The sequence below is a fragment of the Oryx dammah genome, unplaced genomic scaffold (genome assembly GCF_014754425.2).
Source record: "Oryx dammah isolate SB20612 unplaced genomic scaffold, SCBI_Odam_1.1 HiC_scaffold_16, whole genome shotgun sequence".
NCBI classification, from domain to species: Eukaryota; Metazoa; Chordata; class Mammalia; order Artiodactyla; family Bovidae; genus Oryx; species Oryx dammah.
In genome coordinates this window covers 10,714,036-11,001,332 of record NW_024070200.1, presented here as the reverse complement: position 1 = coordinate 11,001,332, position 287,297 = coordinate 10,714,036, and the positions used below count along the sequence as shown (strand labels likewise).

Here is a 287,297-nt window from a genome sequence, read left to right as displayed (position 1 = left end):
GAACATCCTTGGAGAGAAAAGGGCAGCTTTTGTTTGGATGTTCTCCCTGACAGAGACAGCTCTATTGGACAGTCAAGAGACCTCTACATACTGTACCACCTAAAGTAAAATAGCTTTTTGCACCTTTACGTCTCATGGCTCTAGTCAGTTGACCCTGACATTGCCAAAAGCAGCCATTTGGGAAGGAAGTAGAGGAAAGAAAAGTGAGGAGCAGATTCTGTCTCCCTTCCCCTTCTGAAACCTCTCCACATGGGAGCCTGAATCAAATCTAACCTGGGGAAATGGGAGAAGTTATGAATGACACATCAGATGGAAATTCTGACATCAGATTAAGTTTTTATTTATGCATTATTTTTTCATAATAAAAACTTTTCCTGGTTATTATGGATACAATATTGAAATGTCATTCTTTCTGAGTTGGTTTCAAACTGAGAAGAAAACAATAGCTGTCAAATTTCCTCACTCTGCAAAGTAGGTTGCTTGGAGAGCCTTAGACCTGGCAAGGAAGTTGTCTCAAAATCAGCTTTGTGACCCTTAACTCAATACGTAGTTCAAATTATGAGAGCATTGAGATTGAATTAACTTGAAATTTGTAATAATTTCCTTGCAGAATGTTGTTTCAAACATGTAACCACAGTTGAATAAAGTATAATTCAGGCTAAGAATTTGTCTCAACATCTTCTTCTTCAGGATTCCCAGAGCTTTTGCTGTGCTGAATAGCACTTGTAGCTCTGTATTAGAGAAAGAGATGTATTTTTCTTGTCTTATATTTCTTCCTAGATTGCAAACTCCTCACGAAATCCCATCAGATTTATCTTGGCATCCCCCCAAAATATCTAATCAGTGCCTGCCTGACTTTGTGAGTCATAGATATTTGTTGAATGAATGAATGAATGAATGAGCAGTTGATTCTAGCTGAGAACAGACTCTTCAACTCCACTTTTGTAGTTGAACCTGGTACCAAAAGTTACAGAGTACTGACCTGGTCAGGTGCCATTTGTTGATAGTTCATAGCAGCTTTAATAGCTAATAGCCAAGAACAACCGAGATAGGTGAATGGCTAAACGAACGGCAGTGTGCAGTAATCTTTTTGCAATATATGCATGTACTAAATCACATTGCACACTGTAACTTACACAATGGTTTTCATCAATTATGAAAAGCCCATCACGAAATATCATATAACATTCTTAAAATGACATTATTATAGAGATATAAAACAGGTTAGTGGTTTCAAGGGATAAGAAAAGCTGGGCCAGGGAGATAGTTAGAGGTTCAGTGTGAGGGTTCAGAGAGAGGTTCAGGGGTGATGGAATCGTTCTGTATCTTGAGGCGATAGTGTAGTAAAATGACATAAACACACTTTCTACCAATGTTAGCTTCCTAGCTTTTAGCTTATACTATCATTACATAATATACAAGCAATGGAGTTAACTGGTGAAGGATCCCCAGAACCCCTCTGCACGAACTTGGCAACTTCCTTTAAATCTATCATTATTTGAATGTTTAACAAGTAAAGAAGAAACTACATCACCCATATATTCTTATCACAAAGTATTCTGATTACTAAAATAATTAATACTAGTAGTAAAACAATTAATTTGCTATTCTTTCTTAAAGGGAAATAATTTTGGCATTTTCTTTTAGCAGAAGGTGATGTGAAGTAATATGGAATATTATGATGATGTGAAATAATAAGGAAAAAAATATATATATTGATCTTTGACCCTAATCCCTAACACAGAATTCCTAAAACCTTTGTACTTTCCTAGTGATAGGTGCATCTTACAGAGAGCTCCTATGTTCTTTGGAATTTCCTGAGTGACAGAAACATCCTTTGTTCTAATGGGGTGATTCTAGCTGGGCTCCTGGATGGGAGCTGGTCACCAGAAAGACCAAGCCATGATCAGCCCCATCCCCAATCCTGCAGGGCGAGGAGAGGGATAAAAATGAAGCTAACGTTCCATCACATCTACACTATGGGGCCTCCATAAGTGAAGTCGCTCAATTGTGTCTGACTCTTTGCAACCCCATGGGCTGTAGCCTACCAGGCTCCTCTGTCCATGGGATTTTCCAGGCAATAGGCCTGGAGTAGATTGCCATTTCCTTCTCCAGGGGATCTTCCCAACCCAGGGATCAAACCCGGGTCTCCCACATTGCAGACAGACGCTTTACCGTCTGAGCCACCAGGGAAGTCATGGGGCCTCCATAAACATCCCTAAAATATGGAGTTCTGAGAACTTGCCAATTGGGAAACAATAACACATCCACACTCCGGAAGGGTGATGCACCCCAGACTCCACAGGGACCACAACTCCTGTGTTCCAACCTCATCGTAGGTATCTTTCCACCTGGCTGTTGACTTGCATCCTTTAATACTCTTTGTAGTATATCAGTAATAGTAAGGAAAGTGCTTTTCTGAGTTCTGTGAGCCTTTTGGCAAATTATAGAACCCAAGGAAGAGGTCATGTAACCGAATGTATGTCCATTTGCCCAGCAAACAGTGGGGCCAAACAATATCAAAATGTCAGTTTGGAGCAGAGGACTGTTTCTTGCAGGGCCAGTAAGGAGACAGGTGGCTCATGCCTTAAAAATCCAGAAATCTGGAAGCCTTCAGTAAAGCCCCTTTCTAGGAAAAATGAAGGAGGGCTGTGGTTGATTATTGTCACGTTCCTGATGTCAGATCCCTTGTTCTAGAGGTCAGGTCCCAGTCAGGGCACTGCTGCTGCTGCTGCTGCTAAGTCGCTTCAGTCGTGTCCAACTCTGTGCGACTCCATAGACGGCAGCCCACCAGGCTCCCCCATCCCTGGGATTCTCCAGGCAAGAACACTGGAGTGGGTTGCCATTTCCTTCTCCAAGTCAGGGCACTATGTTCCTGTAAATCTCCACCAAACAAAGATTATTCTCTGTCCTGCCAAGGAAGCAGGAAGAGCAAAGTCCCAAGGTACAACTTTTGCCCTCCGAGGCTCAGGCCCTGCCTAAGAGGAGAGGGTACATGAAGGGGTAGGTTACCCTGCCCAGGTCAAGCACCGCATAGGGGTCCTCCCACAGTGCCCAGACCTGGCTGAGGAGGCAGATCTCAGCTGGCGGTGCCCTCAGGGCCTGGTCCCCAAACCCTGTCCAGGTATCATCACGAAGGAGCCAGGCATCCAGAACCCAGTCCGTTCTCAAGCTCCTCCGGCGTCCCCGATGGGACCAGGTCCCAGACTGTGACCCAAGGTGACCACCACAGCCATTAGGTCAAAGAGACAGGGATGGATGGTGTTTATAATGTCACCTGTGGTCAGATGATACCAGTCTTTTCTGTTTCATAGGCTGTCTTTCTAGCTATCTTCTAGTGACAGGAATTTCAGAGAAACCAATCGGCCTGATTCTCCAGGTAGGGGATGTTCCTTGTGTCCTGAATTCTGGGAAAGTCCGTACCAAGTGACACCAAGGAGGCGCTCCTGCAGCCTCTCTGCTCTTGGCCCCGTGGATGTCGTCCCGCAGTGGCTTACCGAAACTGCATCAGATTTGCTGAAATGTTTGGCTTTGTTGTCCCAAAGCTTAAGCAAAGGTAGGGGTTGGGGAAAGACAGGGCCCTGGCTCTGGTCCCTCCTGTCTTCATCTTGCAGGAGGAACAAGGCCTCCATTCCCAAGACACTCAGGCCTGTCCCAAAGAGAGGCCTCTTCCAACACTGATTCTGCCCCTTCCCCCATTTTCTGCCCCTTGTTCCCTGACCCAGCTTCACACTGACATTCTCACTTTCCTCTTCTTTGCTCTACCATTCAAAATATATTTACTGAGCTCTAGACCCAGGAGAAGACAGACAAATCTATGCTATTCATAAGGTTTATTCCACCAGGGATAAGGGACAGAAGGGCTTCCCTGGTGCCTCAGGTGGTAAAGAATCTGTCTGTAATGCAAGAGACCTGGGTTCAATCCCTGGGTCAGGAAGATCCGCTGGAGGAGGACACGGCAACCCACTCCAGTAATCTTGCCTGGAGAATCCCCAAGGACTGAGGACCCTGGCAGGCTACAGTCTTGGGGTCACAAAGAGTCGGACACAACAGAGCGACTACCACTTCAAGGAACAAAAAGAGGTAAATATAGTAATACGACCTATTCTGTGAATGCCAGGGTGTCAGCAAACTAAGGCACATCAAGGGGAATTCACTCCCTTAGTCGCAACTAAGGATTCCTCCCCAGGCACTGGTCAGAGATGGTGCTTTGACCATCAACCTCCTCTGCCTCCTCTGTTATTGCAGATATGAGATTGGGGCTCTCTGCCATTTGTCAGCAGGAAAAACATTTTGTACCGTAAACCTGCAAATCATGGAGGGCAGGGAAAATAAAGTTCACAAGAATTGCAGGTGAGTTTTTTAAAAAGCAGGACTAGGGATTCCTCACATACCCAAGAAGGGGAACCTGAAAGGGAAAGCCATGCCCCTGCAGAAGCCCCGCCCCTCATCCTCCCATTAGCATGCAAAGGTGAGGTCTACTTGGCACCCAGCCTGGGATGAGGGGGACTCACCTCCACATTGGACTCTTGGGGTCAGAGGTCATCCAGGGAGGGACTATTTAGCCTGCTGGAGTTCTCAACAGCCTCACTCTGTGCAGGGCTTCACACACTACTCTTCGATCCCCAACAATTACTAAGCAGGGTAAGCGGGGGCCTGCAAGGTGGGGAGGGGAGGGAGCAAAGGGGCTCCACTCTCAGCCTCCCTCTCCACTTCCTTAAGGACCGCTGTCCCTGTGACCAGAACTGAGTGTGTGGAGGGGGCTTGAGCCCACCTTTACCATGAGATGTTAGGAACCTCTGGTCTTGTCTTGACCCAGGTTACTATGAAGCCCTGAAACTTAGACCAGGTGGGCAGTGAGCAGGGGACAGAGATGGGGTGTTGGAGGTGGCCAGGATTCTGGAGATCAGGGAGCCAAGCAAAGTCATTATTAACTTCAAAACTGTGGTCTGAGCGGATTAAGAGGTGGGTTAGAAGTGGTCCATAGGCTGCAATGGGACAGAGGGCAGGGCTGGAACGGCAGAGAGATACCTCCCTGAAACCTTAGTGCAACCTAAATCAGGCAGTGAAAGTGAAAGTCACTCAGTCATGTCCGAGTCTTTGCGACCCCATGGACTATACAGTCCGTGAAACTCTCCAGGCCAGAATACTGGCATGGGAGCCTTTGCCTTCTCCAGGGGATCTTCCCAACCCAGGAATGGAACCCACGTCTCCCACATTGTAGGTGGATTCTTTACCCGCTGAGCCACAATGGAAGCCCAAGAATACTGGAGTCGGTAGCCTATCTCTTCTCCAGTGAATCTTCCCAACCCAGGAATCAAACCAGGGTCTCCTGCATTGCGGGTGGATTCTTTACCTTCTGAACTATCAGGGAAGCCTGAAATCAGGCAGAGTAGTTTTAACCTCACACTCTGTTTCTAAAAAGACAGTGGTGTCCTTGGCTCCAGAACCAGTGTTCCCACACTGCCTCCAGGATGTCAGCTAGAGCCATAGAGAGCGGGGAAGGCGATGCCTTGGGCCCCCTCCTGCCAGAATTGCTGCTGGAAGGTGAGTGCCCTTGGGGAAGCTCCCGGGGGTGGGTTGCCCAGAGCTTGGGGTTCCTGGGTGGGCAGTGTGGGTCTGGGTCTGGCCTGGGGCTGCCACCAGGTGCTCTGGGCCCGTCAAGCTTCTTCCCCCTGGGCCTCAGCCTCCTGCTCTGTGCAGTCAGGACCCCCAGCTCTCCATTGGTGCTGGGTCTTCCTCTCTCTGTCGTCTCCCTGGTTCACCTCCAAGCACCCTTGACACCTCTCAGCTCAGCTTCCTCTGAGGTCCCCTCCCTACATCAGAGATCCTGGGGGATTCAGGAAAGGGTGGAGGGGGCTGTGTGGGGTCTGTTCCTCCAGCCGCCTGTCCCGCTGTGTGCTCCCCCATTATTTCTTTCTTCCAGAGGAAGAAGAACCTTCCCAGTCAAGCAACCAGACCTCTGATGGTTCTCCTGGGAAGGCACCACAGGGGCCACATCAAGGACCGGATGGCTCTGGCTCTGACCCCAGAGATCCACCCAAGTCGGAAGGCAGCAATTTCTACCATTATGCAGGTAACGGGTCTCTGAGCACCAATCCGTGGATCCTCACCCCATACCCACTGCTCAGCTCTACGTGCTAAGCTGTCAGTGTAGGGACAGTCTTCCTGATGGAATCTCTCTGACACACTGTCTGAAAAAAGCCACAGTGTACAGGAGATGGAATAAATGATGCTCCAGAATCAGTGGGACCACACTTCAGGGTTTACCTCTGCCTCTGACTTGCTGAGTGACCCCGAGCCAGTCACTTGCCCTCTCTGGGCCTTCACAGGTTGGTTTTTAGCACAGGGGTAGGATGAGGTCACCTTTAGGGGACTCTCAGTGTTGAATCATCTCCAATTAGGTGGGGCAGAGGTGCTGCTCAGGTTAGATGCCTGACAGCCGGCAGGCCAGGTCTCAGGCACGGCTCCTTGCCAATGAAAGTTCACTGCTCATGCTTGCCCTGTTGCCCCCCAGCACCCAAGGCAGGTAAGTTTCATTTCTCCATTTGTGCTCCTCCCTTGATACCCCAGGGCCTGGTCACTAATGTCCTCCCAGAACACACCCTCCAAGGGCAGAGTCGCCTCTAATGTGGGGCCGCCTAGGGGCAGGGCACCAAAGGTACATGTTTGTTTTTTCTTAAATCAGGTGATAATACACTACAGAATTTAATTTGCCAAGTTGAGAGTTTGTCAGCGTCGGTTGAACAGTGTTAACTACATCTGCATTGTTGTCTACTTGATCTCTAGAATTCTTTTCATTTCCCGAAACGGAAACTCTGTCCATGTTAAACATTAACTCTCTGTCTCCTCCTGCTCCCAGCTCCTGGAAACCACAGTTCTTTCTATTTCTAAAATTTGAGTAAGGTAATCTAATTTCCATGTCAGCGGTTCATTTTACTTAGCATTAGGCCCTAGGTTCACCCATATGTCATTGCTTCCTCTTTAATGCAGAATGGTATTCCCTTGTGTGTCTCTAGCACATGGTGATGACCCATTTATCCATCGATGGACACTTAGATTGCTTCCAGTTCTTGACAACTGTGAAAAATGCTGCTGTGAACATGCAGTGCCAATATCTCTTCAAGACTCTGTTTTCAATTTCTTTAAATCAATATCCAGAAATTGGATTGCTGCTGGATCATATGATTTTCTATTTTAATGTTTTCAGAAACTGCCATAGTGTTTTCCACAGCTCTTGCACCATTTTATATTCCTACCAACAGTGCACAAGAGTGCCACCGCCTCCACATACTAACCAAGACTTGTTATTTAATGTTTTTTTTTGTTTTTTTAAATAGTAAGTATCCTGATGGATGTGAAGTGGTATCTTGTGGTTTTGATTTAGTTAGTTAGTGTTAGTCGCTCAATTGTGCCTGACTTTGTGACCCCATGGACTGCAGTCCACCAGGCTCCTCTGCCCATAAGGTTTTGATTTACATTTCCCTAATGATGACTGACCCCACTCCAGTACTCTTGCCTGGAAAATCCCACGGACTGAGGAGCCTGGTGTGCTGCTCCATGGGGTCGCTAAGAGTCAGGCACGACTGGGCAACTTCCCTTTCACTTTTCACTTTCATGCATTGGAGAAGGAAATGGCAACCCACTCCAGTGTTCTTGCCTGGAGAATCCCAGGGACGGGGGAGCCTGGTGGGCTGCCATCTGTGGAGTCGCGCAGAGTTGGACACGACTGAAGTGACTTAGCAGAAGCAGCAGCAATGATGACTGAATTCAAGGACCTTTTCATATGCCTGTTAGCCATTTGGATCTCTTTAGGGAGTTGCCTAATTGAATTCTTTGCCCAATCTTAAACTGAGTTCTTTGAGTTCTCTCTCACAGGAATTCTATCTACCATACCTTGAATATTAGTCCCTTCCTAGATACATGATTTGCCAAGCTTTTCTCCCATTCTATAGATTGCCTTTCCACTGTGTGGATTCTGTCTTGATCATTATGGGTGCTATAACTAAATGCCATAACCTAGGTGTCTTAAAAAGAACAGAACTTTATTTTTCACTTTTGTATAGCCTAGGAAGTCACAGGTCAGGACACCAGTAGACTCTGTGTGTTGTGAGAGCTCACTTCCTAGACAGCCATCCCTGTGAGCTTCTATGCTGGGAGGAACAAAGGAACTGGCAGGAGGAAGGGCTGGAGGAGTCTCTCTCATAAGGAAATTGATCTCAACCAAGAGGGCTCTGCCTTCAAGACCGAATCACCTCCCTGAAGCTCTCCTCCTAACACCATCACATGGGGCGTTAGGTTTCAACAGGTGAAAATACAAGAACGCAAACATTCAGATCATAACATGACTTTGCATGCACAAAGATATGCTTCATTCATATTTCTTTTGTTGAAATTCTCCTTCAGAGCTTCCTTGTTCCCAAGCCAGTACTTGGCATGTTGGGAGATGGCAGTGAAGGAGGATTTACACTTGACTTTAAAACGCTCAAAAAGCAGAAACAATAAAGACTCATACTGCCTTGTGGAATATTCTGTGGCAGCAGGAGCACAGTAGACTCACATTGAGTCTTTGGGTGGAGGTGGCTCGGGAACATTGGGAACGTGTGGCAGAGCCCTGGAAGATGTTGCTGGATGTGTCAGGCAAAAGATTGAATGCTGAGGGCTGGGCGTGGCTTCTATTCTTTCCCCAGATAGAAGCAGAAACCAGATCAACAAGAGCCTCCTCATCCTCACTAAGGAGGTGAACTTTCACCTGTGGGCACAGGGGGCAAGGAGGGACCCCAACACCTTCACTCTTGTCTGTACCCAGCAGCCAACAGATGTGTCTCATTCTGTGTGTTGGCCCCCATCTCTGATCCTGGACAAGGAGAGGGGATGCCCATGAGGGTGGCAGTGGTGCAGTCAGAGAGATTGGAGCGAGGCAGCCACAAGCCAGGAGTTGTCAGCAAGCACTAAGCCAATGATGTTCAAAAGGTCAGGAAAGATCCTCCCCTAGAGCCTTCAGAGAGAGCCTGGCTCTGCCTATACCTCTAACCTCCAGAACTGTGAGAACATGAGAGAGTAAACAGAGCTTGTGCTCATTAGTTACTGCAGCCTCAGGAAACTAATGTGGGCAAATCTCATTTTATTGGAGTTTGCAGATACTCTTTTTTTTAAACAAGTTGAAGACTTGTAGCAACCAAGAGTTGGCAGAGTTGGTTCATATTTTTAGCAATAAAGTATTTTTAACATAAGATATACCCATTTTTAAATACATAAGGTCATTGCTCACTTAGTAGACTCCAGCATATTATAAACATAACTTTTATATGCAATGGAGAACTAAAAAATCATCTGATAATTGCTTTATTGCAGTAACCTGGAACCGAATCTCTAGCATCTTCAAGTTGTGTCTGGACAGAGATCAAAAATCTCATTGCGGTTGAGGAACTGTTGAAGGCTCTATTGGAATGAAAATCTGTGAAAGAAGGACCTGGGAGTATCTAGAGGGGTGCTGAAGTAGATCTCAGGGAGGAGGCAATGTTTGTCAGTGACAAGATCTAGGGCCCTACTGTCCAATAGAGCTTTCTGCAGTGATGACCACGATCTTTGTGTGATCCAAGACAGTAGCCACTAGCCATGTGTGACTAATGAGCACTGGGTCATGTGGCCCAGAAACTGAGTTGTAATGTTTATTTCGTTGTAATTCACTGTGGCTCAGTTGGTAAGGAATCTGCCTACAATGTGGGAAACCTGGGTTCGATCCCTGGGTTGGAAGATCCCCTGGAGAAGGGAAAGGCTACCCACTCCTGTATTTTGGCCTGGAGAATTCCATAGACTTTAAAGTCCATGGGATCACAAGGAGTCAGACAGGACTGAAGGACTTTCTCTTTCACTTTCAAGATTTAAGTAGCACACATAGCTAGTGGTTGCCATAGCGGGCAGCATAGGTATAGGACATGACCTTGGGTGTGTGTGGCATAGAGTCTAAGATCCTTCGAAATAGGGAGGTGAGAACTGAAAGACGAGGTTGTTAGAAATTTCATCTGTGCAGAAATGGAAGCCCTCAAGACAAGTCAGGGCTCCTGATGGACGGAGAGATGTTGGTGAGCCAGGAGCACCAATCTTCCAGAAATGACTGGGGGCCCGAGGCTGATTTTGTACCTTTTCCTCCTTGCCTGGTATCAAGGCTCCACTTCCTGGGGAGCTGGCTGAGCTCACTCCCACAGCTCCTGAAATCTCCGGAACACCTGGTCCCTACTGCCCGAACATCCCAGTCCCTGCCACCGTTAGGTGTCCCTGCCAGACCCAAGAGCTCTGAGCAATTCAGTGTGGTACAGGCTTGCTGGAATCCAGTGTGGCCAGGGGCTCCAGCCACAAGGCAGCACACACCTTTCCTGATGGGGGAGTCAGGGATGCTTTGTGCAGAAAGTCACAAGTAGGCTGAGCCCTGGAGGACAGTGTGTTTCCACTCAAGCTATATCCTCGGAAGTGCATAGTGTGTCTGAAAGATGAACAAACCAGAACAGTCAAATTTATTCCATTGCAAATAAAATTAGCATGCTTTTCTGATTTCTTTCTTTTGTTTTTGAGAAAATGATACTGAAGGTATTAAAGTTAAGGAGCAGTATGAAACCATTCAAGGCAGGTTGCTCTCCCCTCTGGAGCATCAGAGAGCTCTGGACTCTTGTCCATCCTCCTCTGATTCCCGGACTATCAGACTACTACATAAAAGCAGAGAGCCACACAGGGGCTGCTCTGTCCTGTGATCCCAACTCTAGGGAACCCTTCGCACTGGGACAGCAGCAGGGACAAGGGAGGAAGGCAAATGCTGGCTATTCACGGGAGTTCTTCTGTCTACAGGCAAGACTGCCGCAGCCGTGATCGGAGGAGGTGAGTCTCTTTGTAAAGCAACTCAGGGCCCCATGTGCCCCTGTCCCCTGGGTGCCTGGGAGAGTCTGGCCTTGACCGAGTCCAAGATTGCCTTGAGCCTCAAGACCTGGGTGGGTAGGGGTGTGGTGGACGTGGTCAGATGTGAAATTCTTGAGGTAACAAGAACCTTGCCAAGAAGGAACCAAAGCAAAGCTATTCACAGCATGCACTTCCAATCTCAGCTTCTCCTAAGTGCAAACTGTGGGAACCCAGGCAAGGCGTTAGAGCTATATGAATCGGTGATTTCTCCCCAGAAAGCCGGGGCATGGTTTCTTGCAAAGGCTTGTAGGAAATGTGTGAGCTGAGCTGTGTGGATTCTTCTGAACTGCTCTGTAATGCTTGGAGCTCATCTAGTGAGCCCAGTTAGGGTCACCCACTGGTGAGGGTCACCCACTGGTGAGGGTCATTCGTGATGGCCAAAATCAAAGAAAATCAAACATTTCTGTCACACCAGCCAGTCTCAAGTGCTCAGTGCCACATGTGTCCACCATGTGGACGGTGTAGACATAGAAGGTTCCAGGTTGCAGAAGATTCTATGCCTGCACCATCTGAGATGTAGGGACCTTGGGGGATGTTCACCAGCAGCCTTGGGCCAGAGGTTAGAAGCTTCAACCCAGCACCTTTTCAGAAGAGCAGTTCTGTCCTCATACTCTGGGCCTGTGCTTGCGTGAAAGACACCAGTTTCCTGTCAAAGGGGGCTTTTGAAGATCCCTGCTTGTTTCGACTTTATTTTATAAAGGGCAAACTAAAGCCCAGAGAGGACTGCGAGGTTCCCAGGAACACAGCTAAAATGAGGCACAAACAGGCTTGGGATTAAGGTTTTGGGAGGGGTCCCCCCTACCCACGTGTGTCCACATCTACAGCATTCCCTCGGACACTGAGGCTCTCAGGAGAGCAAAGTGGACCCCTCACCTCATGTCACAGGAAGGTGTCAGGGAGATCTAGGGAGTCGGTCCCATGGGGCCAAACCCAAATCTCCTGTCTCCCTGCAGCCCTGGCTGTGGGGTCTGTTCCCGTAGTGCTGGGTGCCATGGGCTTCACCGGAGCTGGAATCGCTGCCTCCTCCATCGCGGCCAAGATGATGTCAGCGGCCGCCGTGGCCAATGGGGGCGGAGTTGCTGCTGGCAGCCTGGTGGCCACTCTCCAGTCCGTGGGTAAGTGTCTGGGCAGGAGAATGGGGAGGGTGTGACAAACTAGCTCAGTATTCAGGCACGAGGCCAAGCCTGAAGGAGGGCCTCTGTGCTTCTTCCAGTTTCGTGGTCATCAGGGTCCTGGTCCTTTGTGTCACCCTTGTCCCCTCTTCTAGTTGGAAATATTGTTAGTGGGATGAGAGGTGTGCAGCCCAGGAGGTGGGCATTCCTCCTCAACCCTATATAACCTATGTAGGTGCCCTCCCCTCCCTGGGCCTGGCCTGGTGCTGTGGAGGGAGGGGCAGCCTGTCATTTCTCAGAGGGCCTGTCCTGTGGCTGGTGGACTGACCATCAGAGTTCATGTCTCCTCTTTGGGCAGCCATGTGCAGCCGCCCAGACATCCTGGGGTATCAGGAAGTAGAGCAGGCAACAAAGGTGGGATGTCTCTTTCCTTGGCCTCCAGATGGTCCTGGGATTTCTGACTCCCACAGCCTTGCCAGCGGCTGCTGGGCCTGCCTGTCCCCTTGTGCTCTAACCTCCTCCTCTCCCCCAGGGGCAGCTGGACTCTCCACATCATCCAACATCCTCCTGGGCTCTGCTGGGGCAAAAATTGGGGAAAAAATTGGGGAAAAAATTGGGCCGTGGCTGTTCGGTTCAAAGAAGAAGTCCCCTTCTCCACCAAGATCCAGCACTGAAGAAGAGAGCAGTTCCCATGCTGGAGATGACCCTCCAGGGCCTCAGGATGTCAGTCCCCCAAATGACAAGCCCTCTGCCTCCCAAAATTCTTCAAAGAATCATAAGAAGTAAAGACAAGATGCTGTGACCTTTCATGAGTGTCCCTACTGGGTTCTTATTTATCAGACAGGGTGCAGGGTGTCTGTAGAGCCACTGGTGATAGGATATGGGCCAAGAACTCTGTAAGAATAGGCACTGATATCCATGACAGGAAGCCAGGTCTGTTTCCACTCTACTGTGACCAAAAGGGAAAGTGTTATTCAATCAGTTTGTCTGACTATCTGCGATCCCATAGACTGTAGCCGGCAAGGCTCCTCTGTCCATGCAATTGTCCAGGCAAGAATCCTGGAGTAGGTTGCCATTCCTTTCTTCAGCAGATCTTCCTGACCCGGGATGGAAACTGGGTCTCCCACATTGCAGGCAGATTCTTTCTCATCTGAGCCACTGACTGGGGCAATCTTGTGGGTTTGAGCTCTTAACCCATGGGGTTAATAACTCTAGTTAATGTCAGAATCAAGTTAAATTGTAGGACACCCACCTGCTGTCCATAGGCAACTAGAGTTTCTTATAAAGGAATCCACACATCTGACATCCAAAGTCTCCTGAGTGGCCATGGTACTGAAAAAGTCTGTTTTCTCACTCAGATGGTAAAAGTGATTTATGTCTGTGACATCATAAATTACTTAGAGTTTTGCCCACACTTCCAAAGTTGCTCCAAGTACCATACATTACAAACACAGTTACAGGGACTTTGCTGGTGGTCCATTGTTTAGGAATCCACCTTCCAATGCAGGAGACATTGGTCAGAGAATTGGTCGATTAAGATCCCACATGCCCAGGGCAACTGAGCCCCCAGGCTTCAACTACTGAGCCTATGTGCCCATCTCAGCTCATGGTCTGAGACAAGAAAACCCACCACAGTGAGAAGCCTGAGCACCACAACTAGAGAAAGCCCGCACAACAATGAAACTCAGCACAACCAAAAAGAAATAAACTAAATAATGAAAAAGATATGTACACGCAGTTACATGTAATTAAAATAGCAAGCTTGACTTTATATGACTCTTACCACAAAAACAAACAAACAAAAGAAAAACATATGTGCATGTTAAAACTCCAAATGGTGTCTTCCCTTACTACTGCACGGTCAAGTCCTTCGTTTTTTTTCTTTTCACTAATTTATTTATTTTAATTGGAGGCTAATTACTTTACAATACTGTGCTGATTTTTGCCAAACATCAACATGAATCCTCCATGGGTGTACATGTGTCCCCCATCCTGAACCCTCCCCACCAACCTCCTTCCCCATCCCATCCCTCTGGGTCATCCCAGTGCACCAGCCCTGAGTGCCCTGTCTCATGCATTGAACCTGGACTGGCGATCTATTTCACATATGATAATATACACGTTTCATTGCTATTCTCTCAGATCATCCCACCCTCGCCGTCGCCAACAGAGACCAAAAGACTGTTCCATACATCTGTGTCTCTTTTGATGTCTTGCATAAAGGGTCATCATTACCATCTTTCTAAATTCTATATATATGTTTAGTATACTGTATTGGTGTTTTTCTTTCTGATTTACTTAACTCTTATAATAGGCATTTTTCTTTAACCACTGGACTATCAGGGAAGCTCTCCTTGTAGCTTATTTTATACCTAATGGCTTATACCTCTTAGTCCCCTCCCCCAAAGGACCTCTCCCCCTTCTCTCAAATTCCTTCTTAACAATACCTAAGGAAGAGTTCCCCATGTTGACAAATATGAATCTATATAACCAAGGACAGATCTAGGATTTAGGGGTTTGAGATTAAAGTAACTGGGGAGAGAAAACTCTAAAAAATATAATAGAGAATTACAGTCTAAAATGCCAATAGAACTAAAATGTCATTCAGAAACAAGGGAAGGCAGGAGAAGAAAGACAATTTGGAAGGAGTCTGCAGTCTTAACCAGTTAGTCTTAGAATATCATACTTTTGCAAATAGTAATGATTGCAATGCTAGCATACTGAAGAATTGTTCTCAGGAATTCTCCTGGACAGAAGCAGTGCAAGTGAGGGTCCCTGAACTCAGGCTTCTTTTAGTTCATGCCAAGGTCCAGCCCCGGTGGATCCAGGGTAATTTGAAGTGGGGATGGCGTGGCGAGGAAAAACTTATTTATTTAGAAATATAAAGAGAGATTAGGAAAGAATAGTGTAGTAGGAAAATTTAGTGGAGAAAAGAGGCTGAATAACTTGGTTTACGTGGAGAACTAATAAAGTTCTAGACAAGGAACTTGCACCATCTACGTTGGGCCACCAGCGCCCATATGAATAGCGGAGGGTGCCCCACCTTGGGCTCCCTCTCTCATGGATCTTAGAAGCCAGGGCAAGTAAGTAGACGTGGCGAGCTTCCCCGTTCCACATGGGAATTCAGCCTGAAAATAGAGTAAAGAAGACACGGGGGAAACCAGTCCACTGACTGGCCCATCCTCTATTGTCCGGAAAGGCCTTATATACTTTTGATTTTACATAGAGATCAATGGATAATACAAAATTATGCAGTGTCAGCAGCCCTGACTCTTATAGAGACCAGGCTTTCTCTCTGCGTACCTAGTTGTATACATAAGTCTTAGGTGATTTACATCATCTTCCAGCCACAAGGCCAACTAACATTTTACAGCCCTTTTCTGATAAGGGTAATACTATTGTTCTTCCCAAAGTCTGGTGCCACTCTCAGAAAGCACTAAATAAAGTTACATTCTTACATAGCAAGGATACAACATTTTATAACAAGAAAGTGGAGTACAGTGATTTATAACAAAGAGAAAATTAATTAACTCAAAAGTCTAGTATTGCTAACATCAAAACTACTATGTTACTATTTCTGCATTCCGATTACATTGATTAATATCCTCCCAGGTGTCTAAAAGATAAAGGATATGGAGGCCTGGTGGCAAACATTAACTCAACAAACTCTTCACCAAACTAATTTTTAACTCTAAAAGGCTCTATATCTTTAAGATGTTTTGAGCTTCCTGCCTCTCACGGTTGGGGGCTGTAAACAATTCACAAGTTGTAAAGTCCGGTCAGATAAGTTAGAAAGCCATCAAAGGGGTTTAAGCCGAGACATTCTTTTATATGCAGGAGACTGTTGGAGCTCTGAATTAACTCTTTCCAGAGAAAAGGTGGTAATGTCAGAAGAGTATAGTATAGCAGACAGTAAACAGACAGATTTTGGTTTCGGGGTAGATGCTCAGACAGAGGACCCCTTGAGACCTGACTTGCCTTGCCCATCAGTCCTCTCCACATGACCTTGTCATGGGTGGGATCTCCCGTGCTGGCTCATGGCAAGTTCAGTTCCGTTCAGTCCCTCAGTCATGTCCAACTCTTTGCAACCCCATGGACTACAGCAGGCCAGGCCTACCTGTCCATCACCAACTCCTGGAGTTTACTCAAACTCATGTTCATCGAGTCATGATGCCACCCAACCATCTCATCCTCTGTCGTCTCCTTCTGCTCCCGCCTTCAATCTTTCCCAGCATCAGGGTCTTTTCAAGTGAGTCAGTTCTTCACATCAGGTGGCCAAAGTATTGGAGTTTCACCTTCATCATCAGTCCTTTCAATGAATATTCAGGACTGAACTCCTTTAGAATGGACTGGTTGGATCTCCTTGCAGTGCAAGAGACTCTCAAGAGTCTTCTCCAACACCACAGTTCAAAAGCGTTAAAACTTCGGCGCTCAGCTTTTTTTACAGTCCAGCTCTCACAGACTTCTTTCACTTAGTGGTAAATTGGTCCCTGATTCTATCATCAGTGGCTACATAGAAGTCTGTTATATGGGGGCATAAAACTATGTGTCCTTGATTTCCTCTTGTTTTAAAGGTTTGCTGTCCTGGATAACACCATGAAAATCAATCATATATAGATATTTTTGTGCGCATATCTGACTCTTTTCTTCCATGAATTCCCAGAAAGAGTATTTCTGAATCAAGCGGAGTGAAAGCTATTATTACACATTTCTGTATTGCCACTTGTGACCTATGTATCAGAGCACATCCCACCCAGCAAGGTGTGAGTGTTCACCTTTCCTTGCCCTGTGCAAACACTGGGTGTTTTTATTTACTTTCTCTGGAGCAGCTGTGGAGGTCGTCCTCACTCACTTCTGCTTCATCCCCTGCTGTGAACCCCCCAGGACAGAGAGTAATGACCATATTCCCCAGATTCTCTGGCGACACCGGTTCTTGTGTCAGGCAGGGAGACAGGGCTGCTGCTTTGCTGCCAAGCACAGTAGTGAGGACTAGGTCTTCTGCAGCAGCAGTAGAGTTGGGATCCAGCTCTCACCTGACTGAGATGCATCATTTTATCTGCAGACATGACATGCAAGACAGTTTGGTCCCAGAGCGGCTTCCCAATAACTCTGGCTCCTGATCAAGGCCGCAGTCCCAGCATCCCTGGTGGCCCAGTCCTTCAATGTTCCTCTAGAGGGTGGGGTGTTCATTCCCAGAGACTCAACCTTGAACCTTCTTCTCCAATCCTGGGGTGCTTTTATAGGCATGGAATTCCTTGTGTAAAAACACATTCTGCTTCAGTTAGCTGGAGTGACTCCTGATATCTGCAACCAAATTTTAACTGAATGATTCATGGAACACACACACACACACACACACACACACACACACACAATGTTATCTTTTTTAAAAAACACTTTTATTCTTATCAAGATTGAAAGTCATTTCAAATATTCATCAGTAATAAATAATTCTTTTTTTTAATAATCACCTCTTCTAGTCTGACTTTTTTTGGCCATGTCTCAGCATGCTGAATCTTTGCTCCCAGACAAGGAATGGAACCTGTGCCCCTACAGTGGAAGGACAGAGTCCTAATCACTGGATCACCAGGAATTCCCAAGGCTGAGTTCCCTTTTTAAACAATATTTATTCATTTATTTGGCAGCACTGGGTCTTAGCCGTGGTGCTCAGGTTTTCCTTGTGTCATGTGGGTATTTCCTTGAAGCACACAGGCTCTCTAGTTGAGGCCTGAGAGCTCAGTAGTTGTGGCACTTGGGCTTAATTGCTCCTTGACAAGTGGGATTTGATTCGCCTGATAAGGGATCAAACTTGTGTTCCTTGCACTGGAAGGCAGATTCTTAACCACTGGACCACCAGGGAAGTGCTCTGAGTTCCCTTTTAAAGACAGTACCTCTTAAGATATTGTTCCCTAAGAACTCTTTACTTTGGGAATTCTAATAATGCAAAGGTTGTGCTTTTCTTTCCCCCTCAGTTGATCGCTTCCTTCTTACCCTTGTTCATAAGTTGCAATGTCACATGTACTCTGAAGGCACCAGTCTCTGCTCCATATGTTGTCTTTTGGGCTAGCATCTAGTGACAGGAAATTCAGAGAAACCAATCCGCCTGCTTCTAATAGGGGCAGGGTGTCCCTCCTGATTTCTCCAGGAAAGTGGAGTCAATACCAAGTGACACCGAGGAGGGGCTCCAGCAACTGCTCTGCTCTCGGCCCCATGGACAGCCCAAGACCAGCCCATGGCCCTCATCCTCCCATTAGCAAAGTCATGGAGAAACCACAGCTGGAAAGAGACTGACTCACTTCCTCCTTGGACTCTCGGGGTTAGATAGCATCCATGGTGGGAGAATTCAGTTGCCTGGAGGCCCCAGATTCACTCCGTGCAGAACTTGCCACGCTGCTCTTCATTCCCAGACACTTACCAACCAGGATAAACAGGGACCTGTGCAGAGAGGAGGGAGGGAGCACAGGACTCCACCCACAGCATCCAGGGCTGTGGTCACTGTGGCCAGAGGTGAGTGTGGGAAGGGGCTCGAGCCCACCTGTACCATGAGACTTTGGGAGCCTCGGGTTTTGTCTGGAACCAGGGTGCTCTGAAACCCTAAGACTATGACTGGGTGGGCAGTGAGCATCAGACAGAGGTGGGGTGTTAAGAGGTAGACAGGATTCTGAAGGTCAGGGAGCCAAGCAAAGTCATGATTAACTTCAAAACTGTTTTCTGAACAGATTAGCAGGGTGGGCTGGAAGTAGCCCACAGACTGTCATAGCACAGAGAGCAGGGCTGGGGCAGTAGAGAGGTGCCCATCCCCTAGTCCTTTATAAATCAGGAGAGCACTTCTGATTTTCTCCCTCTGTCTGTGAGAAAGCTAGTGGTGTCCTTGGCTGTGCATCCTGTTTTCACACTGCCACCAGGATGACAGCTAAAACCATAGAGAGCAGAGAGAGGAGCCACCTCTGACCTCACGGGGATAGGATGAGGTCACTCTTAAGGGTCTCCCAGACCAGGTCATTTCCAATTAGGTAGCACACAGAGGCTGCTCTGTCTCCTGGTCAGCCGGCTGGCACAGGCTCAGGCACGGCTCCTTGCCACGCCTGCCCTGTTGCCCTCCAGCACCCGAGGCAGGTAAGTTTCATTTCTTCATTTGTGCTCCTCCCTTGATACCACAGGGCCTGGTCGCTAATGTCCTCCAAAGACACACCCTCCGAGGGCAGTGTCACCTCTAAGATAGGGCCAGCCCAGGGCCAGGGCACCAAAGTCACATGCCTTAAAAATAAACCATGGCAGAGTACACAGAGCCTTAAATACCAACGTGACCTTTTGTCAGTGTGCACTGAACAGTGTTTACTATATGCACATTTTGTGCACCCGATCTCCAGAACTCCTTCCACCAAACCCCAACATGAAATTCTATAAGCATTACACATAACTAGTCATTTCCTCCTCACCCCAGCTCCTGGCAGCCACAGTCCGTTCTGCCTCTATGAATCTTGACCAATTTAAACTAATTTCCAAGTAAATGGAATCATGATGTATTTTTCTCTTTCTGACTGATTTATTTCAATTAGCATAAGTTTCCCAAGGTTACAGAAATAAAAACAAAAGTAAACAAGTGGGAGCTGATTACCCTTCAAAGCTTTTGCACAGCAAAGGAGACTAGACGGGAGGTGAAAAGACAACCCTCAGAATGGGAGAAAATAATAGGAAATGAAACAACTGACAAAGGATTAATTCCCAAAAGATACAAGCAGCTCATACAACTCAATACCAGAGACACAAACAACCCAATCAAAAGCGGAAAAAAGACCTAAACAGACATTTCTCCGAAGAAGACTCATTGATGGCTAACAAACACGTGAAAGGATGCTCAACATCGCTCATTATTAGAGAAATGCAAATCAAAACTACAAAGAGATATCACCTCACACCAGTCAGAATGGCCATCATCAAAGAGTCTAAAAGCAGTAAATGCTGGAGAGGGTGTGGAGAAAAGGGAGAGCTCTTGCAGTGTTGGTGGCAATGTGAGTTGATCCAGCCACTATGGAAGACGGTATCAGTTCAGTTCAGTCGTTCAGTTGTGTCTACACTTTGCGACCCCATGAATCGCAGCATGCCAGGCCTCCCTGTTCATCACCATCTCCTGGAGTTCACTCAGACTCACGTCCATCGAGTCAGTGATGCCATCCAGCCATCTCATCCTCAGTCGTCCCCTTCTCCTTCTGTCCCCACTCCCTCCCAGCATCAGAGTCTTTTCCAATGAGTCAACTCTTCTCATGAGGTGGCCAAAGTACTGGAGTTTCAGCTTTAGCATCATTCCTTCCAAAGAAATCCCAGGGTTGATCTCCTTCAGAATGGACTGGTTGGATCTCCTTGCAGTCCAAGAGACTCTCAAGAGTCTTCTCCAACACCACAGTTCAAAAGCATCAATTCTTCGGCGCTCAGCCTTCTTCACAGTCCAACTCTCACATCCATACATGACCACAAGAAAAACCATAGCCTTGACTAGACAGACCTTAGTCGGCAAAGTAATGTGTCTGCTTTTGAATATGCTGTCTAGGTTGGTCATAACTTTTCTTCCAAGGAGTAAGCGTCTTTTAATTTCATGGCTGCAGTCACCATCTGCAGTGATTCTGGAGCCCAAAAAAATAAAGTCTGACACTGTTTCCACTGTTTCCCCATCTATTTCCCATGAAGTGATGGGATCAGATGCCATGATCTTCGTTTTCTGAATGTTGAGCTTTAGGCCAACTATTTTGCTCTCTTCTTTAACTTTCATCAAGAGGCTTTTTAGCTCCTCTTCACTTTCTGCTATAAGGGTGGTGTCATCTGCATATCTGAGGTTATTGAGATTTCTCCCGGCAATCTTGATTCCAGCTTGTGTTTCTTCCAGTCCAGCGTTTCTCATGATGTACTCTGCATAGAAGTTAAATAAGCAGGGTGACAATATACAGCCTTGACGTACTCCTTTTCCTATTTGGAACCAGTCTGTTGTTCCATGTCCAGTTCTAACTGTTGCTTCCTGACCTACATACAGATTTCTTAAGAGGCAGGTCAGGTGGTCTGGTATTTCCATCTTTCAGAATTTTCCACAGTTTATTGTGATCCACACAGTCAAAGGCTTTGGCATAGTCAATAAAGCAGAAATAGATGTTTTTCTGGAACTCTGTTGCTTTTTCCATGATCCAGTGGATGTTGGCAATTTGATCTCTGGTTCCTCTGCCTTTTCTAAAACCAGCTTGAACATCAGGGAGTTCACGGTTCACGTATTGCTAAAGCCTGGCTTGGAGAATTGGACATGACTTTGCCGACTAAGGTCCGTCTAGTCAAGGCTATGGTTTTTCCTGTGGTCATGTATGGATGTGAGAGTTGGACTGTGAAGAAGGCTGAGCGCCGAAGAATTGATGCTTTTGAACTGTGGTGTTGGAGAAGACTCTTGAGAGTCCCTTGGACTGTAAGGAGATCCAACCAGTCCATTCTGAAGGAGATCAGCCCTGGGATTTCTTTGGAAGGAATGATGCTAAAGCTGAAACTCCAGTACTTTGGCCACCTCATGAGAAGAGTTGACTCATTGGAAAAGACTCTGATGCTGGGAGGGATTAGGGGCAGGAGGAGAAGGGGACGACCGAGGATGAGATGGCTGGATGGCATCACTGACTCGATGGACGTGAGTCTGAGTGAGCTCCGGGAGATGGTGATGAACAGGGAGGCCTGGTGTGCTGTGATTCATGGTGTCGCAAAGAGTCGGACATGACTGAGTGACTGAACTGAACTGAACTGAAAAAATAAAGTCTGACACTGTTTCCACTGTTTCCCCATCTATTTCCCATGAAGTGATGAGACCAAATGCCATGATCTTCGTTTTCTGAATGTTGAGCTTTAAGCCAACTTTTTCCCTTCCCTCTTTCACTTTCATCAAAAGGCTTTATAGCTCCTCTTCACTTTCTGCCATAAGGGTGGTGTCATCTGCATATGTGAGGTTATTGATATTTTCTCCTGGAAACAGTATGGAGATGCCTTAAAAAACTAGGAATAAAAGCACCATGTGACCCAGCAATCCCACTCCTAGGCATATACCTCGAGGAAACCAAAATTGAAAAAGACACATGGATCCCATTGTTCATTGCAGCACTATTTACAATAGATAGAACACGGAAGCAACCTAGATGTCCATCGACAGATGAATGGATAAAGAAATCTTGGTACATATACACAATGGAATATTACTGAGCCATAAGAGGGAATGCATCTGTGTCAGTTCTAATGAACTCGATGAACTTAGGACCTATTATACAGAGTGAAGTAAGTCACAAAGAGGAAGATAAATATCGTATTTTAACGCATATATGTGGAATCTAGAAAAATGGTACTGAAGAATTTATTTACAGGGCAGCAGTGGAGAAAGCAGAGAAAGCAGTGGCAGCCCACCCCAGTGCTCTTGCCTGGAGAATCCCATGGATGGAGGAGCTGGTGCGCTGCAGTCCATGGGGTCGTGAAGAGTCGGACACGACTGAGCGACTTCACTTTCACTTTTCACTTTCATGCGTTGGAGAAGGAAATGGCAACCCACTCCAGTGTTCTGGCCTGGAAAATCCTAGGGACGGGGGAGCCTGGGGGGGCTGCCATCTATGGGGTCACACAGAGTCGGACACGACTGAAGTAACTTAGCAGCAGTGGAGAGAGAGACATAGAGAATAGACTTATGGACATGGGGAAGGGGCGGAGAGGGTGGGATGTATGGAAAGAGTAAGCTGGAAACTTACATTACCATGTGTAAAATAGACAGCCAACGGAAATTTGTTGTATGGCTCAGGAAACTCAAACAGGGGCTCTGTATCAACCTAGAGGAGTGGGATGGGGCAGGAGATGGGAGGGAGGTTCAAAGGGAGGGGATATATATATACTTATGTCTGATTCATGTTGAGATTTGACAGAAAACCAGAAAATTCTGTAAAGCAGTTATCCTTCAATTAAAAAATAAATTTACAAAGTTGCAGGAAAGAGAATAACATTTGTCTAAGTGGGTGTTTCTACCTGGGAAATCCCATGGACAGAGGAGTCTGCGGGGCTACGGTCTATGGAGTCGCGAAGAGTCGGACATGACTGAGCAACCAAACAACATCGGAACCTTGTGACCATGCCTACCTGGATAACTGCAGGAAGAAAGGCTTCAAGAAGATCCCAGGAACCAGCTACACCATTCTTTCATTGTAAGAGAAGACTGAATTCCAGCCCTGTGCAGAGAGTTCTTAGGAACACTGGTCTACCATCTTGTCAGTCTCCTGGCATTTTGAATAAAGTCTCTATTCGTTGCCCAAACAATTTTCCTCTCAATTTCTTGCCCTGTCATGTGGCAAGCAACATGAGCTTAGATTCTGTAATAGGTGTAGAGTTCGTGACGGTGGGGGATGGGGGTGGAAGGCACGCACACAGATAATGTCATTTAGGGTCATTTACCACACCACCTCGATTACCATATGACCATATTCTCCACGCCCTTTCAGTGTATCTGTAGAGCTCCTGGATGTCACCTGCTTATTTAACATATGCTGACTGCCCCGTGTGAAATGTCAGGCTAGATGAAACTCAAGCTGGAATCAAGATTGCTGGGAGAAATACCAATAACCTCAGATATGCAGATGACGCCACCCTTATGGTAGAAATTGAGGAGGAACTAAAGAGCCTCTTGATGAAAATGAAAGAGGAGAGTGACAAAGCTGGCTTAGGACTCAACTTTCAAACATCTAAGATCATGGCATCTGGTCCCATCTCTTGTTGGGAAATAGGTGGGGAAACAATGGAAACAGTAACAGACTTTATTTTCTCAAGCTCCAAAATCATTGCAGATGGTGACTGCAGCCATGAAATTCAAAGACGCTGGCTCCTCGGAAGAAAAGCTATGACCAACCTAGACAGCGTATGAAAAAGCAGAGACATTACTTCGCTGACAATGGTCCGTCTAGTCAAACTAAGATTTTTCCAGTAGTCATATATGGATGTGAGAGTTGGGCTATAAAGGAAGCTGAGCACCGAAGAATTGATGCTTTGGAACTGTGTGTTGGAGAAGACTTTTGAGAGTCCCTTGGATGGCGAGGAGACCAAACCAGTCAATCCTCAAGGAAATCAGTCCTGAATATTCACTGGAAGGACTGATGCTGAAGCTGAAGCTCCAAAACATTCACCACTTGATGAGAAGAGCTGAGTCTCCTCAGTTCTTAGTCACCCACCTGTTGCTGGGCACTAGGACTCTGGAGCAACAAGCCTGGTCTGCACCAGGCGACCCTCAAGTCTCAAGCCGGGTAGGCATGAGATGGGCAGGGAAGAGACAAGCGTTAGGAGGGAGTAAATGAGAGCCATTCCAAGACCTCGCTTTGGAAGCAGCTGGACCTGCATTGGGTCCTGCTTTGGGTAGCAAAAATAGTAAAACAAAATTAAGAGTAAAACAACTAATTTGCTATTCTTTCTTAAAGGGAAATAATTTGGTCATTTGCTTTTAGCAGATCATGTAAAATAAGTAAAATATATACACATATAAGAATATACAATAGTTACATATGTCATATAATAATAAGGAATATATATATAATTATATATATATATACACACACACACACATATATATATATATGTCTCAGGGGGCTTCCCTGGTAGCTCTGCTGGCAAAGAATCTGCCTGCAATGCAGGAGTCACTGGTTCAGTTCCTGTGTTGGGTGGATCCCCTGGAAATAGGGTACCCACTCCAGTACTCTTGCTTGGAGACTTTCATGGACAGCGGAGCCTGGCAGGCTACAGTCTTGGGGTCACCAAGAGTCAGACATGACGGAGCGACTAACACTTCTACACATCAAGGGACAAAAAGAAGTAAATGTAGAAATACTACCAATTCTGTGAATGCCAGGGTGTCACCAAAGGAAGGCACATCAAGGGGAATTCACTGCCTTAGTCACAACTACAGATTCCTCCCCAGGCACTCGTCAGAGATGGTGCTTTGACCATCAACCTGCTCTGCCTCCTCAGTTATTACAGATATGAGATTAGGGCTCTCTGCCATTTGTCAGCCAGGAAAAATGTTTTGTACCATAAACCTGCAAATCGTAGAGGGCAGGGAAAATAAAGTTCACAAGAATTGCAGGTGAGTTTTATAAAAAGGAGGACTAGGGATTCCTCACATACCCAAGAAGGGGAATCTGGGAGGGAAAGTCATGCTCCTGCAGAAGCCCCGCCCCTCATCCTCCCATTAGCATGCAAAGGTGAGTTCTACTTGGCACCCAGCCTGGGATGAGGGTGACTCACCTCCTCCTTGCACTCTTGGGGTCAGAGGTCATCCAGGGAGGGACTATTTAGCCTGCTGGAGTTCTCAACAGCCTCACTCTGTGCAGGGCTTCACACACTACTCTTCGATCCCCAACAATTACTAAGCAGGGTAAGTGGGGGGCTGGGAGGTGGGGAGGGGAGGGAGCAAAGGGGCTCCACTCTCAGCCTCCCTCTCCACTTCCATTGGGACCGCTGTCCCTGTGACCAGAACTGAGTGTGTGGAGGGGGCTTGAGCCCACCTTTACCATGGGGCGTTGGGAATCTCTGGTCTTGTCTTGACCCAGGTTACCTTGAAGCCCTGAAATTTAGAGCAGGTGGGCAGTGAGCAGGGGATAGAGATGGGGTGTTAGAGGTGGCCAGGATTCTGGAGATCAGGGAGCCAAGCAAAGTCATTATTAACTTCAAAACTGTGGACTGAGCAGATTAAGGGGGTGGGTTGGAAGTGGTCCATAGGCTGCAGTGGGACAGAGGGCAGGGCTGGAACGGCAGACAAATGCCCCCCTGAAAGTCGCTCAGTCATGTCCAACTCTTTGTGACCCAAAGGACTGTACAGTCCAATGAATTCTCCAGGCCGTTATAGTGGAGTGGCTAGCCTTTCTTTTCTCCAGGGATCTTCCTAACCCAGGAATCAAACCCAGGTCTCCTGCATTGCAGGCAGATTCTTTACCTTCTGAGCTATCAGGAAAGCCCCAAATCAGGCAGAGCAGTTTTTATTTCACACTCTGTTTCCCAGAAAGACAGTGGTGTCCTTGGCTCCAGAACCAGTGTTCCCACACTGCCTCCAGGATGTCAGCTAGAGCCATAGAGAGTGGGGAAGGTGATGCCTTGGGCCCCCTCCTGCCAGAATTGCTGCCGGAAGGTGAGTGCCCTTGGGGAAGCTCCCGAGGGTGGGTTGCCCAGAGCTTGGGGTTCCTGGGTGGGCAGTGGGGGTCTGGGTTCTGGCCTGGGGCTGCCACCAGGTGCTCTGGTCCCATCAAGGCTCTTCCCCCTGGGCCTCAGCCTCCTGCTCTGTGCAGTCAGGACCCCCAGCTCTCTGCTGGTGCTGGGCCTTCCTCTCTTTGTTTTCTCCCTGGTTCACCTCCAAGCACCCTTGACGCCTCTCAGCTCAGCTTCCTCTGAGGTCCTCTCCCTACATCAGAGATCCTGGGGGCTTCAGGAAAGGGTGGAGTGGTCTGTTCCCCCAGCTTCCCGCCCCGCTGTGTGCTCCCCCATTATTTCTTTCTTCCAGAGGAGGAAGAACCTTCCCAGTCAAGCAACCAGGCCTCTGATGTTTCTTCTCCTGGGAAGCCACCAAATGGGCCGCGTAAGGGGTCAGATGACTCTGGCTCTGACCCCAGAGATCCACCCAAGTCGAAAGGCAGGAATTTCTACCATTATGCAGGTAACGGGTCTCTGAGCACCAATCTACAGATCCTCACCCCACACCCACTGCTCAGCTCTACGTGCTAAGCTGTCAGTGTAGGGACAGTCTTCCTGATGGAATCTCTCTGACACACTGTCTGAAAAAAGCCACAGTGTACAGGAGATGGAATAAATGAGGCTCTAGAATCAGGAGGACCATACTTCAGGGCTTAGCTCTGCCTCTGACTTGCTGGGTGACCCAGAGCCAGTCACTTGCCCTCTCTGAGCCTTCATAAGTTTGTTTTTAAGCATAGGGGTAGGATGAGGTTACTCTTAGGTGTCTCTCAGTGTTGGGTAAACTCCAAGTAGGTGGGGCAGAGGTGCTGCTCAGGTTAGATGCCTGACAGCCACCTCCACAGGCTCGGGCATGGCTCTTTGCCAGGTAAAGTTCACTGCCCATGCCTGCCTTGTTGCCCCCCAGCACCCAAGGCAGGTAAGTTTCATTTCTCCATTTGTGCACCTGCCTTGATGCCCTAGGGAGCACTAATGTCCTCCCAGAACGCACCCTCCAAGAGCAGTGTCACCTCTAATGTGGGGCCACCCTAGGGGCAGGGCACCAAAGGTATCGGCCTCTTTTTTAAAATCAGGTGACAATACAGAATAGAATTTAAATTGCCAAGATGACAGTTTGTCAACATAGGTTGAATAGTGTTAACTGCATTTTCATTCTTGTGTACTTGATCTCTAGAATTCTTTTCATTTTCTGAAACTGAAACTCTGTGCACATTAAACATTAACTGTTCATTTCCTCCTGCCCCCAGCTTCTGGCATCCACAATCCTTTTTGTCTCTCAAATTTTGAGTAATGTAATCTGTTTTCCATATCGGTGGAATCATACAGTATTTGTATTATTCGACTCATGTATTTTACTTAGTATAAAGTTCCATATGTTCACTCATATGTCATAACTTCCTCTAAAGCCAGAATGATAATCTCTTGTGTGTATCTACCACATGGTGTTGACCCATTTATCCACTGATGGACACTTAGATTGTTTCCACTTCTCGACAAAAGTGAAAAATGCTGCTATGAACACGGGGTGCAAATATATCTTCAAGACCCTGTTTTGCAATCCTTTAAATCTATATCCAGGAATTAGCTTGCTGGATCATATGTTTTTCTATTTTAACTTATTCAGGAACTGCCGTAGTATTCTCCATAGCTCTTGTACCATTTTACATTCCTACCAACAATGCACAAGAGTGCCACCTCCTCTACATTGAAACCAAGACTTGTTATTTTATGTTTTTTGGTTTTTTAAATAGTAAGTTTCCTGATGGATGTGAAGTGGTATCTCGTGGTTTTGACTTACATTTCCCTAATGATGACTGAATTCAAGGATCTTTTCATATGCCTGTTAGCCATTTGGATCTCTTTAGGGAATTGCCTAATTGAATTCTTTGCCCAATCTTAAACCGAGTTCTTTGAGTTTTCTGTCATAGGAATTCTATCTACCACACCTTGAATATTAGTCCCTTACTAGATACATGATTTGCCAAGGTTTTCTCCCATTCTATAGGTTGCCTTTCCACTGTGTGGATTGGGTCTTGATGTAGCTCATTATGGGTGCTATAACTAAATGCCATAACCTAGGTGTCTTAAAAAGAACAGAACTTTATTGCTCACATTTGTATAGCTTAGGAAGTCACAGGTCAAGACAGCAGTAGACTGTTTGTTGTGAGAGCTCACTTCCTAGACAGCCATCCCTGTGAGCTTCTATGCTGGGAGAAACAAAGGAACTGGCAGGAGGAAGGGCTGGAGGAGTCTCTCTCATAAGGAAATTGATCTCAACCAAGAGGGCTCTGCCTTCAAGACCGAATCACGTCCCAGAAGCTCCCCTCCTAACACCATCACATGGGGTATTAGGTTTCAGTATGTGAATTTATGGGAAGACAAACATTCAGATCATAACATGACTTTGCATACACAAAGATGCACTCCGTTCATACTTCTTTTTCTGATATTCTCCTTCAAGGCCTCCTTGTTCCCAAGCCTATACTTGGCATGGTGGGAGACGGCAGAAAAGGAGGATTTACACTTGACTTTAAAACGCTCAAAAAGCAGAAACAATAGAGACTCATACTGCCTTGTGGAAAATTCTGTGGCAGCAGGAGCACAGTAGACTCACATTGAGTCTTTGGGTGGAGGTGGCTCAGGAACATTGGGAACGTGTGGCAGAGCCCTGGAAGATGTTGCTGGATGTGTCAGGCAAAAGATTGAATGCTGAGGGCTGGGCGTGGCTTCTATTCTTTCCCCAGATAGAAGCAGAAACCAGATCAACGAGAGCCTCCTCATCCTCACTAAGGAGGTGAACTTTCACCTGTGGGCACAGGGGGCAAGGAGGGACCCCAACACCTTCACTCTTGTCTGTACCCAGCAGCCAACAGATGTGTCTCATTCTGTGTGTTGCCCCCATCTCTGATCCTGGACAAGGAGAGGTGATGCCCATGAGGGTGGCAGTGGTAGAGTTAGAGAGATCAGAGCGAGGCAGCCACGAAGCAGGACACACCTTTCCTGATGGGGGAATCAGGGATGCTTTGTGCAGAAAGTCACAAGTAGGCTGAGCCCTGGCAGTTGGGGGGCTTCCACTCCAGCTATAGCCTGGGAAGGGTATAGTGTGTCTGAAAGATGAACAAATCAGAACAGTCAAATTTATTCCTTTGCAAATAAACCAGCATGCTTTTCTGATGTGTGTGTGTGTGTGTCTGTGTGTGTGTGTGTGAGTGTGTGAAAATGATACTGAAGGTATTGAAGTTAAAGAGCTGTATGGAATGCTTTCAAGGCAGGTGCCTCTTCCAATCTGGAGAATCACAGAGCTCTGGACTCTTGTCTAACATCCTTGATCCCCAGAACATCAGACTTCCTGTAAAAGTAGAGAGAGCCACACAGGGACTGCTCTGTCCTGTGATCTTGGCTTCAGGGATCCCTTCCCACTGGGACGGCAGCAGGGACAAGAGGGGAAGGCAAATGCTGGCTATTCACAGGAGTTCTGTCTACAGGCAAGACTGCTGCAGCCGTGATTGGAGGAGGTGAGTCTCTTTGTAAAGCAACTCAAGGCCCTATATGCCCCTGTCCCTGGGTGCCTAGGAGAGGCTGGCCTTGACTGAGTCCAAGATTGCCTTGAACCTCAAGACCTGGGTGAGTAGAGGTGGGGTGAAAGGGGTCAGAGGTGGAATTCTTGAGGTAACAAGAACCTTGCTAAGAAGGAACGAAAGCAAAGCCATTCACAGCACCCACTTCCAATCTCAGCTTCTCCGGAGTGCAAACAGTGGGAACCCAGGCAAGGCGTTAAGTGAAAGTGAAAGTGAAGTCGCTCAGTCGTGTCCGACCCTTTGCGGCCCCCTGGACTGTAGCCTATGAGGCTTCTCCGTCCATGGGATTCTCCAGGCAAGAATACTGGAGTGGGTTACCATTTCCTTCTCCAGGGGATCTTCCCGACTCAGGGATCGAACGCAGGTCTCCCGCATTGTAGGCAGACGCTTTACCCTCTGAGCCACCAGGGAAGCTATCTGAATCTGTGATTTCTCCTCAGAAATCTGGGGCAGGGTTTTCTCCAAAGGCCTGTAGAGAATGTGTGAGCTGAGTTGTGTGGATTCCTCTGAACTGCTTTATAATCCCAGTAGCGCATCCAGTGCCAAAGTAATGCCCAAAGAGGCCTGGGATTCACGTTCTTAGATGGGTCCCATCTTCGTACTTGTGTCCACATCTACAACCTTCCGTTACCTCAGACGCCGAGGCTCTCAGGAGAGCAAAGGGGATCCCTCACCTTATGTCACAAGAAGGTGTCAGGGAGATCTAGAGAGTCAGTCCCATGGGGCCAAACCCAAATCTCCTCTCTCCCTGCAGCCCTGGCCGTGGCGGCTGTGCCCGTGGTGCTGGGAGCCATGGGCTTCACAGGGGCTGGAATTGCTGCCTCCTCCATTGCAGCCAAGATGATGTCAGCGGCTGCCGTGGCCAATGGGGGTGGAGTTGCTGCTGGCAGCCTAGTGGCCACTCTCCAGTCCGTGGGTAAGTGTCTGGGCAGGAGAATGGGGAGGGTGTGACAAACCAGTTCAGGATTCAGGCACGAGGCCAAGCCTGAAGGAGGGCCTCTGTGCTTCTTCCAGCTTCGTGGTCATCAGGGTCCTGGTCCTTTGTGTCACCCTCACTGTCCCCTCTTCTAATTGGGAATACGGTTAGTGGGATGAGAGGTGTGCAGCTCAGGAGGCCGGCATTCTTCATCAACCCTATATAATCTATGTAGGTGCCCTCCCCTCCCTGGGCCCAGCATGGTGCTGTGGAGGGAGGGGCAGCCTGTCATTTCTCAGAGGGCCTGTCCTGTGGCTGATGGACTGACCATCAGAGTTCATGTCTCCTCTTTGGGCAGCCATGTGCCGCCGCCCAGACATCCTGGGGTATCAGGAAGTAGAGCAGGCAACAAAGGTGGGATATCTCTTTCCTTGGCCTCCAGATGGTCCTGGGATTTCTGACTCCCACAGCCTTGCCAGCGGCTGCTGGGCCTGCCTGTCCCCTTGTGTTCTAACCTCCTCCTCTCCCCCAGGGGCAGCTGGACTTTCTACATCATCCAACATCCTCCTGGGCTCTGCTGGGTCAGCAATTGGGGCATGGCTGTGGGGTTCAAAAAAGAAGGCCCCTTCTCCACCAGGATCCAGTACTGAACAAGAGAGCGGTTCCCATGCTGGAGATGACCCTGCAGGGTCTCAGGATGTCAGTCCCCCAAATGACAAGCCCTCTGCCTCCCAAAATTCTTCAAAGAATCATAAGAAGTAAAAACAAGATGCTGTGATCTTTCATGAGTGTCCCTACTGGGTTCTTATCAGACAGGGTGCAGGGCATCTGTAGAGCCACTGGTGATAGGATATGGGCCAAGAACTCTGTAAGAATGGACACTGATATCCATGACAGGATGCCAGGTGTGTTTCCACTCTATTGTGATCAAAAGGGAAAGTGTTAGTTGATCAGTCACTGCCGGGAGCCAGCACGAGGAGTCTCGCCCGTGGCAAAGGTCATGAGGTTAAGGGGTCCGACAGGCAAAGGCAAGTCCAGCCTTAAGGGAGTCTCACTGGATTTTCTCGAGCATCTACCCTCAAACCAGAATCTGCCTGCCTTACTGCGTTGTGCTTTTTGCCTACTTTTCTGACATTAACAGGGGGCTGTCCCCCCACCACCTTTTTCTGGAAAAAGTTAATTTAGAGCTTTTAGATAATAAGTCTCCTGGGCATAGTGTTTCAATCCAAAAACCCCTCTGATGGCTTTCTAGCCTGCCTACAAGACTCAGCTGTGCATGTGATTGTTTGCATCCTCTGGACCGCGAGAGGCACAGGAAGCTTAAAACATCCTAGGAATATAGGGGCTTCCGAGGAGTCAAAATCATTAGAATAGGACTGATTAAGGGTTTCATTTGTTGAGCCAATACTTGCTGCCAAATTTTCATATCTTTTATTTGTTGATATAGTTGGTATATAGAAAAAACAAGTAGCAACATAGATCTTTGAGTTAAGTACCTTCTTTGTTATAACCCACTGTGCCTTTGTTCTACAGGGATGTAACTTTATTTAGTACTTTAAAGGTGATGCAGATTCAAGAAAAACACTACAGGGAAAATGAGATTAACATTCATTAAGGAAGAGAGCCATAAAATGTTAACAGGCCTTTTGGCCAGAAGATAACGTAAATCACCTGAAACTCTTTGTATACGGAAAGATTTGCAGAAAGAAAGCCTGGTCTTGATAAGGGTCAGGGCTGCTGACCTGCATAACTTTGTATTATCCATTGATCTCTATGTACAACCAAAAGTATAAAAAGCTTTCCTGGAAAATAAAGGACGGGCCAGTTCCTGGAAAGACTGCTTCCCCCATGTCTTCTTTTCTTTCTTACTCTATTTTCTGGCTGATTCCCATCTGGGGCATAGAGGCTAGCTGTGTCTACTTATTTGCCCAGGCTTCTAAGACCCACGTGAGAGGGAGCCCAAGACAGGGCACCCTCTGCTATTCAAGCAGGTGCCTGTGGCCCTACATAGATGGTTCAAATCCCTTGTCTCGGGACTTTATTGGCTTTCTATGTAAACCAAGGAATACAGCCTCTTTCCTCCTCTAAACTTCCCACTACACTATTCTTTCCTAATCTCTCTTTATATTTCTAATTAAATAGTTCTTTCCTAAGATACCGACTCCATCCCCCTTCGAATTCCCTGGATCCACAGGGGCTAGAACCCGGCAAGTCATGTCTGATTGTTTGTGGTCCAGTGGATGGTAGCTGCTGACAAAGCTCCTCTGTCCATGCAATTGTCCAGGCAAGAATCATGGAGTAGGTTGCCATTCCTTTCTTCAGTGGATCTTCAAGACCCAGGGATGGAAACTGGGTCTCCCACATTGCAGTCAGATTCTTTATGATCTGAGCCACTAAGTAGGGCCATCTTGTGGATTTGAGCCCTTAACCCATGGGGTTAACTCTAGTTAATGTCAGAATCAAGTTAAATTGTAGGACACCCAGCTGCTATCCATAGACAACTGGAGTTTCTTGTAAAGGAATCCACACGTCTGACGTCCAAAGTGGTCTGAGTGGCCATCGTACTGAAAAACTCTGTTTTCTCATTCAGATGGTAAAAGTAATTTATGTCTGCTACATCGTAAATTACCTAGAGTTTTGCCCACACTTCCAAAGTTGCTCCAAGTACCATACATTACAAACACAGGTACAGGGACTTCCCTGCTGGTCCATTGTTTAAGAATCCACCTCCCAATGCAGGAGACATTGGTCAGAGAATTGGTTGATTAGGATCCCACATGCCCGGGGCAACTGAGCCCCCAAGCTTCAACTACTGAGCCCACGTGCCCTAGAACCCATGGTCTGAGACAAGAAAACCCACCACAGTGAGAAGCCCAAGTAGCACAACTAGAGAAAGCCTGCACAGCAATGAAACTCAGCACAGCCAAAAAGAAATAAACTAAATAATGAAAAAGATACGTACATGCAGTTACATGTAATTAAAATAGCAAGTTTGACTTTATGTGACTCTTGCCACAAAAACAAACAAACAAAAGAAAAACATATGTACATGTTAAATCTCCAAACGGTGTCTTCCCTTACTACTGCATGGTCAAGTCCTTCTTAACAATACCTAAGGAACAGTTCCTCATATTGACAAATATAAATCTATATAACCAAGGACAGATCTAGGATTTAGGGGTTTGAGATTAAAGTAACTGGGGAGAGAAAACTAAAAAATATAATAGAGAATTACAGTCTAAAATGCCAATAGACCTAAAATGTCATTCAGAAACAAGGGAAGGCAGGAGAGGAAAGACAATTTGGAAGGAGTCTGCAGTCTTAATCAGTTAGTCTTAGAATATCATACTTTTGCAAATAGTAATGATTTCAATGCTAGCATAGTGCAGAATTGTTCTCAGGAAATCTCCTGGACAGAAGCAGTGCAAGTGAGGGTCCCTGAACTCAGGCTTCTTTCCGTTTTGTTCAGTTCGGTTGCTCAGTCATGTCCAACTCTTTGCGACCCCATGGACTGCAGCACACTAGGCCTCCCTGTCCATCACCAACTCCTGGAATTTACTCAAACTCATGTCCATCGAGTCAGTGATGCCACCCAACCATCTCATCCTCTGTCATCCCCTTCTCCTGCCCTCAATCTTTCCCAGCATCAGGGTCTTTTCCAATGAGTCAGTTCTTTGCATCAAGTGGCCAAAGTATTGGAGTTTCAGCTTCAATATCAGTCCTTCCAATGAATATTCAGTACTGATCTCCTTTAGGATGGACTGGTTGGATCTCCTTGCAGTGCAAGGGACTCCCAAGAGTCTTCTCCAACACCACAGTTCAAAGCATCAATTGTTTGGCGCTCATTTTCTTTACATTCCAGCTCTCCCCGGCTTCTTTCACTTAGCGGTAAACTGGTCTTTGACTCTATCATCAGTTTCTACATAGAAGTCTGTTATATGGGGGCTTATAATTATGTGTCCTTGATTTCCTCTGGTTTTAAAGGTTTACTGTCCTCAATAACAGAGAAGGCAATGGCACCCCACTCCAGTACTCTTGCCTGGCAAATCCCATGGATGGAGGAGCCTGGTGGGCTACAGTCCATGGGGTAGCACAGAGTCGGACACAACTGAGTGACTTCACTTTCACTTTTCACTTTCATGCATTGGAGAAGGAAATGGCAACCCACTTCAGTGTTCTTGCCTGGAGAATCCCAGGGATGGGGGAGCCTGGTGGGCTGCCATCTATGGGGTCGCACAGAGTCGGAGATGACTGAATTGACTTAGCAGCAGCAGCAGTCCTCAATAACACTGTGATAATCAATCATATACAGATATTTTTGTGCACATATCTGACTCTTTTCTTCCATGAATTCCCAGAAAGCGTATTTCTGAATCAAGTGCAGTGAAATCTGTTATTACACATTTCTGTATTGCCACTTGTGACCTATGTAGCAGAGCACATCCCACCCAGCAAGGCATGAGTGTTCACTTTTCCTTGCCCCGTGCAAACACTGGGTGTTTTTATTTACTTTCTCTGGAGCAGCTGTGGAGGTCGTCCTCACTCAGCTCTGCTTCACCCCCTGCTGTGAACCCCCCAGGACAGAGAGTAACGACCATATTCCCCAGCTTCTCTGGTGACACCGCTTCTGCAAAGGCCCTGGATCTTGTGTCAGGCAAGGAGACAGGGCTACTGCTTTGCTACCAAGCAGAGTAGTGAGGACTAGGTCTTCTCCAGCAGCAGTGGAGTCAGAATCCAGCTCTCACCTGGCTGAGATGCATCATTTTATCTGCAGACGTGACATAAAAGGCAGTTTGGTCCCAGAGTGGCTACTCAGTATCTCTGGTTCCTGACCAAGGCAGCAGTGCCAGCATCCTTGGTGGCCCAGTCCTTCAGTGTTCCTCTAGAGGATGGGAAGTTCATTCCAGCCTCAGCCTTGAATCTTCTTCTCCAATCTTGGGGTGCATGGAATTCCTTGTGTAAAAACATTCTGCTTCAGTTAGCTGGAGTGAGTCCTGATATCTGCAGCCAAATTCTAACTGAATGATTTATGGAACACACACACACACAGAGCTACTTTTTAAAAAAATTATTTTTACTCTCAGCAAGATTGAATGTTTTCTCAAATATTCATTGGTAGTAAACAATTCTCTCTTTAAGAATCGCCTCTACTAGTCTGACTTTTTTTTTTTTTTTTTTTGGCCACATCTCAGCATGCTGAATCTTTTTTCCCAGACAAGGAATGGAACCTGTGTCCCCTGCAGTGGAAGGACAGTGTCCTAATCTCTGGATCTCCAGGAATTCCCAAGGCTGAGTTTCTTTAAAAAAAAAGAAAATTTTTTATTTATTTGGCAGCGTTTGGTCTTAGCTGTGGTGCTCAGGTCTTTGTTGTTTCAGGTGGATATTTACTGGAAGCACACAGACTCTCTAGTTGAGGCCCAAGAGCTCAGTAGTTGTGGCCCTTGGGCTTAGTTGCTCCTTGACATGTGGGATTTTAATTGCCTGACCAGGGGTCGAACCTGTGTTCTTTCCACTGGAGGGCACATTCTTAACCACTGGACTACCAGGGAAGTGCCCTGAGTTCCTTGTTAAAAGCTTTAAAAATATTATTCCTTAAGAACTCTCTTTACTTTGGGAATTCTAATAATGCAAAGGTTTTGTTTTCCTTTCCCCTCAGTAGATCACTTCTCTCTTACCCATCTTCACGAGTTTGTAATGTCACATGTACTCTGAAGGCACTAGTCTTTTCTGTTCCGTAAGGTGTCTTTCTAGCTACCACCTCGGTTCAGTTCAGTTCAGACGCTCAGTCGTGTTCGACTCTTTGTGACCCCATGAACCACAGCACGCCAGGCCTCCCTGTCCGTCACCAACTTCAGAGTTTACCAAACTCATGTCCATTGAGTTGGTGATGCCATCCAGCCATCTCATCCTCTGTCATTGCCTTTTCCTCCTGCCCTCAATCTTTCCCAACATCAGGGTCTTTTCCAATGAGTCAGCTCTTCACATGAGGTGGCCAAAGTATTGGAGTTTCAGCTTCAGCATCAGTCCTTCCAATGAACACCCAGGACTGATCTCTTTTAGGGTGGACTGGTTGCATCTCCTTGCAATTCAAGGGACTCTCAAGAGTCTTCTCCAACACCACAGTTCAAAAGCATCAATTCTTCGGCACTCAGCTTTCTTCACAGTCCAACCCTCACATCCATACGTGACTACTGGAAAAACCATAGCTTTGACTAGATGGACCTTTGTTGGCAAAGTAATGTCTCTGCTTTTTAATATGCTGTCTAGGTTGGTCATCACTTTCCTTCCCAGGAGTAAACGTCTTTTAATTTCATCTAGCTACCATCTAGTGACAGGAAATTCAGAGAAACGAATTGGCCTGCTTCCGTAGGTGGCAGGTGTCCCTCATGCCCTGAATTCTCCAGGAAAGTGGAGCCAATACCAAGCGACACCAAGGTGGGGCTCCTGTAAACTCTCTGCTCTCCGCCCCATGGACAGCATCTCACAGTGTCTCACGGAAACTGCAGCAGGATTTGCTGAAATGTTTGGAATTGTTGTCCTAAAGCTTAAGCAGGGGTGCAGGTGGGGGACAGACAGCGCCCTGCCTCTGGTCCCTCCTGTCCTCCTCTGGAAGGAGGGACAAGGCCCCCATTCCCAGGACAGTCACCTGTCCCAAGCAGCGCCCTCTTCGACCCCTGATTCTGCCCCTTCTTTCATTTCCTGCCCTTTGTCCTTCCACCCCACCCTAGCTTCACACTCACCGTCACTTTCCCCTTTCTTGTCCATATTCACTCTTTCATTCGAATCATATTTACTGAGCTCCAGACCCAGGAGAAGGAGGCTGACAAATGTACTCTTTTCATGAGACTTATTCCACTAGGGGTCAGGGACAGAAAGAAGCCAATGTAGTAATAGCATCTAATCTGTAAGTGCCTACGTACCTCCAAACTAAGGCACAGCAAGGGTAAATCACTCCCCGAAGGTCACAAGTAAGGGTTCCAACCCAGGCACTGGTCAGAGATCCTGCTCTTAACCGCCAACTTGCACTGCCTCCTCGGTTATTACAGATATGAGATTAGGGCTCTGTGCCATATGTCAGCCAAGGGAGGATGTTTTCTACTGTAAACTTGCCAATCATGGGGAGCAGGGAAAATAAAGTTCCCGAAAATTGCAGGTGGATTTTTATTTAAAGTTGTATTTATTTAGTTACTTTTGGCTGTGCTGGGTCTTTGTTGCTGTGCTGGTGCTTTCTCTAGTTGCAGAAACAGGGTCTACTCTTCAGAGCAGCAAGAGTCATGGGCAGGATTCTCGTGGCAGTGCCTTCTCTTTAGCAGAGCACAGATGTAGGTGCGAGGGCTCAGTAGTCGGGGTGCTTGGGCTTAGTAGATCCATGGCATGTGGAATCATCCAGGAGCAGGGATCGAACTTGTGTCCGCTGTCCTGCAAGTTGCACTCTTCAATGCTGAACCAGCAGGAAAGCCCGGTGAGTTGTATAAAATGGAGGACTGTGAATTTCAAACATGCAAGAAGAGGATTCTGAGAGGGAAAGTCATGCTCCTGCCCAAAACCAGCCCATGGCCCTCAATGTCCCATTAGCAAAGTAGTGGAGAAACCACAGCTAGAAAGAGACTGACTCACTTCCTACTTGGACTCTCGGGGTTAGATAGCATTCATGCTGGGACTATTCAGCTGCCGGGAGGCCCCAGACTCACTCCGTGCAGAACTTGCCATGCTGCTCTTCGTTCCCAGACACTTACCAACCAGGATAAACAGGGACCTGTGCAGAGAGGAGGGAGGGAGCATAGCACTCCACCCACAGCATCCAAGGCTGTGGTCACTGTGGCCAGAGGTGAGTGTGGGAGGGGGCTTGAGCCCACCTTTACCATGAGACTTTGGGAGCCTCGGGTTTTGTCTGGAACCAGGGTGCTCTGAAACCTCAAGACTTCGACTGGGTGGGTAGTGAGCTTCGGACAGAGGTGGGGTGTTAAGAGGTAGACAGGATTCTGAAGGTCAGTGAGCCAAGCAAAGTCATGATTAACTTCAAAACTGTTTTCTGAACAGATTAGCGGGGTGGGCTGGAAGTAGCCCACAGACTGTCATAGCACAGACAGCAGGGCTGGGGCAGTAGAGAGGTGCCCATCCCCTAGTCCTTCAGAAATCTGGAGAGCACTTCTGATTTTCTTACTCTGTCTGTGAGAAAGCTAGTGGTGTCCTTGGCTGTGCATCCTGTTTTCACACGGCCACCAGGATGACAGCTAAAACCATAGAGAGCAGAGAGAGGAGCCACCTCTGACCTCACGGGGATAGGATGAGGTCACTCTTAAGGGTCTCCCAGACCCAGGTCATTTCCAATTAGGTAGCACACAGAGGCTGCTCTGGCTCCTGGTCAGCCGGCTGGCACAGGCTCAGGCACGGCTCCTTGCCGCGCCTGCCCTGTTGCCCCCCAGCACCCAAGGCAGGTAAGTTTCATTTCTCCATTTGTGCTCCTCCCTTGATACCACAGGGCCTGGTCGCTAATGTCCTCCAAAGACACACCCTCCGAGGGCAGTGTCACCTCTAAGACAGGGCCAGCCCAGGGCCAGGGCACCAAAGTCACATGCCTTAAAAATAAACCATGGCAGAGTACACAGAGCCTTAAATACCAACGTGACCTTTTGTCAGTGTGCACTGAACAGTGTTTACTATATGCACATTTTGTGCACCCGATCTCCAGAACTCCTTCCACCAAACCCCAACATGAAATTCTATAAGCATTACACATAACTAGTCATTTCCTCCTCACCCCAGCTCCTGGCAGCCACAGTCCGTTCTGCCTCTATGAATCTTGACCAATTTAAACTAATTTCCAAGTAAATGGAATCATGATGTATTTTTCTCTTTCTGACTGATTTATTTCAATTAGCATAAGTTTCCCAAGGTTACAGAAATAAAAACAAAAGTAAACAAGTGGGAGCTGATTACCCTTCAAAGCTTTTGCACAGCAAAGGAAACTAGACGGGAGGTGAAAAGACAATCCTCAGAATGGGAGAAAATAATAGAAAATGAAACAACTGACAAAGAATTAATTTCCCAAAAGATACAAGCAGCTCATACAACTTAATACCAGAGACACAAACAACCCAATCAAAAGTGGGAAAAAGACCTAAATAGACATTTCTCCGAAGAAGACTCATCGATGGCTAACAAACACGTGAAAGGATGTTCAACATCGCTCATTATTAGAGAAATGCAAATCAAAACTACAAAGAGATATCACCTCACACCAGTCAGAATGGCCATCATTAAAGAGCCGAAAAGCAGTAAATGCTGGAGAGGGTGTGGAGAAAAGGGAGCGCTCTTGCAGTGTTGGTGGCAATGTGAGTTGATCCAGCCACTATGGAAGACGGTATGGAGATGCCTTAAAAAGTAGGAATAAAAGCACCATGTGACCCAGCAATCCCACTCCTAGGCGTATGCCCCGAGGAAACCAAAATTGAAAAAGACACATGGATCCCATTGTTCATTGCAGCACTATTTACAATAGATAGAACACGGAAGCAACCTAGATGTCCATCGACAGATGAATGGATAAAGAAATCTTGGTACATATACACAATGGAATATTACTGAGCCATAAAAGGGAATGCATTTGTGTCAGTTCTAATGAACTGGATGAACCTAGGACCTATTATACAGAGTGAAGGAAGTCAGAAACAGGAAGATAAATATCATATTCTAACGCATATATGTCGGAGTAGGCAATGGCACCCCACTACACTACTCTTGCCTGGAAAATCCCATGGATGGGGGAGCCTGGTGGGCTGCAGTCCACAGGGTAGCAAAGAGTTGGACACAATTCAGCGACTTCACTTTCACTTTTCACTTTCATGCATTGGAGAAGGAAATGGCAACCCATTCCAGTGTTCTTGCCTGGAGAATCCCAGGGACGGGGGAACCTGGTGGGCTGCCGTCTATGGGGTCACACAGAGTAGGACACGACTGAAGCGACTTAGCAGCAGCAGCAACGCATATATGTGGAATCTAGAAAAATAGTACTGAAGAATTTATTTACAGGCAGTAGTCGAGAAAGAGACCTAGAGAATAGGCCAATGGACTTGGGGAAGGGGCGGAGAGGGTGAGATGTATGGAAAGAGTAACATGGAAACTTGTTACCTTAAGTAAAATAGACAGCAAACAGAAATTTGCTATATGGCTCAGGAAACTGAATCAGGGGTTCTAGAGGAGTGGGATGTATCAACCTAGAGGAGTGGGATGGGACAGGGGATGGGAGGGAGGTTCAAAGGGAGGGGATATATGTATACCTATGGCTGATCCAACCAGTCCATTCTGAAGGAGATCAGCCCTGGGATTTCTTTGGAAGGAATGATGCTAAAGCTGAAGCTCCAGTACTTTGGCCACTTCATGTGAAGAGTTGACTCGTTGGAAAAGACTCTGATGCTGGGAGGGATTGGGGGCAGGAGGAGAAGGGGACGACAGAGAATGAGATGGCTGGATGGCATCACTGACTCGATGGACATGAGTCTGAGTGAACTCTGGTAGTTGGTGATGGACAGGGAGCAACAAGCCTAGTCTGCACCAGGCGACCCTCAAGTCTCAAGGCCGAGGAGGCATGAGATGGGCAGGGAAGAGACAAGCGTTAGGAGGGAGTAAATGAGAGCCATTCCAAGACCTCGCTTTGGAAGCAGCTGGACCTGCATTGGGTCCTGCTTTGCATAGCAGAAATAGTAAAACAAAATTAAGAGTAAAACAACTAATTTGCTATTCTTTCTTAAAGGGAAATAATTTGGTCATTTGCTTTTAGCAGATCATGTAAAATAAGTAAAATATATACACATATAATAATATATAGTATTTACATATGTCATATAATAATAAGGAATATATATATATAAAAGTCTCAGGGGGCTTCCCTGGTAGCTCAGCTGGTAAAGAATCTGCCCTCAATGCAGGAGACACCAGTTCAATTCCTGTGTCGGGTAGATCCCCTGGAAACAGGGTACCCTCTCCAGTACTCTTACTTGGAGACTTTCATGGACAGAGGAGCCTGGCAGGATCACAAAGAGTCAGACATGACGGAGCCACTAACTATTCCATATATCAACGACAAAAAGAAGTAGTGTAGTAATGCCACCAATTCTGTGAATGCCGGTGTGTCACCAAAGTAAGGCACATCAAGGGTATTTCAACCCCTTAGTCGCAACTAAGGATTCCTCCCCAGGCACTGGTCAGAGATGGTGCTTTGATCATCAACCTGCTCTGCCTCCTCAGTTATTACAGATATGAGATTAGGGTTCTGTGCCGTTTGTCAGCCAAGGAAAAATATTTTGTACCGTAAACCTACATGGAACAACAGACTGGTTCCAAATAGGAAAAGGAGTACGTCAAGGCTGTATATTGTCACCCTGCTTATTTAACTTCTATGCAGAGTACATCATGAGAAACGCTGGACTGGAAGAAACATAAGCTGGAATCAAGATTGCCGGGAGAAATATCAATAACCTCAGATGTTGGGGGCCAGCGTGAGGAACTCCGCCCATGGCAAAGGTCATGAGGAAGGAGGCTTGGCATACGCAAAGGCATGATCAAGCCTCAGGAAACCCCCTGTTCCCGAGCATCTACCCCAAAACCAGAGTCTGTTTTATGTTCTCCCCCATAACCATTTCTCTCGGAGAAGGAGTAAACGTGCAGCTCCAAGGCAATAAAAATTCCTGGGCATGATAAGAGTGTTTCAGCTTACGGACTCCTCTGAAGGTTATCTAGCCCGCCTGTATAGGTTCATCAGGCCACATGTGATTGTTTACAGCCTCCCAACCTGAGAGGCACGAGATGTTTTAGACTTACTAAAGGCAAATTCTCTTGGGGAGTTAGAAATTATTAGTATAGTGGGTTGGTTAGGAATTATATTGGTGAAGGGTTTTTCATTTGTTGTGCCAATAATTGCTGCTAATTCCCTGCTCTGGGTGGGACAAGGATGTCTCAGGTCAAGCCTCTCTGCTGACAGACTAGTTTGTGTGACAGGATTATCCATACTCCTGCCACCTGATTGTTTCCTACCTCCTAACTATAAACAGCACAGAGAGTTTTGGAGTATTTTGAGAGTCTTAATTAGCATAGGGCTTTTTCTCATCATTGAGTAAATGATTGCCACCAGGCCTCCATATCCTTAGGCGCCTAGGAATATATTAATCAATGTATTTGGAATATAGAAAAGGAAATATAGTAGTTTTTGATGTTAGCAATGCTAGACTTTTTGAGTTAATGGATTTTCTCTTTTGTAATAGATCACTGTACTTTATTATAAATCCCTGTGTCCTTGCCATGTAAAAATGTAACCTTATCACTATCTTAAGACTAGATAGATCTTAAGGGGAGCATTGGTGAAAGGGTTTTTCATTTGTTGGGCTGATGTTTGCTGCTAAATCTCCATATTCCCTGCCCTTATAATGAATATAACTAACATATAGGAGAAATAAGTATTAACCTTTAAGCATATAGGAGAAATAAGTATTAACCTTTAAGCATATAGGAGAAATAAGTATTAACCTTTAAGATTAATCCTGTTAACCTTGGGTTAAATAAATTCCTTTCTTGATTGTAACTCACTACACCCTCACCCTATAGGAATGCAACTTTATCTGGAGGGTGGTGCCTGGTTTAAGAAAAAACACCCTTGGAAGAAATGAGGTTTTTGGTTATCAGAAAGAAAGGATCATAGAATGTCAGCAGGTCTCACTCATGGCCAGAAGATGATGTAATATCCCTAAGACCCCCGCGTGACTCTGTATTCATCCCTATGTGTAACAAAAGGTATATAAGCAAACCCCAAAATAAAGAAATCGGATCAGTTTCCGGGAAGACTGATTCCACCATGTCGCTTCTTTCTTGCTCCTGTTTCTCTGGCTGAATTCAGCCTCTTTTCTCCGCTAATTCTCCTACTACACTATCCGTTTCTAATCTCTCTCTATATCTGTAATTAAATATGTATTTTTCCAAAGACGCCGACGCCGTCCCCACCTTCGAATTCCCTGGATCCACCGGGGCTGGACCCCGGTACTCAGATATGCAGATGACACCACCCTTATGGCAGAAAGTGAAGAGGAGCTAAAAAGCCTCTTGATGAAAGTGAAAGAGGAGAGTGAAAAAGTTGGCTTAAAGCTCAACATTCAGAAAAGGAAGATCATGGCATCCGGTCCCATCACTCCATGGGAAATAGATGGGGAAACAGTGGAAACAGTGGCAGACTTTATTTTGGGGGGCTCCAAAATCACTGCAGATGGTGATTGCAGCCATGAAATTAAAAGACGCTTACTCCTCGGAAGGAAAGTTATGACCACCCTAGATAGCATATTCAAAAGCAGAGACATTACATTGCCGACTAAGGTCTGTCTAGTCAAGGCCATGGTTTTTCCTGTGGTCACGTATGGATGTGAGAGTTTGACTGTGAAGAAGGCTGAGTGCCAAAGAATTGATGCTTTTAAACTGTGGTGTTGGAGAAGACTCTTGAGAGTCCCTTGGACTGCAAGGAGATCCAACCAGTCCATTCTGAAGGAGATCAGCCCTGGGATTTCTTTGGAAGGACTGATGCTAAAGCTGAAACTCCAGTATTACTCTTTGGCCACCTCATGAGAAGAGTTGACTCATTGGAAAAGACTCTGATGCTGGGAGGGATTGGGGGCAGGAGGAGAAGGGGACGACCAAGGATGAGCTGGCTGGATGGCATCACTGACTCGATGGATGCGACTCTGAGTGAACTCCGGGAGTTGGTGATGGACAGGGAGGCCTGGCGTGCTGCGATTCATGGGGTTGCAAAGAGTCGGACATGACTGAGTGACTGAACTGAACTGAACTGAACTGAAACCTACAAATGGTGGAGGGCAGGGAAAATATAGTCCACAAGAATTGCAGGTGAGTTTTATAAAAAGGAGGACTAGGGATTCCTCACATACCCAAGAAGGGGAATCTGGGAGGGAAAGCCATGCTCCTGCAGAAGCCCCGCCCCTCATCCTCCCATTAGCATGCAAAGGTGAGGTCTACATGGCGCCAAGCCTGGGATGAGGGTGACTCACTTCCTTCTTGGACTTTTGGGGTCAGAGGTCATCCAGGGAGGGACTATTTAGCCTGCTGGAGTTCTCAACAGCCTCACTCTGTGCAGGGCTTCACACACTACTCTTTGATTCCCAACAATACTAGGCAGGGTAAGCAGGGGCCTGGGAGGTGGGGAGGGGAGGGAGCAAAGAGGCTCCACTCTCAGCCTCCCTCTCCACCTCCATTGGGACCGCTGTCTCTGTGACCAGAGCTGAGTGTGGGGAGGGGGCTAGAGCCCACCTTTACCATGGGGCGTTGGGAACCTCTGGTCTTGTCTTGACCCAGGTTACCTTGAAGCCCTGAAACTTAGACCAGGGGGCAGTGAGCAGGGGATAGAGATGGGGTGTTAGAGGTGGCCAGGATTCTGGAGATCAGGGAGCCAAGCAAAGTCATTATTAACTTCAAAACTGTGGTCTGAGCAGATTAAGGGGGAGGGCTGGAAGTGGTCCATAGGCTGCAATGGGACAGGGGGCTGGGCTGGAACGGCAGACAGATGCCCCCTTGAAAGTCGCTCGGTCATGTCCGATTCTTTGTGACCCAAAGGACTATACAGTCCAATGAATTCTCCAGGCCAGCATACTGGAGTGGCTAGCCTTTCTCTTCTCCAGGGGATCTTCCTAACCCAGGAATTGAACCCAGGTCTCCTGCATTGCAGGCAGATTCTTTACCTTCTGAGCTATCGGGGAAGCCCGAAATCAGGCAGAGCAATTTTTATTTCACACTGTTTCCCAGAAAGACAGTGGTGTCCTTGGCTCCAGAACCAGTGTTCCCACACTGCCTCCAGGATGTCAGATAGAGCCATAGAGAGTGGGGAAGGCGATGCCTTGGGCCCCCTCCTGCTAAAATTGCTGCCAGAAGGTGAGTGCCCTTGGGGAAGCTCCCGAGGGTGGGTTGCCCAGAGCTTGGGATTCCTGGGTGGGCAGTGGGGGTCTAGGTTCTGGCCTGGGGCTGCCACCAGGTGCTCTGGTCCCATCAAGGCTCTTCCCCCTGGGCCTCAGCCTCCTGCTCTGTGCAGTCAGGATCCATTGGTGCTGGGCCTTCCTCTCTCTGTTTTCTCCCTGGTTCACCTCCAAGCACCCTTGACGCCTCTCAGCTCAGCTTCCTCTGAGGTCCTCTCCCTACATCAAAGATCCTGGGGGCTTCAGGAAAGGGTGGAGGGGGCTGTGTGGGGTCTCTGTTCCCCAAGCTGCCTGCGCGCTGTGTGCTCCCCCATTATTTCTTTCTTTCAGAGGAAGAAGAACCTTCCCAGTCAAGCAACCAGGCCTCCCATGGCTCTTCTGGGAAGCCACCAAAGAGACCACATCAGGGACCAGATGACTTTGGCTCTAACCCCAGAGATCCACTCAATTTCTACCATTATGCAGGTAACGTATCTCTGAGGACCAATCCACAGATCCTCACCCCATACTCACTGCTCAGCTCAACATGCTAAGTTGTCAGTGTAGGGACAGTCTTCCTGATGGAATCTCTCTGACACACTGTCTGAAAAAAGCCACAGTGTACAGGAGATGAATTAAATGATGTTCTAGAATCAGAAGGACCACACTTCAGGGCTTAGCTCTGCCTCTGACTTGCTGAGAGACCCAGAGCCAGTCATTTGCCCTCTCTGGGCTTTTATAGGTTTGTTTTTAAGCATAGGGGTAGGATGAGGTCACTCTTAGGGGTCTCTGAGAACCAGGTCACCTCCAATTAGGTGGGGCAGAGGTGCTGCTCAGGTTAGATGCCTTTCAGTCACCTGGCACAGGCTTGGGCACGGCTCTTTGCCAGTTAAAGGTCACTGCCCATGATTTCCTGTTGCCCCACAGCACCCAAGGTTGGTAAGTTTCATTTCTCTATTTGTGCTCCTTCCTTGATGCCCGAGGGCCAGGTCACCAATGTCCTCCCAGAACACGCCCTCCAAGGGCAGTGTCACCTCTAATGTTGGGCCAGCCTAGGGCCACGGCAGCAAAAGTCACAGAGTTTTTTTTTAAAGTCATTTCAGAATACACATTGCATGAAATTTACCAAAACAACTGGGCTTCCCTGGTGGCTCATATGTTTAAGAATCTGTCTGCAATGCGGGAGACCTCAGTTTGATCCATGGGTTGGAAAGATCCCCTGAAGAAGGGAGTGGCTGCCTGCTCCAGTATTCCTGCCTGGAGAATTCCATGGGCAGAGGAGCCTGGTGGGCAACAATTCATGCAGTCAGAAAGAGTGGACTGGACTGAGTGACTAACAAACACAACCGTTTTGTGTTCACAACTGAATTGTTGATTTTTGTTGTTCGGTCACTAAGTCGTGTCTGACTCTGCAATCCCATGGACTGCAGCACGCCAGGCTTCGCTGTCCTTCAGTATCTCCCAGAGTTTGTTCAAACTCACGCTCATTGAGTCGGTAATGCCAGCCAAGCATCTCATCCTCTGTCACCCCCTTCTCCTGCCCTCAATCTTTCACAGCATCAGGGTCGTTTCCAGTGAATCGGCTCTTGAACAGTGGCAACCATATTCGTGTTGCTGTGCCTCCCATTTGCAGAACTCTTTTCATCTCCTCATACTGAACCTCAACTAGACATTAACTATTGATTTCCTCCTGCCACTTCCTGGCAACCACAGCTCCTTCTGTCTGTTTGCTCAACTAATCTAATCTAATTTCCATGTGAGTGGAATCATACAGCATCTGTTATTTTCTGACAGGTCTATTTTAGTTAGCATAAGGTTCCCCAGGTTCCTCATATGTCAGAAGTTCCTATTTAAAGTTGAATGATATCCTCTCGGGCATCTATACCACATGGTAATGATCCATGCATCCACTCACCGACGCTTCCTCTTGGCAACTGTGATTACTGCTGCTATGAACGTGGAGTGCAAATATCTCTTCAAGACCCTGTTTTCAATTTCTTTGGATCTATATCCAGAAATGGGATTGCTGGATTATATGGTTTCCTATCTTAAATTTTTTTCAGAAACTGTCACTGTTTTCCACGTTTGTTGCACCATTTTATATTCCTACCAACAATGCACAAATGTTCCAGTTTCTCCACATCCTAACCAACACTTGTTATTTTCCGTTTTTGTTTTTTTAATATAGTGGTTTTCCTGGTGGGTGTGGAGTGATATCTCGTTGCAGTTTTGATTTGAATTTCCTAATAGTTACTGATATTAAGTATATTTTTCTATTCTTGTTGGCCATTTGTATATCTTTAGGGAAATGTCTATTCTGATTCTTTGCCCATATTTTTTTTCTTTTTTTTTTTTTTTTTTGTCTGTGCTGCACCTTCATTGCTGCATGTGGGCTTTCTCCAGTTGCGCTGCACACTTGCCCATTTTTAAATCAAATTATTTTAAATCAAGTTTTCTGTTGTTGGAGGAATTCTTTATACTATATCCTGAATATGAACCTCTAAACAGATATATGTTTTGCCAATATTTTCTACCATTCTGTAGGCTGCCTTTTCACTCTGTTGATTGTGCCCTATCTTAGTGAATTAGGGCTGCTATAACAAAATGTGGTAAATCTGATGGCTTAAAAAGAACAGAAACTTATTTTTCACAGTTCTGGAGGCTAGGAAATCATGATCTAGGCACCAGTGGACTCTGTGTGTGATGAGAGCTCACATCCTAGAACAACCATCTTTTCGCATTAACCTCCCATGTTGGGAGGAAAAGAGGAACTCTCTTGGATCTCTTTTATAAGGAAACTGACCTCAATCAGGAGGGCTCTGCCTGCAAGTCTTAATCAGCTCCTATAGGGCCACCTCCTAACATCATCATTGGGCATTAGCTTTCAATACATCATTTTTGGGGGACACAAACATTCAGATCATAGCATGACTTAGGATGCCCAAAGGTGCACTTTGGATTAGTACTTCTTTCTTTGAACTCCTCCTTTGGTGCCTCCTTGATCCCAAGCCTGTGCCTGGCACAGGAGAAAGCAACAGTGAATGAGGCTTGGCCCTTGACCCGAAAGAACTCAAAATCCAGCAGAGATTTCAGAGAACCATATTGCTTTGTGGGAAATTTTGTGGCAGCAGGAGCACAACTAATTCACACTTGGGAGTCTATAGGTGAAGGTGGCCGAGGAAGACTGGGAACGTATGCTCAGGGCAGGTTCTGGAAGATGTGTTGGATGGCAGAGTCCTTAAAAATGTGCCTGGATTTGGCCGGCAAAAGATTGAACATCAGGAGGCAGGGAGGTGGCTTCTATTCATTCCCTAGGGTAGAAGCTGAAGCCTGATCATGCAGGGACCCCCTCATGCTCATGGAACAGGTGGACTTTAACTTATGGGCCACAGGGGGCAAGGAGGGGATTTAACACCTTCATTCTTCTTCCCTGTACCCAGCAGCCAACATCCTCTGCATTGTCCCCATCCCTGATCTTGGAGAACAGTGGTGACTAGGATGGCAGTGGTAGAGCCAGAAACAGATTGGAGAGATGCAGCCACAAGTCAGAGATTGTCACCAACAGCTAGACAACGATGCTAGAGAGATAAGGAAGGATCCTCCCCTAGAGCCTTCAGAGAAAGCCTGGCTCTGTTTACCCTTTGATCTTGGATCTCTGACTGGGAGAAAACATGAGAGTATTAGCACAGTTCATGGTAATTCCTTACTGCAACCTCAGGAAACTAACACGGGCATGCGCTTTTATAAGTTGAAGATTTGTAACAACTTAAGAGTTGGCAGGTGGAGGTTCACATTTTCAGCAATGAAGTATTTTTAAATTAAGGTATGCACATTGTCTTTTTAGACACAAGGCTATCGCACCCTTAGCAGACAAGGGTATAGTCTAGTAATACACAAGGCAAACCATTCAATATCACAGTTATCCAAGTCTATGCCCCAACCAGTAACGCTGAAGAAACTGAAGTTGAATGGTTTTATGAAGACCTACAAGACCTTTTAGAACTAACACCCAAAAAAGATGTCCTTTTCATTATAGGGGACTGGAATGCAAAAGTAGGAAGTCAGGAAACACCTGGAGTAACAGGCAAATTTGGCCTTGGAATGCGGAATGAAGCAGGGCAAAGACTAATAGAGTTTTGCCAAGAAAATGCACTGGTCATAGCAAACACCCTCTTCCAACAACACAAGAGAAGACTCTACACATGGACATCACCAGATGGTCAACACTGAGATCAGACTGATTATATTCTTTGCAGCCAAAGATGGAGAAGCTCTATGCAGTCAACAAAAACAAGACCGGGGGCTGACTGTGGCTCAGATCATGAACTCCTATTGCCAAATTCAGACTTAAATTGAAGAAAGTAGGGAAAACCACAAGACCATTCAGGTATGACCTCAATCAAATCCCTTATGATTATACAGTGGAAGTGAGAAATAGATTTAAGCGCCTAGATCTGATAGAGTGCCTGATGAACTATGGAATGAGGTTCGTGACATTGTACAGGAGACAGGGATCAAGACCATCCCCATGGAAAAGAAATGCAAAAAAAGCAAAATGGCTGTCTGGGAAGGCCTTACAAATAGCTGTGAAAAGAAGAGAGGCGAAAAGCAAAGGAGAAAAGGAAAGATATAAGCATCTGAATGCAGAGTTCCAAAGAATAGCAAGAAGAGATAAGAAAGCTTTCTTCAGCAATCAATGCAAAGAAATAGAGGAAAACAACAGAATGGGAAAGACTAGAGATCTCTTCAAGAAAATTAGAGATACCAAGGGAAAATTTCATGCAAAGATGGGCTTGATAAAAGACAGAAATGGTCTGGACCTAACAGAAGTAGAAGATATTAAGAAGAGGTGGCAAGAATACATGGAAGAACTGTACAAAAAAGGGCTTCACGACCCAGATAATCATGATGATGTGATCACTAATCTAGAGCTAGACATCTTGGACTCTGAAGTCAAGTGGGCCTTAGAAAGCATCACTACAAACAAAGCTAGTGGAGGTGATGGAATTCCAGTTGAGCCGTTTCAAATCCTGAAAGATGGTGCTGTCAAAGTGGTGCACTCAATATGCCAGCAAATTTGGAAAACTCAGCAGTGGCCACAGGACTGGAAAAGGTCAGTTTTCATTCCAATCCCAAAGAAAGGCAATGCCAAAGAATGCTCAAACTGCTGCACAATTGCACTCATCTCACATGCTAGTCAAGTAATGCTCAAAATTCTCCAAGCCAGGCTTTAGCAGTACGTGAACTGTGAACTCCCTGATGTTCAAGCTTGTTTTAGAAAAGGCAGAGGAACCAGAGATCAAATTGCCAACATCTGCTGGATCATGGAAAAAGCAAGAGAGTTCCAGAAAAACATCTATTTCTGCTTTATTGACTATGCGAAAGCCTTTGACTGTGTGGATCACAATAAACTGTGGAAAATTCTGAAAGAGATGGGAATACCAGACCACCTAACCTGCCTCTTGAGAAATCTGTATGCAGGCCAGGAAGCAACAGTTAGAACTGGACATGGAACAACAGACTGGTTCCAAATAGGAAAAGGAGTACGTCAAGGCTGTATATTGTCACCCTGCTTATTTAACTTCTATGCAGAGTACATCATGAGAAACGCTGGACTGGAAGAAACACAAGCTGGAATCAAGATTGCCGGGAGAAATATCAATAACCTCAGATATGCAGATGACACCACCCTTATGGCAGAAAGTGAAGAGGAGCTAAAAAGCCTCTTGATGAAAGTGAAAGAGGAGAGTGAAAAAGTTGGCTTAAAGCTCAACATTCAGAAAACAAAGATCATAGCATCTGGTCCCATCACTTCATGGGAAATAGATGGGGAAACAGTAGAAACAGTGTCAGACTTTATTTTGGGGGGCTCAAAAATCACTGCAGATGGTGACTTCAGCCATGAAATTAAAAGACGCTTACTCCTTGGAAGAAAAGTTATGACCAATCTAGATAGTATATTCAAAAACAGAGACATTACTTTGCTGATTAAGGTCCGTCTAGTCAAGGCTATGGTTTTTCCTGTGGTCATGTATGGATGTGAGAGTTGGACTGTGAAGAAGGCTGAGCACCGAAGAATTGATGCTTTTGAACTGTGGTGTTGGAGAAGACTCTTGAGAGTCCCTTGGACTGCAAGGAGATCCAACCAGTCCATTCTGAAGGAGATCAACCCTGGGATTTCTTTGGAAGGAATGATGCTGAATCTGAAGCTCCAGTACTTTGGCCACCTGATGCGAAGAGTTGACTCATTGGAAAAGACTCTGATGCTGGGAGGGATTGGGGGCAGGAGGAGAAGGGGATGACCAAGGATGAGCTGGCTCGATGGCATCACGGACTCGATGGACGTGAGTCTGAGTGAATTCCGGGAGATGGTGATGGACAGGGAGGCCTGGCGTGCTGCGATTCATGGGGTCGCAAAGAGTCTGACACGACTTAGCGACTGAACTAATAACTTGTATATAGACATAACTTTTATATGCACTGAAAACCAAAAAGTTCACATGATATTTCCTTTACTTTGGTGATCTGTAACCCGATCGATGGTACCGCTGAGGTGTGCCTGGACAGAGATTGAAAATTTCATTGTGTTTGATTAAATGTTGAAGGCTGTGTTAGAGTCAGAATCTGTAAAAGGAGGAGGTGAGAGTCTCCACGTGAGCGCTGGTCATTGATCATAGAGAGAGGGATTTTTCGCTGGTGACCGGGTCTAGGGCAGCACTGTCTAGTAGCCCTTTCTGTGATGGTAAGCGTGTTCCCTGCGTGATACAGTATGGTAGATGACCACTAGCCAGATGCAACTATTGAGCACTTGAGCAGTGGTCCATGCAATTCAGGAACTGAGTTTTAAGTTTTATTTCATCTGAATTAACTAAGATTTAACTTGCACACATGGGTAGTTATTTCCATAGTGGTGAGCATGGGCTAGGGCACTAGTCCCCAGCCTTTTTGGCGCCAGGACCCGTTTCAGGGAAGAAACAGGCAGGGAGGGGGAGGATGGTTTGGGGATGATTCAAGCACATTGTATTTATCATGCACTTTATTCATATTATTATTGGGTTGTGATATATAATGAAATCATTATACAACTCACCATAATGCAGAATCAATGGGAGCCCTGAGCATGTTTTCCTGCAACTAAATGGTTCCATCTGAGGATGCCAGGAGACAAAGACACCCGAAGTGTTTTTCTTATGTCCAGTCTTCTCTGTCATCTTTTGGTTACTGTTACTGCAGAAAACCCTGCTTCACAAAGATAGGCTGTCGGAAACAGAAGCAGGCTTTTCAGTGCTTTTGTGGCAATCTCAAGCTATTCTGCATTGATTTTAATCTAGAACATATGGAGATTTGAAGTTATCTCAAACATACTTTTAAGGGCACTGTTATTTGTGATCTCAAGCAATTGATTCTCTTCTAGCAGGCACAAAGTCATTTCACCTGGCTTATTTACAAATGGGTCAGGGATCCATTCCTTCCCAGTTCAGGGGTCTTTTGTGGTTGAGAAGTAATGCTCAAATGCTGTTGAATGCTGAAATAAGTGGACATGCACCAGTTGGGTGGAGAAGGCGATGGCACCCCATTCCAGTACTCTTGCCCAGAAAATCCCATGGATGGAGGAGCCTGGTGGGCTGCAGTCCATGGGGTCGTGAAGAGTCAGACACGACTGAGTGACTTCCCTTTCACTTTTCACTTTCATGCATTGGAGAAGGAAATGGCAACCCACTCCAGTGTTCTTGCCTGGAGAATCCCAGGGATGGGGGAGCCTGGTGGGCTGCCGTCTATGGGGTTGCACAGAGTCGGACATGACTGAAGTGACTTAGCAGCAGCAGCACCAATTGGGAGAAAGACGACTCTGACCGAGTCTCTTTCCAAATCTCTGCTAATATTTGAAACACGTCAAAATTCCCAGTGTTCATTCATCACCTGCATAATTCCAGTTTGGCTCTAAATATGGCCACTTTACCTGGTGATTTGAACAGTTGTCATTCTCCCCTGAAGTGTCGGTCTGAGTTCATTGAGCAAGTTGAGTATGTCACACAAGTAAGGATGTTTTTCGACACCTTCTGTGTCACTAAAATATGCTGCCAGTGGTGACTGCTTTTCTAAAAGAAATCCCTGAAGCAGCTCTCACAACTCAAAACTGCTGGTCAGTGATCTACCTTTAGAGAGCTGTCTCATTTCTGTGTGTGAGAGAAGACGTTTGTGTTCTGCATCCATTTCCTCACAGAGCTGTATGAACAGACATGAGTTAAGGGCATGTACTTTAATGTGGTTGATAATTTTCATCACTTTCTGCAAAATGTTAAGTTCAGGTGACATTTTCCAGCTGGCAAAACTTCTCTGTGGATGACACAATGTGTAGACTCACATTCAGAGGTGACCACTTTGACAGAATTCCATCCAGTCATGGCAGGCACTCCGTCCGTGCATATAGCAATGCAAAATGACCAGCTTTCCTGATATGTAGTCATTCAGAGACTTGAATAGTTTTGCAGCTGTGGTGTTGGCAAGAAAAGGGCATGTTACACATCCTCATGCACATTCTCCTGAAAAATATATCTCACAGAAACAAGTAAAGTTGCCTTGTGGTCAACATTGGTAGATTCACCAACCTGGATTGCATACCACGGTGACTCATTAATCCTTTCTAACAGTTGGCCTCAATATGTGTGCTGTTTCACACGCCAGCTTTTGAACTTCAGCCTCTCCTAAAGGGGAACACATGCCAGCTTTTGAACTTCAGCATCTCCTAAAAGTTCATGACAAATGACCTTAGCAGAAGGCAGGATCAATTCTTCACCAATAGTAAACAATTTCTTAGATTTAGTGATGAGGTTAACCACTAATAATGATGCTCTCGGTGCAGTTACATTTGATAAAGTGAAGGCCTTCAATAATTGCTTCTGTTCTTCATGCTTACATTTTTTTTTTTAAATTTTGAAAAACCCCAAAGGCTTGTCTTTTAATGCAGGGTGCTTGGTCTCCATGTGGCAAAGCAGTTTTAAAGGTTTCAAAACTTCGTTGGGTAGCTGGTCGCTGCAGATTATACAAAGCAGTGTTGGAGAATGTGATCACCTGCTGCAATGAACTTGTACTTTAAGTAGCACTCTTGGTATTTTCTTTTAAATGTAGCTTTCTCTTCATTGGACATCTTAGAGTCTTCTACATTCTCATCATGGGGTCTTTCTCCATGTTCAAAGAAACCCTTCAGCAACATTTGCTTAAAAAACATTTTTTTTTTAACTTATTTTGTCAAGGGTTAGCTTGTGGGCTTACCAAAACTGTGACTAAAACAAGTGCACAGTGCAGGAAAGAGGCAAGAATAGAAGTGGTAAATAAAACAGTGAGTGGGACATGGGACTAAAATAAGTGTCGGATTCTGACTTAAAGCCTGCCACCAGATGCAGCTTAATGGGCCCTTGCCACTCACCGGTAGGGTTTTGATATGAGTCTGCAAGGTATTCATTTATTATGGCCCCTATGCAGTCAAACCTTTCTGTTTGTGATCATCTGTATTTGCAGCCACTCCTGAGTCCTACCATCACCACCTCAGCTGCAACTCAGAGCATCAGGCATTAGACTCTCATAAGGAGTAGGCAACATCAATCCATCACAAGCACAGTTCACGGTAGGGTTCGAGCTCTTATGAGAATCTAATGCTGCTGCTGATCTGACAGGAGGTGGAGCTCAAGTGTTCATACGAGCAAGGGGGAGCAGCTGTAAAGCTTTGGTGGCTCACCTGCCAGTCAATTCCTGCTGTGCGACTGGGTTCCTAACAGGCCAGGGACCAGTATCAGGGTTGGAAATCCCTGGCCTAGGATATGACCTTGGGTGTGTGTGGCATAGGATCCAAGATCCTTGGAAGTGAGGAGGTGAGAACTGTAAGATCCGTTTGTTGAAAACATTGTCTGTGCAGAAATGGAAACTCTCAAGACAGGTCAGGTGTCCTGATGGAGAGAGATGTTGATGAGCCAGAAGCTACAACCTTCCAGAAATGACTGGGGGATGGAGACTGCTTTTGCAACTTCTCTCCCTTGCCTGGGACCAAGACTCTTTTTCAGGGGGAGCTCTCTGAGCTCACTCTCACAGATCCTGAAATCTCTGGAACTGTCCCAGCTGTCCAAAATCCCTAGTCCCTGCCAGACCCAAGAGCTCTGAGCAACTCAATGTGGTTCAGGCATGCTCTGTCCAGTGAGGCCGGGGGCTCCAGCCACAAGGCAGGACACGCAGAGGAAGCATGGTGTCTTCTAATGGGGGAACAAGGGATGCTTCCTGCAGAAAGTCACAAGTAGGCTGAGCCCTGGAGGATGGGGGGCTTCCACTCCAGCTGTAGCCTGAGATGGGCATAGGGTGTCTGGAAGATGAACAGACAGAACAGTCAAATATATTCCATTACAAAAAAGGAGCATGCTTTTCTTAATTTTTTTTTTTAAATGATACCAAAATGTGTTAAGTTCAAAGAGCAGCATGAAACCTTTTCAAGGCAGGTTCCTCTCCCCTCTGGAGCATCACAGAGCTCTGGACTCTTGTCCATCCTCCTCTGATTTCTGGAAAATCAGACTTCTCTGTAAAAGCAGAGAGAGCCACACGGGGCTGCTGTCTCCTGTGATCCCAACTCCAGGGAACCTTTCTCATTGGGACAGCAGCAGAGACCGAGGAGAAGTCCAGTGCTGGGCACTCACAGGGGTTCTTTCTGTCTCCAGGCATGACTGCAGCTGCTGTGATTGGAGGAGGTAAGTCTCTTTGGGAAGAAGCTCAAGGCTCCATCTGCCCCTGTCCCTGGGCTCCTGGGAGCACCCTTCCTTGACCAAGTCCAAGATTGCCTTTAGCCCCAAGACCTGGGTGGGTAGGGGTGGGGTGGACAGGGAACAGAGGTTGAATTCTTGAGGTAACAAGAACCTAGCTAAGAAGGAACTGAAGGAAACCCATTCATAACACCCACTTCCAATCTCAGCTTCTCCCAAGTGCAGACTGGGATCCAGGCAAGTTGGAAGATCTGTCTGAACTCATGATTCCTCCCCAGAAAGCAGTGCCAGGGGCCCTTCCAAATGACTGTAAGGAATGTGTGAGCTGAGTTGTGTGGATTACTCAGAATTGCTCTGCCTACAACCCTCTAGTCATCCAGAAAGCCTAGCAGTTTCCTGCTGGGCCTCTGGCCAGGATCCTCCCACACGGTGGCCAAAATTAAAGAAAGTGAAACATTTCTGTCATAACCAGCCACAGTCTCAAGTGCTCAGTGTCCACATGTGTCCACCGTGTGGACGGTGCAGACACAGAAGGTTCCTGGCTGCAGAAGGTTCTATGCCTGCACTGTCTGGAGATGTAGGGACCCTGGGGGGATGCTCACCGGTGGCCTCAGGGCAGAGGACAGAAGCTTCCACCCAACACCTTTTCAGAAGAGCAGTTCTGTCCTTATACTGTGGGCCTGTGGTTGCATGAAAGACACCAGTTTCCCACCAAAAGGGGACATTTGAAGACCCCTGCTTGTTTCAACTTTATTTCATAAAAGGCGAACTAAAGCCCAGGGAGGACTGCTGAAGCTTCCAGGGTCACAGGCAAGCAGAGTCAGGAACAGGCCTGGGTTCCAGGTTCTTGGAGGAGGACGGGATGTTGGGGTGGGCATCCACCCAGTTGTGTCCACACCTACAGCCTTCCCTTGCCTCTGGCCCTATGGTCTGAGGAGAGTGAAGAGGACCCCTCACCTCACCCCCCCAGGAAGGTGTCAGGGAGGTCTGGCAAGCCTGTCCCTCGCAGCTAGCCCTGAAGTGTCTCTGCCCTTACAGTCGTGGCCGTGAGGGCTGTGCCTGAGTTGCTGGACACCGTGGGCTTCACCAGAACAGGAATCTCCCACTCCTCCTTAGCGGCCAAGATGATGTCATCAACTGCCAGAGCCAATGGGGGCGGAGTTCCCTCTGGCAGCCTAGTCTCCAACCTCCAGTCCAAGGGTAAGTGTCTCCCCAGGAGGAGGCAGGGGAGGGGTCACAAATCAGCACAAGATTGATCCTGATGCTAAAGAAGCAGACAGGCTTCTTCCAGCTTTGTGGTCCTCAGTGTCCCACTGGTCTTTTGTGTCCCCATCACTGTTCCCTCTTCTGGTTGGGTGTGGGGTGGCAGGACGAGGGGTGTGTCACTCAGGAGGCCTGCATTCCTCATCAACCCTAAAAAACCTGGTTAGGTGCCCACGCTTCCCCGAGCCCAGCCTGGTGCCGTGAAGGGGAGGGGCAGCCCGTCATTTCTCAGAGGGTCTGTCCTGTTGCTAATGGACTGACCATCAGAGTTCATGTCTCCTCTTTGGGCAGCCATGTGCAGCCACCCCTCCCTGAGAAGATATCCTGGGGTCTCAGAAGTAGAGGAGGAAACAGGGGTGGGATGTTGGTGTCTAGGGCCTCCAGTCAGTCCTGGGGTCTCTGACACCCACAGTCTTGCCGGGGGCTGCTAGGCCTGCCTGTCCTCTTGTGCTCTAACCTTCTCCTCTCCCCCAGGGGCAACTGGACTTTCCACACCAACCAACATCCTCCTGGGATCTGCTGGGGCACTTTTGGGGGCCTTGCTGTGGGATTCCTACAGCTCTTCCAGGAGGACCCAGTACTAAAGCAAAAAGAGGCTCCCATTCTGGAAATGACCCTCCATGGCATCAGGATGTCAGTCTCCCGAATGACAAGTGTCCTGCCTCTCAAATTCTTCAAAGAATCATAAGAAATAAAGTCGAGATGTGGTGACCTTCGATAAGTGTCCGTGCTGCATTCCTGTTCACCAGGCAGGGTGCGGGGCACCTACAGAGCCCTGTGGGTGTTGGGTGTAGGGCAGGAACTCTGTAAGAATGAACACCAAGCCAGAACAGGAAGCCATGTCTTTTTCCAGTCCTGCCACTCCGTTTTGACCCTGCGAAGATTGTGTCTCTTCTTTGAGCCTCAGTTTGTTGCTCTTCAGATGGGAACTTGGACCACGTGTTTTCAAAGACCTCAGCCAGAGGAGCTAACGGCTTGGCCCTGGGGTCAGTTTGAGCCACTGACCCTCAGTTACCAAGCCCTTTAGCCTCAGGCAGTATCGATCCCCTCCCCTCCCCACCCAAGGCTCTTGGTCTGGCTGTTTCATGACTCATCAGTAACACTGTCTGTCTGGCCTGGTGGCCTTTGGAGTGCTTCAGGTGGGAAGAGGATCTGCATTTCTCCAGAGAGCTCTGTCTCTGTTGTCTAGAGCTCAGTCCACTGGCCCCAAGTGAGACCACCCAGAACCTGCAAGGACAGACAGGTCTCCCCACCACGGGGCTCCCGAGAGGCCGGTCAATGCAGAACACTCACTTCCTAGGACCCATCGGGTGCCTGGCCCCGGATCCAGTGCCAGGCTCTGTGCGTGTTAACTTGGCACCTGCAACCTGCCTGCCCATGTGGATAACCCACACCAGGTTCTGGAAGACCTGCTTCCACTTAAACGTGAGTCTCTGATCCCAACCTGCTGGCTCCAGGACTCCAGCCCAGGTCCCCACTCTGGCCTTCGCACCTGACTTCCCTCCTGCTCCTTCTGCACCGGGCTCTCTCCTTACGATGCTGCCTCAGCTCACTCCTGCAGCTTCCAGCTGGCTTCAAGGGCTCCATCCCGGTCTCCTACGGCTGCAGTAGATTGGCGGGGTCCCTCTCAGCCCAGTGTGTGTAACACTGGACAAGCCTGACTCCACACTGAGTCTATTCCTTCGGCTCTAGCTTTTGTTCTCTGTTGCCTGTGCTTAGTCATGCTGGTTGCACCTTTGTAAAAGAATGTTTCCTGTAGCCTGAAATACACAGGACAGCCCATTCTCAAGGCTCTGACTCTTAATGATAGAACACTTCTTTAAAAAGCTGCAGAACAGAGAATAACGCTTGTTTAGTTGTTATAGGAACATTGTGACCAGACCTATGGGAATAGTACCAAGAACAAAGGCACCAAGAAGATTGCAACAATCAGCCACATCCCCTCCCCTTTTGGAATAAAGGAAGCCTGAATTCTAACTCTGGGAAGATGATTTTTTGGGACACTTGACTGCCATCTTCTCAGTCTGTTGGTTTTCTGAATAAAGTCTCTTTTCATTGCCCCAAACAATCTGTCTCTCAATTTATTGACCCGTCACATGGCAAGTAATATGAGCTTAGACTCCAAACAGGTGCAGTGTTGGTGGGCAGTTGGAGGAAAGCACAGATATAATGCCATTAAGAGACCTGTGGTCAAGGATGGAAATGACCACGTTCCAGTGCCCTTTCAAAGTACCTGTACAGTTCATCACACTGAGAGCTGGAATTTATTATCCCTCCCTGAAGCCGGGCTGGCCTTCTGGAGGAAAACTAACACAGAGACCTAATGGAGGAGTCAGTTCTTATTTCCCAGACAAGGTTCAGGAATGAGCCCAGCTAAGATTCACAAAGCCAGCCCACTGCTGACTGCAGGTGTAGGAGGGAGCCCAGCTGAGCCCAGGAAAGCCACATGCCTAAACTGATGCTTCTAAACTGCGGCGTTGGAGAAGACTCTTGAGAGTCCCTTGGACTGCAAGGAGATCCAACCAGTCCATCCTAAAGGAGATCAGTCCTGGGTGTTCACTGGAAGGACTGATGTTGAAGCTGAAACTCCAATATTTTGGCCATCTGATGTGAAGAGCTGACTTATTTGAAAAGACCCTGATGCTGGGAAAGATTGAGGGCAGGAGAAGAAGGGGACAACAGAAGATGAGATGGTTGGATGGCATCACTGACTCGATGGACATGGGTTTGGGTGGACTCCAGGAGCTGGTGATGGACAGGGAGGCCTGGTGTGTTGCAGTCCATGGGGTCGCAAAGAGTAGGACATGACTGAGTGACTGAACTGAAAACTACTGACCCAGTGAATCACAAGCTAAATAAACATTTGGGAGGGGGCGTTTGTTACCCACCAATAACTAACCGATAACCTGAAACAGTGTGTGTAATCCATTGAGAGATTCAAGCTTTATGACACAGAGGACAGAGAAGGCAGACATTAATTGTAGTTATCCGGGAAGACTGCTTGGAGTAGGTGTTGCTTTATTTAAGGCCTATGTAGTTACAAGTAATAGAAACTTGGTTATAACTGTCTCCGAGTTCAAGAGAATTTACTGGCTTGCCGAACTGAACAATAAAAAGGTCATTTGGCTTCAGGCAAAGTGTGAATTAGCAGCTCAACACTGAATCCAAGGGGCTGTTTTTTCCTATCCCTCCTCTTTGTGTTACCCAATGAAAGATTGCGTGCCAAAGGCACAGTGAGCTTAAACAAACCAAAATGGAGTTTGGGGATTATGGCAGGGCCATGCAAGAGGAATGGGTGGCTTGTGCCCAGAAAAACCCCAAACTCCCCATAGGGTTTCAGCAAAGCAGTTCTAAAAGCCAGGTGAGGGAAGACCTCCCTAAGCATGTGATTGGCCTTGTACAGTTCTCTGGTTGGTTTATGGTGAGGTAATAGGGCAGTTAACATCATCAGTCCTTAGGTGCCAGTAGGTCTATGGGCTACATGCTCGTGGTCATCAAGTAATTAATCTCTTCCATTTGGTGGTGGATTTTAGCAGCTGAAAACCTCAGGAAATATGCACGAGATACTATTGTGTACTTCAGAGAGGAACTTCTGTTGTTGTTTGGTCATTAACCACGTCCAATTCTTTGGACATGAACTGTAGCCCACCAGTCTCCTCTGTCCATGGGATTTCCCAGGCAAGAATACTGGAGGGGGTTGCCACTTCCTTCTTCAGGGGATCTTCTCGACTCAGGGGTCGAACCAGCATCTCCTGCATTGGGAGGTGTATTATTTGTCATGAGCCACCAGGGAAGCACTCAGAGAGGAGCTACGGGGATGGGGTCTGTCCCTGGGAGGCCCCATAGAGTCCTGCTGGTTATATCTGCTTTCTGAGGTATCAGCTCCATTCTTTGGCTGCCACACTCCTGGTTTAATAGAGGCCTGTTTGCATGCTCTGGAGGTTATCTGCTTCTTTATTCTGGTCTTCCCCCTAAAAGGTATTTTTTCATGAACCTTCTGCTGATAAGCAAGGAAACTTCCTTCCCAAATATCTCTGGTAAATGTTCCTATAATATCCTAAACGGAATCATCTCTTTATTCCTAAACCAGTTACTTTAGCCCAAAGGATGGGATATGATGATTGGTTTCAATCATTCTGGGCTCACGTTTGGAGGCTGGCAGGAGTGCTCAGGCCTCTGACAAGCCCAGGATCAGGGCAGGGACTCCAGTACCTGAAAGAGAAGTAAGTTCCTGTTTCAAAGAGAACAGGGACACAGGACACTTGTGTGGCCAAGACAGTGGCTGTGCCCGACAGACAAGACGCGGTTTGTCCTCTGTTAAAGGACCAGTCCTTGTGGGAAAACTGGAGCAGCCTCCTAACCAGGCTTGTGTGTCTGTCTCTGCCTTTTTAAATACTCCCTACCTCTTCAGTGAATAGACAAGAGCATTATGCATTGGAAGGTAGGCCATCAGCAGAATTTTGTCTTTTTATTTTATGTTTATTTTATTTTTAATCATCTTTAATGGAGTGCAGTTGTTTTAGTCCAGCTCTTTGCAACCCCATGGACTGCAGCACACCAGGCTTCCCTGTTCATCACCGACTCCAAGAACTTGCTCAAATTCATGGCCATTAAGCTGGTGAATAATAAATTCACACCTACTGTACAGCAAAATGAATCAGCCATACATATACATATATCTGCTTCCTTTCGGACTTCCCTCCCATTTATGTCACCACAGAGCAGTTTTCATTAGTTGGTTTTCATTAGTTATCTATTTTATACGTAGTATCAAGTGTTACCCAGTCCAAGCTTGTTTTGCTCACCCGGGACAGGTCAATAAATTGGAGACGAGGTGTTGAGGCAAGGAATACAATTTTATTCTGAAAGCTAGCAGACCGAGAAAATGGCAGACTAATGTCTCAAAATAATCATCAAATGGGTCTGGATGCCAGTTTCTTTTACAGAACATAGAGGAGGGAGGCAAGGTGAAGATGTAAAAAAAAAGGCCATTAATCTTGCAAATATCTCCTGGAATGATCAGTTTTGGGGAGGGCACATGTTAATTTCTTCTTTCTTGCAGCTATTCATTCACAGGTGGACAGGGTCTTGTCTTCCTGACCAAAGGCACTTAGGTTTTATGTTCAGGCGGAAGAGCAGGGTTCCCCGAGGCAGGACATTGAGTATGGACACTATCCTGTCAGTGAACAGAAGCAACGGGAAGCAAAAGTTAAAGAGACAGATACAACAGATACAAGATTTTATTTTTCCCTGTAACATCAATTGTGTATATGTGTCAATCTCAACGTCCCAATGCCTCTACCACCCCCTTGTCTTTTTACTTTAAATTTTACAAATGGAATTGCATTGCTTGCTAATGAAAATTGACATTTTACTGCAAATGAATTATCAAAGTTGCAGCATTTTGATAATGGGAGAGGCTGTGCATGTGGCCGGGGGCAAGGGATATAGGAGAAACCTCTGTTATGAACCTCAGTTTTGTTCAGAATCTAAAACAGCTCTAGGAAATAAGGTCTATTAAAAATTACCTAGTAAAAAGTCACCTAATAATATATTCATTCTAATAATAAATTCACACCTGAGAAATATTAATCACTGATAAATGCATTCTGCTCTTAACAATCTAAATGACTCCAGACTAGGCTAAAGTTAATTTGGATCCAACAACCATCCTCTTGAATTATTGCTGTTCCTGATTCCTGTTTCCAGAAATAAGCACTGCTGCAATTGATAAGTACTTTCAATGCTCTTTTAAAGTGACTCCTGGGACTTCCCTGGTGGTCTAGGGATTAATTCTCCCTGCTTCCACTGCAGAGGAAGCAGGTTCATTTTCTGGTTAGGCAACAGATCCTGCTTGCAGCAAGATGTGACCAAAAAAATTTTTTTTAAGTAAATATAAAGCAACCTCTCTCAATGGAGGATAGGTAGATAAGTAGAAGGACAAGAGATAGATAACTTCAGAGAAAACATTTAATGTAATCCTCTTATATGCCTTTTCATTGTAAGAGTTTTGTTTTGACTCATACATATTGTTGTGCAGCTGGCCTTTTCCTGTTCTACAGGTCTTTCCTGTTATTTTTAGCTGCTGCTTGGCATTCCATGATAATCATATACCATGTCATACTTACCCTTTTGTCTATTTTACCAATACTTGTGTAGCTGGATCTTAAAACAAAACAAAACTTTCCTACTTCGGAAGAATCTCAACAGAAACTTCAAAGCTGAAAACAGTGGGAGACAGGGACCCCCACTTCTGAGAGAGCTGCTGGCACTGCCTCTTTGGGCTAACAATTCTGTGACTATCAGCCCTTAGTACCCATATCCAGTCTGTCTAAGGGAGGGCTTGGGATTCATTGGAAAAGATGCTTTAAAAAGAAGTCCTTCAACCAAGGTGTGCTGAGTGCTGTGACACAGGGCTTAACGAGTCAGAGACATCGTCCTTGTGGAGCTTTGATGGGGGCCTGGAGCATGCCTGAGATTTTTTTCGTCCTGTTCTTGGAGCCCCTGGGATAGGCAGTGTAAGAACTTTTGAGACCTGTGATTGTTGGGTCCATCCAGGGCTGATCGTCCACAGTGAGTGGGCAGTGGAGGAGAGACTGGGCTGTTGAAGTTTGGCTGTATGAGGAAGGCTGCATGTTCATGAGGGTCACACAGAGGCTTGGAGAGGCAATGTGGCATGAGCCGTCCTCAAAAGACTCAGCCAAGAGGGTGCGCTCACCTTGGTATGGAGACCCAGGAAGAAATGGATGCAGCAGGGGCAGGAGGCAGGGAAAGAAAAAGGGTCCAGAGAATTCAGGTAAAGAACACAATGAGAGGGCCCCATGCAGAGTCAGCCAAGGCTCATCAGCTCATCTGTGAAATGCGGATAGTAGTATATCTTCACGGGGTGGTTGTGAAGATGAAAATGCTTAATACCTGAATGCACAGCGCTTGGCCCAGAATAAGAGTCTGGCCCAGATGTGTCCCTTTGTAGGAGCACTCTGCTGATGCTGTGTCAATCTGTCTTTGACACCCTCTGGTGGGAGACATTCAAACTCCCAGCTGTTTGTAGGCTTTTGGACCCTGCTGCCAGCTGGGTTCACTTACCCACAAGGTCCTTGACAAGAGGAAGCTTCCCTGGGCCGGATACCTCCGCCTCTGTTCTACACCACCGCCCTCCAGCCATGCACCCGTCCTGGGCTCCCCTCCACCTCTGGGTGGTGCTGGCGACAGTTCTCTTCCAGCTCTGCCTGTCTGGTTCCACATTTGGTCCACGGGAAATTGTAAGGAGCTCTAAAGGGGCAGCTCCCTCAACCCACCCACCTTCAGAGTAGTCCCCTTCCTTTCTCAGGAAGGCCTGTTCACCAGTTTCCTGCCTTTAGCCTTTGTAGACCCAAGTGAGACACATGTCGTTGCTTCCCTCAAATTTCAAGGGAGTCTCGTCAAGCTTTCCAAGGGAGTCCCGCTGAGGTCCAGCTGGGAGAACCACTCGCCCTTCTGTCACCCTTGGGACTTGGAGGAAAGCACTGGCCACCAAGCCTCTCTAGTTCTCTCTATCTCCTTCTCCCTTTCCTCTCCAATCTCAACTCCTTTATCATTATTCTACTTCTTTGAAAACTAGTTTTCTCGTTTCTTAGCATAGTGTTCCAGCAGAGGTTACAAGGTCAAGGTTCTTGGCACGTGATTGACACATTCCCTGTCTTTGAACCCCAACTGAAACAGCAATGAACATTCAATCAATTCCAAGAAAATTATGCATTTAATATTCATATGTGTTAAAAATATAAATCCATGCATGGCAATCCATGCGTACATACTCAGTGTCCAACTTTTTGACCCCCATGGACTGTCGCCCCCCAGGCTCCTCTGTCCACGGAATCTTCCATGCCAGCAGAGTCCAGGGATACCCTCAGGATGGATGACGTTGGCGAATGAATGAACGACCCGGGGAGACCAAGCTTCAGTAAGCAAGGCCCCTAAATTTATTTTCAAAAAGAACTTTTATACCTTGACTTGTACATAGAGGGAAATGAAAGATGCAAGGTCATACAGAGTCAGCCCAAACACTCCAGCAGTTTTGCCCTTATCGAACCCAGGATTTTTTTCTGCATACCTTTCCAATAAACAATGTTGTGTACATTATCTTCTGGCCTTGGAGGCCTGTGGACATTTTATGACCCTCTTTTGATAAAGGCTGCTCAACCAGAAAACTTATTTTCCCTTGAAGTGTTTTTTTCTTTATATTTCTAATCTATGTCAGCCTCAGAAAGTATTAAACAGAGTTACATTCTCATGGAGCAAAGGTGCAGTGAGTTACAACAAAGAAAGAACCAATTAGCTCAAAGGTCTGATGTGGTTAATTCCAAGGCTACTACTTGTTTTTCTTACATTCCAACTATGTTAACTAATGCACTCCCAGGTGCACAATGGATAAGGGATATGGGAACTTGGCAACAAGCACTGGCTAAACAGTGAAATCCTACACCAGCACTATTTTAATAGTTTTTAACTCTTGGAAAGGCTCTATATTTTTAGAATGTTTTAGGCTTCCCGTGCCTCTCGAAGTTGGGAGGCTGTGAACAATCACATGCGTAACTGCAAGAGTCTGGATAAACCTGCCAAGCAAGCTAGAGAGCCATCAGAGGGGTTTGAATTGAAACACTCCTATCATGTCCAGGAGACTTATTAACTAAAGCCCTAAGTTAACTTTTTCCAGAAAAAGGTGGTCAGGGATAGCCCCTGTTAATGTCAGAAGAGTTGGTGAAAGACATAAAATAGTAAGACAGACAGATTCTGGTTTTGGGGTAGATGCTTGAGCAGATCCAGGGGGGCCCCTCGAGTCCTGATCCGCCTTGCATGTCAAGTCTCTTCCGCATGACCTTGTCATGGGTGGGATCTCCCGTGCTGGCTTCTGGCACTTCCAGGCAAGAATACTAGAGCAGGTTGCCATTTCCTCCTCCAGGGGATCTTCCCAACCCAGCAATGAAACCTGTGTCTCTTGCATCTCTTGCACTGGCAGTCGGATTCCTTACCACTAGTGCCACCTGGGAAGTCCCTTACCTGGGAAGTCCCTTGCCTGGGACTAATCAACCCTAAATTCTCAAGGGTGACTACTTGTGAGAAGGTAGAGAAAGGAGGAACATGAGAAGGGATTCTCAGGTCACGTAAATTGTATCTGTAACATTATGAAGTCCTGATTCAGGGGTGGGTGAAGAAGTGTTTGTTTTTATTATCTATAGCTTTTTGGATGCCTGAAAGTATTTCATGTTCTGTAATATTTCATATTATATATTTAAATTTTAAGAATAAGGTGAAAAAGAGGAGAGCAATTGTCTACAACTCTTTTAACAATTTGTAATAAAGGCAGCAGAGACGTTAAATGGCACTTGGCAAGATCTTGGTAGCAGGAAGTGGTTAGAAAGTTGATCTGTGTAGTAACAGTTGGTCCTTTGGGGAAGGTGTTTTCAAACACAAGTTCATTGGCCCCAGGCATAGGGAGGCCAAACAAACCCAAACTTTGGAGTTTGAAGCAGAGAAAGGTATATGGCAGGGCAGTGCAAGGAGAGCGAGTGGCTTGTGCCCCCAAAACTTAAACTCCCTGAACGGTTCAGTGAATTATTTTTAAAGGCCAGGTGAAGGAGGGGTGGCCAGGGTATATGATCAGCTCCTACACAATTCTCTGATTCACTGATGGGGATCAACCCTTAGGCACCAGTAAGTCTGGGGGCTATGAGCGCAGGATCATCCAGTAGTTAATTTCTTCCATTTGGTGATGGTTTTAGCGTTTGAAAATTTCAGGAAATTAGCATTAGCTACTATTATCTCGGAACTTCCGAGAAGAGCTAAAGCAGAGGACATGGGGGAGGCGTGTCCAGGAAGCATCCAAAGGGTTCTGTGGGCTTAACAAGAGAGGAGAAAACAGGTGTGACTTTCGTTTTCTGAGAAACTGAAAGCTATCTCATTGGCTGCCTGCATCCCATGGGAGGTATTCCTCTGTTATCTGCAAAGCTGCTGTAAACATCCTGCTTCACATCTTCCCTGAACTCAGCGGAGCTCGAGATAACCAGGTCAGGTCCACGTCTTCAGAAAGTCTGCTCCCCTGGGTAAGACAGGGAGGGGTGGGCAGGGGCTGCTCCTTCCTGCCGCCCCCACCCTTGGGGAGCTGGTAGGCTCGGTGACTGTAGGGGAGACCCCTGTGGATCCACTGGGAGAATTGTCTCATATTCCTCATCTGGGCGGCTGCAGTCAGCGAAGCTGGGTCTCCAGAGGGAAGGGACTTAAACCTCCACCCGTCTCTGGGCTCTCAGACTCTGGGAGCAGTGAGCCTCGTCCATGCCCGAGTGACCCTCAAGGCTTGAGGCTGGGTGGGGGTGAGATGGGCAGGCAAAGAGACAAGCAATAGGAGGAAGCAAATCAGAGCCACTCCAAGCCCATGCTTTGGAAGCCCTGAGACCTGTATCAGTTCCCGCGTACTTTGCCAAGCAAAGCTGCGTGACCTTGGATGAGTCCCTTACGCTCTCTGTGCCAGGGTTTTCTCATCATAAAATGGGGATGATAATTTCATTCTTCTCGTTGAGTTAGTGAGGAGAGGGCATGAGAACAAGAACTTGACCAACTTGACCCGTGGCATATGCCTTAAAAACGGGATTGGCTCTGATTTCCTATATCTGGCACCTTTTAAATGGCTCCATGGAGGTTTAAGGGCATTTTAGAAAGGTGAGTTTTGGGAGGAGGGAAGCAGACCACCTCAGGGGGTAGAAGCTCCTTCCACCTCCCCCATCTGCCTTCTTCTCACTCTGTCACCCCAACACCATGTCGTTGGGCCCTTTCCAAGCCCGCATTCTCCGCAAGCTCAGAGCAGCCTCTCTACCCGCTGGAGCCCCTTGAGATTTTTCAGGGCAGTGGGCATATCCCCAGTTCTGGTGTCCCTATCCCCCATCCAGGCTCCACTCTTTTGGCAGGTTTGCTGCTTGTCCGTTTTGATGCCATGGAATTCACCAAGGTTGCCCTCTTAGCCTCTAACTTGGCTTCCAAGATACTGTCTGCAGGGAGCCTGGCCAAAGTGGGCGGGGCAGCCTCCAGCAGCATCTTGGCAGGACTTCCTTCACTGGGTGAGTGCTCCTGCTAGGGACTGGTGGGGGGCCGGGTGTGGGGGTGCCAGGGAGCCCACAGGGTCCTGCTCTAGGAGCCTTGGGCAGGGAGCGTGGCATCACCCTCAGCCCATCTCCCTCCCCGGTCCTTCCCCTCGGGAATCTGCCCTGGCTTTCTCTGAGAAAGGCCACAGGGAGGCAGGACTCTGACATGGGGGACATGGGGGAGGTGGGGCGGTGGTACCGGTGATCTGGGTCCCTTGCCTCTCCTGTCTAGACTAAGGGACCCTGCGGCTGGGATCCATTCTCTGGCTCTCATATCCCTGGGGATACACTCCTAGAATTCAACTCCTTTATGTTTTTACCCCAGTGACCAGCCAGCTTTTTGTAAGTTTGTCCTGCTAGATTTCAAATCCAGAGCTTTGATTTGAACAAAATTCTTCAACTCAGGTCCATTTCCTTCTTGCCAGCCCCATCTTTGGTTTTATTAAATTAGTCTCACTTTTTATCTTGCCTTTTGCCTGCAATTCCCCCTCCCCAAGTCAACCTTTCTGATATGTTGAACGTGCGTCTGTTTTTCATCTATATTTTTGCAAAATAGGTGTTGTTTTTTGTTTGCACACGTTTTAATTTACATATAGAAGAGTGTGTGGAATATCTCAATTTATTGGTATTCCCCACCCCCACCCCACCCTGAGAACTTTGTTTTTGAGATCCATCAGGGTCAATAGGTGAGCCTGTGTCCCTGGCTTCCAATTGCAACACAAAGTGCTCCCGTGCGCATCCGCCATCATTCACTTTTCTGTGCCCTGTAGTGGACCCCCAGGATCACTCCATCTCTGCCAAAGCAAATAGTACAAGATGGAAGTGGGGGCGGGACAGGGCTGCCTGACCTCTGACTTCAGACTCCTGTGCATTTACCCTCTGTTCTTTCTCAGGGCTCACTCTGCCATCCAGCGCTGCCCTGGCGGGGGCCACGTCTACCCTGGGATCCTTGGTGGGGACGCTGAAAAGCTCCTTCCTGCTCGGATCCCCTGCTGTGGCCCTGAGCACTTTGCCAGTAGGAGGTAACTAGCCCTGGGTGATACATACCCCTCCTTGGACTCCCACTCAGCATGGGAGTGGGACAAGAAAGTTAGGACCTTGGCTACAGCTGGTAATACTTCCTTATGATCAGAAATAAGAGGACTCCTCAGCTATGAGAAGCAATTCATAAGAGGAAATAATCAGAACAACTACATTTTATCAAATACTGTGATATCCTAAGTTTAGCACTTGACATTTGGCAATTCATTTAATTCTCATAACAACCCCAGAAGAAGATGATATGACCTCTTATTTACAAGGGAAGGAACCGTTGTCCAAGGGCCCTGGGCTGGGAGCTGGGGTGGGCGGCTGCATCCGAGCCTGGGACAGGAAGTAGAACAGAAATGCAGGGGCCCAGGCCTGGGAGGAAGCCTCGGGGCAGGGGAGGTTCTGAAAAGCCCAGAAGGGCCAGGCCCCTCTCCCCAAGGGTGACCACTGGGTGAGCCCAGCAGACAGGCCATCAGAGACACAGCACCCTCTCCCCTGGACTGTCTGTGCTTCGGGGCCCAGGCACGTCACGGGGCCAGCCAGCTTGTCATCGTCTCTCCTCCTTAACAGTAACACTGAGCCTCAAACACTAATTGGCTCTCGATTCTTGAGTCTCCAGTTCCATACCCCAGCCAGGTGGCTCACTGGTCACTTTGTTGTTGTTTAATCGCTCAGTCACGTCCAACTCTTTTGCAACCCCACAGCCTGGGGCCCACCACGCTCCTCTGTCCATGTGATTTTCCAGGCAAGAATATGCAAGTGGGTTGCCATTTCTTCTCCAAGGTATCTGCCCAACCCGGGGATCAAACCCACATCTCCTGCACTGGCAGGCAGATTCCTTACTGCTGAGCCACCAGGGAAACCCTGCTGGTCACGTAGGGTTTGATTTTCATACCTTCTCTACTTCCTTAACTGCCACCCTGCCAAAGCGCTCTTCTTGGGAGGCTGGCTGAGCTCACTCCTGCACACCTTGCTGTTTTTAGAACTCCTGGTCCCCACTGGCCCCAAAGATCACAGTCTTGGCTTCCATGGCTGCTGCAGGCTAAGACCTCTGCCAGGGAGTTCCAGGAACTCTGTTTCAGGGAACCATGGTTCCGTGCTGTGAATGGCTCCAGCCACAGGAAAGCGAGGATGGTTCTAATTGGGAGAGTCTGGGGCAGTCTTCCAGAGGAGGAGGCAACAGGTGTGGCCTTGAAGAATCAGGAGCATTCAACGCATTACAGCACTGTTCTCAAGTAGCACTCAGGCATTCAACAGTGTTTGCCCAGATTTCAGTCAAGTCCTGCAAAATGAAACATGTCTCTCTAAGTGAGGATTTACTGCTGTCTGAATAGCTTTCTCTGGATGATAGGAGAAGGTCATATAATGCCTCTGACTTCCACACTCATGGACTTCCCTGGTGGTTCAGTTGGTAAAGAATCTGCTTGCAGCGCAGGAGAACTGGGTTCAATTCCTGGGTCAGAAAATTCCCTGGAGAAGGGAATGGCTACCCACTCCAGTATTCTTGCCTGGAGATTTCCATGGACAGAGGAGCCTGGCAGGCTACAGTCCATGGGGTTGCAAAGAGTTGGACACAACTGAGTGACTCACATTTTCACTCCACACTCATAAAATACTGACCCTCTTTCGGATGAACTAACATCAGGGCCCAGAGAGCCACTTCTTTGGAAATCCCACTTCTCTGGGTGAAGCAGCCAGGCTCCTTCCTTCCTGTGTCTCCCAGGCTGGGGCAGCCCCCTCTGTGTAGGTGGACTGTGGGCTCAGAGAGTGGAGGGGTGGTGGCCAGTGTAGGGTCAACTCACAGAATGTTCTTTTGGTTTCCAGCCAAGGCTGCTGCAGTTGTGGTGGGTGGAGGTAAGTCTCTGCCAGGCCAGGCTCACCCTTGTCTGTCCCCAGGCCCTGGGACTTGGGGAGCAACTGGCCTTATACCTGCCCCAGCCTGCCCCAGGCCTCCTGTCCATGGTGGGGGAGGAGGCGCTAGAATGAGAAATGAGACGTTTCCATGGAAACTCGTGTGGAGGTAGCCCCAACGGGGTCCCAGATTTCTTGCAGACCCTTTACCGTGTGACCTAGGATGTGGCTTTGAAATCCTCTGAGCTCAGCTTTCCTCATGAAAAACATGCCAAGACTGCTCTCAGGGTTACCGTGAGGATTATGTAGGGTGACACATATGCACAGTTTGGACACATGAGATGCACTGAGGAGCCCAGTGGTTCTGGCTTCCAAGGGCTCTGCAGTGATGCCGTGGAGGCCCAGTGTTGGGACTCAAGTGGGGCTCAGAATGTGTTCCTCGCTTTATGCTGGGCCCTCGGTAAGATTTGCATAAAGATTTCCTCAGCAAAGACAGGAAGCTTGCAAATGTCCCCCTCCCCCTCCCCAGTTCCAGCATCTTACTAAGGCAGACACTGAGGCCTTTCCCAAGGAAGGTCCTGCTGAGAGCCAGCACCGGGTCCCCGGTGACCCCACAGCCCTTGCCTCTGCTTTCCCCATCAGCTGCGGCTTCCCTGGACTCCTGACTGCTGGCCATGCCTCCTGGAGTCTCTCCCAAGCTCAGACTTAACCTTCTTCAGACTTCCCAAAGCCCCCCAGGCTTGATGTCATGTGTGTGTTTGGAGGGGGATATCCATTACCCCCTCACGTTATCCTCTCCCTGTTCAGCGTCCACCGTGGTGGCTGTGCCCGTGGTGCTGGGCGCGGTAGGCTTCACCAGCACAGGAATCACTGCCTCCTCCTTAGCAGCCAAGATGATGTCAATATCTGCCATTGCCAACGGGGGCGGAGTTGCTGCTGGCAGCCTGGTGGCCACTCTCCAGTCCGTGGGTAAGTGGCCCTGCGGGGCTTGCTCGTAGGGCTGAGGGAGAAGGACAGAAGCCTCAGTGCCTCTGGCCCTGACCTCAGCCCCAGTAAGCCCCAGTCTGCCGGTTCCTTGGTATTTCCTCCGTGGTCCCTCTCTCTCTCTGGGTTTCTCTGAAGCAGACATAGGAAGGAGGGAAGATGCTCTGGCCTGCAGCTGTTCTGGGATCAGGCTGACTCTGCCCAAAGCAGATTTTCTGGGTTAGCTGGAGCATCTCTGTCCCACCTGGGGTTCAGCTTTCTTCCCTGGAGTGGGAGGCAGCTCCCAGCTCTTGACTTCATCACTGGAGTTCATGCCTTTGAGTATCTGCCTGCAGCAGCACTCCCGCAAACAGAGATCTTTGGGGGCTGGGGAAAAAGAGCAGGGTTCAGGGTGGGATCTCTGGGCCTGATGCTCCCCCCAGCCTGCCCACCCCACTCTACTCACCCTCTGCTTCTCCCCCAGGAGCAAGTGGACTCTCCCTGTCATCCAAACTCCTGGTGAGCTTCGCTGGGTCCACCCTCGTGTCCAAACTGGTGGGCCTGTAACATCCCCTGTCGCTTCCTCAGCAGAGAAGAGGACCAGGTGGGGTCCTGCCCACCAGCCTGATGCAGTGAGGGACCCAGTCCTGGGGTGACAAGTGCCAAACGCTGCACCCCCAGAGGAAAATGAGAAATAAAAACAAGTTGTGGAAACAAAACAAAACGAGTTGTGCTGCGCCTCTGGGTCCCTTCCTTCTTGCTGGCCTGAAGTCAGTTGGGGGGAAGGCTCACCCCTCTTAGAGTGACATGGTGTTGGGGTGCCCAGAGTTGGACTGAGTCTAAATGTGAAGACTGGAGGTTCCCCCTGCCTGGCTTAGGGCTGTGTGTGACTCCAGGAGGTCACCTCCACTCTGGGTCTGCATTTCCCCTTCTCTTGTGGGGAGTTCATTTAAATAAACTCCAAGGTCTCAGCTAGGGTGGGTGTTCAGCACAGTGCCTATGCAAAGTCAGGAATGGAATGGAAGGGAGCTTCCTCTTTGGAGCTTCATTGGCAGGCTCCCTACCCATAGCTGTTTCCTAAGTGGCCTACCTCAGGCTCAGAAAGCAAGGATCTCAGGTTGTCACCGCTTCCCTCCGAAGTCAAAGCCAGTGCTTTGGCTTTTCTTCTCCCCCAACGGCTAGAAAAGAAACCTAGTTTGGCCAGCTAGTGGCGCTAGTAGTAAAGAACCCGCCTGGCGATGCAAGAGACATAAGAGATGCAGGTTCAATCCCTGGCTTGGGAAGATTCCCCTGGAGGAGGAAATTGCAACCCATTCCTGTATTCTTGTTGGGAAATCCCATGAACAGAGACACCTGGCAGGCTATAGTCCATAGTGTTACAAAGAGCCATTCACAACTGAAGTGACTTAGCACACCCTCACTGATCTTTCCGCTTTGGGGCCTTGGTCCCTATTACCCTTCTCACCCCAGTATAAGGCCTCTTAGAAACTCCTTATCAGCAGGATGGGTTCCATTCCAAAACATCAGAAAATTCACTTAGGAATTGATTCAGTCCTCCTTTCCACGAAATCTTTGAGCATGTGCTATAGGAGAGGCACTGGACTTGGTGCTAGGGAATTTGGCCTTCCCGAGGCAGCACTGGGTGGATGGACCACCAGGCATTGGTCCATTGAATGTGGCCTCTGATGACACCAGGGGCCAGCCCAAGGCTCTGGGCATTCCCAGAAGGAAGCACAGAACAGTACCGTCTTAGTCCGTTCAGGCTGCTGTAACAAAAACACTATCAAATGGGCAGCTTGTAAACAACGGAAATTTATTTGTCATAGCACTAGAGGCTGGGAAATCAGAGATCTAGGCTGCAGCAGATTTCAGTTCCTAGGTGACTGACTTTTCCCTGCGTCCTCACATGATGGCAGGGGCAGAAGAGCACTCTGTGGCCTCTTTTATAAGGACATTGTCAGCTTAAAAAAGTCAGAACCTAAAAGTTGACAGTTGGGTTTTATTTGGTGGCAATTTTTAGGACTTCAAGCCCAGGAGACAGCATCTCCAGTAACTCTGAGAGAACTGCCCTAAGAAGGTGAGGGGAGGAGTCAGGTTATATAGAAGTTTTGTAACAGAGGGCAGGTAGTCTGAACATCAGTGCTTTTCTGTGCATGCAGCTTTTCAAAGTATGAGAAGATGCAAGAGTCTGAGCTCACTGAAATCATTGCTTTCATATGCATCTCAGCTAGCTGGGGCCAGTATCCTGTGTTTTCTGCATCCCAGGTTCCTCAGTGCTCACTGTAGGGAGGGGCTGCAGCCTGAATGCGGCCAGACAGAGCAGGTATCCTTCTCCTTCCTAGCTGCCCTGGAGGGCTGGAATCTCTGATGACTGTGACATCCTTGTTTATTGATATGGCAGGAAATGCTCCATTTCTCAGAGGGGTACAAACATTCAGACCATAGTCGGCATATTGGGGAAGGGGAGCTTGAATTCTATCCAGAGGGTTTTGGAGAAATGCTGAAGGGTTTTCAACATGACTGTGACCCTCTCACAGGCCCGACACCCCTGAACACCCTCTCCTAGGAGCCATCAGCAGCCTGACAGGATCTCAGATTCCAAGAAGCAGAGTAGCCCCTGCTCACAGCAACTAGAGAAAGCCCCCAAACAGCAGTGAAGATCCAGCACAGTCATAAATAAGTAGAATTAAAAAAAAAAAAACACCCTATATTTCACAGCCTCTTGCCTTCTGAGAGAGCCCATACTCTGTCTATAGAATGTGTATCTCTCTAAATAAATCCATTGTTACCTATCACTTTGCCTCTTGCTGAATTCCTTCTGTGCTGAAATATAAAGAACCCGAGCTTCCTTAAGTCCTGAGACCAGATGTGTGATCTTGATTAAAAGACAGTGGATTCAAGTGCCAGCTTGGGTTTTGGCTGGGTTTGAGTCCCATCTGAGTTGTACAGTTTCAGTAGGGCATGAGGAGGCAGGGCAAATTCCCACTGTGGGAATCTAGCTAGAATGGCTTCCTGTCGTCTTCAACATGGCAGAGGACTACTCTTTGCTTCTGGCAAAAATCAGAGCCCTGGTCTTTGGCTGGTACATAATTCCCAACCAAGGAGTGCATTCTCAGTCCTCTTGCAGTGAAGCCCTCACAAGACTGGGTCTGGCCAGTGGAAAGTGAGTGGAAATGTATGCAACTTTCTGGGCATGCCCTTAAGGGGAGTGGGGGGGGGGCTCTGCCTTGCCCCTTGGCCTCTTCCCATGGGCTCTGCTGTGGTCAGAGGGGTGACCATCCTCCACCCTGCCAATGACAGCAGCATTTTAAGGAAGGCAGAGCAACAAGACTGCAGGAGCCCGGGCCTCCCTGAGCTGAACCACCACTCTGACTCTTACATGACTGAGTAACAGAGAAAGAAACCTCTCATGTTTAAGTCAAGAGGGCTTCTTTTACAATAAGCAAATGTATACTGTCATGAACACAGGAGAATCTTTTGATTGCAAGTAATAGAGAGAGCAATCCAATAAAGAGAGTTACTTTTACCTGCTCCTTCTCAAAATCCCACTAAAACAACGGGAAAGGACTAAAGAAAGGCTTAAACCTGTATCAAAAAGAGGCCGGGAGAGAAGATGACAGTAACATAATTTAGGAGGTGGAAATCACACAGACCTGGGGCTCCACTTGGCAGCCCCAACAAAGCTGAATCTTAAGGTGTCAGTGGATAAAGGGAAAAAGAGGCAACTATGCCCTTAGCACCCCTCAGAGCCTTGGACATCAGAGTGGTGTGTGCTACTGCAGGTTGGCAATAAGGTGGACTGGCAGCGAGAGGGCTGGCTGGAAGTCTATTTAGGAAGCAGACAGGCCCCCAGCTAGTCCCCTCTGGCAGACTCCTGGAAGTTTCATTTTGGTGAGGTGGGATCACCTGGGCTTGGAGGCACCGGGAGCTTCAAACTGAGAATGAGAGTCTCCTTACATGGGTTGAGACCCTCAGTCTTCCTCCTTGACGGGAACTGAGAATGCTGTAGCTAGCCTACAACATCCAAAACGGAGGGAGGAAGATTCTTCTTGGGAATCTGACCAGCCCCCAAAAGGAAATTGCTCGTGTTCTAACATCTGGAAGGAGGTGCCTGTTGAAAGGTTCATCCGGACCTCCTACGGTCTCCGAGTTGACGAGAGCCAATCCTGTGGCAAAGCCTGTCATGGTGTTGCCAGATTCCCGGCTCCTTGTCCACTGATGCTGAAGAGACAGAAAAACATGATCCAAAAAGATACACTCACCCCAGTGTTTGTTGCAGGACTGTTTAAAAGCCAAGGCATGGAAGCAACCTAAGTGTCCATTGACAGAGGCATGGGTAAAGAAGATGTACATATATACTCAGCCATTAAAGATTATGAAATAATGTCACTTGCAGCAACATGGACGGACCTAGAGATTGTCACACGGAGTGAAATCAGACGGAGAAGGAGAAACATCACGTGACACCCCTTATATGTGCAAACTGAAAAGCAATGATACAAATGAATTTATTTACAAAACAGAAAGAGACTCACAGAGACCAAACACGGTTGCCAGCAGGAAAGGTTCAAGGAAAGGGATAGTTAGGGAGTTTGGGATGGACATGTACACCGCTATATTTTAAATGGATAACCAACAAGGACTTACTGTATAGCACATGGGACTCTGCCCAAGGTTATATGGCAGCCTGGATGGGAGGGGAGTCTGGGGGAAAACAGATACATGTTCATGTATGGCTGAGTCCCTTCACTGTTCACCTGAAAGTATCACATTGTTAATCAGCTATATCCCAATTTTTAAAAAAGAAATACGAGTTAGAGTTTGGAGGAAATCGAAAGATGGCTTTATTTCTCTACCAGGCAAGGGGAGAACACAGCAGGCTATCGCCTCAAGAGCTGTGTCCTTTAAATTCCTAGGGGAATTTAAAGAACTTATGAAGGATTTAAATTTAAAGAAGTTAAGTATAAAGAAAGCTGAGAGTTGAAGAATTGATGCTTTTGAACTGTGGCATTGGAGAAGATTCATGAGAGTCCCTTGGACTGCAAGGAGATCACACTAGTCCATCCTAAAGGAAGTGAACCTTGAATATTCATTGGAAGGACTGATGCTTAAGATGAAACTCCAATACTTTGGCCACCTGATGCGAAGAACTAACTCATTTGAAAAGACCCTGATGCTGGGAAAGATTGAAGGCAGGAGGAGGGGGCGACAGAGGATGAGATGGTTGAATGGCATCACCGACTCAATGGACATGAGTGTGAATAAACTCTGGGAGTTGGTGATGGACAGCGAGGCCTGGAGTGCTGCAGTCCATGGGGTTGCAAACAGTTGGAAACGACTGAGCAACTGAATTGAACCAAAGTGACGTAGCCTGGGTCTTGTGGTTTTAGGGTAAACGATTGGCTCAAAGTAATGAATGTCTTCTATTGTTCTTCCTGAATTATTTCAAAACAGTCACTGCTGGTGTCAGGCAGCCCAGTAATTGGATCTATTTATCTCTGGGTTATTGACCTGTGACCTTGTTTCTGAATTACAAACAGCTATAAGGGGTTATCTGCTATAAGAGAGTGCAAAGAGAGCAAATACCAAGTGCAGGATGTAACTTACATCAGCTGTCCCCAACCTTCATGGCACCAGGGACGGTTTACATGGAAGACAGTTTTTCCATGGGCCAATGGGGTGGGTGATGGTTTGGGGATGATTCAAGTGCATTACATTTATTGTGCACTTTATTTCTATTATTGTTACATGAGCTCCACCTCAGATCATCAGGCATTAGATCCCAGAAATTTGGGGACCCCAGGTTTACCTAGTATCGGAGTGATAGGTTAGCTTTCTGAAGGACAGATTGAGTCAGACACTACAGATTAGTAACTGTTAAAAGTGGGGCTGATTAACTCTTTCAGGCTTGTTTACATTTCTCCTCTAGCCTGCTCCCTGTTCTCCTCACTTCCCTTGTTTTCAGGAGAGGAAAGAAACTTCATTTCTATTGTTATTGCAATGATGCAACATCTGCGAAGGCTCAAACATGAAAGGGTCTGTGCTCAGTCGCTCAGTCGTCCAGCTCTTTGCACCCTATGGACTGTAGTCCGACAGGCTTCTCTGCCCATGGGATTCTCCAGGCAAGAACACTGGAGTGGGTTGCCATGCCCTCCTCCAGGGGATCTTCCCAACTCAGGGATCAAACCCGTGTCTCTTATGTCTCTTGCATTGCAGACAGACTCTTTACTGCTGAGACACCTGGGAAATCCGATATGAAAGGGAAGTGGATGTAAGTCATTCCCCCAACCCTGGCGTCTCTGGCCCTCTCTACTCTTTCCCCCCAGCTCTGGGACACTCATCCTCATCCTCTGACAGAATCACAGCTTCACCACTGGCTCACCCACCCACCGAGAGACTCGAGGGACCAAAGGGGCCCCATGGCTGGTCTGAGACTGTGGAAAAAGGAGGTGTGGGGAGGGTAGCGGGCCCAGGCGGGATACGGACTGAAGTGCCAAGACGACCATGGGATCTGCACTGGGGGAGGGAGGAAAGGGCTTCTGTTTCTCTGGAGCCCCACCCTCTGTCCTCCTGAGTACCCCCCAGCAACTTCCAAGACACCTCTGGGGCACCTTAACCACCCCCATGTTCATGCATGCATGCCAAGTCATATCTGACTCTTTGAGACCCTATGGTCTGTAACCCATCAGCTTCCTCTGATCACTGGATTCTCCAGGTAAGAATACTGGAGTGGGTTGCCATTTCCTCCTCCTCCAGGGGATCTTCTGACTCAGAGATCAAACTCGGTGTCTCTTACCCCCAGAGCAATTCTAAAAGCACTGGGACAAGAGCAGCAGCAAAGTAAACAACGGTAAAAATATATTTACTCTGGTTAAGTTTACACTGGGCATGATGTAGCACAGAAAATCCACAGGCTATTCCAGGACAGGTCACACTGCCGCCCCTGTTTTTATAGGCTTTGCTGAAAGAGCCTGTAAGACACGACCCCAAGTCCCTGACTCCGGCTGCTATTGAAGACGGGCTTCTTTCCATAACTCACATTTTCTTGGTGCGTTATTTCCAGGAGATCTGGAGCCTTTACCTGGCTCGCTGCCCATCAGCTCTGTCCCAGCTGCCTGCTCAAGCAATCAGCTTGTGTTCAGAGAGATACAATAGCTTTCATAATAACTCAAATAATTTCAGTGATGAAGAGACCGGAGGTTGGGGAGGGATACACTGAAACAATTACAACCCTTGTCCAGCCAGCCTCTGCCAGACTGTCCTGAGTGACTTTGGAAATAGGAATTTTCCAGCAGAAAAGGAAACTAAAAAGGAAAGGGAAACTGAAATTGTGCCAGGCTTTCCCTGACAAGCTACAGAATTAGGGACTGTCCTCTGGTTTGCGTGATTGCCCTCAAGGGCCTTGACCCGTGGCTTTGTGCAGGGTAGCGTTTCCCAGATCTTGGCTCCCTGTCTGCCGATGAGGAATGGAAATATGGAGATAGAGTTTGGAAGGAAAAGGAAAGAGCAGCTTTATTTATTTATATATTTTTGAAGAGCAAAAGGGGGAAACACAGTTGGCTGGGGTCTCAAGAACCGTGAACCCCCTCTCTGGGATTAGGGAGAGGTTTTCTATCATCATTCCTTTTCCTTTCGCAGGGTTTTGAAATGGCCTCAGCATTTAGGCAATTGAGGAACTGGGTCTGGTGTCCCTAAACTTATTGTCTCCTGACCTCCCCCAGCCCCACCCCTTTGAAGTGCAGAATGCTGCAAGAGTGTAGGGAGGAAAGAATGCCAGGTGCAGAATACAACTTATTTGAAGTCAGAGAGTAATTAGCTTTGTTTAACTTTGTGAAGGGCAAGTCTAACTACAAGTATTTGTTAGTGTTAATAGTAACAGCTAAAGAATAACCAAGATTAACTCTTGAAGATCTGTTTAGCTGGTATGTGCTGGTATGTGACCTCTGGAGGTGGGGAGTTATCCCCCCAAACTAAAACCCATCCCTGGCTGGGGGCTGTTCTGGGGGATGGGGGGACAAACACTTGACACCTCCAGGCTGTCTTGTAGCCCCCATGGGGCAGGGCTTGGCAGTGGGGAGCAGCGGGCGGGCACTGGGAGCCAGTGCTGGGGAGACCTGGACAAAGCTCCCACAGGATCTGTTGCTCTAGCGAAGTGGAGAGAGTGGTGAACCGGGATTTACGCCGGGCCCTGCACCAGGTGACGCGGAGGAGGAGAGGGAGGGGTGAGAAGGGGGCTTCCCAGGTGGGTCAGTGATGTAGAATCCGCCTGCCAATGGAGAAGACGCAGATTCGACCCCTGTGCCGGGCAGACACCCCCCCCCACACACACACACACAGTCTGGCGCTACTGAGCACGCATGCACTGCCGCGCGAGAGGTCGATCTGATCAGGAGTTCAGCTGGGGGTTTGGAGTTCTTGTTCCTGTGGCTGCCGTCTGTGACCCAGCAACCTCACATCTGGGTTCCCTGGCCTTCCCGCAGTGTTGCTTGTCCTTTGCTAGCCTGGCGGCCAGGGCCGAGGGGTTCTCTGTGGCCCCAGCGGGTCTCAGCCTTCGCAGGCGCTGTGGACCTGGACTTGGGAGCGCTGTTATCTGGTTTCTGTTCCCCTCCCCCTGCTGACCCCAGTGGTGGGCGGAGCCTTACTATCCCAGTCCAGAAAGTTTAGCACCCCAACTTCAGGGGAAAAGGTTTTTTTTTTCTCTTTTTCTTTCCTGTCTATAGTGATCTTCACCTGTGCTCTGCGGACTACAGTTTACTCTCCTTGCCCTAGCAGAATAAGGCTTTTGTTCCCTAGGGGGTGGGGCTGCAGCTCCCCTCTGCCAGTCTTGCCTCAATGAGGGACGTTTTCCTTGGGTTTCCTCCTGCCTCCAGTCTTTCTTGGGAGCACCCAGTGGGTCGTTGGGAGAAGAACTTTCAGGCTGGCCTGAAGCATCCATCCTTGTGACTGTAGCTCCCCAGGGCCCCTGCACTCATGCAAGCCTATCCTTGCCCTTGAGCGATCAGTTAAGGCTTTCAGCTGAACTCGCACCCCCCTGCACCAGCCTCAGCTCCTTCCTGTGCTCTGCACAGGGTGGTCTCCAGGGCTCTCCTTGGAGGAACCTGACCTCCCTGAGAATTCAGGCCCATCTGGTGGCCCCCGCTTCAGCTCTTTCAGGGGTTCAAGGAAAGTTATGCTTTTGTAAGTTTTCTGGCTTTTTCTTATTATCCCGGGGAGTAACACTCTCTCTAGCTTCCTGTGTCCTAAGCAGCCCCTCCTTCTTCATAGGGTCAGGAGAAGCAGTTTTAGAACTGATTATCTCCTTCTTTAAAAAGACTCCAGAGAATGTAGGCCTCTCTGGAAGGAAGTGAGAGCTCACTCTGGATGGGAACAGAGTCTCAGGGGAGACCAAGAACTCTTGTCGCTAGGGGAAGTGAAGGAAGTGAAGTCGCTCAGTCGTGTCCGACTCTTTGCAACCCCATGGACTGTAGCCTATCAGGCTCCTCCGTCCTTGGGATTTTCCAGGCAAGAGGGCTGGAGTGGATTGCCATTTCCTTCTCCAGGGGACTTTCCCGACCCAGGAATCGAACCAAGGTCTCCCACATTGTGGGCAAACGGTCGCCAGGGGAGGAACTGGTAAATGCCAGTTCCCTTTCAATTTTCCAGGCACAAAGCGTCGGGACCACTGCTGACCCCATCTCTTCCTCTCGAGGTACCCACTGTAACCCTTGGCACACGGCACTGTCCTTGTCCTGGTGGTCTGCTGGTCAGGCTCCCCATAGCATTCTGAGAACGGCCGGTGTCCTGATCACCTCTGGATGTCCGGTGTCCATTAATGACATTAAGGGCAGAGGGATCTGGGGTCAGTGGCTCTATACGCATCCTAGATACCCCTCATCTCTGCCTACCTAGGAACCTCTGTCAACCCCATCGTTGAGTGTGGCCTCCTAGATGGCTCAGTGATAAGGAATCCACCTACTAATTCAGGAGACACAGGAAACGTGATATGACAACCCACTCCAGTATTCTTGCTTGGGAAACCCTATGGACAGAGAGGCCTGGTGGGCTTTAGTCCAGGTGGTTGCAAAGAATTGGATACAACTGAGCAACTAAGAGAAGGCAATGCACCCCACTCTAGTATTCTTGCCTGGAAAATTCCATGGATGGAGGAGCCTGGTAGGCTGTAGGGGTCGCTAAGAGTCGGACACAACTGAACGACTTCACTTTCACTTTTCACTTTTATGCATTGGAGAAGGAAATAGCAAACCACTCCAGTGTTCTTGCCTGGAGAATCCCAGGGACGGGGGAGCCTGGTGGGCTGCCATCTATGGGGTCGCAGAGGGTTGGACATGACTGAAGTGACTTTGCAGCAGCAGCAGCAGAGCAACTAAGCATTCAAGCATCATTGAGTGAGTGGTAAACTGAGACCCACGGATGGCCCACGAATGGCCCTGGGTTATACAGCCCATGCTCTGTAAGATGGGGACCAACGAGAGCCTCCTGCCAAGTGATACTGTGCTTGATCAGCTGGCCACCCCACTCTGCCCCCCACCAGAAGACAGGTTGGGAGTGTGGTGGTTCAGTCGCTAAGTCGCTAAGACTCTGCAACCCCATGGACTGTAGCCCACCAGGCTCCTCTGTCCATGGGATTTCCCAGGCAAGAATGCTGGAGTGGGTTGCCATATCCTTTTTCCAGGGGATCTTCGTGACCCCAGGGATTGCACTCATGTCTCCTGCATTGGCAGGTGGATTCTTTACCACTGAGTCACCTGGGAAACCCATCAGGTTGGGAGAATGGGGAGAAATTGAAACTTCTAGTTCACAACTCACAACCCCCCAGGACTGCAAGGAGTAAAGACAGGGAGGTACATCTGCAGATGATCTTTATTTCTCATGCTTCTCTGGCCCGAGCGGGGGTTTTGGAGGTTCGACTTGGGGTACATTTTCTCCTGGCTGCTCCCCTTCAGGTCTGGGTCCACCTGGAGGAGGGGAAGGAGGTGCCCTTCTGGCCCCTCCAAGCAAAGCCCCAAAAGCTGATCCAACGGAGCCCAGGAGGATGTTGGATGATGTGGAGAGTCCAGCTGCCCCTGTTGGGAGAGAAAAAGGGTGAGCGCAGGAAGGGTGCAGTGGCGAGTGGCTGGGACCCCCTCAGAAGGCCTGAGGCCCAGAGATGCCACGTGGATGCCTCCTCTAGGTCCTGAATCTCCCAGGACTCTGCTTTGGGCAGAGGGAGCTAGAGGTGGCTGGAAGAGAGAGAGAAGGGGGTGAAGACAGAGAGTCAGCCACAGACCCCAAGAGTGACAGGTCCCACTGAGGCTCAGAGAGGGGAGGGGACCTGCCTAGGCCACTCTGGGGTCAGATTTTGGCAGGGCCAAACCCAGAGCCCACGCTTCCCTGGTGGCTCCGTGGTAAAGAACCTGCCAATGCAGGAGACATGGGTTCAATTCCTGGGTTGGGAAGATCCACTGGAGAAGGAGATGGCAACCCACTCTGGCATTCTTGCCTGAGAAATCCCAAGGACAGAGGAGCCTGGTGGGCTACAGTCCATGGGGTCACAAACAGCCGGAAATGACTTAGCGAGTAAACAACAAAAACAAAGACCTAGAGCCCAGCTATCACAAACCCTGGGATCCCTCCCTTCTTCTCTTTCCCAGGACCCGCTCACCCTTCCACTCCACTCCTGCCTGTAAGGCTCACCCAGGACTCAGTGAGAACAGTGAGGGAGAGACAGAGAACAATGAGGGAGAGACCAAGAACCAGGGACCTTGAGGACCATGAAACTGGAGGGGAGGGACCGGCCCTCCCGCAGGCTTAGCCTCGGGCGACACTTGTGAGGCGGACCCTCCTCCCCTCTGTTCCTCCCGCCCCCCATCCGGCCCGGACCCTTACCCACGGACTGGAGAGTGGCCACCAGGCTGCCGGCGGCAACTCCGCCGCCATTGGCCACGGCGGCCGCTGACATCATCTTGGCCGCTAAGGAGGAGGCGGCGATTCCAGCCCCCGTGAAGCCCACGGCGCCCAGCACCGCGGGCACCGCCGCCACGGCCAGGGCTGCAGGGAGAGAGGAGCTTTGGGGTCGGGGGCATGGGCTCAGGGGAGTGGACCCCCCTTTAGGAATCCTTGACAGTTTCTGGGGACTGTCTGCTTGGAGCAGACGGGAGACAGCCGCTTGGAGAAAGGTCCCAAGGTAAACAAAAAGGTATTGAAGCGGGGCTGTGGAGCCAGGTAGGGACAGTAGTTTAGGGGAGGCACCTATTTGAGTCTCCAACTTGCTGTGTGACAACGGGGAAGTCACCACCCCTTCCTGGGCTTCAGGTCTGTGTGCGTGTGTGCGTGCGTGTGCGTGTGCGTGTGTGTCAGTGTGGGGGTGAAATAAACCAATAAACCACTGCTGGTTTTAGCAGCAAACACCCTTTCAAATGAAATCTTCTCTACATGCTCTTTACATATAAGAACTAGAGGAGCAGCTACGTGGGGGATCGCGGGGTCCTCTTCCTAGGGAGTACCGCTCTTGGTCCCTAGGAGTCACCCCAGCGGCCCCAGGAGTGGAGGGGAGCGCCCCCTTTCTAAGGCCTCCGGTCCATCCGCGGACCGGGGCCAGTTGAAGGCCTGGCGACGCAGGGATGCAGGGAAGTCACCTCCTCCGATCGCAGCGGCCGCCGCTCGTTCTTGATAGAGAGCAGAGAGAGAGAGAGTTGGTTGAAGTATTGAGGGAAAGAAGAGAGTCCTCTGGCCCTTGGTGGGTTGGGGTCTGGGAGGGCCGCCCCCTGCCCAGGACGTCCCCTGATGGGAAGGAGAAACTCACTTATCATGGCGATGCCCTCTTCGCAGCAGCTGAGCTCAGGAAATGACTAAGATCCAGGAGGTGCTGTGATTGTTCGAAGAACCAATGGGGAAGCGGCCGGCCCCTCGCAGCATCTCTGCCCCAATTAGACTCTGCTGCTGCTGCTGCTGCTAAGTCGCTTCAGTCGTGTCCGACTCTGTGCGACCCCATAGACGGCAGCCCACCAGGCTCCCCGTCCCTGGGATTCTCCAGGCAAGAACACTGGAGTGGGTTGCCAGGAAAGCACATTCTGCTCTCCTGCTCGCCCGCCCCCACCCGCTTCCCATCCCTACACCGGGGTCTTACTCGCCCGCCCCCCACTTTCACCCCACTGGTCCTTCTCTTCACCCGCCCCTCTCCTCCGCCTCTCTTCTACCCACCGGTGGTTGCCCCCCGCCCCCCGCCCGAATGGGTTTCTCTCTTGTTTGGTGGCTCCACCAAAGGGAAAAGAACCTGAAAACACCCGAAAGACGCTGCAAGTGGACCGGGGTTCCAAGTGTAACATTTTGCCCCCTGATGACAGACGAGTTGTTCTCGGCCAACACACACACACACACACACACACACACACACACACACACACACACAACGCAAGGAGAAAATTTAATTCACTTCCAAAGGGAGATACTGGTAGATCTTAGTGCTTTTCCTTCCAGTCTGTCTCGCCAAGACCACCCCATCTCCATCACTCTCAGAACGTGTAACCTCACTTCTAAGTTCCAATCACACTTGCATGCTACTTTGCAAATTACTTTATATTTCCCCAAGCTGTTTAATGGGCTTCCCTGGTAGCTCAGCTAGTAAAGAATCCGCCTGCAATGCAGGAGACCCCGATTCAATTCCTGGGTGGGGAAGATCCCCTGCAGAAGGGATAGGCTACCCACTCCAGTGTTCATGGGCTTCCCTGGTGGTTCAGAGGGTAAAGAATCCGCCTGCAATGCGGGAGACCTGAGTTCCATCCCTGGGTTGCGAAGATCCCCTGGAGGAGGGCATAGCAACCCACTCCAGTATCCTTGCCTGGAAAATCCCCACGGACCAAGGAGCCTGGGGTCACAAAAAGACGACTGAGGGACTAAGCACAAGTTGTTTGATATTCTTCAACCGGATTTTTTTAAAGTTATATTTATTGAGGTATAATTTACACGGAGTAAAACTCAATGGGGCGAGAGGTGGGGGAGGGGGCAGTGTGTTACATGAGACATGCCAGGATTAAGATCCCTGACCAAGGATGGAGCCTGAGACTCCTGCAGTGGAAGGGCAGAGTCTTAACCACGAGACTGCCAGGGAAACCCCCAGACTCAACTTTTGAGTGTATATTTTTATGAGTTTGGACAAACCTTTACAGTTGTGCAACCACCAGCTCAGATGCAGAACGTTTTCATCATCAATCCCCCTAGTTCCCAGTTCTCTCATGGTCATTTGTAATCAGCTTCTCCCTGACCCCGGCCTCTAGCCACTTCTGATGTGTTTTCTGTCCCTGTGCATTTTTTTTTTTTTTTCAGAATTTCAATGTGATTTTTCACTTGTCATCAGACATTCTGTCCTGGGGGTAAACTATAGTTTGATGTGTCAGCCCTTCCCCGCACCGCCTTTAAGGGTTTAAATTTTGCTCTATAGCTTATCCTGGCTTGAAGTGCTTATGTCATAGTGCTCAAATATTGTCTGATAATATAGTCCTGGAGGAGGAATTGCTGGGTCAGAAACTATACATTTCTTGTGGCACTTGATACTTTCTTGTTAGGTTATATTTCAAAAGTATTACTTCAGTTTATACTCCCTCTAAAAGTATGGGAGGGGATCTATTTTTCTCTACTCTTAACCAACAATTAGCTTTGTCATTAAAAGAAGAAAGATAAAAAAAAGATGACATTTTAATTTAAATCTCTTTTTTTTTCTTTTTACTGCTGATCAGGCTAAATTATTTTCTAAATTAATTAGTTAGTTTATTTTTGGCTGCACTGGTCTTCCCTGCTGCCCGAGGGCTTTCTCTAGTTGCAGGGGACAGGCTTCTCATTGCAAGGGCCTCTCTCGTTGCAGAGCACAGGCTCTAGGGCATGTGGGCTCAGTGGTTGTGGCCCACAGGCTTAGTTGCTCTGTGCCATGTGGGATCTTCCAGGATCAGGGATCAAACCCATGTCCCCTGCATTGGCAGGAGGATTCTTAACCATTAAACTATCAGGGAAACCCCAGGCTAAATTACTTTTATGTTACTTAGGCTTATGCAGTCTTATTTGTGAATACGGTCTGGTATTCTAGGATGTTTCTTCCCTGGACGTGTTACATTTTTCCCTTACAGATATAGGAATTTATTTATATTTAACTATCTTAATTCTTTCTTATAGATGTTGCAAAGTTTTGTTTCATCATTGTCTTTTTTTTCAAGGGGGTAGGGGGACTTTTTTTAACATAGAAAAATTTTTAATATTTATGAGAATATATTAGTACTTTAATTTGTTATTTTTTTATTTGTATGTCTAAAAAAAGCTGTTCCTGCTAGCTATCAGATACATCATCACCTGTATTTTGAGGGAGTAGGGTTAGGGGTTCTTCTATGGCTTCACTTTTTAATCCATCTGGAATTTAGTTTGTACATATAGGGTGTTTTACATATCTATGTATATCTTAGCCAATGAGCTCAGATATAAACACCATTTATTAAATTCCAACATCATTTATTAAATCATCTTCCATTTCCTCTTTGATTTGAAATTCTAACCTTATATTCAAAATACACATACTTGTGTATAAACCAGTGTACCTGTTTTGGAATATTCTATTCTGTCCTAATGAGGATCTCTTCTGGCAACAATATAATACCATTTTAATGTTTATACATTTAATATTTGATTTCATGTCTGTGACCATTTTCATTTAGGTTTAAAATACTTCTGATTCTCCCTACTTATTAGTTCTTCAGATGAAATTTACAAATATCTTCAATTTCAGAAAATTTTTTTGCTATTTTGATGGAAATTGAGCTAATTTTTAAAAATAAATATTCAGGGAGAAATATTTTTACAAAAGCAATTTTTTTTATCCAGGAAGATGATAAGTCTTTCTACTTATTCTTTTTCCATATTCCTGGGTAAAATTTTGTCATTGTATGTGTCTGTGTGTGCTAACTCGAATCAGTTGTGTCCGATTCTTTGCGACCCTAAGGACTGTGACCTGCCAGGTTCCTCTGTCCATGGGATTCTCCAGGCAAGAATACTGGAGCGGGTTGCTGTGCCCTCCTCCAGGGATCTTCCCCGCCGAGGGATCACACTCACGTCTCTTACTTCTCCACACTGGCAGGCGGGTTCTTTACCACTATAAGGACTACATATTTTAAAATAAACTTTATTTTCAAAAAAAAATTGCAAAGATAGTACAGAGAGTTCATATCTATCCTGCACCCAGTTTTCCCTTATCATTAATATATTAGTAGGATACACTTGTCACAATGAATGAACCAATGTTGGCACGTTATTATCAAAATCATACTTTATTCAGATTTTCTTATTTATAACCTAACATCCTTCCATTCCAGGATCCAGTCCAGGATATCACATGACATTTAGTCTTCATGTCTACTTAGGTATTTCTTTGCTGTGACAGTTTCTCGTGCTTTCCTTGCTTTTGTTGACCTTAATGGTTTTGAGCAGTACTGGTCAGATATTTTGGAGAATGTTTCCTCACTGGGATTTGTATGAAATTTCCCTTCATGATTAGATAAAAGTCTCATGGAGGAAGATCACAGAGGTAAATTGCCATTCTCATCACAGCATGTCAAAAGTACATGCTATCAACTTACAACTGTTGGTGTTGATGGTAGACATTTTCACATATTGTGGTATAGGGAAGTCATTTTGGCTTATGTGTGATTTGGCTTGAACATTGTGATAGCTAGCATGACTTGTCTTATGACCTGTCAGATATCTGGGGTGCATCTGCTTTAAGTACCATAACAAAAAGAATGCAATTCCCAGGTTGTTTAGAAGGTCCATTTTGAAGATAAGGATAGATGCTTTCCCCCTTCCCATGACATCAATGCAAGACAAGATTCCTTCTCTAGATAGCAAGGTCATGTGTAGGTGATTGTGGATGTGGTTCCAGTCACATTCCTGCATCACTGAGAACTTGAATTTTCTGAAGTATATCAAACTTAAGGACCCTACCAGCCATTCTCAAAATAGTATCTGCTAGCGCCAGCTGACACCTTATGGTCTTAAGGTCTTTCCTGGTAACCATGCAACCATTTTGGACCCCAAGCAATTCTTGCTTAAGAAGGACCCTTCTTACCAACTGTGCTGAGGGCACCCAGAGAACTCACAAAGGGACGCAAAGTTGGAGCCAGGCATTCAACTTCTGGATTCACTGTCAGGAGGATGAACCATGCTTTTCTCTATGATCAAAGCTTTCTGGCCTTTAGCAAAGGACCAACATACCCAGAGATGCAGAGCTTGGGCAGGAAAAGAAGGACGAAAAGGGTCCAACTGATGAGTGATGACTTCAGCCCCAGTGAATGTTGTGGTTGGAGGGGTGAAGGTGAGAGAGCCTGAGAGCCCAGCCCATCCACTGGTCAGCTGGGGAGACAGAAGCCCATAGACAGGGGTGCCTGCCTGAGGTCACTCTGCTTGTTGTGGACAGTGCCAGGGGGGCCAGGGTAATGGTGTCTCAATTTTAGTCTCAAAATTTTCCCTCTGCTTCACCTCTTTGCCTTTTCATAGGCCAGATCTTGTGTGACTTTTTTTTTTTTTTTGTCTGCACCACAAGGCTTACAGAATCTGAATTCTCAGACCAGGGATTGAACTCATGCCCTCTGCAGTGGAAATGCAGAGTCCAAACCACTGGACCACTAGGGAATCCTTTTGTGTGATTTTTCTTAAGCAGGACAAGGGGCTCTGGATTAAAATAGGTGAGAGGACTTCCCTGGTGGTACAGTGGATAAGAATCCACCCACCAATGCAGGAGACACAGGTGAGAGGACTTCCCTGGTGGTATAGTGGATAGGAATCCACCCACCAATGCAGGAGACACAAGTTTGATCCTTGGTCTCGGGAGATGCCATATGCCACGGAATAACTAAGCCTGTGCGACTGTTACTGAGCCCACACTCTAGGACCCTTGAGCCACAGCTACTGAGCCCATGAGCTGCAAGTACTGAAGCCCGCACAGCTAAAGCCCGTGCTCTGCAACTAGAGAAGCCCCCAGGAGAAGCCTGCACACTGTAATGAAGAGCAGCCCCCGCTTGCTACACTAGAGAAAGTCCAGGGGGCAGTGAAGACGCAGTGCAACCAAAACAAAAAATAAATAAATGATTTTCAACAAGAAGCATTAATCCAGCCCTGTGTATCTTTTGTAAACATTTAAAAATACATTGTAATGATCTCTACTGTCTTGAAATAGGGAACGCCATCTAGCTACACACAAAAAACATGCCAACAATTTCCCACAATGTCCCCTAGGTGGCAGTACCATCCCAGTTAAAAACTAACATTTTAGAAGGAAATGGCAACCCACTCCAGTATTCTTGCCTGGAGAATCCCATGGAGGAAGGAACCTGGTAGGCTACAGTCCACGGGGTCGCAGAGTCAGACACGACTGAGCGACTTCACTTTCACTTTCACTTTCAAGACACTTAAAAAACCTGGAATGCTTATAACTATTTAAAATGAAATAAAATTAATAAACCAATGATATTAATGTTTTAGGCAATAATTTAAGAATAATTTGTGCATATTGAACATTTAGCTTATGCATAAGAATATGGTATATCTGCCATTTGAGTTCAGTTCCGTTCAGTTCAGCTCAGTTGCTCAGTCGTGTTCGACTCTTTGGGACCCCATGAATCGCAGCAGGCCAGGCCTCCCTGTCCATCACCAACTCCCGGAGTTCACTCAAACTCATGTCCATCCAGTTGGTGATGCCATCCAGTCATCTCATCCTCTGTCGTCCCCTTCTCCTCCTGCCCCCAATCCCTCCCAGCATCAGAGTCTTTTCCAATGAGTCAACTCTTCTCATGAGGTGGCCAAAGTACTGGAGCTTCAGCTTTAGCATCAGTCCTTCCAAAGAAATCCCAGGGTTGATCTACTTTAGAATGGACTGGTTGGATCTCCTTGCAGTCCAAGGGACTCTCAAGAGTCTTCTCCAACACCACAGTTCAAAATCATCCATTCTTCGGCACTCAGCTTTCTTCACAGTCCAACTCTCACATCCATACATGACCACAGGAAAAACCATAGCCTTGACTAGACAGACCTTTGTTGGCAAAGTAATATCTCTGTTTTTGAATATGCTATCTAGGTTGGTCATAACTTTTCTTCCAAGGAGTAAGCATCTTTTAATTTCATGGCTGCAATCAGCATCTGCAGTGATTTTGGAGCCCCCCAAAATAAAGTCTGACACTGTTTCCAATATTTCCCCATCTATTTCCCATGAAGTGATGGGACTGGATGCCATGATCTTAGTTTTCTGAATGTTGAGCTTTAAGCCAACTTTTCACTCTCCTCTTTCACTTTCATCAAGAGGCTTTTTAGCTCCTCTTCACTTTCTGCCATAAGGGTGGTGTCATCTGCATATCTGAGGTTATTGATATTTCTCCCGGCAATCTTGATTCCAGCCTGTGTTTCTTCCAGCCCAGCGTTTCTCATGATGTACTCTGCATATAAGTTAAATAAGCAGGGTGACAATATACAGCCTTGATGTACTCCTTTTCCTTTTTGGAACCAGTCTGTTGTTTCATGTCCAGTTCTAACTATTGCTTCCTGACCTGCGTATAGGTTTCTCAAGACTAGAGATCTCTTCAAGAAAATTAGAGATACCAAGGGAACGTTTCATGCAAAGATGGGCTTGATAAAGGACAGAAATGGTATGGACCTAACAGAACTAGAAGATATTAAGAAGAGGTGGCAAGAATACACAGAGGAACTGTACAAAAAAGAGCTTCATGACCCAGATAATCACGATGGTGTGATCACTCACCTAGAGCCAGACATCCTGGAATGTGAATTCAAGTGGGCCTTAGAAAGCATCACTATGAACAAAGCTAGTGGAGGTGATGGAATTCCAGTTGAGCTATTTCAAATCCTGAAAGATGGTGCTGTGAAAGTGCTGCACTCAATATGCCAGCAAATTTGGAAAACTCAGCAGTGACCACAGGACTGGAGAAGGTCAGTTTTCACTCCAATCCCAAAGAAAGGCAATGCCAAAGAATGCTCAAACTACTGCACAATTGTGCTCATCTCACACACTAGTAAAGTAATGCTCAAAATTCTCCAAGCCAGGCTTCAGCAATACGTGAACCGTGAAGTTCCAGATGTTCAAGCTTGTTTTAGAAAAGGCAGAGGAACCAGAGATCAAATTGCCAACATCCACTGGATCATGGAAAAACCAAGAGAGTTCCAGAAAAACATCTATTTCTGCTTTATTGACTATGCCAAAGCCTTTGAATGTGTGGATCACAATAAACTCTGAAAAATTCTGGAAGAGATGGGAATATCAGACCACCTGACCTGCCATTTGAGTTATGATCCTAATTTTGATGGTATGCTTTGGCAAGAGATTTCATCTTGTGACTATAAAGATGAAAAATATTATATTTAAAACCAATTTTATAATGAAAACTTAAAGTTCAAAATTGTATAAGATAGACCATATGCTGGGCCATAAAGCAAATCAATAAATTTCAAAAGACTGTGAAACATACAGAGCACATTTATGATCACAAAAGTGTTAAATTAATACTCAGTAACTGTCAGACTTTATTTTTTTGGGCTCCAAAATCACTGCAGATGGTGATTGAAGCCATGAAATTAAAAGACGCTTACTCCTTGGAAAAAAAGTTATGACCAACCTAGATAGCATATTCAAAAGCAGAGACATTACTTTGCCAACAAAGATCCATCTAGTCAAGCCTACGGTTTTTCCAGTGGTCATGTATGGATGTGAGAGTTGGACTGTGAAGAAAGCTGAGCACCGAAGAATTGATGCTTTGGAACTGTGGTGTTGGAGAAGATTCTTGAGAGTCCCTTGGACTGCAAGGAGATCCAGCCAGTCTATTCTAAAGCAGATCAGTCCTGGGTGTTCATTGGAAGGACTGATACTAAAGCTGAAACTCCGATACTTTGACCACCTCATGCACAGAGTTGACTCATTGGAAAAGACTCTGATGCTGGGAGGGATTGGGGGCAGGAGGAGAAGGGGACGACAGAGAATGAGATGGCTGGATGATGGCATCACCAGCTGGATGGACATGAGTTTGACTGAACTTTGAGAGTTGGTGATGGACAGGGACGCCTGGCGTGCTGCGATTCATGGGGTCCCAAAGAGTCGGACACGACTGAGCAACTGAACTGAACTGAACTGAACAAAAAGATAGTTAGAAATTTCTCAAATATATGGAAAAGAACAGCATAATTCTAAATAATCCATAGGACAGATTAAAAAGTCACAAGTGAAATTAGAAAATATTTTTAGTTGATTAGATAAAACACTAAAATTTGTGGGACACAATTAATTAGTACATAGAAATATTTTTTGTACAGTTTTAAACGTTCATATTAGAAAAAAGATTGAAAATAAATTATCTAAGTTTCCAAATTAAGGGAGCAAATTAAACCCTAAATAAGTAGAAGGAAAGACATATAACAGAAACTAATGAAATAGAAAGCAAACAATAGGGAAAAAATGCACAAACTCAACCTTTTTATAGGAAAACATTAAAAAAAAATCTATCCAGAGTTTTCCATGATCAAGAAAAAAATGAGAGAAAACAGAAACTACCATCATAAGGAATGAAAAGATAGTTATCACAGTGAAAGGAAAAAAGGAACTATAACCAACTTTATGTCTGTACACTTGATAATATAAATAAATGGACGCATTCCTGGAGAAATTAACAAACTGACCCAAGAAGAGATAGAAAACCTGAAAGACTCTCCGTGTGTGTGTGAGTGTGTGTGTGCGCGCACGCACACGCACGTTCGTCGCTCAGTTGTGTCTGACTGTTTGCAACCCCAAAGACTGTAGCCTGACAGGCTCCTCTGTCCATGGGATTCTCCAAGCAAGAATACTGGAGTGGCTTGCGAGTCACTTCTCCAGAGGATTTTCCTGACCCAGGGATCGAACCCTGGTCTCTTGCATTGCAGGTAGATTCTTTACCTACAGGGATAGGGGAAAAGACTCTCTATACTAAGTTAATTTAATATGTAACTTAAATTATTCCCAGAAAAAATTCCAAGCCCAGATAGCTTCACTGATGAAGTCTATCAGGTATTTAAAGGGAGGAAAGCTACCAAGTTTATACAAACTTTTTCAGAAAATGGAAAAGAGAAATTTTCCATAACTCACTTAATGAGGTCAATATAGCCTAGCCTCATTATCAAAATTTAACAAAAGCATTGCAGAAAGAGAAAACTATAGACCAATATCCCTTAAAAACTTAGATGTAAGTAACTTGAACAAAATATTAGCAAATTAAATCTATCAATATATAAAAGAGACAATGTCATGAAGTAGTGAAGCTTATCCTGGCAAATAAGGCTAGCCCAATATTTGAAAATGAGTTCAGTAACTTCCCACATGTACAGAAATAGAGGAAAAAATAATCATATTCTTATCTAGTAGACGCTCCATTATTCCCACCCAGACTATGAGTGCCTGAGGACAGGCTTGGATCTTATTCCCGACTGTCTATCACAGTTCCAGAATATAGTTGCTACCCAGTCAATATCCATTTAATGAGTTAAAACTTGTACGAATTTTCTTGCATTCTTCTTCTTTGTGTTAAATTTTAATTAAAATAGATTCCTTTTCAAGTAAATAAATAAAAATTCTAAACAATTTAGAAATAAAAAAGAAACTTTTGCAATCTTACAAATGTTTTCTATGGAAAAAAATCAACAAGAAACATCATTCTTAATCCTGCTATATCGGGTGCATTCTCTTTTCTGTTGGGAGGAGGCAGGATGCCCTCTCTCACCACCTCTGTTTGGTATTTCCCTGGACATCCTAACCCCTGGAGTGAAGAAAGGTGGGGAGAGGGAGGAGGAAGTAAGGCATGAAGATTGGAAAGGAAAAAGTAAAAACCTTTCTCATGTACAACATGATTGTTTATGCAGTGAGTCCTAAGGAATCTGCAAAAAACTGCTAGAAGCAACTTAAAATATTGCAAAAATCAATTGTATTTATAAATACTACCGACTAAAGTAAAAGTGTCACAGCATCAAAGCATCTTCCAAATGACACGTGCAGTATCATCAAAACTGTAAAATACTTAGGAATATATTATCAAAATATATGCACGACGTGTACAGTGAAACTAGAAAACATTGCTGAAAGAAATGAAAGGGAGCCTGAAAAATGGAAGGGTAAACCATATTCACGGGTTGGAAGGCTGGATTTTAAGCTGTCGATGCTCTACAAATTGACCTATAGATTCAATGTGACCCATTAATGCCTCTCCCAGGTTTTTGCTCGAGAGAAATGAAGATATATGTCCCACTTCTGGCCTTGTACACAGAGGCCAAAACAACTTTATTCAGAGTAGCCCCATGTGAAAAGAATGCAAGATGTGCAGTAACAAGTGAATTATATGAGCAGTCCATGTTCATTGAACTTTTAAACATTATTAGATATGCAAAGTGGAAAAAAATTAAGCCCCTCTGTTCCCTATCACTAACCTCTGCTGATGCTTGCAGGTTCAGAGCTTTGCCACTTTGCCTGCCTGGTATGTAGTCCTTGGCTTCCCTAGTGGCTCAGCAGTAAAAAAAAAAAAAAAAAAATCTGCCTGACAGTGCTGGAGATGTGAGCTCAATACCTGGTTCGGGAAGTTCCTTTGGAGAAGGAAATGGCAACCCATTCCAGTATTCTTGCCTGGAGAATTAGTTAGACAGCAGAGCCTGGTGGGCTACAGTCCACGGGGTCACAAAGAGTCTGACACGACTGAGCAACTAAATGACAATATGTAGTCCTTAGGGCTGCCTCCAGCTGAGGCCTCCTGCCACAGCTCTTCTGGAAATTCTATTGAGGTTGGGCCAATCCTCCAAGTCATAATAAAGTGACTAAATTTACCTGAGATGTGTCATGCTTCAGGAGACGTGGCAGCGCTGGGCACCAGGCCAAGAATTCCGAGTCTCTGCCAGCCTTGCAGACTGGCTATCTACAGCTACCCGTTTGGGTCTGCTGCCTTGGAGTTCCGAGGACCAGCCTTGGGAAGAATCAGATCCCCTGCTTTGTGCGCCCTCTTGTGGCAGCATCTTAAAACGACGCATAACTGCAGGTGAGCTGGGTACCACACATCCAGCTTGAGGTGGAGATTCATTTCGTGAGCTTGGATCAAACTTCTCATGGATCATAAACTGGAGAAGCTGCAAGGCTAGTTCCCTTTCTTGGAGCAAACTTTTGTATTCGGCAAGGAGAGATCTCTCTATGGAAGAGGTTTTCCAGCACCTTCTTTTGGACGTCTCCCCGACTGTCACTCACAGCATTAAATGCTGTTTCTTTCCCATTCACAGGGTGCGCTCCTGGGATGCATGTTCGTGAACATGACGTCACTTCCCAGACCACACTGATCGGATCAAGGCTGGCCACTTGGCAAATCTGGACCAACCAGGTTTCTTACCCTGGAAATTTGCAAAGAAAGTGACACAGAGACACTGAGTAACTAGGTCTATAATAAAGGACACGAGAGTTGTAGGGTAGCGGCTTCCTTGGTTCTTCTTTGCCATCTCCATGCGGATTGAGTAGGAGAGAAAGTTGATCTATTGATAAGGAGACACAGGGCAAACGTACAGAAAGAAGCCAGAGTGAGGATGGAGAGAGGCCCCTCTGTGTTCGCAAATTTAGGCCCCACTGAGGTCTGGCTGCATCCAGCTTTCAGGCTCTAAGATGCTCCTAGACCTTTTTATTTACGCCTCCGTAGGTCTTAAGCTATCTGAAGTCCTACCACATCCCTCTAGTTGCTGGCCTCTGCTGCTACTCATTCATTCTCTCATTTGCTTAGTCATTCAGCAAATAACAATTGACCATTTGTATGTATCAAGTATTGCTATAGAACTTGGGGGGAAAACATGAACAAAAAGAAAAATGTGCTCTCATCTCTCTCACAGAGAGAACAGCAAGTGCAAAGATCCTGAGGTAGGAGGTGTTTGAAGAGCAGCAAGGAAGCAAGTATGACGAGAGGAGTGAGTGAGGATGGAGATGAGGTCAGAGTTGTGGAGGGAGCATGGGGTCGGGGAGGCTGTGTGTCTGTGTGTGTGGAGGTGGCCCAGTGCCTCGTGGGCATTTGAAAGGACTTTGACTCTTGCTCTGAGTTAGACAGGAAATGATCAGAGGGGCTAAAGTATGGAAAACTAGGTAGGGTTCAATCCCTGGATTGGGAAGATCCCCTGGAGGAGAAAGTGGCAACCCACTCCAGTATTCTTGGCTGGGAAATGCCATGGACAGAGGAGCCTGGCAGGCTACACTCCATGGGGTCACAAAGAGTCAGACATGACTTAGCAATTGAGCACGTGATTCTAGTACACTTTTCAAAGGTTATGTGTAATCAGACATTGGTGTTCATTTCAGAGCCTGGGAAGATCCATTCGAGATGCTGAAACTGCAAAAGCATCCCAGGGCAGGTGGCGAACCTCCCTGGAGGGTGCGGGTCTGGGTCCTTGGCAGCAATTGGGATGCATTTGTAGAAAGAATGGGGGCTCAGAGAGGTTGGGCTTGCGTTCTGGCTTCTTGACATCCTCAGGTCTTTGCCTATTTGATTTATTCTCTTGTAAGAATTTCCATCTCTCTTCTCCCAAGAGACTGGGAACTGAAAGGTGGGCTGGATCTGGTCCCCTCCTGCTTGGGAGAGGGGACCCATCACCCTGCCCAGATCCCTCTCAATAGGCAAAACTGTGGGGCAACGGGGAGGGGAGGCCTGCACTGAGCGAGACAGATCAGGGATCCCCCTGGTCTTTGCATTTTAAACAATTGGGAATCTTCCTCGAATTCACAGTATAAATCCTTTCTCCTATTTCATGGACACACAGGGTCTTCCCAGTGGTTCTTTCTTTGTCCCACTTTTGATAGGCATCTGTACTGAGAAGCAATGTCTTTTAAAATATAATTTATTTATTTATTTATCTTTGGCTGTGCTGGTTCTTTGTTGCCGTGAGAGCTTTTCTCTAGTTGCAGAGACAGGGGGACTACTCTTCATTTTGGTGCAGTGAGGTGGCTTCTCCCACTGGGGACATGGGCTCTGGGACGCACAAGTTGAAGTTCCCAGCCTCTAGACCTTGGGCTCAGTAGTTGGGCAACACGGGCTTAGTTGCTCTGAGGCATGTGGAATCCTTCCAGACCAGGGATCGAACCCATGTCTCCTGAATTGGCAGGTGGATTCTCCACTGCTGAGCCATCAAGGAAGCCTGAAACAGTGTTTTAATGCAAGAAAAACTGCAGTCCAAGTGCCATTATAAATGACAACAGAGGCTGGAGCGGATGGGGCCGCCCAGAAAGCAAGTTGCCATCCTGTGCAAAGGGAGGGTCAGATTTGAGTTGCTGCCCTGTGGGATGGGGGTCCAAGAAGGCCAGATCATCTGAATTTTAAAGACAAGTGAAGTCTCTGGAGAGTCTTCTGTTGAGCCAGCATCAGCATCCAGAACAACAGCCACATCCTGGTCATCCCAGCCTTGGGCAGATCTGGCCTGCAGGTCACCAGACCTGGGCCCCAGGCCTCTGGAGAAGGGCTTTCCTCCCCCAGTGTTAGTCTTGCCCCTTGATGCTCAGTGGGGCCAGGTCTGTGTCCCCCCTGGAATGACTTACCTCCATCTCTTTTGCATGGGAGGGGACTAGCTTATTTTAGAGTTGACTTTCTCTGTCTCTTGCCATCCTAGGGATTGAGTCAGAGTGCCCATTGGTCTATGGGACAACCTCTCATTGCCTCAAAGTGAAGTTAATGGAGTCTGTATCAAGGTTCACTTCAGTTCAGTTCAGTCGTTCAGTTGTGTCCGACTCTTTGCGACTCCATGAACTACAGCACGCCTGGCCTCCCTGTCCATCACCAACTCCAGGAGTTTACCCAAACTCATGTCCATTGAGTCAGTGATGTCATCCAACCATCTCCCCCTCTGTCATCCCCTTCTCCTCCTGCCCTCAATCTTTCCCAGCATCAGGGTCTTTTCAAATGAGTCAGTTCTTCACATCAGGTGGCCAAAGTGTTGGAGTTTCAAACTCAACATCAGTCCTTCCAATGAACACCCAGGACTGATCTCCTTTAGAATGGATTGGTTGGATCTCCTTGCAGTCCAAGGGACTCTCAAGAGTCTTCTCCAACACCACAGTTCAAAAGCATCATTTCTTCTGTGCTCAGCTTTCTTTATAGTCCAACTCTCACATCCATACGTGCCTACTGGAAAAACCATAGCCTTGACTAGATGGACCTTTGTTGACAAAGTAATGTCTCTGCTTTTAATATGCTGTCTAGGTTGGTCATAACTTTCCTTCCAGGGAGTAAGCATCTTTTAATTTCATGGCTGCAATCACCATCTGCAGTGATTTGGGAGCCCCCCAAAATAAAGTCTAACACTGTTTCCATTGTTTCCCCATCTATTTCCCATGAAGTGATGGGACCAGATGTTTGTAATCTTACTACTTAACAACTTCAGTTCAGTCACTCAGTTGTTTAGAAAAGAGTTTCATAATTTTTAAGTCAGATCAATTCTTCCTACTCTTTGTGACCCCATGGACTATACAGTCCATGGAATTCTCTGGGCCAGAATACTGGAGTGGGTAGCCTTTCCTTTCTCCAGGGGATCTTCCCAACACAGGGATCAAACCCAGGTCTCCTGTATTGCAGGCAGATTCTTTACCAGCTGAACCACAAGGGTAGCCCAAGAATACTGGAGTCGGTAGCCTATTCCTTCTCCAGGGGATCTTCCTGACCCAGGAATTGAACCGGGGTCTCCTGCATTGCAGGCAGATTCTTTACCAACTGAGCTATCAGGAAAGTCCACATAACAACTTACCATGATGCTTTAAAAGTCCTGTTACTTGATGTCCAGCACTTGCATAGTGAGACCACACTCTCTGGAAAAAATTATGAAACTCCTTTCTACCAGTTCTGCCAGGTGATCTTTATACACATCCGGAACTAGCTTTAACTGAAGGAGTCCCACAGTGCTCTGTTGTACAAAATAAAACAGAGGCCACTCCTTAGGGTGAGACACGTTTTCATTTTATTTTACAAAGTGACACTGGTTTTTAACATTTATGTTTCATGTAAACAATATTGTGTTTCTACTTCTATATGTCTTACAGCTGCTCACCACCAAAAGTCAGTTTCCATCCATCACTATACAGTTGACCACTTTCCTCTCCCTCCCTTCCGAGGTCCAGCCCCGGTAGATCCAGGGAATTTGAAGCGGGGATGGAGTCGGCGAGGAGAGACTTATTTATTTAGAAATATAAAGAGAGATTAGGAAAGAATAGTGTAGTAGGAAAATTAGTGGAGAAAAGATGCTGAATAACTTGGTTTACATGGAGAATCAATAAAGTTCCAAGACAAGGAACTTGCACCATCTATGTAGGCCACTGGCACCTGCTTGAATAGCAGATGGTGCCCTGCCTTGGGCTCCCTCTCGCCTGGGCCTTAGAAGCCAGGGCAAATAAGTAGACACGGTGAGCCTCCACGCTCCAGATGGGAATTCAGCCAGAAAAGGGAGAAAAGAATGACACGGGGGAGCCAAGCATCGGTGCCAGACCCACAACTTTATTTTCAAAAGCAGCTTATATACCCCAAGTTGTACATAAAGAAATAATGGAATATGCAGAGTTATTCAGGGGCAGCAGTCCTGACCCTTATTGAGACCAAGCTTTCTTTTTGCATACCTTCCTGTATACAAAAGGTCTTAGGTGGTTTTACATCATCTTCTGGCTGGGGGGCCTGTTAACATTTTTATGGCTCTTTTCCTAGATAAATGTCTATCAACCAGAAAACTCTTTTTCCCTTGAAGTGTTTTTTCTTTAATCTGCATCACCCTCAAAGTACTAAATGAAGTTACATTCCTGTAGAACAAAGGTGCAGTGGATTATAACAAAGAAAGTACTTAACTCAAAGATCTAATGTTGCTAATACCAGGGCTACTACCTGTTTTTTCTACATGCTAACTACATCAACAAATAAAAGATATGAAAATTTGGCAGCAAGTATTGGCTCAACAAATGAAACCCTTAATCAGTCCTATTCTAAAAGATTTTGACTCCTGGAAGCCCCTACATTCTAGGATGTTTTAAGCTTCCTGTGCCTCTCGGGTTGGGAGGCTGTAAACAATCACATGCGCAGCTGTAAGAGTCCTGTAGGTAGGCTAGAAAGCCATCAGAGGGGTTTTTGGATTGAAACACCCTTATTATGCCCAGGAGACTTATTATCTAAAAGTTCTAAATTAACTTTTTCCAGAAAAAGGTGGTTGGGGGACAGCCCCCTGTTAATGTCAGAAGAGTAGGTGGAAAGCATAATATAGTAAGGCAGGCAGATTCTGGTTTGGGGGCAGATGTACGAGCAGATCCAGCAAGGCTCCCTTAAGGTTCAACTCACCTTTGCCCGTTGGGCCCCTTAACCTCATGACCTTTGCCATGGCCGGGACTCCTTGTGCTGGCTCCCGGCAAACCACTATCTGGTCTCTGGACATATGTATCTGTTTGTGTTTGATTTGGTTTGTTCACTTGGTTGGTTGGTTGGTTGGTTGGTTGGTTGGTTTTTTATCATTCACATGAGTCAAATCTTATGGGAGTACTCTTTCTCAGTTTGACTTATTTCACTTAGCATCATAACCTCAAGATCCACGCATATTGTTGCAAATGGCAAGATACTCAAAGATCTAATGTTGCTAATAGCAGGGCTACTACCTGTTTTTTCTACATGCTAACTACATCAACAAATAAAAGATATGAAAATTTATACCTGATGGTATTCTATTCTATATATACACACCATGTCTTCTTTGGCTTCCCAGGTGGATCTAGTGGTAAAGAACCTGCCTGCCAGTGTAGGAGATGCAAGACACAGTTTCGATCAGGAAGATCCCCTGGAGGAGAAAGGGGCACCCACTCCAGTATTCTTGCCTGGGAAATCCTATGGACAGAGAAGCCTGGTGGGCCACAGTCCAGGGGGTCACAGAGAGTCGGACATGACTGAGTGACTGAACACACACATGAACACACACAGGAACACACATGTCTTCTTCAACTGTTCATCCCTTAATGGACACTTAGGTTACTTCCATATCTTTGCTATTGTAAATAATGCTGCAATGAACATAGGCGGGCATGTATTACTTCAAATTAACGTTTCTGTATTTGGATAAATACCCAAAAGTGAGATAGCTGGATCATATGGTTCTGCTCTGGATTTTTGAGGAATTTTATACATTTCCAGAATGACTACACCAATTTATATTCTCATCAACAGTGCATTTGGGATCCTCTTCTCTACATCCTTGCCCAAACTTGTTATTTCTTGTCATTTGTTTGTTTGTTTTTTTGGCCATGCCACATGCATGCAGGACACCAGTTATCCAACCAGGGACTGAACCCGTGCCCCTGCACTGAGAGCACACAGTCCTAGGCATGGGACCACCAGGGACATCCCTCTTGTCTTTTTAGTAACAGCCATTTTGACAGGTATGAGATGATATCAGGATGAGACACTTTACACATGCTCATGGAAGAAGGCACTCTTCTGTGGGATATATTTTAGGGGAACTCTCCCCTCAGTATGTGAACTGAGAATTTCCAGCAGTACAAGCTGGATTTAGAAAAGAAAGAGGAACCACAGGTCAAATTGCCAGCATCCACTGGATCATAGAAAAAGCAAGAGAATTCCAGAAAAACATCTACTTCTGCTTCACTGACTACACCAAAGCCTTTGACGGTGTGGATCACAACAAACCGTGGAAAATTCTGAAAGAGATGGGAATACCAGACCACCTTACCTGCCTCCTGAGAAATCTGTATGCAGGTCAAGAAGCAACAGTTAGAACCAGACACGGAACAACAGACTGGTTCCAAATCAGGAAAGGAGTGCGTCAAGGTTGTATATTGTCACCCTGCTTGTTTAACTTCTATGAAGAGTACATCAAGTGAAATGCCAGACTGGATGAAGCACAGTAGAAATCAAGATTGCTGGAAGAAATATCAACAACCTTAGATATGCAGATGACACCACCTCCTTGGAAGAAAAGCTATGACAAACTTAGACAGTGTACTAAAAAGCAGAGACATTACTTTGCCAACAAAGGTCCGTCTAGTCAAAGCTATGGTTTTTCCAGTACTCATGTATGGGTGTGAGTGTTGGACCACAAAGAAGGCTGAGCGCCGAAGAATTGATGCTTTTTGAACTGTAGTGTTGGAGAAGACTCTTGAGAATCCATTGGATGGCAAAGAGATCAAACCAGTCAATTCTTCCTGAATCTTCATTGGAAGGACTGTTGCTGAAACTGAAGTTCCAGTACTTTGGCCACCTGATGTGAAGAACTGACTCATTTGAAAAGACCCTGATGCTGGGAAAGATTGAAGGCAGGAGGAGAAGGGGATGACAGAGGATGAGATGATTGGATGGCATCACCAACTCAATGGACATGAGTTTGAGCAAGCTCCAGGAGATGGTGAAGGGCAGGGAAGCTTGGTGTGCTACAGTCCAGGCAGTCACAAAGAGTCAGACATGACTGAGCAACTGAACAAGATGAGACAATGGCTGAAAGCAAAGAGGAATTAAAGAGCCTCTTGAAGAAAGTGACAGAGGAGAGTGAAAAGGCTGGTTTAAACTCAACATTCAAAAAACTAAGATGATGACAGATAAACAGGTAGAAATTGTGTAGTATAAGTATATCCTGTGAAATAATTGGGACTACTATATTTATACTTCCCAGGTGGCTCAGTGATGAAGAATATGTCTGCCAATGCAGGAGGAGATGCGTGTTCAATCCCTGGGTTTAGAAGATCCTCTGGAGAACAAATGGCAACCCGCTCCAGTATTCTCGCCTGGGAAATCCCATGGACAGAGAAGTCTGGCGTGCTGCAGTCCATGGGGTCACAGAGTTAGACATAACTTAGTGACTAAACCACCACCATCATATCTGTATCTATATTTGTCTGTCTATCTACCCAACTGGTTCTAGTACTCTGGAGAAACCTGATTAGTACACCCTGTCTACCCATTAGACTCCTTCCAACTCTCAGGTTCCTGCCTCCTAAAACCAGGCACCTGCCTTGTCCTTGCCCACACTACCCTCACCACAGAGAACAAGCTCAGTCTGGGTCTCCCTCGCCTCCCTCAACCCAAGACTAACCCTCTGACCAGCCCCCTCCTGCCTTCCAAAGTTGTGCTCGAGTCTCAACAAGATGTGACTTCTGATTCCCCATCTTCCTCTCATCTTGAATGCAGATACAGGCCTTGTTTGTTCTAAGTCCTGGGTGTTCCTAGCTCTGCAGTTGCTTCCCTGCCCTCCTGTGAACTCCACTTCTTCCGGGCTTGGTCTTAGTTTCCCAGGATTATGAACATCTAGTACAACCGGGTGCTGTGGCACCAAAGTGCGTTATCACTACATGCGCTTGGAGCTGAGGACACCCAGGAGGCCAGGTCCATCTTCAGAATGAGCTAACAATGTGTAAGGAACTCTCAGCTTCCCCCTCTTTCCTGCTCTCCTTTTATCCCTCTGTATTTCTTTTCCTCCTGCTTTATTTTCCTGGCTTCATCACATGGTGTATAGGTTTGCTATGCTCACAAGAATGCCACATAATAAACCATCCCCAAACACAGTGGCTTAAAACAACAATCATTTCCCCCCCACCCCTTTGGCTTTGCACAAAGGCTGGGGCAGTTCTGTTAGTCTAGGCTGGGGTTGACAAGATAACTGCTTCAAGCTGTGGCAATTGCAGCAGCTTTGGCTTTCCCTGGTCTGTGGGCAGTTGGGATAGCTCTGATCCAAGTGGGTTCATTCTGGAGTCCAGCTTGATGGGGAAGCAGCTGCCTAGGGGAAGGGCTTTTTATGGTGACGGCAGAAGCCTACGGAGCTTCTTAAGGCCTCGGCTTGGAATCAGCATGCTGTCACTTCTCTTCCATTCCATTGGCCAAAGCAAGTCACACAATCAAGCCTCAAATCCGAGAGTGCAGAATTACCCTGCCCCAAATGAGGCCATGGCAGGGGTGTGGATACAGGGAGGGGTGAAGAACTGGGGCCATTACATCTCTCTGTCACACCTGGTCAGTGCTCATTCTGTACTATTTATCCCACACGTTGGCTTGTAAATTCTCTGGGTTTTAAATGTGCACCCAGGAGCATTTAAAACTATTGTCTGCAAGGATTTCTTTAACTTGATTTTCTCAGGAGATCATTTTTAGCTGCAGAGAGTACAGAGGGCCAGGCTGCTTGTGGTACTTGAAAAAAAAATAGAAGAGCTTTTTCAAAAAAAAAAAAAAATCCATCAGCCATGAGTCGGGGTTTTAGGATCAAGGCTGGGGGCTCCATCACTGTGAACTAGAAATGTCGATTAGCAGATTCATTAGAATGCAGCTGCCAGGGCTGAGGCCAAGGATGAGACCTCTGGGTCAGACCAAAGCTTTCAATTCATCTGCAAGATTGAAGGGAAAAGATTAATCAAAAGCTGTATGCCAAGGGCAGTCGACACGTTATCTCATTTAATGCTCACCACAGCCCCGTAAAGCCGGTCTTTTTGAACACACGGAATAGAGCACTTCCATCTGTGCAATTATAATACCTCTCCCTGGGTAATTACTTGAATGGAATTTTGTAGAGTGTGATGCAGTCCATTTCCCAGCATCACTGGAAAATTATGAAACACAGGTCAAGTCCCCTCACCTTCAGGTTGTACCAAGAAGCTTGCTTAACAGAAAATCCAGTGTAATGTCACTCATTACACGTGTAGGCAAGGTCTCCAAGACAACCTGCAACCCAGAGGATAAGGCTGCTCTGTGGTGCCTCCCATTCCCTTGTTGACCTCGGTTTTGGCTCCCCAGGTACCATCCCTGGGATGCTCTGTGGTCTGGGAACAGGCTGACAACCCGCCAGCTCTCCTGGAAGAACCAGGGACCCTCAGAGCCCCCAAGTCCACGCCTTCTCTTTCCATCTACGTTGGTTGTCACTTGGGGCTCTCTGCCAACAGAACAGGAGCCACTCACTCTTCAGCTGCCTTTGGTCAACAGGTTTGGAGACTGGGGAAGAGAGGGGTGGAGGAGACACAGGGCAGGCAGGAGGAAGCACTGACCTGTTTCCTGCTCTTCTCCATCATTTTATCTTCTCTATTTCTCCATTTTTCATTTGCCTATATCTGGCTATATCTGACCACCCCTTCCTTTCCTTTCATCCCGTCAGGAAAGAGAAAGTAATAAGATACTATTTTCTAGTTGAGGAAACAAGCCTCTAAAAGCTTTCCCAAGGCCACTAAGGCAGGCAGTGGGAGAACTGAACTTGAACTTGGAGAGGTAGGAGCCTCCACCCCGCGCGTCCCTGCTCACACCACACTTAGGTTTGTTTATCACAGAGCTTCTCACAAAGATCACCTAGCCGGGGGGAGTGAGTAAAAGATTCCAGTTCAGCAGGCCTGGAGAGGGACCTGTGAAAGTGAAAGTTGCTCAGTCGAGTCTGGCTCTTTGCAACCCCATGGACCACACAGTCCATGGAGTTCTCCAGGCCAGAATACTGGAGTGGGTAGCCATTCCCTTCTCCAGAAGATCCTCCCAACCCAGGGGTCGAACCCAGGTCTCTTGCATTGCAGGCAGATTCTTTACCAGCTGAGCCACAAAGGAAGCCTGGAGAGGGAGCTGGGAACCTGCATTTCTAACAAGCTCCCACGTGGTGCTAATGCTGCCGGACCACTTTGACTAGCCAGAGAGCTTAGTTGCTCAATCATGTCTGACTCTTTGTGACCCCATGGACTGCAGTCCCCCAAGCTCCTCTGTCCATGGGATTTTCCAGGCAAGAATATTGGAGTGGGTTGCTGTGCCCTCCTCCAAGGGATCTTCCCGACCCATGGATCAAACCCGGGTCTCCTGCACTGCAGGCAAATTCTTTGCAGTCTGAACCACCAGGGAAGTCCAGAGTACAGTGCTTTACTTTAAAGAACGTCTATGTGTATTATTCCTCTTTTTTTTTTTAAAGCACAGAAGATCTTTTTATTTAAGCAAGTTGATACATATAAGTTGGCAGAGACAGCTAAGCAATTTACATAACATCTCCCTCGTTTTAAACGGCAACATATGTGGTTACTATATCAAAAATTTAGCAGTTTTGCTACAGAAGTTTTAAAACCCTTACCTATCTGCCTAGGTTTGCATGTTTTTCACTATCTCCAATAAAGCAAACCAGGTATTATTCCTCTTGATTCTTGCTGCAACCTGGCAGGGCTGGGAGGGCAGGAGCTAGTGCATTTATATTTTAAAGATGAGGAGGCTCAAGTCCAGAGACTTGGCATGATGTTTCTGAGGCCTCCTGGGTAGCCGGCAGCATCAAAATTGGAACTCAGGCTTCTGATTAAAAAAACGTATGCCAGGTTGGCCACGCTGCTTGGCTACTAAGACCTGTGTGAAGCTGTGAATCCCAGCCTGCTGGGTACAGCCCTGTGGCTGCAACAAACGCATCATGTGTGTTTGATGTCATCCATGTCCCCTTCTCTAAGCTCAGCCTTGAAATTGTGGTTATTGTCCTATTACTCCCAGATCTCACTGTTCCTGACCTAGTGAGGTGCCCCAGTAAAGTGAAAGACTTCAGAAAAGTTGTGTGTGGTTGTGGGTGGAGAACACACGTATCTCAGAGTGCAGAGATCCCAGTTTCCTGTGTGGGATCAAGTGTGCTTTGTGGGCTGTCCTTGGCAGTGGAAATGGGACATATAAATTATACATTGAAATAATAGAGGCTGCTGCAATCCGCCAGAAGGTCTGTGATGGCAGAGATGGTGGACTTCTTTGCTGGGGTGCCGTGAACTGTGCCAAGGGCACCCAGAGAACTCAAGAAGGGTCGGGAGGTTGGGGCCAGGCATTCAACTTCTGGGCTTGCTGTCAGGAGGGAACCATGCTTTTCTCCATGGTAAAGCTTGCTGCCCTTTAGCAAAGGACCAACATACCCAGAGATGCAGATCTTGGGGAGGAAAAGAAGGACAAAAAGGGTCCATTCGATGAGTGATGACTTCAGCCCCAGTGACTCTGTGAATGTTGTGGTTGGAAGGGTGAAGGTGAGAGAGTCTGAGAGCCTACCCCATCCATCCACTGGTCAGCTGGGGAGACAGAAGCCCATAGATGGGGACGCCTGCCCGAGGTCACTCTGCTTGCTGTGGACAGTGCCAGGAGGGCCAGGGTAATGGCTTCTCAATTTAAGTCTTAAGTTTTTCCTCTGTTTCACCTCTTTGCCTTTTCATGGACCAGATCTTTCTGTGACCTTTTTTTTTTTTTTGGCTGCACCACAAGGCTTACAGAATCTGAATTCCCCAACCAGGGATAAACCTAGGCTCCCTGCAGTGGAAGTACAGAGTCCTAACCATTGGACCATCAGGGAATCCTCTTGTCTGACTTTTCTTAAGCAGGACAAGGGGCTCTGGATTAAAAGAGGTGGCAAGACTTCCCTGGTGGTACGTGCTAAGTGGCTTTAGTCATTTTTGATTCTTTGCAACCCCATGGACTGTAGCCTGCCAGGCTCCTCTGTCCATGGGATTCTCCAGGCAAGAATACTGGAATGGGCTGCCATGCCCTCTTCCAGGGGATCTTCCCAACCCAGGGATTGAACCCACGTCTCTTATGTCTCCTGCATTGGCAGGCAGGTACTCTACCACTAGCACCACCTGGGAAGCCCTGGTCAGACTGTGGGTAAGAATCAACCTGCTAATGCAGGGGAGGACTCAGTTCATCTGTCGAGTGAGTGGGTTCAATCCCTAGTCCAGGAAGATTCCACATGCCATGGAGTAACTAAGCTGGTATACCACAGCTACTGAAGCCCACGTGCCTAGAGCCCGTGCCCTGCAACAAGAGAAGCCACCGCAACGAGAAGCCCATGCACAACAATGAAGACCCAGTGCAACCAAAAAATAAAGTAAACAAATAATTTTTAAAATAAATTATTTTAAAAAACAGCAGGGCAGCCAACTTTAGAGACTGGGAGAGAAGGACTCGTTGTGGGGGTGTACATGAAAAAGAGGCAAAATCTTGGGCATCAGGGAGAGACACACTCCAACAGGTTGTCACCTCTTTTAATCCTTGTGCAGGACTCTTTTCTTGGGCCACTATTCAGGAGGCATTTCAATATGCCTTGCATTAGCTGTTTATTTGTTGGCCCCTCAGTTTGTCAGTCGAATGAGTGGATGAACTGTTAGCACAAGTCCTCATCTCCTCCAACAAACCTGATTTGACATTACTAACTGCCAGCCAGGTCCCATGCTTGGTGCTGATCACCAAGGATCAATGTCGTGGTCTCTGCCTTCAGCGACCATTGTTATAACATTCTTATGTAAATAACATGAATATTATTATAGTTATAATTTCCACAGCAGTGCTGTTCAAAGGGCCAACAGCTTCTACAAAAGGAGTTTGCACCATAACTTATATCAACACACTATTAACTCTACCAGGAAAGTCTTCTTGTGAAAAAGAAGACTCAGCAATAGCCTAAAACATGTACTTAGCAAAGTAGCTGAATTATCCTCTAGCATGAGGTCCTGTCTCACCATGGATCCTAAGAGTAATTGTGGGTGACTGGTCTACGGATCACAGATCAAGTGGACCTGTTCTTGAACACTTTCTCAGGCACACAACAAAACACTAGGTGTGTGTATATACACACATGTATAGGGCCTTCCCTGGTGTCTCAGTCAGGATCCATCTGCAGTGCAGGAGACCAGGGTTTGATCCCTGAATCAGGAAGATCCCCTAGAGAAGGAAATAGCAACCCACTTTAATATTCCTACCTGGGAAATCCCATGGACAGAGGAGCCTGGTGGGCTAGTCCATGGGATCCGAAAGAGTTGGACATGACTTAACAACTAAACCACCATGCTGCTGCTGCTGCTGCTAAGTCGCTTCAGTTGTGTCCGACTCTGTGCGACCCCATAGACGGCAGCCCACCAGGCTCCCCCGTCCCTGGGATTCTCCAGGCAAGAACACTGGAGTGGGTTGCCATTTCCTTCTCCAGTGCAGGAAAGTGAAAAGTGAAAGTGAAGTCGCTCGGTCATGTCTGACTCTTAGCGACCCCATGGACTGCAGCCTCCCAGGCTCCTCCTTCCATGGGATTTTTCAGGCAAGAGTACTGGAGTGGGGTGTCATTGCCTTCTCCAAAACCACCATACACATATACATATGTACATGTGTGCATTAATTTTATTCTTTAAGTTATGTGGTAAAATTGACTTTTCTCCCCTTTTAGTGTATAGTTCTATGAATTTTGACACATGTATAGGTTCATGTAACCCCCACCATAATGCACAGATCCATCACCCCAGTAAATTCTAATCTTCTATCTCTTTCCAGAGACCTTCATACCCCATCCCGAGCCCCTGGCAACCACTGGAAGGCAGGCATATGTGGGGAGCTGACCCAGATCCTGCAGATGAAGGCAATATCTTAGGCCAAAGTCCCCGAGGCTGCACAAAGTAGAGCTGAGTGAGAACAACTTCCTATCATCATGCCACTTTCCTTAAGGGCAGAACATGGAAATTCTGCTCACATCCATCTGCAAAGGATTCTAGGAATTAAGGTCTTTCTTCTGGGTGGCCCTGATCACAAGCCTCTTCTACAAGATAGGAGGGGTGACAATTAGTCTCTCTTTAAACATTCCCAGGAGGCTCAGTGGTAAAGAATCTGCCTGCCAATGCAGGAGATGAGGATTCAGTCCCAGGGTTGGAAAGATCTCCTGGAGGAGGAAATGGCAATCCACTCCAGTATTCTTGCCTGGAAAATCTCATGGACAGAGGAGCCTGACAGGCTGCAGTCCATGGGGTCACAAAAGAGTCGAATACGACTTAGCAACTAAACAACATAACAATGAGGTTCAAGAAATGTTTTGTTTCTTTGAAAGTGAAAGTCATTCAGTCGTGTCCAACTCTTTGCGACCCCATGGACTGTATAGTCCATGGAATTCTCCATGCCAGAATGTTGGAGTGGGCAGCCTTTCCCTTCTCCAGGGGATCTTCCTAATCCAGGGATAGAACCCAGGTCTCCCACATTGCACACGGACTCTTTACCAGCTGAGCCACCAGGGAAGCCCAAGAATACTGGAGTGGGTAGCCTATCCCTTTTCCAGTGGATCTTCCCGACCCAGGAATCAAACCAGGGTCTCCTGCACTTCAAGAAGCCTTTGTTTCTTTATTTATTAAAAAATAAATCAAGTCTGGCATGGCATTGCCTTTGTCGAGGTCTAGGGTGGGCTGACTGCCTCCTGTGGGGCTCCCTCTAGCACACCCCAGCTCTGCTGTCCAGAGCGACCCTTGGTGTTGATTATGCCTTCCTCTGCCAGTGCAGTTGGCCAAGGTGCCGCCTCTGTTCTCTGAGAGGCGCTGTGGCTCTGAGGAGGGGACAGAAGATAGCCATTCCCAAGGACCCTGCCAAGGGGAGCCATGCCCCAGCCATGGTCTTCACTGAGCGTCTTCTCAGCATCTCCTCAGCCACCCTCAAAAGTGCAACATTCTCTAGGAAACTCCAAATCCCACAGGTTCCTGACATACTTTCAGGGAGTCTCAAGGTTAAGTCCTTAAAATGAGTGTCAATTCTTAAGCTTATCCTCATAATGATCTTTGTGTAAATATACATTTTTTTTTCTTCAAATCATCTTTTAAAACAAAATTCAGAAGAGCCTCAGGGAGCCTGACACACTTGTGTTCTTCTACTAAGCCAAACACTGTAAGGTGTACGAGACTTAGAAAGTGCGCTTAGTTGCTCAGTCGTGTCCAACTCTTTGCAACTCCATGGACTGTAGCCCACCAGGCTCCTCTGTCCATGTAATTCTCCAGACAAGCATACTGGAGTGCGTTGCCATGCAGGGATTGAACCCAGGTCTCCCACATTGCAGGCAGATTCTTTACCGTCTGAGGTACCAGGGTCTCAAACGGGACTGTCAAGAAACAAATGACATAGTTAATTTGGGTAAGTTCAGAAGAATTTAATAAAGGAAACATGCAGTACTTTGGGATTAGTAACATCAGAGGACTTGGTGGGGGGCAGTTGGAGAGGAGCTGCTACCAGGCGGGGCCTTTTGTAGCCTCTGGGAAGGCACTGGGAAAGAACAGTTGTTCCCTGACAACACTCCCCTCCCTTCCCTCTCCTCCTCCTCAGGGTTCCTCAGTAGCTGAGCCCATAGGGAAGCTAGAGTCAAGGGTCCAAGTCCTGCCTCCTTGGGCATCAGCCTCCATGGACACAGCCTGAATCTGGAGAGGCTCGTGGACAGAAGGATTGACTGTATCCAGCACAGTCGGTGATGGAGGACCGGCATAATAGTAAGAATTGCCAAGACTTCCTTAGAGCTCCTGTTGCACCAGGAACTATTTCAAGGGCTTCTCATAGATTAACTCATTTGATCCTGCAGGGCAATGAGCCAAGGACACATAAAGCAAGATGAGGATCCAGGGGCATTTCTGGCAACTTTTGATTGAAAAGATGAGGGAGGAGGTGGATTAGATCTTGTCCCACAGGGTAGAGCAGCTTGAAGAGGACATATTTATGTTGAAATGCCCAGATCAAGGCACAAAAGAGGAGAAAACACTCCTGGATCAAAACGCACAATTTATCTCACAGGTCAACAATGGGGAGTGGCATTCTGTGTGTGGCAGGAGGGAGGGGAGGAGTAGGTAGCAGGGTTTGCATGTTCAGGCAGGAATGGCATCAGGAAGAAGTCACTGCCTTCCTGCTCTGCCACAGACATCCAGCTCTCTTTAATCACACCCTCTGAGAAGGCCAGGCCAGAAGAAGTGAAGTGAAGTGAAGTGAAGTGAAGTGAAGTGAAGTCGCTCAGTCATGTCCGACTCTTTGCAACCCCGTGGACTGTAGCCTACCAGGCTCTTCCCTCCATGGGATTCTCCAGGCAAGAGTACTAGAGTGGATTTGCCATTTCCTTCTCCAGGGGATCTTCCCAACTCAGGAATTGAACCCAGGTCTCCCGCATTCCAGGCAGACGCTTTAACCTCTGAGCCACCAGGGAAGCCCAGGCCAGAAGAAGGAGACCTTGAAGATCACTGATGCCAACAGTAGCCATCATTATGAAGCTTCCTGTGTGCCAGATGCGTTTATGCCCATTTCCTCTAAAAAACACCACAATCTTGCAAAGTAGTTATTATTGTCCTTTTTTAACAGATGGGGAAACTAGGCCCAGAGAGGGTTAGTAAGTTGCCCAAGGCCACACAGCTAATAGGTGACGCAGCTGAGGTTCAATTTCAAATCCAATGAGCTTCTAATTTGACTATGTTGCCATCTATCTCTGAAACAGAAACACAAAACACATGGACGTGTAGAAAACTGACAGAACCATGTGCATAAATGAGGGGAGTATCCAGATTGGGGAGGGGAGGAGAGCTGAGAATATCTGGGTTTGGGACTTCCCTCGTGGTCCAGTGGTTAAGAATCTGCCTTGCAATGGAGGGGACATGGATTTGATCCCTAGTCAGGAAACTAAGGAGAAGAGGGCATCAGAGGATGAGATGGCTGGACAGCATCCCTGATGCAATGAACATGATCTTGGGCAGACTCCAGGAGATGGTGAGGGACAGGGAGGCCTGGTGTGCTGCTGACTACAGGATCCCAAAGAGTCGGACCCAACTGGAAGACTCAACAGCAACAATAGGGAACTAAGATCCCGCAAGCCACACCTAGAGAGTCTGTGTATGGTAATGAAAGATCCCCCGTGCCACAACGAAGACGCCAGACAGTCACATAAAGAAATGTTTTGTTTTGTTGTTTTTTTAATTATCTGGGATCATTCTAGAAAGAAAGCAGGCATAAACTGACCTTTGAAGGACAAGGTGGATTACTATTACTGGAGAAAAGGCAGAGAGTCCTCATGGTGGGGGAGCAGTATAAATAAGTGTAGGAAGGCAGGAGGGAGGGTGGTTTCCAGCACAAGCAGAGGCAGTGGGCCTGGTGAGAGCAGGGGCGGAAGCGTGGAAGGACTTCACAATAGAGAATACGGGGGCCGAGGCTTTGGACTGGCTTCAGTGGGACTTGTGCATTAGCTCAAGTTCTTGAAGAGAAAAGTGACATGATGAAAGCAGTGATTAGGGAAGATTAAAATCCAAGGCACAGTTTCCCCCCACGGACAGGACTTGGAATAAGACATGTAATATAGTAACAGAAGTTAGTAAGAATAATAGTAATGACACGCGGCTTTTAAGCACAGTCCTTGTCTAAGTTTTCCCTCTAGAATTGGGCATGTTTTTTAAAAGGCTGTCATTCAAAATGTAGCTAACATATGAACTAGATGTGTTTTGTTTTGTTTTCGTTTTTTTCCACTTTCTGAAAATGAGTTCTACTGATACTTGTATTACTTTTCTAAAAACTACTGCCCCCAACCAAAACCCATGAGCGCATGTATGCCCACACAGGTTGCGCTAGTGGTAAAGAACCCACCTGCCAATGCAGGAGCAGTAAAAGATGCTCATTTGATCCCTGCATCGGGAAATCCCCTGGAGGAGGGCATGGAAACCTACTCCAGTATTCTAGCCTGGAGAATCCCATGCACAGAGGAGCCTGGAGGGCTACAGTCCATAGGGTCGCAAAGAGTTAGACACGACTGAGTGACTTAGCACACGCACGTGCCCACACAGCAGTGTGAAAAGCCCTGTTGTTGGACAACGGAGACGGTGGGTGACAGCCTTGCCATCTGCCCCTGACTTGCCTGGACCCTCAGCAGGTGCTGAATAGGAGGGTCTGCTCTGAGGAGCCTCAGGCTTTGATGGCTAGCATGGGCCTGGTCTGCCAGACTCTGCTTAGAGCCTTAGTGGAAGAGATCCTCTTCTAAGAGGTAAGAGCCTGGAAGCTGGCTTTGAGTTCATTTTTTATAAAACTTCCAATCAAAGTTACACAAACATAAATTATCCTAGGGCTCAAGGAATGAGCAAGCTAGAGAAAGATGTGACTAATGGCTGAGATGGTCAGTGGTCATCTGAGATGTCTAAGTAACTTACAGTACAGGTCCATGGTTATGGCATACCCACCAAATGTGAGGCTCTGTGCTAGGCACAAGATAGAGGCAAAAATGACTGAGGTCAAGAGTCTGCCCTCAAGTAGAGAAGCCACGGTTATGGGTTCTTAGGTGTCACCTGTTCGGGGGCCCCTTCTCTGATACACACCCCTGTCCCATTGAGGAATAGGTCCCTTATTTGGGGTCTGCAGCCCTGTGTGTTTGCCTTGGTCACAGTGCTCACCACACTGAAAAGTTGTTGACTAAATTATCTGTCTCCCATGCGTCATCGCTTGAATCTTAAAAAATTGACTGTGCAGTAAAATGGGGTAAGGAAATGGAAAGCCAGCTAAGGGACTGGAGGAATAATTTTGAATTATCTTGAGACTGCTTTCCCGAGAGAAGTGATTTATGGACCATCCTCTCGAAGCTCAGAAAGAAACCATGTAATGTGCTTCTGGGCTCTGGTGTGACTGTGGAATTCTGGGAAACTGCAGCCACCTACAGGCTGAAGGATGCTCATCTGGGACAGGCTGGCTGGTGAGGGCAGGGCTACCTTGACCCTCTCACTCCCAGGGGAGAAGATGCAGCCATGTTTACACTAGTCTTTGTTCTCCTACGTGGGGAGTGGCTTAGGGGGATGCCAATCATCACTGCGGGCTGCCCAGATAGCTCACCTGGATCATCACTGTGGGAATATTGCTCCTCACTCTTGGTTCACTTGCACCATGGCGTCCAGGCCTGGGTATCCATGCTTGCCCACTGTGACAGCACAGTACTCGAAAGAGGAAAAAAGAGATAATGAAAGGGTACCACCCAGCTGGCAGGCCTTTGTGGATTGTCAGGTGAAGAATCATATTTCCTTCCTCCTTCCCTTCACACGTTCTCAAGTCTTCCTTGACTTCTCCGTTCTTTCACCTGGTTCTGGAAAATATTCTCTAGGCCTCTGGACAATAATAGACTAACTGTATAGGTGACGAAAAACACAATCCCACGTTCCATTCTCCAGTGCTAAGCTCACTCTAATTATGTGGGCATAATGAGTTGACACAAGACCAGAGTGGTCACATGCATATCGGGCAGTGTGGTTTCTTAGCAACAAACCAGAAACTGTGTTAAGCAGATCTTGTTTGTGTCTGGCTGCATGTGCAGTCAGAAATGTAGTGACTGTTGCAGGTAAATGGACATTTCGTTCGTGGATCGATTTGTTCTTGAGATTCTACTGCAGTGCAGTTGCCTGACAGAGAGCCTGAAAGGCTATAGTATTCTTGAAATTGATTCATGGATCTGGAGCTAATTGCAACAGGAATGAATCTTATCTGTTTATGCTTGCCATTTAACGAGTGCTGTGCTTTGAGTTATAACAATTTGCCTGAAATGGCATAGAATATCCATTCTTAAGATCCACCTTACTTATTTTTCTTTCTTTTTTTTTTTGAAAAAAAATATTTATTTATTTGGCTGCATTGGATCTTAATTGTGGCACGTGGAATCTTTTTTTTTTTTTTTTCAGTTGAGGCAGGTGGGATCTAGTTCCCTGATCAGGGATGAAACCCTGCTTTGGGAGCACAAGAGTCTTAGCCACTGGACCACCAGAAATGTCCCCACCTTAGCTTCTAAATCCATCAGTCCTTCCCATGTCCTGTTGCTGGAGTGATCTTAAGGACATGCCTTATTCCCACTTCACCTCCTATAATAGAGATTCAGGAAGGAGAAGACACATGTCCCATGTCACTTAGCTGGTGAGGGGCAGGACTAGGCTTCAGACCCAGATCAGCCCCCTGTGTCATGTTTGTGGGGTTTGGGGTTTGAGACGTGAATTACTGTACTGTGACCCCTCAAAGATCGTGGCCTTTGAGATAGAACTCTAGGGACAGTGGTGTCTGTACGGTATTTTATTACTCCCCTGAAGCCCAGCATCAAAGGGTCATTGTTTTGCAAGGCTTCCTCCTGGATCACGATTCCCTGGGAGGAAATAAAGCCAGACTCTTGACTCCAAGGTGCACACCGCCTGCTCCATCACTGGCATTCTGGTTATTAATAGTATGGGCTGAAGAGTAAACGAGTGAGTGAGTGGTTCTAATTCCGTACACAGCCAAGGTTGACGCTTGCCATGCAAACTGAAGCAGAGCATAATAGTTTCCATTACCCAACAGTCAGGAGATTATTTGGCCATAAACCACAGTATTTTGCATGTTATCGGAGAATTATAAATTCTCCTTGTTCAAATTATTGTTCTCAGTGATTACTGTGGTGACCCACAGAGAGACGGTACTGCCCCGTCTTACGAAACAGCGAGCTGGCACGAGTCAGGAATGAGCCTTAGCAGGTGTTGGGCAAAACAGGTGCCAGCCGACTGCCTGGGGCTCTGTTTGCCAAGGCAAACGCTGTCACAGCACACAGTGTTAAAGAGCCTCACTCTGTCTTGCTGAGAAATTGTGTGCATTTGATCCCAGCTCATTCTGTTTCACCCTGAATGTGGGCCCTTCAGATACAGGCTTACTTTTAAGGTGCTTTGAGTCTTTTGGGCCACAGCACCTATTTATAGCTGGGTCTCCAAATTTACGTGAACAAAGGCTCTGCTTCACCTCCCCTGCCCAACCCCCACCCTCTGGAAGCACCTTATAGCACATTCTGTGTCTCCAACTTGTACTCGGATGTGACCTCTGGAGAAGCTAGTAGACCATCAGTCATGCTCTCATTTGTGTCTATTCATTAAACATTTTTTTCTCTTATAATACATACTCATCAATTTCTTGCCAAGTGCCAGACGCATTGGGAGATATAAAAATGAATGAAGACTCACTCATGGGACCCAGTACCCTCGTCTGTGGGGCAGATTTTATCAAAGATTTTCAGGCAAAGGAAGGACCTTTACAAGTCACCAATGCCAACTACTTAATACTGAATATTAGACATTACTGTCTTTCAAAATCTTTCCACTACTTTGCCTGAGGTTTTTGTATCTCCTCAATAAATGGACAGAGGAGACTGGCGGGCTTACAGTCCATGGGGTTGCAAAGAGTTGGACACGACGGAGTGATGGATTTTTGGTATCTCCTCTCTCCTCTATTCCTTAGTGAGCTTGTCTTTCATTCCTGCCCCCCAAATGATTCAAGGAAGACCTCTGATGGCTAAACATTTACTGAGGCAGTCTCCTGAACAGGAAGCACCCACCTTAGGCATTACTTCTTGTCCTATCTGTCCTTTTAAGGAGAAAGTGTGAGTAAGTAAATGGGCTTTTCAGGTGGCTCAGGGGTAAAGGATCTCTCTGCCAATACAAGAGATGCATGTTCGATCCTTGGGTTGGGAAGATCCCTGGATGAGGAAATGGCACCCCACTCCAATATTCTTGCCTGGAACATTCCATGGACAGAGGAGCCTGGTGGGCTGCAGTTAATGGGGTCACGAAGAGACACGACTGGGCAACTGAGCATGCATATATAAGTTAGATCACACACTTTCTCCTCACCACCATTCCCACACTTCTGCTTTGCCTAAGAAATAACTTGAGTAGCTAAAATCACTTTTTGTATTAATTATATGGTCATTACATGAAGCTGCCCTTGTTAACAGTTTGCATATCTTATTTCTCCTCTTAGGTCATAAGCTCAAATAGGTGGGGGCTGCATCTCATTTTCATCCCTTTTGCTCCTGCTTCACTCCAAGCATGGTATTAGGTGAGTAGAGTGAGGCTTTATAAATATTTCTATTAGATCAAATATGCTTTTTGCATGGGGTTCGAATAAAGGAGTCCTTTCCTTTTTGCAAAAGAGTTGGGCATGCGGAACAGGAACCAAAACCAGCTTTCAATTCTGCTTGTTGAAGGAACTGCTGAATAAATTCAAGGTTAAAAACACAGACAAGTGGGAATTCCTTGGCGGTCTAGTGGGTAGGACTGCGCTTCCACTACAGGGGGCCCAGGTTGATCTTTGATCAGGGAACTAAGATCCTGCAAGCCGTGCCACATGGCCAACGCAAAAATTAAAAAGATTTAAAAAATAATAAAATTAAAACATGAAATAAAAACAGACAAGTAACAAATACGTGATGTGGCCAGATTTACACTAAAAGGGGTTGTTGCTCAGTCGCTCAGTCGTGTCTGACTTTTTGTGACCCCATGAACTGCAGCACACCAGGTTTTCCTGTCATTTTACCACCTCCCAGTACCACTCCAGTACTCTTGCCTGGAAAATCACATGGACGGAGGAGCCTGGTGGGCTGCCATCTATGGGGTCGCACAGAGTTGGACACGACTGAAGCAACTTATAAGCAGCAGCAGCAGCAGCAGCTATATGCATGCAGGCCAAGTTGCTTCAGTTGTGTCTGACTCTTTGCAACCCTATGGACTGTAGCCTGCCAGTCTCCTCTGTCTGTGGGACTCACCAGGTAAGGATACTGGAGTGGGTTGCCATGCCCTCCTCCAGGTGAATCTTCCTGACCCAAGGATTGAACCTGTGTCTCCTGTGGCATCTGCATTGCAGGCAGATTCTTTACTGCTGAGCCACCAGGGAAGCCATGCTAAGTACTCAAATTTTTGGTTAATGAATGTACAAATGTTACTACTTAAGAACAGGCTTCGTTAACCAAAGCTCAATTGTTGGTATTATTCTACTATCCAATGACAACGTGTGTGGGGGAATTCTCTCACACACCCACCAAATGATTCTCCTCGATTCCAGCTGTGTGTCCTACAATTTAACTCAGTTCTGATGCGATCTACCTCAAGTTAGCATCAGATCCTACAGATTAAGGACTCAGCCCCAAAAGACTGCCCCTGATTACTTCAGATGCTAATTACAAGTCCAGGTTGTCATGAACTTCCCGTGTCTGGTGGTTAAGACTATCTTCCAATGCAGGGGGCGTGGGTTCGATCCCTGGTCAGGGAACTAAGGTCTCATATGCTGCAGAGTGGGACCAGATCTTTTTTAAAAATATGGGGGAAAAAACAAGTCTAGGTTGTTACCAGTGCTTCTGACCCATCAGTTATAAATCAGAGGTTCTCATGACCCCCTTTTCAGACTCGATTAATTTGCTATAGTGGCTCACAGAACTCAGAACAGTTTACTTCATTTACTGGTTTATTATAAAAGGATATGATAAAGAATACAGATGAACTGCCAGATGGAAGAGATGAGGGCGAGGAGCTTCTATGCTCTCTCCTGGACCACTCTCCCGTCACCTCCTCCTGATCACCCATCTGGAAGTTCTCCAAGCCTCCTAGCATTAGGACTTTAAGGAGGCTTCCTCATAGAGGCATGATCAATGACTAACTCACCTTCCTCCTGCTCTGGAGGACAAAGGGTGAGACTGAAAATTCCAAGCTTCTAACCAAGGCTTGCTCATGCTGGTGCCCAGCTTCCACCCAGCAGCCTATCCGCAGTGTCCTCAATAGAGCAAGAGATGCTCTTAGTGTTTTTATCACTTAGGAAATTAGCAAGGGTTTTAGGAGCTTTGTGCCAGGAACCAGGAGCAGAAACCAATGTATGTATTTTTTATTATCTCACAATTGTCTATTAATGGTGGACATAATAGAAAATTAATCTCTGTGATATTGAAAAAACTTTCTGAGCCAAGAGTCTTAATCTCTTTTTCTTATGAAATTTGTTAATCAGCTGCAATACTGAGTGGATTTGAGTTTTACCAATTCCGTCTTTTGCTTGAGAGAGGCTGTCCTCAAGAGAGAGGAAGATGGGAATTGACTTTGTTTTGCTTTCAGTTAATTTTTGTTTTTAATTAATTTGTAAAAGAAAAGTAAGTGCACTATTCTATTTCTCCCTATGCACATGTGTCTTAAAAAAAGGTTCAGATACACCTGGCACCACTGTGTCTAAAAGTTATAGACTCATTCACCTATGGGTCTGTCTTTAGACAGGAGGATAAATTATCTGAAATGTACAGGCTGCTAGGATGAAAGTTGATGGACTGACAATATTAGATTTATTTTTAACTGGGCAAGGGGAGGGAAGGGGGGTATGAAAAATTCATGGTTGGGAGAAGCAAGTCCCTCCAAAGGAAAGATGAATGTTCTTGGTGTACAGATTTTGATATATTAATAACCGCTGTGGTTCAGAAAAGCTTAGATGAACAATTTGTTGAGGCAACATTACTACAATACTTTGGGGGCCCTGGAGGCCTCAGGCTTTCTTATGTATTCATGTGTAGATGCAGCCAAGGTGAATAAACGCCATTCAAAGAGGTTGGAATGGATTTTTCCCGATGGGTAGGTGGGGAGGAAATCAAATGACGGACACCTGGACTCCTAACTTCATTTTTAACTCTCCTAAATGAAGATCGCTGTTGATGAAGAAACTCAAGAGAATCAGATTTACATGACATTTATGTATTCATTCAGCCAGCATTTCTTGAGCTCTATGCCGGGATGAGATGGTTGGATAGCGTCACTGACTTGATTGACATGAGTTTGAGCCAACTCTGGGAGACAGTGAAGGACAGGGAAACCTGGCGTGCTGCAGTCCATGGGGTTGCAAAAAGTTGGACACGACTTAGCAACTCAGTTCAGTGCAATTGCACAGTTGTGTCCAACTCTTTGTGGCCCCATGGACTGCAGCACGCCAGGTTTCCCTGTCCTTCACTGTCTCCTGGAGCTTGCTCTAACTCATGTCCATTGAGTCAATGATGCCATCCAACCGTCTCATCTTCTGTTGTCACCTTCTCCTCCTGCCTCAATCTTTCCCAGCATCAGGGTCTTTTCCAAAGAGTCAGTTCTTTGCATCAAGTGACCAAAGCATTGGAGCTTCAGCTTCAGCATCTGTGCTTCCAATGAAGATTCAGGACTGATCTCCTTTAGGATTGAATGGTTTGATCTCCTTGCTGACTTAGCAACTGAATAAAAGCAAATGCCAGGTAACTATGTTAGGTGCTGGAGCCTTGAAGCAAAATTCAGCTAAATCCTTGTCCTGGAGAGGCCCTCAGTTTATCCTGAAATGAAAATGTGGTGGATAGGATGGGGGTGGCCATGGAGGTCTCCCAGCTGCTGGTGCCTGGGGAAAATGACCATTCACATCCAGAGCGTCCGAGGAAGTTGTTCTACCCCACAGAGGCTGGTAAGCTATGAGTTGTCATGGCAACAGATTAAACAGATGGAACAGGGTGTGAGGGCCCCAGCTGTGAGTATACTGTCTCCTCCTCCTCTAGCCTGATGCTTCCTCGTTTACTGCTGAGACCATTTTCCTGGATGTGGGATTTGGCTGGAGAAGAAGAGCAGATGGAAGGGGGCTCCTGGGAAGGGGAGAGGACAGTAGAGACACTACAGATTCACACAGAATAGCAAGTAAAATTTAGCATAACACTTATGGGACCCTCATCACGTGCCAGGCACGCCTGCAGCCTCATCTCAGCTGATTCTCATCACAACACTCTGGCAGTTCTCTTTCCCCTATTATAGAGATGAGAAAACTGAGGCTCAGATGGGCTGTAGATAAATGGTAGGCAGCAGAGGTGAGATTCAAATCTGGGACTGTCTGATTCCCATGCCTGAGCTCTTAGCACCCAGCTTCAGTAGTTCTGAACTGAAGGTACAACAATGAACCTGGGGAAGTGGAGGAAGAAGGGCTAAAATGCAGAGTCCCAGGCCCAGTTCCAGACCTGCTGAGTCAGAATATCTGGGGGGTTGGGCCAAGGAATTAGAATATGAAGGAATCTTGGGGGTCTTGGAAATCTGATTGGTACCTAGAGAGTGGAAGTGACTTTCCCCAGGTACCAGGGTGAGTTGAGACTAGGATCAAGATCTTCTATACTTGCTTACATGCTTGTTCTTAGTTGCTTCAGTCATATCTGACTCTTTGTGACCCTATGGACAATAGCCGGCCAGACTCCTCTATCCATGGAATTCTCCAGGCAAGAATACTGGAGTGAATTGCTATGCCCTCCCCTCCAGGGGATCTTCTTGACCCAGGGATTGAACCCACATCTCCTGTGCCTCCTGCATTGCAGGCCAGTTCTTTACTGCTGAGCCATCAGGACTTAAAGGTGTGAAGTGGGGTGTTCACAGAAAACAGTAGAGAATATGGTGGGCTGACCACTGAAAGTTGTCCTTCATTTAGGATAAGGCTCTATCTAACTGGTGCTCCAATCAAGAAAAAGAAGAGAGAAGCCCTAACCAGTGCTTACTATATTTTCTTTCCAGCATTACTGCCTGCAAGGCCAACCCACTTCCTAGCCCAGTCACCAGGGTAACCATCACCCCCACCTTGACAGTCAAGTGCGTCCGCATGCTCTTGCACCCACATCCAGGGCCGAGAGACCCAGCCCTATAATCAGCCTCCCGCTGCCTCTCCAGACAGTCAGCAGCGTCAGCTCCCTGCTCTCAGGGCCCATCACCCCATCCCAGGATCTGCAGACACCCCTCCCCACGCTCACACGCTGCGTTCTGCTTCCCTCACCCACCGCCTCCCAGGAGACAAATGTGCGACTGCACTTCTGGTGGGGATGACCACCTCTGGAGGGAGGAGCCTGCCCTTGCGTTGGGGCACAGTCCAATACACCCAGCCCACACATGAGAAAAGAACACCCCCTCCCAGAGGAGGAGCGCTGTGGCAGTGAGCACCCTCTCACCCTCCAGAGACAGCTGAGGGGGCGGCTGGAGTTTGGAAGAGTTGGCAAAGTGACGATCAGGCCAGGCTAGGGGCGGAGGCAGTTAATAGTGAGGAGGACCAGGGTGGGGGGAAGGTAAGCTGAGCACCCAAATCCTGTTGCTAATGAAACAGTTCCCTGCCTGCCCCACCGCAGGGCTCTCTGTTGAGGAAATGGGACACCCCCCCACCCCACTTCCCCATCACAGTCACCTGGAGCCTGCCCCTGCAGGTAATGATGCTAACTGCCTGTTTAAGGACCGGCCAGAATACTTCCAGGAGGCTGGGCTGCTCATGGGGCCATGGAGTCCCCTTCAGGACTTCAAAAGGATCGATTCCATCTAGCCCACCCAGTGCCCTGCCTGCTAGGCTGCACGTCTCTGTCTGACCTCCTTCCTCAATGGCTGCAGCCCATCAATGCTTCCTACCAGCTCTATCCTGACCTGGGTGGCAGACACCCCAGCTGTCGCCCTCCTCACTGTTCCTCCCCTTATCTTCCTGCTTGGACACATTTTAGGCCATCTGAGATTCTCTGCATCTCGGCTGTCTCCTAGGCTCTGAGCCACTTTGACCCTAAGGACCAGAGATGGCTGTCCCGATTACCCTACTTTCTTGGTTCCCTGCAGCCTCAGAGGTTGAGGCCTTCATAGGATTGAGACCTTCCTCCAGAGGGCTTGGGGCCTGGTGCCCCCAGGAGCTGCTGAAGGAACCAGGTGAAACCATTAGAGTGCCAGGGACTTGACTCCTCAGGGAGCCAACTGTGACCCATAGAAGGTAGATGGCAGGGGAAACTGATTCTCACAGCGGTTCCCAGGCCAGGTGTCTGCACAGCCTGTCTGAAGAAGGTCCTCTGTGAGTAAACATACCTGGCTGTGTCTTTGTGAACTGGTGGCTGGCTGGGCAGCACAGGGCCTGTATCTGTTTCCCTTTGTGCCCCATCTTGCTTCACTCCACTCACTTGGGTTTCCCTAGGGCTGCACCATCCAAGGAAGAGTGTGTGCTAAGATTCAAATAGGGCAGAATTCTCATTCTATGTTATCTAGCCTAATTCCCTCACTTGACAGAGGGAGCTGAGAGCTAGAGAAGTTCAGTCATTTCCCCAAGATCATAACTAGTTAATGGAGAAGCTCTGCCTATTCATCACTTGAACAACTAATTAATAAGCACCTACCATGTTCCAGGGACAATTCTAGACACTGAGGATGCAGTGGTGAACCACATGGACAAAGCCCCTCCTTTTATGGAAGACAGTGCTTGAGTGGAGGGTTAGAGGGGAAAGGACTGTAAAATAGATGAATAAGCAAAATACTCAGGATGTTAGACTGATGAGTGCTGGTAGTGGTGATGGTTGGGTATTATGGGCTGGACTGTGTCCTCCAAAATTCACGTGTTAGATCCTGACCCCTAGCACCTCAGAACGTGACTGCATTTGGAGACAGGGCTATTAAAGAGGTGATGGAGTTAAAATGAGGCCATTGGAGTGGGTTCTATGTTCAGTCACTAAGCTGTGTCCGACTCTTTGCAACCCTAGGGACTGTAGCCGGCCAGGCTCCTCTGTCCATGGGATTATCCCGGCAAGAATACTGGAGTGGGTGGCCATTTCCTACTCCAGACCCAACATGCATGGTGTCCTTATAAGAAGAGAAAATGTGGACACATAAAGAGACACCAGGGATGCCTACATACAGAGAAAAGACCCTGTGAAGACACAGCCGCCTGTAAGCCTCAGGAGAAACCAACCCTGCCGACACCTTGATCTTGGACTTCCAGCCTCTAGGTGGAGAGACAGTACACTTCTGTTGCTTAAGTCACACAATCTGCGGTATTTTGGCCCTAACAAACCAAAACATTTTCATAAAAGGTGTTCTGAGCTGGCTTCCTTGAGAAAGGGACATTTGAGGAAAACCCTGAAGGATGCAATGAGGGGGAATCTTCTGAAACTCCGATGGAAGAGCATCCCAGGCTTCAGGGCTCTGACGCACCTCACACCTTGAGTGCCCACGGGACAGCATGGACACCAGCGCATGCAAAAAAGCAGAGTGGGTGAGGGAGAAAATGGGAGGATGGGAGATCAGAGACGTGACGGGATGTGGGAGGATGTTCTCTGCAGGAGGTGGGGAGCTGCTGCAGAGTTTAGGCGGTGGTTCTCAGTTGGGAAGAAGAGGGTTTTGTGTCCAAATCTGCCAAGTGTCTGAAGATATTTCCAGGGTCATAACTGAGAAGGTGTGAGGACAGGGTTAGGATCAGACATTGGCATCTAGTGGGTAGAGGCCAGGGAGGCTGCTAATGCACACGATAGCATTTTCCTCCAGCTCCCAAATAGAGGGCTTCCCTGTGGCTCAGATGGTAAAGAATTTGCCTGCAATGCGGGAGACCCAGGTTCGATCCCTGGGTCAGGAAGATCCCCTGGAGAAGGGAATGGCAATCCACTTCGGTATTCTTGCCTGGAGAATTCCATGGACAGAGAAGCCTGGTGGGTTACGGTCCGTGGGATCCTAAAGAGTTGGACACGACTGAGCGAACAGTCACTTCACTTTCCAAATAAAGAATTACCAAGAATCCCATAGTAACAAGGTTGAGAAGCCCTGGTTTAGAGCATAGTATCTTCTGACTGTGCTGGGAGCAACTTCAAAAGAAGAGCAGGGATTCTCTGGAGAGCCAGTGCTTAGGACTTGGAGGTTTCACTGCTGTGACCTGGGTTCAATCCCAGGTCGGGGAACTGTTAATAAAATCCTACAAGCCACACGTCATGGCAGAAAAGAAAAAGCAGCAGCAAAGGCTCCCTTAATCCAGGTGACTTGGCCCAGGGTGGCAGATCTTCTGCTAAGCCTGGAGTGCTGCAGTTCATGGAGTGGCAAAGAGTTGGATACAACTTAGTGACTAAACAGCAATGTCAATTTAGTGTACCCTGCCCTATTCTCCCTGCCTCTTCCATCTTTCTCTTACTACTTTCTCAACAAACATTAACAGAAGCCTTGCTATCTGTTAATTGTTGTGCCAGGTACTGGACAGATTCTAACAGGTATAGCCTAGTAGGAACCTGACCTAGTTCACCCAGACCCAAGCTGGCGAGAAGGGACCTGTTCCATGGGGCAGGTGCTGACTTGGGGAAAGTCCTCTTGGGGCTATAGGTGGACCTCTGCGACCGTTGTCAGCAGTTGCCATCTACTCACACATTGAAGAAATCACAGAATGAGCACAGGGTGGGTGATAGCTCCATGCAGCTAGCTGCACAAGCCCAGAACTTGGAAATCGTCCTTAATGCCTCTGTCTCCCGCACCCCCACCCCTCCACCTCCAATCCATCCCCAGCTACCTCCAAAACCTCTCTTGAATCTGTTCACATTGCTCCATCTCTATCATCATGACTCTAGTCCAAGCTCCTATCATCTCCTAGCTGGTCTCTCTATTGTCACTCTGGTGCCCCTAGAATCTTTTATTCATTAGGACAGATGGGCTATGCTGCAGTAACAGAAAACATGAATTCTCAGTGGCTTAACACAATAGAAGTTTATTTCTGACTTTTGCAAAAATAGTTGAGGTGATCCTCCTCCATCAGTCTGCTCCCTGTATTTTTTCCATAGCAATTATTATAGTTTGTAGTTATCTATTTAATTATATCAATTATTGGATCAATTTCTATTGCTATCCCTAGGGTATGTACGCCTTAATGGTAGGACCTGTACCTAGCTTGCTATGAATCCCTAGACCTAGAACAGTGCCTATAATATAGCTATGATTAATGCTTAATATAAGATATAAAGTATAATCTTGAAATATTTTTTGAATGAATGGTTGGATGAATGCAAGTGGCTATGCTAGGACTGGAAACCACATCACCTCCCAGATCTACAAAATTCTAAAATACTTCATGCATAAAACATGATATGGAATACATATGTATATTTCAAGCCTAACAATAAAACACTCACATATCACTACCCAGTTTAAAAAATAACACATCACTTAGGACTTCCCTGGGGGTTTAGTGGCTAAGACTGCACTTCCACTGCACGGTGAGTCCCATCCCTGGTCTGGGAACTAAGATCCCACATGCTGATTTTGGCGTGGCTGAAAAATTGAAACAGAAAACAAACAGGTCACTAACATCTATGTGCCCCTCCCTGGTCACTAACATCTATGTGCCCCTCCCTGATCACATCTCAGTCCCAGAGATTAACAAAAGGCTCCATTTTTTATCCATCATCTCCTTTTCCTTATCAACATTTTAACCACATGGGGCTTCCCATGGTGCTAATGGTAAAGAACCCACTTGCCAATGCAGGAGAAATGAGACGTGAGTTCGACCCCAGAGTCAGGAAGATCCCCTAGAGGAGGGCATGGCAACCCACTCCAGTATTCTTGCCTGGAGAATCCTGTGGATAGAAGAGCATGGATGGCTATAGTTCGTCAGATCACAAAGAGTCAGACATGACTGAAGCGACTTACCATGCATGCAGTTATTACATATAGTATTGCTTTTGAATGTTATATAAATAGTATAACACTGTATGTAGTCTGTGGCAATTTGCATTTGTTGTTCAACACCTTTGTGAGATTTATTTTTGTAGAATTACATAGTTAGGGTTCATTTTTATCATCACAGTTCTCCACTGATAGAGTGTAATACAATTAATTTATCCTCCTGTTAATGGGTATTTGAATTGTTACCAGGTTTTTGCAATTGCAATTTGTACTGCTGTGAACTTTGTTGTACATGTCTCTGTGCAAGTGTGCAAAGAATTCCTCTAGGGTACACAGTAAATACCTTGAAGAGGTAAATTCCATTTTACACGTCAATGCCGTGGCTTCCAAAGTGCTTACAACAATTTTCATTTCCACCAACAGTGTGCAAGAGTCCCCTCATTTCTACATCCTTCAGACACCTGATGCCATCAGACTTGTAAAATCTGTGCCTGTTCTGTGGGTGTCTACATTTACCTTCGCCTGACTATTAATGAGGCTGGGCTTTTTCCCATAGGTTTATTAGTGAGTTTTCTTTTGCAAAACAGTTACTCATATATTTTCCTGGTGTTTCCACTTAGCTGTCTTCTTACTGAGTTTTTGGAGTTCTTAATTCTAGACAGCATTTTTTCCATGGCTATTTTATTGTAAATATCCTTTCCTGGTTTGCAGGTTTTCTTGTGCATTATCACGAAATGAGTTCTAAACTTCAAGGTAGTTACATTTATCAATCTTTTATATATTATATTTATAATCTTTTTTTTTGTATAAGAAAACTCTCCATGATGTCATAAAACTATTCTTCTATATTTTCTTCCAAACGTTTGAAAGATTTGTCTTTGGTTTTTTACTCACCTGAAAATGATTTTGCCTATGGTCTCAATTAGAAATCTAATTTAAATAGTTTTCTCATTATCATATGATAATTACATTAGTTTCCTACTGCTGCTGTAACAAATTACCACCAATCTAGTAGCTTGAAAAACACAAATTGATTATTTCACAGTTCCGGAGGTTGGAACTGGGTTTTACTGGGTTAAATTCAAGGTGTCTGTGGGGGCTACATGGCATTTCCACCTGGAGAATCTAGAAGCTTGTTTTTGTTTTTTCCCAGCTATCCACTTGTGCTCTCTTCGACTTTCAAAGCAATGGCCAGTCAAGTTTCTCTTGCCTCCCATCACTCTGACACTGACCCTCCTGCCTCTCTCTTTCACTTGTAAGGATTCTTTATGATGACGTTGGGCCTACCTGGATCATCCAAGAAAATCCTCCCACCTCAAAATCTTTAAACTAGTGACATCTTTTGGGTTTTCCAGGTGGCTCAGTGGTAAAAAAAAAAAGAATCTGCCTGCCAAGCAGGAGATATGGCTTCAATCCCTGGGTCCGGAAGATACCCTGGAGAAGGAAATGGCAACCCACTCCAGTATTCTTGCCTGGGAAATCCCACAGAGGAGCCTGGCTGGCTACAGTCCATGGGGTCGCAAAGAGTTGTGCATGATTTAGCAACTAAACAACAACAACGGTCACATATTTAAAGTCCCTTTTGTTGTGTAAGGTAACACAGTCACACATTAGAGGATTAGGATATGGACATCTTTGGGACACCTTCATTCTGCCTCCCACAATAATTGATTCAGCACAATGTATTTAATCTTTTCTGAACCTGGGAACAGAGGAACACTAATCTGGTGGTAAAAACAATAATAATAGCAGACACCGAATGCTTGCTGTGTGCCAGGAATTTCTCTAAGGACTATACGCATATTACCTCATTTAATTCTCACATGACTTTGTGTTAAGGGCCAGTACTATTATTTCTGTCTTTGGCTTCCCTAGTGGCTCAGCTGGTAAAGAATCCACCTGCAATGTAGGAGACCTGGGTTTGATCCCTGGGTTGGGAAGATCCCCTGGAGAAGGGAAAGGCTACCCACTCCAGTATTCTGGCCTGGAGAATTCCATGGACTGTAGAGTCCATGGGGTCTCAAAGAGTTGGATACGACTGAGTGACTTTGTTTCATTATTTCTGTCTTATAGATGAGTGAAGTGAGGGACAAAGTGATTAAGTACCTTGCCCACAGCTGGAAGTGGCAGAGCCAGGACTTGAACTCAGGCAGCTGGGATCCAAAGTTCATGCAGCCAACCATTATGGTGTCGTTCAAGGGACAGAACTAATAAGTAAACCTACCTCCCCTTAGCTGCTCAAGCCTAAGCCACAGAACTTCTCTGAATCTCAGTTTCTTTATAAAATTGGAAAAGTAGTGCATCTCTTGTGTACCTCACATGGCTGCTCTGAGGAAACACTGAGATAAGCAGTTCAGATAAGGAAAAGAGGGCTCCAAGAGTCATTCCACCGCATGGCCCTGACAGATTCGGGACTGGGACTCAGGTTTCCTGGCAAGGTGGGCTATTTCTACCACATGGTGGTAACTACAGCAGGCGCAACTCTTCAGCCTGAGTATTTTCACTTCACCAACCTCCTGTCCATGAAAGCTGTGTCGGAGTATTCAATTGTTCATTAAGAACGGCCTCAAGTCTCAGAGGAGAAGGCAATGGCAACCCGCTCCAGTACTCTGGCCTGGAAAATCCCATGGACAGAGGAGCCTGGTAGGCTGCAGTCCATGGAGTTGCTAAGAGTCAGACACAACTGAGCGACTTCACTTTCACTTTTCACTTTCATGCATTGGAGAAGGAAATGGCAACCCACTCCAGTGTTCTTTCCTGGAGAATCCCAGGGACGGGGGCTGCTGTCTATGGGGTAGCACAGAGTCGGACACGACTGAAGTGACTTAGCAGCAGCAGCAGCAAGTCCCAGAGGATGCTGTTACAAAATTCAAATAGGAGATAACATAACACTTCTTAACTGAAACAGGGTAAAGATTACAAGTATTGTTTAGTAGCAGCTACAAATCAAGAGGAAAAGGAGAATTTCAGAAAATTCATAGAAGACGGAGGCTACAAGATATTAGCTAAGGAAAACCACCTTCATTGTGTCTTTGCTTTTTCTCCATCCTGATTCCATCAAGATCCACCCCTTTTCATTTTCCCTTGAATTCTCCTTAGTGGAGTAGGGACCAGGAAACCTGACTTGCAGCTTTGGGGTAACTCCTGACCGTTTTTTGCTTTGATCTTCAAGGCAATATCTAAAAAAAAAAAGAAAAAGAAAAGGGGCAAAGAGTGGGAGGATTCATTCTATTGGATATTAGGACATATATTAATAACAAAATCACAGCAATAAAATCAGTGCAGCACTGGTATAAGAGCTGAGCTACGTCAATAGAAGAGCAAAGAGAGCCTAGAGACAGAGACAGATGTCTAAGGGGACTTGGCTTACATCACAGATGTCATCACGTCTTGGTAGGGAAAAGATAGACTGTTTGGTGGATACTGCTGGGAAAACTGGCTTAGCATGTGCAGAAAGTAATACTGAATTCCTATTTGCAGTACATAGGAGGTGAACTCTTGATGAATTAAGACATGTGTTATGTACAAATGTGAAGCAAAAGAGGGGAAAATGTAGGAGAATATTTTGCAACCATGAGTAGGAGAAGATCCTCAAACAAGATCCCAAAAAGGTTTTCACAAAGCTGAAATGGCATGCATCTGAGTACATCAAAATAGGGACTTCCCCTACACTGTAAGAGAGCAAATACCAAGTTAAAAGGATGCAAGAAAGACTGGGAGATACTGGTAATGTCCAAGGCTGACAAGGGGTTAATATTCAGAATATATAAGAAATTTACCTGCCTCCTGAGAAATCTGTATGCAGTTCAGGAAGCAACAGTTAGAACTGGAGATGGAACAAAGGACTGGTTCCAAACTGGGAAAGGAGTACGTCAAGGCTGTATATTGTCACCCTGCTTATTTAACTTATATGCACAGTACATCACGCAAAATGCCCAGGTGGATGAAGCACAAGCTGGAATCAAGATACCTGGGAGAAGTATCAATAACCTCAGATAGGCAGATGACACCACCCTTACGGCAGAAAACAAAGAGGAAATGAAGAGCCTCTTGATGAAAGTGAAAGAAGAGAGTAAAAAAGCTGGCTTAAAACTCAACATTCAGAAAACTAAGATCATGGCATCTGGTCCCATCATTTCATGGCAAATAGATGGGGAAACAATGGAAGCAGTGACAGACTTTATTTTCTTGGGCTCCAAAATCACTGCAGATGGTGACTGCAGCCATGAAATTAAGACACTTGCTCCTTGGAAGAAAGGCTATGACCAACCTAGACGGCATATTAAAAAGGAGAGACATTACTTTGCCAACAAAGGTCTGTCTAGTCAAAGCTATGGTTTTTCCAGTACTCATGTATGGATGTGAGAGTTGGACTATAAAGAAAGAAAGCTGAGCACCAAAGAATTGATGCCTTTGAACTGTGGTGTTGGAGAAGACTCTTGTGAGTTCCTTGGACTTCAAGCAGATCAAATTTGTCAGTCCTAAAGGAAATCAGTCCTGAATATTCATTGGAAGGACTGATGCTAAACCTGAAGCACAATACTTTGGCCACCTGAAGCGAAGAACTGACCCCTTGGAAAAGACCCTGATGTTGGGAAAGATTTAAGGCAGGAGGAGAAGGGGATGACAGCGGATGAGATGGTTGGATGGCATCACCAACTCGATGGACATGAGTTTCAGCAAGCTCCGGGAGTTGGTGATGGACAGGGAAGCCTGGTGTGCTGCCATGGGGTTGCAAAGAGTCGGATACGACTGAGCAACTGAACTGAAGAAACTTTAAAAATTCATTCAGAAAAATAATAGGAAATCTAGCAGAAAAATAGGCAAAAGATGTAAGCAGGTAGTTCACGGAAGGAAAAACATCTCTGTAACTCTTAAATATATGCAAAAATAGTTATCCCTAATCGTCAAAACTGGGCTTCCCTAGTGGCTCAGTGGTAAAGAATCCGCCTGCCAAGTAGGAGATGTGGGTTTGATCCCCAGGTCCTTAAGATGCCTTGGAGAAGGAAATGGCAACCCACTCCAGTAATCTTGCCTGGGAAATCCCATGGCCAGAGGAGCCTGATGGGCTATAGTCCATGGTGTCTCAAGAATCCAATACCACTGGCGACTAAACAACAAATCACGAAAATTAAAATGCAGTACTGCTCCTGTAGGACTCTTTGCAACCCCGTGGACTGTAGCCTCTGTCCAGAGAATTCTCCAGGCAGAAATACTGGAATGGGTTGCCATTTCCTTCTCCAGGGGATCTTTCCAACCCAAGGATGGAGCCTGGGTCTCCTGCATTGCAGGCAGATGCTTTACCATCTGAGCCACCAGGGAAACCCTTACCAATGCCAGATTAATATAAATTGGGACATAATACCAAAAGTTAATGTACAAAGTGGAGAGACAGGAACCTTCCTATCTTCATTGGTGGAGTGCAAAGCCATCCTAGAGAGTACCAGGGCAGACTGAAACCAAGCAGTGTAGGTTCTATGAGCAAGCAACTCCATTTCTTCCCTCAGGGTCCATAAGAGACACATGTAATACCCATTCCAGCATTTCTGTGATAACAAGGTACTGCTGGCAACCAGTTTATTATTTAAAGAACTTATAAGTAAAATGTGCTAGATCCCCAATTCAAATACTTTTAAAGGACAGTTAAGGAACTCCTGATATGATAAGCCCCACCAATAGCTCTCTTAGACATTATGTTGAGGGAAAAACGTACAGAATGAGTTCTTAACACAACAGCATTCATGTATATTAGAAATAGATACTTAAACCAAAAGCACTGTCTTTCGAGGATACATACATGCACTGGGACACATCAGACGAGAGAGAATGCATACAGGAGGCGGGTAGAGAAACAGGACCGTGGAGAGGGAATGAGTGGAAAATAATAATAATAATAAAAAAGAAGTCCTGCTGACTCTCGGGCGCTGAAGAGTATGATCAACAAAACTCTTGTCTCTGAGGTCCCCCAAAATTGCCCCAACTTCTTCCATCGCTTCCCACTCGTAACAGAATAAAAATGCAAGCAGCTCAACGTCGCTGCCTGGGCTCTTCTCCATTAAAGACCTACCTCTCTACCTTGTCAAGCACCCGTTTCCCTGCACTCCAAGCTCTACTCCGCACTTTCTACAACCATATAGACGCTCAGGCTTCAACCCGGAATCCGCTTACTCTTATTTCTCTTGGAAAAATCCTGTTTTAAAATTCAGTTTTAAGTGTCTTCAGGAGTCCTTTTTCTGACGGCTGCCCTCCCTACGTTAACCCCTCCCGGACTGTACTCCCAGATCACCCGTCCCAACAACCTAGCACACCCCAAGTTCTATTTGCTTATTTTTGGTACACACCCCTCCCCCAAGGACAAAGCGGAGTTACCCAGCTCGTGCGCTGGGGTGGGCGGTCCCACGAATAACCGCACCACAATTCCGGCAAGTTAACCAAGATCCCAACCCACCTTCCCCTTTGTTTCCCTCACTTATTGGTTCATCTCTGCCCGGGGTCCCCACAGCACCTCCACCGGCTGCAGTAGGTAGGAGGCTCTGCGCATGCACGACTGCTGGGGCGCACTCTGACGGGGGCGGGGCGAAGGGGCGAGGAGGGCGGCGAGGGGACGCGGCGCGGCAGTTGCGTCCGGCCCGCCGGCAGCGGGTGCCCGGGAGGGGGTGGGGCCGAGGCGGGCACCTACCCCGGCACGGCCCCGCCCCCACAGCCCGCCCGCGCGCTTCGCCCCGCCCCCTCGCCTTGGCCGCCCCGCCCCCTCGGCGGCCGCGCTCCTTCTCCCGCCGCCCGCTAGCCCGCCCGCTAGCCTCCCGCCTGGCTCTGGCGGCGGAGAGCGGGAGAAAGTGTTGCTGGTGGGCGGCCGCGGGGCTGTGAGCGTCCGACATCCCGGGACCGCTCCGGCCCGGGCGGCGAGGGGGCCCGGCGGTCCATGCACCCGCCGTCGCCCGCCGCCACCGCGATGGATTTCAGTCAGAACAGCCTGTTCGGCTACATGGAGGACCTGCAGGAGCTCACCATCATCGAGAGGCCGGTCCGCCGGAGCCTCAAGGTGCGCCCCGGGGAGGAGGAACTGCCCGCAGGGCGCCCGGCGGCTGGCCCCTGCCCCGACCCCCGCCCGTTCGCTTCACGAGGCGGCCCGGGACCCTCTCAGAGTCCTGCTGCCCGCCCCCGCCCCCCTCAGTCCCCGAGGGCCGTGTTACCCTAACCCGACCCCTCTCGGGCCCCCTTCTTCGACGCGGCTCGGCTTCTCCCAGCCTGGACCCCCAGCCCTGAGGTACGGGCGCCCGGGGCCAGCCCGCGACCCCTCACGCTCTGGCTTTTCCAGTTGCCCGTCCCGGCCCTGCCCGCCCCGGGCCCTTTCCCCAACCCGGCCACCTCAGGAACGGCCCGCCGAGCCCCTTCGATTCGGGCCAGCCGGGCGTCCTCTCCCGCGCCGTCCCTCTCTCACGGCCCGGGGCTCCTCCGCCGCGGCCCCCTCCTCCTGGGCCCTGCGGGAGCTGCCCCTCGCAGCCGCAGCCCGCTGCCTCCCGCGTCCTCTCCTTGGGGCTCCCCCTCCCCCCGCTTCGGCTCCCTGGTGCTGCTGCTGCCCGGGGTTGTGGACCTAGTCCCAGTCTTCAGTTAACACGGCCCCGACTCTCCCCGCTGCCTTTTCCAGAGGTACCTCAGATCCCACTCCGCCCCCCCGCCCCACTCCGTCCTCATCCGAGCAAGCCCAAGGCCCCCACTTCACCTCCCAACCCACCAACACCCATCCTGGAGTCGTCCTGCTCTCCGTCTTCAAAGCCCTCTCGACCCTTTGTCCCGATCCTGAGTCACCACGTGTCCCTTCCTTCCAGCCCCTCCAAGACTCTTAGCAGGGACCCTGCTCCCCAATCCTCTTAGCCTTCACTAGGCACTCCCCCGCCCCGACCTGCCACTAGCTCCCCCACCCCGCAAAGTCATCTTGCTTCCCGAGGCTCCAACCCTTACTGCTGCCAAACCTAGTTGACCGACCACCGACCCCCGCAATTGCTCCTTTAGCTCTTTTCACTCCCACCTGCCGCAATATCTTTGATTTCCTTCCAGCCCCAGAGTTTATTCCCTTCCCTCCCCCAATCCAGATTTCGTCTTTCTCATTCTCCCTCCGCTGGCTGCAGTTTTCATCCCACCCCCCCCCCCACCCCTTTTAAGCATTTCCTGGGATGGAAATGCTGGCAAAACACTCTTAGATATTAGAGATGAAAACTACGTACATATTTTACATATGCACATACAATTGATTTCAGCAAGGTTCTGAAGTCACATTGTGTTTCTCAGGCTTCAGTCTAGAAGCTAGAAGAGTAAACAAAAGGGAAAAAAAAGCCCCAGAGCCCCCCAAACTCCACCACCTAAACCCGACCATTAGAGATATGTGATTTGAGGGTGGCAGACCCCTTAATTAGTTTTCAAGGATAATGCTTAATTGCGAAAGTTTTTCATTAGTCTGTACTCATGTAGGGTCCCTGGAGGCAAGACTTGAGCTGATGCTTGTGTGCATAATTTGTATTTTACACTTGACAGACACCAGAAGAAATAGAAAGATTGACAGTTGATGAAGACCTCAGTGATATTGAAAGGGCTGTTTATCTGCTCAGGTATTTCGTAAAGTCTTTTTGTGATAATTCCTTCTCTTTTCCTGTGGCAGCATCCACAAATGATTTCTGAAATGTCATGTTACGGTTATGTTAAGATTTACTTAACCACTTGAACAGAGTACTTTGCATGCACAGCACTTAATTATGTCATAAATTAGACTTAGATGTGGGCTTATGAATTTCAGAACTGAAATCAAGTAAAGTACCTCGCTTATAGAATATTGCTTGGAGGAGGAACAGAACAACTCATGATTTGAGTTAAATCTCTTAAAAAAAAATATCTTGCAGCTTTGGTTGTGTTCACATAAGAGCCGGTAAATTTAGATGAAGTTAAAGAATATCCAATGATTAATTTTAAGTTAATTGTAGAGTTTGAACTTTATATGGTATTTACAGAAAAAAAATCCGCAAATATGGTAGTTGTTTTTTTTCCTCAGGATAACCTGTTTATATTGCTTTTGCTATGTGTGCTTTATAATTTTGCCTAAGAGATTTTAAAATTTAATTGAGTCTACTCTCACTTAAGGTTCATCTCATAAGCTCTACAGAATTGTTTACGCCAAATGATTATGACAAATATTTACAAGATTTCTTTCAGCTATTTTAAAAATTGTGCTGTGGATTTAAGTTTAAAAGCTAATGTGAGCATTTAATGAATATATAAAAATACTTCAGAAATAGGAATTTTCCTAAAGTATTTTGTGTACATTGTTTTAACATTTTTCTTGCACATTTCTTTTTACCCTTTTGGCAACTTAGTTTTCGCTTTTGGTTTTTGGAATCAGATTTTGAAAACTGGTACTATTGACCTCCTTGGAATATTTGTTATCCTTGTTCCTTAGCTCAGGTCTGCTTTGCCAGTTTCAGGTGCTGGAAAGTTTCTTGTTCTTTTCTTGTTTTATAGATCATGTTTCTAGTCCCATGACATTCTTTGAATGACTGTTTTTTTCTTTTTATCCTCCATTTAAAAAAAAAAGCAACCCTCTCCTTGACTTCCATTTTCTTATTCTGACATCTTGGCTTCTGTTCTTATTTAAGTCAGAATTTTAGCATGCTTATAATTTAGACCATTCTCTTCAATAATTCTGTTACTTTAAAACGTTACCAGATCTTAGACTTTATGTCGATGTTGTTTCCTTTCCTCTTTTGGTGATTTATAGTAGCCTGCTCTCATCATTTCTATTTATTTTATTATTTAAAAACATTTTTGTATTGGAGTATGCTGCTGCTGCTGTTTTGCTTCAGTTGTGTCCAACTCTTTGGGACCCTGTAGCCCGCCAGGCTCCTCTGTCTGATTCTTTGATTCTTCACCCCAGAATACTATGCTGTGCCCTCCTCCAGAGGATCTTCCTGACCCAGGGATCAAACCAACATCTCCTGCATTGGCAGGCAGGTTCTTTACCACTAGCACCACCTGGGAAGCCACTTATTGGAGTATAGTTGATTTACAGTGTTGCATTAGTTTCTGGTGTTATCTACCTATTTGTTTTAAAATAAAATGGTTTTTATTTATGTATGAATTAGCAGTATGTGTTTTTGATTTTCATAGAGAATGCTCCGTTTAACCTGTTTTGATAATTGTGTAATATTTGAAGTACTTTATTCCTTAATGATGAACATATCCAATATGGTGAGCAGAAGTTGTAAGCATCTGCCTTTTCCCATAATTCTCTTGTTTGGAGTAGGCAGACAACTGGTGAAAATTGGGTAAGCTTCTTTTAGCATACAGCAGTTGATGATGTGAAGTCACTGCCTACTTACTCCTACTGAATCCTCTCCAGATAAACGCTGGCTTACAATTAGGAAACAGAGAGTGTTGCTCTACTTACTTGTGACAACGGATACCTCATTGTAGGTATCTGTGACAAGGCTTCTTTTTGAGGATAGCTTATTTTCTGTTTTGCGTTTGTTGTTAGCGAACCAGGTCGTCTAAATTGTCAGTGGTTCTTGGACACAGGACATGAGTTTCACCCAGTTCTAGAACTTACAAAGCCCTTACAGAGACAGATGGGGCCTCTCCTTAGGCAAGAGAGTTTGGAAAGAAATCTGATACCTCCTTTAGTTTCTTGTGGCTCATCTACCTTGAAGGAGGTTTGCAAGGTGACTCCAAAGGCAAACACTAGTTTGGTTGTGCATGGGTCCTCCAGCCAAGTTCTTTTTTTTGTATTCCTGCCATCTCACCCCCTCCTGGGGGAAAGTGGGGTTTCACCTTTAGGACAGCTTCTGAAGAGAGAACATGAGGCCTGCCTGAAAGGTTCTTTCTTCCGTGGGATTCAGGGAAAGGGTGTGGGATTGTCTTATGGACGTGTTCCAAACTTTGCCTCTGTTAAAGCTGTTAAAGCCTCTTGTCTCACGTATTGAGCCTTCTATTTTAAATGTAATGTATTCCTTTTTTTCCTATTTGTACTCCCCAATGCTGTAAAATCTAATACTGAGTTCTTTTTATTTCCTATGATTTTCAGGTTTATTTTTGAGTACATTACCTTTTCCTCTGTTTTAGATATTCTCTACCCAGAACTTTCCTCCTTGCTTTTGAATGTCAGATTTTTTTTTTAAGCTGTCTTATTTTTGTATATTACATCTATTTTTGAGATTAAGCTACCTTAGAATTCAGAGTCAAATGTGTAAATATCAGTAGGAGATGCTTTATATTAGTGGGGGTTCTGATAGCAAACCAAATTACACTGTTCATTATCTTACCCTAAAATATGACAGATCAATTATGAATGCTGTTTTCATAATTAAGTTTAGAACATTACACTATTTGAAGATTTGACACAGATGATTTTGTGGTTTTGCATAAATGGGGTGCTGCTGTACCCGTCTGTGGCGTTTAGCTGTGAAGCAAAACAGCTTTCCTAATAGTCACAGCTTGTGGCTTAGTCAAAATCATATTACAACATCTTCTAGTTCTCTCCCTTCTTTGTGAGTTTGGCATATATTTTAGAAGTGTACTTAAAGCAGGTGAATGGATTTTTTAGAGAAGGGTCCTAAGTTTGTATACTCTGATTTCATTAGGTAAACCTTTACTCACATATCTAATTGCCTGCCAGATAGATATGGCAGGCAGATCCTTAATTTGGCATAAGTGACTCCATCTTAGCTGTGCAATGGGATGTCCCATTAGGCCTTCAGCTTTTCTTTTTAAAAGCTTGATTGAGATGTAGTTCATATGCCATTTTTAGTTGAATGGTTTTGTGTTTTCACACAGTTGTGTGTTCGTTACCACAATTTTAGAACATTTTCATCATATCCAAGATAAACCCTCTACCTATTAACAGTCACTTCCCTGTTGTGTTGGTACTTTTGTCCAGTCTTCCCAGCCTTTGGGAACCAGAAGTCTACTTTCTCTATGGATTTGTCTTTTCTGGGCATTTTATGTAAATGAAATTATACAGTATGTGGCCTTTTCTGCCTTTTTTCCCAAGGTTATTCCTTGTTGTAGCGTGTGTCAGTGCTTTTTTTCTTTTTATTGCTGGGCAGTATTCCACCATAGGGGTATATCATGTTTTGTTTGTTCATTCATCAGCTGATGGACACGTGAGTTGTTTCCACTCAGTCTTTCCTTCTTGAAGCAGTCCTCTTGCTCTGTTCACTGTTACTCAGATACATCACGTCCATCCTTCACTGTTCTTCCCCTTCCCTGGAATACCTTTCATTATATTGACACCTCTCCAGCATCTTCCATTGCCAGGATCCAGCTGTAGTCTTGAATCTTCCATAAGACCTTTCCTGTCTGCTGAAACCACATGGATCTCAGGCTTCTCTGAGCTCCTATATCAGTTAGTGGCTGCATACCTTGGTATTCCTTAACGTAAAAGTGTGCATACATATTCTTCAATAGACTAAGCTCTTGAAGGGCAAGCTGTGTTTTATTGTTGTTGCTGTTTTGGTTCTTTCTTATTCTTTTCTGTGATATAAATATATACCTCTTAATGGAATAAGGTGTATTTATTTACTTATTTTAAGATGACCAAAAAATGCCTGGTGAATTCAGCAACTTTTGATTTTTTTGTTTTGTGGGCCATAGAATCAGATTTAGGGTGTATACTATTTTACCATTTACTGCCTGTGCGACCATGGGCAAGTGACTTATGGTTGTTAAGTCCTAGTTTTTTTCATCTGTTAAGTGGAAAATAGTAGTTCTTGTTTCACAGTGTTGTTGTATTCTGTGTAGAGCCCCAGACACCAAACGGGAACCCAGTTAATATGAATTTCCTTCTGTTTCCTGTACCATGTCCCTAATTCCTTACTACTTACCTACTCAAGGTACATTTCAGACTTTTAAAAGAGGATAGCAGTATTAATTTTGCCTTCCAATAATCAGATAAAGTAACAGGCAAGTAAAGTCTATCAACAGGTTTGTGATAGATAATCTATTAGCTTCCTTTGCTAATAGTGCTAATAGTATTTTTAGATTCATTGTATTTTTAGTAATTAATTAATTAATTTTTGGTTGCATTGGGTCTTTGTTGCTGCTCATGGGCTGTCTCTAGTTGCGTCAAATGGGACCCACTGCTTGTTGTGGTGCAGGGGCTTCTCATTGCAGTGGCCCCTCTTGTTGCAGAGCACGGGCTCTAGGCTCACAGGCTTCAGTAGTTATAGCACGTAGGCTTGGTAGCTCTGGCTTACAGGCTTTACAGTGTGGGCTCAGTAGTGGCGCACAGGCTTCGTTGCTTCAGAGCACGTGGGATCTTCTTGGACCGGAGATCGAACCCATGTCCTCTGCATTGGCAGGTTTGCCTCTTTACCACTGAGCCACCAAGGAAGTCCCCTTTGCTAATAGTATTTACCAGAATCTTTACATATTATAATTGTTTTAAACTGATAAGATCAGCCTGTTTAAGCAATATTTGCTATTTGTATTATGCATTAAACGTGCTTTGTTAATGTATCTAAACTAACTTTTATATTGGTTTCTTTTACAGTCTCTTTAAAACCATCTGTCACTTTGCACTGTGAATTTTAAAACATTTTGCACTTTGCCTTTTAGGGATAGTCAAATAAAGTACATCTTTAATTAGGAACTTTTTCCCTTCTGTGCTCTCCCCTTTTCCCCCCACTGCCCGCCTTTTAATTAAGAAAATAGTAAGTGCTCCCCTTAGTGAAAGCACAGACTGAGAATTCTGCCAAATCTGAAAATAAAAACCTGTAAACTGTGGCTGTTGCTAATCACATCCTGGGAACTCTTGCACTCAAGACTAGCACAAGGCAGCAATGAGGTCATGAGGAAGAAAGAACTCCAGTAATTAGCTTTGCTACTGGCTTGCTTTTCGTTGTTTTGTCTTTAAAAAGTTCTTATCCCATTTGCTAGGCAAATGGGAAATGTGTGAAAACCTCCTTTGTATGCTCTTATTTCCAAGATCTTCTATACCTTCACACTTCTTTTGCTTTTACTGTTGTCTTGATTTTTCTTCATTTTTGATGACTTCTGCCATTTAGTACTGTTTTGATGAGATGGGTGCTTATGGGGTGTGTGTGTGAGAGAGAGAAAGTGTGTGTGTGTGTGTGTGTGTGTTAGCACTGTTTTGGTGAGGTGGGGTGCTTATGGGATGTGTGTGAGAGAGAAAGTGTATGTGTGTGTGTGAGAGAGAGAAAATGTATGTGTGTGTGTGTGTGTGTGTGTGTGAGAGAGAGAGAGAGAGAGAGAGAGAGATGAGGGTGGAGGAGGCGGGTCTTGAATAGCCAGGATTGCTTACCCAGTTTTCTCCACTGTTGTACGTGAGAGACACATCACAACTTTTAATACCTCACAATTGAGATGAATAGTTGGTAATTCCTGGAGTTGGTTAATGTGGGGAATCATAAAATTGATACATACTTTCAGTATTTCATACCTTTGTTTGCCAGAGTTTTGTTGTAGATCCATTGCCTTTTGAGTCAGGGTCTGCTTAACACAGTTCATAATCCTTTTTCTTGCATAAATACTTCCATAATACATTTAGAGTGTCAAGGTCAGGTCTCTTTAAAGTTGAGAATTTAAAGATGCTTTTGAAGCAGTCTGAAAGCCTGTTTTAGATTTTTATGATCTTTTTTGCTCATCTTTTGCAAGTTGTCTTGTTCTTCCTAATTCAATAACAGTTTTCTTTGGCAACTTTGAGTTTTTCTAAAACTTTCAATTTAGTTGTCATAGAAACGACTCTTCGCATTCATATGTTTATGTAATATTTAATTAAATTATGTAATTGTGGTATCAAGTAAATTGGGATAAACTGGTCTGAGAACAAACACAGCTGACTCTTGGTTACAGCTCACCTGGCTAGAACAGAAGCGTGTGGGTATTTCAGAGAGCAGTCTATTAGCTCTAAGCTCTCAGCTTGTCTTTGCCAGGGAAGTGGAGAGTGTTGCTTAGCTGAGAGTCTTCTAACACCTTGTTGAGAGATATACTATCCCTTTTCAGAGCATGCGCTGTGATGGCCTTGCTTTATCCTTGGATACTCATAATATTCCTCTCTTGTCTCTGTATTGAGTTTGGTCTATGGTCTGGTCTATTCTCCTTTAACTGTTCTGTTCTAAAAAACAGAAAATAATGGATTAAGAATCTCAGTTAAAGAGGTACTGTCATAAACATATAGTTTGTTTTTTAAAACAAACTTTTGGAGCATTTGCAGAAATGAGCTCACATCATGAAATACACAGCTTGTTTGCTTTCAGAAGTTCAAAAACACCCATATAGCCGGCATCCAGACTAAGAAACAGGATGTGACCGATTGTCTAGTTGTGTTAGCCTGTCTTGTACCCTTCCCATTTTCCCCCATTCCCTGCAAAGGGTGTTGACTATCCTAACGTCTAACAGCATAGATTAGTTTGCCTGAGTTTGGGCTCAATATAGTAAGAACCATGGAATATACAGTTTTTTGTTTAGCTACTTTTGCTCAACCTTTTAGAAAAGAGATTTGTTCATATTGTTGCATGGAGAAATAGATTGTCCATCCTCATGGCTGTGTGATATTCTATTATATGAACATACCATATATACTCTTGGTGGACATTTGTTTTCAGATTTTGGCTATTATGAATAATGCTGCTACAGACATTCTTGTACAAGTCTTTTGGTGAAGATACACATGCATTTCTTTTAGTTATGTTCATAGACGTAGAACTCCTGGTCACAGCATATGCATATATGCCACTTAGAAGATACTGCTAAACCATCTTTCCAAGTGCTTGCATAGTTTATACTGCTTCCAGCAGTGCATGAGTGGTCTCACCCTATGTTTTTTAGGAAACAAAACTGACAAACTTTCTAGTACAGCAATTTCTAGTATATCAATAACGAACTACCTATGTAATAGCCCATATAATTATCTGTTATTCTGTATCTGATTTACTTATGTCATACAACTTTTTCTTTCTGTGTAAGAGAATTTCCATGAATTTTTACACTTAGTTTTTAATTGTGCTAGATGGCTTGGCTAGGAGACTCTTGGTTATTAGAAGGTCTTCTTTCAAGGGTGCCATCTCTAGTCGCTGTGCTTTTTAATGATTCCAAGGGTCCTATTTTTAAAAAATCATCCAAGTTATCCAGTATGAAAGTGATGCACAGATTTCTTGCCTTTGTGCATAGAAATTGGAGGCATCTTCATTTTCTCATCCTAGGATAAGCAGGATCGCTGTTACATATATTTAGAGGCGTACATAATGGATTCCAGCTGTATGTCTTGCATCATCGCTGAGGCCTCATTACTTAAGTCCTTGGCAAACCCTGAACTCCCTGTTTTGGAAAAGTACTAGATCTCTGAATCTAAGGGGTTTGGAGATTATTTTCCATCTCCTTTTGCTTATCTTTTGCTATGAGAACAACGATGGGGGGCATCTGTTACTTTTTGCTTTCCTATTTACTGAAGCTTCTGAAGGCTTTCTGTGACATCAGTGGAAAGTGGAATGCTCTCATGGGATCTGTAAGAAAAGCTTAAAAATAAAGAGTAAACTATTTTCATCAATGTAAAGGTGACCCGTATAATGTCATTGGGAAGACCTAGAGCTTAATAACAGGATGCAATTGTGAGAGATTTGAGCAGTTTTCATCTTGTTAATATAGCTGTTTTTCGATACCCTATTTAAATACCTACATGTGGGACTTCCCTGGTGGTCCAGTAGCTGAGCCTCTGTGCTCCCAATGCAGGGGGCCTGGGTTCAATCCCTGGTCAGGGAGCTAAGTCCCACATGCCTCGACTAAAGAGTTCAGATGCCGCAATGAAAACTGAAGATCCCACGTGCTGTAAGACCCAGCACAGCCAAATAAATAAATATAAATTAAAAAATACCTACAGGTTTCTATGAGAAAACATACTATAAAGTAATGCTAAAACAAATGCTTGTATGAAGATTCAAATAAAATGCGGGTTAAGTTCTGTAACTGCAGTGTACCTATATTATGACATATATATGTGTGTATGTTGTAAATGTATATATATGTGTGTATATATTTATTTTCACGAACAGTTAGTTCATACTGACACTTGAGACGTAGCTAAGTGAGGCACAAGGAGACTGAATTTTGTCCCCAAACTTATCTAATTAGTTCCCAGTAAAAATTTGGGGTTTTATTGCTTTGCTCCCAATCTTGTTGTATAGTGGTTTCTTAGTAGTCACATTATTATTTAAAGTATTGACTCAACTAAGTGGTAAAAATCATAACTCTTAGAATTAGGGTCACATGAAGGGAATTAAGGGCTTCCCCAGTGGCTCAATGGTAATGAGGAGTACAATGCAGGAGGCCCAGGTTCCATCCCTGGGCCAAGAAGATCCCCTGGGGGAGGGCATGGCAACCCACTCCAGTATTCTTGCCTGGAAAATCCCTTGGATGGAGAAGCCTGGTGGGCTACAGTCTATAGGATCACAAAGAGTTGGACACGACTGAAGCAACTGAGCACGCACGCGTGAGTGTTTCAGTGATCTTTAAATTTATACCTCTTTCAACATAGATATTTTGCTTTTTGCAATATCTTTTGCTGGCCATTGTTGGCCACCAGGTGTGAGAGGCAGGGAGAAAGTGTTCATTCTTAGTTCTTCAGTCACCACCTTTTTGACTTTATAATATTGGTATGTAGTAATGATGTCAGAAATAATAGCAAAATCTATTATATCCTTGTATGCAGATGTCTTACAGTGTAACTCCCCCTCCAAATCAGAGATGCTAATAATGGAGAAGATTTATAATGCAACTAGCAATTACTTTAGAATAAATTTTATGAATTTAGGTTGTTGTTGTTGTTGTTCAGTTCTAAGTTGTGTCCAACTGTTTGCAACCTCATGGACAACTGCAGCACGCCAAGCTCCCCTGTCCACCACTATCTCCCTGAGTTTGCTCAAATTCATGTCCATTGAGTTGATGATGCTTCTAACCATCTCATCCTCTGCCTCTCCCTTTTCCTTTTGCCTTCAGTCTTTTCCAATGAGTTGGCTTTTCGCATCAGTCGGCCAAATTATTGGAGTTTCAGCTTCAACATCAGTCCTTCCAATGATATTCAGGGTTGATTTCTTTTAGGACTGACTGGTTTGATCTCTTGGCTGTCCTAGGGACTCTCAAGAATCTTCTCTGGCACCACAGTTTGACAGCATCAATTCTTCAACGCTCAGCCTTCTTTATGGTTCACCTCTCACATCTGTACATTACTTCTGGAAAAACCATAGCTTTGACCATATGGAACTTTGTCAGCAAAGTGATGTCTCTGCTTTTTAATATGCTGTTTAGGTTTGTCATAGCTTTTCTTCCAGGGAACAAGCATCTTTTTTTTTCCCATGGCACTCTCAAAAGATTTGTATTTCATTCAAAGAGATAGCACAACAGCAAACTGGGTATTCAAATTAAAATACAAGATATATCATCAGAGTATGGATAGAATTTTTAATTTCATGGCTGCCCTCACCATCTGCAGTGATTTGGGAGCCTAAGAAAAGAAAATCTCTCATTGCTTCCAGTTTTCCCCTATTTGCCGTGAAGGGATAGGACCAGACGCCCTAATCTTAGCTTTTTTTTAAAAAAAATTAATTTAGCTTACTGCTAAGTCACTTCAGTCATGTCTGACTCTGTGCGACCCCATAGATGGCAGCCCACCAGGCTCCCCCGTCCCTGGGATTCTCCAGGCAAGAACACTAGAGTGGGTTGCCATTTCCTTCTCCAATGCATGAAAGTGAAAAGTGAAAGTGAAGTCACTCACTCGTGTCAGACTCTTCGCGACCCCGTGGACTGCAGCCTACCAGGCTCCTCCGCCCATGGGATTTCCCAGGCAAGAGTACTGGAGTGGGGTGCCATTGCCTTCTCTGATATAAGATACAAGAAGATATTAAATCCACACTTCTGCTTTCTAAGCCTTACTTTCAAGACAGACACTAACTTGAAAAAAGAAATCTCTCCCAATAATTAATTATTTTACAATCACTTCTCACTTAAACTATCATTTAATCATACACTGACATTTGAGGAGGTTTTTGTTTTTTTTTAAAAAAACTAAGTTAAAAATCAATTTAGTAAAATATAAATTGTATTTAACCATTGTGCATAACAGGAAAATTAATCACCATTTGCAAGTTGCTTCAAAAAACATTACAATATTCTAACTACATGAAACAATAACTCTGCAAGTTTAGTAAGGGAAAAAATGGAGAAGTGCATTTAAGCCAGTTATTTTCAGTTACCTTTAATTTCCAGGTACATTTTATTTTTTATAATAACTCTTTCTTAAACTTCCTCATTGAAAATTAGAATTCATAATGTTTTCATCTTGGTAATGATCTTAATTTATAGTTAGAAAGAAATGAAATATTTAATAAAATGAAAGTAAAAAGAATACAAAAGTACTTGAAGCAACTTTTCTCCAAAAATATAACTTTCTAGGGTTGAAAAGGGCTTCTCTGGTAGCTCAGGTACACAAAATATTTATTGAGTACTTACTTTGTATTAGGCATCTCCTGGGGAATGAGTGGCATTGTACCAGCAAATACTTGTGTTTAAGGAAGTATTGATACTTTTTTAAGGAAGCAAACGCACTTTTCTTAAATTTTAGTAGACTAGAAGTCATCTCTAGTTAATAAGTATGTTGGGCATTGAGAAGGCAGTATGTAGTGTCAGAAATACTTTATATTAAGACATACCAGATTTATTCTCCAAGGCCGAGACTTGCTCATTTAGCTATTGAGAAACCTAGGCTTAGTTTCTTATTTGGGCCCAAGCCTCCTAATCTAAACTGGGAATAATAAAACCTACATTGTAGGATTGTTAAGATTTGGGAATGTATGTGGAGGGCACAATGCTTGGTGTAGAGTCATGTTCGGTAAAGAATAACTGTTCTTGGTCTTTTAAATAAACTGCTGGCAATTCAGAACATCCTTTACTTTGGATGTATGGGAAAATTCCTATCCAGAGAATTCCTGTAGTTGTAAAATCTTGTCTCCCAGATGGTGCCCCTTTGCATTTAATCCTCTGCCCTGAGCTTGGGCAACAGATGATCTGCTTTTCGTCAGTATACTTCAGTGGCAAATTCTCCTGTTCTAGAACATAGGCATATGTTTTCCTATCTCTTGGCTAATGCCTGAGAATGGAATGCTGGTCATAGGATGAGTACATATTTTTTCATTCAGTTCTATTGAGGTATAATTGATGTCAAATAACTGGCACATACTTCAACCATACAGTTTGATGCATATATATACACACACACGTATATCTATATATGGGCTTCCCTTGTGGCTTAGCTGGTAAAGAATCTACCTGCAATGCAGGAGACCTGGGTTCAGTCCCTGGGTTGGGAAGATCCCCTGGAGAAGGAAAGGCTACCCACTGCTGTATTCTGGCCTGGAGAATTCCCTGGACTGTATAGTCCATGGAGTCGCAAAGAGTTGGACATGACTGAGCGACTTTCACTTCATATATATATACACCCATAAAAGCATCATCACTGTTGAGATAATGAACACAGCTGTCACTCCTCAGTGTAGTTTTGTGCTCCTTTGTAATGTTCTTTCCCTTCCTTCTGATTCCTTCCCCTACTCCAGGCAACCACTGATCTGCCTTCTGACACTATAGATACGTTTTCAATTTGTAGAATTTTATAGAAATGAATCATATAGTAGCTACTTTTTCTTCTGGCTTCTTTTTACTCAACATAATTTTCAAGTTCATTCGTGATGTTGCATGTATCAATGGTTCATTCCTTTTTATTATTGATAATTCCATTTTAAAGATATAGTCCATTTTGTTTATGCATTCATCAGTCAATGGACATTTGGACCATTTCTAGTTTGGGGGTATTACAAACTAAGTGGCTGTAAACATTCATTTACGGATCTTTGGGTGGCCATGTGCTTTCTTTCCTCTGGTGAACAGCTGGAGAGTGGAATGGCTGGGTATACAGTAGGTATAATGTATGCTTCCATTTTTAAGAAACTGCTGAACTGTTTCCAAGTAATTGTACACTTTTACATTTCCACCAGCAGTGTATGAGAGTTTGGACTGCTCAATATGTATACTTACTGACACTTGGTATGAGCAGTTTCTTTTTGGTTTTAGGCATTCTGGTGGTATTACCAGTGGTCTAGAGTAGTGTTATTCATTGTATTTATAATTTGGATTTCCCAAATGATCAGTGGACACTGAGCATCTTTACATGTATTTATGAGTCAGACACATATATTTTGTTTGGTAAAGGTATATTTAAATCTTTTGCCTATTTGTTGGATATGAGTGCATGCCAATTTGCTTCAGTCATGTCCAAATCTTTGCAACCCTATGGACCGTAGCCCACCAGGCTCCTCTGTCCATGAGAGTCTCCAGGCCAGAACACTGGAGTGGGTTGTCATGCCCTTCTCCAGGGGATCTTACCAACCCAGGGATCGAACTTGTGTCTCTTAGTTTCCTGCATTGGTAGGTGGGTTCTTTACCACCAGTGCCACCTGGGAACTCCCTTTAGTTGGGTATGTGCTTTGCAAATATTTTCTGCCAGTCTGTGGCTTTTTAATTTTTCTAAATGTACCTATTTTTTAGAGAGCAAAGTTTCTTTGCTTTGCTATGGTCTAATTTTGATGAGGTCTAATTTAGTGATTTTTTTTTTCATTATAGTTAGTGCTTTTTGTGTTATATTTAGGAAATCTTTGCCAAATCTGGGTCATTAAATTTTTTCCTATGCTTTCTTTCAGAAATTTTGTGGTTTTAGCTCTTGATTTTAGGTCTATGATTCATTTCCACTTCAATTTTGTTTGTGGTATAAGGTAAGTTTGAGGTTAATTTCCACCCCCCACGTAGCTATAGGATGTAGTAGAAAAAGGGCCAGGATCAGGGGACGTGGTGTCTCTGCAGTCACATTCAAGTCACTTAAGTTCTTTAAACACTGTTTCCTTTTTACTCCAGGTGATATGATTTGTTGTTGTTCAATCGCTAAGTTATGTCCAGCTCTTTGCCACCCCATGAACTGCATCATGCTAGGCTTCCCTGTCCTTCACTGTCTCTCTGAGTTTCCTCAAGAGAGTCCATCTTGCTTCAGCAGGTGTCTTCAGTTCTAAGAAGATAAGGAAAAGATGTTGAACCTCGGTTATTTGCTCCACTAGGCGGTGCTAATGGACATCTATATAAGGGATCTTCACCTTGGCTAGGTGAACAGTTTCAGAGCTCTTTTTAAAAGGTCATTTTTGAAGAAGATATTCATAATTCAGGAAAGTGCCTATGTTCTTTAAGGAGTAGACGTAGTAGTGTTAAAATGAATCTGAAAATGCCATTTTTTACCAAAAACTATCAGAGTACAACACTTTTCTTTAAAGAGTTCTGTAGATTTGGTTTGAATATGTTTGGGGCAGAATGAAAGTTATATGGCTAGCATAAAAATATTTACATATTCAGGTGAAAAATCAGGCTGAGGAGTCTGATGACTTTAGAATAGTCATGAAAATTCTCTTGGTAACAAGCTTCGAAGCTGCATTTGCTTGGAAATACTTTTCGTAATAAACATATGAACTATATTTCCTTGCTTAATGGACATTCTTGGAGGGGGAAAGGACTCACAAAAGTCCAGCCTGAGAATGTGGAGGAGAAGGCATCTCCCCATGTAGCTCCATCCCCATGATAGTGGGTATGGAGAGAGATGATTACACCTCTGGTTGGTATGTATGCATATCTCGCATAATTTTCCAGTTGTTTGTGGGATTTTTCCAGATACCTTCCTGTTTTTAGTCTAATTCTGTAATGGTCACAGACAGCACTTTGCTTGATGTCATTTCTTTTAAATATACTGAGGTTTGTTTTTTGACCAGAGCATGGGTCAGTCTTGGTAATTATTCCATGTGTATGAATATGTATTCTCCTGTTGTTGGGTGTAATATTCTATCAATGTCAGTTGGTCAAGTTCGTTGATATTTTTCAGATCTTCTATATCTCTAAGAATATTTTCTATTTGTTCTACTAACTAAAAGAGTAGAATATTGAAGTCTGTAACAGATCTGTCTACTCCTTCTTTCACATATATCATTTTTACCAGTAGTTCATGTATTTTGATTTTTGTAATTAGTGTATATACTGTCAAGGTTGTTATGTTTTTCACTGAAGTAATCTCTCATAGCTATGTAATATTTGTCTTTACCCCTAGAAATATTCCTTGTTTAAAGTCTACTTTATCTGATATTAATATACTCTTTCCAGCTTTCTTTGGTTAGTATTTACACAGTATATCTTTTTCTACCCTTTTACTTTTTTAAAAGGAGGTTTTTAAATTTTGGAATTATTTTAGATTTCCAGAGAAGTTACAAAAATAGTTACTATATTCCTATTACTACTTTTCCTTAAAACTAACATCTTTACATAGCTATGGTATATTTGTCAAAACAGAAATTAACGTTGGTACAACACTGTTTACTAAGTGCTAGAATTTGTTTGGATTTCACCAGTTTTTTCACTAATGTTCTTTTTTCCTGTTTCAAGATCCAGCCCAGGATATTGCATTTAGTTGTCATAGCTCCTTAGTCTTCTTTGGCTGTTACATATTCTTAGTCTTTTCCTTGCTTTTCGTGATCTTGATAGTTTTAAAGAGTACTAGTCAGGTATGTTGTAGAATGCCCCTCAACTTGTGTTTGTCTGATGTTTTTCTCATTGTTAGATTGGAGGTATAGACTTTAAGAAAGAGTATCATAGAGGCATAGACATGCCTCTCTCATCCTGTCATTTCAGGGGGACATGACATCAGTATGACTTATCACTGGTGATGTTAATCCTGATCACTTGGGTTAAAGTTGTATCTGCCAGATTCCTCCAGTTTCAGTGGTGAGAGAGGATCTTTCAGCCTTGCTCCTGATCTTAGGGTGAAAACATTCAGTCTCTCATCGTTAGGTAAGATGTTGGCTGTAAGTCTCTAATACCTGTGTTCCCTGTTGTGTCTGACTCTTTGTGATACTATAGACTGCAGCCTACCAGGCTCCTCTTTCCATGGGATTTTTCAGGCAGAAATGCTGAAGTGAGTTGCCATTTGCTCCTCCAAGGGATCTTCCTGATCCAGGGATTGAACCCACGTCTCCTGCATCTCCTGCTTGGCAGGTAGATTCTTTACCACCGAGCAACCTGGAAAGCCTCTAATTGATATCATTAAGTTAAGGAAGTTTTTTCTATTCCTTCCTAATTTGCTGAGAGTTTTTATCATGAATGGGTATTAAATCTTGTTGAATTTTTTTTTCTGAATCTATTGATAATATACCTGACTTTTCTTATTGAGTCCTTTAATATGGTGAATTACACTGATCAGCTTTCAAATGATGAACCAGCCTTGCATTCTTGGGATGAAATCTACTTGGTGAATTTTTCATTTTATGTTTCTGGGCTCTATCTGCTACAATGTTTTTGAGGATTTTAACATCTATTTTAATGAGAGATAACTGGTTTGCACTTTTCTTATAATATCTTTGCCTAGTTTTTGGTTTTAGAAGAATGCTCATGAAATCACTTGGGAGGTGGTTTTCTATTTTTCTGGAAGAGATTATCTAGAATTGGTATTATTTCTTCCTTAAATGTTAGGTAGAATTCACCCATTAAACCATCTGGGCCTGAAATTTTATTTTTGAAAGGTTTTGAACTGAAAATTCTATTTATTTAATAGATATAGGGCTATTGGGCTCATTTATTTCTTCTTGAGTGAGTTTTGATAGTTTTGGATACTTAACTCTGTTTCATCTGCATTATTGAATTTATGGACATCAAATTATGCTATGCTAATACTCCCTTTTGAGCTTCCCTGGTGGCTCAGAGGGTAAAGTGTCTGCCTGCAATGCAGGAGACCTGGGTTCGATCCCTGGGTCAGGAAGATCCATGGAGAAGGAAATGGCAACCCACTCCAGTACTCTTGCCTGGAAAATCCCATGGACAGAGAAGCCTGGTAGACTACAGTCCATAGGATCTCAAAGAGTCAGACACGACTGAGCAACTTCACTAATATTCCCTTTTAATGTTTGTGGGCCCAGTAGTGATGTCCTACCTATCTTTTATTCTTGATCTTGCTAATTTGTGTCTTCTTGCTTTTTTTCTTGTTTAACATAGCTAGAGGTTTACCAGGGCTTTTTTTGTTGTTGTTGTTGTTTGTTTGTTTGTTTTTGTGGATCTTTTCAAAGAACCAGCTTTTGGTTTCATCATCATTATTATTAATGTTTTCCTGTTTTCAGTTTCATTGATTTTATTCTAATGTTTATTATTTCCTTCACTCTCCTTGTTTTGCAGTTAATTTTCTCTTCTTTCTCTAGTTTCTTAAGGGGCAGCTCAGATTATTGATTTTTAGAATGTTGTTCTACTCTAATGTGTGCATTTTTAATGCTGTAAATTTCCCTTTAGCTGCACCCTACAAATTTTGATATGTTGTATCTTCATTATCATTTATTTGAAGAAATTTTAATTTATCTCAAGATTTCTTCTTTGACTCATGAAACTTATGAGTCATTTAGAAGTGCATTATTTCATTTCCAAATGTTTGGAGATTTTCTGCATACTTATTTTGTTAGTGATTTCTAATTTAGTTCCATTATGGTTTGAGCATGTACTTGGCCTGACTTCTGTGACCTCTGCTTTTTCCCCATTACAGCTCTGACTTCACTTCTTACTATTCTCTTCTTCACTTGCTGTGTACTGCAACCATCCTTGCTGTTCATTAAATATACCAAGTACACATTACCTCAGCTCTTTTGCACTTGCTATTCCTTCTGCTTTAATGTTTTCTCAGATATCTGCATTGCTAGCTCTATCATTTCCGTCAGATCTTTCCTGATCTGAGTTGCCTACTTATCTCAGATAAGTGGCACCAGCATCAACACTTACTGTCGCAGGTTTAAAAACCCGGGAATATTCCTGTTCCTCACCTCTGCTATTTAAGCTGATTAAATCTTTCATTTACTAAATAGGAACATTCACACAGCTTATTGTAGTTTACTGATAGACACATTAGTGAGAAAACATTTGTTTAGTCAAAATGGTTTTCAAATATTGGATTAGCTGAAACTTGCTGAAGGCTCAAAAATCCCAGCATTTTACTCATTTCTTTTGGTATACAGGTGGGTAAGTAGATGTGGCTTCCTTTTTTTTTTTATCCCCTTCAAGAAAAATATTTCTTCATGTTCTAGAATGACATATGTTTTATTGGTTAGCTCTATATGTAACATGGGCTTACCTGGTGGCTGAGATAGTAGAGATTCTGCCTGCAGTGTGGGAGACCTGGGTTGGGAAGATTCTCCTGGAGGAGAGCTTGGCAACTCACTTCAGTATTCTTGGCTGGAGAATCCCCATGGACAGAGGAGCCTGGCAGGCTACAGTCCATAGGATCACAAAGAGTCGGACATGACTGAAGTGACTCAGCATAGCACATACATATATATAAAATCAGGCTTCCTACGTGGCACCGTGATAAAGAACTTGCCTGCCAATGCAGGAGACATGGGTTCTATCTCTGGGTTGGGAACATCCCCTGGAGAAGGAAAGGGCAACCCACTCCAGTATTCTTGCCTGAAAATATCCTGCTATTAGTTTGTAGGGTCGCAAAAGAGTCGGACATGACTTAGCGACTCAACAGCAATGTATATTAGTCTCTAGACTAATTTTATGTTTCTTTTTATTTGGCAGTGAAAGCTATGTACAGCAACTTGAGTTTTTCTTTTAATCCCTGTTGCTAAGAAACAGAGCACAGCCACTAACCAGCTGTGTGACCTTAGGAGCATCATTTAACTCCTCTGAATTCTGTCAGTGAAGTGAGGGAGCTGAACTAGTCATGCTGCTGAGACTCTTTTTTGCTCTATGACTCTGTAAACTTAACTCCGTGCTCACCCTCGTTATCAGCTTTCCTCATGTGGTTAACCGGAGAAGGCAATGGCACCCCACTCCAGTACTCTTGCCTGGAAAATCCCATGGACGGAGGAGCCTGGTAGGCTGCAGAGGTGGAGTCGGACACAGCTGAGCGACTTCACTTTCACTTTTCACTTTCATGCACTGGAGAAGGAAATGGCAACCCACTCCAGTGTTCTTGCCTGGAGAATCCCAGAGATGGCGAAGCCTGGTGGGCTACCATCTATGGGGTTGCACAGAGTTGGACACGACTGAAGTGGCAGCAGCAGCAGTAGCACATGGTTAGTACATCTATTTCTCTGTTCCTTCAAAAGAAAAAAATATACGTGTGAAATTAAGTTGTTAAGGAATCCATGAGTGACCTTAGTTTCGTTGTTTTATTTAAATTAGATTCTTGTTTTGTAGAGGTAGTATCCTGACTGTGGCAATGACTAGCTGGTTAACCTTGAACACTAACTAGCTGGTTAATCTTGTGGTGCTGGTGAAGACTCTTGAGAGTCCTTTGGACAGCAAGATCAAACCAGTCAATCCTAAAGGAAATCAACCCTGAATATTCATTGGAAGAACTGATGCTGAAGCTGAAGCTCCAATACACTGGCTACCTGATGAGAAGAGACTATTCATTGGAAAATATCCTGATGCTGGAAAAGATTGAGGGCAAGAGGAGAAGCAGGCAGCAGAGGATGAGATGGATAGATAGCATCACTGACTCAGTGGGCATGAATTTGAGCAAACTCTGGAAAGATAGCAAAGGACAGGGGAGCCTGGCATGCTGCCAGGCATGCTGCCGTGGGGTCGCAGAATCAGACATGACTTGGTGACTGTAAAACAAACCTTGAACTGCTTCCATAGTCTCTGTGGATGCTGGTTTATTCATTGTTGAAGCGTGAGGGATTGAATTAATATGTATAGGCCCTCTTCAGCACCATTCCATTATATCCTATCATTAACATCATGGAAAAGGATTCACTTTTTCACACAACTTTTACAGATTGATTTTGGTTTGACCAATGAGCTTTTACATTTTACAGTGATTTGTTTGTATTTCTCCTGATGTGGTGCCCAATTTACAGTAGCATCAGTCAGAGGAGCAGACAGGGTCTATGTATATTGTGTTAGGGACTCTCCTTCTACTAAATCTAGAAGTGTCGTATTCTCCACTTCCAGACTTAGTATCTCTCTGACAGAATTTCCAGACCGGTGGCTGTAGCTTGGGCTTTTCTCCCTGGCTTTGGGCCAGTATGTCTGCCAGGCGCCGCCACCACCACCACGTCTCTACCAGAATGCCTTGCTGGCTTTTCAGACTCAATGTGCCCAAAACAGAATTCTTTACTTTTTATCTAAGTATGCCTGTACTTGTCACTGGAGCCTGACCATCCTTTTAAATTGTGCTGGAGGGGGACCTGGGAATAATTTTATACTCTTCCTTTTTTCTCTCAGTCATTAGTTTTGTATTAAGTCCTATTGATTTTATTTCTGCAAGAAGGCATTCCTTCCTTGCCACTCTAAGTCAGATACACAGAATCAGAGTGCTTTGTTTTTATTGTTTTCTATTTCCAGAGCACAGTGACTGTCAAATACTGAGAGATCAGTAAGCCTTTATGAAATCATTGAATAAATCCCATCAGCCTGGGACTGGGAACACACTGTTCCTTCCACTCTCTCACTTGTCGCTGATTCCTGCTCATCTTTCAGGGCTTGACTTTTCAGGGAAGGCCTCCTTGACCTCCATATCAAAAGTGTTCTTGATAATACCGTAGACTGTTCCTTAATGGGTCTTTGCATACTTAGCATGATTTCATTGATTTTTTTTTTTCAACCTGTTCTTCTCTGACTATGAAGCTCTAACAGGGCAGGGTTTGTGTCTGTCTGTCTATCACCATGTTCCTGCCAGGGCTCACCTCGGAGTCCAGTGTGTAATAAGCACTCAGTTCCATATTTGTTGTCTGATACTTTCTCTGGCTAGATGTAAAGCATCATTAAATTATGATCATTAGACTCCAGAACGAGTGCCTGGTCCCCAGCAGCTCTTGAATAAACACTTACTGAATTATTGAACATATCAGCCCACCCATCTTCTATAGGTTAAGTAATTGGGTCTCCTCCCCTCCCTATGATAGCTGTTTATCATCCTTTCTTTCTGCAGGTGCCAGAGATTTGGCCTTATTTTCTCCATCTATCTCTCTTTAAAAATAGCTGTCAGTTACTATTCTGTTTTTCTCCTGGGTTCTTAGCTTCCTGGATTGGCTGATATGTAAACCCAGTTCTCTTAGCTAGTCCCTTTCCATTGCTATGTTTTATGTCTTTATATTTTTTAAAAAGTATTTTAAAATGGATTTTTTATTACCATCTGTTAATGGAGACATTAAGAAGAATAAAAGGAGATATTACAATGTTTCCAGGAATCTTGCAAGTTTGTAATGTTATTCTTGAACTCATGTTTTACATACCTTTCAATATTCCTATTATTAGCTCAATATTTAGGGCAGATGTTGGTAATCTTCCCTTTTACTCTTTGCAGAACACTGTAGAACAGTGATTTTCAAAAAAATATTTTTTTACCATGATTCACAAGTAAGGAATACATTTAAAAATTGTGACCTAGTATATACATATATGTGTTTGTGTGTGGGAATTAGTATATATAATTGAAACTAAATTTTAACAATTATTATCCTTCTATGTATATCAAATTAAAAACATATCAAAGTTAACATGCAATATTATCCTGTTAATACTGAAATATAATATGGAAAAAAATCCTGAATAAACAATATATAAACAACAATAAGGAAGAATTTATTAATGCAGCAGGTATGTTTGCTCCTTGATAAGTTCCTTCTACCCTAGAACAAGTGAGGAAAATGCTTATCTTGTATACTGTTGTGAGACTTGATGTGGGCTGTGAGGGAGACAGGAAAGGTTAGAGTAATTCTAAGACATGTCCACGGAGAAGCAGAGGGAAGTTTATACCTCTGTGGTTAAAAAGAGGGAGGGGAGTCATGAGCTCAGGTTTTCATATGTGAAATTGAAGAGCCGTTCAAAATGAAATGTTCTCTTTCTAAGTTGTGGTACTGCTGTAGTCAGAAGATTGTCTCCTTTTCACAATGCGTGATACTTTCTGCTTACTATGTTGACACGGCTTTGGGATAGTAAAAGATGGATAGTGGAAATTATCAGTAAAAGAATTTATTATAATGTGAATATTGCTAAATAATTTGTGTGCACATTTTTCTCGCCAAAAAAAAAACAAAACATGAGTTTGCCCAAGTTCATGTTCATTGGACAGCAAGATCAAACCAGGCCATCCTAAAGGAAGTCAATCCTGAATATTCATTAGAAGGACTGATGCTGAAGCTCCAATACTATGGCCACCTGATGAGAAAAGCCAACTCATTAGAAAAGATCCAGATGCTGAGAAAGGTTGAAGGCAGGAGGAGAAGGGGACTATAGAGGACGAGATGGTTGGATGGCATCACTGACTCAATGGGCATGAGTTTGAGCAAGCTCTGGGAGATGGTGAAGGACAGGGAAGCCTGGCGTGCTGCAGTCCACGGAGTTGCGAAGAGTTGGACACAACTGAGAGACTGAACAACAGATGTTCATAGCATCAGTGATGCCATCCAGCCACCTGATCCTCTGATGCTGTCTTCTTCTTCTGCCCTCAATCTTTCCCAGCATCTGGGACTTTTCCATTGAGTTGTCTGTTTGCATTGGATGACCAGAATACTGGAGCGTCACCGTCAGTTCTTCCAGTGAATATTCGGGGCTTATCTTCCTTAATATTGACTGGTTTGATTTCCTTGCTGTCCAAGGAACTTTCAGGAGGCTTCTCTAGCACCACAGTTTTAAGGCATCAATTCTCTGGCGTTCTGCCTTCTTCATGGTCCAACTCTTACAACAATACGTGACCACTGGGAAGACTAGAGCCTTGACTATACCAGCCTTTGTCGGCAGAGTAATGACTCCGCTTTTCAACACACTGTCTAGGTCTGTCATCACTTTCCTGCCAAGAAGCAACTGTCTTTTGATTTCATGGCTGCAGTCACCATCCGCAGTGATTTGGAGCCCAAGAAGAGGAAATCTGTCACTACTTCCACCTTTCCCCCTTCTGTTTGCCATGCAGTAACGGGGCTGGATTATGATCTTGGGTTTTTAAATATCTAGTCTTAAGCCAGCTCTTTTACTCTCCTCCTTCACCTTCATCAAGAGGCTCTTTAGTGATTATTTAGTGATTAATATAACTAAATAGTTTGTGTGCACATTTTTCTCTTGCAAAATTACCAACTTGACATTTTTAGGCTGCCAGTCCACCGCTTATACTGGATGAAATGATGATTATAAGTGGTATAATAGCTTGAGAGTATGGTGGAAGTCTTTCTCTAATCTTCAGTAAGATGACCTTGGGGAAGTCACATTTTTTTTTCCCTTGGGACTCAGTTTCTTCAACTTTCAAGTAAAAAGGGAACCTTCTTGCACTATTGGTGGGAATGTAAATTGTTATAAATACTATGGAAAACAGTATGCAGGTTCCTTAAAAAACTAACAATCTACTGTATGACCCAGAAATCCCACTGCTGGGCATATACCCCTGAGAAAATCCTAATTCAAAAAGACACCTGCACCCCAATAGTCATTGCAGCGTTATTTACAATAGCCAGGAGATAAAAGCAACCTGGATGTCCATTGACAGGTGAAGGAGTATAGAAGATGTGGGATATATAGTTAATAAAAAGGAATATTACTCAGTCATGAAAAAGAATGACATTGGGTGATTCATAGTGATGTTTATGAACCTAGAATCTGTCATACAGAGTAAAGTCAGTCAGAAAGAGGAAACAAATATTGTATATTAAGGCATATATATGGAAGCTAGAAAAAATGGTATGGATGAACCTGTTTGCAGGGAAAGAACAGAGATGCTGATGGAGAGAATGGACTTGTGGACACAGTGGGGAAAGGAGAGGGTGGGACAAGCCTTGACATATGTGTAAAATAGTGGGAAGCTGCAGTATAGCCCTGGGAGCTCAGCTCAGTGCTCTGTGATGACCTCTAGGGTGGGATGGGAGGGTGGGAGGGAGGCTTGAGGGGGAGGGAATATATGTATACATATAGCTGATTCACAGGTTGCACAGCAGACTACTACAACATTGTAAAGCAGTTTTACTCCAATAAAAGAAGTAATAAATAAATATATGCATAAATATTATCAAGAATAGCATGATAGTATATATAAAGCATCTTGCCTGACACATAGGCCTTCAAATGTTAGTTTTCTTTTGCCTTCCTCTGGTGCTATTAAAAATATAATTCGTTTCTCAGTGATTCTAAACATGATGACTATAAACAGAGTTGAATGGTTCTCTAACTTTGCAAGCTTTCTAACCTGATGTTTTGAAGATGTAACATTATTAAGGGTTCAGTTTTATAGTACAACATGAAGATACACCACATTTGAAAAATTCTTGATGTTGTGGATTGATACTTGGTATCTTCTGCTTTAGATTCTTGAGTCATCTTTGTCTTCAAAAGAAGTTTTGTCTTTCTTGGAAGTTTAATTCTTTAAGCTAATCATGTTTAAAATTTTGTTCTTTTCATTGAGACAAGCTTTAATTATTTTGGGTAAAGAAATGAATATCAACTATGTCCAGTTTAGTTTTCTTTGGGAACTCAAAGCATGGCCTGGGTGACATCTGTTTCATTGTTACAAATCCAAACACAGTAGTAGCTGCTTATATGTTATATTTGGGGTTTTGAAATGAGAACTGCAGTGATCCTAGTCTAGATAGTAGGCTCTATACCTACAAATCATTTAGGATCCTACACATAGTCAAACAGTTAGCAGAGTTACAGTTCTTAGGTTAATTTCTTCAGGAGACTGTGTTATGTGCTCACCTTTGGATAGCATCTGCTCCCTCCTCCTCTTTGTTTTCCCGTTGGTTTAGGAAACCTTTCCCATTTGGTAAACAGTGCAGGTTGTCTAGCTCATTCTTGCTGTATGATTAGAATTTTTAGCATGTGAGTCTGTCTTCTTCTTTAGATTTTGAGCTCTCACAAGGTTGAAACAAGGAATAAGAATAGAGAAAGACAATATTGTCAGTATCTAGATCTGTTATAACACACAGCTTATTCTTTGTGGGCAAGGGCATGGGTTTCATGAACTAGCACAGACAAGCCTCATTTTTGGAGACTCAAGATAATGTTTCTGAAAGTGCTTTAGGCAAATATGATATACTAAGAATTTCTGGTCCTTTTCTTGGTCTCCCACAAATTGGTTATCATTTTGTTTGCCTCTCACATCATTGAGGACTGGCTTTTTCTTTTTTTTTTGAAATCGTACGTTTTTTAAAAGTACCATTATTATGCAGTTTTATCTTTTAGTGCTGCATAGCTTGTGAGCAGGAGTGGGATAGAAAAAAACAGATGGATGAGTTTGGTATTAACTGAGTGCACAGATTGGAAGAGAGGCAGTGTGTGTGATGATCAGTGCATTGCTTTTGGAGTTGTACAGTCTGGGTAATGTTGGGCAAGTACTTTCATCATTCTAAGCCCTGATTTCCTCATCTCTGGAATGGAGCTAGTGAAAGGGAAAATGAAAGTTGCTCAGTCATGTCTGACTCTTTGCAACCCCATGGACTATACAGTCCATGGAATTCTCCAGGCCAGAATACTAGAGTGGGTAGCCGTTCCTTTCTCCAGGCCATCTTCCCAACCCAGGGATCGAACCCAGGTCTCCTGCATTGCAGGTGGATTCTTTACCAGCTGAGCCACCAGAGAAGCCCAAGAATACTGGAGTGGGTAGCCTGTCTCTTTGCCAGTGGATCTTCCCAACCCAGGAATCGAACTGGAGTCTCCTGCATTGCAGGCGGATTCTTTACCAGCTGAGCTATGAGGGAAGCCCTCATACTTCTAATAATACATCTCAAGTAAGGTGTTTATTAAATGCCTAGTATAAAGTATGTTAGATACTATTTTTATTGTTTTAGGAGAAGAATTGAATCAGTAAGTTTATTGGTGAGAGTGTAATTGAAGTAATAGAGAGGATTAGGCTGCCAAGGAAGAAAGTGACACTAGGACTATTAGAAACTGGAGAATAAGTAGGAAATGAAGGGATTAGAAATGAGGGTAAAAGATGGATTTAGTAATAGAAAAATAGATAAGAGGTTATGGGCAGCAAAGGAGATCATGGAATTTGAGATTCTAGAGGTGGAGCATTTCTGGGTAATGTGATCCAGCCTTTGACAATGGTTGCTGATGTGGAGACAAATTCACTTTAAATCAACAGGTATTTTTGGAGCCTTTACTGTGTGCTATATACTGTGCTAAGCATTGGGGAATGTAAAATTTGAGCCAGATCTCATTGTATTAGGGGGGCCAAAACTAGCTGTTCCTCATTCAGCTGAATGAAGTTGCCCATGACAGTGGCAGGACTGGGATGACAATGAAGACTGAGAAACCTTCTATTTTACCGAAAAGTGCTTGAGCGGATTGACTTATTTTTCACTGGTTTAACATATTACTATAAAAGGCTCTCTGAAATAGGTGCATTCCCTCAATGGGAATAAAATAATTAGTAGCATTAATTTAAAAGACAGCTGTCCTAAATTTATTTATTTCACTAGGTCTTTTTTCCCCCTCCCTATCTTTCCTTTTTAGCCACTAGTGTACAGCTTAGATGATTGACCCAGTTCTTTTTAGTTTTAGAGGAGTGGTTTGCAGAGTGAGTGGGATTGTGTCCTCTTGTTTCTGAGTAGGTATCCTAGAAAAGGAACATGCCCCAAAGAATAACACAGTTAGGACAGAAAAGAGGAGCTCATGTTGTAGCCAGGACGATTGTTCCCTGTGCCTTTCAGTTGGAAGTTGTAGGCTTTGAAGTATAGGAAGCTTATTTTGTAAAAAAAAAAAAAAAAAATCTAGTACTGATCAGCATTTATTTTAAAATTACATATCCCATACCACGTAGCAATAAACTGAATTTTATATTGTTAACTTAAACTTATACTGATTATTTCTGGGTTCCTTCCATCCGGTGATGGTAGCACGCATGCATGCTTGATCATGTCTGACTCCTTGCGACCCCATGGACTGTAGCTTGCCCGGCCCCTCTGTCCATGGAATTCCCAGCAAGAATACTGGAGTGCGTTGCCATTTTCTCCTCCAGGGGATCTTCCCCACCCAGGGGTCGAACCGGTATCTCCTGCATTGGCAGGCAGATACTTTACCACCTATCCGTCTGGAAATCCTGATGGTAGCATAGATCCATACGTGTTTGATAGAGATTATAATTATAATTTAAGTGTACTTTTTATATTTTTTCATGTTCTATTTATAGTAAGCAGTGTCACCTACAGGTTATTATGTGCTTTTCTGATATAGCTGTCAAAGTTGAATGACAATCTGTATGTTCCTTCTGTTACTAAGTAACATGCTCATTTTCTTGGAAGCCCAAAGGATTTTTTTAAAGTTCTGTAACACCTTTCAGTGTTGGTTATGTTGGTTTGATTTTTCTCAGATATAAGGTGTGCTCTTTTGAATCTTTTTTTCAAATGATTTTTTTTTTTTTTTTTGGATCATTTGCTTGCATTGCTTCTTTAGGGACTCCTATTAAAAGTATGTTGGATCTCTTATATGTTGAGTTGGCCAAAAAGTTTGTTTGGATATTCCATATGCTATTATGGAAAAACCAGACTGAACTCAACATATGATTTTCTCTCAAGTCTTTTAAATATTTTTTAATTTAAAAATTTAATTCTTTTTTAAAAAAGTAATTTATGTATTTCCAACAAATTTGGGAAACTCAGCAGTGGCCACAGGACTGGAAAAGGTCAGTTTTCATTCCAGTCCCAAAGAAAGGCAATGCCAAAGAATGTTCAAACTACCACACAATTACACTCAGCTCACATGCTAGTAAAGTAATGCTCAAAATTCTCCAAGCCAGGATTCAACAGTTCCTGAACCATGAACTTCCAGATGTTTGAGCTGGATTTAGAAAAGGCAGAGGAACCAGAGATCAAGTTGCCAGCATCTGTTGGATCATAGAAAAAGCAAAAGAGTTCCAGAAAAGCATCTACTTCTGCTTTATTGACTACGCTAAAGCCTTTGACTGTGTGAATCACAATGATCTGTGGAAAATTCTTCAAGAGATGGGAATACCAGACCATCTTTCCTGCCTGCTGGGAAATCTGTATGCAGGTCAAGAAGCAACAGTTAGAACCAGACATGGAACTACAGACTGGTTCCAAATTGGCATAGGAGTACGTCAAGTCTGTATATTGTCATCCTGCTTATTTAACTTATATGTAGAGTATATCATGTGAAATGCCAGGCTGAAATCAAGATTGCCGGGAGAAATATCAATAACCTCAGATATGCAGATGACACCACCCTTATGGCAGAAAATGAAGAAGAACTGAAGAGCCTTTTGAAGAAAGTGAAAGAGGAGAGTGAAAAAGCTGGCTTAAAACTCAGCATTCAAAAAATGAAGATCATAGCATCCGATCCCATCACTTCATGGCAGATAGATGAGGAAGCAATGGAAACAGTGAAAGACTTTATTTTCTTGGTGTCCCAATCTTTGCAGATGGTGACTGCAGCCATGAAATTAAAAGATGCTTGCTCTTTGGAAGAAAAGCTATGACCAACCTAGACAGCACATTAAAAATCAGAGACGTTACTTTACTAACAAAAGTCCATCTAGTCAAAGCTATGGTTTTTCCTGTAGTCATGTATGGATGTGAGAGTGGACTATAAAGAAAGCTGAGCGCCAAAGAATTGATGCTTTTGAACTGGGTGTTGGAGAATACTCTTGAGAGTCTCTTGGACAGCAAGGAGATTCAACCAGTCAATCCTAAAGGAAATCAGTCCTGAATATTCATTGGAAGGACTGATGCTCAAGCTGAAACTCCAATACTTTGGCCACCTGATGTGAAGAACTGACTCACTGGAAAAGACCCTGGTGCTGGGAAAGACTGAAGGCAAGAGGAGAAGGGGATGACAGAGGATGAGATGGTTGGATGGCATCACTGACTCGATGGACATGGTAAGCTCCGGGGGTTGATGATGCACAGGGAAGCCTGGCGTGCTGCAGTCCATGGGGTTGAAACTGATCAGTAGTGTATGTGAGTCATCCCAAACTCCCAATTCCTCCTGCTGTTTATGATTTTTCTTTTCTAGTATATGGAAATACAGTTGACTTGTATATTGACCTTGTATCCTGCCACACTTTTAGACTCATTATTCGTTCTACTAGCTATTTTGTACATTACAGTTTCACCTCTTCCTTTCCAATCTGTAAGCTGTTTCTTTTTATTGCCTATTGTGCTGACTCAAACCTTTAACACAGTGTTGAATTTTAGAAGCAGTCAATTTGAACATTCTTACCTTGTTCATGATTAGTGAGAAAACATTCATTCTTACATGGTTAAGTATGATGTTAGCCATAAGTTTTTCACTGATGCCCTTAATTGGATTAAAGAAGTTCCCTTCTATTTCTAATTTGTTGGTCATTTTTTTCTTAATTGTAGTATAGTTGCTTTACAATGTTGTGTTAATTTCTGCTGTAAACAAAGTGAATCACTTATACACTCATATATATCCACTCTTTTTTAGATTTCCTTCCTGTTTAGGTCGCCACAGATCATTGAGTTCCCTGTGTTATACAGTAGGTTCTAATCAGATATCTGTTTTATACATGGTAGTGTATATATGTCAATCCAAATCTCCCAGTTCATCCCACCCATGATAGTTTTAAATCACGAATAAATGTTGGATTTGTCAGATTTCTACATCTGTTGAGGTGTTCATATGTGTTTTTAAAAAAACATTGTCACATTGATCTTTAAAAAATTTGCTTTTTATTTTGAGATAATTATAGATTCAGAGACAGTTGTAAGAAATAATAGGAGAGGGCAAGGGTGGGATGATTTGGGAGAATGACATTGAAACATGTATAATATCATATATGAAACAAATAGCCAGTCCAGGTTCGATGCATGATACTGGATGCTTGGGGCTGGTGCACTGAGACAACCCAGAGTGATGGTACGGGGAGGGAAGATGGAGGGGGGTTCAGGAAGGGGAATACGTGTATACTTGTGGCGGATTCATGTTGATGTATGGCAAAACCAATACAATACTGTAAAGTAATTAACCTCCAATTAAAATAAATAAATTTATATTTAAAAATAAAAACAAACAAAAAGAAATAATAGGGTCAGCCAGGTCTGCTTCATCTACATGGCTGTTCCCTTGTTCTTTGTGCATCCTCTGCCCGAGCAGTCCCTGCTTCACTTACACCCTGCCTTGTGACTGTGCTTCCGCCTGCTGCAGCCAGTGACTGTTCTAATCCTTAAGCCAAAATGGCTCCACGCCCTAGTTTTAATTCAAGGGAGACATCTGCCCTTGTGATGGTGGTTAACTAAGGGGCTGTGAGGGAAGTGCCCCAGCTGCTGTTTTCCCTGGTAACTGAGGAGCCAGCCTGATGTCAGTTCCCCCTCTTACTGGTAGCCTCTTTCTGGGCAAAAGCAAAGATTGCTACCATGCCCTGCCTGCCATCTGCTGTAAATGGTGGACTGTTGCTCCAGGACCCTTTGTTTCAGCCGTGAAAGGTTCCCTATCCAGTAAATGGCTGATGTCTCTGGTCTCTTCTGTCTTGAGGCTGGGGAACTTCAAGGTTTGTTGGCCTGTGGGGTGCCACCCAACACTTCTGTGTTAATATTTGAAAAACTGTAGTATGGTACACAACCAGAATATTGACATCAATATAATCAAGACAGGTAGGCTTTCTACCACCCAGAATCCCGCATGTTACTCTGTAGTAGCCACGTCTTTTTCCTCCTGCCCCTGCCCCAAACTCTGGGAATCACCTAAGCTTTTCTCCATTTGTATAATTTTGCTGTTTCAAGAATGTTATATAAATGGAATTATACAGTGCATAACCTTCTGGGGCTGACTAGTGTTTCATTTGCGTACTTCTCTGGAGACTTATCAGGTTGTTGCATCTGTCAATACTTTTTGTTCCTTTTTATTTCTGGGTAGCATTGTGTAGGTATGGATGGACTACAGTGTGTTTAACCATTCACTCATTTAAGGATATATAGGTTGTTGACATTTTTTTGGTTCAAATGGAGCCACTCAAAACATTCATCCACAGGTTTTTGTGTGAACCTAAGTTTTCGTTTCTTTGGGATAAATGCTGAAGAGTACAGTTGCTGATTGCATGTTTTATCTTCTAAGAACCTGCCAATGTTTTTCTAGAGTGGCTGTACCAGTTTGTGTTTCTACCACCAACGAATGAGTGATTTAGTGTAATGATACTTCATTGTGGGTTTACTTTACCTAATAGTTAACAATATTGAACTTTTTCATGTGCTTATTTACAGTCTGTATATCATCTTCATTAAAAAGTCTCATTCTTTTTGCCTGTTGTCTAACTGGATTGTGTGCTTTTTTTTTTTTTTTTACTGTTGAGTTTGAGAGTTCTTTTTATATTCTAGATATTATTCTTTTGTCAGGCATGTAGTTTACAAATATTTCTCCTCCTCTATGGTATGTCTTTTAACTCTTAATAAAGTCTTTCACAGCGCAAAAGTTTTTAATTGCAATAAAGTCCAATTTGTCAATTTTTCCTTTTATAGATCCTGCTGTCGATGTCAAATTTAAGAGCTCTTTGCCTAATCCTAGATTTTAGAGGATTTTCTCCTGGGTTTTTAAAAAGTTCTTATAGTTTTACATTTTATAGATTCATTTTACTGTGAGACTTAGGCCAAGGCATTTTGGTTTTATTTGCATTGGAGGTTTGGAGTTTTTGCTTTGCTCTGTTTCTGGCTTACGGGCGTCTTCCGGCCTCTCTGCGTGATTAGTTGAAAAGGCTGTCTTCCTTTCCTTCACTGAATTACCTTTGCACCTCTGTCAAAAGTCAGCTGTGCATGTTTGTGGAGTGTGTATATATGTGGAGGTTGTTTTCTGGGTTTTCTCTTCTGTTTCATTGATTTATGTGTCTATTCCCCTGCCAATACCATGCTGTCTTTGTTACCGTAGCAATATAACAAGTCTTAAAATTGAATAGACAGACTCTTCCCACATTATTCTTTTTCAAAATGGTCTTAGCTATTCTAGTTTTGTTGCCTTTCCGTATATATTTTAGAAAAATATTGTGTACATCCCAAAAATCTTGTTGAGATTTTGATGGTAACTGTACTACCCCTATACACCAATTTGGGAGAATTGACATCTTTATTATGCTGAATTTCTCAATCTATGAACATAGATTGTTTTTCTAATTACTTAGGTCTGCTTTGATTTTTTTAACATTGTGTTTTCAGCATACGAGTCCTGTAATTTTGTTAGTGTTTCATTTTTGAGGGATTGTAAATGGTATTTTGTTTGTAATTTCAGTGTTCATGTGTTGAATTTTGTCAAATATTCCCTCTGCATTGATACTTTTGATATTTTTCTCCTTTAACCTGTTAATATGATGGATTACACTGATTTTGAATATTGAACTAGCCTTGCATTCTTGCAGTAAATCCCATTTGATCATGGTGTATAATTCTTCTTTTAATGTATTACTATGTTTTATCTTTTAATATTGTGTTAAGAATTTTTGCATCTATATTCATGAGGGATATTGTTCTCTCTGTGCGGGTATTTTAATCTTTCTAGCTTTTGTTATCAGTATAGTAAGAGCTTCTTAAAGTGCTTTCAGAAGGTATTCTTTTCCCTTCTGTTTTCTGAAAGAGAATGCGTAGAATGGTATTAACTCTTTGTTAACTATTTGGTAGGATTCTCTAGTGAAACAATCTGAACCTTGAGATTTTTTTTCTAGGAGTTTTAAAATATGAATTTAATTTCCTTAATAGTTGTAGAACTATTCAAATAATGTTTTTTGTATTGGATAAGTTGTGGCAGTTTGAGTTTTCTGAGGAATTGGTCTATTTTGTCTAAGTTTTCAGTTTTATGTGTGTAGAATCACTTACAGCATTCTCATATTATCCTTTTTGATATGTACGGGGACTATGGGAATATCTCCTGTTTTAACTGTGACATTGGTAATTTGTATCTTCTCTCATTTTTACTTTGTCAGTCTTGCTAAAATTAATCAGTGTTATTGATCCTTTAAAAGAACCAAGTCTTTGTTTCATTTATTTTTCCCATTGTTTTCTGTTTTTATTCCTTTGCTTGCGTTGTGACTGTTTTGTTCTCAAGATGAAAAATTAGATTACTAATTTGAGATTTTTGCCTCTTTTCCTCTTTCCTTTCATAAATGTATAAATTTATTATTATAAATATAATTTTATATTTTTTATTTCATTTTCACTCAATTCAGTGTATTTTTAAAAATTGTCCTCTTTGACACAATTATGTAGAAGTGTGTCGTTTCATTTCCAAGAATTCGGAGAGCTTTCTGTTATCTTTTTATAATTGATTTCTAGTTTGATTCTGTTGTGGTCAGAGAGAACTCTTTTATGAGTTCAGTTTTTAAAAGGACTGTTTTATGGCCCCAGGATGTGGTTTTCCATGGTGTATGTTCTTTGAGCACTTGAAAAGAATGTGTATTCTACTATTGTTGGATGGAGAGTGTTCTATAAAAGTTAATTAGATCTCATTGGTTGTTGTTGAGTTCTATGTCCTTGATGATTTTCTGTTTAGTTCCATCAGTTGTTGGGAGAAGAATATGAAAGTCTCCATCTAGCTGTGTATTTATCTAGACAACTTCTCTTTTCAGTACTGTAGTTTTTGTTTCAAATTATTTTGCAATTATATTTGACGTATACACATTTAGAATTGCTATGTCTTCTTGGTAGATTTCCTCTTTTATCATTTTATCATCAATGTCCCTGTCTATCTCTGGTGATTTTCTTTACCTTTAATGTAACTATTTATGTAGGGTCTTAAATCTACCATTTAATTTTTTTCCTGCTTTTATTTCCATGAAATATTTTGCCTTCCTATCTATGAGGTATTAGTGATCATATATTTTCCTAACTGCAAAGTAAGTAAATAAAATTTACTGAATGTTCATATTAAATATTCATGACATCAGTTCATGCAATGAGTTATCCATTCATTCATCCTTTTAAGAGACTTTTGCCAAACCTCTACTTTGGCCCAGGCATTGTCAGATGAAACATTCCTTTTTCAGGTATTTCTCTCCTCTTTTAGTTCTTTAGTGGTCAATTTGTTTCTTATGGTGTTGTAGTAGATCATCACAAACTGGATGGCTTAAAACAACAAAAATGTATTCTCTCACAGCTCTGGAGGCTAAAGGTAGCAAGTACTTTTTTAGCAACTGTTGCTGCTGCTGCTGCTAAGTCGCTTCATTAGCAACTAGTAGTTGCTAAAAATAGCAACTGAGTCTGAAATCGGTAGCCACTGAGTCAAAATCAAGGTGTCAGCAGGGCTCTGGGGAAGAATCTATTACTTGTCTATTCCAGCTTCTGGTGGTTGTCAGCACTCTCTGGCTTGTGGCAACATCACTCCAGTCTCTGCTTTCTGGTCAGATTGCCTCCTATTCTGTCTTCTCTGAATGTCTCTTTTAAGGACATTTATTATTTGGTTTATAGTCTACTGGATGATCCATGACCAGTTCTTATCTCAAGATCCCTTTTAAAATTAAGATAACATTCACAGTTTCCAGGATTATGGTGTAGATATATTTTATGGGGGCGGGGCACTATTCAACCTGGGCTTCCCAGGTGGCTCAGTGGTAAATAATTCGCCTACCAGTTCAAGGCTGTATATTGTCACCCTGCTTATTTAACTTATATGCAGAGTACATCATGAGAAAAGCTAGGCTAGAAGAAGCACAAGCTGGAATCAAGATTGCCAGGAGAAATATCAATAACCTCAGATATGCAGATGACACCACCTTTATGGCAGAAAGTGAAGAGGAACTAAAGAGCCTCTTGATGAAAGTGAAAGAGGAGAGTGAAAAAGTTGGCTTAAAGCTCAGCATTCAGAAAACGAAGATCATGGCATCCGGTCCCATCACTCCATGGGAAATAGATGGGGAAACAGTGGCTGACTTTATTTTTGGGGTGCTCCAAAATCACTGCAGATGGTGATTGCAGCCATGAAATTAAAAGACACTTACTCATTGGACTCTGGGAGTTGGTGTTGGACAGGGAGGCCTGGCGTGCTGCGGTTCATGGGGTTGCAAAGAGTTGGACACGACTGAACGACTGAATTGAACTGAACTGAACTACTCATTGGAAGGAAAGTTATGACCAACCTAGATAGCATATTAAAAAGCAGAGACAACAAAAGTCCATCTAGTCAAGGCTATGGTTTTTCTAGTAGTCATGTATGGATGTGAGGGTTGGACTATAAAGAAAGCTGAGCACAGAATAATTGATGCTGTTGAACTGTGGTGTTGGAGATGACTCTTGAGAGTCCCTTGGCCTGCAAGGAGATCCAACCAGTCCATTGTAAAGGAGATCAGTCCTGGGTGTTGATTGGAAGCACTGATGTTGAAGCTGAAGCTGTAATACTTTGGCCACCTGATGCGAAGAACGGACTCATTTGAAAAGACCCTGATGCTGGGAAAGATTGAGGGCAGGGGGAGAAGGGGACGACAGAAGATGAGATGGTTGGATAGCATCACTGATTCAATGGACATGAGTTTGGGTAAACTCCAGGAGTTGATGATGGACAGGGAAGCTTGGTGTGCTGCGGTTCATGGGGTTGCAAAGAGTCAGACATGACTGAGCAACTGAACTGAACTCAATCAGTTCAGGATACACAGGAGAAAAGAGTTTGATCCCTGGGTTGGGAATATCCCCTGGAGTAGGAAATGGCAACCCACCCCAGTATTCTTGGCTGGGAAATCCCATGGACTGAGGAGCGTGACAGGCTACAGTCCACGGGGTTGCAAAGAGTCAGACACGACTGAGTGACTGAGCACACACAGATATGCACCATTCAGCCAGCTGCAAGTAGTGCTTTTACATGCAATTTTATTTTCCCTTTTTTGATCTTCTCACCTTGGCATGGCTCTCGTTTTCCCCTCCCTTCTCTTTCCTTCTTGAATGTTGTCTCTTAAAGTATTCACTTAGAGAGTGATGAGAATAGTGAAAAGATTGTACTGACCTATATTTTGCAGCCTACCATACTGCAGCAGTGGCTCAGTGGAAAAGCATATGCCTGCAATGCATGAGACATCGGAGACGCGTGTTCGATCCCTAGATTGGGAAGATCCCCTGGAGGAGGAAATAGCAACCCACTCCAGTATTCTTGCCTGAAAAATCCTATGGACAGAGGAGCCTGGCAGGCTACAGTCTCTGGGGTCGCAAAGAGTCAGACACGACAGAGTGACTGAACAGAGATACTGCAGCAGGGAAAAGGCTTTTTTCTTCACAGCAGTGCAGCTTCGTTTAGTCAGAATATGCTGCTTATTAGCAGAATTTACAAAGCACTGAAGCAAATAAAATAATACTTGAAAACACTCTTTAAAAAAGCCATATTAAGGTCTTTTTTTCAGCTGTGCCACAGGGTGTATGAGATCTTAGTTCCCCAACCAGGGACTGAGCTCATGACCTCTGCAGTTGAAGCATGGAGTCTTAACCTTTGGACCACCAGGGAAGTTCCCTTGTTAAGGCCTTATATACGTGTACTAACAAATAATTCCATTTGGAGAGTTAACTAAAATCATTTTTACTTAAATAAATATTATGGCATCAGTAATTAACATTCAAATTAGTATCAGTTAAGGATAGGTGGAATTTCTTTCTGAGGTGACACCACATTTAATGACATCCGCTATAGCTATGTTTCAAGTTACTTGCACAACTTATGTTGCTTAGCTTGTGTTTTAAAAACAAGTAAGTTTTTGCATGAAAATGGTTCTTGAGAAGAATTTGAAGTATTTAGGCCACTAGAGTATTACAGATTGTTTTGGTAACACCTCAGTGACCTAATGAATGCTGTATCAAAAAGGTACCATAGAACTACACCCTACTGACTTTTAAGAATATAGAGTATATATATTATTAAGTTTCTGGCAACTCAGTCAGTGGAGTGCAACAGATAGTTTCATTGTACTAGAAGAAAGTTGTTTGATTCTGCTATAGCTAATTTTGTTGCTGTCCCTGCTGTTGTTATGATTATTAGTATTTTACTGTAATGAAATTTACCAAATCTATTTTTATAAAGTATAGCAAACTGGCAGGTCATAGGGGAAAATGAGGTTGAATTTTAAAGTAAGTATTTAATAATGGTCTCAGTATTTTTTCAGTAAGACGTGTGTAGATAATCATGTTTTAGCATAAATATAATTAATATCTCCATGTATTTATTGAAAGATTTACCTAATGAAATTTCAGCTCTGGCTTAATTTTTATATCTAATTGATGCATTTAAAGTTTAAAATTGTCAGAAGTTTGGTGTTCATTATTAAAAGCAGTTGTTTTTGAGTTAATCCCTGCTTTTTACAATGTAAATTATAATCACAAATTTATAGTTACAAATCTTAAATTTGTGTTTTCTTTGTAAGTGCTGGTCAGGATATCCAGGGAACAAGCGTGATTGCGAATCTTCCGTTTCTGATGCGACAGAACCCTGCTGAGACACTTCGGAGAGTCTTGCCAAAAGTTAGAGTAAGTTGCTGTGAAATAAGATTTGAATTCATCATGTTTTCCCAGTAGTACGTTGTCATTGCCAGGAGAAAAGTTCAGAGCTTTGGATGGCTGATCCTTTGTACCAAACCACTGAGTGGAGGAAGTATTATAAATACTTTGAATTATTTTGAAAATATTTAGAGAACTTAGCTGATGGAAATGGAGAAATCTAGATCTTAAACTACAAAGTTTTCTCTAATCATTTTCTCAGTAGAAACATTATGTTTTCAGTAGCTCAAAAAAAAATCTTAGTCTTATAAAATCATAGCAATCTTTTTTGGTATTCTGTTGACATAAACATATTATTAATAATACTTCTAGAACATTGATAATACGATTTAACTGATAGTCTTAATAGTCACCTTTTGGTGACTGCTCAAGAATCATCAAATAAAGATTGGATTATGGCTACTATATTTTTAGTTTTATATTTAATTGCTTTTTAAATTCCTTCAGATTAGTTTTCCTGCTACTAGTAAAATGTTTGATCTACTAGAACTTTCTTTTCTTTATTTAATATTGATTATTAATATACAATATTAAATATCTGATACATGCAATATTATTTATTTGTACCATATGCAAAGTGTTCTGTAATAGAACTTGAATGAACACAACAGATAATGCCTTTTGGGTCCTCAGGGAGCTTACCTACTAATGAGGTCAAGGAGGTTACATAGTACTGGGGATTCTGTTTGCAAATAGTGAGTTTTATAGACTTTGCTTTGGCTTTCTGTTTGGATTAACTTAAAAAAATTTTTTTAAATTAATTTATATGTGTTTAAAATACTATTATTATGTACCCTTGGGTTTTATTTTTAGGCATATACAGCATGCTTCCAGTGATGAAGATCAGGGATATAACATGTTATTTTTATAAGATGCCCAGATTTCTATGCAGGCTGTATGGATGTATTTTGTGTGTGTGTGTGTATATATATATATATATATTTTTTTTTTTTAACTTATTTTAGAGGTGAATGGAGAAATTGCTTTTTTTAGTAGTGCATGTGATTCAAAAGCAAAGGAAGCTTTTTCATGTCTGTCTTTCTCAGCTCATTTTATAATTTCAGTGGAATTAAGTCTACACAATCTAGGTTTAATTTCTCATTCAACTGAAGTGATATTAACTGACCTAAGCTTGTTAGTATGTCACCTGGGAATACCAGTTAAACAGGGAACAGGTGTAGATCCTCTTGACTAAGGAGTTATTATGCATAAGCAAATTAGACTTATAGCTCAAAATATTGAGCACACTGTACACTCTGCGTTGAGCAGGCTGAATCTGGGCCAAGAGAGCATGCTGCAAGTTTTAAGTTTCATAAAGCAAGAATGAAAGGTGAAGGATAGACAGTGGTGAGCTTTAGAGGTCTCTGAATTATTTTGAAAAAAAGTATTTGCCAAAGAGTTCACACTGAAGTTAATTAAATACTAATGTCTAAAAAAATTAATTTCATGGAAATGTATACAGAATATTATATAGAGTGTATGTATACAAAGAGTAAAATGTTTCTGCTGAAACTATATAACTGAGTTATAGAGGATAAGATTTTATTAACCTTTTAAAGATACTAAGTTTAATTCATAATACAGAAGATTAACTGAATAAATGCATATAAGGAAAATATAAATTAATGACTATATTATACTAAGAAAATCTTTATTGCTGAATGATTTCATTCATTTCTTTAATCAACAAGCAGCCATTTATTTAGGATGCTCATCTGTCTTACCCTTTACTATAAAATGTAGAAAACAGTCCTTGATTAGATTCTGTATCAGGAAGACATAGAAACTATGGAAAACAATGAAAGAACAAGCATAGGGGATTATTTAATGTGTGGTTCTGACTTTATGTAAAAATGCTGATGAATTAAGCAAATGGGCAAGACTTTTTAATGGGGGCAATAATGCTGACTTTATTAGAGGGTTTAATGTAAAATGTAGGCAGCTGAACATTTAAACAACCACACCTCAAATAATAAAACCTATGTTTATGAGCAAATCATTTAAAATCATAATGTTCAGATATTAAGATTTATTGGTACTCATAACACCTTCTTTAATTCTGCCTTGCTTCTGTGAGTGGTGACTTCCAGGTGATACAAGTATGACAAAAATTGCACAGAGCTGCTTTATTCACTTTTGCATGGCCATACTCCCTTAGCTAATTTTATAAAAAAGCAATCTTGTGTCTCAAAGTGAGCATTTAGTAATAATGGCTTCGTAAATATTTACTGAGTACCTCCCACTGTTCTAAGCTCTGAGAAGACAGAGGTGAACAAAACAAGAACTTACCCTCAAGGAAGTTTTTTAGGGGGCCAGGGAACAGACATTAAACAAGTGGGTGAGCGTGAAAAACAGAGTAAAGTCCAGGGCGGGGGGTGGGGGAGGTGGGGGGGTGAGGGAGTTGGGGGGGTGGGAACGGGGGAGGGGAAGTGGGGGGGGCAGGGGAGTGGGGAGTGTGAGGGCACCAACTGAGCATTGGGAGGCCAAAGAAGCATCTCTGAGGAACTGAAAGCTGAAGGGACGGGATAGGAGGAACAGCCATTTGAGGAGATGAGAACAAGCGGTCCAGGCAGAGAGAGCAGGAGTTGGGGGAATTCAAAGAGGTGGTAAGTGTGGTGGAGTCCAGTGGGTAAGGGCGGGTCGTGAGTTGAAGAGGTTAGAGAGATGGTCAGTGACAGAGAGTGCAAGAGTCATTCTTTATTCGAACAATGGAAGGCCTTGAAGACTTGAAGCTGGGCAGGATTTTGAGAAGGATTTATCCCGTTGACATTTTGCAGTGATCATTTTGCTAATTGTGTGGAGAGTAGATTGGAGTGGGAGGAAGTTGCAGCTCTAGTCTTTGTAGTATGTGAAGCTGGCTTCGAGCAGGAGAGCAAATTATGATGACAGAGAATGGTGGATATATCTGAGATGTATTTATTGAGATAGAATGAACTTAATGACAGACCCGATGTGGGAAATAGAGGAATGACTTCCAGATTTCTGGATAGTTTCTGCTGGTTTTGAGTGTCTTGGTTGATAGTTTATTATATCAACAGGGAAAAATAATTTGAATACTTACTAATGATAATGTTCTATGATTGATTCAGTTTTTGAGAATTTAAAGACATGAATAATAAATATTTTGTGTAAGAAGTTAATCATTCTCCAGATTCTTTTCACGTTTATAACAATAGTATAAGCAGCTTTTTAGAATTCACACTGTACCTTATCTTTACCTTGAAGAACTTCAGATAAAGTGATGCAGATTTTTCTGGCCTTATGTATTATAAAATTTCACCAAACAAAATATCTTTAATTCTGTTTTTGTTTTGTTGTATAGCATTTACATTTCATATTTATAATAATGTATTAACTTAAAAATGGCTTTTAAAACAGGTTGCTGTTTTCACTGTTTAGAGACGAAGGAATTTGAGGTTAAAAATAAAATGGCAGAAAGAGAGGCAGAATTAGAACTGAACTAATTGTAATATTCTACAATTTGCTTTCTAAATTCTATCCAAAGTGGACGATGAATGATAGTGCAAATAGATCTCTCATTTCAAGATTAATTTAAATAAGAATCCAGAAAGGAAACATTTTGACCTCCAATTCAAATTCTCTGTCTAATTCTAGATATGAGACACTTCTGAATGTACAGTTGACCTTTCAACAGCATGGGTTTGAACTGCTTGGGCCCATCTTTACTTGAACTTTTTCCATAAACATGTACCATAGTCCTTCACGATCAGGTTTTGGTTGAATATGTGGTTACTGATTCGGGGAAACAGGGAGGGTCCACTGTAAAGTTTTATTTGGATTTCCCACCAAGTGGAAGGTTGGCACCCCTAAACCATGTTGTTCAAGGGTCTACTGTAATTACTGTATCTATTTTTAATCCTAGGATATCTTTTGAAAAAAAAAAAAACAACAGGTTTTTTCTGTGGTCTTCGTTGATTAAGTTTGAATTCTTCCTGTGACATATTAAGTTGAGTTAAATATTGGGTGTTGAGATTTGACTTGAACTTCTGGTTGTCTGAAAATGAAAGAATTTATTTCACCAGCATACATTTCTAAAATACTGTGGACCTTTATAAAATTTAAAATAGTGATATCATTAACCATGTGATATCAGTGCCTTCTTTATAAATCAAGTGCAAAAAAAAAGTCTCTGCTTGTTGAGTTATTGGATCCTGTTATTGTTTTTTCACTTATTTTGGGAACCAAAAGATATGTCGTAAAACCATCTATTAGAAGATGTGCAATGTCAGGAACAGATAAAAATAAAAGTGGCTAGCATTTGTTGAGGTCTCAAGATGGTTGAAGCACTTTGTCAGACATTTTACAACTCTTTGTTGATTCTTTATCTCTTTGAATGCCCATGGCAGTTCTATATGGGTCACAACTTAGGTCAGTTAACTTTCCCAAAGTCACAAAACTAGCAAGTGGTGTGATGAGGTTTGAATAAGGAGTCTGACACCCAGGTCCTTCCTCTTAACTGCTCTACCACTGCCTCATTAGCCGATCATGATGTCAGTAATATGTAATATGTCATTTTAGTTCCTAAGCCTTAGTCATCTCTCCTCTGATTACTGTATTAGCCTCTTCACTGGACCTGTTGCTCCCTTTGCTCTCCGGAACCCATTCGGCCGGAGGGATCTTTCATTTATGAATGAATAACATTTAGGAACAAATAAATAGATATATTTATTTATTTAGGAACAAATAAATAAGCTTTGACAAAGAAAACTGTGTATATTCAAAGTATACAATGCGATGATTTAATATATATTATACATTGTGAAATACACCCCTATCAAATGAATTAAAACATCCATCATCTCACATAGTTAATTTTTTTTCTTCAGAGAGATCTTTTAAAGATCTTTCAGAGAGATCAATCATATCTTTTCTTCTTGAATGAAAACTACTGAAGTGGTGTGGTAGGCAGAACAGTTCTACCACATCCCGGAACTATATGTCACTTTCTTTAGAAAAAGAGCTTTTATAGATATGGGTAAGGTTCTTGACTGAGGGAGATTATCCTGGATTATTGGGGTGGGCCCTAAATGCCAGAACATGCAGAGGGAGGTTTGACCCAGACCTGGAGGAGGAAGCAGCGTGAAGACAGAGGCAGGGGCTGCAGTGATGTGGCCACCAGCCAAAGAAGGCCAACAACTGCTAGAAGCTGGAAGAGGCAAGTGCCTGATCCTGCCTAGGGGGAGTGTGGCCTTGCCAACAATTTGATTTTGACTGAGTGATACTGATTAGGACTAATGGCCTCCAGAACGGTGAGGGAATACATTTTTGTTGTTGTAGGCCTTTCAGTTTGTGCTAATTTATCAGACCAACCACAGGAAAGTGGCTCAGTGGTAAAGAATCCACCTGCCAGTTGTAGGAGATGCAGAAGACATGGATTCGATCCCTGGGTCAGGACAATTCCTTGGAGTAGGAAACGGCAGCCCAGTATTCTTGCCTGGACAATCTCATGGACAGAGGAGCCTGGAAGCCTATAGTCCATGGGATTGCAAGGAGTTGGACACAACTCAGCAATTGAGTATGCACATAGAGGAAAGTAATACAAGTAACTTCTCATTTCAGATAGAATAAAACTCCTTACCATTCTCTAAAATGACCCTAACTAGCTTTCTACCTCACCTGCCATTCTTTTCTGTTTCTTCCATCAGGACAGAAGTCTTGTCAGTCTGATTTATCACGCTGTCCCCAGAATGTAGAACAGTACTTGGCAAAAATAGGCACTCAAAAATAATTTTAAAATGAGCATTGATTGAGCTTAATATTCTGAGACAGTAAGTGTCTACCTGAAAGATCAATGACCCATTGGCCTGAACCACTAATGGCATTCTTGGATGAGAAGTATAAACAGTCTATCAGTGAAGTGATATGGTGCTGACTTACATTTCTAGGGGGACCTTTTTTGCGGGGAGGAGTGGGAGAAAGATACATATTAAGGAAGAGATAAAGTAGACTTAATCATATGAAACTTGATTATTTAAGATCAGTATATGTGGTGCCCCCATCTTTTGATACTGAAAAGATATTTCACTTCTACTTTTCTCATAAGTTTCTCCCAATGTGATTATTTGAGTATTTTATATCTACTGAATAAAAGTAGATTTAAAAGATTTTATTAAAAATTTTTTATAGACAACCTTTGCTATGTAAATAAATGTTTGTTACTGAAAGCTTTACCTACTCTTTAAGTTCTGTTTCAAGTGGTACAGAAATGTGGATAACCAAGATAATAAAGTGAAGAACCCTCCCTGTGGGCCAGGCCTTATGCTCAGCAGTTTAGATACATCCTCTTAAACTTCTTAACAATTCCATGCCATATATTTATTCTTGTTTGACAGTTGAGAAAATCTAGGCTGAAAAAATTCTGTTCAACTATAATATTTTGTTTAAGCATGCAGTTATATAATTTATTCTTACAGTACACCAAGAAAAAAAGAAATAGTCTTAACTAAAGGAGTTAAAGAGCACAGAGATGATACAAGTTGCCTTTTCCTTTGGTTTGTACTTCAAAAATAAAAGTACTTGTCCTCCTCACTGCCAGTGATGTTTTCTGAGAAAAGTTAAAAGTTAAGTTCTTGAAAAAAGAAGGGTTTTGTAAAGGCAACACAGTTCTACATAATAAGCAGAACATGATGTTCCAGACTCCCTGCAGGTCATAAAAAGCCCACAATAGAGTAGGTCTCTACTGACAGGCTAAGCATTTAAGGACACTCTGATGTGAAGTAAGGTGAAGTTATTCCTGTAATGTCAGATTGATGGAGAAAATTTACCAGGGTCAGAATTGATCTTATGAGGAGTTTTTACAGGAAAGGAAGCATAAAATTGTGTAACTTTTTCTTCCAGTTCACTAAGAAAAAAAAGAAGTATCGTTAACCAAAGGATTTAGAGAGCATAGACAGATGGTATAAAATGACTCTTCTCTGGTTTATACTCAAAAATAAAAGTACACTGACCACAATGTATTCTGAAAATAATATCTGTGTTATATCTTTTTATGTATATCCATAAAGACAAAATAGAGTAACATCATTAATTCTTTGACGATAGTAGTAAATTCAATGAAAACATTGACTGTAAATATAGTTGTTTTCTGGGCATATATAAAAATCACACAAGCTAGTATTCTTAATAGATCTAAAAATACTGCCTTTCAGTATGATAAATTCTAGTGGAGACCAGTGTTCTCACTTGAATTTCTTAGTCATTCAATCATTTGTTATTTTTATCCTGCCTACAGTAAAAATGAGCTGGAACTTCTGAATCTCTTAATTAGAAAATCTTTTGTTTCAGTGATAATGGGACCACCATTACTACTTGAATATGGTTTCTGACTTTAGGCATTTGGATGATAGAAAGGATAATTTATGGATATGTTTATCTACAATCCTTGCAAAATTATAAAACTAAGAAGATATTCACATATTGCACCGTAATAAAGGTCTTTGATTTAAAACTGTATGGATTTACTAGCCTTTTGGTAGTGTGTTGAGGTAGATAGCCTAGAAAATGTTCCCATATCAGAACATCTTGACACTCTCAATGAGGTCTCACAGCATTCTTTTAAATGTACGGTTAAGCTTGTAAGAGAGTAAGGGATATTCAGGGCTCAGAAACAAAACAGTCCCATCCACTTCTACTTAGGTATGTGCAGGAAAGCATCATTCCCATTCTAACAGTGATGGCTTGTGTTCACAAAACTCACGTGATCGTAACTTTTCTCAAGCCTGTCGGAAGTGGTCACAAAGAAACAAGTGAACTCTATTCAGAAGAGCTCTCTGAAGAGCAATGGGACACAAGGATGCTGACTTTTGACAAGAGTTTCAGAGAAAGAAGCGGCCACCAGATAAAATCGTTAGGAAAAATCAGCTAAACTGTTAAAAAGTTTTTAAAGATCGCTATCCGTTTGGAATAGCTCAGAGCTCCAGACACAAGGGAACTTGGCGCTCACTTGTGGGCTCTTTGCCACACGCCCCCTTGGGCAGGCTAGGAGGCTGGAGAGAACCTGGTGATGCAGGTGTGACTGTTTGTTGATTCCTTCTGGGGAACAGGGAACCACCCACTTCCTCACAGTGATGTGCGTGGACATATAGGGAATTTCAGCAGAAAGAATCGAATGAGAGTGCGTACTTACAGAATGACCAGATACATTGCTAGCCCTGCTCTGTGCTATGTCTTCAGCTCCTTGGCTGTAACTAAATGGATAGGTTTCAATATTGGAATGTGTATCATCAATAGCAGCCCCTCCAAGGTAGGAAAACATGTCTTTGACTTTTCCCCAGTTTCTCACAATATTTAGTGTGATGTTGGTACTTAATAAATAGGAGTTTCCTGGTGGCTCAGTGGTAAAGAATCCTCCTGCTTAGTGGGAAATGCAGGTTTGATCCCTGGGTTGGGAAGATCCCCTGGAAAAGGAAATGGCAACCCGCTCTAGTATTCTTGCCTGGGAAATCCCATGGACAGAGGAGCCTGGTGGGCTGCCATCCATGGGGTCGCAAAGAGTCAAACACCACTGAGCAACCAAATAGCAACAGCAACTTAATAAATAGCTGTGACTGAAATTAAAATTATATTATCAAAATTAGACTTTCATTGGCTTAGAGACTAGGATAGAAGGGGAAAGTGACTGACTAGAGAGAAAAGAAGGCATTACTTGCTTATAGAAATGTGTCACACTTTCCAGTGCCATCTCCCCCTGTAAACCGTTTATAATTTCTTTTTTCAAAAAAATGTTTAATAAAGTGGAACATTTGAAATGGTTATTTATAGCTCTTGTGTCCATTAGTTATTTCTTTGAAATGGGCACATCCTTTTTTTTGCAGTTTTAAATGTTTATTTACAGTTCGAGTGTAAATCATGAAATTTCTGATGAGTCTGATTTATTATGTGTGAAAAATGACAGAGTTGTTCCAGCTCAAAGTTCAGTTTCAGAACCATGGTCTTGAAGTGCACTGATCTCGTTGGGTGTTCTGGTGATTATGCATGGCTGGATACTCCATTGCATGCTTGCAGTCCTCAAGTGATAGTTTCTGTTGGTACAGGTGTTTCCTTTTCTGGAAAGATATCTTCTGATATTTTTATTTGTACCTCCTCATGAACCTTGCTGATCACTGAAACAGATTAAAAGAAGGGTAAAACACACCCTTTTTATTCCTGTCTGCCACCTCCTCTTTATTTTCCCCTTTCAGAATTTGATTTTTGATACTCTCAACTAGTTCTCCCCATCCTTCATATAAGTGTGGAACATGGCAGTGAGTGATCAGGGAATGAATGAGATAATGTAGTTAAATTGTTAAAGATATTTCAGGGTTGGCATTCCAATTATTCATATTTAAATCAGTTGTAAAGTTTTATAAATAGTATAATTATATAGTAAAAAGAGTTGTTCACTATTACTGTTAAGTACTAAAAATTCCCATACTGTGACTCTCAGAACCCCAGATATTTTATATGTCATAGATTTATATTTTAATATAAAATATAAATACTAGGTTAGTATTTTAATATCTGTCCCAGGTTAGTATTTTCATATTTAACTCCCTATTACTTAATTTCAAAATAATCAGTGATGTTATCTCTAAAAATATACAAAGATACTTTGTAATTTTAGAATTCCTTTACCTTTAACAGCAGTCTTTACAGTAGATATGTTTTATCAGTTTTATTTTTAAAGTTTAGTTTCCAAATATGTGGACCCAAAATATTTGCTCTTTTGGAATAAGCCAGTGATTTATTTATGCTTCTCTGTGTTGTGTATTGTAAAGAGAAAGGCCTTCTGGATGCATATGATGTGGGTTTATTGGAGGCAGCAGTTTCCTTCTCTGCAAGGACTGTATTACATTGTCTACAAAATGCTTTCTTGCAGCATTCATGCTAACTAAAGACTGAATTGAAACACAGAAGTGTCTAGTACATTTTCCTTCCTTGAGTGGGACTTGTTTTTTTTTAAATTTGAAAGTGTACCATTCACTCATTTATAAAATGTCTTATTTCATTTTTGAGGAATTTGAGTTGGAATGCCAGCCACACGATAGTATGTAAGAGGAACAGTAACTGGCATTAAGGCATGCACTTAAGCAATAGAGGAATTTACTTTTCAGTGTCTTCCAAGGTCCATGAGGATGCACACTTATTTACCCAGAGAGTATGGATCTCACTATGTTTGTCCAGAGGGTGTGACTCTGTGGAGGAGAAACAGGAACTGGTAAGTATCACATTCTTATTGTATTATGTTTCAGAAAAATATGTTTAGAAATCAATTGAATTTTAGCATTGATGAAGTCTCTTAGTCTGTGCTGGTTTCTTAACAGTGGACAGTCCCAGATGTTGAAGTCAGCACAACAAGAGAAAAACCCAAATCCTGATAAGACTTGAGGATTTTTCGAAAATTAAATGCAAAATAGTTGGGGCATATGTTGCTGCGGGAGTCAAGACTAAGTAATACAGTAAGAAGATGTGAAGTTGGAGAACTCCTCCTGTTCCTCCTTTGCATAAAGTTCGCACACGTCCAAAACCCAGGACTTTAATGACTTTAAGAGGGGCAGAATCACATCTCTTGGAACTTAAAACAGCAGACTCATGTGAACTGGAACGCACACTGTGGCCTTCACAATTTATTTAAATATTTCTTTGCAAAGTGCTTTCTGTTTCTAAATAAAAGCTGTGCCTTCTGAAACCTGTAAGTGATGTATCCTGGCCACATCAAATCTTCTAGAAGTGTTTTCCAAATCCAGAATTCTTAGTTTGGAGCAAATTTTTTTTTGGGAAACAGTATGAGAAGGGGATGTGGGAGGGTTATTTCAGAGACCACTTGCTACTCTGCTTTACACCTTATCATTGCTTCTCTTTTTCTTTTCAGCCTGGAACTCTTAAGATACATAATTGAAAAAAACTTGTGAAATGACATGTGTGTGTGTGTGTGTGGTACAAAAGTTTAAAACAAAATGCAACAGAAATCAGCCACCCTAATATGTGATCAGTTTTCTGGGAATGAACCCCACCATGTAGGCATCTGCCAAGTCTCTGACATTACCACCTACAGACTTAGGGTTGATGTAAGCCATGCCTTAGTAAATGGTGACGAGGAGTGCAGAGTCTGCGAGGAAGAATTCAATCCTTGGCTTTGGCATTAGGCCAACAAAGTTTAGGTCTTAGAGTTGCCGATCACAAGCATGCTGGCCTTGAGCAAGATGCTTGACAGCTCTGCGTCTTTCCCTGCTGCTGTAGAATGACATATGTTATCTCCTAGTCTGATGCCTGGCAGTGGCCCCACCAGGCTGAATTAAGGACTCTGGGTACATGGTCTAAATCACGGTTACAGAGACACTGGGGTAGGAAAAATGGCAGGAACATCTCCATACTGACATGATAGAGAATTGAGAATGCATTTCTATATGATCCATTTTTGCTTTGCCTTATATCTAATTCTCACAATCCCTAATCTTTAGGACTCACTTCAAAATCTCTTGAAGCCACCTTTTAGGAGATGTGGACAAAGTGTGTGAAGGGAGAGAGCCACAAGAGCAGGAAGTTTAGGTGAAAGGGTAAGAGATATTCAGTCATCCAGCAATTACTCACTGAATGCCTGCTGTATGCCGTAGGAGTTGGGGATGCAGTAGTGAATCAGACAAAATCAGACAAAAAAATTCTGCAGTCATGATGCTTGTGTTCTAGATGTGGGAGATAGACTGTAAACAAATGACTGTGTTGTATGTTGGATAATGGTGATGATCAACCCAGTTGGGTCATGGTGAGGGCTGGGGCGGAGGGGTGGCTTTCAGTTTAAAATAGGATCATCAGGGAATGGCTCGCTGAAAAGGTGATGAGAGTAGAGGCCTGAGGGAGTTCAGAGTGCCAACTGCGTGGAAATCTGGGAAAAGAGGAAATTGGGAGCAGCTCTTTGTAAGTCACTGAAAAGGTTTTGACTTTTCCTCTGAGTGGGTTGGAAAACCACTGGAGAGTTTTGAGTGGAAAAGTGACATGATCTGACTTTAGAAGAATCTCTCTGGCTGCTGTAAAGAATGGATAATAGAGAGGCAGTGATAGAATCAGACACTGATTAGCAGGTTATTGGAGTAATTCAGGCTGGAGATGATGGTGGCTTGGACCAGCATGGTAGTGATAAAAGTGATTGATGGTCAGATTTGGGGCAGGATTGACTGCTCATTTTATTATGGGAAGTAAGCAACTGAGAGGAGTTAAGGGTGACTCCAGAGTTTTGGGGTTGAAAGTTGGAAGGACAGAGTTATCCTGTATTGTTTACTGAGTTGGAGAAGATAGGAGGAGGAACAGGTTTTGGGGAGAGATGGGTTTAGGTGATGAGACTCTTACCAGATATCCAAGGGTGCTGTAGAGGAGACAGTTGGATATACAGTGGTCATTATGTAAATGCTCAGTTTGCACAAGTTGGTAAGTCATAAAACTCCTGTGTAAATGATTTAAATCAAATCTTTAAGAAGATGAAGCCATATCTATGTTTTATATAGTAGGAAATAATGCAGAAAGACTAATTTTCCTAACATCACAGATATGAAACTTTGTTTTATGGATGCGAGTTCCACATTGTTCTACCAAGTTTATTAGTTATAAAAATAGGCATACAGGGGAAATTTCAGTACTTATCGTAATTGATTAAACAGAGTAATGCTTTTGGCTATATTTATGTTATGCACACCTACATAGTATTCTAGAGAAATACAGATGAGACCTTGGTGAGGTTTATATGAAAGATAGGTTTTCTTTTGTTTTACTCTTTGATGTGTTAAACTATTCTAATGTAGACTTTGACTTTAAAAGGTGAGTGGAGATGGTTATGAATATAACTAATTTTTAAAAACATTCTTATATTAAGCAATATTCCTTTTTTAAAACAGTTTACTTCATAGTAATTTGTGTTCTTGTCACTTGTTTAAAGGGGAAAATACATTTTCACAATCATAAGTGTATTCCTTTTTTATAGTAAAATGCATAATATTTATTTTTTGAAGCAGAAATACAAGTAATAAAAACACACGCATTTGTCTAAGTTTTGGCCTTATTGTTTTTGGGGGGTGGCAAACTGTACAATACAAATAGGAAAACAGAAACTGAGATCTGTTAAAAATGCCAATCCTATTATCTAAAGGTGTATGTACTTTTTATGATTTTTATGCAGTAAAACAATGGAGTGTTATAAATTATCTAAGACATTTAAAACTTTATGTGGTCTAATGAGTTAAACAATCAGGAGCAGATTAACGTAGTTTTCTTAAATAAAGTATTAAGAAGAAGTACCTATCCTTAAAGGTCATATATAGTTATTTTGTAGAATATGACTGTTTGGTTTCTATGACCTTGGATTTTTAAAAAATTATAACTTCTGCTCTCTCATCTATGTAATAGCAAACTCTTTCTGATTATACAGGAAGCTCTGCATGTTGCAGGGGTGGAAATGCAGTTAACGGCCGCAGTGTCATTCTTGACCATCCTACAGGACGAGTCGGTGTCGGTTCATACATACGCCCACTCCTTCCTCCAAGTCATCCTACTGCACCTGGAGCACAGGGACGCAGGTCAGGGGCCTGGCATGCTTCACCCTACGTGTGCTTACTATTGCTCACATGTGGCTGGGATCTCTGAGCCATGGTAGTCTGATGACCATAACTGAGTGAGGCCGTTCTCCCTAAGAGTTGGTTGGTCAGTGGTGTGACTAAAATTCCTGATGGCTCATTTTGGACCAATCCACAAAATTCAGTGCCATTTGAAGCCTGAAGACCCATAGTTTATGCCTTCTTCTTAGATTTGCTTCTTATACAACACTTACATTTATAGTATTATAGTATAAGAAAAAAGTACACTTTGGGTTAAAGATAACACCTTGATATTATTTTTTAAAATATCAATGTTTTCCAGATATTGGCTAAGACAGAAAAGCAGAGAAACTTCTTATAGTAGCAATAAAGATAATTATTGCTATTTTATAATTAAAGTGTGTTGAAAATATTAATGGCTAAGTTGAAACTGAATTTGTGAGATAGTTAACTTATGTTTTGTCTTTGTCATTCAGGTGTCAGCAACGCATGGCTGGAAACTCTTCTGTCTGTGATAGAAGTATTGCCCAAAGATACCCTAAGGCATGAGGTAAAACTTTTATATATAAATTTTAATATTTAACTTACTCTAAGGTTTTTGTTTTTTGATAAAAATGGTATTTCAAAAAGAATAGAGTTATTTCCTACTCTGAAAGCAGCACATATTCATTATAGAAAATTTGAGTAGTAGAGAATATAGAAGGAAGAAAAATCATTATTCTGTACTTTGCTACTTTTAGCATTCTGATGTATTTTCATTTCAGAATTTTTTCCCTGTATATGATGCTGTTTGACATGTTAGTGACCATAATAAATTTATACGTTTTTCATTTAGCATTATTTTCTTTATTATTTCCTCATATCACTCATTTGGTAGTAGCTATAAATATTTTACTTACTTATGAAAAACGTAAGCCTGTTTTCAGTGTTTTATTATCAAAGTAAGGCAATAGTGAACATTTCTGTAGAGCTTTTCCTGTTTTTTGGACAATTTCCTTAACTGTATCTTCCCCCTAAATGGAATTATTGGGTTAGAAGGCATTAATATTCTTAAAACTTTAGACTAGTAATATGAGAAAATGCATGTTAGCATTTCAGTTAAGTTTATATATTTATTTGGTTGTGGCAGGTGGGATCTAATTCCCTGACTCTGGCCCGCTGCATTAGGAGCACAGAGTCTTAACCACTGGGCCACCAGGGGAGTCCCTGAAGTTACAATGTTTTGTTTCAGTTCAGTTCAGTCGCTCAGTCACGTCCAACTCTTTGCGACCCCATGAATCCCAGCACGCCAGGCCTCCCTGTTCATCACCAACTCCCGGAGTTCACTCAGACTCACGTCCATCGAGTCAGTGATGCCATCCAGCCATCTCATCCTCTGTCGTCCCCTTCTCCTCCTGCCCCCAATCCCTCCCAGCATCAGAGTCTTTTCCAGTGAGTCAACTCTTCGCATGAGGTGGCCAAAGTACTGGAGTTTCAGCTTCAGCATCATTCCTTCCAAAGAATACCCGGGACTGATCTCCTTCAGAATGGACTGGTTGGATCTCCCTGCAGTCCAAGGGACTCTCAAGAGTCTTCTCCAACACCACAGTTCAAAAGCATCCAACTCTCACATCCATACATGACCACTGGAAAAACCATAGCCTTGACTAGACGGACCTTTGTTGGCAAAGTAATGTCTCTGCTTTTCAATATACTATCTAGGTTGGTTACAACTTTCCTTCCAAGGAGTAAGCGTCTTTTAATTTCATGGCTGCAGTCACCATCTGCAGTGATTTTGGAGCCCCCCAAAATAAAGTCTGACACTATTTCCCCATCTATTTCCCATGAGGACAAATATAAAAATTAATCTATATGGAACAAAAACAAATTTCACAGTATCTAACAATTAACTGCTTTTTTCTTTTAAAAAATGAATGTTTCACCCCTATATGTACATACAGATCATTAGAGAATTCACCATAAGCCTTAATTGAATTTTTTGTGTGCCTGATTATTTTTGATTCCATGATTTATCATCATTCTTAATAATCCAGAAAGTGTAGTGATCCAGGTGATGAACAACCATGGACCTCAAAATGTAACTGAGGTTCTGTAAAAAATATTTAGGATATTAAAATGTTCTTTGAACAAAATAGCTGACATTAATGTCAAGGATATATAAAGTTTTGTTAATTTGTTCTCTAAATCTTTTCTCTTTAGATTTTGAATCCACTCGTTTCCAAGGCACAACTTTCCCAAACAGTCCAGTCTCGTTTAGTTAGTTGTAAAATTTTAGGAAAATTGACCAACAAATTTGATGCCCTTGCGTGAGTATTTGTACATAATTTTTTGTCTACTTTATTAAATTGATTTAAAATGTTTAATGACTATATGTTTAATAATTATATTTGTACTACTCCATACTGTATACCGGAGAAGGCAATGGCACCCCACTCCAGTATTCTTGCCTGGAAAATCCCATGGACGGAGGAGCCTGGTGGGCTGCAGTCCATGGGGTTGCTAAGAGTCGGACACGACTGAGCGACTTCACTTTCACTTTTCACTTTGATGCATTGGAGAAGGAAATGGCAGCCGACTCCAGTGTTCTTGCCTGGAGAATCCCAGGGATGGGGGAGCCTGGTGGGCTGCCATCTCTGGGGTCGCACAGAGTCAGACACGACTGAAGCGACTTGGCAGCAGCATACTGTATACAGTTTAACTGAGTCAAATTTATAGAATATAGAAATCTCTGAAATCTACTGTTCAGATGCATTTCTTCTTGATTTGGCTTTTCAAAATCAGTAAGGGTAACTTTTTTCTTATTTCCCGTATTAGTCATTTCCATCATGTACCTAGTGTAGTTTTGAGGATAGCATGATATTATCTTATAGTCTTTAAAAATTGATAAATATGACATAAAGATAGATTTCTGCTCTTTTCCATTATTGCTATGAATTCATTGTGTTGAATAATTTATCTTACCTTGAGGTTTTATGGAGATTGTTTATAATTTATTCGCTACTCTCTGTATAGATGACAAATACCAAGTGGAAAGAAGGGAATGTTATGTAATTATGATGCAAGAGTGAGATATAAAATTGAAGAATATTTTGGTTGATGGCTGATAGAATCAGATAGTCCACTTGGCCATAGCCTTTTATCTAGCTAAGATGTTTTAGCTGCCAATTCCAAATTAACCCTTATTTTTAAAAGATTCTGCTGTCATTAAAGTAGCTGTTAACATGCAAATGTAATCACATACATAAATATACACTGTAAACTGTTGTTGTTCAGTCGCTCAGTCATGTCTGACTCTGCCAGCCCATGCACTGTAGCACGCCAGGCTTCCCTGTCCTTCAGTTTCTCCTGGAGTTTGCTCAAACTCATATCCATTGACTCAATGATGCCATCCAACCATCTCATCCTCTGTTGCCCTCTTTTCCTCTTGTTCTCAGCCTTTCCTAGCATCAGGGTCTTTTGCTCTTTGCATCAGGTGGCCAAAGTACTAAAGCTTCAGCTTTAATATCAGTCCTTCCAGTGAATATTCAGAATTGATTTCCTTTAGGATTGACTGGTTTGGAAACTATAAAGCTCTATATTAAAGTATGTTGTTATTAAGCTAAGATTTTAAGGATAATTTCTTGAAAATATTAATTACTCTAAAATACTTATTTGTGTGTTTCTTTCTTCTCTCTCTTAGCATTAAAAGAGAAATACTTCCCTTGGTAAAATCACTCTGTCAAGATGTAGAATATGAAGTTCGATCTTGCATGTGTCGGCAATTAGAAAATATAGCTCAGGGCATTGGGTAAGTATACTTTCAATTTCTTGTCACATTTTTGTTTCTGGATTGTCAGACATGTGTATCCTGTTCTGTATTCCATGAAAACAGGCATTTATTTGAAGAACTAAACTTTTTATGATCTTTAAAAGTGATCATGGTAAGTACCTTCTGATGTGTTTGTATTAAGAGAGGTAAAAGTGAAGCTTGCTTATTTCATTCACCTTTTTGTTCCTATATTTTACCCCCTTTTGACATCATGACAGGGTTAGATTGTAATTACCAGCATCTAAACTGGTAAATATGGACTCCTACAAAGGTAATAGGATCGGGCTGTCCTTCGACTTCTATCCCATATACTTCTGGCTGTGAGACAAGAGAATGATAGTCTCATAAATCGACTAGTTTGGACAGTATACACCTTGTGTCTACTTCCTGAAAGAATTCCTCACCTATAATCCAGTATGCTGAGAGGAACTAATGAAGAGGGAAAATGTTTGCATCATACATGTAGGTCCACAGTGATGCCTTATTTCCATTGAACTTTTATGAAACCACAAATGAGCAGAGAAAATGAATATTATGCTTCATAAAGAAGAAATACAAGTGAATACAAGTGAAATAAAAGAAATACACATATATTCAGCCTCATTGTTCAACCATGTTAGTTGTCACAGAAATACATTCACTTACTGAGTATATATTGAGCAGCTACTGTAAGCTGTAAAAGTAATGATGCAATTACCATGGATATTTCTTATATTTAAACTGTCATTCTTTTCTAGCCAGACTGCAAGCTTCCAGAGAGCAGGAGCCATATCCTCATGATTTTTCCTATTTTATGCAGCATGCAGCTCAGCAACTGATCCTTAATCACGTTCTTACCAAAAATTTATTGATTTGATTTGTTTTCTTCTGTTGCTTATTGTGCAGGACAGAACTTACCAAAAGTGTGGTGCTCCCTGAATTAATCGAACTTTCTAGGGATGAAGGCAGCAGTGTGCGGTTGGCAGCCTTTGAAACTTTGGTTAATCTGCTCGACATATTTGATACAGGTGAGTCTCCATAGCTTTGCTTCTGAAAGCATTTTGTTTTCCTGTTCCGTGTCACTAGTAGAGGAGGAAGCTGGCTGCAGTATTGTCAGTCTTCCTGATGAGAGTGAGGCGTCCCTTCCCCTCTCTCTTGCTGTGGTCCTTCTTCTTTGAGTGCTTTCTCTGCTGCCACTTTTCCCCTCCTGGCACCTGGTGGTGTTGTATATTCCCTACCTCTCTCTCTCCTCTCATCAGCATGTAACTGACTAGTATGGAGAGCTAATAAGAATTTGGGTTGGTGGGTTAGCTTTTAACTTGCTCAACTAACTGACCCTAAGACAGATCTTGACTGAAGCAATATCCATATTAGTTTCCTCTATTTTATATTTTAATGCTAGAAATCTCCTGGGTGCAAGAAGAGAAGTCTGGGCAGGGTATTTGGGTGGGAATCGGTAAGGAGGTGTTTCTTTGTGTTACACAGATCAAGTCAGCGAGATGATTAGTTGCTCTTGTGAGTATGTGACTAGATTCTTAATGAATGTTGGACGTTAGTTTTATCCATGCAGATTGACTATTTTGGTAGGGTGTAATTTGAAAGAACAGATGTCAAGTACTCAGGTGCAAAACACTATTGTGTAATTGTAGGATTAACAATGTTTTAACTGAGTTAGGAGAATCTCTTAATTATTGCAGTGTGGACAACTACGTTGTGTGGATGTTACAGAATAATAATTTAAGCCATGTGGTGCACCAGAGGACTAAAAACAGCAGTACATGAGAAGCGAATGAATGACTGTCTGCTTCTTAATAATGGGGTACCCCTAGGCCTCCAAGCTAAAGCCAGAGATCATCTCTGATCTGGGACCTTTCCTGCCGCACACTCGGCTGTCACAGATCTGTCTTAACATGTGTTCCTGGCTGTATTTCCTGCCGTTCTTTCCTGCTCCTCTTGGCTCTGGTGCTCTAATCCCACTCGCCATTTTCTTGGCATACCAAATTCTTTCCACCTCTAGGCTTTCCATGTTCTCTTTTTTCACTCTTCCCTCTATTTTCCTCCTAGCCAATTGCTTCTCCTTCAGTGCCCAGTTCAGATCCAGTGTCCTTGCTGACAACTTCTAAATCCCTTTATACCAGGGCTTGGCAAGCTATGGCTCATGGGTCAAATCCCACTGCCACCCATTGTGTAAACAGAGCTTATGGAATGCAGCCACGCTCATCTGTTTCTATATTGTCTCTAGCTATTTTGTGCCAAAGTGACAGAGTTGAGTACTTGTGACAGATAAACTATAAAGCCTAGAATATTTGCAAAAACAGTTGCAGACTTCTGCCTTATACTAACTATTTAAATAATGATCACATTGTCTTATGATATTTTGGGGGCTTGATTTCTTTGCTGGTCTGAATTTCATAAGTTCAGAAACCACTTATCATTCACTTTTCTATTTCTGTTAATGTTTGTTCTCTAAGAAATTCAGTAAATGTTGGATGAATGTTATTTAGTAAAAACAATAGATGTGGTGCTGAAATGTGATGATGATAATAGCAGTAATAATAATACCAATAATCCTGTTACAAAATTTTACTTAGTGTTGTCACACCCTTAATTTTGTTGTTGTTCAGTTGCTAAGTCATGTTTGACTCTGCGACGCCATGGACGGCAACATACCAGTCTCCTCTGTCCTTCACTATCTCCCGAAGTTTGTTCAAATTCATGTTCTTTGAGTCGGTGATGCTATCTAACCATCTCATCTTCTGCTGCCACCTTCTTCTCTTGCCTTTGATCTTTCCCAGCATCAGGGTCTTTTCCATTGAGTCAGCTGTTTGCATAAGGTGGCCAAAATATTGGAGCTTCAGCATCAGTCCTTCCAATGAATATTCAGGGTTGATTTCCTTTAGGATTGACTGGTTTGACCCTAATAAAGTAGTGATTCTGTTCTGAAAGTTTAAGAGAACTGTGGGAAATTCAGGGAGTATTTGAAATCAAAACTGAAATATTGTTAATATCAGAAACTTATGAGTAAGCAAACACTCAAAGAAGCAAAAACTCAAAAGAAGTTTTTTAAAGAGTCACATAAGAATAAAAGTGAAGACATTCATTATACAGAATGTAATATGAACTAACTTTTAAAATATGTCAAAAATAAAATGATAAAATGCAGCATGGTATGAGTCTACATGACTATAAGAATGCTAATACTAAGCAAGAATACTGGAGTGGGTTGCCATTGCCTTCTCCAGGGGATCTTTTGGACCCAGGGATCAAACCCGCAACTCTTGCATTGGCAGGAGGGTTCTTTACCACTGAACCACAAGGGGAGCCCACAGACTCTTTAGCGTGACTAAAGTTCTTGATAATTTCCACTCACTTCTCACTTCCTCTTTGTATCATACGTCCATCATCATTACTGTCAGATAGTTTCTGTTACTCTGAGGCTAACATAGTAATTTTTCTTTCTGAAATTTGTGTGTACACAGTAATTTGCACATTTGCAGTGTGGGCAACTGGATCTAAACTGTGTTTTATTCTTGTTTTTCAGATGACAGAAGTCAAACTATACTTCCCGTAGTGAAATCATTTTGTGAAAAATCTTTCAAAGCAGATGAATCAATTCTTATTTCTTTATCTTTCCATTTAGGAAAACTATGCCATGGATTATATGGTATGATATGTGCTAAAAATGTCAAGATTGCAGAGAATTTTTCCTTTTTCTTTTACCTTAGCCCCTAAACTGCAGCTCTTCAGTAGGTTGTAAAGCCTACCCTATAAGTGTGTAACATCTTAATGACTTTTTCACTGATAGAACCTATGTGAAAGAACAATGGAGTGAAGTAGGCATAGGCCTTTGAATTTCTGAATATCTTATCTTTTATATTAGTTGACATTTGATCATAGAAGTTTAGGTATATTAACTATTGGTACATAGTAAGTATACCTTTATTAATTTTTTTGAATGATTAATATATCACATAAGCAGTTCAAATTAGAATGTAGAATAATACTTGGCATTTTAAATGTATTACTCAGTTCTCTCTTATTAAAATAATGTAAGCATTAATTGTAACAATCTAGCATAGCAAAAAATATTTTTATGTGGATTGTAGGCTTTCAATAGACTGTTGAAAAAGTATTGCAATATTTGTCGAGTTACTAGCTCTCTAAGATAGTATATGAATATGGAACCAGTCATTGATCAAAAGTATTTTGGGTTTATTTTGCTGTCTTTCATATTTGGGGCTTTTTTTGTTTGTTTGTTTTGCTACGCCACACAGCTCCTGGGATCTTAGTTCCTCAACCAAGGATCAAACTCAGGTCCCTGGCAGTGAAAGTGCCAAGTCATAATCACTTGACCACCAGAGAATTCCCTCAGATCCCATTTTTAAGCTCCTTCTCTGCAGACATATGTGCATGTCTTTTCTGTAGGCAACTTTAAAAATATTTACTGGAAATAAATAGTAATAATGGCTGCTATATTATTGTAATTATTCATTAGTGGTATATACTGTGGTACATGCTGCAGAAATTAATGCAGGTAATTCCTGCATCACACAGTTTATACTATCAAAATTAAAATGAAAATATTATTTAAATTAACATAAGGTAAAGACCCATTAGATTTCTTTACAGTAGTTACTTTTTCCTCATTATTACTTTTACTTATGATTTCTAACCATTTGTTTAAATATCTGATTCTAATTATGTTTTTACTGCACTTTGCTTTTCTCTCTTTAATTTTTGTTTTCAAATAAAATGTTGATCAAAGGTTTTACATGTGTTTTAGGAATTTTTACTCCAGATCAACACTTGAGATTTTTGGAGTTTTATAAGAAACTTTGTACATTGGGTTTGCAACAAGAAAATGGACACAATGAAAACCAGATACCACCCCAAATCTTAGAGCAGGAGAAGAAATATATTTCAGTACGGAAGAACTGTGCTTATAACTTTCCGGTAATACATTATACATTTGTAGTGGCTGCACATTTTAATTATAAAACATGTGAATAGATGACATTGAAAACTGTTGCCATATTTGACATTTATTAGTTAGCATTATGTCTGGTATATATTGGTATAATTTATATTTGTCTCTGTGTATATATGTCACTCTACATTTTGGACCATAAACCTGGCAGTGAAAGTATTTCTCTGAACCAGTTGGCTGGTTTCTTCCACAAACCTGCATGCCTCCTCATTTTTTCATAGCTTTCCTCCAGACTTTTTTAGGAATCTGACACCTGCATTTGGGTTAGGGGTCAGGTTGCTTAGGAGGAAAAGAGTGAGATAAGGAGAGGGTAATATAGACTTTACTTAGGAAAAGTATACAAATTAGGTTATTTTACACAATTATGGTTTATTGTGGGAGAAGGCAATGGCAACCCACTCCAGTACTCTTGCCTGGAAAATCCCATGGACGGAGGAGCCTGGTAGGCTGCAGTCCATGGGGTCACTAGGAGTCAGACATGACTGAGGGACTTCACTTTCACTTTCATGCATTGGAGAAGGCAATGGCAACCCACTCCAGTATTCTTGCCTGGAGAATCCCAGGGACGGGGGAGCCTGGTGGGCTGCCGTGTATTGGGTCGCACAGAGTCGGACACGACTGAAGCAACTTAGCAACAGCAGTAGCAGCATATATGTTAGAATTATATGCATGTATTTGGATCTTCCAAATATGATTTCTAACTAAATTATGATTCAGAGAACATGATTTCAATTTAAGTGAAATGAGTATGATATTGTTATTGATGCATGTTTTTCTCTTCAAAACTCATCTTCTTCCACCTCCCCCAGGCCATGATTGTTTTTGTTGATCCCAAAAACTTCCACATGGAACTCTATTCTACATTCTTCTGCCTTTGTCATGACCCCGAAGTACCAGTCAGATACACTATTGCTATTTGCTTTTATGAAGTAAGTCTGAAAAAGTGATAACCGCTTTACATTTGTTGTTTTTTACTTATGTGTACTAGATGAGTTTCTGATGTGTTGTACACTTTTGTTTTCAGATTTATTAAAAGATATTGGCTCCATATCTCTTTCATATTCTAATCCTAAAATAGCATTGTTCTCGAGAACTTGAGAACAAATGGAAAATTGAGAGAGTATTTATTTAAATTTATGGCTTTTACCATACATGGTTCATATTTTGTGAGCACAGTTTATATATTTAGCTATTATGACAACTCTTCATAGGGTCAGAGCAAAAGTGAATTTTTTTTTTTACCTTGCTAAGGGACATGTGGGAAACTTAGTTCCCCAACCAGGGAATGAACTCATGCCCCCTGAAGTGGAAGTACAGAGTTTTAACCCCTGGATCACCAGGGAAGTCCCACAAAAGTGAATTTAAATTTTATGATAAATGTAATTAACTTCTTAAACCTTGAGGCTGAAATTTAGGGCATGTTTCTTGAGTGATTGTAGGAAGTACATGCGTGCCATCATTGCCGTAAACATGGATAAGCTATAATTTGTCGACTTCAGGACTGTCACATAAAAATATCTGAGTGGCTTGGGACTTCCTTCATGATCCAGTGGTTAAGACTCCATGCTGCCGATGGAGGGGGCATGGGTTCGTTTCCCAGTTGGGGAACTAAGATCTCACATGCCTTGGGGTGCAGCCAAAAGATAAAATTTTTAAAAAGAAATATAAAAGATCTTAGTGGCTTAATAAGATATTTATTTCCTTTATAGTAATATTCTTATTCTCACTGAGAATATTGTACCTCCTTCCTTGAACTGTGTTCAAAACATTGTTAGATTAGCTAAAACTATATAGGATATCCATAGCAGCATTAGAAATGTTGCTTTAGACTCTTGCCTATTGAATGATAGTCATTGCTTGTTTTTTTCTGGTGTGAATTAAATGAATGTTCTGTGTGCAAAGTCCAATAAAGATTGCCTTTAAATGGTATAATTAATTAAAATAATTCATTGTTGAACAATTAAGTCATCTTTGTAAATACACATATAAGAATATGCTTTTGGAGGAGGAGAAATGGCAGAGGGCACTAGCTGGCTGAGTGAGCTACTTATCTCTTATGTGTATTAAGGCATTTATGCTTGGTTGCTGCCCTGCATACTTGTATTTGTCTAGATCGGTTCATGAGATGGTTGCATGAGATTAGAGGTTGAGAAAGCAGTATTTATGCAATATGAGAGTTTCTACTTAAGTTTATTTTTATCTCATGACTTTACTATTTTATTTTTATTTATGTTTTATAGTGGACATAATGTGTTAGCACCATAGAAATAGGTGTGTTGAAATATATATACAAGAATATTTCACTGATAGAAGTGAGTTTGGAAACCATTGGTTTAGCTATTTGCTAGGGGGCTAGTTTCTATATTCACCCAATCATACCATGGTGGTGGGTTAAGATGATACTTGACTCCATAAATGAATGCTTAGTGTAGGTTTGTCCTTTTAAATAATGAAAATCTACTGGTGGATTTAAATTTTCCTGACAGTGTTATTATTGGATTCTGATAATTACTCTAGTATGGTCCAAGTTTATTCTTGTTTTTGAGAAAGATAGTATTTTCAAAATACTTTCAAATCAAAAACAACCTTGTAGAGCAAAGATTTTTGAAATACCTTCTTTATCAGGAGCTCCCTTTTCAATGAAAGCTTACTCAAACCTAGTATGTTAAAAAAAAATACTTAAAGGTAAAATGGAACCTGGTGAATATACCATTGTAGATTTTTACCATTGCTGTCTGGAGGGGGAAAAAGTGGTTCATTAAGGAGCTGGATTAGTCTAGACTTAAGATTATCCTTTCCCAGCATCAGGGAAAGATTGAGGGCAGAAGAAGGGGGTGACAAAGGATGAGATGGTTGGATGACATCACCGACTCAGTAGACGTGAGTTTGAGTAAACTCCGGGAGACTGTGAAGGACAGGGGAACCTGGCCTGTTGCAGAGTTGGACACAACTTAGCGACTGAACAACAACTCTGAACTCCTCTCTTGCTGACTGAAGTCTTTGATTGGAAAAGTCTTTGAAGTTTTGCTGGCTTAGGAGTTTGCTCTGTCCCTGTGTGACTGCTGGCCTTTAGCAGAACTTGTGCCCTCTGGGAGCTCTAAACCAGGATGAGTGCTCCCCTGGCTTCGCTGTCTTGAAAGACCCTGTTGGCTGCTCTAAGACTAAAATATAAACTATAGGCACCCATGGGCTCATTACTGCTTGTGATAGGAAACTTACGATTGATAAATCCATTCTTCTACACCTCCTCCCCCGACCTGTGCACTTCCCTACCCTCATGTGTTCATACACTCCAGCATGTTAGGATGCAGACGGAAAAGCTTATTAGGTGTGCAAGTAATTTTTTCTAGAAATCTAATTTTATATTTATGTTATAACCAAGTCTCATTTTGAAAGTAAATCTGACAGGGATTATTTTTTTTTAATTGTTGTTATAACCTTTATATGTCTAGTAATCTCAAATCTGAGAGACTTTATTGCTATATTTTAGGTGTCTAAACTTCTGAATTCTGGAGTATATTTAATACATAAAGAACTAATAACATTGTTGCAAGATGAATCATTGGAGGTAATATCTTCTTACTGTTTTTTTACTTCTTTTATATCAGGTTCAAGTATATCAATGCCTTTTTTATTTTCTTGCTTCTTGGGAATTCATGAATTCTAATAGCTGACTAGTCCCGGAAGCTTGTAATTGATGAATGACTGTGTCACAGACTAGAGATTGGGAAGGTCTTTTATAAAAAAAATATTAAGTTTTAAAAAAATATATGTATTTGTTATGTTATGGAAAACTTTGGAAATGCCAAAAAGACAGACAAAAGAGTACTTTTAGTTCTAATCACTATTTCTATTTAATATTTTCTTGTATGTTTTCATTTTCTGTTTTTTCTATATAAAGGTTTTTTAAGTTTTACAGAATTGTGGTCATATACTATATCAATCACATTTTATATCTTTTTATTTCCCTTAGCATTGTGGAGCCTCTGGAACACTTAATTTTGATGCTTTATCTAGTGTATCCTATTCACTCAAACAACTGCTGGCTTGCCAAAGCTCAGCTCCTCAACGTGAGACATCTCTGAGGGTGTTGTCTGACTTAAACTGTTTTTCAAAAGTTGGGAGGCAGTTTTAAGGATGTTGTTAGGCTGTCTCGCATCAAAACTATTTGAATACTATCAAGAGGCAGTCATACTGAACTCCTTTCGAAGGTAGTTTGACCAAAGTAGTTGATTATGTTTCTAAGACTGCAGCAGAAAGATGATAGAGCAGGAGATTAGAAACCCCCAAAATGCTCTTTGGTAACTACTCACTATTTCTATGTAGAAATTGGCAAGTTAATTGATCTAAGATTAGAAAAACACAGCCATCACAAGAAGGGTAATCAATGTCTCTGTTAACAGGTACTAGATGCTCTCATAGATCATCTTCCAGAGATTCTGGAACTGATGTCTACTGGTGGGGAGAACAGTGTTCAAGAAAATAAGGTGAATTCCATGGATCAAAGGAGCTTCTGGATCTTGTATGGGTGACCTTACTCTGCAGAGGTGTTGAGAGGAATCAATGAAAGAATGCATGAAAAACACTTACTTAACACAGTGCTGGCCACCTGGAAGGACTCAGTAAAAGTCTTTTGGAGTTATGACAGCTTGAATTTCCTCTACCTTTCTTACCACAATCTTTATTTACTGTCCTTGGGGTTTACTTTCATATTTTCAGTTTTTATTAGCATTAATTGTTATTGCAAGAATAGCAACTAGTGAGCACAAAGGGTAGGAATTTAGAATATCAAAGTTTTGCTGATGGTGAAATAGAATACGGAAGAGCTATGAATCTGTCTCTTTCAAAATTTTGTTGTCAGGAATCGTGAATTTTACTTACAGAGTTTTAAAAAAATTTGATTTTACTGAATAATTACCTCCCTGTGACAACTGCAATGCCTCCTAAGTTCGGAAATGATTAAGAGTTTTCCCTTCCCCAGTGTATTGTAAGTCTGAATAATTTGGCTGAGTGCTGCAGCTGATGTATTTAATTATCTTTGATTCTCTTGATGTGTTTTCTTCTTCAGTTATCATCTCTGCCTGACTTGGTTCCAGCTCTCACAGCTGCTGAGCAGCGAGCTGCAGCCTCCTTAAAGTGGAGAACTCATGAGAAGCTGCTCCAGAAATATGCCTGTCTGCCACAAGTCATATCAAGTGATCAGATCTATTATCGTTTCTTACAAAGAATGTTCACAATCATGATGACAAATGTGAGCCCAATGCCTCTTATCTGATTTTTTCTTGAATTGGAGCACATTTTGGAATTAACCAAATTCTCCACATTCTTGAAATAGAATAGCAAGCTCCATTCACGCCCTCCTGCCTAGAGGGGTGTTGTTACCTTTGCTTCCTCACTGGGTTCTCCTTTTGATCAGCTACCCAGCTGAAGAGAAGGATGCACAGGGGAGAGTGTCAACACACTCACTTCACGCTTGATACAGTGCTCCGGGGGAGATTGGCAGGAGTCTCCACTGCACAGCGACTTCTGCTCTGATGTGCACCTTCCGTGTGTCATGGCCTCAGCTGTGCTCTCTCACCTTACCAAAGAGTATTCCTTAAACCCCTTAATATTAGTTTGCTTTCTTTCTCTTTTTTTGGCTTCTTTTTCTTTTACCTTGTAACAGATAAAATTTATAGAAAAAACATGGGTGCCCTGCTGTGGATAACCTCAAAATTAGAGTCAAAAGCAGGGGGAAAGAAAGGCTTGTACTCAAATTTCCCCATAGAGTAATTCCTTAAAATTCCCAGAGGGTCATTTAACCTGCAGTTTGATTATATGTTCACTATAACATCCTACTACCGTTTTTTCAAGTATACAAAAGTTCCACATAATGTGTATGTGTTAGAAACTATTTTTTAAAGAGTACTTTGAATTCTCATTGTTCTCTAAAAAAAGGGGGGAAGATAATGAAATCTAGTAGCCATCTCAAAAACCCCAAATCAGTTTTAGCTTCAAAGATTAAAAAGAGGGAAAAAATTACATTACTGGTGTCATTTTATAACTTAACTAAAAAATGATAGGCGTATATCTTATGCTAACACCTCTGCTTGAAGTTTGTTTCATGTATCAAAGCAAAGCCTAGGGGTTGAAGGTTGTTTTATGTAGTCATCTTAAAAAGTGATACTGGCAAAAATAACTTATCAGAGGATAATGCATGAATGCAACACATAGAAAATTTCACATAAGGTCAAGCAGAATTTACTGATGACTGTATTCAACAATCAGCTCCTGTTTGCTGTGTTTCATGCACTGTTCTGAGAGCTGGGGATCTGGGTGTGAACAAGATAGATTCTTGCTCTAATGGACCTTGAGTTCTAAAGAGGTGATGGTATGGGAAGTGATAAATAATAAAATAAAATGTATTAACAGGAGGTGATAAGTCCTATGAAGCTTGATCTTAATTGTTTGTCTCAACCTAATTACTAAGAAGTCATCTTTGTGTTTATAAAGCTAATAAGTATACAAAACTATTTCATAGTTTTAGCCTCTCGTATCAGGAAAGAGAAATAATTTACACCATAGTGTGAACAACATACTTTCAAGTCTGAGAGGTTTGCTTTGTTTTCTTTTGCAAGGAGGTAATTCTAAACTTAAAAGAGATATATGATTTACTATAGCACATTTTTCATGATCAAATAAAGACATTTATATTTCATTTCAGTGTCTTCTGGAAAAAAAGGTTTATATTTTTAGTTCCATATCTAATGGTCATAATATTCATTCATTCATTCACTTAATAAAATTTATTGAGCACTTACAATGTGCCATGTACTGTTAGTGACTGAAAAATAAAGGATCTGTTCTCACAGAACTTTAAGTTCTGTTGGAGACAGACAACACACACATATTGGGTTGGCAAAAATTTCATTCAGGTTTCTGTTTAAGATGTTACAAAAAAAACCCAAATGAACATTTTGGCCAACCTAGTGCACTGGACACCAGGGATGAAAAGTACAAGGAAGAACTAAAACACAGGGTAGAGGGGAAGAAAGTGATGGAGTACTGTGGATGTTGTGGTCAGGAAAAAGCCCTCTCTGATCAAGAGGCTTGGACCAAGTAAGGGAGTGGCCATGTGGAGGTCTGAAGCACAGGTGATCCCGACAAAGGGAAGAGTAAATGCAAAGATGTGATTCAGGATGTGCTTGGTTTTATGAAGGTCAGCAAGGAAGCCAGTGTGGCAGTTGTTAGAGATGAGCTTGGCGAGGTCTTTGGGCCCACAGCACACAGGTGCTCAAAAGCCATGATGTAGAACCGAGATTATATTCTGTTATGCAGGGGAAGGCTTTGGAAGGTTTTGGAGTAGAGGAATAACATCAGCTAACTTTTTTTCCTACTTCTGTAATGAAAAATATTTAAAGATGCATGAAGGCAGAGAAAACACTACAATCACCCTGATTTAACAGTTATTAACATTTTGCCATATTTGCCTTTTCCATTTCATTGTGCTAAAAAGTTTAAGTTATAGATGTCATATTTTATCTCTAAGCATTTCAGTGTTCATCTCTAGAAAAGGACATTGTCCTATATAATCATGTTACAATTATTACATCTGACAAAATGAACAATTATCTTTAATATCATTTAAAATTAATATCAAAGTTTACCAATTAGCCCCCAAATGGGTGTGATAGTTGTTTTATTCCATATAGGATCCAAGTAAGATCTATACATAGCCTCAGTTCAGTTCAGTTCAGTCGCTCAGTCGTGTCTGACTCTTTGCAACCCCATGAATCGCAGCACGCCGGGCTTCCCTGTCCATCACCAACTCCCGGAGTTCACTCAGACTCATGTCCATTGAGTCAGTGATGCCATCCAGCCATCTCATCCTCTGTTGTTCCCTTCTCCTGCCCCCAATCCCTCCCAGCATCAGAGTCTTCCAATGAGTCAACTCTTCACATGAGGTGGCCAAAGTACTGGAGTTTCAGCTTCAGCATCATTCCCTCCAAAGAAATCCCAGGGCTGATCTTCAGGATGGATTGGTTGGATCTCCTTGCAGTCCAAGGGACTCTCAAGAGTCTTCTCCAACACCACAGTTCAAACGCATCAATTCTTCAGCACTCAGCTTTCTTCACAGTCCAACTCTCACATCCATACATGACCACTGGAAAAACCATAGCCTTGACTAGACGGACATTTGTTGGCAAAGTAATGTGTCTGCTTTTGAATATGCTATCTAGGTTGGTCATAATTTTCCTTCCAAGGAGTAAGCGTCTTTTAATTTCATGGCTGCAGTCACCATCTGCAGTGATTTTGGAGCTCAAAAAAATAAAGTCTGACACTGTTTCCACTGTTTCCCCATCTATTTCCCATGAAGTGATGGGACCGGATGCCATGGTCTTCGTTTTCTGAATGTTGAGCTTTAAGCCAACTTTTTTACTCTCCACTTTCACTTTCACCAAGAGGTTTTTGAGTTCCTCTTCACTTTCTGCCATAAGGGTGGTGTCATCTGCATATCTGAGGTTATTGATATTTCTCCCGGCAATCTTGATTCCAGCTTGTGCTTCTTCTAGACCAGCGCTTCTCATGATGTACTCTGCATAGAAGTTAAATAAGCAGGGTGACAATATACAGCCTTGACATATTCCTTTTCCTATTTGAAACCAGTCTGTTGTTCCATGTCCAGGTCTAACTGTTGCTTCCTGACCTGCATACAGGTTTCTCAAGAGGCAGGTCAGGTGGTCTGGTATTCCCATCTCTTTCAGAATTTTCTACAGTTGATTGTGATCCACACAGTCAAAGGCTTTGGCCTAGTCAATAAAGCAGAAATAGATGTTTTTCTGGAACTCTCTTGCTTTTTCAATGATGTAGCAGATGTTGGCAATTTGATCTCTGGTTCCTCTGCCTTTTCTAAAACCAGCTTGAGCATCTGGAAGTTCATGGTTCACGTATTGCTGAAGCCTGGCTTGGAGAATTTTGAGCATTACTTTACTAGCATGTGAAATGAGTGCAATTGTGCGGTAGTTTGATATTCTTTGGCATTGCCTTTCTTTGGGATTGGAATGAAAACTGACCTTTTCCAGTCCTGTGGCCACTGCTGAATTTTCCAAATTTGCTGGCATAGTGAGTGCAGCACTTTCATGGCATCATCTTTCAGGATTTGAAATAGCTCCACTGGAATTCCATCACCTCCACTAGCTTTGTTGATAGTGATGCTTTCTAAGGCCCACTAGACTTCACATTCCAGGATGTCTGGCTCTAGGTGGGTGATCACACTATCGTGATTATCTGGGTCGTGAAGATCTTTTTTGTATAGTTCTTCTGTGTTTTCTTGCCAGCTCTTCTTAATATCTTCTGCTTCTGTTAGGTCCATACCATTTCTGTCCTTTATCGAGCCCATCTTTGCATGAAATGTTCCCTTGAAGTGAAGTTGTGAAGTCGCTCAGTCGTGTCCGACTCTTTGCGACCCCATGGACGGTAGCCTACCAGGCTCCGCAGTCCATGGGAATTTCCAGGCAAGAATACTGGAGTGGGTTGCCATTTCCTTCTCCAGGAAATGTTCCCTTGGTATCTCTAATTTTCTTGAAGAGATCTCTAGTCTTTCCCATTTTGTTGTTTTCCTCTATTTCTTTGCATTGATCGCCGAAGAAGGCTTTCTTATCTTTTCTTGCTATTCTTTGGAACTCTGCTTTCAGATGCTTGTATCTTTCCTTTTCTCTTTTGCTTTTTGCTTCTCTTCTTTTCACACCTATTTGTAAGGGCTCCTCAGACAGCCATTTTTCTTTTTTGCATTTGTTTTCCATGGGGATTGTCTTGATCCCTGTCTCCTGTACAATGTCATGAACCTCATTCCATAGTTCATCAGGCACTCTACCTATCAGATCTAGTCCCTTAAATCTATTTCTCACTTCCACTGTATATCATAAGGGATTTGATTTAGGTCATACCTGAGTGGTCTAGCGGTTTTCCCTACTTTCTTCAATTTGAGTCTGAATTTGGAAATAAGGAGTTCATGATCTGAGCCACAGTCAGCTCCTGGTCTTGTTTTTGTTGACTGAATAGAGCTTCTTCATCTTTGGCTGCAGCGAATATAATCAATCTGATATCAGTGTTGATCATCTGGTGATGTCCATATATAGAGTCTTCTCTTGTGTTGTTGGAAGAGGGTGTTTGCTATGACCAGTGCATTTTCTTGGCAAAACTCTATTAGTCTTTGCCCTGCTTTATTCTGTATTCCAAGGCCAAATTTGCCTGTTACTCCAGGTGTTTCTTGACTTCCTACTTTTGCATTCCAGTCCTCTATAATGAAAAGGACATCTTTTTGGGGTGTTAGTTCTAAAAGGTCTTGTAGGTCTTCATAGAATCGTTCAACTTCAGCTTCTTCAGCGTTACTGGTTGGGGCATAGACTTCGATTACCATGATATTGAATGGTTTGCCTTGGAAACGAACAGAGATCATTTTGTCATTTTTGAGATTGCATCCAAGTATTGCATTTCGGAGTCTTTTGTTGACCATGATGGCCACTCCATTTCTTCTAAGGAATTCCTGCCCACAGTAGTAGATATAATGGTCTTCTGAGTTAAATTCACCCATTCCAGTCGATTTTAGTTCGCTGATTCCTAGAATGTCGACGTTCACTCTTGCCATCTCCTGTTTGACCACTTCCAATTTGCCTTGATTCATGGACTTGACATTCCAGGTTCCTATGCAATATTGCTCTTTACAGCATTGGACCTTGCTTCTATCACCAGTCACATCCACAACTGGGTATTGTTTTTTTCTTTGGTTCCATCCCTTCATTCTTTCTGGAATTATTTCTCCACTGATCTCCAGTAGCATATTGGGCACCTACTGACCTGGGGAGTTCCTCTTTCAGAATCCTATCATTTTGCCTTTTCCTACTGTTCATGGGGTTCTCAAGGCAAGAATACTGAAGTGGTTTGCCATTCCCTTCTCCAGTGGACCACATTGTGTCAGACCTCTCCACCATGCCCACCCATCTTGGGTGGCCCCACAGGGCATGGCTTAGTTTCATTGAGTTAGACAAGGCTGTGGTCCTAGTGTGATTAGATTGACTAAGTTTTCTGTGATTATTGTTTCAGTGTGTCTGCCCTCTTTCAACACCTACCGTCTTACTTGGGTTTCTCTTACCTTGGACGTGGGGTATCTGTTCATGGCTGCTCCAGCAAAGCGCAGCTGCTGCTCCTTACCTTGGACGAGGGTTATCTCCTCACCGCCACCCCTCCCGACCTTGAACGTGGAATAGCTCCTCTAGGCCCTCCGGCGCCCGCGTAGCCACCGCTCCTTGGACATGGCGTCGCTCCTCCTGATCGCCGCCCCTGACCTCGATACATAGCCTCAGGTAGTTACATTTCTTGCTGCTGCTGCTAAGTCGCTTCAGTCGTGTCTGACTCTGTGTGACCCCATAGATGAGAGCCCACCAGGCTCCACTGCCCCTGGGATACTCCAGGCAAGAACACTGGAGTGGGTTGCCATTTCCTTCTCCAATGCATGAAAGTGAAAAGTGAAAGTGAAGTCACTGAGTCGTGTCCAACTCTCAGCGACCCCATGGACTGCAGCCTACCAGGCTCCTCCGTCCATGGGATTTTCCAGGCAAGAGTACTGGAGTAGGGTGCCATTGCCTTCTCCGAGTTACATTTCTTAATTCCCTTTTAATCTAGAACAGGTTCCCTCTTTGCCCTTCCCCCACTTTTTAATGACATTGTGGAAGAGACTTAGTTGTCCTGTAGAATGTCTCTATGGATTTACTTTTTTGTCTCTTCTCCATATTTGTTTTAAGCTGGAGGTTTGATAAGGGCTTGCTCAGTCTTCAGTTCACTTCAGTCGCTCAGTTGTGTCCAACTCTTTGCAACCCCACGAATCATAGCACGCCAGGCCTCCCTGTTCATCACCAACTCCCGGAGTTCACACAGACTCATGTCCATCGAGTCAGTGATGCCATCCAGCCATCTCATCCTCTGTCGTCCCCTTCTCCTCCTGCCCCCAATCCCTCCCAGCATCAGAGTCTTTTCCAATGAGTCAACTCTTCGCATCAGGTGGCCAAAGTACTGGAGTTTCAGCTTCAGCATCATTCCTTCCAAAGAAATCCCAGGGCTGGTCTCCTTCAGAATAGATTGGTTGGATCTCCTTGCAGTCCAAGGGACTCTCAAGAGTCTTCTCCAACACCACAATTCAAAAGCATCAATTCTTCAGTGCTCAGCTTTCTTTACAATCCGACTCTCACATCCATTCATGACCACAGGAAAAACCGTAGCCTTGACTAGACTGACCTTAGTCGGCAAAGTAATGTCCCTGCTTTTGAATATGCTATCTAGGTTGGTCATAACTTTTCTTCCAAGGAATAAGCGTCTTTTAATTTCATGGCTGCAGTCACCATCTGCAGTGATTTTGGAGCTCAAAAAAATAAAGTCTGACACTGTTTCCACTGTTTCCCCATCTATTTCCCATGAAGTGATGGGACCGGATGCCATGATCTTCGTTTTCTGAATGTTGAGCTTTAAGCCAACTTTTTTACTCTCCACTTTCACTTTCACCAAGAGGCTTTTGAGTTCCTCTTCACTTTCTGCCATAAGGGTGGTATCATCTGCATATCTGAGGTTATTGATATTTCTCCCGGCAATCTTGATTCCAGCTTGTGTTTCTTCCAGTCCAGGATTTCTCATGATGTACTCTGCATAGAAGTTAAATAAGCAGGGTGACAATATACAGCCTTGACATACTCCTTTACCTATTTGAAACCAGTCTGTTGTTCCATGTCCAGGTCTAACTGTTGCTTCCTGACCTGCATACAGGTTTCTCAAGAGGCAGGTCAGGTGGTCTGGTATTCCCATCTCTTTCAGAATTTTCCACAGTTTATTGTGATCCACACAGTCAAAGGCTTTGGCCTAGTCAATAAAGCAGAAATAGATGTTTTTCTGGAACTCTCTTGCTTTTTCCATGATCCAGTGGATGTTGGCAATTTGATCTCTGGTTCCTCTGCCTTTTCTAAAACCAGCTTGAGCATCTGGAAGTTCATGGTTCACGTATTGCTGAAGCCTGGCTTGGAGAATTTTGAGCATTACTTTACTAGCATGTGAAATGAGTGCAATTGTGCCGTAGTTTAAGCATTCTTTGGCATTGCCTTTCTTTGGGATTGGAATGAAAACTGACCTTTTCTAGTCCTGTGGCCACTGCTGAGTTTTCCAAATTTGCTGGCATATTGAGTGCAGCACTTTCACAGCATCATCTTTCAGGATTTGAAACAGCTCCACTGGAATTCCATCACCTCCACTAGCTTTGTTCATAGTGATGCTTTCTAAGGCCCACTTGACTTCACATTCCAGGATGTCTGACTCTAGATGAGTGATCACACCATCGTGATTATCTGGGTTGTGAAGATCTTTTTTTTTTTTTTTAATGTATACTAAAATATATATTGCCAAGTCTTAGGTCAAATGTTTTTGGCAAGAATTTCTATCAGTGCTGCAGTGTGTTTTATGTTGTATCACATCTGGACACCCATCCCTTTGTAAATGAGCTTGGAGTGCTTGTGCAAGCAGGGACATCTCTGTTAGTTCACTTCAAAATTGTGTTTTCTCCCTTGTGATCTGTGTCATAATCTGAAGCTGACACTTCAACACTGAATACCCAGTTTCCCAGTAAGCTTTTACCTTTCAGTTTTAGCATCCATTGATGATCCTTGCCTGAATCAGTTATTTCACTAGAACTTACAAAAGAGTGGCTTTTAAAATTCTATTTTCTTCTACATTGTTGATGGCATTCTTCTCAGGATAAATCCTTTTTAAAATTTATACTAAAATGTATTTCCTAATGTAAAGAGAGGATTAATTCTTAACTCTTTCCCTCTATCAATTTTCAGAGTTAACCCAGTGATGATGAATGAATTTTGTTTTTGTTCTTATCCTTTCATTTAGACTCATCTTTTATATGGGACAATGTTTTAATCAATTTCAGTCATTATTCATGCACTCAAGTGGTTGCAGTTTCTTTAAATTGACTTTTGTTTGTTTTGATATAATTACCTTTGTCTTTGATTTCTGGCCCCCAAAATATTACCTTATACTGTGAGGTATAAAATATACATATTTTATATTACTTCTGTTTCAAATAATTAGTGTTTATTGCATTTGGAATTCTATTAGTATATATAAAATAAAAGAAAAGAGTAACATCTTTTATTTAAGTTCACTTATCTAACATTCGTTTTCCTTAATTCCACTGATATTTCTGTTTATGTACATTTTTTAAATTTTCTGTTCTAATTTATAGTGAATATTCTTTTTTACCTTCAAAAGATTAAAAACAGTGCACAAAATGGTACTAGATAGAATGGAAATAGCTTGTATAAAATATGAAAGGAGGTAATAGGCAATACTCTCTGAGCAATGTCTATTTTTTCTACTTGAACTTCAAGCATCCCTATCATGATAGTCTGAATCTTGAAGAACTGAATGTTAGATATATATGTAAGTCAAGATAGTGAATGTGAATTTATACTGGATACAGTGTACCTGGTTGAGAGATTTTTCTCTAATGCATAGTTTGAAGCCATAGTAAAGATGGATCGTTGAATTTACTTAGAATTAAGGTTCTGCCCAGTTGGTGTGACACAAATCCAAAGGATCAAAGAGTTTAAAACACTAGTAAGAATAATTGGCATGGTGTCCCTTGGATTCTAAACTTTATCCGTGTCATGGATCAGGGATCTTAAAGAACAGTATTGAGGTGGAGGAGGCAGAACTAAGTGAGAGGTATCTGGCATATACCTGGTCATAGGATCTCTGAATTTGAGAAGTGGCACATTTTTGGCGAGGTACCTGACACAGGGTGTTTACTAGCAAATGTTTGTTGGATAAAGGAGTAACATGGTCTAGAAGTGGCTGAGGTGTATTTGCGGAGAATATCACTTAAGATGAGGTGCCAAGGAGACTGAGTCATATATAAATTAAATCTGGGTGATTTGGAAGTGACTCTGCCAAATTACTTGAACTTTGCAGTATGATAGATGAGTTGATTTGCCTGACTGAAAACATTAAATTATGAAGACACGTCCACACTGATCTCAGAGCCAGACAGCACTGCTTTCAGTTGATAACTTAAAATTGATGTGTGGGGTCAAATTATTTAGAGCATATACCATTAGACTTGTTTAATTGTCTTTCTTATTTCTCTAAGAACGTCTTACCTGTCCAAAAGGCGGCTTCACGAACTCTATGCATTTTTCTACGTTATAATCGTAAACAGGAACAGAGACATGAGGTGATTCAAAAATTAATCGAACGTAAGTAATCACTCTCTCTCATTTGGAGAACAGAATAAACTGGTTGGCCTTAGTTAGATTTGGCTTATGTTATCATATTGCTATGAATAATTAGGCCAGTATTGCTAAATATTTGTATTTGAGCTTTATAGGCTAATTTATTTTTGTTTTAGAAAATTTTTTACAGGATCAGATCTTTGATGAATGAAAAATTCATCTACTCTAGGCTACCTTTCATGAATTTCTACACTTGAGAAATTAAAATACATACACTTATCGTTGAAAGCTCAGTTTCTATTCTGATGAATACAATTTGAAAATAAGATACAAGCAGGCTATCCATGAATCTAATAATTTGTTTTGTTTTCCTATATTAAATATTATAGAATGTGGGTTTTGTTCTCTTGAATAGACTTGATAGTACACTCAAATGTGAATCTAGTGAGCCGAAGTGGTTTATAATGTCTTAAAAAATTGTCAGTTAACAAATGCAAATTTATTTTAATTTGCTATGGGCTAAAATCAAAACAAAACCTTTGGTTAAAGAATTAATTCTTAAAGTAGTGATAGACACCTATATATACTTAGTGAATTTGTTAATTATTGTGTACTTGCTTTGACGATAGTGCCTTAATGCTTTTATTAAACTATTATCCAGCATAGACAGGTAATGGGATTTTCTGGTTATTATAGTTTACCATTTTAATGGATCACCACTTAAAAAAAATTAGAGCACATAAAATTCTGTTTAAAGAAAAATTTTGCTCAATATACTTTAATCTTTCTTCTTCTTCTTCTTCTTTTTTTTACTGTATTTTAATTCAATTTTCAGTTTTTAGTGATAGGGCCTGCCCTTTAGAATGTTTTATTTTGAATGGAGATTATATTTGGTTTTAAACATTAAGAATTTTGCTTTTGAACATGTGTGTAATAAGAGAGAAAAATTATCCTTTAAATATTGACCTGAATTATTTTCAGTGATAATTTTGTTTATATATATGATTTTATTTCAAAGCATTTTAAGAAAACAAGAGGAAGAAAACAGTTAACTTCATTGGTCAAAAGATTTTGAAGTTATACAGATCTGCATTTGAATTCTAGCTCTGTTCCTTTAACCTCTATGAATCTCGGTACCCTTATCTTTTAGGAGGAATAAATATATGCCCTTCCCGTTGGGCTTTCAGGATTTAATGAGATAATATGTATCAGTACTTAGCATATAGTGGGTAATCAAAAAATAGTAGGTATGTCCCTTCAGTATTTAATAAATGCTTGTAGAATTGAATGTAATATTTAATAAATTTGTTTCTGTTTTTTATACTTTCATTAATTCAGGGGTATATAATATGATTTTTCCCCTTATCTCTTGTTTCTGCTAAGCAAATTGTGGGTTTAAAAAAACTGTCATGGACTTAGTGATTTTTGTCACAGGAAATTTTATGTAGGAAAAATTAAAATGCAAAACTTTTTTGTTGTTGTTTCTAGAACTGGGCCAAGGAAAAAGTTATTGGAACAGACTCCGATTTTTGGATACCTGTGAATTTATTATAGAGATCTTTTCCAAATCATTTTTCTGTAAATATTTCTTTCTACCTGCTATTGAACTGACACATGATCCAGTAGCAAATGTAAGGTATGATACTAATCCAAGAATATATTTGAAAAAATTGTATTTTTTTAATGTATTTTATTCATAAATAAGAAACTGAGCTATTCAAAAGTGTTTTCTTAGTCTTGAAAATAAGAACTTGTACTCATTTTGAAATTCTTGGTAGTCTTAATTGAGCCTCAGTAGGACTTGAAAGTGTGATCTTTTAACACTCTTTGAGGCCTTTAGTTTATTGGGTTGACAGCTGTAGTCACAGCCAGACTGGCAGGCTTCTTCAGCCACATGGATACACATACTGACACCAGGAGAAGACTGAGTAGATATGATTAACTTATCTATCTTTTAAGCCTAGAGAAAAAAATAGTTCAAAGTTGGCTTGGAGAAGATCTGTCCATTTTTATAAGCCCCTTTATTCAGCGAAGCAGGGCTGTTTCCAAGTCTTTTTCTTTTCTTTTTCCTTTATTCAGCTCCCTCACAGTTTTGAAATCCAGTAAATGGTAATTGGATTTGATTAATTAACTGTGAAGTTAAATGAAACAGACCTGAAAATGGCTTGCTTGGAAATTGAAAAAAATGAATAAATTGTATTTTGCTTTTTTTTTTCTCCCTAAATAAGCATATTATTTTTTTTAAAAAAAAGTAGTGGTAAAACATACATAGCATAATACCATTTTAACCACTTTGTACAATTCAGTGGCATTAAATACACACACGTACACACACACTGTTTGAGTTATTTGTACATTGCATATACTGATTTAAAGAGCATTTTAAACTGTCAGCCGTGAGGTTTCTGTGTTTGTGCTCTGTGTCGGTGTTCCATGTTTGAGGAACTCATATCCGTAGGAGACACAGTCAAGAGTCAAGACTTCCTGAACAGGACTACAGAGCTCCCTGCTGAGTAGTCACACGGCAGCCACGCCTCATGCTCGTTTCATGCTGTGTGACATATGTGCATCTTTTATAAACAGCTGATGTGCATTGTAGGCAACGTACAGTCATTTACCGCTTTTTAACAGGAAGAACTGGCCAGGTAATAAGCACAGACTAATAGCATAGTTGTTGAGAAAGAAATATACCAAGAAGATTTGTCAAAAGATGTTGAAGAGTTCAGCCTGAGAATGTTACGAGCATTATTTAGGAGGAACAAATCTAGATATTGGTTTTATTTTGTAGAGAAAATACAGAAAACATAACAGCATTGGCTTTAGTATTTTGTGCATCTTCCCTGTGCTGTATAAATGAGAGCTAAAGTTTCCTTGACTTGAGATTTAAATTAAAGTGGTTTTAAGTAGATTGAAAGACCCTGATGGCAGTTCTTTAGAATTTATCTCTTGGTAAATAGATAATGGATCCAACCACATTGTAAACCTTTTGCAAATTGAAGTTGTGATTCTAGAAAAGCAGATTCCAAGGTGATGCATTATCCCTTATCTGACAGTTCCCAAAAATTATTCGAAAGGGAATGAAATCATCTCTACTCAAGTCAGTGTGACTAGCAGCATAGCATTGACTCTAAGAGAAAGCAACCTGTCAATTCAAAAACCAAATGAAGATGAATACTGCTCTGTGAGTCTTGGTGGTTTTGTTGAGTAAGAGATCATCATATAGCCATGTATCTTGGTTCTGACTCTCCTGCCTAGGCAGCTGCCAGCCACAAAAAAATGGATCCAGCAACACCATGTACTCTTGGATGCCAAAGCCTTCGCTCAACTCTGTAGAGATGGGCGGATAGAATGGAAGCTGCCACAGGCGAGAGTGGCAGGGTCGTGCAGGTTAGAAGGAGAGTGCCTGTAGCCACACTCTGTGACCTCTACACCAGCTGTGTGTCCGGGCAACTTACAAAACCTCTCTGTGCATCAGTTTCCTTGGTACTTCATTCATGGGGGTGTTCTGAGGAATAAGTACCTGAGATAGTGTACATGCAGAATTTAGCTTACCTGAAAAGTGTGGTCTTTAATTTTGAAATCTTCATAATCTCCTGGGCCCAGGATTCTCATCGAGATAAATAATTGCTAAGGCTTAGGTAGCTTCTGTTGCCTGTAGGTTTTCTAGATGTGCCTTGGGTTATAAAGAAGGAAGTGTGCATGGACTGCTAATTGTTTCTGTTTTTCCTTAAGTCAATGTTTAAAATTTAAATCACCGAGTCTGGACAATATCAAGGCTAGAAAAAAGACTATTGATATTCAGAGGAGCCTTCTCTTCAGCTGCCAGAAATGAAAACAATTCTCTTTGGGGGTAATTGGGACCTCTTAACTAAAGAAAGCATCACCACCATGCTTAGCAGTATCCGTGGCGAGTCCTGAATAAGTTTGAGGCTATTATTGCTATGTACAGAGATGAAAATTCTGGGGAAGAAACGTCTTTTGCCTTTTTAAAATAAAAAGCAAATTTTCTTGTATATGAGGAATCCTTGACTGAAGCTCAGCTGAGAAAGCATCCTGAGAACTCCAGGAGTGGGACTTAGTTGTCTCAAGCTTTGGCATAGAAATAAAAAAATAGTATCTGGAGAGTGCTGAGACAAATGAATGAATGAATACAGCAGCCACAAATTAGACAACAGCCCTGGCAAAGCAATAGAATTTTAGCTTAGTAAATAGAACATTTCCTGCACCACCTTTTCCTAGGAAGTTTTTTGTTTGGTTGGTGGGTTGTTTTTTTTTTTTTTTTTTTAACTCTCCTGGAATTCTTCAGTTTGCTTGCTGCTTCCTTATCAGCCCATCTGGACCATGGTGGTGACATAGAAACTCTCCTTTTATCTCTCCTTCTCAAACTGCACTTGCTGCCTGGGTAATTCTCCAGGCTCCTGGTTCACATAGCATCTATGTTCTGAAGATTCCTGACAGCACATCTCCAGCATGGGCATCCACCCTGGACAGAAGACTCATCGAGCCAACTGCCCACTGCATTTCCATCAACTACCTAACAGGCTCCTTAGAGTTAATCTGTCCAGTTAAGCTACACCTTCCTCATCCACACTTGCTCTTTCTGCCATCTTCTCCATCTCAGTAAATACCATTTTGTCTTGCCACTTGCTTGGGTCAGAGCCTTGACCTCCTTTCTGTCATTCTACCTCCAGGCCCTCAGCACAACCTGCTGCTTGTATAAAATATTCAGATGCAAGCCGCTTCCCACCGCCTCACTGCTGCTTCTCTGGTTCAAGAACCAGAGTGATGGTGCCACCATCATCTTACTGGGTTACTGAATTACTGGATTCTGGCCTGAATTACTGAAAGAGCCTCCCCTATCCTATCCCTTCTGTTCTTGTCCACCTACAGTCTAATCTCAACACAGTAACGAGATGATACTTCCCAAATGTTAAGTTGAATCTTTTTACCCCGCTGTGCAGAATCCTTCATGGCTTCTCATTGCTCTCAAAATAAAACCAGTTTCCAATCTGTAGTCACAAGGCCCTGGATGATCTGACCTCCTATTTCCACACTGAGGCTTCTAGCTAAATTTGTTTTTGCTCTGTTCTCACCGCTCTAGCCAGCTTGGGCCAATTTGTTAATTTGGGGCAACTCCTAAGGCAAGCTCCCCTCATAGGGCATTTGCTCTTATGATAACAGTCTTCTCTAGGTATTCACATGGGTTAGTCCCCAGTTTACTATAAGTCTTTGCTTAAATGTCATTTTTTTCAGTGAAAGCTTCACAGAAACCCTCTCTGACTACCTGTTTGAAACTTGTAACCCCCCTCCTCTGGTACTCCTTCACCTTCTTTCCTTGCTTTATTTTTTTCTGCAGCACTTACCACCGTTTGATGGACATTTTACTCATTCGTCGGAAAAGGAAATGACAACCCACTCCAGTTATTCTTGCCTGGAGAATCCCATGGGCAGAGGAGCCTGACGGGCTACAGTCCATGGGGTCACAGAGAATCAGCCACAACTGAGCGACTAACACTTATTCATTTGTTTATCCTCTCTCCCTACCTGTGGACTAGAATGAAAGCTCTGTGAGAGAGCAGAGAATTGTGTTGATTTTATTCACTGCAATGTTTCAGCACCCAGAGTAATGAATGCTTGACTCATCATGGGCCCTCCATAGATACTTGTTGCATAATAAACTCTCAAGCTAGCTAAAGCTTGAATTTTCTTTCAAATTCATATGACTATTATTCCAGGTTATTAAATTTACTCACAGGTTAATGCTTTTTAATTTATTATAGAATGAAACTTTGCTACTTGTTGCCCAAAGTGAAATCTACTCTGAAGATTCCTGCAGATAAGCATCTACTTCAGCAGTTGGAAATGTGTGTGAGAAAACTCCTCTGTCAAGAAAAAGATAAAGATGTTCTGGCTATCGTAAAAAGAGTAAGTATCCCTCTTGCAATGGCATTTGTCTTTCTTGGGTTAAGATGATCTTAATCATAGCTTCAGTATTTTAACTTGATGGGCTAACAGTAGTATGTTAAAATATTTTAATCATTGCTAGAGTAGTAAGGATTTGGTGGATGTGTGCTCTAACTGGAGAGGGAAGTTCCTTCTAGAAAGCACTCACCTGGTGGCTCAGCTGGTAAAGAATCCACCTGCAATGTGGGAGACCTGGGTTCGATCCCCAGCTTGGGAAGATCCCCTGGAGAAGGGCATGTCAACCCATTCCAGTATTCTTGCCTGAAGAATCCCTATGGACAGAGGAGCCTGGCGGGCTGTAGTCCATGGGGTCAGAAAGAGTCGGACGTCACGACTGAGTAACTAAGCACAGAGGGCGCTGAAACATTAAGCTTTTATTACTGGTAATATAAGCTCTATGCGAGAGAGCTTGCATTTTAGGTACTCTGTAAATACTTTTCAGCTAATAATGACTGTTTAACTCACCAGACTGTTTATAAGTGATTATAATTGGTAAGACTTTGTTGGTAAACTCACATTTGATAGAAACTTAGCCCTGGGACTTCCCTGGTGGTCCAGTGGCCAAGAAGCCACGCTCCCAATGCAGGGGGTCCAGGTTCATTCCCTGTCAGGGAACTACCCATATCCCACAACTGAGTCCCTAGCTAGGAACTTAGGCATGAAAGGGTTAGAAGGGCCTTTAGTGATCTGTTTGACTTTGCAGAAGCTCTGGACCTAGAAATGTTAGGTATCAGCTTAAGATCTTATTAGTAAGTGGTAGCTCCAGGGCTGGAATGGAGACCTCTTAACCCTTTTGAATTATATAACATTGTGTTTTATGGCTTTTTTGTTAGTTTTTTTTAAGCCTGTGATCTTATATGGATTGTTTGGCAGTGTTTAACACTGAAACAGTAAACATTTGGGTTAGTGAAGTCAAACTTGAAAATACTTTACAGTCTTTAAAATCTTTTTCACCAAACATTTACCTAATGTTTTTATGAGATTAAGTCAAGTCGTTATTTCTATGAATCTGAATGTGGAATTCAGGATACATAGTTTTTGAGCCTTTATTTGTAGTGAGAGAAATGATTTATTTATGTCATCAACAACTTGGTGTCAGTGATGAGGGGGGCAAAAAAGAGAATCCTTTGATTTTATTTTCTTTTTTCTAGGGACCCTTGTGATGTTGCATAAGAAGCTTTTTTAAAAAGTGATTTGATAACTTAGTATTAATTAGTATAATTTTATTTTATTGAAATGTAAATTCTCCTTTCATTAACTGAAATAATCAGAAATACTCAGAATCTAGACATGCATCTAAATCTTAAAACATAGATATACATACATTTGTTTTTACCAGATATTTCTGTCTTTACCATTTAATTACAATAACTTTCAAAATAGTAAACATGAGACAATTACTTTTTAAAATAATCAGTTAATTTGGCTGCATGTTGCCGCATGTAAGATCTCCCTTGTGGTGTGTGGGCTTAGTTGCCCGGCAGCATGTGGGATCTTAGTTTCCTGACCAGAGATTGAACTTGTGTCCCCTGCATCCAAAGGTGGATTCTTAACCCTTCCCCTACCAGGGAAGTTCCAGTTAGTATTTATATATAAACTGAAGAGATAACTCAAGCTGACCCCATAAAATAGGGGCAAAATGCTATAATTAAATAGATAGATTATTGAATGGATTATTCAGGAGTACAGTTCTTATTTTAAGAACATTGCAGATGAGGAAGTCATTCTGTCTCATAAAAATTCTGTACTATAATGTTTATCAAACTGATGTATTGGTGTGGAAACCCCTCAGGAAGCTATTCAAAGCCTTGTGATAAAAATGAAATAGCTTAGTCTAGTCAGTTTTTTTAAGATGAAAAGTAATTTCATTTAAAAGGAATATTTCATGGTGTGAATTACAACATTTTCATAAATTTCACCATAAAAATAAAACCAAATAAATACTATGTTTGCAATCAATAGCTTTGGACATATGAATAAATGTACTTATATCTTGACCATCAGAGTTATTCCTGTAAAGAAGTACTGTCTTCTGTAAGAGATAGAACCTTGGATTAGATGGGCCAGTGTTTGATTGAAATAATTTATTTCAGACAGTGTATTCTGAAAGACATAAATTAAGAGAATGCTTTCAGAGCAAAATATTTTTTATTCATTAGAATGTCATAAGGATCAAAAGTTTCTGTGGAAAGGAACTAAGAATATTAAACCAAATGATAGCCTTTCACATAGTGGAGAAATTTCTTCTTTAGACCTCTCTCTAGAAAAGGAGTCTTTTTGAGAAATGAGTAGTTGATTTAACTGCTGTTGAATTATTTTAAAACATTTTCTTTACAGACCGTGTTAGAGTTGGACAGAATGGAAATGTCCATGGATGCTGTAAGTATACTCCCTTTACCTTGTGTGGAAAGGAATCTTTAAAAATTGGCAGAGACTCATCATTACTGTTTCACAATTTCATTTGAAACTTTAAACTTAGTTTCAGAAAAAGTTTTATGAGAAAGATTTGTTGGATCAAGAGAAAGAAAGAGAAGAACTACTTCTTTTGGAAATGGTATGTTTTCACATGCATATACACCTACTCCTTTCTGACCAGTATTAACTGTGCTATGTTATTAAACTTAATAAATCATTTCAGTATCACACTACTTTTACTTTCTCTATAAATGACTAAAGAAGAGTCCTAATCTTTTGAAATATGTTCTTTTATGAACTGGAAGGAAAACTACATTTGAAAGCCTTTAAAAAAATACCTTCTTGAAATATATTGACTTATGATTAACTGCAAATGCTTAATGTGTACAATTTGGTAAATTTTGACATATGGACATATCTATGAAACCAGCATATAAAATACCAAACATTGCCGTTCCCTCAAAAATTGTGTTGTGCCCCTTGTAGTGAGAGAAATGAATTTGAATCATTTATTCAACTACAACTAATGAATTGAATCATTTATTAGTACTTTTTGGGTCTTGCTTCTCTCCACCAGCATAATTATTTTGAGATTCTTCTACGTTGTTGTGTATATCAAGAGGTCACTCTTTTTTATTTCTAAATAGTAGCCCAAACTATGGATATACCACCGTGTTTTTGCATGCATGCTAAGTCGCTTCAGTCATGTCTGACTCTTGTGACCCCATCTATAGCCCACCAGGCTCCTCTGTCCATGAGATTCTCTAGGCAAGAATACTGAAGTGGATTGCCTTTCCCTTCTCCAGGTGATATTCCTACCCAGGGATCAAACCTGCATCTCTTACATCTCCTGCATTGGCAGGCCGGTTCTATACCACTAGTGCCACCTGGAAAGTCACTTACCATGTGTATATCCCTTCCTTAATGGACATTTGGGTTACTTCTAGCTTGAGAATATTAGTGAAGAAGTCTTTGAGTTGATGTATACTTGGATTTCTTTGGGAAAATAATCTAGGAGTGGAATGGATAGATCATATGTTAAAGTATGCTTAACTTAAAAACAGAGACTGTTTTGCAAAGTAACTGTACCATTTTACACCCCCACGAACTTCACTTACCTCATATCCTCTGTAATGCTTGTAGGAGTGATGGTGTAATGGTATCTCATTGCAATTTCAGATTGCATATCCCTGATGCCTAATGAGGCTGAGCATCTTTGCCTTTGTGTATTGGCCATCCTTATATCTTAGTTGATGAAGTCTATTTTCAGATTTTAAAGTGGGTTGTTTCTCTTCTTATTATCAAGTTGTAAGAGTTCTTCATAAACTCTGAATACAATTCCTTTGTCAGATACACATTTTATGAATATTTTCTTGGAGTCTGTGCTTCTTTTTTCATTTACTTAACGGTGTCTTTTGAAGAGCAGAAATTTGATATTGATCAAGTGCAACTTATATCCATGTTTTCTCTTAGCATAGTTCATGCTTTTTTTGTACCCAAGAATCCTTTGAAAGTGAAAGTGAAGTCATTCAGTCATGTCCAACTCTTTGCGACCTCATGGACTGTAGCCTACCAGGCTCCTCCATCCATTGGATTTTCCAGGCAAGAATACTGGAGTGGGGTGCCATTTCCTTCTCCAGGGGATCTTCCCAACCCAGGGACTGCATCCAGGTCTTTTGCATTCCACGCAGACGCTTTTGCCTTTTGAGCCACCAGAGGAAGCCCTTAGTCTATCCCCAAATTATAAAGACCTTTTCCTGTTTTCTTCTAGGAATTTTAGTTTTAGGTTTTACATTTAGGTCTATGAATCATTTCAAGTTAATTTTTATGTTTTTTTTTTTTTCTATCTGACTAAGCAATTATTGTAGCACCATTTGTGGAAAACTTTCTTTTCCCCATTGAATTGCTTTAACACCTTTTTTGTTTGTTTGTTTTAATCAGTTGTTCATATGTATATATATGTGTGTATGTGTGTGTGTGTCTCTGCTTCGGGACTCACTATTTCATTCCACTGATTTATGTTTGTCTTTCTGGCCATTCTAAACTGTCTTGAACACTGTGTAGTAATTATTAAAGTCAGATAGGATCAGTTCTCAAACTTATTATTTTAAGTTGCTTTGGCCAGTTGAGGCCCTCTGCATTTTGATATAAAGTTTAGAATCAGTTTGTCAATTTCTAAAAAGCCTGAAATTTTAGTTAGGATTGTGTTAATTATCATTGATCTGTAGATCAATTTGGAAAATTGCCATCTAAACATTATGAGTCTTCTCATGATTGGTTTATTTAGTCTTTACTTTGCTTCTCAGTAGTTTTGGTAGTCTCAAGTATAGCGTTCAAGGAAGTCTTTTGTTAGATTTATTTCTAGTATATTATGTTTCTTGACACTGAGGATGGAATTGTAAGTTTAAATTTTGCTTTCTAGTTTTTTGTTGCTGGAGCTTAAGAATACTGTTGATTTTTTTATATTAGCCTTGTATTTTGCAGACATGCTGTTTTCTTATTTGTTCTAGAAGTTGGTTTTTAGATTCAATCAGACATTCAGCCTGAGCCATTATGTCATCTTGAGGAAAGCTTTCTTATCTCTCCTTGCTGTTCTTTGGAACTCTACATTCAAATGAGTATATCTTTCCTTTTCTCCTTTGCCTTTCACTTCTCTTCTTTTCTCAGCTATTTGTAAGGTCTCCTCAGACAACCATTTTGCCTTTTTGCTTTTGTTTTTCTTGATGATCTTGATCACTGCCTCCTGTACAATGTTACAAACCTCCGTCCATAGTTCTTCAGGCACTCTGCCCGTCAGATCTAATCCCTTGAATTTATTTGTTGCTTCCACTGTAGAACTGTAAGGGATTTGGTTTGATTTAGGTCATAGCTGAATGGTCTAGTGGTTTTCCCTGCTTCCTTTAAGTCTGGATTTTGCAATGAGTTCATAATCTGAGCCACAGTCATCTCCTGGTCTTATTTTTGCTGACTGTGTAGAACTTCTCTATCTTCAGCTGCAATGAGTATAATCAATCTGATTTCATTATTGACCATCTGGGGATGTCCATGTGTAGAGTCTTTTCTTGTGTTGTTGGAAGAGGGTGTTTGCTATGACCAGTGTGTTCTCTTGGCAAAGCTCTGTTAGCCTTTGCCCTGTTTCATTTTGTACTCCAAGGCCAAACTTGCTTGTTACTCCAAGTATCTCTTGACTTCCTACTTTTGCATTCCAGTCCCCTATGATGAAAAGAACATCTTTTTTCGGTGTTAGTTCTAGAAGGTCTTGTAGGTCATTATAGAACCATCATTCATTGCTTAGGACCCAGGTTTCCCTCTCGTTTTTTTTCCCCTTCAGCCTGAAGAATGGAATGCAAGTATTTTTAGACAGATTATCTTAGTTTTCCTTTATCTAAAATGTCTTATTTTTGCCTTCCTCTTTAAGGGATATTCTTATTGAATACTGAGTTTGCAAGCCTTTATTCATACTGTACTTAAAAGAATTATTTCTATCTATGTTCTGGTCTCAGTTCAGTTCAGTTGCTCAGTCGTGTCCGACTCTTTGCTACCCCTTGAATTGCAGCACGCCAGGCCTCCCTGTCCATCACCGACTCTCAGAGTTCACTCAGACTCATGTCCATCAAATCAGTGATGCCATCCAGCCATCTCATCCTCTGTCATCCCCTTCTCCTCCTGCCCCCAATCCCTCCCAGCATCAGAGTCTTTTCCAATGAGTCAACTCTTTGCATCAGGTGGCCAAAGTACTGGAGTTTCAGCTTTAGCATCATTCCTTCCAAAGAAATCCCAGGGCTGATCTCCTTCAGAATGGATTGGTTGGATCTCCTTGCAGTCCAAGGGACTCTCAAGAGTCTTCTCCAACACCATAGTTCAAAAGCATCAGTTCTTTGGCACTCAGCTTTCTTCACAGTCCAACTCTCACATCCATACATGACCACTGGAAAAACCATAGCCTTGACTAGATGGACCTTTGTTGGCAAAGTAATGTGTCTGCTTTTGAATATGCTATCTAGGTTGGTCATAACTTTTCTTCCAAGGAGTAAGCTTCTTTTAATTTCATGGCTGCAGTCACCATCTGCAGTGATTTTGGAGCCCAAAAAATAAAGTCTGACACTGTTTCCATTGTTTCCGCATCTATTTCCTATGAAGTGATGGGACCAGATGCCATGATCTTAGTTTTCTGAATGTTGAGCTTTAAGCCAACCTTTTCACTCTCCTCTTTCACTTTCCTCAAGAGGCTTTTTAGTTCCTCTTCACTTTTTGCCATAAGGGTGGTGTCATCTGCATATCTGAGGTTATTGATATTTCTCCCAGCAATCTTGATTCCAGCATGTGCTTCCTCCAGCCCAGAGTTTCTCATGATGTACTCTGCATAGAAGTTAAATAAGCAGGGCGAGAAATCTGATAAAATACCCACTCTCATTTGAATTATTGTTCTTCTGTGTATAATGTTGTTTGTCTCTGAATACTTCCAAGATAGTTTTTTTGTTTTTAGCAGTTTGATTTTGGTATTTTTAGGCATGATTTGCTTCATATTTATCCTGTTTTGGATTTGTTGAGTTTCCTGAATCTGTAAACACGTATTATTTCCCAAATTTGGGAAAGTTTGACCTGTTGTTTGTGTAAATATATCTTCTGTCCCCTGTTGCTCACTCTTATACTTCTGGGTCAATAATTATACATGAGTTAGATCTTTTGATATCATCCCACAGGTCCATGAGGCTTTGTTCTTTCTCTTTTCCCCCCTTAAACTCTGCTTCTCAGAGTGAATAATCTCTGTTGATACCTCTTCAGTGTCAGCAATTCTTCTCCTGCCTTCTCCTTTTGGCTATTGAGCCCATCCAGTGGTTTTAAAATTTCCGGTACTGTGTTTTTCAGTTATAATATTCCCATTTATTTTATTATATTGTCTATTTCTCTACAAAAAATTGTGCTGTGAGATTAAAAACTTAAGTGGAAATCCTCTGAAAAACAAATTGTATTATTTAGCAGTCTAAAAAAAAGGTTAGAGCTCAGGATTGCCAGTGGTAGACGTTCTAAAGAATAAACAGGCTCTAAAAGTTTTAAGACTTAATAACCTAAACCCAAGACAAAAATCAGAGAATAGAAAAAGATTCACAGATGATCCTACTATTAGAGTTACCCCACAAGGACTTCAAGATAATTGTGATTAATATGATCAAATAGTAGAGGAAAAGATAAAACAAATGATACTACTTCTTAAGCTCACTTAGCAATATTTTTCAGGTTTGCAAGTTTTATTTTCAGTCTTAGAACTTTTATTTAATGGTTTCTTACGCAGTCCAACTCTGTGTGGAATTTTTTGTCTTGTCTGTTTTCTCTTTTTCTTCATTGTACATTTTTTCTTGAAAAGAATGTGTATTCTCCATTGTTGACTGTAGTGTTCTGTACATGCCTGTTATGTCATGTTTGTTCAGAACTTGATAGGAGTTATCTTGGTTATTCTGTTTGGATAAAGAAGACTTTGAGCTTGGTAACATTTTGTTTCTTGGTCTGGGAACTGATTATATGGGTGTGTTCATTTTGGGAAAATTTACTGAGCTGTATACTTACAGTTTGTGTACTTTCTCTATGTGTATTATACTTCAATCAAAATTTAAATAATATCTGCAAATTTTTTTTTCACTCAGGCTTTTAAAAGAAGGATATTATTTTTTCACTTATCAGTTAGAAATGGAAAGGGCCAATAGTACCAATATTTTGCTGATGAGAATTAGTAAATGAAAGTGAAGTGAAAGTGTTAGTCACTCAGTCGTGTCCAACTCTTTATGACCCCATGGACTATAAACCCCAGGCTCCTCTGTCCATGGAATTCTCTAGGCAAGAGTACTGGAGTGGTTTCCAGTACTCTGGTTTCAAGTACTGCTATTCCCTTCTCCAGGGGGTCTTCCCGACCCAGGGATGAAACCTGGGTCTCCTGCATTGCAGGCAGATTCTTTACCATCTGAAAGGCTCATTGCATGATACCAAATTCATTATTTTATCTTGACAACCCTCCAAGGGCACAATTCTGTAGATGTTAAAAAAAAAAAATCTGAAAGAACTGTGACTTCTTTAGATACCAATTTTGGAAAAAAATTACTTCTGTTAGGTATTTTTGTGAACTGTATTTTTATATCTCTAAAGCTTAGAGTAATTTCTGATTAGAATAGTTTTCTAAATCTACTTATGCTTGTTAAATAATTAATTCAATGGAAGCATACCTCCTTGCTATACTTTAATAGTTTAGATCAGATAATGAATCCTCCTAGAAGCATTATACTTTGCATACTCTGTTGCTTTATGTCTCACTTTTAATTGGACATTAAGGGGATGTGGTATTTTAATCATAGCTCTACCAGTATCTTTATCTAGAGTTCTGTTGCCATTTTTGTCTTCTCTGAAATTTTTGTCATCAAGAAAGGCAAGATTACATTTTTTCCCTCCAGATTGAGTTGGTGTAGTGTATTCTTGGTTATTAAAATATTCATAGCTTTGGGACTTTGAAATGGTAAATAATCATGATGTATGAAACAACATGATACATAACTGTATGATCTTAATTACATAAAAATGGATGCTTAGTTATGAAAATACACAAATGAGACCTGGGAGGACATGACAGATGGTAAATTGCTTGTGATTGTGAATGACTTTGCTTTTTGCTTCTTGTGTTTTTTTGGTTGCCTATTATGCACATGTTAACTTTTAATAAATGTTATTTTAGAAACCTTAAAAAAGTAAACCTACTTATGCTTACCTTTAATGCTAAGGTACTGTTTTATTAATAGGAGCAATTAGAAAAAGAGAAGCAACAAAATGATGGAAGGCCCATGAGTGATAAAACCTTTGAAAAGAAACGTGAGTAGTTTTCCCACATCCTCACCACCAAGGTACACAATTGATGTTATATCCCAGCATTCTGAAGGCCATGCTGAGGTTTTTTTTTTTTTAATATGTACTTGTTTATTTATTTTTTAATTGAAGGACAATTGCTTTACAGAATTTTGTTGGTTTCTGCCAAAATATCAACATGAATCAGCCATAGGTATACATATATCCCCTCCCTCTTGAACCTCCCTGTGCTGTTTTTAATTTTACATGGAAAATCACTTTCTTTGGTTTATCAAAAGTTGTTCTCATAAATGGATGCTAACTCACACAGATCCTCACAAATAAATAAATGGTGAGGATCAGTGCAGAGGTTCAGATCTTTCAAAGGAAAGTTTGAAGTTTGATAACAGCAATAAGATTGTGAACTTGATCACTGAGTAACTAAGAATGAAATATTTAAATATATAAAGAATAAGATTTGGAAAAAAGTGCTGCTTAGTGAGAGAAAGTGGTTCATAGTCTCTGTGTTGTCTTGTGTATATGGAGATTAATTAGAGGAAATTATAACATTTAAAACAGAGTTTGTTTTAGGTAGAGACTCCAAGACACCAACAAGTCTGCCCAAGAGCATCCCCATTTCTGTTCCTGGATCCTCTTCTGCCACCCCATCCACAAGTAAGAAACTGGGTTTTGTGTCTGCTTTTTTCCTTTTATAAATGATAGTTACAAGGAAGTCACTCTATGAGATATGAGATATTGTTTGAAAAGCTCTTTTTTTCTTTTACTCCATTTGGTGCTTCTTAATGGGCAATGAAGTAAGAAGTACTCCAGTCAGGTCAAACCAAGGCAGGGAAGCCACCCACTCAGTATGTTACTCAGAGTGGTGGGAGCTGGAGAGGCAGTGGGGTTGGGGCAGCTGAGGATGAACTGATGAACTAAACAATTGCATTTGCCTTCTGCTTGTTACTCTAGGTAAAGAAATCAAGAAATCTAAATTGATTCGAAGCCAGTCTTTTAATAATCAAGCTTTTCATGCAAAATATGGCAACTTAGACAAATATACTACTAGGTATGATCTGTCAGCTTTTCACATTCTGACTTAATTTTTATTTTAACACATCTTTATGTGAGATGTTTACATTATTATATAAAATAGGAATTAATTTTGAGGTTTTTCATAGGTGAACAATAAATTACCATCTATAAAAATTTCATATTAAGAAAAATAGTAGTCTTACCAATTTGCATAAGAACAGTTATCCTGGAATTCTAGGAAGCCTCCTTCTCCGATCCTGTGTAACGACATCATGGAATCTGTATATTGTTTTATGAGGAGAGTGGTGCTCTATCTCATGTGCCACACAGCTTCTAAATGGGTGTGGACATGCCCGATTCACTGAATAGATGTGATGTCTATTTGCTGTTTGTGTTGTTTCTGTCCATGAAGAAACCACTGGCCTCTTTCTGTGGTAAAATGGTCACAACAGAGTTCTCCTGACTGTGATTGTACGTCTAGTCTCCCTTTTGGCTCAGCAGACAAAATTGTAAACAGTTAAGATTAGGGGAGAATCAGTATAAATTAAATGACCATGACTCTTATATATATTGTATACATATAGTAAATATGTAACGGCTGCAAATCAGTCAGCAAGCAAAGTAATTTTAAGGAACCGTAAATGTCTTTAAAACTATTTATCAAGAAAAAGACTGTTATGGAAAAATGTTTTTCTTTTATTTTTATAAACCTTTTTATAAAAAATTGAAAAAAAGCTTACTCTGGATGTGTTTTGGCTATGCTTTTGGACATTATTGGTAGAATTATTTACAGCTCCTAGCCAACAGGGTGATCTCAAGATGGGCAAAAGAGGATAGAACTAAAGGTGTATTATTCCTAGGAAAATTTTCTCTCTATTACCTGGTTTGGCTGCGTATCAAAAGAAAAACTGTTATTCTGATGTAGCAGAAGTTTAAGGAAATGCTTTTAACTTAAAGTAATTGTGAGGTGTGGAATGTAAAAAATAAATGAGAAATAAAAGTAGTAAGCATGTTTCATAACAAGTAGAGGAAAGCATTAAGGAAAAGTTAGGAAAGACCAAGTGGTATTTTCTAATCAATGGCTGAGACTGAAAGACACGTTTTCTTGTATTTTAACTAAATCATGTTCTTTTCTAGTAAAAGTTCTACAGCAGCATATACACCTTCTGTCTCAGGTTTATCAAAGACTTCTATGATTTCACTAACTGGTAAGTAGAAATCTGAGCTCTTCAAATAATTATTAAATTTAATAAAATACAGTTTTCTTTAAATGACTCATTTCTTTATTTCTAGATACAGTGTTCCCAAATTTATGTCTTTATCAAATAGCAAAGAAACTTTCCCCTAGCAGTTAAAAGACTTGACACTACTATTTTGTTTTCACTGTGTCAAGAGTCAGAGTTCAATACTTTTAAAAGAGGAGAAGTACAAAATGATAGGATACTGCAGCCAATAGGGTGATCTAGCCGTGACCCTTAGCCAATCTCAAGATAGGCAAAAGAGGATAGAACTAAAGATGTATTATTCCTAGGAAAATTTTCTCTCTATTACCTGTTTTGGCTACATATCAAAAGAAAAACTGTTAAGCAGAAGTTTAAGGAAATGCTTTTACTACAGTCTGAAGACCTGCTCAGGCATAGACTAAAAGTTTTAATTTTTAAGGAAGTTAAAACACTAAGGCTTCACTGTGGATCATATGCAGCTAAACAATTACAGTATTACATACTTGAAAGTTTATACCAGGGATAAGCAAACTTCTCTGTAAAGGACCACATGGTAAATATTTTGGATTCTCTTGGCCAAACTGGTTTCTGTCCCAATTACTCAACTGTAGTATAGCAGAGTAAAAGCAGCCACAGACAATACGTAACAAGTAGGTGTGGCTTTTATTCGACACAATATTGTATCTCAGGGAACAAGGAGGCCTGTAGAGGGATAGCAATCAGGGAATGGCCAGAAAGTAAAGCGATCAGAACATGTACAACATTCATCAATTAGGCCATCTTATAGAGATGTGGTTCATGGTGCCCTAAGACAATTTCAATAGTAACATCAAACATTACTGATCACAAACACCACTGTAAATATAACAACAAGGAAACAGTTGGAAATATTGCAAGAATTATCAAAATATGACACAAAGACAAGAAGTGAGCAAATACTATTGGAAAAATGGTTCTGGTAGACTTTCTGGATGCAGTGTTGTCACAAACCTTTCAATTTGTAAAAAAAAAAAAAAAAAAAAAAAAACAAGAAAAAATGCATGATCTGTTTTATCTGCAATAAAGTGAAGAGCAATAAATTGAGGTAGGCCTGTGTATGATCTGCAGATTCTAAAGTTTAGCATCCATGGCCTAAAAAGCATATCTCTCGTTAAGGGTAAATCATTTATTAAAATATTTGAAAAATATTCTCTTAAAGTTTCAGTATTATTTTGGGGAGAGGATATAAATTGAATGAAGTATTTCCTAGGTTTCTTGGTTAGAAAAATGTGCTTATTATTTATTACTTAATGAATTTCAGACTGAGGAAAACATCAATACAATTACATATCTGCTCTATAATGAGAAAATGGGAGCAAAATATCTCTAAACAAATATATTAGGTGTTCACATAGAGATTGTATTTACTTTGGGAGCGAAGATGGGCTTCAGGATGATTGTCATTTGAGATGAACCTTAAGGTGCTCTAATATTTTGACTGGCAGAGATGGGTATGGAATACCATCCCATTCAGAGAAACTGTTGGAAGTAAAAGCTGACTATTGTGTCTTTAGAGAACAAGAGCAGCCTGTCAGGCTGGAGTGTGGAGAAGGGTGTGTGTGTGTGTTGGGGGGGAATAGTGTTAAATAAAAAATGGAAAGGTCAAAGACAGTATGGAAACTCAAATTAATACTTTTTACTTAACATGTACCTATCAGTCATCAATTATAGCATTGCAAAGCTCTGTAGGCACCACAGGTTGGATGAAACGTAAAGGGAATTCTAGTAAGGATTCATGGAAACAAATTGCAATGTATCCTCCATTGCAGGTGGGTATGAAAATTGGTGGAAGTTTTTGGAAACAATTTGGTCAAGTTCACCAAGAATTCTAGTTTTTAAAGATATTTCCTCAAAAAATCCCATATCTAGTGATCTGTTGTGAAGTATAAAATAAAAAACCAGAAAACAGAAAAAAAGGTTTGTCAGTGTGTACCCTTGATATGATGTGATGAAAATACTACTTTAACTCTGTCATCCTACCTCAAACCTATAACCTTAGTCTAATTGTGAGAAAAGTATCAGACAGATTCCAGCAGAGGCACATCCTACAAAATATTTGACCAGTACCCCTCACAGCTGTTAAGGTCATCAAAAGCGAGGGAAGGCTAAGAAGCTGTCCCAGCAAAGGAGACCTGACAAGTAAGTGTATTGTGGTATCCTGAATGGTATCCTTAGATAGAAACAGACATTGGATGATACTGAGGAAATCTGAACACACTGTGGGTTTTTGTTAATAATACCATGTTACCATTGGCTCATTGATTGTACCAAGTATAGTATATAAATGTAACGTAATAAAAAGGACCCTGATTTTGGGAAAGATTTGAAGGCAGGAGGAGAAGGGGACAACAGAGGATGAGATGGTTGGATGACATCGCTGACTCGATGGACATGAGTCTGAGTAAGCTCCAAGAGTTGATGATGGACAGGGAAGACTGGCATGCTGCAGTCCATAGGGGCACAAAGAGTTGGACTCGACTGAGTGACTGAACTGAACTGACTGAACTGTGGGGGTAGGTGGGAATTCTTCATACTCGTCTCAATTTTTCTATAAACCTAATACTTTAAAAAATTATGTCTGTTTGAAGATAACATTTTAAATAACCTTAAAAATATTAAATGCTCAGGGATCAAATTTAGCAAAATGTTTGCTAGATTCTAACACTGCTGGAAGAAATTAGACATAAGTAAATGGAAGTCACACCTTGTTCATGGATTGGAAAACTTAATATTGTTATGATGTCAATTGTTTTTAAATTGAGCCAGAGATTCAATGCAGTCCTGATAAAAATATTTTTGAAAGTTACTATGTCTTTAAATACACAGAACTGAGTATTTTGAAAAAAAAAAAGATTACCTGATATCATTTACTCCTAAAGCTTCAGTACTCAAGACTGTGTGACCTACACTGACAAACTTAGTTAGCTGAGTTTTAAGATTTTCTTAACTAAAATTTTTTGATGCTAAAACAATTGAATATCCATAATAAACCCCCAAAACTGAACCTCAATTCTTATCTCACACTATACACAAAATTAACTCAAAATGTATTGTAAACTTAAACATAAAAGTTAAAAATGTGACATTTCTGAAGAAAATATAAGTCTTTGTGATTTTAGAATTGACAAAAATTTCTCCAAACCATAAAAAATTAACTTACTGTACTTCATTAAAATGTAAAACTTTGACACTTTGAAATAGAGTGCTAAAAAAATAAAAGGCAGGACACAGATTGGGAGAAAATATTCATGTTACATACACCTGACAAAGGACCTGTATCTAGAATATACAAGGTTTTTTTTTTTTTTTCAAGTTGAAGTATAGTTGATTTACAATATTGTTAGTTTCAGGTGTACAAGCACAGTGATTTAGTTATATGTATTCTTCAGATTCTCTTCCCTTATAGATTATTACAAACTATTGAGTATAGTTCCTTGTGCTGGCTTTTCCAGTGGCTCAGCTGGTAAAGAATCTGCCTGCCAATGCAGGAGGCTCAAGAGACGGAGGTTCAATCCCTGGAGAGAGAAATGGCAACCCACTCCAGTATTCTTGCCTGGAGAACTCCATGGACAGAGGAGCCTGGCTGGCTACAGTCCATGGGGTCACAGAGAGTCAGACACGACTGAGTATACATGCCTTGTGCCATTCAATAGATCCTTGTTGGCTATCTGTTTTATATATAGCACTGTGTATATGCCATTCCCAACCTCCTAATTTATCCCTCCTGCCACCCTCTTTATGTTTTCTATGTCTGTGAGTCTCTTTCTGTTTTGGAAATAAGTTCATTTACATCTTTTTTCTTTTTTTAGATTCCACATATAAGTGATATATGATATTGTTTCCTGGCTTCTCATAGTATGACAATCTACTATCATAGGTCCATTCAAATGCTGCTAATGGCATTACTTTATTTTTATGGTTGAGTAATATTCCATATTCCACCAAATCATCTTAATCCATTCATTTGTTGAAGGACATTTAGTTTGCTTCTAATGCCTTGGCTATTACAAATAGTGTTGCAATGAATGCTGGGGTGCATTTATGTTTTCATATTACGGTTTTCTCCAGGTATATGCCCAGGAGTGGATTGCAGGATCATATGGTAGCTCTATTTTTAGTTTTTAGAATATACAACAATCTTTAAAACAAATCAGGCAACTGATTTTAAAATGGGAAAAAGATTTGAACAGGCATTTCACAAGAGAAGATATACAAGTAAGTAAATAAAAAGATGCTTAAGATCAGTAACAGTAGAAAATGAAAGTTGATAAAATGAGAAAAAAATCACACACAAGGAGATACCACATCACATCCACTAGTGTTTAAAAACGCTCACAATATCAAGTGTGTGAGAATATGGAGTAACCCTCCAGGACTCTCATATATTGGTGCTGGAAATGCAAAGTGGTATAACCACTTCAGACAGCAATTTGGCAGTTTCTTAAATATACACTGACTACATGGTTCAGCAGTTCCATTCAAGACTTAACGAAAGAGAAAACACATGTCCACACACAAACTTGCACACTATCATTCACAGCAGCTGTATTTGTAATAGATTATAATGGGGGTGGAAATCATGATGTCTGTCAATAGGAGAATGGATAGACAAATTTCGGCATGTCCATGCAGTATGAATGTTCTCAGTCACTCAGTCGTGTCCTACTCTGCAACCCAGTGACTAACCCACCAGGCTCCTCTGTCCATGGGATTCTCCAGGCAAAAATACTGGAGTGTAATGCCATTTCCCAATAGGAATACTGGTCAGCAATAAAAAGGATAAATAAAGTATTGACATATAAAATGAGGATGAATTGCAACATAATTATGCTGAATGAAAAGTCAGACAAAGAGTGTATACTGAGTCCATTTATATGAAATTTCATGAAATGCAGACTAATCTCTAGTGAGCAGCAGCAGGCAGGTTCGTGCTTGCCTGGCATCGGAGAGGGAGCGGAGGGATGATGAGGCAGGAGCAAATGTGATGGGTGTGTTCACTCTTGATTGTGGTGATGGCTTCATAGTATATACAAATTTCAGAACCTTAAATTTGTGCAGTCTATTGTATATAATTTATACCTTAGTAAAGTTGGCTTTAAAAGAAGGGGAAAAGTCAGCTCTCATGAACCTTCTCGAAGGTTCACATCTCTCTAGTGGACTCCATCTGGCTGACTGTACGTGTGTTCCTTTCAGATGACTCATTCCGAACGCGTAACACCAATAGTGCTCCCAGTTCCTTTTCGTCTAATACCTCCCTGCCCAGCACCTCCCAAGGGACAGGTAACTCAGTTGATCCCAAGAGCAGTGGAAGTAAAGATACACAACCACGGAAGGCTACCTTGTAAGTAATCCAGTGGTGGACTGCCAAGTGTTTATTCTGTTCTTTTTCTTAGTGTACTTTCCTTCCCACTTAAATAGTTCCCAAAGAATAGGAAGTGTCTATAATGAGGAAATGCTATCAGTTAAAACGGTTGTTATCACATGCCTCTGGTTATGTTACATATTTTGTATAAGATAATTTATATATGGCAAAGAGGTTGTAACCTTAGGGAATTGACAAGAAACTTTAAATGGCTTCCATTAATAGCTGAGATCTATTTATATTTCTGCAAAATATTTGCATTTCTTTAAACAACTAGCTTGGGCTTCCCTGGTGGCTCAGTAGTAAAGATCTGCCTGCAGTGCAGGAGATGTGGGTTCGATTCCTGCATCAGGAAGATCCCCTGGAGAAGGAAATGGCAACCCATTCCAGTATTCTTGCCTGGAAAATCTGATGGACAGAGGAGTCTGGCTGGCTACAGTCTATGGGGTTACAAAGAGTCAGATATGACTTAAGAGACTAAAACAACAGCAAAAACAAGCAACTAGCTTAAGGTCATGGTATTTAATCACCCAGTGCTCAGAAGGATGGGTGTAATGATGCCAGTTAAGAAATACTACTGCAGCATATAATCTAGAGTTGTGGGTCCAATAAGATAGAGATTTCTACTGACATTTGTTCCTTAAAGTTATAAGGAACCCCTTCGTGGTTCCTTTTTATGCACCAGTTGTATCTTATTTGAATTGATGAAACCTTTGTTTCTCTTAGGTTAGACATGTAAGAGGGTAGTGGGGAAAAAAAATCAACATAAGTAGAGGTCATATCCATGTAGAAGCAATTCATCCAAGATGCCCAAACTATAGTTACAGGTTTCCTCTTCCATATGGGACACCTGACTCTTCTGATTAGAAGAGAATTTAAACAGGATTCAGATTTTCTTTTAAACATAGTTCACTTAATTCATGAATGAAGTGAAAATGAAAGTTGCTCAGTCATGTCCAACTCTTTGCAACCCTATGGACTATACAGTTCACAGAATTCTCCAGGCCAGAATACTGGAGTGGGTAGCCTTTCCCTTCTCCAGGGGATCTTCCCAACCCAGGAATCGAACTGGGGTCTCTGCATTGCAGGCGGATTCTTTACCAACTGAGCTATTAGGGTAATTCATGAATATTTTGATGAATATTTTCTAATAAAGTTTCCATCGTGCATCTTTTTGCACATCAGAAGCTCCATACTGAAGTCCCATTTAGGAACTGAACTGTATTATAATTTGTTCTAAATTTCGAATTGGCCATTGGTATATACAAATATAGATGTATTCCAAATTCACTTAAAACTTAGAAGTATATTTATTGAATAGAGCTCAAAAGAAGACTACATAATAGAAAAAAATTGATAGTAAATAGTAATATTGATGGTACAGGTTAGTAGTGTTACTACAGAGAATTTCTTAGTCATACGATTATTGTTCTAATGACTGTGCTGTGGAAGCTCCATTTAAAGTCTTGAGATAGAGGCAGAACAGGGTAATGATCTATGGAGACCACAGAGCTGGGCCTCGTGCTCTGGCTCCCACGTGCAGTTCATGTCAGCACTCTGGTCCTCGCTGTGCCCTCTGTGAAACGATGGGACAGACTCAGTTCATCCTCTGAGGCACCTAACCTTTTGACATCCTGAAATCCTTCCTCTTGATCACTCTTAACCCTCTTCCTCTCAAAAGACTGGTCTGGAATTCTTCTATTGAAAAACACATTTAATAATATCAGAATGCAATTCATTCTCTCCTCATCTTTCTAAATGCAATAGTCATTTATTGTTAAAAGTAAAGACCATTGCAGTCTAATCTACTTATACCAGCTCTCCATTATTGGCACCAGTGGTAAAGAATCCACCTACCAATGCAGAAGACACAAGCGATGGGTAAATTCGATCCCTGGGTCGGGAAGTTCCCCTGGAGGAGGAAATGGCAACCCACTCCAGTATTCCTGCCTCAAAATTCCCACAGACAGAGGCATCTGGCAGGCTACAGTCCATGCAGCCGCAAAAAGTCGGACACAGCTGAGCAACTGATCATTATTTCAGATTACTTCTTTATGTGTTCTTTCATTGTTGAGCATGCTTTCCCTTTTTATGGACTAAATTTTATTTTGCTCAATATTTATAATATATAATTATATAATCAGTTGCATATATAATTGTTTAAAAAATGAATCTAGAAACAAACACTGCTAAACAGTCACGTGAAGTTTGTTTTTTTTCTGAATATTCAGAAGTAGGAGGTGTATTGGTATCACAGCTGCTTGGTTAATGTGTAACTGAATCTCCAAGTCCACACTCTCTCCATGTTATGTGGTTCTAATTTAGACTTTCTCATGAATGCACACTGCCACATAACTGCAATAGGTGATCAGTATCTGTAGAATTATTAGTCATGTTTCTGTGGACTCTTATCCACCATTCAGCACTATGGCATATCCAAATGAAAATCTATCCTTTTTGCTTAAAATAAGCCTGTGAAGTGATTTCAGAAAGTATTAATTATCTCAGTTTTGCTGCTTAAAAAAATTCTATGCAGTACATTCTCCAACTTTCCATTGTCATAAAGATGATACATCTGGCATTTAAAAATATCAGTGTCTTAAAGGAAGTTTAGGAATGCATTGTATGTTACGTTTTACAAGGCCAGATGATTGATAATTTTAGGTTGTGTTAATTTCTGCTATGGTTATAGAAATGAAAAACAAGAAAAGTATGAATTGAATTGAATGCTATGTTAGATGCACATAAGATTGAGTAATTAAAGGTTATTCCAAGTAAACTTTAACGTGTCATTCACTTATCCACTTAATCACAGTTCTCATATATTAGTTTTTTTCATAGTAGATTATATCTGTTTCTTTACTTTGTAAGTATCATATGGATAAACTTTTTCATGTTTTGTTTTCTTTTTTCTTCTTTTCTTCTCCTCTCCCCCCGCCTTCTTCCTTCTCTTCTTTCTTTCTTTCTTCCTTTCTGACAAAGAAAATCCAGAAAATCCAATCCTTAGGCCATCTCCTTGAAGAAGGAGGCAAAACAAAGACAACTGCAGATAATGTGATTGATGAACAAAAGCTAAAGCAATGGCTGATGACTGGAAAAGAGAGAGATACATAATGGCAGCTGATGTTGTTAAACGTTCCATATTTGAAATTATATTCCCTAGTAGGTATAATATATATTTCTTGAACAATAATGTGGTTACAGAATTCCAATGTTATAGTGAAGTGTAATGAAAAAAAAACATTAGGTATGTGCTTTACTGCTACAAAAGAGATAAGTCTGCATTTATTTGTGCAGGAAACCATCTATTTAACTGTGCTAGAGTTTAGCATTTAAAAATTGTATGAAAGGCCCAAATCAAATGAAATCACCCTGCCTAGATAATCACTTGGAGGGGGACTTGGGAGTAAAAAAGGCACTGCATTTTCTCACGAATCTCCAAGCCCAATGGAAAAGTCACACTGAAACGGTACAAACAGCTGTCTGAAATTATATCAGTCCTGCGATTGTGGTGACAAGATGTTGTACCTGGATATTCTGAAATTAAAATTTGGCAATGAAAATTCTACAAAGATTTCTGATAACTTTTAGCTACAACTAACTTAAAAATAATAGATTGATGATTTCCTTTGTTACCTAGAAGAATTTATTTTATAAATACTTTGTTTACATTTTAGATTGTATTTGTCCTTACTGAATTAGAAATGATGAATCTAGTTTGAATCAGCTGTTATTCCAAGCTATCATGCTTAAGCTATGTCAACAGCATTTATTTGTACTAATGCTATTATTTCCATCAAAATTTGCCTGTGGAACCTATACAGTTCTTAATTTTAAAAATGTCAGTTCTTGAGATATACTGTATGAAGCTATTGTCAGCTTCTCTATTTCAAAATGCAATCAGCATATAATTATATTGATATTGAAAATGTTTTTTTTTAAATATATTGATGTATGATAAAGATGATCTAATTTGTGAATGCATATGCGTGTGTGGTTACTTTTTATAATGTGAAATAATGAATAATGAATTTGCCCAAAATAAAACATAGGTTAATGAGATACCTGTGTTTGTGAAAACAGTTTTAAATATTTTCTGCAGTTTTTATTCTGTAATTAAAGACAGTTTATTTTTAAGTAATGAACAAGAAAAGGGCACAGACATCAACTAAAATCACCCAGGGGGCAGCTACTCAGTATGAGGCTTTCATGGTGTTTGTTTTCCTCCTTTCCTTACCTCTGGCCTCTTTTTTTGGCTATTTTTAGTGATGCTTAATATCTTTCACTGAAGGACCATCAGGTAAATGAAATTGTTCAACCATTCATTTTGTCAGTAGTTTAAAATTGATTAGGTATGAGAAGCTTGACAATACTGGTTAGTTCATACATCTTTGTGGATTTCACTTAACCATGTTAGTGATGTTTCCTACTAACATCACTAACGTGGAACCAAGTCCATTATGATCTAGGAGAGAGCATCAGGGGTACATAATGGATGTCAAAGCCTCATCAGTTTTTCTAGTACTTTGGTTCATAGTCAGCATTGACTCTGTTACTTTAAATAAAATGCAGAATTTTAGTTTATTTGTTCAATAATAAGTTTAGCAGAGTTAGGACCTTTTCTTCAGCATGCATGCAGGAGAAGAAGAAAGTGATTTGACAGAACAGTCACTAATGTTTATAAAGCTCAGAAATCTACAGAAGTCAGCTGCAGTCTTATCTGAGGCACTAAATTATCAATTAAGACAGTCAATCAAAGTTATGTTTAGAGGTTTTCTTTTTTTCCAAGAGAACATGATAATTTCTAAAATTGTTGAAATATTTGTTAAAATTATACTTCCAAGGACAGATACATAGAGCAAAAAACCAATTGGTGACATTTATGAATATCCATATGTACCTCAGTTTCCACTGGAAAAAATGATTGATACTCTTGTAAAAGTTCTCAGTCTAACAGCTTATCAAATAGTTCCTTTAAACCAGTTGTATGACAAAGATACATCTCTAACTGTAGCTGCAGAGAAATAGACACATCTCTGTTAAGTATGGAAACTTGCAGTTTTAAGGATAGGTTCTAGAACGTCACTAATCAGCATTATAAGCAAAAAAACAGACCTATAGAATCAATCTTACTGGCAGAAATAGAGAGAGATAAAAAGATTTTACTTAATGGAGAAGAGCATATAGAGCTTTGCTCCCATAACCATCACATTTAAAAATCATTTTTGTTACTTGACTTCCTGGGCTTTATAAAGATGCCTTATTCTGGAAGAGTGAGTCCATTTTACCTACAGTCAGTGGCATATGTGAAATAATTTGAATTGAAATAGAACAGTCTCTTCAGCTTGACTAGGTTTATACCATGAAGATAAAATGAATTCAATTAATTCAGTAATGTGATCTCAGTTGTGGCATGTGTGTTAAGAAGTGAGTATGGGTGTATATGTGTCTGTGTAGGAACAGTTTTTAAAATCTGACCCTTAAATACAGTGAAGTGTTATTAGAATATTCAGAATTTTCCCCTTTGCTTTTTTTTGCAAGATCAGTTACATTTTTCCTTGACCTGCATTTTTTCACCATGCATACATATTTAGAAAATCTAGTATCCTTGGAGCTTCTTAAGCATATGTGGGGAAATACTAATTTTTTTATAGAAAATAGGGCCATTTTCTGCCTTAAAGAGTAACACGTTAGATATCATTGTCCCATGTCATCATCATTTTGTGCAAATATATGCCGAGAAGGCAAGAGTTTGAGTATATGTTCTATGAATCCCTTGATAATAATGAACCTTTTTATCACTGGGTTTGGCCGTATTTATTTCAGAGGGTATTGTGTTCTCTAAACATAGTTTATTTCAGAGGGTATTGTGGCTTTCTTCTCTAGATTTCATTTCTAAAAACATGAATAATTTGACTGAGCCCTCTTTTATTTCTCTTTCTGCTGTTTTTCTACAAACGAACCTCATTAATTGAATAGTAAAAGTCACTTAAGGATGTCAGCTGAAGTTAGTTCTCTATTTTTGTTTCTTTCTAGGCTCTAGAGTTGCCTGGCTTACCGGTATCAGTGCATGTGAAGGGCATACAGGAATGAACTAATATCCAGGTTTTAGAATGATAAAGAGTCAGTCTCTAGACTGTGGCTTATTATTATTATCTATTCACATTAGGTACTATTCACATAAATCTGTCAGTTGTAATAAGAGGAATTACTAATACAGTAAATTTAAGTATATTTAAATTGGCTAGCAAACAGATAAAAATCCAATTAGGTGGTTAGTCAACCTAGTTGACATTCCAAAAATAGTTAACTCTACTCCTGAGTCTCTGAATTTACTCCTAAAATATTTTCCTATCTCTATAACAGAAGATGACAGGCTCAGAAGCTATTTTGTTATCTTTCTTTGACCCTTGGGACAAAGTCCATTCTTACATTCTATTTAATCACAACGGGTAACAGACATGAACACACACCGCCTGTTGAACTGCACCCCATGAGATGCTTTAGACAGAAAGAAGAAAGAGTGGAATGGGCTTGGGGCCTGGAGTCAGTGGCAGGGCCCTGACTCTGCCACTGATGCACTGGTTTTTCTTCCTCTGAGGTGCCCTGTATGATTTCTCCATTAGATGCTGTAGGCATAGGACATCAGGCCCACAGTACTTTCAGGGACCCATGAAGATGTCTTATTTCTTGCTATAAGTAAGTTCCATGCTTTGCAATTAGTATAAAGACAGATATAACCCAGAATATATTCACCTTTATACAAATACGGTCATAAAATTTTTATTATACACACATATATGTGTGTATATATGTATATATGTATATACACATATATGTATGTGTGTGTGTGTATGTATAAAATGGAAGAAGGAATCCATGAAGGCAAAAGGGCCTGGGGCCCATGAAAGCCTTGCATGTATCCGTGTGTGCTCAGTTGCTCAGCTGTGTCCGACTCTTTGAGGCCATATGGACTGTGGCCCACCAGGCTCCTCTGGGGATTCTCCAGGCGAGAATACTGGAGTGGGTTGCCGTGCCTTCCTTCAGGGGATCTTCCCAACCCAGGGATTGAACTCGAGTCTTTTAATAACTCTTGCATTGGCAGGTGGGTTCTTTACCATTAGCATTACCTGAGAAGCCCCATGAAAGCCTTACTGTGGCCCTTTCTCCAGTTTCCTGTTTCTTGGCTTTGTATAATAAAATTAAGAGATTGAACTGGAAGATCTGTAGCTCAGTTAATGGCTTCATGGAGTAGACAAAGTCACATGGCGGCAGATGCTGTGATCAGGCCTGACTACAGCTATTTTTTTCTAATTTTAGTCGCCAAGAAATTATTCTATAGTAGGTTAAAATAAAACACTAATTCGCACCAGGGAGCAGTAAAGGGAGTGAAGCACATGACCCATGGAGAATGTGTACTTGTTTTCCCAAAGACTTCATCTTGAAATAGAGTTCTGCTGAGTCCAGGTACCAAGATGGTTTCAGTTAATAACATAGGCTCTTAGAAACAGGCTTAAAATACCAGCCAGCTCATACAAACATCTCCTTAAAATAAGCTTGAATTTCATATGCAGATCCATCTGAGAATGGCTCAAATTAGCACTTGAGAACAAGGGGGGACACCCAGTGCCAATGTCCTGTGTGGATTCAGACACCTCGGATCCAGCATCGCTGTAGCTCCAAGGACTCACGCATGCTGTAAATCACAGGAGAGTCGGATTCACCACCCGGCCCAGAAATAGCACGGTTCTGGAGGTTTCTTCATAGATGATAAAGAGAAATGGCTGGTCCACTCTGATGATGGGAGGCATGTAATAAGCAGTGATTTCTAATAGAGTTCCTGCCATTGCCTCTGTACCTTCTTCATCCACTTCAATCATAGCTCTTTGTAAAACCTAGGAAAGGAAATATGTGGAAGACCATTTGTGTGCTCATGGAGAATAGAATTCACTGAATCCCTGAACACTTTTTGTTATGGTCCTTACCCATGGGGCTGTGCTCTCGGGATGTATTGGTATAGAGCTCATCTGCAGAGAGGAATGGTCTGTGGTTGCCCTAGCAACTGCCTCAGAAGCCCCTCAAACACCAGGAGACACCAGGAACCCGATTGTGAAGTTCATTCTGGCCAGGGTCGTGGGGATTCTGTGGCTGGCCATTTCACACACACATGGATCAAATCATCAAATACTGAGCATACACTTTGTGCTACTGATTTTTAAAAATATTTATTCATTTGGCTGTACCGGGTCTTAGCTGTGGCAGGCAAACCCTTAGTTCCAGCATGTGGAATCTAGCTCCCTGAGCAGGGATCGAACCCAAGCCCCCTGCATTGGGAGGGTGGAGTCTTAACCAGTGGACCACCAGGGAAGTCTCTGTGTTACTGATTTCTGAACTGAGCTGATATTCCTCCTGGAAGGTTTTCAAGCTCTCTGGAACCCCTGAGAACTTTGACCTTCTTTCTGGCAGGCAGGGGGTGGGAGGGAAATGGGGCAGGAATGTGGTTATTCTTCTGTAGCAGTTTCCTAGAACTTGGTACCACTCTAAAGTGTCCCCTGAGCAAGCCCCTGGCTCCTTGAAGTCTTTCTGAACTCAGGTGGCCTGGATATAGGCCACCTGTCCTGTTTGTGAGGCCCTTTTGTCCAAGAACCTCATGTGATGTGCGTAATGGACCTGTATAATTATTCTAAAAGAAGATAATGAAAACTGTATTGATAATAATACCTAGACATTCTCTTAAGTTCCTGGAGTGAAAATTCCCTTCCTGGAGTAGACAAAGGGAAAATATCAATAATTTAGAATTTAAGCTCTAAAACCAAAACACATTTCTTCAATCGTTCATGTGTTTGTAGCAGAAATGCATGTGTTGGATGCTATAGAGGCAGAACTAGGGACAAAGAATGTAAGTTGGGGGAATTACAGGTCAAAATATATATATGAATAAAACTCAAAAACAGTTTTTGCCATTTGTGGATTGGGCTGCTTTCACTGCAAACATTAAAAAACAAAACTGGAAGATTGTTTTGTAGGGATATATCAGAGGGGGTTTTCACAAGAGGCAGGAAGTTAGGCAGATAACCTCTGGGGTTTTCTTCCCTCTCCAAAGCAGTGGACTTCACTGGCAGTCAAGTGGTTATGATGACCCTTCCACTGCAGGGAGTATGGGTTCAATTCCTGGTCAGGAAACGAAGATCCCACATGCTGCAGAGTGCAGCCCCTCCACCCACCCAAATAAATGAATAAAACGGTAAGGTGGTGCAGTTTCATGGAATTCTAAGTGAATCTGTGAACCAATTCCATTTGGGGGTAAATTTCTCCTTAAGCACTGAGAAAGAAGAGAGGGAGCTCTACATAAATTAGTTAAACAGACGTTTTAATAAAGTAGCTCCAAATTCTTCAAACATCCAGCTTAGGCGCTGTTTCAAGTCTTTGGGAATTTTAATCTAGTTTTCTACTACAAGGCTTCCCTTGTGGCTCAGCTGGTAAAGAATCCGCCTAGAGTGTGGGAGACCTGGGTTCCATCCCTGGGTTGGGAAGATTCCCCGGAGAAGGGAAAGTCTACTCACTCCAGTATTCTGGCCTGGAGAATTCCATGGACTGTATAGTCTATGGGGTCGCAAAGAGTTGGACACGACTGAGCGACTTTCACTTTTCTACAACTTGGCCTTTTATCGACATTCAGTGGAATGGAAAAACATTTGTTCTCTTGGACTCCCCTGAAAGAGCCTGACTTACCTTGGAAACTTTCAGATTTCTTTCAGTAACCGTGAGATCACGTAGGTCAGCCCAGGGTAAGAAGTTTCTTTGGACTCCCATCTGTTTAAGCAGCTCATGCATCTTATACTTCTGGTCTAACTTGAACTTTGGAAAGAAAACTTCCATTTTTCTGTGATACAAGTACATATAATGGTGAACCATAGACAGAAGTCTTAGATTCTGAACACTAAAAAGGTCACTTCACCTTCCTCCAAGATTATTCCTAGTAACAAGTCTTCAGGTGACTGTAGCTCATTCTGCCCTTTTGTAATGGTCTGACTCAGAGAAGAGAGTTCTGATTTATCAAGTATGTATTATTTCTGCTTCAGGAAACCAGTTTTATTTCCCAGTCAATGACTCACATTCTCTTTAGGAAAAGATGCCATACTTTGTTGGCCTGATGGGCAGCTGTCTATGGGGTCGCAGAGAGTCGGACACAACTGAAGCGACTTAGCAGCAGCAGCAGCAGCACCAGCAGCCATACTTTGTATCCATTTCCCTATGTCTTAAAAACAACCCAACCAAATATCTCCTGCCATGAATCCTGCAGACTCCTGGAGGATGGCTGTTTTCAGTCCCTATTCTGCAGACTCCTAGGATTCCAGGAGAAACTTGGGAGTCTGGGAATGGACAGGGGAAGGGGAAGAAAGGAGATTTTCAACCCCCTATTTATTTTTAGCCAGAGAAACTCTGATCTCTCTCTCTCTCTCTCTCTCTCTGCCTATCTATCTAGCTATATTGGGTTGGCCAAAAAGCCTATTCAGGTCTTTCTATGCCACCTATAAAGAGGCACATTGGAGTTCTTACCCTTGTTTAGAAAGATGGATTCTGTGGCTCAAAAATAAAAGGATGTAAATTACTGACTGGTACTAAGTTAGTCTTAAAGAAGTCCCAGTGTCTTCATCTGTGAAGTACAGCCAAAATACCAATACGGATTTCAGCGTTCTTCAGAGGAATCAATGACATAACATGTGTTAAGCACCCAGAACAATGTCTGGTGTAGAGTAGAGGCCCAGTGAATATTCATTTCCTTTGCCCCCTCAACCCTTCTTTCTTCCTCTCTTGTAGAGCTGGGCAGGGCTCATACTGGAGTATAACTCAGGACATGACAGGTCTTGAAGACTGATATATAAATTGATGCGCCTAAACATTTGTTGAGGGCTTGCTACGTTGAAGTCCTTTGCTAGGCTCTAAGGATTTGAAGAAGAGGAATGGAGATAAAATGAACACTGGGACCTTCAGCTGGACTCCCCTCTGTGTCAGATTCTAGAGTGACGGATTCAGGAGGCATCACCTTGGCCTCCTTACTGGTGCTGACTTCCTTACTCTGATGGCTGGATTGATTTATTCCACAAGCATTTGCGAGCCTGCCCTGTGCTCCCACCCCTGCTCTCTGTGCTCAGCCTCCTCTCCAGGTCCTCGCATCTGGTCTCATGGTTCCATTTTTGTGCTGCTGACTCCCCAGCCTGGATCTCGCCCTGCACACACCAGATCCAGCCTTTGATACCCAGCTGTTGCCGTTTTGATATCCGCACCCGGCTGTCTATAGGTATTTCTGATCCAGCTCTTTCCAACTGACCTTTTGCACATACCCCTCTGCATGTTCGTCCCACAGTCTCCCTTTTCAGTACGTGGCAAATCTTTCCAGTTGCTAAGGCCAAAAACTTCATCTTTGACGCTCCCTTTTCTCTCTCACCCACATTCCAGTCCATGGGCCAAATCCTGTGACTTCCAGGTTCACAGATCCAGGACCCGCTGCTCCTCCTTACCTCCACTGCCACTACCTGCCGAGCATCCTGATCTAGGTGCTTACGCTGACCACGTGACTGGTCCCCTTGCTCCTCCCACATGGCCCCAGTGTCTTTTCTTAACAAGCACAGGCCATGTTGCCCCTCAGCCTGACTCCAGTGGCTTCTCATCTCTTTCGAAAAAGCCCACGTCTTTCCCAGGGCCTGTAACATGCAGTCCTGGGTGATGGCTGCTGGTTCCCTTGCGACCTCATCTCCAAACTGCTGCAGTCTCACCAGCCACCTCATTGTGCCTCGAACCCACCAAGCACACTCCTAACCCAGAACTTTCACACTTTTGCCTGTAACTCTTCTCTCTCCCAGGGCACCCTGACAGCCCTCCTCCATCTTAAGTGTTTGCTTATGTCTACCTTCTTGGCCTGGCCTTCCCTGGTGCCCACCTGCACCTCACTAGAACGTGAGCTCCATGAGGAGGGCTAGCATCGTGCACGCATCACAATGCCTGACAAGTGGAAGAGCCTTGATAAGGACTGGCCGAGTGAACAAGGAGCCGTGCAATGTGACAGACACTGACAGAGTGGAAAACAGGACAAAGGCAGCCCCTGCCATCAGGGAGCCCACCGTGGGGCAGGACAGGCACAGAATGAAATTGGGAGTGCCCACAGGGAAGGAGAGGCTGAGCTGGGCCACAGGAGAGCCGTACCTGGTTTTCATGTTCCTGAGCCACGTGTCCACCAGGTCTGTGGTCAGGTAGTCTTCAAGCGTGAGATGGTCGCCTATCCTCCCCATGAGGACCACCAGCATGGAGGCATTTCCTCGGTAGGGCAGCTTGAGGACATGGCAACCAAAATTCTTATCAAAAGTGGAGGCAAACTTGCCTGACCTGTACATCATGGGCACCTTGACCACCTTGTACTTGTCCAGGTAGAAAGTGTCCATTTCGGTAAGAGCAGGGTCAAAAGGGATCAGCCATTTCCCTGAACAGGTAAGAAAGGAACTCATTGTAGAAACGATCCTCCGCTAAAGCATCCTTCCTGCCAAAGTAATAAAGGGCCAGGGTTCCATCCCCCTTTCTGCTCAACTAGGGCAGGTATCCTTATTGCATTTGTTTTGACCACAGCTCAGGCAGTCAGGAGGAGGGCATAGCAACCCACTCCAATATTCTTGTCTGGAGAACCCACGGACAGAAGGGCCTGGGGGCCTATAGCCCATGTGGTCGCACAAAGCTGGACATGAGTAAAGTGACTTAAGCATGCCTGGATGCAGGCAGCCAGAATAAATTTCCTGAAGATTAGCCTTTCCCAGGCTTCTTTCCAAACTGGCAAAAAATGAACCCAGGGACCTCCCTTGTTGTCCAGTGTGGTTCAGAATCCACCTTCCAATGCAGGGGACATAGGTTTGATCCCTGGACCAATGCAGGGGACACAGGAAGATCCCACATGCTGTGGGGCAACTAAGCCCAAGTGCCACAACTATGGAGCATGACAAAACAGAGACCTAACATAGCCAAAAATAAAGTGGTGAAAGTCGCTCAGTCGTGTCCGACTCTTTGCAACCCCATGGATTAAACAGTCCATGGAATTCTCCAGGCCAGAATACTAGAGTGAGTAGCCTTTCCCTCCTCCAGGGGATCTTCCCAACCCAGGACTGAATCCAAGTCTTCCACATTGCAGGCGGATTCTTTACCAACTGAGCCACAAGAGAAGCCCATAACACACACACACACACGAATCTCCCCAAAGGCCTGCTGGAATCACGCACTAAAGCAAGGAGATGTCTCCTAACCACCTGTGGCTCCCTCACGTTCTGGACAAAACACAGGGTGAGCAAAAGTCACTCATTCCAGACGATGCCCGAAAGACCCACTTCTGTCTACACTCATTTCCTTGTGGTGGGTTAGCTCCAACCTGGAGAAGACTTTGGGCCTGGCCACAGGACTGTCTGCAGGAAGGGCTCTCTGACCACTCCTTTGGTGCATATAATGTGCAAACAGAGGCCAACTGGGGCAGAAATGATGATATTGCCATCCATCCTGTGCTCAGTGAGGCTCTGAGGGGAGGGGCGCCTTGTCGACAAGCAGCCACACAACCCAGAGGAGGCCGCCAGCATGCAGGCACACAGCTCTACACACAGACATCTGTCTGGCCTGGCTCAATGAAAGTCCTCCTCCTAGACATTGCAAGCCCCCTGGGGTCACCTTCCTGCTACAACGGTGGCCATGCAAAGCCAGTGCTCCACGAGAAAAGCAGGATGGAAAGGACCTGGGATGAACCCCTCATCTGAGGTCAGCTTCTGCCCTTTACCCTGTGACCTCGATCTAGCCAACCTCTCTGAGCCTCACTTCTCTGTAGGAGGTGGGAGAGTCTGCATTTTCTACACTGAGAATCCAAGGACAAGGGATTTTGTCACTTGCCCCAGGTCACAGGAGTAGAGGGTGAAGGAGCAAAGATGCAACCTTAAATATCTCAGATGATCTGCTTTTTTAAAAAAAAAGTAACCCGGAAGTTTCCCCAGGTCAGAATGTCAGAGGAGAGCTGTGTAGATATGCTTAGAAAACTAGTAGTAAGCCCTGCAGGCACGTAGGGGCCCCAGGGCAGGGGCATCAGATGGACACGTTGTCTGGCGCTGTGCCCGGTACATCCTACCTGTTCAATGCATGTTTCAATCTGTTTGTGAAACCTGAGAACAACATGTTCCTAGGAAATCCCTTGGCATCAACCGGACACAGGCCCAGCAGGAAAGGAAGAGACAGGCGAAGAGACCCACGGCTCTGGAAGAGCAGAATGTTATCCAAGTACCTTTGAACAAGATGTAATCCACAAGAATTAATCTGGTGTCAGGATTAATCTCATCAAAGAGTTTGGGAAGTTTCCCCTGCGTCTCTTGGTTCATGTAATGATTCATGAGCCTTTTGGCCTCGGAAGTGTTGTGAAAATTCACAGTCACACACTCCATATCGAAATACCTCTTGGAGAGATTGAGGAAGGTCTCTCTGATGTCAAAGTCCTTGTGGATGAAGGCGAAACTCCCCTGGGCCAGGCTCAGCTCTGGATTATGGAAGAGGCTCTCTCGTAGCCTCTTGAAGAGGGCAGGCAGGCGCAGTGTTCGGGTCTGGTTCACCCCGGGCTGGGTCTGGTTCCAGGCCTGCAAGAGGAGTCCCTCCAGCTGGGCTCTGCTGTGCCCCCCGACCCCAAGAGTCAAGGCAGCCATGGCCCAGGCCAGGCTGACTGGGGAGAAAACCACGTTGCCATCATGCTTCAGGGAGATCTTACGTAGCAGGCTGAACCCCAAGTTGGAGGCCTCCCTGGAGAACTGCTGCCCCTTGGCTGACAGCCAGGGGGAGTCTTCCTCCCCTTCCTCCTCCTCTGGAGCCCATGGTCTCTCACTGGTCTGGCTGGTCTTGTTTTGGGCCCTGGGGGTCAGCAGAGTCTCCAGCCCTTCCTGGGCCTCTGGTGAGTGGGAAGCAAGGGTGGAACCAGGCACCAGCCACGCCTGGGCCAGGAGGCAGGCCAGCAGAAGGCTCAGCACCGCCCACATCGGGGCAGCGTGGAGGCCCGGTCAGCAGCAAGGCTTCCTTGGGAGAAAAGAAGGCAGAGATTGTCCTTAATGTCTGATGCCCACCTCCTCCCTGGGTCTTGGTACAGCTCCTCTGGTGACCCTGCTTCTTTCCTGGGGATCGGGGCTTATCCCCCCGAGGCAGGGCTGGGGAGACCCTGAGTAATTAGGGTCACATTTGTTACCTGAGTCGTGGGAGGGGAGGTATCTTATTTCACGGAGAGAAACCTCCTCCCGTTTCCATCAGGGATCAGGCCCTCGGGCAGCTCCTGGTCTGCCCCAGCTGTCCTCACCCATCCCAGTTCCTCCCAGGGGAACGGCAGGCAGCCAAGAAGGGAAGGGATGCGAGGGAATGCAGTGTGGGTCCTGGGCCTCACTGGGTGCTGGTCACAGCAGCGCCGGGAGTCGGGAGGTCTTCTCAGAGCTTTCACTGTCTGCTTGCTTCATTCGCTGCCCTGGATCACTGGGCAATAGGGCAGCCTGTTTAAGCTGGGCTGTGGGGACTTGGACCTTGGCCTTTGGTTGGGGACTTAGAGGCTCTGGGTGGCCATGGGGCAAGGATGAATGCTAAGTTTGCCTGATTCTGCAATAGACCCCACTGTGCCTCCACTACAGCGCTCGGCCCAGCCCTGGGGCCCAGTCACAGAGCTCCTCTCAGGACTTCCTGCCTTCACTCTCTCCGGAGCCCCCCAGGATAGGAACAGATGATGAGCCAATTCAAACCACTTGGGCCCGGGCTAAGCTCTGCTTGGACCGTCTCACCTAACCCTCAACCTGTGAAGTGCGTCCTCCAGCCCACTCCGAGGCTGCCTGTTCTAGCGGAGCCAGCCCTCCAGCTTGGGCAGTGGGTCTCCAAACACCACACTCCCCACCACTGGCCCCTCTCTGGCCTCCCTCTCATCCTTGGGCACAGAGCCTAGCTCCCGATCACCTGTAGTTTCCATCTGAATAAACCCCCATGGGCACACGGGGCTCCTGGTGTTGACACCACCAGAGGCTGGCTGGGAAGGTCACTGAGATGCACCCTCGCTCTCTTCTGAACCCACTGCCCCAGGAGGGCTTGGGTGGGGCAGGACCACTCAGCGCAGGGCACACAGGGCAAGGGAGGCCACAGGCCTCACAGAGTTTCTATCAGCAGAGACCCTCACTCAGCCAGGCCACCTGAAGCAAAATGTGCTGAGGGGATGAGGTTCCCGGGCCTCTGGCTGACGCAGAGGCCTGTGTCCTTGCTGGGCCGGCTACAAGATGACCTCTGGCTCCGGGACTTAGCACATTGCTTTTGGCTTTTGCTAAACAGTGTCATAGGATCCAGGGCCTCGTTCTTTCCATTGCTTAAGTGGCAGGACCTTACTCAGCGAAATACTCCTCTGTTTTCTGTGAGCATTTAGGAAGCTTTGCCCAATTCTAAATGGCAAGCCTGCACTCTAAAGGTAACTCCAGCATTAAATGTGCTGGGTAAAGACCTGCTGAAGTGTACCAAATGTACCCAGGTTCATGCCTTCATTATATCACAGGCTTTAGCACCCCTTTGTAAATTAATCCCACAGCGATACTCTTAAATTCAGAATCACTTCTGTCTGTGATGGTTTCCATAGACTGGTGCTAGTAGTAAAGAATCTGCCTGCCAATGTAGGAGATGCTGGTTTGATCCCTGGGTTGTGAAGATCCCCCCGAAGAAGGAGATGACAGTGTGGGTTCTCACACATTCCCACTCATCTCAGTATTCATGATCAGCAGGAAGATTTCCACATACCTTAGTAACAGCAAACTACCCACCACTTGGTTCCAACAAGAAATTGCCATAACTCTGAACTCTCATTCTCCTCCAATGAGCTTTTGTTCAAAGCAACCCTCCCCAGCTTCCTCCCAGAACCTAAGAAAAAGCCAGCCTGCCTTTGTCTCTTTGAGAATTGTCTATGGTTTGCCAGTTTGTCCCAAATTGCGATTCCTCTGCTATTCCTGAACCTATTCATCTCCACTTCATTGTAATTGCCATTAATTTTGTTTAAGGGGCTTCCCGGGTGGCTCAGATGGCAAAGAATCTGCCTGCAATGTGGGAGACCCAAGTTCAATCCCTGGGTCAGGAAGATCCCCTGGAGAAGAAAATGGCTACTCACTCCAGTATTCTTGCCTGGAGAATCCCATGAATAGAGGAACCTGGCAGGCTACAGTCCATGGGGTTGCAAAGAGTTGGACACAACTGAGTGACTAACACTTTCACTTTCTAAGGGGCTTCCCAGGTGGCTCAGTGGTAAAGAATCCGCCTCCCAATGCAGGAGACACGGGTTCAATCCCTGCTCTGGGAAGATCCCATATGCCATGGAGCAAAGCCCATGAGCCACAGCTACTGAGCCCACGTACCATGTACGGGCTCTGCTCGTCTAGAGCCCGTACCCCGCAACGAGAAACCACTGCAATGAGACGTCCATGGACTGCAGACTCGAGAGTAGCCCCTGGTTGCCACAACTAGACAAAAATCCGTGCAGCAATGAAGACCCAGCACAGCCAAAAATAAATAAATAAATAAAATTAAAAGAAAATTTTTTTAAGGATGACACAGAGATGCGGCCTTCTAAATAGAACCTGAGTAGTAATAAATCCACCACTCACGCACCACTTCTCAGCCCTGAATGTACCTGGAGCTGCAAACCCACCCCCAAATCTGGAAGCAGCAGGGACTCACTTGCTTGGGCAGACAGGTCTCTGGGAAGAAGGCCAGGGAGCTATGTGGGGCCTGCATGGAGTATTGTGGGCATAACATCTCAAGCCTTCAAAGCCTCTTCCACTGGCCTCCTCTCTGCGGAGGAAGCCTCCTGTGTCTACAACAAGCCTCCTACCACCCCCACCTCCTTGCCTGCCCCATCCAATCCAGGAATGAGGGATCAGTTGCCACCCCCTCCCCTAGGAACCCACCCAGAGAGGACAGAAGGTCTTCTCTCCCTATTCCTCATTAGGCAGACACTGTGAAGCCTCCCTTTGATCCACTGTTCTTACCAGTGAGTGGCCACCTGGTGCCTGGGAAGGTCCTTCATTCAGGGCAAAGACAGAAGGTTAGGGCTTGTAGCTGAAAGCCTGCAGTAAATATTTGCTATTCCAAAGTGTGACTCCCCCCGGGGGGCTGTTACTGATTAACATCCTGCTTGGAGATGGTGGCGTTTCTGGGAAAGCCAAGATGAAGAGAGAGGCTTCCCATAATCCCCTGCAATCCTGCACTCCTGACTCTTGGGCAATTCCTCCATGAGAGCTTCTGCTTCTCAACCCAGGCAGCACCCCAGTGAGATCCAGCTCCTCGTGGGACATAGTTGCTGCAGGCACTGAACACCTCGCAGGAAGAAGGGCTGGATCCCATGGAGGCCTCCCGGGTCCCCAACTCAAAGCTGGGCTCCGTGTGAGGAGGGAAGGCAGAAATGAATAAGGGCTGCTTCCAGCACCTCCCAGGGAACTTTTCAGTCCACTGGGAGAGCTGTCGTTGTTTAGTTGCTAAGTTGTGTCCAACTCTCTGCAACCCCATGGATTGTAGCTCACCAGCCTCCTCCGTCCATGGGGATTCTCCAGGCAAGAATACTGGAATGGGTTACCATTTCCTTCTCCAAGGGACCTTCCCCACCCAGGGATTGAACCCACGTCTGTTCCATATCCTGCATTGGCAGGCGGATTCTTTACTACTGTGCCACCTGGGAAGCCCCCCCTCCCCGCAGTGGGAGAGACAGATCCTTTAATCACCACCAGCCATAAAGAGCCTATTTCAAGGTTAACTCTCTGCTTCACCAGGTCGACGGACTTCTGAGACTAAAATCCTCAAACACTGAAAGTCGAGGCTGACGTAGACCCTTTAAGACAAAAACTCTCAGACTGTTAGACTCTTTTTGATAATATAAATATTTTATGTGCCCTTTACTACTCTGAAGTGAAATTTGTAGTTAATAGAATTTACCCACAAAATTTAAAAAATAATAATAATGCTTTATAATATGGAGGGGAAAAGGAAACTGTGAGAAGATAATGTTTCTTTAAGTATGTAAATACTCTGCCACGACTACACTAAAAGCTGCAGTGATACTGTCAGATGTGGGACCAGGCGGGAGCGCTCTCTGCCGCACACCTGTTACATTGGCCCTTCCACACCGAAGCACGATCACTACCAGCGATGCGGCTTTCTGCGATGGTGAGTCACTTTCAGTTCCTCCAAAACAACATACAAATCTTCCTCTGATTTATTTTCATAGGAAATTCCATGGGAATTAAAACTTGGTGGTGGTGGGGGATGGTGTTTTTAGCTGAGCTAAAATACCTGTGGCCCTGTGAGAGTCTGGGCTCAGATCATTCATAAGTGTGTTTTCAAGTGTTCCACCCACGTGGACTTGCAGCGGGACATTGCAGTCACATGACACCACTTCACTGTGGGGGACAGGCCTGTGTGTTTCCATTGTATCTGGTATGTCTGGCCCGCACTCATGGAAACCCAATAACGCTGCTCCAAATGGTTGTGGAAATCAGAAGTGCCCCCAGCAAGTTTCCAGAGTGTTCCTCTGGGGAAGTACTTGCTCTGTTGAGAATGGCTGCCTGAAGAGGCCAAAGTGAAGGGTGCAGGCAGATGAGGCTGGGCCAGGGTTCTAGGCTCAGCACAGGAGCCAGCCTCTCCTTCCGGCCCCTGGAGTTCTGCAGCTGAGGGGCGGCTGGCAATCAGGAGGCAAGGTCTGCTTCCTGCTGGGGGTGGCGGGCTTCTGCTTGGGGCAAGTGCCTGGGAGGAACTAGTGAGCATGGAGGGTGTGGAGCACAGCACTCACAGGGGATTCAGAGATACCATAAGAGTCATCACGGAGCATGTGACCATTTGGGAGTCTTAAAACTGTGGGAATTTCAGAAATGGATCTTTACAAGGAAGGCAACAGAATGTATTGGAAAGAGTGTAAAGGCCTCTGTCAGACTCCCTGGGCTTGAATCTCAAGTCTTCCAAATTCCTGGCTGCTGGACTTAAGGAACGTAACCTAACTTCTGTGAACTTGCTTTCCCTTCTCCATAAAGTAGCCAAAACTGTGCCCCTGACCCATGAATATCTCAGCAGCACCCAGGAACCAGGAAGTCTGTGGGCAACATTGTTTTAAGGTAGTGGGTCCCGACCCCCAAGGAAGGGTGGCCTGGAAGTTCTCCACCTTCAGCAAAGATGAGTCCTGCACTGCTCCCAGCAGGTCAAGGTCAACACTTGCCCCAGTAACTGTGAGCTCTTTCACCAGCTGTGTGGCCCTGAACAAGCTCCTTAACCTCTTCTTGCCTCAGTTTCCTGATCTGTAAAGTGTGACTCCCAGGGCTGAGCTGTTAGGACTGCGGTGAGGCTTAAATGAAGCAGTGCCTGTAAAGAGCTTGCTACCTGGTAGGAAGAGCTGATGAATGGTATTTGTGGTATAATTTCAGAGCCAGAATGAACCTCAGCGGCAAGCCCAGACCCTGGATTTGGACTTGACAGAGGAGAAGATGCTGGGGGGAAAAAAAGGTCAATGTTAGTTGCTCAGTGGTATCTGATTCTTTGTGACCCCCTCTATAGGATTCTGCAGGCAAGAATACTGGAGTGGGTAGCCATTCCCTTCTCCACCCAGGGATCGCACCTGGGTCTCCTGCATTGCAGGTAGATTCTTTACCCTCTGGTAGAGACACCAGGGAAGCCAGAAAATGCACACCCATACTCCTTAAGGCCCTTCCTGCCTGTGGTGGTGCCAGAATACAGCCAGGCCACTGATTTCCCATCTGCATTTCATTCACCAGCCTCTGCAGAGAGAGACTGGGAAACATCTGATGGGAAGGTGTGTGGTGATCAGAATCAACTCCAATTAGAAAGTACAATCATTCCCAGAACAGCTTGGTAGGCAGGCAGCATAGTGCTTCCGGGAGCCACTCTGGAGGGCGAGATCCAGGGGCTTCTAAAGCAAATATGTCCTAGGACCCAAGGGGCTGAATGTCTGAAAAACAACCAGCCAGGTATTGCCAGAATCAGGCTTCAGGAACCAGTGAATCACAGTTAGTCCGCTCAATGTGGATCAGATCAAGAGGAAAGCTTGGGCGAATGTGGGGCACAGAGATAGAAAACAAAAAGCTTCCAAAATCCTTGCGACACGCAGATGCGTGGGGCAAATGGTTCACTGTTTGCAAAGCAGCCTCTCTTTCTCTCCCCACTGGCCTTCTGTCTTCCTGCTCCTGCTCCAGGCTGCCTCCACCCTGGCTCCCCCGGCTCCAGTGACACCTAACAAGATGGCAGATTCATCCTCTGTCCCCAGTGCTAGAAAGCTGATGGTCCAGGCAAGTGTGCTACTGTGATCAGCAAAGTGGGTTTAACTTCCGGGTAGCTAGGGGCTTGCCTGAATAGCACCTGCATCTGCCTAGCATGACAGGTTAACTAACCTAGCTTTCTTTCCTTGAGATGGGCTTTCTCTTTGGTTCAGGGAAAAGGACATCTGAGTCAGAAGGACATGGTAGTAAGTTTTCCTTATTATAAAGAAACAGATGATCAGAGAGGTCAGTAAACTTGTTCAAGAACACAGAGCTTGAATTTGAACCCAGACCTCTGGATTCCAATGCAGCTAACCAGTACAGCCACCTAGTGTGACAACAGGTTTTCACTGAGATGGTCCTTCTACCTGGGAGATCACATCCTTTCCCTTTTTGTTTTGTGCTGGGGTTCATTGCTCATTTGTTTCAGTTTTTAATTTAAAAAATTATCTTTAAATAATTTCAAACTTTATTTTTTTAAATTCTTTTTTTATTGAAGTACAGTTGATTTATAGTATTATGTTAATTTCTTTTTTTTAATTTTTATTTTTACTTTATTTTACTTTACAGTACTGTATTGGTTTTGCCATACGTTGACATGAATCCACCACAGGTGTACATGAGTCCCCAAAAATGAACCCCCCTCCCACCTCCCACCCCATATCATCTCTCTGGATCATCCCTGTGCAGCAGCCCCAAGCATCCTGTGTCCTGCATCGAACATAGACTGGCAATTCGTTTCTTACATGATAGTATACATGTTTCAATGCCATTCTCCCAAATCATCCCACCTTCTCCCTCTCCCTCAGAGTCCAAAAGTCCACTCTACACATCTGTGTCTCTTTTGCTGTCTTGCATACAGGATCATCATTACCATCTTTCTAAATTCCATATATATGCATTAGTATACTGTATTGGTGTTTTTCTTTCTGGCTTACTTCACTCTGTATAATCGGCTCCAGTTTCATCCATCTCCTTAGAACTGATTCAAATGTATTCATTTTAATGGCTGAGTAATACTCCATTGTGTATATGTACCACAGCTTTCTTATCCATTCATCTGCTGATGGACATCTAGGTTATTTCCATGTCCTGGCTATTATAAACAGTGCTGCGATGAACATTGGGGTACATGTGTCTCTTTCTATTCTAGTTTTCTTGGTGTGTATGCCCAGCAGTGGGATTGCTGGGTCATAAGGCAGTTCTATTTCCAGTTTTTTAAGGAATCTCCACACTGTTCTCCATAGTGGCTGTACTAGTTTGCATTCCCACCAACAGTGTAAGAGGGTTCCCTTTTCTCCACACCCTCTCCAGCATTTATTGCTTGTAGACTTTTGGATCGCAGCCATTCTGACTGGTGTGAAGTGGTACCTCATTGTGGTCTTGATTTGCATTTCTGTGATAATGAGTGATGGCGAGCATCTTTCCATGTGTTTGTTAGCCATCCGTATGTCTTCTTTGGAGAAATGTCTATTTAGTTCTTTGGCCCCTTTTTTGATTGGGTCGTTTATTTTTCTGGAATTGCGCTGCATAAGTTGCTTGTATATTTTTGAGGTTAGTTGTTTGTTGGTTGCTTCATTTGCTATTATTTTCTCCCATTCAGAAGGCTGTCTTTTCACCTTGCTTATATTTTCCTTTGTTGTGCAGAAGCTTTTAATTTTAATTAGATCCCATTTATTTATTTTTGCTTTTATTTCCAGAATTCTGGGAGGTGGATCATAGAGGATCCTGCTGTGATTTATGTCAGAGAGTGTTTTGCCTATGTTCTCCTCTAGGAGTTTTATAGTCTCCGGTCTTATATTTAGATCTTCAATCCATTTTTTTTGTGTATGGTGTTAGAAAGTGATCTAGTTTCATTCTTTTACAAGTGGTTGACCAGTTTTCCCAGCACCACTCGTTAAAGAGACTGTCTTTACTCCATTGTATACTCTTGCCTCCTTTGAAGTTTTGGCCACAGCAATCAGAGCAGAAAAGGAAATAAAATGAATCCAAGTTGAAAAAGAAGAAGTAAAACTCTCACTGTCTGCAGATGACATGATCCTCTACATAGAAAACCCTAAAGACTCCACCAGAAAATTACTAGAGCTAATCAATGAATATAGTAAAGTTGCAGGATATAAAATCAACACACAGAAATCCCTTGCATTCCTATACACTAATAATGAGAAAATAGAAAAAGAAATTAAGGAAACAATTCCATTAACCATTGCAACAAAAAGAATAAAATACTTAGGAATATATCTACCTAAAGAAACTAAAGACCTATATATAGAAAACTATAAAACACTGAATGAAAGAAATCAAAGAGGACACTAATAGATGGAGAAATATACCATGTTCATGGATTGGAAGAATCAATATAGTGAAAATGAGTATACTACCCAAAGCAATCTACAGATTCAATGAAATCCCTATCAAGCTACCAGTGGTATTTTTCACAGAACTAGAACAAATAATTTCAAGATTTGTATGGAAATACAAAAAACCTCGAATAGCCAAAGCAATCTTGAGAAAGAAGAATGGAACTGGAGGAATCAACTTGCCTGACTTCGGGCTCTACTACAAAGCCACAGTCATCAAGACAGTATGGTACTGGCATAAAGACAGAAATATAGATCAATGGAACAAAATAGAAAGCCCAGAGATAAATCCACACACCTATGGACACCTTATCTTTGGCAAAGGAGGCAAGAATATACAATTTCAAACTTTAAAATTGCAAGAATAGTTACAAAGAACTTCTGTTACCCTTTACCCAGGTTCACTAATTTTAAAACATTTTCCACATGTTTTACCATTCTCTTCTTTTTATATATAGTAGCTTCAGGTATCAGAGAAGGTGATGGCACCCCACTCCAGTACTCTTGCCTGGAAAATCCCATGGGTGGAGGAGCCTGGTAGGTTGCAGTCCATGGGGTCGCGAAGAGTCGGACACGACTGAGCGACTTCACTTTCACTTTTCACTTTCCTGCATTGGAGAAGGAAATGGCAACCCACTCCAGTGTTCTTGCCTGGAGAATCCCAGGACAGGGGAGCCTGGTGGGCTACCGTCTATGGGGTCGCACAGAGTTGGATACGACTGAAGTGACTTAGCAGCAGCAGCAGCAGCAGCAGCTTCAGGTATTGTGACCATATTAAATTTCTTGGATTTGAGAATTTGATACTACTTACAGAAGAGAATACTCTTGTTCTTGGTATTACCTTATCATCTCCAGTGGTTCATCATAAGGTAGTGTGTGTGCACGGACATGTGTATACACGCCTTGCACCTGCTAGTAGCTGATGAAGCATATTGTCCAACTATTATGTTGAAAACTCCTTGGACTGATTCTTCTTCTCCCCTTTAATGTAGTTATATTGTCTGTTTGAAATATGTTTGAGTTCATTTGTTTTCTTTTCACATGGTTTTAGGGCTTTCCTCATTTTTTCATTTAATTTTATTTTTGAATGTACATAATATTAACATTATTCTAAAAGTCTAAACTGTATAAAAAGGTCGATGAAGAGAAGTGCTATTCCTTACCCCCCAATCTCTTCCACTCTGTCCTCCTCACTCCCTTGCAGGTAACCATTTAATTAGTTTTTAGTTCATCCTTTTTTTTACAAGGACCCACTGGCATTCACACTAGCAATGTATGAAAATGATTGTTTCCATACAACCAGTAGAGGGTCCTGAAAAGCTCTCACATTTTTCCAATTGGATGAATAGGAAATGGTATCTCAATATAGTGTTAATTTGATTTTTCTTATCAATGAGGTTGAACATAAATTCATATGTTGAAACACCTCATATTAGGGATATTAGCTCTTTATCAGTGACATTTCTTGCAAATATCTTCTCTCAGATTTTCACTTCTATTGACTTTTCTTATGAATTTTTGACTAAGCAATTAAAAATATTTTATATGGTCAAATTTCTCAGTCCTTTGAAAAATTTCATATGGGCTTTGAGTCATGGTAGAGAAGCCTTTTTCTCTACCTAAATTACAGAGAAATTTACCTGTGTTTTCTTCTAGTACTTATACAGTTTTTTCTTATTTTTCATTTAGGTCTCTGATTCTTAGTTTATTCTTATGTGTGAAGAATGAGTCTAATTGTATTCTTTTCATTTTTCAAATGGCTATTCAGTTGTCCCAATACTATTTACTTAAAAGTCATTATCAAATATTAAATTTCCATTTGTATTGCTAGACTTTCTAACCTATTTCATTAGTCTGCCTATCTATTCATATTCCAGTACCATAGATTTAGTTACAGTGTCTGTGCAGTCTGAGTTGACATCTGGTTGGGCTGGTCCCCTATCCTCCACCTCCTGCCCCCACATCTTTTCTCTTTCTGTGTTTTCCTGGCTACTCTTGAAGGTTTATTCTTCTCTACGGTATGGACTTTGGCATCATTTTGTCTACCTCCAGAAAAAACATTTGCTAGTATTTGTATTGGAATACAATTAAGTTGATAACTTAGGGAAAACTGACATCTGGATGAGGTTGAACATCTTATTCAATAAGGAATATCTTTGCATTTGTTCAAGTCTAATTTTGTATCTTTAAGGAATATTTTATAATTTTCTCTATATCAATTCTGTACATTTCTGGTTTATTTCTAAGTGCTATATCTTTTTGATTGTTTTTGGATTTTCTCTTCATTATCTGTTTTAATTGGTTGTTGTTTGTGTATATGAAGGCATTGTTTTTACGTGTTAACTCTGTATTCTGGTATCTTGCTGAAATCTTTTATTGAGTTCGTTTTACCATTAATTTGCTTAGGTTATGCAAGTACATTACATGTCATCTGCAAATAGAAAGAGTTTACAGTTCTATGTCTCTGCTCCCTCTTGTCTAATTGCATAGTCTAACACCCGCAATGTGAAATGGTAATGAATAAAATGAGTAGCCTTGTCTTACTCTTGATCTTAGTGGGGATGCATTTAGTGTTTTCTTATTAAGATGCTGACTTTACACCTAAATATGGAATCTAGAAAAATAGTATAGATAAACCTATTTGCAGGGCAGGAATTGAGACACAGGCATAGAGAACAGACATGTGGGCACAGAGCTGGGGGAAGTGGAGAGTGGGATGAATTGAGAGTAGACTGATGTATATGCACTACCATGTGAAAAACAGATAGCTAATGGGAAGCTGCTAAATAGCACAAGGAGCTCAGCTTGGTGCTCTGTGATGACCTAGAGGTGGGATGGGGGGCGGAGGGAGGTTCAAGAGAAAGGGGATATATGTATGCATATGGTTGATCTGCATGCGGCTCAGTTGGTAAAGAATCCGCCTGTAATGCAGGAGACCTGGGTTCAATCCCTGGGTTGGGAAGATCTCCTGGAGAAGGGAAAGGTTACCCACACCTGTTTTGTGGCCTGGAGAATTCCATGGACCGTACGACTGAATAAATTTCACATAGTTGATCCACTTGGTTGTACAGCAGAAACTAACACAACATTGTAAAGAAATTATATGCCAATAAAAAAAGATACTGATTTAGAAAGGTGTACAAATATATCTATTTAAAGAAAGTGAAAGTCACTCAGTCATGTCCAACTCTTTGTGACCCCATGAACTGTAGCCTGACAGGCTCGTCTGTCCATGGAATTTTCCAGGCAAGAATACTAGAGTGGGTACCATTCCTCTTTCCAGGGGATCTTCCCAACCCAGGGAACAAACCCAATGTCTCCTGCATTGCAGGCAGATTCTTTACCTTCTGAGTCACCAAAGTATCCCTCAATTCCTTTCTCTCAAGACATATGCTATTGTTCAGTCACTCAGTCATGTCCAGCTCTTTGCGATCTCAGAGACTGCAGCACACCAGGCTTCCCTGTCCTTCACCATATCCTGGAGTTTGCTCAAACTCATGTCCGTTGAGTCGGTAATGCCGTCCAACCATCTCGTCATCCTCTGTCATCCCCCCTCCTCCTGCCTTCAATCTTTCCCAGCATCCTGTATCTATCATCTAATTATCTCTGTATCATCTATTATCTATCTACCTATTTATCTCTCATCTATATCATCTATTTATGTATCTATCCATTTGATTCTCCTTTATCTCACTTGCTGTTTTCTGCCCTGAACTATGACAGTGAGGTCTCTTCCTCTTGCAGTCTTTCTCTAGTGACCTCTTCTAACAAAGCTTAATATGATGCCCGGGGCTAAATAAAAGGTCCAGATCCTGATCTGAAAGGTCCAGATTAGTTTTTGCAGAGCTGCAATGAAAGGAGAATTTGGAGTTGAAAAGCAGTAAATCGATAACTTTTTGTTTTAAACAGTCAGTTATACTTTAAATGTGTTTAAAAATATTTTTTCTTTGTCCACATGTATATTCTTTCCAGTGCTCTTCATTCTTTTGTGTCTGTCCTAGTTTCCATCTAGAAGCATCTTATTTCTCTGTAAAGAACTACTTAAAATTTTTCTTTAGTAAAGGTGGCAAGCTTCCTCAGCTCTTATTTCTCTGAAAAACCCCTTTATTTTGTCTTCAATTTTGAAGGATTTTTTTGTTTTTTGGTTTGTTTGTTTTTTTTTTGCTTTCTGAGAGATATGACATATCCGCACCGCCCCCCAGCACTTTAAATACATCTTTCTGTTGTGTTTTGACTTGGATGATTCCTTCTTTTTAAAGTTTTTACTTAGAAATAATTTCAAACTGACAGAAGTTTACAAAAATAGTAATGTTTCCATAGACCTTTCATGGTGCTTCCACATATCACATAACCGAAGGACAAGGATCAAAACCAGAAAATTACATCGGCACAGTATCATATTGATATTACTCAGTGTACCGGTCGTCCCCCTCTTCCCCTTCAACCACTCTTGTCACCAGTAGCAATGGCAGTGATTTATTACAAGAGGGGAGCCTGGGGAGGATTAGGGGAGCCCTCCCACCCCTTTCTGTGGGCTCTGGGTGCCCGAGTCAGACGCAGCTTGGCTCCTGGGAGTGCACCTTAGGTCGGATTCACAACCTTGCCCAGGAAGAGGCTGCTCCACGTGAAGTCGTCGAAGACCATGATGATGAAGGGCCGGTTGAAGCGGAGAGTGAGTGGCCCGGGCGCTGCGCTCAGGCTGACCCGGGTCGGGGCGGCCGCCTCCAAGCCCTTCTCATCGACCTGCAGCGCGGCCTTGTGGACCACCTGGTGGGAACAGACCCGGCGTGGAGGATGAGCACCGGCTGCATGGGCGGAGCTTTCCAAGCTCCATCGCTTCGGCTCCTCCCACCCTCAGTTTTCTGTACTGTGAATCTGAGGCTCAGAGAAGGGCACTTACTGATCCCTCATCTATGCGGCAGCCCCCGGACTAGCACCGGAATCCGTCCACCTCCCGGACCCAGGTCACACGTATGCTGCCTCCCTAGAAAACCGGCAGGTGGAGCCCACCAACGGAGAGAGAAGGACTTGGGCTGAAACTGGACTTCAGCATCCATATTGGGCGTCCCTTACTGGGTCCTGGGCTGGTGGACAGAGACCTCGTTCCCTCTTCACTTTGCCAGTAAATACGAGGGTTCGATTTATGCAAAAGGGTTATACCCACTCTGTAGGGGAAAGGGTCATCTGTGACTTCTCAAACATCCCTAGTTATAATCAAAATTAGAAGATATTCTCAAGCCAGTAAAACTCTTGAGTGGCTTGTATCAAAAGCCTTGGACAGATCAGAACTGGCTGATTAAATAACACCACCTATGGGATAGGATGGCTTCCCTGGTGGCTCAATGGTAAAGAATCTGCCTGCCAGTGCAGGAGATGAGGTTCAATTCCTGGGTGGGGAAGAGCCCCAGGAGAAGAAAATGGCAACCCACTCCAGTATTCTTGCTGGGGAAATCCCATGGACAGAGGAGCCTAGCGGGCTCCATGGGGTTGCAAGAAGTCAGACATAACTTAACAACTAAACAACAACAACGAAGGGACAGGACTCTCCTAGATGGAGCAGCTGGGAATCAGAGGCTCAGAGCACTCCGAAATGAGGCCCACATGGCTAGGGAGAAGCTGAGCTGGGCTAGGAACCCCTGCAGTGTGTCCTGGGAATATGAGGTTTTGAGTCGTATGTTAGCCTATTTACTGCCTCTGTGACCTTGATGAGTCATTCACTCATCACTCTCCCAGAGATTCCTCCTCTGGAAACTGGGGTTGCAGCCACCTTGTAAGGTGGTAGAGGTCTGACTGAGTCCTTCACACACAGGCACTGCTGAGTGCATACTGTGTGCCAGGCATCACAGTGGTCAAAGTCTGTGTATATGAGGGCAGGGGCTTCTCTCACTCTCCTGTCCCCCCCCCCTCGTTTTTTTGTCATCCACAGGATGGTAAGATCCTGCGAGGGCAGGGCCACATCTGAGGCATCTCTAGTGTCTAGCCCAGGTGGGGACACATAGAACTTGTTCTGTAATATTTCTGAATGAGTGACAGAACCTAAAGCTGAAGGGTGGAGATTCAGTGTGATCTCATGCAGACCCTTCCTTTTGCTAGCAGTCCTGCCGTGACGACTGTCTTCTGCAGAGCCCCCTCTGTGTGGCCTGGCAGAACAGGTGGATGCTGGACTGTGTTACTGCTTTGTTCCCAGCTTCCTGTGTGACCTTAAGGAGGTCACGTTCTTGCTGAGCCTCTGTTTAGCCTGTTGTAAACTGGAGGCTTGGAGAAGACCTCTCAGCCTGGTGTCTAGTGACTTATTCATGGATCGGCTCTGTGTTGCTTATTATTGTTTGTACTGTGAATTTTGGTAGAGGGGGAAGGAGGGGCTGTAAAGACACCTACCTTTGACACCTTTGGCAGGGCCTCTTGAGTGATGCCTGAGAAATGTGTCCGGTTGCTGAGCAAGTCTGCAATGCCCATGTCCCCCAAGATGCCCCCAAGGTCGTAGGCTCCAGAGATGGAGATCTTTGGGATGTACAGGTCCACCTGGCTGCTCGGGTAAGCAGATGGGGTTAGACTTTCCTGGGTTGGGCCCGATCAGCCAGACTCCCATTTTCCCTGGGATGCCCCTGCCTCCCTGCTGGACCTGCTCTTTGGGGGCAGAGGAGGGGACAGGGCAGAAGGCAGGATCTGCCGCTTCCTGCAACACACAAGCAGCTTCTTCTTTGGGCCTCTGAATTGCAAAGTCCTTTCTTCTCAGCTCTTTCTTGGAACTGATTGCACTCAATCCAGCTAAACTCTTGGACCCTGAAGGAAAGAATCCCTAAAGAAATCCTTGTGGACAAGAGAAATAAAAGTGAAAATAAAAAAATAGGATCAAACCAAACAGAAGTTTTTGCACAGCAATGGAAACCATAAACAAAATGAAAAGACAACCTATGGGGTGGGAGCAAATATTTGCAAATCATGCTACCAACAAGGGCTTAATTTCCAAACTATACAAACAGCTCATGCAACTCAATATCAAAAAACCAAATAACTCAATCAAAAAAATGGACAGAAGACCTATATAGACATTTTCCCAAAAAAGACATATAGATGGCTAACAGGCACATGAGAAGATGCTCAACATTGCTAATTATTAGAGATATGCAAATCAAAACCACACTGAGACATCACCACACACTAGTCAGAATGGCCATCATTTAAAAAGTCTGTGAATAACAAGTCTGTAAATGCTAGAGAGGGCATGGAGAAAAGGAAACCTTCCTACAGTGTTGGTGGGAATATAAATCGGTCCAGCCACTATGGAAAACAGTATGGAGTTTCCCTAAAACACTAAAAAGTTATCATATGATCCAGCAGTCCCATCCCTGGGCGTATATCCAGAGAAAACTCTTAATTTGAAAGGATGGCTGTACCTCTATGTTCATTGTAGCATTCTTTACAGTAGACAACACACCCTAAGTGTCCTTCAACAGATGAATGGATAGAGAAGATGTATATATATGCAACGGAATATTAGTCAGCCATGAAAAAGAAAGAATCAATGCCATTTTCAGCAACATGGGTGGACCTAGAGAATAGCATACTAAGTGAAATGTCAGATAGCAAAAGGAAAATACTATATGAGATAATTTATATGTGGAATCTAAAAATAATACAAAGGTGCAAAGTTTTACCTTGAATGTTTATTTTTTAAAAATCTAGATGAAAATGGCACGGGTTACTGGTGAATGTTGTTCTAGGTATTTTAGTTTAGAGATTATTTTTGGAGTAAAGAGAAAGGGTATCCTTTGTCTCATTTTCAATACATCAGGGTTTAGAATTTGAATCACAGCATTATCACCACCTGGTGGGGCGGTACCTGAATTACAGTGGGGCTGAACCTGAATTACAGGGTCCCTTCGAGGGGTGAGGGTGAGGTAGGGATGGGACGGTTGACCAGAAAAACTGGCAAATGGGTCCCAACTATTGACCAAACATGTGGGGCTTCCCCAGTGGCTCAAGCAGTAAAGAATCCACCTGCAATGCAGGAGACATGGGTTTGATCCTTATGTTAGGATGATCTCCTGGAGGAGGAAATGGCAAGCCACGCCAGTATTCTTGGCTGGAAAATCCCATGGAGAGAGGAACCTGGCATTCAGGGGGTTGCAGAGTCAGACATGACTGAACACATGATGGATGGATGGATGGATGGATGGATGGACCAAACACGGGCTCACATGCACACACCCTGGAGGGAGGGATGGTTGGTCCAAAGACACTAAGAATGCCTTCCATGGCCCCCATGGGGCTCTGGGGATCTCTCTGGAACACAGAGCTGACCACAGCTCTCTTCCCTGAAAGAGAATGCCCTAGGACTTCCTGTCCACTCTGGAACTGGATTAACCTCTCCAGAAGCACCAGTACTCAGCAGCTCTCCAAGAGGATCATTTATAATAAAAAGAACCCCAAACCATGGAACACAAAGCCTATGTCTATAACAAAGTAGAAGAGCTTCTTTCTAGATTTTTCTGCCGGCAAAATTCTTGGATTACCAAGTTCATCTGAGAGGGATTTGGCTTATCCTCTGCTGCTGACGGTGCTCGGGTCCTGGCCTCCCTGACTTGGTTGGTGCTGTTACCTCTTCCACCTGTGATCCTGGGGTGCTTCGTGCTGACTGAACTTCTACTCAGGCTTAAGGCTCAGTTCAAAGTGAAAGCCTTCCACTCTGTAGCCCCTTCCCCAGTTTCCTGGGGCAGAGTCCAGTTTCCCACCCTCCTCCAAGTTTTATACATTATGCCTCTCCTTCCCTCTCTTGCTCTGACAGAGCTTACATCACTGTAACACTAATAATTCCACTAGAATCTGCTTTCTTCTCTAGAGTACATCCCTTCTGCTTAGCCTAGTGCATCGTAATAGCAGTTGCTTCCACATATGGATACTGAATGAATGGATGGATGGATGGATGACATGGTGCCCGGCCCATGAGCTTTCTCGAGAGACTCTAGATCCAAGGGCAGCTTCCCTCTCCTACAGCCCCTCTCCCCTTTGAGTCTGCATCCTCTCCCCCACCAGATCTCATGTTGATTGGTTCATGCACAGACAAAACTCCCATCTCCCAAGAGTGAAGACCGTCTTCTTGAGAACATCTGCTCCCTCCTCCAAGGTGAGGATCAGGGCTGGACACAAGCTTGACTATAATTGTGATTTTCCTCTAGCTCAGGGGCTCCTGGGAAAAATGAGTTTATTATGTACTTATGTCCTTATTTTCTTACTTGTTTACTGATTGGTTGAGTGATGGAAGAAGCATTAGATCCCTCAATTGGTTTAACCATTCATAGGCTTTTGTGTTTCCCTGATAGTTTGGTTGGTAAAGAATCCACCTGCAATGCAGGAGACTCTGGCTCAATTCTTGGGTCAGGAAGATCTGCTGAAGAAGAGATAGCTACCCACTCCAGTATTCTTGGGCTTCCCTTGTGGCTCAGCTGGTAAAGAATCCACCTGCAATGCGGGAGGCCTGGGTTCAATTCCTGGTTGGGAAGATCCCCTGGAGAAGAGAAAGGCTGCCCACTGCAGTATTCTGGCCTGGGGAATTCCATGGACCGTCCATGGGGTCGCAAAGAACTGGACACAACTGAGGGACTTTCAGGCTTTGCATTGGTTCCAGGGTGGGTACTGTGGTCAGTAGTTTCATTATGTATTTTTATGGTCTCTCAGGAATCTAGCAGTGCTTGGTGGCAGGTAAGCAAGGTAACAGAATGGATCAGTGTGGGCTTGTGAACTCAGTTTAAGAAAAAGATGAAAGATGTGATAATACAGGGGGTGGCTATCAATTTCCTGATTAAGAAGGACCTCCCTTTGTGGAATGCCCCAGAGCATCCCTGTGTCAATCAACAGGTGGATAAACAAGTGTGACTTCTAGGTCAGAGAACCCAGCACACAGGGAAACAATGAGCCCTGGGGGGCAAGTCTAGGGGTAGAAGGATAGCTAGATGGATCCCTTTTCTTCTCGCCTCACTTTCTGGGAACTGCAGAAACTCAGTTGGCTAAGGGCTTACCTCATGGTTAGGGCCTTGGACCACCTCTGAATGGTGTCCCGGCTCAGCGCGGTGATGACCGAGTCCACCTTCCCCTTGACTGGGAGCACGAAGAAGACAGTCTCATTGCCTGTATAGTCCAGCTGTACCAGCTGGCAGGGGAGCACCGAGTCGTTCAGGTACTTGATGGTGTTCGACTGGAACATCATGGGCACCTGTGCCGTGGTCGCCTCATTCACATAGAAGTTCTCTTCTCTGGTGCTTTCCAGGTCGAAGGAGTGCGCCCACATGCCTGGGGAGAGGAGGGATGGGGAGGGGAGGAAACAGGCTTGTGACAGCAGGGGGAAAGCACAGCTTGGGTGGCATCAGCGCACCAGGGATGACCACCAAACAAAGCAGGCAGTGGCCTCCTCAACCTGGAAGGTCCTCAGCAGAGCTGCTGGAATTGTGTACTAGGATGTGAAATTCCCAGAGGTGTAAAGCCTGCTCCATCCTCCTTTGGGATACACTGAGGATTAGTATGCTTTCTGAGACTGACTTCTAAAAATGGAAGGAGAGAGAAAACAGAGAATGCCGGTCCTGGGATTTGGGAGTAGGATTCAGTACACTAGACTTTGGATCGAGTGGATCTTGGATTGGAGGGCTCTGAAGTAGTGCTGGGGGAACTGGTCAACTAATCCATCCTCAGCCCCTGATGTCCTGGCCACAGAAGCACAGCAGGCAGCCTGGTCACCCAGTCAGTCCTACCCACTTTCCTGCAGGCAGCTCCTCCCCTCCTGAGTGGCCCCAAGGGCCACAGCACATTTCCTAGAGACAGGATCAGGGTGAGATGAGTCCTTCAAGGCCTCAGCCTCCCACCCCCACCTGGACTCATATCCCCTTCACCACATTCCACAACAGCATCATGCAATTGGTTTGTTCCTCTTGTGATGGGGAACTCACTACTGTAATTCATGGGACTTTCCACTACTGGTCAATACTGATGGGAAGGAAATTGCTCCTTGTGAAAGTCACTCAGTCATGTCCAACTCTTTGCAACCCCACGGACTGTAGCCTGCCAGGCTCTTCCATCTATGGAATTCACCAGGCAAGAATACTGGAGTGGATAACTGTTCCCTTCTCCAGGGGAATCTTCCCAACCCAGGGACTGAACCCAGAACTCCTGCACTGAAGGTGGATTATTTACATCTGAGCCACCAGAGCTGCTCCTTAGATGAAGCCAAAGCCTGCCTGATGGTAATGCCTGCCTGAGCCTGTTCAGCCCTTGAGTTTATTCCAAGCAACTCCAAGTCCTCTTGGAGATGACAGGTTTTTGGATATTTAGACATGGGTTGAGTCTCACCAGGGCCTCTTTGGCTCTAGGTTATCTCACAGGTCTGGAGATGAATGAGGACCCTGAGTCCAGCAGACACCAAGTGTTCTGGCTGCCCTTGACCTCCAACCCAGAAACCCTTGTGAAGTCACTGTTTGCCAACTGAAGCTGCCTGAAAGTGGCCAGAGCATAGCTCCAAGCAGACATTCTCCATCCGTTCACCTGTGGGATCTCTGGACCATGAGGCCAAAATTCTTGGTTCTGAGGCAGCCTCAGCACCCTGGAAGGACTTCTAAGGGAGATGATAGGCAGAAGCCAGAGAATGCAGGGTAATGAGCAATGGATGCAGATCCTGGAGACTCAGGGACTGCGCCTGGTCCACCTCCATGACTGAGGCTGTCTCACAGCACGTGAGATAGTTTATGGGCTCTCAAGCCATCCTCTGGGCTTACTTGGTGACTCAGTGGTAAAGAATCTGCCTGCCAATGCAGGAGACATGGGTTTGATCCCTGGGTCCAACAGATCCCCTGGAGAAAGAAATGGCGACCCACTCCAGTATTCTTGCCTGGGAAATCCCATGGACAGAGCAGCCTGATGGGCTACAGTCCATGGGGTTGCAAGAGTCAGACATGACTAGTGACTAAACAAAAACAAAGGAAGTCTGGACTCCTCAGAATTAAAGGGGTGTGTGTTTTATGGCCAACTGCTCGAATTCACAGCCAAAAAAATGTGGATAAAATATTTTTTAGAGCTAGGTTTTCCATACTTAAAAGTTTGCTGTATGCTTTTTACTGAGTATTTCTTTTCTAGAAGCAAGTGTATCATATATCCAGCTTGGTAGAAAACCAAATTTAGAATGCCTTCTAACTTCTACTTCAAGGGATTTTTCTTCTTGAAAATTCCTAGGAATTTATGAAGGGAATTTGGAGACAGCAAGGATGAGTCCCTGGAAGATCTTTTAACAATATTTCTAATGTTCTCTGAAAACAAGCTGTTAAGACAGTTCACTAAGTAAGGAACACCCCAGGGACACTGTCCGAATGTCCCAAGTTTAGTGATGAGAGCTGCACCATTCTTCATTTGTATTATTATCCTGGCTTGCTGGAAACATTTCAAAGTATCTCTCAGCTTAAACAGGGGCTTATTAATTAGCTTTGCTTTATCATAGAACATCTGTGTATAATCAAGCAACCCACACTCCTGTCAATGTCTGCTCTTCTTTCAGATGTTCAAACTATTTCTGATTTTATTACCAGGAACTATTATTTCCTATCAACTCAGCCCCATTGCAGTCATGAGAATGCTTAGAAATTTTGAGAGCAAAGCCCTGTGTCAAATGATACTCTGTCAGCCCCTGTCCTGCCAGCCATCTCTCAGTCTCCCTTAGGCTTCTACTGGTGTTACAGAACCTCTAAGCAACCACTGCTGAGTTCTTTGCATGTTCCAAGCACTATGCAAAGGCACTAGGGTGCCCAGGGAGCTGAGGATGCCATGCACGAGAGCGCATAGTTTAGTGGGAGACATGGCCTGGAGAATTCATGCGAGCATCCAGGAACATTTCCAGGCAAACATTCCTAAACTCCTTGGTCCTCCCATGGGCAGGTGTAAAGAATACTGTGTTTTGATTGGGATCACAAAAGATCCTGAATCACCAAAGCCATATTGAGAAAGAAGAGAAAGCTGGAAGCATCACACCTCCTGATTTCAAACTGTGTTATAAAGCCATAGTAATCAGAACTGTATGGTACAGGCATAAAAACAGACACATTGACCAATGGAACAGAACTGAAAGCCTAAAATAACCCCTCACATTTATAGTCAGCTAATATATGACAAGGGAACCAAGAATACTCAAGGGGAAAAAATAATCTCTTCAATAAATGGAGCTGAGAAAAGGATATTCATGTAAAAAACAAAGAAATTGAACACCTATCTTACATCATTCACAAAAACTAACTTGAAATGTGTTAAAGACTTAAACATAAGACCTGAAACCATAAAACTCCTAGAAGAAAATTTGGGGTAAAAAGAAGCTTTTTGACATTAATTTTAGCTATGATTTTTTTTTATAAGATAGCAAAAGCACAAGCAACAGAGGGAAAAATAAACCAATGGGATCACATCAAACCAAAAAGCTTCTGCATAGCAAAGGATATAGTCAACAAAGTAAAAAGGTAACCTATGGAATGGAATTAAATATTTGCAAAACATATATTAGATAAAGGGAGTAATATAAAAAAAATGTAACAAACTCATCCAATTCAATATCAAAAGAAGCCTCAAATAATCAAATTTAAAACGGAGCAGAGGACTTGAATGGATATTTTTTCCCCCCAAGGAAGATAAAATATAAATGGCCAATAAGTACAAGGAAATGTGCTTAACACCACTAATCACCAGGGAAATGCAAATCAAAATCACAATGAGATATTGCATCACACCTGTCAGAATGACTATTATTAAAAAGAAAACAAGTGCTGGTGAGGATGTGGGGAAGAGGATGTGGGGAAGCCTTGTGCCTTGTTGGTGGGAATGTAAATTGGTGTGGCCATTATGGGAAACAGTATGGAGGTTCCTCAAAAAATTAAAACTAGAACTGCCACATGATCCAGCAACTGCATTTCTAGGAATTACCAGAAGGAATGAACCCACTATATTGAAGAGATACCTGCACTCCCACGTTCACTGAAGCATTACTCACAATAGCCATGTTTCCAAGATGTGGAAACAATTTAAGTGTCCATTGATGAATGAATAAAGAAAAGTGCGTTTATGTTCACACACACACACACACACACACACACACACACACACACTGATTGGAATATTATTCAGCCCTTAAAAGAAGGAAATGTTGCCATTTGTGACAGCATGGATGAATCTTGAAGGCATTATGCTAAGTGAAATAAATCAGACAGAGAAAGACAAATCCTATACGCTGTCACTTACATGTGGAATCTAAAACTGTAGAACTTACAGAAACAGGGAATAGAATGATGGGAGAAATGGGTGAAGGTGGTCAAAGGTGCAAACTTCCAGTTACAACATGAGTAAGTTTCAGGAATCGAATGTACAGCATGGTAACTATAATTAATAACACTGTAGGGGCCCCTGGTGGCTCAGAGGGTAAAGAATCTGCCTGCAACGTGGGAGACCTAGGTTCAATCCCAGGGTTGGGAAGACCCCCTGGAGATGGGAATGGCAACCCACTCCAGTATTCTTGCCTGTAGAATCCCATGGGCAGAGGTGCCTGACAGGCTACAGTCCACGGGGTTGCAAAGAGTCATACGTGACTGAGTCACTAACACACTAACACTAACATAAACTTAAACATTGCTAAGAGCAGATATTAAAATTCTCAAAACACACATACAAGTAACGAGCCTAAAATTTGTGCTGTTTAAGCTGCCAAAGTTTAGTATATCCCCAAGCTGCCAGTTCATAAAAATGATTGGGGGAGGGGGCCTTCTTAAAAATACAAATTCTAGAACATTCTTGCTGTAGTTTTGCTCCTGTAGATCTGGCATGGACACCAGGATCTGTCATTTTAACAGGCCTCCATTGTGATTTTTTATGGACAGGCATTTTGGAAAATTTTGCTCCAAGTTGGTGAGGAGGGGCTGCGGTTTGACTGAGAGGGATCTTGGTCAGAGCTGGCTTGGGAAGTGTTTAATAGGCTGTCTGGAAGTTCCTGAGAGTGTGGGCTGTCTGTCTGGTTCTAGGCTGTATTTTCAGCCCCTGACCAAGTGCCCGACTCTCAGTCAGAACTTGGCCAATATCTGTAGACCATGAGGCACTCAGAGGGTTCATGGTTACATGTTTGGCCCTTAAACCATCCTGCAAGAGCGTGGGCAAGCTGTTCTTCTGAGTGTCATTTTGATCCTTGGTGAGGGTGATGTAATTTACTTTTCTAATAGGATCATGGTGAAGATGGAGACTCTTCAGACATGCATGTGCTTTGTAAGATCAAAGACTTTGCCTAAGAGTACACTCTGGGTTTTGATGGCTTTAACTGAATGGGATGGGTGAGGGGTACCTTTAAAAAAGATGTAGTTGACCAAGATGAACATGGCTGAGCTATCTGACTCCGAGAACAAGTCCACAATTTTTCCTTGCGTCTTATTCTTGATATACTCGTTGATTTGCCTACTGGCTCCTGCCCAGTCCTGAAAATCTGTGGTCAAGGCCTCCAGCTCGTAGTAGTGCTTGGTGTCTGCTGAGAATGACTCCAGAAGCTCCAGGCTGTGGTCAAGGAACAAGGCATTGCCCATGGTCATTTCCAAGGTGGTGTTTGACTCCCTGAGGAGGTGGTGGAGATGCCGGAAGGCCTGGTGGATCTCAGCTTCGGACATCTCAGCAAGGCTGAAGCCCAGGCCTTGGAGAAGTTGCTCCCGTGTGTAGCCTCTGGCACCCAAGGACAGCATAGCTAAGGCCATGGAGATGCTCACAGGGGAGATGAAGACATTCTTGTCTGGAGCTGAGGCCACTAAGTGCTTATACAGGGTAAAGGCAAAGTCAACATTGTTCGGAGCCAAGTCCCGGTGAGGGTTCCTTGTGCTCACATCAGTGTCAGAGCCCTTAGCCTGGACGGTCCAGAGCCCACTGGTAGACAGCCAGAGGAGACAGGTGTACAGCGTGAGCAGCATTGTCCAGGATGGCCAGGTCCTGCAAAATCAGAGATGCTCATTAGATGATGCGGGTCCTCCAAGGCAGTGGGGCATGGCGAGCAGTAGGCGGAAGCCCTAGTGAAGACCCCGCTCAAGCGCCAATTTCTTCCACATTGGCTGTATGACCTGGGGCAAGTCAGAACTCCGGGCCTCGATTTCCTCACCTGAAAGTATGAATTGCACCTGCTGTGATTTTCAAATACCAAACCATGTGCCCAAAATATTGCTTCACCAGCAACAAAGTATAAAGGATTATTTTGACTTTATGTAGGCAGAATAGATGCTCAGAAAGGTTAAATACCCACTCAATTAATACATTCAAAGTACTGAAAGAAAAAAACTATCAGCCAAGAATACTCTATCAGTCAAAACTGTCCTTCAAAAGTGAGGAAGAAACTAAGACATTTCCAGATAAACAAAAGCTGTGGGAGCTTACCACTAGACCTCTCCTATGAGAAATGCTAGACTGTGTACTTCCGGTTAAAATGAAAGAACACAAGAAAGTAAATAGATTCTGTAATAAGAAGTAAAGATCTCTGCAAAAGGTAAATATATGAGTAAGTATAAAAACTAGTATAGTTTTGACTTGTATTTCCACTTGTTTATGTTCTCTATACGATTTAAAAGAGTGATGCATAAAATGTAATTATTCATGCATCTTTTTGGACACAGAATGAATAAAGATGTAATTTGTGACTTATATAACTGAAAAGATATGGGAATGGAACTATATAAGAACAGTTTTGTATGTTATTGAAGATGATCTGGCATAAAGTCAAATGAGAGTGGTATAACTTTACCATATTAAATGTAATTTCCATTAAAACCTGAAAAGAAATAGTTATAGAGTGTGCACAGAGAGGGGCTTCCCCCTGCTAGCTCAGCTGGTAAAGAATCTGTCTGCAATGTGGGAGACCTGGGTTCAGTCTCTGGGTTGGGAAGATCCCCTGAAGGAGGGCATGGCAACTTACACCAGTATTCTTGCCTGAAGGATACCATGGACAGAGGAACCTGGCAGGCTACAGTCCATAGCGTCTCAAGGAGTCAGACATGACTGAGCACAGCACAGCACATGCACAGAGGGAAGTGAGAAGGTAATTAAAATCCTTCCTTTGTATTAAGGAATATAAATCTTCCTATGTAATCCAGAAAACCAACTAAACACACAAAAAAATATATTAGTAATGCAGGAAATAAAGGACAGAAAAAAAACTATAAGGCATATAGAAAACAAATAGGAAAATGACCGAGTAGTTCCTCCATATGAGTAATTAATGTAAATGGATACAATTCTCCAGTCAAAAGACAGAAATTGACAGAATGGATTTTAAAAAAAGAAACAACTATATGCTCACTACAGAAGATTCACTTTAGATTCAAAGGCACATATATGAAAATGAAAGAATGGAAAAAGATAATCCATGTCAATAGGCACCAAAAAAGAGTACAGCTAGCAGAAGAAAGGAAACAATAAAAATTAGAGCACAGATAAATAAATAGAAGTTAGAGAAAATCAATGAAGCCAAAATATAATATTTTATAGTATTGTAACAATATATTAGGATATAATTATAATAAAATCTAATCTTCAAAATGATTAACAAAATTGATAAGCCTTTAGCTAGACTAATTCGACAAAGAGAGAGAAGTCTCAGATTATCAAAAGCAGAAATGAAAGTAGGGGCATTATTACTTATCAGTTCAGTTCAGTTCGGTCGCTCAGTCATGTCTGACTCTTTCCGACCCCATGGACTGCAGCACGCCAGGCTTCCCTGTCCATCACCAACTCCCGGAGTTTATTCAAACTCATGTCCATTGAGTTGGTGATGCCATCCAACCATCTCATCATCTTCTGCCCCTTCTCCTGCCTTCAGTCTTTCCCAGCATCAGGGTCTTTTCAAATAAGTCAGTTTTTCAAATCAGGTGGCCAAAGTATTGGAGTTTCAGCTTCAGCATCAGTTCTTCCAGTGAATATTCAGGATTGATTTCCTTTAGGATGGACTGGTTGGATCTCCTTGCTGGCCAAGGGACTCTCTAACCCCAGAGTTCAAAAGCATCAATTCTTCAGTGCTCAGCTTTCTTTATAGTCCAACTCTCACATCCATACATGACTACTGGAAAAAACATAGCTTTGACTAGATGGACCTTTGTTGGAAAAGTAACGTCTCTGCTTTTGAATATGCTATCTAGGTTGGTCATAACTTTTCTCCCAAGGAGCAAGCGTCTTAGTTTCATGGCTTCAGTCACCATCGGCAGTAATGTTGGAGCCAAAAAACTAAAGTCTGCCACTCTTTCCACTCTTTCCCCATCTATGAAGTGATAGGACCAGATGCCATGATCTTAGTCTTCAGAATGTTGAGTTTTAAGCCAACTTTTTCACTCTCTTCTTTCACTTTCATCAAGAGGCTCTTTACTTCTTCTTCACTTTCTACCATAAGTGTGGTGTCACCTACGTATCTGTGGTTTTTGATATTTCTCTTGGCAGTCTTGATTCTTGCTTGTGCTTCATCCAGCCTGGCATTTCTCATGATGTACTCTGCATATAAGTTAAATAAGCAGGGTGACAATATGCAGCCTTGGCGTACCTGTTTCCCAATTTGGAAGCAGTCTGTTGCTCCATGTCCAGTTCTAACTGTTTCTTCTTGATCTGCATACAGATTTCTCAGGAGGCAGGTCAGGAGGTCTGGTATTCCCATCTCTTTCAGAATTTTCCACAGTTTGTTGTGATCCACACAGTCAAAAGCTTTGGCATAGCCAATAAAGCAGAAATAGATGTTTTTCTGGTACTCTCTTGCTCTTTTGATGATCCAATGAATGTTGGCACTTTGATCTCTGGTTCCTCTGCCTTTTCTAAATCCAGCCTGAATGTCTGGAATTTCATGGTTCACATACTGTTGAAGCCTGGCTTGGAAAATGTTGAGCATTACTTTGCTATCATGTGAGATGAGTGCAATTGTGCAGTAGTTTGAGCATTCTTTGGCATTGCCTTTCTTCAGGATTGGAATGAAAACTGACCTTTTCCAGTCCTGTGGCCACTGCTGAGTTTTCCAAATTTGCTGACATATTGAGTGCACCACTTTTACAGCATCATCTTTCAGGATTTGAAATAACTCAACTGGAATTCCATCACCTCCACTAGTTTTGTTTGTAGTGATGCTTCCTAAGGCTTCACATTGACTTCGCATTCCAGGATGTCTGGCTCTAAGTGAGTGATCATACCATCGTAGTTATCTGGGTAATGAAGTTTTTTTTGTATAGTTCTGTGTATTCTTGCCACCTCTTCTTAATATCATCTGCTTCTGTTAGGTCCATACCATTTCTATCTTTTATTGTGCCCATCTTTGCATGAAATGTTCCCTTGGTATCTCTAATTTTCTTGAAGAGATCTCTAGTCTTTCCCATTCTATTGTTTTTCTCTATTCTTTGCATTGATCCCTGAGGAAGGCTTTCTTATCTCTCCTTACTATTCTTTGGAACTCTGCATCCAGATGGGTATATCTTTCCTTTTCTCCTTTGTCTTTCACTTCTTTCCACAGCTATTTGTAAGGCCTCCTCAGACAACCATTTTGCCTTTTTTGCATTTCTTTTCCTTGGGAATGGTCTTGATCACTGACTCCTGTACAATATCATGAACCTCCATCCATAGTTCTTCAGGCACTCTGTTTATCAGATCTAACCCCTCGAAGCTATTTGTCACTTTCACTGTATAATAATACCTTTATTGACTATACCGAAGCCTTTGACTGTGTGAATCACACGAACTGTGGAAAATTCTTCATGAGATGGGAATACCAGACCACCTAACCTGCCTCCTGAGAAATCTGTATGTAGGTTAATAAGCAACAGTTAGAACTGGACATGGAGCAACAGACTGGTTTCAAATGGGGAAAGGAGTATGTCAAGGCTGTATATTGTCACCCTGCTTATTTAACTTATATGCAGAGTACATCATGAGAAGTGCTGGACTAGATGAAGCACAAGCTGGAATCAAGATTGCCAGGAGAAATATAAAAAACCACAGATATGTAGATGACACCAAACTTATGGCAGAAAGTGGAGAACAACTAAAGAGCCTCTTGATGAAAATGAAAGAGGAGAGTAAAAAAGTTGGCTTAAAACTCAACATTCAGAAAATGAAGATCATGGCATCTGGTCCCATCACTTCATGGCAAATAGAAGGGGAAAGAGTGGAAAGAGTGGCAGACTTTAGTTTTTTTGGCTCCAACATTACTGCCGATAGTGACTGCAGCCATGAAATTAAAAGACGCTTGCTCCTTGGGAGATAAGTTATGACCCACGTAGACAGCATGTTAAAAAGCAGAGACATTACTTTTCCAACAAAGATCTGTCTAGTTTTTTCAGGAGTCATGTATGGATGTGAAATTTGGACTATAAAGAAAGTTGAGCACTGAAAAATTGATACTTTTGAACTATGGAGTTGGAGAAGACTCTTGAGAGTCCCTTGGACAGCAAAGAGATCCAACCAGTCCATCCTAAAGGAAATCAATCCTGAATGTTCACTGGAAGAACTGATGCTGAAGCTGAAACTCCAATACTTTGGCCACCTGATTTGAAAAACTGACTCATTTGAAAAGACCCTGATGCTGGGAAAGATTGAAGGCTGGTGGAGAAGGGGATGACCGAGGATGAGATGGTTGGATGGCTCAATAGACATGAGTTTGAGTAAGCTCCGGGAGTTGGTGATGGACACAGAGGCATGGTGTGCTGCAGTCCATGGGGTTGCAAAGAGTTGGACATGACTGAGTGACTGAACTGAACTGAACTGATACCAAAATGGTCTAGTGGTTTTCCCTAGTTTCTTGAATTTAAGTCTGAATTTGGCAATAAGGAGTTCACGATCTGAGCCACAGTCATCTCCGGGTCTTGTATTTGCTCACTGTATAGAACTTCTCCATCTTTGGCTGTAAAAAAATACAATCAATCTGATTTCTGTATTGACCATCTGGTGATGTCCATGTGTAGAGTCTTCTCTTGTGTTGTTGGAAGAGGGTGTTTGCGATGACCAGTGCATTCTATTGGCACAACTCTTTATTAGCCTTTGCCCTGCTTCATTCTCTATTCCGAGGTCAAATGTGCCTGTTACTCCAGGTATCTCTTGACTTTGTACTTTTGCATTCCAGTTCCCTATAATGAAAAAGATATCTTTTTTGGTGTTAGTTCTAGAAGGTCTTGTAGGTCTTCATAGAACTATTCAACTTCAGCTTCTTCAGCATTACTGGTCGGGGCATAGACTTGGATTACTGTAATATTGAATGGTTTGCCTTGGAAATGAACCAAGATCATTGTCATTTTTGAGATTGCATCCAAGTACTGCATTTCAGACTTGTTTATTGACTATGATGGCTACTCCATTTCTTCTAAGGGATTTCTGCTCGCAGTAGTAGATATAATGGTCATCTGAGTTAAATTCACCCCTTCCAGTCCATTTTAGTTCACTGATTCCTAAAATATTGATATTCACTCTTGTCATCTCCTGTTTGACCTCTTCCAATTTGCCTTGATTCATGGACCTAATATTTCAGGTTCCTATGCAATATTGCTCTTTACAACATCAGACTTTACTTCCAACACCCACAATTGGGTGTTGTTTTTACTTTGACTCCGTCTCTTCTGGAGTTATTTCTGGAGTTATTTTTTGGAGTTTTTTTTTTTTTCTGGAGTTATTTCTCCACTGATCTCCAGTAGCATATTGGGCACCTACTGACCTGGGGTGTTCATCTTTCAGTGTCTTATCTTTTTGCCTTTTCATACTGTTCATGGGGTTCTCAAAGGAAGAATACTGATGTGGTTTGCCATTCCTTTCTCCAGTGGACCATGTTTTTTCAGAACTCTCCACCATGACCTATCTGTCTTGGGTGGCCCTACATTGTGGCTCATAGTTTCATTGAATTAGACAAGGCTGTGGTCCATGTGATCAGACTGGTTAGTTTTCTGTGATTGTGGTTTTCATTCTGTCTTCCCTCTGATGGAGAAGGATAAGAAGCTTATGGAAGCTTCCTGATGGGAGAGACTGACTGTGGGGGAAACTGGATCTTGTTCTGATGGGTGGGGCCATGCTCAATAAATCTTTAATCCAATTTCTGTTGATGGGTGGGGCTGTGTTCCCTCCCTGTTATTTGACCTGAGGCCAAACTACAGTGGAGGTAATGAAGATAATGGAGACCTCCTTCATAAGGTCCCATGCAGGCACTTCTTCATTCAGTGCCCCCTACCCTGAAGGTCTTAGAAAGCATCACTATCAACAAAGCTAGTGGAGGTGATGGAATTCCAGTAGAGCTGTTTCAAATCCTGAAAGATGATGCTATGAAAGTGCTGCACTCAATATGCCAGCAAATTTGGAAAACTCAGCAGTGGCCACAGGACTGGAAAAGTCAGTTTTCATTCCAATCCCAAAGAAAGGCAATGCCAAAGAATGCTCAAACTACCGCACAATTGCACTCATCTCACATGCTAGTAAAGTAATGCTCAAAATTCTCCAAGCCAGGCTTCAGCAATACATGAATCGTGAACTTCCAGATGTTCAAGCTGGTTTTAGAAAAGGCAGAGGAACCAGAGATCAAATTGCCAACATCCGCTGGATCATGGAAAAAGCAAGAGAGTTCCAGAAAAACATCTATTTCTGCTCTATTGACTAGGCCAAAGCCTTTGACTGTGTGGATCACAATCAACTGTGGAAAATTCTGAAAGAGATGGGAATATGAGACCACCTAATCTGCCTCTTGAGAAACCTGTATGCAGGTCAGGAAGCAACAGTTAGAACTGGACATGGAACAACAGACTGGTTTCAAATAGGAAAAGGAGTATGTCAAGGCTGTATATTGTCACCCTGCTTGTTTAACTTCTATGCAGAGTACATCATGAGAAACGGTGGACTGGAAGAAACACAAGCTGGAATCAAGATTGCTGGGAGAAATATCAATCACCTCAGATATGCAGATGACACCACCCTTATGGCAGAAAGTGAAGAGGAACTAAAAAGCCTCTTGATGAAAGTGAAAGAGGAGAGCGAAAAAGTTGGCTTAAAGCTCAACATTCAGAAAATGAATATCATGGCATCCAGTTCCATCACTTCATAGGAAATAGATGGGGAAACAATAGAAACAGTGTCAGACTTTATTTTGGGGGGCTCCAAAATCACTGCAGATGGTGACTGCAGCCATGAAATTAAAAGACACTTACTCCTTGGAAGAAAAGTTATGACCAACCTAGATAGTATATTCAAAAGCAGAGACATTACTTTGCCGACTAAGGTCCATCTAGTCAAGGCTATGGTTTTTCCAGTGGTCATGTATGGATGTGAGAGCCGAAGAATTGATGCTTTTGAACTGTGGTGTTGGAGAAGACTCTTGAGAGTCCCTTGGACTGCAAGGAGATCCAACCAGTCCGTTCTGAAGGAGATCAGCCCTGGGATTTCTTTGGAAGGAATAATGCTAAAGCTGAAACTCCAGTACTTTGGCCACCTGATGCAAAGAGTTGACTCATTGGAAAAGACTCTGATGCTGGGAGGGATTGGGGGCAGGAGGAGAAGGGGATGACAGAGGATGAGATGGCTGGATGGCATCACCGACTCGATGGATGTGAGTCTGAGTGAACTCCGGGAGTTGGTGATGGACAGGGAGGCCTGGCGTGCTGCGATTCATGGGGTCGCAAAGAGTCGCACACAACTGAGCGACTGAACTGAACCGATACCACAGAAGTTCTTGTAAAATTATGAGAACACTATGAAAAACTTGGAAGTTACACACCAAAAAACTGGATAACCTGGATGAAATGGAAAATTTATAGAAACACAAAACATACCAAAATTAAACCACAAAGAAACAGAAAATCTGAATAGACCTTTAGTAGTCAGGAAATCGAATCAGTAATTGAAAACCTCCCAACAAAGAAAAACCTGGATTATACAGCTTCAGTTTTGAATTCTACCAAACACTTAAAGAAGAATTTGCACAAATTCTCCTCAAACTTTTCCAAAATGACTGAAGAGGAGGGAACGCTTCTTAACTCATTCATTGCCCTGATACCCAAGGCAGACAAAGACACTATAAGGAAAGGAAACTACAGACAAATATTGTTTATGAACATTGAGGCAAAAACCCTCAACAAAATGTTAACAAGCAGCATTCAGCAGCGTAGTAGAAGTATTTTACACTAGGTCAAGGTGGGATTAATTCCTGGAATGCAAGATCAGAATGACCATCCTCAGGAAATCTACAAACAATAAATGTTGGCGAGGGTGTGGAGAAAAGGGAACCCTCCTACAGTGTTGGTGGGAATGTAAATTGGTCCAGACTCTATGGAGAACAGTATGGAGATTCCTTAAAAAACTAAAAATAGATCTCCCATATGATGTGGGAATCCCATTCCTGACCATATATTCAGAGAAAACCATAATTCAAAAAGATGCACACCCCGACACTCACTGCAGCACTATTTACAGTAGTCAGGACACGTCCTTTGACAGAGGAATGGATAAAGATGTGGTGCATATATACAATGGGATATCACTCAGCCGTAAAAAGACTGAAATAATGCCATTTGCTTCAACATGGATGGACCAACAGACTGCCATACTGAGTGATGTATATCAGACACAGACAAAGGTCATATGGTATTCCTTATATATGGAATCTAAAAAAAAGTTACAAATGAACTTACATAGGGTCACAGATACAGAAAACACACTTATGGTTACCCCGGGGGAAAGCGAGGGAGAAGGGATAAATGGAGAGATTGGGATTAATATATATACACTACTAGTATAAAATAACTAAGAAGAGCCTACTGTATAGCACAGGAAACTCTACTCAGTACTTCATAGTGAACTACATGGGAAAAGAAGCTAAAAAAAAGAGTGGATACTTGTGTATGTATAACTGATTCACTTTGCTGTACAGCAGAAATCAACACACCATTGTAAATCAACTATACTCCACTAAAAACTTAAAATAAATAAAAAGTAAGGGGTATAACAATGATGAACAGCCAGATAAAGAGAGTAAGGCAAGGTCTGCTGCTGCTGCTGCTAAGTCGCTTCAGTCGTGTCCGACTCTGTGCGACCCCATAGACGGCAGCCCACCAGGCTCCCCCGTCTCTGGGATTCTCCAGGTAAGAATGCTGGATGGGCTGCCATTTCCTTCTCCAACGCATGAAAGTGAAAAGTGAAAGTGAAGTCGCTCAGTCGTGTCTGACTCTTAGTGACCCCATGGACTGCAGCCCACCAGGGTCCTCCATCCATGGTATTTTCCAGGCAAGAGTACTGGAGTGGGGTGCCATTGCCTTCTCCGAAGACAAGGTCTAGAGGGGTCTTAGGCACAGGGGCTCTTGTTTCTGTGGCTTGTATGTGCACCACCCTCTTGCCATGTACATTCAGAAGCTCTCTGAACCCCATAACTTTGCCATGCTTATGGAGGCTTCATCACGTAGGTGGAATTGATCATGAACTTAATCTCCAACCCCTCACCCTTTCCTGCAGGATGGGGCTGAAAGTTCCAAGTTCCAGTCATGACTTGGTCTTTCAGGTGACCAGCCCCCATCCTGAGGTCATCCAGGAGGTCACCCAGCATCTCATTAGAGCAAAGGACACTGCTGTCACCCAGGAAATGCCAAGGGATTTCGGAGCTCTGCCTCAGGAAGCAGGGTCAAAGACCAAATACTCGAACAAAAGATGCTTCTCGCGTTCTTATCACTTAGGGAATTACAAGGGTTTTAGGAACTTGGTGCTAGGAACCAGGGGGCAGAGATCAGTATGTCTCCTGCATTGCAGGCAGATTCTTTACTGACGGAGCCACATGAGAGCCCTCCAACAGTCAGGTTCATAGAAACCCAAGGTAGGTTAGTAGTTAACAGCACTGGAGGGTGGGGAGTGGGGAAATGGAGAGTTAGGGTTTAATGGGTAGAGTTTCAGTTTGTGATGATGAAAAAGTCCTGCAAATGGATGGTGGTGATGGTTACAGAGCAATGTGAACGTACCTGATACCAGAGAACTGCACACTTAAACCCGGTCGAAAGGCTCAATCTTTATATGTCTTACCACAATAAAAAATTAATGATAAGCCATTAAAATGGTTTGATAAGATGATTCCCAAAAATACAGCCAAGGTCAGAATCAGTAAGCAGACACTCTATCTGCAAGGCCAGTGGTCCGAAGCCCTGTGCTTTATGGAACGCCCCCGTCTTCCTATAAAGGAAGGATGCTTATAGGAGAAGCAGGTCCCCCTGCATCACCCCACCTACAGGACTAGCTATGCTGGGAGGGGGCTGGGAACCCACACTGAAACCAGTCCCCCAGGAGAATGCGTGCACACTAAGGGTGGGAGTCACGAGTATGCTCCAGAATGCACCCTGAGGCCCTTTCCTGGCCCACTGCAAACCCAGAACTTCATGAGAACCTCTCTTTGAGTCCCTCTCAACACCCCCTGCCTGCCTCCCTCCACATGGTGGAAACACAACTCCTATTCCTGGCTACTCGGCTTTGATAAGAGCCTCGCCCTCTCCTTGCCCAGTTGCCTGGCTTACAATCTCCATTTTCCCAGGTTTCACAGCAGACCAAGTCAGATGGAGATATCAGCACTATCTTTATGACCCAGGTGACCTGGGTTCACTCTTTAAACTCTGCCCGTTTCCTTGATATAAAACAGAGTTGATAACAACACCTACCTCTGGCCTGGCCCATTTGACCGTCTACATTTCTGGGGTCTGTACTCTTTTCCAGTTCTAGGACACAGCCCAAAGTTGGGACTTGGCATCCCTCCCAGTTGCCCCTCCTCCTCCACCTGATTTCCATGCCTCCTGCTCACCACCTGCCAACCTTTCTTTCCTCTGCAGCCAGGGCATGTTTCCAGAATCAAGTGGATGAGCCAGCCTCCTGCAGAAAAGCTGTCAGGGACTCCCCCGTTGCTCCCAGGCAGGGCTAATCCTCACTCACATTGCCCAGAGAGTCCTGTCTCACCCCCCAACCCCAAATCTGGCCTGTTGAAATCTCAGTCATAGCAACACTGTGTCTCTTGGGGTGTCTTCCAAGCACGTACCAGACTTTCATCCCTCTGCCTGGGTCAGACCAGGGAGGTCATTCCATTCTCCAATGTTTGCAAAGCCTGGCTCTGGCCTGAGAACTGGAGACAAAGATGGGCCAGTTCTAGTCCTGCCCCATGCGGCTCCACTCTCTGCACTCTGTTGGCCTGTCCCCTCCCTGTCTTGCCTGGATCACTTCCTCACCTCCTCCAGGAACCCCTTCTCTGTGCTTCTGTCTGTCACTGCCCCTGTCAGACTGTAGTGAGATCTTTGCTTCAGTCCTGGCCATCTCCACACTCGTCTTTGGCCCCTTCTTGGGCAAGGACCTGATGCAGTTCACAGCCTGGAATGGGAGGGGCTTCCCCCCAATAGAAGTTCTTCTCTCTTCCCTTCTCTTCCTGCTGTCTCTGAAATTTCATGCCTCATCCCATCCTGTGCTAATCCTCCAAGATGGGGATTAAAACTCTACCCACCTCGCAAGACTGTCATGAATATCGGTCACAGCTGTTAACAATGACCTCACTTTCTGGGTCTTCCTGGGCCCATTGTACAGATGAGAAAACTGAGGCCCAGGGAGTGAAAGCTGAAATCCCAAGCCCAGCCGTCTGACTACATAGCTTGTGTTCTGCCTTTCTCTAGAGTGAAAACCCAGCAACGTAAAAATGCAGAGTATCAATATTATCCATGGATTTCATTCATGTATGTCCTCCTTGTCCCTCATTTTTGAAGTCACACATGCAGTACACACCCACTGTGTTCTCTATTTTTCTAGATGCTCTGTACAAGTCAGGCGCAGTCTCAGGCCCTGTGCGTTTAAACCTCGGACCATGTGCTGTAATGCTGGTAGTTCCATTCTGTCTGCAGGATCCTTGCCCCAGGTCATCCAGGGAGCAGGTGTGTGTAGCTCTGTAGGGTACAGTCTGTGCTGGGTCACCTGGGCACTGCCCTCCCCTGCCTGTGTCCCCCCGCAGGGGCGCTCTATTGTGCTGATCCATCCTAGCTCTCAGACTCCATCTCAGAGGCTGTTAATGGCTGTCTGGCTGACCTTAGGGGCATCGTGTAATAGCTGGGATTGGTTTTTAGTGCCGAGTCAACTCCTGCAAGACAGGAGCCCAGGAAGAATCAAAACCCCTGTGGGTGGCCCACAGACTCTGGAAAACTCTCTCTAGGGTTGTCTCCTATCACTGCTGGTTGCCCTAAGGCTTCATGCCCCATTAAAAAAAAAAAAAATTCAAGTGAGCAAGACGCAGTCACGGCTTGGTTCTGGAGGCCGGGCAGCTGTTACTCACGGTCTGCAGTGGGCTCAGGCTGCAACTGCTGGCTTGGTCCTGCTGTCCTGGATCATGCCATGTGTACAGTAAGCCAGCAGGGCTGCCGCTGCTAAATCCTCTTGGTCACCTTCCCAGCTGGTTAATGGTTAGAGGGGGGCCAGTGGCCTTCACCATTTGGTGGTCCCCTCCCCCCAGTCATTAACCAATGGGAGCCTTTTCCAGGAAATTTAAGTAAACAGAGCAATGCTGCAAATTAACTTTCTTCTGCATTCAATTCCCTGAGGTTTGATTTTTTAATAGCAAAATGTGGCTGGAGTTACGTCAGGGTTTGCGGTTGCCTGGGTGGCAGTGGGTGCAGAAGCCACAGGTGTCCTTAATTAGCATGATGGTGCTCACACCTGTGAAGAAGCAGGCACTGAGCTTGGTCTGGGAATGAGTCCAGCCCAGAAGGTCCTACCTTCATGGGGGCAACAGTGTGAGGGAAAGATAGACGTGGAATAAAAGCAGTGGGAGGGCTTCCTGTGCATTATCTCATTGAATCCTCACGACTCTGTGAAGCGATAGTATTATTATCACTCTTCTCTAGACGAGGAAACTGAGGCGCATGGAGCTTAAGGGAGCTGCTCTTGAGATTCAAATACAAGACCATTTAACTCTGAAACCTAGCACCTTCCCTTCCCTCTTCCCCACATTTTTATTCATCAGCTCTCTTTTGACTGCAGATGACAGA

The 287,297-nt window shown here is 43.3% G+C and overlaps 8 protein-coding genes and 1 long non-coding RNA gene across 13 annotated transcripts; 5 read left to right on the top strand and 4 right to left on the bottom strand.

Annotated features, from left to right (window-relative positions):
* The first annotated feature begins 4,457 nt into the window (after positions 1–4,457).
* LOC120874964 (interferon alpha-inducible protein 27-like protein 2) lies at positions 4,458–12,869 on the top strand. 2 transcript variants are annotated; one of them, XM_040256582.1, is made up of 6 exons: positions 4,458–4,644; positions 5,426–5,547; positions 5,927–6,076; positions 10,843–10,872; positions 11,904–12,065; positions 12,724–12,869. In XM_040256582.1, exons 2-6 carry the CDS (start codon positions 5,475–5,477, stop codon positions 12,846–12,848), a joined length of 540 nt encoding a protein of 179 aa, XP_040112516.1. In that variant the 5' UTR covers positions 4,458–4,644; positions 5,426–5,474; the 3' UTR covers positions 12,849–12,869. The 2 variants fall into 2 exon arrangements, with proteins under 2 accessions (XP_040112516.1, XP_040112515.1); XM_040256581.1 differs by having other exon boundaries at positions 4,506–4,644; positions 12,595–12,869.
* A 12,497-nt stretch (positions 12,870–25,366) lies between these two features.
* LOC120874965 (interferon alpha-inducible protein 27-like protein 2) lies at positions 25,367–31,556 on the top strand. 2 transcript variants are annotated; one of them, XM_040256584.1, is made up of 6 exons: positions 25,367–25,473; positions 26,098–26,223; positions 26,593–26,745; positions 29,765–29,794; positions 30,612–30,773; positions 31,306–31,556. In XM_040256584.1, exons 2-6 carry the CDS (start codon positions 26,151–26,153, stop codon positions 31,533–31,535), a joined length of 648 nt encoding a protein of 215 aa, XP_040112518.1. In that variant the 5' UTR covers positions 25,367–25,473; positions 26,098–26,150; the 3' UTR covers positions 31,536–31,556. The 2 variants fall into 2 exon arrangements, with proteins under 2 accessions (XP_040112518.1, XP_040112517.1); XM_040256583.1 differs by having other exon boundaries at positions 25,368–25,473; positions 26,102–26,223.
* A 13,291-nt stretch (positions 31,557–44,847) lies between these two features.
* Positions 44,848–58,434, top strand: LOC120874967 (interferon alpha-inducible protein 27, mitochondrial-like). Its single transcript, XM_040256585.1, has 6 exons — positions 44,848–44,947; positions 45,574–45,695; positions 46,067–46,201; positions 56,416–56,445; positions 57,496–57,657; positions 58,195–58,434. Exons 2-6 carry the CDS (start codon positions 45,623–45,625, stop codon positions 58,302–58,304), a joined length of 510 nt encoding a protein of 169 aa, XP_040112519.1. The 5' UTR covers positions 44,848–44,947; positions 45,574–45,622; the 3' UTR covers positions 58,305–58,434.
* Positions 58,435–67,686: 9,252 nt separating this feature from the next.
* Positions 67,687–73,402, top strand: LOC120875421 (interferon alpha-inducible protein 27-like protein 1). Of its 2 annotated transcripts, XM_040257195.1 has the most exons (6): positions 67,687–67,802; positions 68,661–68,810; positions 69,728–69,856; positions 71,688–71,717; positions 72,522–72,683; positions 73,162–73,402. In XM_040257195.1, the coding sequence occupies exons 2-6, from the start codon at positions 68,687–68,689 to the stop codon at positions 73,242–73,244; spliced, it is 528 nt and encodes a 175-aa protein (XP_040113129.1). In that variant the 5' UTR covers positions 67,687–67,802; positions 68,661–68,686; the 3' UTR covers positions 73,245–73,402. The 2 variants fall into 2 exon arrangements, with proteins under 2 accessions (XP_040113129.1, XP_040113131.1); XM_040257197.1 differs by lacking the exon at positions 71,688–71,717 and having other exon boundaries at positions 67,696–67,802.
* Positions 73,403–83,519: 10,117 nt separating this feature from the next.
* On the bottom strand, positions 83,520–85,692 carry IFI27L2 (interferon alpha inducible protein 27 like 2). Its single transcript, XM_040257600.1, has 4 exons — positions 85,459–85,692; positions 85,292–85,321; positions 84,543–84,704; positions 83,520–83,740 (listed from the first exon to the last, which is right to left on the bottom strand). Exons 1-4 carry the CDS (start codon positions 85,463–85,465, stop codon positions 83,538–83,540), a joined length of 402 nt encoding a protein of 133 aa, XP_040113534.1. The 5' UTR covers positions 85,466–85,692; the 3' UTR covers positions 83,520–83,537.
* A 45,892-nt stretch (positions 85,693–131,584) lies between these two features.
* LOC120875678 lies at positions 131,585–135,155 on the bottom strand. The gene is made up of 2 exons (XR_005724013.1): positions 135,059–135,155; positions 131,585–131,789 (listed from the first exon to the last, which is right to left on the bottom strand). It is a non-coding gene; the product is annotated as an uncharacterized LOC120875678 (long non-coding RNA).
* Positions 135,156–135,376: 221 nt separating this feature from the next.
* On the top strand, positions 135,377–238,670 carry PPP4R4 (protein phosphatase 4 regulatory subunit 4). Of its 2 annotated transcripts, XM_040257192.1 has the most exons (25): positions 135,496–135,652; positions 137,143–137,216; positions 174,002–174,104; positions 187,549–187,696; positions 188,191–188,264; positions 189,914–190,020; positions 191,394–191,501; positions 192,408–192,529; positions 195,043–195,165; positions 196,285–196,454; positions 197,298–197,417; positions 199,979–200,056; positions 200,892–200,975; positions 201,557–201,739; positions 211,664–211,769; positions 213,234–213,381; positions 217,526–217,670; positions 220,047–220,088; positions 220,189–220,263; positions 226,907–226,976; positions 227,541–227,624; positions 227,922–228,018; positions 229,122–229,192; positions 234,440–234,587; positions 237,591–238,670. In XM_040257192.1, exons 1-25 carry the CDS (start codon positions 135,533–135,535, stop codon positions 237,613–237,615), a joined length of 2,625 nt encoding a protein of 874 aa, XP_040113126.1. In that variant the 5' UTR covers positions 135,496–135,532; the 3' UTR covers positions 237,616–238,670. The 2 variants fall into 2 exon arrangements, with proteins under 2 accessions (XP_040113127.1, XP_040113126.1); XM_040257193.1 differs by lacking the exons at positions 187,549–187,696; positions 188,191–188,264; positions 189,914–190,020; ... (17 more) ...; positions 234,440–234,587; positions 237,591–238,670 and adding exons at positions 184,247–184,350; positions 184,457–186,204 and having other exon boundaries at positions 135,377–135,652.
* A 494-nt stretch (positions 238,671–239,164) lies between these two features.
* On the bottom strand, positions 239,165–249,646 carry SERPINA10 (serpin family A member 10). Its single transcript, XM_040257194.1, has 4 exons — positions 248,908–249,646; positions 246,813–247,086; positions 244,341–244,491; positions 239,165–242,503 (listed from the first exon to the last, which is right to left on the bottom strand). The coding sequence occupies exons 1-4, from the start codon at positions 249,644–249,646 to the stop codon at positions 242,312–242,314; spliced, it is 1,356 nt and encodes a 451-aa protein (XP_040113128.1). The 3' UTR covers positions 239,165–242,311.
* Positions 249,647–262,525: 12,879 nt separating this feature from the next.
* Positions 262,526–286,647, bottom strand: SERPINA6 (serpin family A member 6). Its single transcript, XM_040257191.1, has 5 exons — positions 286,586–286,647; positions 273,632–274,260; positions 268,305–268,575; positions 264,664–264,811; positions 262,526–263,052 (listed from the first exon to the last, which is right to left on the bottom strand). Exons 2-5 carry the CDS (start codon positions 274,239–274,241, stop codon positions 262,867–262,869), a joined length of 1,215 nt encoding a protein of 404 aa, XP_040113125.1. The 5' UTR covers positions 274,242–274,260; positions 286,586–286,647; the 3' UTR covers positions 262,526–262,866.
* Between the last annotated feature and the right edge of the window lie 650 nt (positions 286,648–287,297).

Bases quoted from the DNA above. Each gene is read 5' to 3' on its own strand.
- LOC120874964 (XM_040256581.1), top strand. From the start codon at position 5,475: ATGTCAGCTAGAGCCATAGAGAGCGGGGAAGGCGATGCCTTGGGCCCC. The intron at 6,077-10,842 runs GTAACGGGTCTC...TTCTGTCTACAG, and splicing joins CAATTTCTACCATTATGCAG to GCAAGACTGCCGCAGCCGTG. The intron at 10,873-11,903 runs GTGAGTCTCTTT...GTCTCCCTGCAG, and splicing joins CGCAGCCGTGATCGGAGGAG to CCCTGGCTGTGGGGTCTGTT.
- SERPINA10 (XM_040257194.1), bottom strand. From the start codon at position 249,646: ATGTGGGCGGTGCTGAGCCTTCTGCTGGCCTGCCTCCTGGCCCAGGCG. The intron at 247,087-248,907 runs GTACTTGGATAA...TTACCTGTTCAG, and splicing joins GGATTACATCTTGTTCAAAG to GGAAATGGCTGATCCCTTTT. The intron at 242,504-244,340 runs GTAAGTCAGGCT...TTCCTTTCCTAG, and splicing joins GAAATCTGAAAGTTTCCAAG to GTTTTACAAAGAGCTATGAT.
- PPP4R4 (XM_040257192.1), top strand. From the start codon at position 135,533: ATGCACCCGCCGTCGCCCGCCGCCACCGCGATGGATTTCAGTCAGAAC. The intron at 196,455-197,297 runs GTAATACATTAT...CACCTCCCCCAG, and splicing joins ACTGTGCTTATAACTTTCCG to GCCATGATTGTTTTTGTTGA. The intron at 229,193-234,439 runs GTAAGTAGAAAT...TGTTCCTTTCAG, and splicing joins TTCTATGATTTCACTAACTG to ATGACTCATTCCGAACGCGT.
- IFI27L2 (XM_040257600.1), bottom strand. The intron at 84,705-85,291 runs GTGACTTCCCTG...CTCTCCCTGCAG, and splicing joins GGCCGCTGCGATCGGAGGAG to CCCTGGCCGTGGCGGCGGTG. The intron at 83,741-84,542 runs GTAAGGGTCCGG...CTCTCCCAACAG, and splicing joins GGCCACTCTCCAGTCCGTGG to GGGCAGCTGGACTCTCCACA.
- LOC120875421 (XM_040257195.1), top strand. From the start codon at position 68,687: ATGGAATTCACCAAGGTTGCCCTCTTAGCCTCTAACTTGGCTTCCAAG. The intron at 68,811-69,727 runs GTGAGTGCTCCT...GTTCTTTCTCAG, and splicing joins GGCAGGACTTCCTTCACTGG to GGCTCACTCTGCCATCCAGC. The intron at 69,857-71,687 runs GTAACTAGCCCT...TTTGGTTTCCAG, and splicing joins GAGCACTTTGCCAGTAGGAG to CCAAGGCTGCTGCAGTTGTG.
- LOC120874965 (XM_040256584.1), top strand. From the start codon at position 26,151: ATGTCAGCTAGAGCCATAGAGAGTGGGGAAGGTGATGCCTTGGGCCCC. The intron at 29,795-30,611 runs GTGAGTCTCTTT...CTCTCCCTGCAG, and splicing joins TGCAGCCGTGATTGGAGGAG to CCCTGGCCGTGGCGGCTGTG. The intron at 30,774-31,305 runs GTAAGTGTCTGG...CCTCTCCCCCAG, and splicing joins GGCCACTCTCCAGTCCGTGG to GGGCAGCTGGACTTTCTACA.
- SERPINA6 (XM_040257191.1), bottom strand. From the start codon at position 274,241: ATGCTGCTCACGCTGTACACCTGTCTCCTCTGGCTGTCTACCAGTGGG. The intron at 268,576-273,631 runs GTACCCCTCACC...TCCTCTCCCCAG, and splicing joins CAACTACATCTTTTTTAAAG to GCATGTGGGCGCACTCCTTC. The intron at 263,053-264,663 runs GTAGGTGTCTTT...TGTTCCCACCAG, and splicing joins CCCTGCCAAAGGTGTCAAAG to GTGGTCCACAAGGCCGCGCT.
- LOC120874967 (XM_040256585.1), top strand. From the start codon at position 45,623: ATGTCAGATAGAGCCATAGAGAGTGGGGAAGGCGATGCCTTGGGCCCC. The intron at 45,696-46,066 runs GTGAGTGCCCTT...TCTTTCTTTCAG, and splicing joins GCTAAAATTGCTGCCAGAAG to AGGAAGAAGAACCTTCCCAG. The intron at 46,202-56,415 runs GTAACGTATCTC...TTCTGTCTCCAG, and splicing joins CAATTTCTACCATTATGCAG to GCATGACTGCAGCTGCTGTG.